Source organism: Panthera onca, chromosome C1, assembly GCF_046562875.1.
Source record: "Panthera onca isolate mPanOnc1 chromosome C1, mPanOnc1 haplotype 2, whole genome shotgun sequence".
NCBI classification, from domain to species: Eukaryota; Metazoa; Chordata; class Mammalia; order Carnivora; family Felidae; genus Panthera; species Panthera onca.
The window spans coordinates 198071628-198348358 of record NC_138346.1 but is presented as its reverse complement, the minus strand read 5'-3'; the positions used below and the strand labels follow the sequence as shown (position 1 = coordinate 198348358).

General features: G+C 48.5%; 2 protein-coding genes, 1 long non-coding RNA gene and 3 other non-coding genes across 24 annotated transcripts; 1 reads left to right on the top strand and 5 right to left on the bottom strand.

The window, feature by feature from the left end:
• Positions 1–72340: 72340 nt before the first annotated feature.
• LOC132673421 (uncharacterized) lies at positions 72341–74190 on the top strand. Its single transcript, XR_009608048.2, has 2 exons — positions 72341–72594; positions 73751–74190. It is a non-coding gene; the product is annotated as an uncharacterized LOC132673421 (long non-coding RNA).
• A 7295-nt stretch (positions 74191–81485) lies between these two features.
• On the bottom strand, positions 81486–116784 carry SDC3 (syndecan 3). The gene is made up of 5 exons (XM_078452139.2): positions 116275–116784; positions 90775–90892; positions 88172–88785; positions 86075–86366; positions 81486–85683 (listed from the first exon to the last, which is right to left on the bottom strand). The coding sequence occupies exons 1-5, from the start codon at positions 116773–116775 to the stop codon at positions 85517–85519; spliced, it is 1692 nt and encodes a 563-aa protein (XP_078308265.2). The 5' UTR covers positions 116776–116784; the 3' UTR covers positions 81486–85516.
• Positions 116785–127161: 10377 nt separating this feature from the next.
• On the bottom strand, positions 127162–260013 carry PUM1 (pumilio RNA binding family member 1). Of its 19 annotated transcripts, none has more exons than XM_060626072.3 (22): positions 259796–260012; positions 254807–255180; positions 219689–219757; positions 201589–201697; positions 200437–200615; positions 190610–190776; positions 188298–188568; positions 177348–177441; positions 175236–175352; positions 170711–170862; positions 165431–165569; positions 163988–164131; positions 162770–162985; positions 161447–161683; positions 148944–149211; positions 147256–147385; positions 145075–145209; positions 141372–141509; positions 139120–139245; positions 137696–137817; positions 132155–132347; positions 127162–129027 (listed from the first exon to the last, which is right to left on the bottom strand). In XM_060626072.3, the coding sequence occupies exons 1-22, from the start codon at positions 259890–259892 to the stop codon at positions 128896–128898; spliced, it is 3609 nt and encodes a 1202-aa protein (XP_060482055.1). In that variant the 5' UTR covers positions 259893–260012; the 3' UTR covers positions 127162–128895. The 19 variants fall into 19 exon arrangements, with proteins under 19 accessions (XP_060482055.1, XP_060482050.1, XP_060482049.1 ...); XM_060626067.3 differs by having other exon boundaries at positions 162770–163066; positions 201589–201694; XM_060626066.3 differs by having other exon boundaries at positions 162770–163066; positions 259796–260011.
• On the bottom strand, positions 131220–131304 carry LOC132674082 (small nucleolar RNA SNORD103/SNORD85). The gene has a single exon (XR_009608393.1). It is a non-coding gene; the product is annotated as a small nucleolar RNA SNORD103/SNORD85 (small nucleolar RNA).
• Positions 144122–144206, bottom strand: LOC132674083 (small nucleolar RNA SNORD103/SNORD85). Its single transcript, XR_009608395.1, has one exon. It is a non-coding gene; the product is annotated as a small nucleolar RNA SNORD103/SNORD85 (small nucleolar RNA).
• Positions 165233–165310, bottom strand: LOC132674084 (small nucleolar RNA SNORD103/SNORD85). The gene has a single exon (XR_009608396.1). It is a non-coding gene; the product is annotated as a small nucleolar RNA SNORD103/SNORD85 (small nucleolar RNA).
• Positions 260014–276731: the final 16718 nt, after the last annotated feature.

The following is a 276731-nucleotide window of genomic DNA, read 5'->3' as shown; positions in this document are numbered from 1 at the left end:
GGGAAAACAGTCGGCGGAGCCTACCAACCCCGTGCTTCCTGTGGCTGCTGCACTTGGCCTTCTCGCAGGGCACACGCCTCCAGTCTGCATAGCCCTCGCCTCGCCCGGCACCTTGCAAGCTGCTCGCGTCGCACGCTCACCTTCGGCACCTGGCCCTTGAACACTTGAGTTTGAGGACCTGAACGAGCAGCGTGGAGACACTGGAGGTCAGTGTGCTGGGAGAGGGGAGCTCTGAGATCGCGGGGAAGGCAGCGGATATCCCGGAGCCCCACCGTGGAGCACGCAGCATGGGGACTAGAACTCGGGATTCCTGACTCCCACTGCAGTGCTCACTGACCTATACCTCCTGTCCCCTCCCCAAAGCCCCGGGGGGAGAAGCCAAAACCCCCAAAGGAAAAGAATGGAGAAATGAGTGTTCTTCTGCTGGCCAGTCCTGCAACTCACGCTGTGACCCAAGGCAAGTCCCTGCCACCTCCAGGCCTCAGCTTCCCCATCCACACAGAAGGAGGTTGGACCAGTGACATCCTGGGCTTCTGGGAGCAACTGGGTCCACCTCTCCTCCTCCCTCCCAGAGACCACAGGGGACAAACGACACGTTCCTTGGGCCCGTTCCGCACGAGCTAATATTGACTCAGGGCTGTTTCCTTTGGCCACACGCAGGGGCTGTGTTTGCTCTGGCGGGACCCCCAGCCTTGCCCGCGCCCCTCTAGGCTCTGGCTGTGCTGGCCGAGGCGGGAGGGGCCGGGTGGAGGACGCGTGCCCCATGGGCCAGGAGGCGAAGCAGAAACCACTGAGAGGCCCAGGGCACGATCCCATGACCCCCACCCACCCAGCTTTGAAAGCTTCTAGTGTGTTTTTCAAAAATAAGGACTGCCCAGATACCGTTATAAAACACCTGGGTTTTTTTGAATGCTGTGTTTCATAAATAAACTCTGAGTGCACACCTAACATGCACACACACGGCACGATAACTGCACGTTCTGCCTCGTTTGGGAATCACATGGGAAAGTTAGGCCCTTCCTTGAAGAAACGGCTGACGCCAGTGTTGGGCCAGAGACAGAACAAGATAAAGAAGGTCATTTGGGGGCGCCTGGGTGGCTCAGTCGGTTGGGCGTCCAACTTCGGCTCAGGTCATAATCTCACGGTCTGTGGGTTCGAGCCCCACGTCAGTCTCTGTGCTGACGGCTCAGAGCCTGGAGCCTGCTTGGGATTCTGTGTCTCCCTCTCTCTCTGCCCCTCCCCCGCTTGCTCGCTCTCTCTCTCTCTCTCTCTCTCTCTCTCAAAAATAAATAAGCATTAAAAAAAAATTTTAAATAAAAGAAAGAAAGAAAGAAAAGAACAGAAGGTCTTTTGGTGCCAGAAAGGTAGGAAGTATTCAAGAAGGATGGGGACACAGGAGGCAGCATGAAAGGCCTCTCCAACCCCTTTGGGGCAAGAAAATAAAAAATAATAGTAATCCACTGTCATCCCCTGAACAAAACAGGTAGCTGTAAGTCGGTACTGATATGAATAAGTGAACAAATGAATTGAAAGTTTGATGAGGGGGGCGCCTGGGTGGCTCAGTCGGTTAAGCATCTGACTTCGGTTCAGGTCATGATCCCACGGTTTGTGGGTTCGAGCCCCACGTCGGACTCTGTGCTGACAGCTCAGGGCCTGGAGCCTGCTTTGGATCCTCTGGATCCCCCTCTCTCTCTGCCCTTCACCCGCTGGTTCTCTCTCTCTGTCTCTCTCTCTCTCTCAAAATAAGTAAATTAATTTAAAAAAAAAAAGTTTGATGAGGAACGGACAATTTACATGGACTCAAAGTCCCTCCCTGCAAAATGCTTTCTCATCATGAAATGGGGGAAGAGTAACATGACAGTGGAGAAGGGCAGGCTGACCCCGGTCAGCATATCCAGGGGATTTTATCAGTGTTGTGTTGGGGGGGGGGGGGGGGGGGAGGGCGGCGAGTCATGAATCTGTTTCAAGCCCAGATACCCAGAAGAGGCCAGGAAGAGAAACAAACTGCCTTGAAAGAGGCCAGGTCCTCCTACCTCCTCCAGCAAATGAGAGATATGGATGTCCAGAGAAGGCACAGCCTTGCCTGAGGCCACACAGCAAGTGGGGCAACCAGGCACCAGCGGCTCCCTTCTTTGTGCGTTTCTCTGTCCCTGCTCAGGCTTTCTGAGGCCTCCCCTGGGATTCTGGGCAGCAACTGGTCCCCTGGGGCCGACGACAGACAGAGACAGGAGCCCTGAGCGCCAGCCCTCACCCGCCTTGACCTGCACACTCTCTTAAGTGAGTCTGTTCCCGTGTCTGGCCCTCCAGCCCCCATCTGGTCCAAGAGACAAGCTCAGTCCCTCCTATGCTCTCGCTAGTGGCTTTCTCTGCAGCTGGGAGGGGACTTGGGCTCGGCCACTCCAGCCTCTGACCCGCTGGACAACCTGGGCCAGGTCACTTAACCTCTCTGTGCTTGTTTTGGTGTCAGCACGTGGCAGGATAACATGTCGAAATGCCCACCAGTGCCTCTCTCCCCAGAACTCCCAGGGTCCCCTCCCCCCATCCCCCCTCCCTTCCTCCCCCCACCCCCCAGTCCCCACGGCTGGGGGCAACCATGCTGCCGAAATAAGGAATATTTCCAGTTCCCTGCCTTCTGAGTTTCCAAAGTCCAGACCCTGCCATAGTGTAGAAAATGTGGGAGCCCACGTGATGAGCCGGAGGCGTCCTCCTGCCCTTGAGGCCAGGTGGATCTCCAAGCTCCAGAGGAAGCACGCAAGGAGCAGTGGACAGAGCTGGGAGGCCGGGGGTCCCCGAGAGCCCTCCTCTGCAGTCTGAGTTGTCCAGATGGCTCTGGACCCAAGACAGAGGGAGGCCCCGGGATGTGGTGAGAGTGGAGGTGCCGCCTGGCACAGGAGCCAAGGTCGTGGCCCTTCCTGGGGGCAGATGCGGCAGCCAGAGCCCCGCCTCTCGGCGGGCGCCCAGAGAGCTCTCCCCTCAGACGGGCAGGTGCTGTGCAATGCCCGTCCCTGTCCCCATGGCCACACATGCCCAGCACCGACGTGGCCCCAGGGAGCCGGTGGCTCTGAAAGGGACTTTGTGATCAGGAATGAGGGAGGATTCAGCAAGACTGGACAAGAACAGGGACAACGCAGGGGAAGCCAGAAGACGACAACGTCGGGGTCTAATGTGTCCCTCCCACCAGTGTCCCCGGCGAACCCCCCGGCCATAAACAAAACCCCGGGACAGGGACAGGGGGCCAAGAATGGCTAGAGGATGACGTTTTCATGACTCGGGGGGTGAAGACCTCAGGAGGTAAAAAGAAAGCTGCTCTCCTCACACATCTGTGTTTGCACATCCCAAGTGCTCCCCAGCACACGTTCGTGAGCAAGCGAGCAGAGCAGCGGCCCGTTGGAGCAGGCCTCCGCCCCCCTGCGGGGCCAGCTGGGCCCGAGCGTTCCCAACGGCCCTCACAGCGACCTGATCTGCCACCCTGGTGGTCACACGGACACCGAGGAAATTGGCAGACACTAGCGGTTAGTGATGCTGTGGCCGCTGGTTTTGTTTTCCAGAAACTCTCTTTCCCAGCACATCCGTGACTAGAACCTCCCCCACAGGGGGTCGTGGGCACAGGAAGATTATGCAGATTGCGTGCCACCAGGCACACACTAGATGTAAAGGGAAATGATGGCTGCTGTCGCTGCAACTGCCCGAACAGAGAGACAAGGAGGTCCGGCCTCACCTCCAAGCCTCGTCCCTTCCCCCTCTCACTGCCGGGGCCGGGCTTGGGGGATCTCTCAGCCCTGCGAATCATCAAAGCTGTCCCGTGTGAGGGACCCCCCCCCCGAGAAAGCCTTTACTTACTACAAGATGTATAAGGACGGAGGCCTGCTGGGGGGAGGCAGGTGGCACCTTCTCAGGCCCGCCCAGGGGAGCTGGGAACACCGGTCTCTGGGCAGGACTCAGAGAGAGCTAGCAGCAGGGTACTGAGCCCCTGACTGGGGGAGCAAAGTGGCAGCAAAGAGGGAGAGGGGCCCCTGGACACCTGGACGCTCAACTTAGCCAACTTCGTTCAGAGCTAACGCACTCCATGGGGCGCCCGTGTGGCTCAGTCGGTTAAGCGACCGACTTCAGCTCAGATCATGATCTCACGGTTCGCGGGTTCAAGGCCAATGTCAGGCTCTGTGCCTACAGCTCAGAGCCTGGAGCCTGCTTCGGATTCGGTGTCTCCCTCTCCCTGCCCCTCCCCCACTCACGCTCCGTCTCTCTGTCTCTCAAAAAGAAATAAACATTAAAAAAAATTCAAAAGAAAAAAGAGCTAAAGCACTCCAGCGGGAAAATTACAGACTCATTTTGCCCCGGCCCACGGGCTGTGTGTGTGTTTGTCATCAGCGGACAGGAAAACGGTTTTCTTCCTGGTCTCAGGCTCAATCGAATGCCCGGTCACGCACCGTGGAGGCCCCACCAACAGGTGACACTGAGTTTGTTTATGTTATTTTATTTTTATGTTTAATTTACTTCGGTTCAGGATGCCCCCGCCTGGTCCCGAGACCACACTGGCACGACCAGATCAGGACACTTCAGGATCCTGAGCCGGCTCCACCCAGCCCGGGTTTAGGGAACCCAGGGCATACGCCGGATTCCGGCCACCGACCAGCCACGGAGCCGAGCGGAGTGGTTCACGAGGGCGGGAGGGGGATTTCCAGACCTCGCTGGTTGGGGCAGTTTATTTGGATGAGGCCCAAGGAGCAGTGGCCAGGTGTCCCAAAATAACTCACGTGGCCAGGGCTGGGAGCCAGTGCCCCCATGGAAAATTTAAATTAATTCTTCTTGGCTGCAAGTCCGGGCCTCCGGAAGGGCCACCCAGAATCACCTGATGGCTGTGGTTCTGATGGTTCCAGAAGCCCGAGGAAGCCAGCCCCCCGGTATCTGGGCTCCCTCACACAGCCAGAGGTCACGATACACCCAGAGATGGTCGACCCAGCCGCCAACTCCACAGACTGTCCAGAGGCCCCACTGCTAGCTTTGTACAGCTGGGGAAACTGAGGCCAGAGTAGGAAAACTAAAACCCTAAGAGCAGAGGTGAGGCTTGTCCAGTGCTTGTGTGGGTCAGGCACTGTGCTGAGTGCAGATGAACACCGAAGACGGCAGCTGGGCGAGTGGGGGGGGGGGGGGGGTGAATGCTGAATAAGTGAGTAGAGGGAGGGGGCCGCAAAAGTTCAAAGAAAGGGAATCCCAGCGTAAGTCGTCAGAGACGGGCCTCGAGGGGGCCACGCAGGTGCAGTTTGAGCCCAGGAAAGAGGGGAGGCTGAGAAAGGTACGGGCACGGCAGGAGCAGGGCAGGCAAAGGCAGAGGTGGAGACAGCTGTCCCCCAGCACCCGCCTGGCAGATAACAGAGCACTCGAGGCACAGGTCGCGTTTCACAGCAAAAGGCCACCCTCGGGTCACACGGTAAGAAAGGGGCAAAGCCAGGGCTTGAGCCTCCCCGAGGGGTGGGCCCTTTCCATGACCTGAGACTGCCCACCCAGGGGCTGCAGAAGCCAAGAGCGGCCCCCAGGGGCCCCGGCACCGCCCTCCAGCACCCTGCACTTGGGCCTCGGAGCGAAAGGGTCTGGCCTTGGGAATCTTCTGAAGAGAGAGCCTGGGGCCTCCGAGTCAGACCGACGGAGCCGCTCCCAGCTCCACTCGAGGTTTGCTGATGGTCATGGCCAATGCCACTGAGCTCCCACCTGCCACGTGCAACATCGCATTCAACCCCCGACACTCAGAAGGGAGCCCTGGTATCATCCCCACTTTACAGATGGGAGGACTGAGGCACAGAAGATTATTAGCGACCGGCTCAAGGTTGCCCAGTATTAAGGGGCCAATCCAGGAGTTCAGCCCCAGGTCACCTGACCCCAAGGTTGTCACCCCTCCCGGCTCCCATCTCCTCACAGCCACAGTGGCCCCTGAGGCATAGTGGGGAGCTGTCAGGGGAGAAGTCAATGAAATAATGAAATACTGCTTCTCAGGGACCTGGCCCTTTCCCAGCCAGATAGCTTACATACCCCCAGGCCCCCATCCCCTTGACCTTCCCCAGGGTCCCTGGCACCAAAGACAAGGTCTGGCCCCTCCAGCCCATCAGGGGTTCAGGGGAACGGGGCTGCTCCAGGGGCCCTGGTGAGGGCAGGGACTGGGCAGCCAGGGGCACACCAGCCTCAGCCTCCTCCTCAGCCTCCTTCCAGCCATCTGGACCCTCCCTGCCCCCCTGGGCCCCCTGGGGACTTGGGGTTTGCATACATCTGATTAGCATAAATTAGCAGCTGCCAGCAGGAGGGAGGAATGTTGTATTGGGGAGGGTAGTGGGAGGGGCGGCAGTCTTGTTTTTGGAAACCTTATGGAGTTCTGCTGAGGGCTCCCCTTGTTCAGAGGCCCCTGGATGGCGGACCCGTGTTTGTGTACCCAGCAGAGGCCCACCCCAGCCCCCGGTGAGCCCACGGCCGGCAGGCTCCAAGGATAACACAGAGGGAAAGAGCGCGATGCCCAGGAGGGGGCACGATGCCCCAAGGAACGTGGGGTCTGCAGACTCCAGACCCTCAGCCGGGGCTCCTAACACACACAGAGAGGCCTCTCTCCAGGGTAGTGGGGTTCTCGGAGGGAGGGACCCAATGGCCTCCTCCAGCTTGCTCCCCGGCCGGGGCAGCATCCACAGAGCCCTTTCGGCTGGGTGCACCAACCCGGTTCCTGGGGGATGAAGCTGATGAGCTCTGACTCTCCCAGGAAAAGAAGGGGGATTTTTCATCCCAAAGAAGCCCCACTGTGTGCCAAGCCCAGCGCTGGGTGCCTTCTGTGTCATCAAGGACCCCGTGGGCGATAGAGGGCATAGATAGCTTTTGTCTGCCAGATGGCCCTTCCCTCTGCCTCTGATCACTCGGCAACCTTTAGAGTCATTCTCTGGGTGATCCAGCAGCACGAGCTCTGGAACCAGACTAGGTTCATATCCCAGCCTCACCGCTCACCAGCTGTGCGCCCCTCTGCCTCCATTCCTTTGCCCGTAAAACGGGGTCGCTGAAGGGAGCATTCAGTGAAGTCCAAGATCAAGGCACCTGCAGATTCAGTGTCTGGTGAGGGCCTGCTTCAGGGTTCATAGGCGGCTGTCTTCCGGAACATCCTCACATGGCAGAGGACAAGGGAGTCCTCAGGGTCCCTTTGACAAGGGCACTAGTCCCATTCCCGAGGGCTCTGCTCTCCTGGCCTAATCATCTCTGGAAGGCCCCACCTCCTAATACCATCAACTTGGGGGTTACGTTTCAGCAGGCGGACTGCAGGGAGGGGGGCAGGGACGAGACCATTTCCTCCAGAGCCTGGAGTGCCCTTGGGGGCAGAGCTGCTAGGTGATGGAACCAAAAGCCATGGCCTAGATCCCAGGGTCCAAGGAGGGAGGGAGGGACGGAGGGGGGCCACTTTCTCTCTTCGTCTCCCCGTCCCTCCTGGGATGCCACGCTGGCCCTCTGTAGGATGGCTGCCGGAAGAAGGGAGAGCCTGGGTTTGAACTCCAGCCCTGCCATTTTCTGAACAACCCACATGTCTTCTCTGAGCCCCGTCTCCTCATCTGTAAACCGGGGAGAACAGTCCTTACTCCACTAGTTGGTGGCAGCATAAAACGGATTGTCACATTGAGGGCGCCCCCCGCCCATTTAGCACCCAGCTTAATGCTCGTTTTTCTCTTCCCCCCAGACAAAGAGCAGATGGCCTCAGCCCTCCAGGAAGCCAGAATGCCTCAGGCGTGAAGGAACTTTCATGGTCTCAATGGATCCTCAGGACGGGGATGGTAATCCCCATTTTAGAGATGGGGAAACTGGGGAGTCAGAATGGTCCAGTAACATACCCAAGGTCACACAGCTTGTTAATGAGATCTCTCAAGCTTTGACCAAGTTGCCCCAAGTACCTGCCCCAGGGTTCTTTACAGTCAGGGCTGAGAGCCCACATCAGAGAGGTGAGGGTCTGGCAGGTGGTATGGGACTCATAGGGGGTGAGCCCTGAGGGCTCTGCCCAGCTTCCAGAGGCTTCCAAGCTCTGCCCTCCCCACTCCTTCCAAGCCTAGACTCTGGGTCCTGGGTCGAGGGCTCCCCATGCTGGCCATGAAAGGAATGTGTCCCAGGCTCCTGGAAATCCCAGGGAAGGCACCTGGTGGGCAGGCTAGGAGCTTGACCTCAGACTCTGCATGACTCCTACAAGGTACCTCTCTGAGCCCTGGTTTCCCATCTGCTAAGTGGGGATGATAACGGTCTGCAAAGGGCCTGGCACCATGCCCAGACCGGGAGTTCTCAAACCTGAGTGTGCATCAGAATTACCCAGAAGGTTGGTTAAAACCCAGATTGCTGGGAGTTTCCCATTCAGTCGATCCTCCCTCGATGGGGACTGAGAATTTGCACTTCTGACAAGTTCTCAGATAATGCTGAAGCTGCTGGTCTGGGGGAAATAGTGTTAATTCAAAAAAGACAAGACTGATAAGCACAGGAAAAGATGCTCAACAACATTAATCATTAGAGAAATGCAAATCCAAACTACAAAGTACCACGTTGTACCTGTTAAGATGGCCTCTAGAAAAAAAGCAAAAAGGAAACCACACAGGTGTCGGTGAGGCTATGAAGGATCCTCGGTGCCTGCTGATGGCGTCAAATGGCGTGACCAACCGTGGAAAGTGGTATGGCGGTGCCTAAAAACCAAAACCAAAAAAATCAAACACAGAATTGCCATATGATCCAGCCAATCTCACTCCGGGGGATCCACCCAGAAGAACCGCGAGCAAGGTCTCAGACAGACAGATATCTGTGCACCTGCATCCAGAACAGCATTATTCACGACAGCCAAAAAGTTAGGAGCCACCCAAGTGTCCGTCCACGGATGAACGGATAAACAACATGTGGGGTACACATGGAATATCGTTCAGCCTTAAAAAGGAAGGGAATTCTTGAGCGCCTGGGTGGCTCAGTCAATTAAGCATCTGACTTAGGCTCAGGTCATGAGCTCACGGTTCGTGGGTTCCAGCCCCGCATTGGGCTCTGTGCTGACAGCTCAGAGCCTGGAGCCTGCTTCGGTTTCTCTGTGTGTGTGTGTGTGTGTGTGTCTGCCCCTCTCCTGCTCACATTCTCTCTCTCTCTCTCTCTCTCTCTCTCAAAAATAAATAAACGTTTAAAAAAAATTTTTTAAGGAAGGAAATTCTGACATACGCCACAACATGGGCAAACCTGGAAGACATCATGCAGAGAAATCAGCCTGTGATTTCTGCTTCTATCAGGCCGCTCGAGTGGGCAAAGTCACAAGGACAGAAAATAGAATGGGGGTGCCAGGGACTGGGGGAGGAGGAAATGGGGAGTTAGCGCGTTATGGGTGCAGAGTTTGAGTGTGGGATGATGAAAAAGTTCCCGCGATGAATGGAGGGGGTGGCCGCACAGTGAGTGTACTTAAGGCCGCCGAAATATACACTTCCAGATGCTTAAAATGGTCGATTGTGTTATGGGTAATTCACCACAAATAATAGCCGATAATAGATAATAACTTGGCGCTTGAGTTGGGACCTGCAGGATGGGCATCCGTGCCTCCAAAGATGGGGAAGAGCATCGCAGCGGTGGGAATGGGAGCCCAGCCTGGGAGGCCAGCGGCAGACTCATCCCTGAGACCCCCGAGTCTCAGTCTCCTCTCCTCAGAGAGCAGGATCCACCCTCCTCACAGAGACAAGGTACCCGGGTGGGGTCCGCAGAATCGAGAGGGGGGAGGGGAGCCAAACCAGGAACTTGGTTTCTCTGAGTGAGTTGGGGAGGTGGCAGGCAGGGTTACATTTGGGGGCCCAAAGCTTCCCAGGAACTATAGCAACCCCACCTCCACTCATCCCCCCAAAAGGAAACAAAGCTGCTTCCCCAGCCTCCCCCCCACTCCCCCGTTCCCCGGTACCCGCCGCCCCCCAGCCCCGCAGAAAACTCTAGGAGACCAGGGCCTCCACGAGCAGTGTTCCGAGAAGCCACCAGGGGGCGCACAGCACCCGCAAACCCGGCTCTCCGGACAGAGACAGGGAGGTTGACTGTCCTGGGGCATCTTCCTGGGCAGGGGCCTCCAAGGTCTGTTGAAAGCTGCCCCTGGGCGGGGGACACCCCGAGTCATGGACTCACAGCGCGGAGTCGCAAGGGGCTTAGAACGGGGACATTTTTACGGAGGGGAGGAACGCAGAGAGCAGAAGACACCCACCCATGGTCACATGGCAGGTCAGGGGCAGAACAGCGCTGGAACCCCTGGAACCTGCCTCCCCCAGTACACTCACGCCAGCTCCTCCCGGGCCCCTGGAGAGCTCAGCCCAGACAGACCAGGGACCAAGGCAAAATGGAATTGGGCAGAGGCGGCTATGGTGCTCCCACCATCCCCAGGATGCTGAGTCATGGGGACACTGAGACACAGAGAGGCAGAGCAGGCCAGCGCCCCAGAGTGGGTCCCAGTGAGCCTCGTCCGCTCCTCCAAGGGGCGTATTCGGGGACAGTGCTGTGGCTGGCCAGGCAGGCCAGGCCACTGTAGTCTCTGGCTCAAAGCCCAGCAGAGAGCTATTTCACGGGAGCTGCGGTGGGAGAGCACTGGGGGTCAGGCCATTACAGGCCCATGGGGGACAGACCATCTGATGGGTCCCTGGGTCCCTCTCCGGAGGTAGCGGGACTCGGAGGGGAGATGTCAAGAGCTCCACCGGCCCCTGCCGGGCCTCCCGGCGCTGGTGGCTCCCGGTCCCACCTCCCTCCTCAAATGTCGACTGAAAACAGCACCTCCTCCCTGTGGAACAAGACCCTCCAAAGGCCCTCACCCTTCTAGTTCATTCTCACTTTCCAGCAGGGGAACCTGATGCCCGCGTGGAGACAGGGAGCTGCTCAGCGGGGCTCCCACACCTCAACCCCCCGCGGCCCAGGCCCCGTTTCACAGATGAGGAAAATGAGGCCCAAAAAACAAACCGTCCTGATATTGAAGCTCTCTGGGCTTCCCGTCGTTGCCCAGACCTTGGACGACAGAAGCACCCATAAAGTCCCTCCATGCCCCATGTCTGCCCCGGGTCAGAAGTGGGACTGGGCGGGGGACACTGAGCAGGTGAAGAGACCTCCACGGAAAGACCACAACTGAAGGCCAAGCAGGAACTGAGGGTGGCCCCCAACGCCTTTCCCAGCCACTCTTTCACTGACATCTGAAACGCTAGAGGCTGGAAGGCTAAAGTCTCATTTTCCCAACTACCTTCCAGCCAAGGGTAGTCGGGGGAATGTTCCGGCCCAGGAGACCTAAGCAGGAGTCTGCTGGAAGGGCTTCACTTTCCAAATAAAAAGACAGAGCTTCCCCAAGTTGGAGACCTCTTGTCCTTCCACTACCTTTCTGCCTGGAATGCAAATGAGAGTGCTGGAGGTATGGCAGCCGCTTTGGAACGATGAGGGCAAAACCCACAAGTTAGGGACATTAGAGGGGAGACAGCCTGTTCTCTGACAATATTGCTAAGCTGCTGTACCAGCCCTATATTTCTAATATGTGAGAATGATAAGCCCCGAGTTCTTTCAACGCTGCTAAGTTTCCTGTTGGTGCAGCCTACCGGGTTTGCACTCCCATCTGATATACAGCAGCACCAAGTAGGGGGTTAAGAGTGTACTCAAAATCTTAGCCTACAGATTAGCAGCCATGTGACCTTGAGTAAGTGGTTTTGTGGTCTCAGAACCTCAATTTCCTCATCTACTAAAGGAGCACATGTGTACCTACTGCAAACTGGGTGCCTCCAGCCCAGGACAGCACACACACATAAAGGTCAGCTCTTACTAGAAAGACAGAAAAGGACATGAGAAGAAACAGAGACTAGATGCCCTCCCCTCAGCAAAGGACGTTTGGAAATGAGGTTTGACGGAGGGAAATTGAACAGCAACCCCTGACAGATCAGGAGCCCCAGGCTATTGACTCCCCTCCCTTTTAATTAAGTGCAAAGCTTAGCAGACTCAGTTTACTGGGCCACCAGGCAAGGGGGCTGTTTTCAGTTCAGGGCGGGCTGAACTGAACACACTGGGGATGTGGGAAGGACCCTCCCACACCCACCCAACTTCAGCCTTCTAAGTCTCTTCTCTACCACCTATCACAGTCAGGCATTCCACTGTTAGAGATTCACTCCTTTGGAAATAACAGCTTGTGGGAGTTGGCTTCCGAATCTCCAAGGTGGGACTCGGGGCATGGGTCTTTGTATAATTTTCTAGGTGATTCGGGCTGGCGCACCCCAATAAAAAAGCTATGGTTGTAGGGGGGCGTCCAGAGGCCACTATTGAGGTAAGTGCCTTGAAACATGTCACCTTCCACGCTGTGGTGAACACGGCACCTGGGAGCAAAGAAGCGGAAGGAGAGGCACTCACACCTCGAAGCCATGTGTTAGAAGAGGTAAGGGGTGTGCCCAAGGTCACACAAGTAGCATCGAGGAGCTGGGATTCACACCCAGGCCTCTGCACTCCACGGCCCAGCCCCACCCCTGACACATGAACTCGGGCCAGTTCCCGAACCCCGCCATGCCTTCAGGTGCCCATCTATAAAGCGGGGGGAAGGAGAGCAGTCGGGCCTTCCTAGGGTCCTTGTGGGAATGAACACAGAACCCACACACGGAAAGCACCTAGAGGGGCCGTATCTGGCACACGGTGAGAGCCACCGCTGCTTTGGCACCCTAGTCACTCCTGTGGGCGGGGAGGCCCCAAACAGGTGCCCCGGAGGGGGGAGGCAGGAAGCAGGCTGGGGGTGGCTGAGGCAGAGCCCCGCAAAGCCAGGGAGGGAAGTTGTCCCCAACAGTAATCACAATATCCGTGACATAACAGTAATCGAGGTCCACCGGGGCCCAGGGCCCTCTGATGGCCCCACAAAAATGGGGGGGGGGGTGGTAATAAACCCCAGCTCCCCACTTCTCGGCCTCTCAAAGAGACCCTCTGTCTGGGGGCATCAGAGGCCGTTTCCGGCCCCACGAGGGCCTGATCGAGCTCCAGAGCTGACCCAAGACAAAGGGCCCTCACACGGCTCTGCCCAGGACACGCCTGCCGTGCCCCAACTTCCGCCGCCCGGGTGGCCGACCAGGGCCCACGCACACACGCACGCAGCCTGGCCAAGATCAGAGGCTGCGGGGCCAGAGGCCGGGACCCACGGGGCAGCGGGCGGGTCAGAGGGCGCTGATGACAGGGGCAGCAGGAAGGGGCCCAGCAGGGTGTGCTCAGAATCAAAGGCTTCTGAAGTTCCCCGTTTGAGAGCCAGACAGCAATTTTAGAAATAAATAAATAAGGTGCTCCAAGTCTTCTAGAAGCTTCCACCATCCTCCCCCAAGCTCTGCCCCTGGTGGCCTGCCTGTAGAACTTTCCTCTCTGACGTCCCATTCCCTGCTCCCCACTTCTACTCAGGCCTTGCTGAAAGACACATCCCCAGACTGCTGCCCTCTGACCCCAGCTCTTCTCGGGCCCTGTTGCCAACCCCTTCCCTCTGGGGCCTCCGCTCCACTGCCCCCACCGCTCTCGTCCAGGTCAACAACCACCTGCCTGGTGCTGAGCCCAGAGGCCAAGCGCCAGCCCTTGGTGCATGGGACCGGCCCCGGCATGGACGCGGGGGACACGGCTTTCTCCTCTTGACTTCCGGGGACAATCTCTCTCCCCTCAGTCTTCCTCCTGCTCGAAAAGTCGGGGCTCTGCTCTGCCCCCTCGCCCCCTCTCCCGGTGCCCATGCAGTCTCGGGTCTAACCCCCTTCTTTCTGCTGAAACTCATGCCTCCAGCTTCGACCTTTCCCCACATCTCCAAATTCCTGTGTCCATCCTGGCCTCCAGCAGGGGTCCACGCGGCTGAGCAAAGCCACCAGGCAGCCCCGCCCTCCCGGCCCACACGCGACGCCGTCCCACGGTCCCCGCTCACCCTGGCCCTTCCAGCAGCTCTGCTCGGCTGACCCCCCTCCGAGCCTTCAGGTGTCTGCGTAAACATCACAGCTTCCGTGGCCACAGACCAGAAACCACCAAGGCACCCGGCTGACTCAGCCATTAGAGCATGCAGCTGTTGATCTCGGGGTCATGTGTTCGAGCCCCACGTTGGGTGTAGAGACTCCTTAAGGAAACTTGAAACACAAAAACATGTCCCCCAGCCACACTCCCTCTCTCTCCCTCTGGGCTGGGTGTTCTCCATAGCATTTGTCACCCACTGAGGTCCTCTGCACCTGCTGCCCTCCCCCGCCCCCAACTCCGCCATTGCTGCCACCACCGGGTACGGGCTCCATGAGAACGGGGACTTCACCGGGTCAATGCCAGCACCTAGAACAGTGCCCACACATGGTAAGAGGGCTCCAGAAATATTTGCTGAATCAGTGAATGAGCTGAGCCAAGGTCTGAGGAAGCGTGTGTTCGCCGGGTGGGTGTTGGGAAGAGAGGCCAGGCAGAGGGAACAGCGTGTACCAGACGGGGGCACAGAAGAACTAAGGTTATGTTCCAGGAGGCAGGGAGGGGAGGTGTGCAGGGCAGAAGGTGGAGCGTCTGAGTTTAGGGCTGGGGCGTTAGGCAAGAACCTGGTCACAAAGGGCATTTGCTCATTCAATTGTTCATTTAATATTTACTAAGCCCTGTGCGGAGCCTGGCCTTCTGCTCAACGAAGGGGGTAGGTAGGAGTTAATCCTGAAGGTACTTGGGAGCCATTGAGAGACACAGAACAGGGGCAGCACCTCTCACTGCTGGTCACGATGTTCCAGGAAACGCCAGGGTGCCCCCGGATCTTCCCCCAGGGGAGGCTACTCTACCACTGCCTTTGCCCCGGGGCAGCCCTTTGGAGGTCTGGGGAGAACGTGCCCGCTGAGGTTGCTCCTGGCGATGTTGCACAGCAATGGAGTCTCCGGACGAGCCAGCCCTTCCACCTGTGACCCTCCCAACCCAGATGGGGAACTTGAACTTCCCAGGCTAGAAGAACCTCAAAGAATCCCAACTCTTTCATTTCCCAGATGGAACAACTGAGACCACCACAGAAAAAAAAGGACTTGCTCAAGGTCACGCTGTGTAGCAGTCTCAGCTCTTTTGTTTACAAGTAACAAGCACCCAATTCAGATGGATTTGGAGGAGGAGGAGGAGGAGGAGGAGGAGGAGGAGGAGGAGTGGAGATTTGGCTCACATAACCAGGATGTTGAGAGTGAGCTTCAGGTACAGTTGGATCCAGCCCTCAGAAAATGGCTGGCTCAGCCTCAGACACACGCTGCCCCTTGATCATTGGGCCGGGGGTCTGTAGAACTCTCAATGGCCAAGCCTGGGTATAATATGCCTACCTCTGAATGGGTGGGGCAGGGGTGGGGGGGGGGGGAAGCAGTGTCAGCCTGCCATGACATCCCAAGACTGAGAAAGGGCAGAGTGGGACCTCAAAGGAAACCCGGAGTGCCGATCCGAGTAAAGGGGGACGCAGAGGTAGATGTGGATCCACCACACCCAGGAACTCAGTGACAGAACACAGACCAGAACCCCGGGCATCTGACTCCAAGCCCCTCACACATCCCACTTTCTCGAACCACGTCAACAAGGTTAACTAGACCTCAGTGTGGGGGAGGGATTGGGCCGGAGGCGGGGGGGGGGGGGGGGGGGGTGGGCTGCGGGAGCTGGAGGCAGGGGGCCAGTCAGGAGGTCGTCTAGACAAGAGGTAATGAGCCCCTTGGCAGAAACGAATCAATCTCCTAACGCCCTAACCCACTCTCCCACTTCAACATTTTGCTGAGGGAAACGCCTGTCACTTCTTCAAGATGGGTGAGACGTCGCCACCATTATTAACGTATTTTTAAGTGGTGTTTAGAAGCCACTTCATTTGAAATCAAAGAAAACGACATAGATCTTCCCTGACTTGTGTGGACCCTAGAGGCACTGGCACCTCATAGCAGCTGCCTAAACAGTGTGATGTGCGGCCACATCCCCCAGCAGGTGCCCAGAGCCGGGCCCACGACAGTCAGTAAGTGCAGGTGCACAAAGCCCCTGGCTTTGTGGGACACCTGATGCTGGGGAGGTGGGGGGAGCGAGATGAAGAATTTCCTCTACTGCTGGCAGGACTCAGTGCCATTTTTCTGGAAGGACATTTAGCAGGATGTTTTTGTTGCTTAAAGGAGGTTCACAACCTTTGGCCCGCTCACCCCCCACTTCTCGAACGCCTCCTGCAGGCATCTTTGGAGATGTGACCCAAGCTTGGGGTGCTGAGGATGTTCGTCACGGCCTTTTTTATGACAGAGAGAAACTGGAAATCACCTCGATGTCCCGCCAGAGGACAGGGGTATCGTAAACGAAGACGGGTCCACTCGGCAGAACGTTTCATGTCTGTTCGAGAACGTTGCCAAGGAAGATTATTGACTTGAGATGATTTGATTGGAAAAGCAGGAACTGAAGGAAGCTCAAATCAAAAGGAAGATTATGTAAGTGCCAGAGGCATTCCCCCACCATCGGGCTGCCGGCAGCACAAAGGAGGGAACACAAAACCCGCCAGGTCCCAGGGCCGCCTGTGTCCCCTGCGCCCCCAGGCCTAAGACAGGGAGGAGACGGCCCAGGCCAAAGCTACATGGTCTTTTCTAACCTAATCTCAGCAGTCCCATATCTTATTGGTCACCAAGCCCAACCCTGGTACAACCCCAGGACCTTGTGGACGGACGGCACCAAGCAAGGGTGTGAACACCGGAGGATAGATTGTGGACCAACTCATTCTGTAACAGTGATTTCCAATGTGTATATGCTGGTGGAGGCAGGGAGGGGAGGGGAGGCGGTGCCTGGGGGGGCTCAGTCGGTTGAGCATCCGACGTCCGCTCAGGTCACGATCTCACGGTTCGTGGGTTTGAGCCCCGCGTCGGGCTCTGTGCTGACAGCTCGGAGCCCGGAGCCTGCCTCGGAGTCTGTGTCTCCCTCTCTCTCTCTGCCCCTCTTCTGCTCTCTCTCTCTCAAAAATAAATAAACATTAAAAAAATCAGTGTATATGCTGGCTCGTTGTCAATATTCAAAATCAACTGAGGGGAAGCGAGTTGAAAAGAAAGCTTTTTTTTTTTTATTTTTTTTTAACGTTTATTTATTTTTGAGACAGAGAGAGACAGAGCATGAACGGGCGAGGGTCAGAGAGAGAGGGAGACACAGAATCTGAAACAGGCTCCAGGCTCCGAGCGGTCAGCACAGAGCCCGACGCGGGGCTCGAACTCACGGACCTCGAGATCATGACCTGAGCCGAATTCGGCCGCTTAACCGACTGAGCCACCCAGGCGCCCCAAGAAAGCTTTTTTAAAACATGACTCGCCTTTGATTACTTCTACTGGGTCATTAGGGGTCCCGACGGAGCCAGGGGCGACCGGACACACCTAGGGGGCAAGGCTGAGCGATGCTCCACATCCAGCCATCCACGTGCAGCCACTAGGTCACAAGATGGCAGCAGGACCAGATTACTTTGGGTTCAGACACACGTGAGGCGTGCCTGGCAGACGAAAGGCAGACACCCAGTGGAAGCCAGGAAGGACCGTCAGGAACCAAGGAGAAACCCTTCCTAAGAGAAAGCACAGAGTCCGGGTGGCAAGCCAGGGGCCTCAGGATGGGGGGCGTCTTGGGTCTGGATCCATCCTGCCGGCTGGTTCCTGGACCTGTTACAACCCAGTCACCAACCTTGGGAGGAGGAGGCTGAGAGCAAGAGAGGGAGCCGTCCTATGAGTGGTCCCAAACAGCCCTGCTGGGGGATCCCACCCTAGAGGAGCACTCTTCCCCTTAGTGACCCGCAAACAGGGAGATCCTGCAGCGATCTAGAAGCAGAGGCAGGCGGGACCTGGCGGGACAGGACCGTCATGGAGAAATTGAAGGGGGCAGTGGAAATGGCGGTTAATGGGGACAGAGGACGACGCAGGTGGCCGTCTCCCCTGATTCGTTAGCACACAGGATTCGCCCACACCCTTGAGAGGGGAGAGGAACTCACGCAGGACGTGGCTTCCCGCGGGGGAAGGTGGGGGTTGGAGCCAGCAAGATGAGGATATTAAGAATAATGCTACCAGTGAGGCTTTCATCATTTAAGATTCTTAGAGCCACAAAGCTGGAGGGAGCTCATTAAAATCTAGTCCAGGGTGCCTGGGTGGCTCAGTCAGTTAAGCATCCGACTCTTGATTTCGGCTCAGGCCATGATCTCATCGTTCGTGGCATTGAGCCCCACATCGGGCCCTGCCCTGCCAGTGTGAAACCTGCTTGGGATTCTCTCTCCCCGCCCCCTCTCTGCCCTTCCCCTGCTCATGCTCTCTCTCTCTTTCTCTCTCTCTTTCTCTCTCTCTCAAAATAAATCAACATGAAAAAAATTGTTTTTAATCTAGTCCAAACCCATCTGGGGTTAGGATCCTTGGTCCACACATCTCACCCAGGCACTCAAAGCCTTGAACACTCCCAGGCATGGTGGGCTCACTACTCCATTAGGAAATTCATTCCCTAATTGGACCACGCCGACACGTAGAACGCTCTTTCCGAACCTTGAGACAAAGTCAGCCTCCCTCTGGGTGACATCCTGTGACCATCATTTCACATCTGCCAGAACGGCTAAAACTGGAAAGCCCGACGAGAGCCAGTGGTGGTGACGATGTGGAAGACTGTTACCCGCAAGGCTGCTGGTGGGGGGGTAAAAAGGTACGACCGCCGTGGGAAGCAGCCCGCACGACCCAGCCTTTCCATCGCTAGGTATTTACCGAGAGAAATGAAAATTTGTGTGCACGCAAAGACTGGTACGTAAATGTCCCTGACGGCTTTATTTGTAACAGCCAAAAACAGGGAGAAAAACCAAATGTCCATCCAAAGGTGCGTGGAAAGACAAACTGTGGAATATCCGTACAACAGGACAGTACTCAGCAGCACAAAAGGATACACGACTGCATGGTACATCTTCAAAAGACTGTGCTAAAGGAAGGAAGCTGGACCCCAAAGCCTTCACATGGTATGATGTCATTTATATCAACTTCTAGAAAAGGCAAATCCATCTACAGTGACGGAAAACAGATCACTGTGTGCCTGAGAACGGGCGGGGACAGCTGGGGAGGGGCAGGTTGTTTTTGTGTTTTGAAGGAGAGAGAGAGAGAGAGAGAGAGAGAGAGAGAGAGAGAGAGAGAATCTTAAGCAAGCTCTACACTCAGCGCAGAGCCCAGCCCAGCATGGGGCTCGATCTCAACAACCATGAGATCACGACCTGAGCCGAAATCAAGAGTCAGACACTTAACTGACTGAGCCACCCAGGCGCCCCCCCGTACGACGTATGTTAAGTCGTTCTTTACAAACGAACATGTGAATTCGTTGATGGAGTGATATAACAAACCGGGGCCAAGCTGAGGGCCTCCCGGGTCTGGTTGGAGGGAACCCCTTGTCATGAGCACATGGAGGGACCTGAACAGTTTCTCCTTAGCAGGTTTAGACCCGTTAAGGTCTGATTCTGGAAACTGCCTTCCAGTACTCAGCAGAGGTCATTCAGCAGAGCCGGGAGTTCAGCCCAGGCCTCCTGATTCTCGGGCTTCTTCCCCACAACGTAAGAAGAAATGGAATCCAAGGCTATGGAGAGCTTCGCTTCGAGGTTCTCCAAGCTGCTTGACATCTGTAATCTCATTTCCTGGATTAATCCCATTTAACACAGTTGAGTGTGTAATAGATCAGACGGGGCCGGGAGAACACATACCGCTGGTTTATTTACGGCAGGCGTCTATTCTGATGGCCTGGGGCCGGGCCAGGCCAATTGTTAAATGTCTTGAATAACCCTCCAGGGTTAAGTATTCAGGGCTTTGGAGTCAGACAGACCTGGGCTGGAATCCAGGCACTACCGCTCACGACTGGGACAAACCATCCAACCCCTCTGAGCCTCAGTTTCCTCCCTTGTAAAAAGGGGATATTAGCAGTAACTGCTGCTTAGTGCTACTAGGAAGATTCAATGGGATTGCAGTTTCCAACACATAGTGAACACTCGAAGTCTAGAAATAATTGCAATCACTAGAAATAATTGCTACCATTGTTTCTAGTAATGCTTACAATACCCTTATGAAGTAGGTCCTATTATTATCCCCATTTTACAGATGAACTGAGGCTCAGAGAGGCAAAGTGATTTGCCCCAGATGACACAGCAAGTCCCCTAAATGGCTCCAAAGCCAACTTTGGCTCCCGTGTACCACACTGCCACCTGCCCAGGTCGCGGCAGGTGCAGCGAGGGCTATAAGATGGGAGGGTATGAGGGGCGCCTGGCCGGCTCCATTGGTGGAGCAGGAGACTCTTGATCTCAGGGTTGTGAGTTCAAGCCCCATGCTGGGTGTAGAGATTACTTACAAATAAAATCTTAAAAAAAAAAAAAAAAAGATGGGAAGTTATGATCAAATTCCCCTCAAAGTTGGCCAGTGCCTATTGTTGCTGAAGGAAGCTGAGGCCCGGCAGACTGGCAGAGCCAAGGTCAGACCGGGAGTCCCCTTCTGGACCCTACAGGCTCTGCCACCAGGACAGCACAGAGAAGAAAGTCCACAAGGAAGGGTAATCTCTCCAACTCGAGCACATCCCTGAGAATGACCGGGCCTGCTCCTTCCAGCAGTGTCCCCAACCCACAAGGTCAAGGTCATCGGAGTCTGCACTCAAAACTGCCACAGGGTCAGCAGGTAACCTTGGGCAAGTCCCCGCCGACTGAGAGCCCTACATCCAGCCATAAGCTAAGGGCACCGGACAAGAAGACCTACAATCACTTGTCCAGCTCAAACCATCTTCGTTTCCAAAGCAACAGTTATGCCTGGGATGCGGGTGATACTTAACTCCAGGTGGAGTGGGGCCTTTGAAAGTAGAAATGGGGGGAGGAGGGGTCCCAGAGTACCCGGGAGCGAGGTCCTGGCCCCAACAGGGGGTCGCTGATCATCCAAACAGGCAGCCTCGGGAAGGAAGAGAACAGCTTTGGAGACAAGAGGCCGGGACCCAAATTCCACTCTGCTATTCACTAGCTCTGTGAGCCTGGGCTTTTCCTTGCCTGCTGAGCCTTAGAGGTCTTTATCCACAAATAGGGACAACCACACCAACTTTATAAGGTCATGTGGCACTTAAATAAAATCATCTATCTTAAAGCACCTGTAAAGAATAAATGGCGGCTGTTTTACCCACTGTTTCCCACCTTCACCATTAGAAGCAATATTCACGCAGCTTCCCCAAGGGTCTGAGTCCCCAGATTTCAAGGAAGTTCACCTGGAAGTTCTTCCAAGTATCAGGCCACGGTCCCTGCTGCTGCTGCTGCTGCTGCTGCTGCTGCTGCTGCTGCTTGAATTCACAGACCCACTAAGCAGCTGGAACAGGATCGAGACCAAAATTTAAAGAGAACTTGAGTCCTGATGCATAGAGGCTAGAAAAATGGTCACCAGGGGATGTATCACCTCGGGAGGGGCACGAGGGAGCCCCTGGACCCAGACGATGGTCCCTCGGTTGGACCTATGTAAAAATCCTACGCTGTACACCTAAGATTTGTGCACCTTCCTGTATGCAAATTACACCTCAATTTGTAAAAAACCCTCGTTTCCCCCAAACGTCCAGGAACAGAGGCGCACGGCTGTGCACTCTCAGGCAGTGCCCACAGATAGGCACCCCCACACCGGACACCCCAGCCCAGCACGCAGACACGTCTCCTTGTGCTCAGACACAGACGCGTGTCCCCTCAGCCCCCACACAGTGACCCACGTGGAGCCACACGGCCACCTGAGCAGGTGCACTTGAGCAGACGTACACACGACCTCTGTGCGCCAGAGGACTTTGAAGCAGAGGCTGCTGGAAAAATGTGGAAAGCCGTCAGCAGCTCCGCCGCCACAGCCAGCTCCCTGCCAGGATTTCCAAAAGGGAGCAAACACTGCCTCACATCTGTGGCTGGGCTGCTGGAGGCGGCCCTGGCCTTGGTGCTGCTTCGGCAGGTGTCGCATCAAATCAGCAGGTCTCTAGCACAGCCTGGAGCACCAGGGGTTCTGCAGAGAGGAGAAGCCAGGTCCCGGGAGGAGGAGAAGCCTCCTCCCTGGCTCACGCTCCTTCCAGGCCAAGGCTGTGCCAGACCAGCCTTGGGGTCAGCCGGTGAGGGCATGAGTCCCCAGGAAGCCAGGATGGGGGGTGTCCTGGTGGGCAGGAGGCTGGACAGAGAGTATGGGGATCACTGTGGCAGGATGATGGAGTGGTCACACAAGAAGTTTTGGAGCAGGCGAGCTCTGCTTTGTCCCCCAGCCCTGCCATTTATTAGCTGTGTGGCCCTGGACAAGTCACTTAACCTCTCTGGACCTCAGTTTGCCCACCTATCAAATGGAGATAATATTACCTAGCGGGGTGGTATTACATGATGGGAACACCAGGGGGGCGGGGGGCAGAGGCAGTCAATTGACCTCACACGTGCCCTTGGACATAGGAAGTACTCAACAGTGCGAGTCACTTTTATCAAGGGTCCAAGGACAGGAAGAGGCCTCCAGAGAGCAAGCATCCCATGGATGGCAAAGTGACAACCCACGAGCCCAAAGGCAGCCCACACATGGAGACTGTTCTCCAAAACCACACAGTGTGTTTCTTTTTTTTTGTTTAAATTGTCATCAACATCTCAAAGTCAAATTTCACATCAACATCCCAATTTTCTGCTTCTCTCGAAGAGTTCAAACATTTGGCAACCTTGGGCCCACACCCCCACCTGGTAACTACCAGCCAGAGCCAGTCCCACCTGCCTGCCCTTGCCCCTGCCCAGCCCTATGGCACTTCCTGGCTTGGGGATCGAGGGGGGACAGGCACCCACCTGGAGCCACGCGGCCAGTCAGTGGCAGAGCTGGAAGCAGAATTCAGGTTGCCAGATTCCTCGTCCTTCCTGAGCACCGATGAGTTGCCCGGGAGAGAAACCGGCTGTGTTCCCAAAGTTCCTGTACGCACGGCCCTTACTAGAGAGACAAGGTCATCACCGGGCAGGTGACTGACTCCTCTGAGCCTCAGTTTCTTCCTCTGTAAAACGGGATAATAATAATAGTCCCTTCCTTGGGATGGTTGTGAGGATGAAGTAAAGTAAAAGAGGGGCAGGGACCACAGAGCAGCTCACAGCACCCGCTCGATCTCATGGCTTCCTCGAAGCGACTGTGACGGTACATTACTTAGCCCCACCTGACAGATGGGCAAACCGAGGCCAGCGGGCTAGGGAGCCAGGCTTTGGAATTGGAACCCAAGTTCAAGCCAGGACTGTCTGGCTCCACACATCAGCTCTCTCCAGGCATCAGAAGCCTCTGCGGACTTCACAGATAATTCCTGAGGGCCTCCTATGCGCTGGGCACTGTGGCAGGCAGAGGGGACACGGCACACAACAGCACGAGGGGCCCAGCCTGAAGGAGCCCAGTCTGAGAGGCAGGGGTGGGGCAACGGTCAATGAACAAATCACCAGGCTCTGGCAGCAAGTGCCAGGCAGAAAAAAATAGGAGAGCGCTATGGAGGGTGGGAGAGGGCACAGCGGGCACCTTAGCTGGACCAGTCGGGCGGGCCCCCACCCCTACCCCCGAGAGGTGACATTAAACAGGAACCTGAAGGTTGGGAAGGAACCGGCCAGGCGACAACTGAGCAGGAGGAAGGATCACTGCAAAGGCTCCCTCCTGGACTAAGGGGGTGATCTCCAGACACGTGAGGAAGGCCAGCGTGGCCGCAGCAGAACAAGGGAGAAAGGCACCGGGGAAGTGAAGTCAGAAAGGCAGGTGGGGGCCTGATTACCAAGCAATGGAGCACCCCATTTTTATTATGTTTATTTATTTTTGAGAGAGAGAGAGAGACAGAGCGTGAGCGGGGCAGGAGCAGAGAGAGAGGGAGACGCAGACACCGAGGCAGGCCCCAGGCTCCCAGCTGTCAGCACAGAGCCCCACGCGGGGCTCGAACTCACGGACCGTGAGATCATGACCTGAGCGGAAGTCAGAAGCTTAACCGACTGAGCCACCCAGGCGCCTCTGTGATGTTAATTTATTTATTTTGAGAGAGACAGAGCGTGAGCAGGGGGAGGGCAGAGAGAGAGAGAGAGAGAGAGAGAGAGAGAGAATCCCAAGCAGGCTCTGCTCAGTCAGCACAGAACCCAGCGTGGGGCTCGGACACACGAACCGTGAGATCATAAAACCAAGAGCCGAAACCAAGAGCCACACGCTTAACGGACTAAGTCACCCAGGCGCCCCAACAGAGCACCCGATTTAAAAATAACAGTGCCCCCCCACTCACCTCGTCCTCTCCAGTCACCCGTGAGCCACAGCTCCCTGATACTGTTTGTCGGGTAAAAACACTGAGATTCCCAGAGAGGCAGAGACTTGCCTGAGGCCACCCTACTGGGGGTGACGGGTGCAGGCCTGGAACTCCCATCTGAACCCTAAACCAGACTAGGCCAGGCTGTCACCATGCACCCTCTATCAGGGGACAAACCAGGGCCCCCCAGTCTCTGTGTGACTGGAACAGGAAAGGGAGCGAAGGGTCATTGCCCAGCCCAGGCAACCTCTTCCTGGGGCAGTAAGGCTCTAGAGGCCCCCATCCCTAGTGACACCAGGCTTCCAGCCCACGAGGACGCACGTGCGCAGCACAGACACACATCAGACGCCCACGCACACGTGCACGTGTGCACGTACATGCATGCGCAGCTGCCCAGCCCGGAAGAAGGGCTAGGGAGCGTGCAAGGGACAGTCAGGAGGACACAGTGCTCTCCATATGCAATGAGCTTCCAGGACCCAGGTGGCTGTGCGCAGGTCCCCCCAAGCTGCTCATCTCATTTGGAGGTGCAACCCATCACCCCGGCCAGAAGCCGGGGCAGCACCCTCACCTCTCGTCTCCCCGACGCTCCCCGCCTCCGACCTGCTACAAACCACCCCCCCTCGCTCTGACATCCATCCCTATCAGCGACCCTGGCTCTAAAGGCAAGAATCTTTCCAGTGTTCGTGTCCCCTCCCCAGCCACCACCTTATGCTGGAGAACCAGGGGCAAGATGGTAATGGCAGATCTTGGGGACTTGGGGGTGGGCTAACCGGTTTAAAAGACCGGAGGGGCTCCTGGGTGGCTCAGTGGGTTAAACGTCCGACTTCGGCTCAGGTCATGATCTCACGGTTCGTGGGTTCGAGCCCCGCATCGCGCTCGGTGCTGACAGCTCGGAGCCTGGAGCCTGCTTCGGATTCTGTGTCTCCCTCTCTTTCTGCCCCTTACCCCACCCATGGTCTCTCTCTCCCTCTCTCTCTAAAAAATAAACATTAAAGTTTAAAAAAAAAAAAAGAAGAAGAAGACCATAGTTTTAGTACAGTGATGTCACTAGCCCAGGACACCTGCTGATAGACACCAACGTCACCCCTTGAGACACACACACACACACACACACACACACACGCCCTTGAGTTCCTATTTCATAGCTATCAGGTTGCATTGACTCTGCTGCTCTAAAACAAAACAAGAAATCCAGCGGCTGGGTCGGCCAGATGGGGCGAGGGGCTGAGAACATGAAACCGCTCCGCTCCCCGCCAGTGATCACCCCGCATTCCCCACCCACAGCCAGAGCTCAACTCCAAGGACCCTCCCAGGGGAGGAGCTCACCTCCCGGGCCCAGGCATTGGCAGAGCCCCCTCTTGGATTCAGGGCCCGAATTCCTGCTCTGTGCGAGCTCCCTGCCCCACACAGGGCCTCCTGTCTCCATCGGTAAGGCGTGGGTGGACGATCCCTGAGAGTCCTCCCAGTTTGGATACTCCACCTTTTATGGACATTTTGGTTCCCAGCCTGTGGCCGGCCGGCTCCAAAGCCGAAGGTGCAGTTCACAGGAAGGCCAGCTGGGGGCGCGCAAGCCTCGTTGACAGGAGGACCGCTCCTTCAGAGGGAGGAGGTGGGGCTTAGAAGGACACTGGAAACTGAGTGTTGACTAAGACCCCTCCCCGCTCTAGTCTTCCTAGAAGTCCGCATGGTTGCGCGACTGTCCCCACTCCTCTGGGCAGCCGCCTCTCCCAGCGGCTGCAATGGATCCACGGTGCGGGTTGCAGCTCTAGCCATGAGCTGGGAACAACACGTTGGTAGATGGATGGAAGGGAGTGGCTACAAGCAGCCACACTGCTCTCCAAAAGCAGTTAACACGGCGAGGAAAACCTCTGGGAAGGAAATCATTTCATTTTTTAAATTTTTTTAATGTTTACTTATTTTTGAAAGCGAGAGAGACAGAGTGCAAGCAGGGGAGGAACAGCGAGAGAGGGAGACACAGAATCCGAAGCAGGCTCCAGGCTCCGAGCTGTCAGCATGGAGCCCGATGCGGGGCTCGAACTCACGCACTGCGAGATCATGACCTGAGCCGAAGTCAGATGCCCAACTGACTGAGCCACCCAGGCGCCCCGGGAAGGAAATCATTTTTAAAAATAAAGCATTTTTTGACACCTGGGGAGACACCTGTACCCGGTATAATGATCTTATTAAACCGACCAAACTCCTTTGGAGGAGGTAATAATACCTCCATTTTACAGAGGGGGAAACAGGTTCAAAGAGAGCAAGAACACTGACCAAGTTACTCCACCAGTAAGTGGGAGACGCAGGATTTGAACCCACATCTGTTCACTCCTCATTCTGCTGTTAGACGCAAACGTCAACTCTGAGCTCAGGTCCCCGCCCCCGACCACCCAGCGGAGTCCTCTGTAGAAGCAAGCACATGCAGACAGCCCCCACCCCACCCCGAGCTGACCGGCAGCCCTGGGCCCAGTTTTTCACGAAGTTCTCCCCTGACCCTCAACATGGCCCCAATTCTGGAGAACCTAATTCTGACCTCGCTAATAACATCGAGAACCTAATTCTGACCTGGTTAATAACAGCGAGAACCTAATTCTGACCTGGTTAATAACAGGAGAACCTAATTCTGACCTGGTTAATAACAGCCAGAACCTAATTCTGACCTTGTTAATAACAGCTAACATTTACAAAGTGCTTACCTTGTGCCAAGCACTGGGGATACAAGATTTGTGACCCTGACCAGAACCCAACATGAAGCATATCAATCCCCATGCTATACACGAGGAGAGAGATTCAGGAAGGTTACAGGCTGGGCCAAGGACACATGACCCACAGAAGAGGTGGGATTCCAGCCCCGGGCTGTCCTCGGTTTCCACACCCAAGCTCTTAACTGTCACTTACACGCACTTCCTTCCATTCTCCAAACAGCCTCTCCGGCCAAGCCTCAGCTGCTCTCTCATCCTGAAGATGTGATGACCCTTTGCATGGCCCCTGACAACCAGAGTCAAGGCCACGGCCCCAAGCCCTGGCTTCAGTTTGATTTTCTGGGATTCTCCTCTGCTTTGAGGAAAGTGAAAGGAGCCTCTATCCCCTCTCCAGAAGCACTGGGGTCCCCAGATCCTTGGGCTAAACATGCCCTGAATCACCTCAATCCTGGCTCTGCCACCACCCCCTTGGGGCTTGGGAGGGCCCCTGAAGCGCTCTAAGCCTCAGTCTTTTCATCTGTAAAATGAGCTAACAGTATCAGCATCCCAGGGCGACCAGGGGCATTCCTGGCACACTCGGGGGGGCTCCTCCACGCTAGTTCCCTTCCCTTGAACCTCCTAAGGCTGATCCAGAGACCTACCCTTGGGAAGACTCCCATTCATTCACCCAGCAAACCTCTGCGCACAGCTGACTTACGCTGGGCTCTGCGCTGGGAAGAAGGAGGCAGAGAGAGGGCTGGTTCTGCAGAGAGACTGGCTGTGCCACGTCAGTGCATATGACCTTGGGCAAGTCACTTCGCCGGTCCGTGTTTCATTTATCATCTCTAAAATGGGGATGAATGTGGCACCTACCTCCGGGACGGTCGGGGGACCCGGACATCACACAGGTAAAGCCTTAGCACGGTGGTGGCAGCTATCTGGATATTATTGAAGTGTTTTAAAAGTCTGGTCAGAGAGGGGACCGCTCATCAAATCATTGCCGTACAATGGGATCCCTGCTACTACCAGACCAAACAAGGCAGTGGGGGCACATGGGGAAAGGAGCAGCTCGTCCTGCCGGGGAAGTCAGGGAGGGCTGCCCAGAGGAGGTGCCATTTGAAGGATAAGTAAGATTTCCCCATGAGGATGAAGGAGGAAGGGCATTCCTGGCAGGGAGAACAGCAGCAACAGAGGCCCAGAGGCTCTTGGAAGCACAAGGAGGGGCTCACCGAAGGGGTGCTTGTGTCTGGGGATGTCTGGGGACACGGAACTGGAGAGGGGATGGGAGGTGACGCTGCACAGCCTTGTTGGCCTGCCGGGGGAATTGGGACCCTCTCCCGGGGCAACAGCGGGCAGGAGAGAAACCAGATCCAATTGGTCTTTGAGAAGAATGATCCAAGTGGCAGCAGGGTGTGGGAGGAGGGCACAGAGACAGGACAGGAGGCAAAGTCTGGGGAGGCTGCACCTGACCTGGGACGAAGGAACCTCTGCAGAGGAGGGGGGAGGCACGAGGGGACAGAGGAACAGTGTTCAGACTCTACAGCCCAGAGACACTTTTCAGGAAGAAAGGGCTGAGGCAGGGCGAGGGGGTGGGGTGACCATGACCCCTGTCAGCCAGGACCAGAGTTGAGGCTGGGGGTTGGGAGGGGGCTGCCAGCACACTGAGTCACTCACTGGCTTATTGGATTTCTGAGAAATTGCTCTCCTCCCCCACAGCCCGGCATCCAAGGCCCCTCCATTAAAGCTGTGCTGTCCTTCAGCCGAGGAGGAAAAGCCCGGGTCGTGAGCAGGGATGGGCCGGCACAGAGGGGAGAGATACGGGACCCCAGGAATTGTCAGAATCGGCCCTGGAAGGGCTGATGCTCGGAGCTGATCCCACGGGGAGGCAGGAAGGGGAGGGGAGGTGGTGAAGGGCTTGGACGGCCAGCCTGCTTCTAATCCTAGTTTGGCCTTTAATGGCTCTGTGACCTGAGGCCACTTCCTTAGCCTCTCGGTGCCTCAAATGGGGATCATCAGAGGGCCCCCCTGGGGCAGAGAGTTGGTCTGAGGGTTCCTAAATAAAACCTGTCAGGTGCTGGGCACGAAGTCTTGGCGGGGGCGGGGCCGTACTCTCTGCGCCCTTAGTGCCACCACCCGTCTCAACCCTCAGCTCTGAAAGGCTCGCCGAGACAAAGTCCATGCTCGGCATCGACGCCGTTCACCGCGTGCCCTGTTCCCCTCCCCAGCCTGCCCCTGAGCCTACCATCGTCAACCTCCTAACGACGCTTCCTACAAGTTATGACGGTTCACACTCCCACGCCTTTGCCCAGGCTGGTCCCTCTGCCGGGACACCCGCACCCCGTCCCCTCGTAAACTCTCTGCTGTTTCCATGGCGGGCCTCAGCTAAGAAACCCTGCCCTCTGATTTGGGGTGTCCTTCCTGCCCCTCCATCCCGGACCATCAGCAGTGGCTCCCTCCTCTAACCTCCCTCTCGCAGTGCAGTTTGCAGTTCGGGGCTAACGCTTGCCAATTACGGTCTACACTTGTGATCAAGATCGACGACCCCCGAGGGTGGGGATTGTGTGCAAATTCCTGGTCGAGGCACATCTGTGGGCATCAGCTAACAGTGGGCAAATAGAAGAACGCGCGAGCACTACCCAGCCCTGACAGGAGCCTCTGGTTGGTGAGTAAGCACCTCGATCGTCACAACAGCCCCCTGGAGCAGGGAGTGGTACAATGCCCACTTTACAGATGAGCAAGTCGAGGCTCCACGCCAAGTGACCGTCCAAGGCCACCCAGGCAAGAAGGGGCAGAGCATGGATGAGAATTCGGGTCTGACCGGCCCTCTGCCCAGGTCATAACCCCCCCCCCTCCCCACCCTGCCCTGCTACAGAGGTGACCTCAGATTCTCCTACACACCCCCCAAAACCCTGCTGCCCAGGTCCGACCTGATGTTTCCAACGGTAATCTGCACAATCATCTGCCATGGACACCCCCCCCCCTTACAGATGGGGAAACTGAGGCTCCAAAACCTGAAATGCCTTGCTTCAACGTAACAGCAAAAGTTACTGTTTTCAGCACCAAACCAGTACCTTCCCCAAGATCATTCCCCAAAGAGTTGTTACCCTTAAGGTAAATGCATCAAGGTACCACCCTGCTTACCCTAAATGCATCAAGGGACCACAGCCAACACTTATTGAGTACTCACTGTGTGCGTGTTCTGAGCTTTACTGGGACTGACTCGTTTATTTTCACGCCAACCCTAACGTGGGTGCGATGATTACCCCCAGCGGGAAACTGAGGCGCGGGTAGTTTAGGCGCCCTCCCCAAGGTCGCACTGCTATTAAGGGGCTGGGCCAGGATCAGAACGCGGGCGGGCTGACCCCAGACACAGCGCAGGTGGGGAGTGAGGTCGGGCCCCCTAATCCAACCCGGTTGTGGAGCGCGGAGACCTGGAACCCGAGCCTGGGCGCCTCCCCCGCCCCCCTCCCGCCGTTCCCCTCCCCCGCCCCCAGGCCGGCCCGGTAGATCCGGGGACTCGGCGGTGGGCGGGACAGGAGGACGCCCCTCCCACTGCGCTCCCGCCCCGGGGGGGGGGCCCCTTGGCCGCTGGCGCGCGGGGTGGGGACCCGGAGCCCTGGCCTCGCCGGAGGCTTCCTCGGGCCGTCCAGGCTCCTGCCGCTCAGATATCACGTCCCCTGGGACGCGTCCTTAGCGCTCCTCCGGCGCGCCGCGAGCGGCGCGCAGCGGGCTGGGCTCCAGGCCACCCTCGATCCGTGCACTGACAATGACCACGGCGCCGAGGACGCCCTTCGGTAATGAGATTAATGAAGATAATAGCTCACGTTTGTGCCACGCTTACCCCAGTCGCCGCGAGCATGCTTTGCACACATCAACTCGCGCAGTCCTCCACACGTCTCCAGAGGACTACCAGCTACTGTCAGCTTCACTTGACAGGCCAGGAAACTGAGGCCCAAGGTCATGCACAGCAAATGGGGGGCAGCCATTTTCTGGACATTTCCACCCCGCTGAAGGAGGAGAGCAGTTGTCATTTTAAACCTCACCACCCTTACCGAGCATCAGAGAAAGTTAATGAGCTTTTCTAGGTTTTGCCTATTAAATTGGGGAGGGAGAGACTCTCCGAATATTGCCACCTGATCTCCTGCGGGGGTGGGGGGAGTCGAGGGGGGCTTCGAACCTGGAGCTAAACTTGATACCCAAATCTCATTCTTGCCACTTGTGCAGAGGCCTTTGCAGGAAAGTGTCATGGATGGGAGCTTCCAGGCATGGGAGCACAAGCAGAGAGATACCAGGAGGGGCTCCCTAGACTAAGTGGTATCTGGACTGGGTCTTGAAGGATGCATAGGAGTTCACAAGAGGGAAGGGAGAGAAGCAACAGCCTGTGCAAAGGTCAGAATCCCCGGGGACCAATCCTGATTATCCCTCTTAGTTGCTGGGTGATTTTGTCAGTCTGTTCACCGCTCTCAGCCTCAGTTTCTTCGTCTGTGCAATGGGAATGATAGTCCCGAAGGTGGCAGGATGCAGTGAGATTCTGGAAGTGTAAGTGCTTGATCACCTGTCACCAGGGGAGGGGGAAGGTACTCCGCATGGCTGAACACCTGCTGACTCAGTACAGGCTGCACAGGAGGGTTTATCAGCTCCTCCTGGAAACGATGCTTCTCCACTCGTGGAAAAAAAAAAAAAAGATAAATGATATTCCTATTCTATCAATGAGGAAACTGAGGCCCAGTGAGGTTAAAGAGCAGACCCAGGGTCTGCAACTGGCAGCGTCAGGATTTGAACCAAGAGTCACCTGACTACAAAGCCCATCACTCCCGCTGTCACAGCTCCGATGGCTGCCCCACATCCTATGGGCTGACTGTCACCATAACCTCTCTGGTCACTGCACACTGAAGCAGTTTTCAGTTTTACATTCTTTTTTTTTTTTTTTTTTGCTTTTAATTTTTTTAATGTTTATTTTTGAGAGAGAGACAGAGCACAAGCAGGGGAGGGGCAGAGAGAGAGGGAGACACAGAATCCGAAGCAGGCTCCAGGCTCTGAGCTGTCAGCACAGAGCCAGACGCGGGGCTCGAACCCACGGACCGCGAGATCATGACCTGAGCCGAAGTCGGACGCTTAACCGACTGAGCCACCCAGGTGCCCTCAGTTTTCGACTCTTGTAAATAACGATCGCCTGAACGTCTTTGTGCACAAACCTTTGCCATACTTTATGTTACTTCCCAAGACTGAGCCTCAAAGATTGTTCGTTCTAGAGGTACGAACGTGGTTATGGCTTTTGAAAATTTTTTGCAAATTTCTTTCAAAAGGGTTGCCTCTTGATATCCCACTTGCCACCTATAAGACATGTTTTCAGTGGATTCTCACCAGTTTTCTTATGTTTATTTATTCTGAGAGAGAGAGAGAGAGAGAGAGAGAGAGAGGAAGAGGCAAAAAGAGACCTGAGCTGAAATCAAGAGTCAGGCACTTAACCAACTGAGCCCCCCAGACGCCCCTCACCAATTTTTTTTTTTAACGTCCCGAACGTCCAAGATGAAAAATGGTATCACCTAGTTGTGTTGGCATTGGCAGTAGCAGCATTACCAATGAAGTTTTTAAGGGCTGGAAATGTGACCGGATATGTATCAGAAGTCACAGACCCTTGGGAGGCCCTAGAGTCAGGTGGGTAGGCACCCAGAGCAGAGAGTGTTCATTCCTGGTTAAATGCTTGAGAAAAGAATGCACAGTCAGGGCGGGAAGGGGTTTCTGGAGCCTGGGGACAGGCTTTGGCTTTTGCTCTTTCTTCGTTCTAGAACATTCTTTCCGGGCTCCTCAGCAGCTGACTGCGAGAGGTCCTGCCTGCTGCCCACCATTATAGACGCCACCCTCCCAGTGCCTCTGATTTATTTTCTTCACGGCCCTCAGCATACCTGAAGTGCTTATTCATTTATTTCCGGGACTCTTCTCCGCCTCTGCTTCTAGAATGTGAGCCCCTTGGGAACAGGACGCAGGCTTCTTCATCTGGTGCGTGCAGCCCGTGCCTGGAACAATGCTTTTAATGGATTACTTTGCTGCCACGTGTGGGTCATCTTGCCGTCCAATGGGGCTGTTCCTGGTGGCAGCACCACGCAAGCTGTCCCCTTTTCTTGCACCCCCCCCCCATGCCCGCGACACCACTGACACACGACACTGTGTGCCTGCAGACTTTCCTAAAGTCTCTGCATACCATGTCGCTCAGCAGATCTCCCGCAGAGGCTCTGCTCCCCAAGTGACAGGGCTCCCCCTTCCTTAGGACTCAGCACCTCAGACTTCCATCCCCCCCCCCCTCCCATTATGTGACAGCAAGTTCACTCTCCTCTCTGCCCTGCCTCTGGAGACCGTCTAGCATCCCCGCTCCCAGAAGGGCTGTCCACTCCAGGTTTCCTGCGCGGAACAGGACAGGGAAACTGGCAGGGGCATCCCAACGTCCCCTGGCCCCTTCTCCTTCTCCCACTAGGCTCTGTGCGGCGAAGGGAGCGGTCTAGAATTTTATCTCCCCATGATACGGCTGTGCCACCACAATCCCGTGCCCTTCCTTAGAAGCAGAGTGGGGAGTGGTTCAGACTGTTTTGAGTTTTAATTTTTTTTTTCTCTCTGTTCTCAAACTATATCTGTCTGCAATCACCACCGCATAATGGGATTTCTCCCCTGGAGCCTCCCCGAGGCCTCGTGTGTGGACAGGAGCCGTCGCTCTAATTTTAAATGGCAGGGGCCATCTTCCTTCTTGCCAGTTTCCCTGGAACTCCAGAAGCCACGGTGGGGGCTCTGCTGCTCACTCCACCGAAATCACCAGCCTGTACTTCTGCGCTCTGCCCATGTGAGGACGACAGCCTCAGAGGCCCCAGGGAGAGGGCTTCTGGTGGCTTCAGATGCGTTTCCATGTTCAGAGGGAGACAAGACAGTTGGTTCCCTTTGAGAAACAGATTGACCTCAATGAGTGGCTAAAACTGCAAGGCAGAGCAAAGAAGTCATTTCGTTGCTAATGAGTATTGATTACAGAGAGGAAACAGGTTAATTGAGTGAGTGGGTAAGTTGGTTGCTAAGGTAACATCTCACTTGGAATAAAATCATCACCACGGAGAGTCCAAACTGTGTCTGGATAAGGACCAGAGGTGCCACAGAATGTTTTCTGTTTGGGGACCGAAAATAGGAAACATTAAAACGTTGGAAAGTACTGGAGAACGGGAGTTTAACGTCTTCCCTTTAACCGAAGCTAATTCCTTCCTACCAAGAAGATAGTTGCACCCAAGGCTGAGAACAGAAGCCTCTGTCCTCACTGGATCTCGTTCACAAGGTGCAGGCGGGAAACGTGGGGGCATCTCTCTCTGGTGAGTGGGCATGTCGTCAACTTTCCACTGGAAGTAGGGGGAGGGGGAAGAAGGCGCTATTTTCCTGAGATTTAAAAGAAGAGTCAACGTAGGGGCGCCTGGGTGGCTCCGTCGGTTAAATGTCTGACTTCAGTTCAGGTCATGATCTCACCGTTCATGAGTTCAAGCCCCGCGTCGGGCTCTATGCAGACAGCCTGGAGCCTGCTGTGAATTCTGTCTCTCTCTCTCTCTCTCTCTGCCCCTCCCTGCTTGAACTCTGTGTGTCTCTCTCTGTCAAAAATAAAGAAACATTTAAAAAAAATTTTTTTAATAAAGAAAAGTCAATGTTTATTTACAGAGAAATTGGCAACACTTGAGCTTAGGAGAGAGGTAAGGTATACGCCTCAAGTTTATATTTCTTTACTTTTTGCTCGATATTGGATCATGTTAAATGCTAAAAATAAGCCCCTGGCCAGATCAGGGCAAAACTGACATCCCAGGCTGGCAAATAGTCAATACCTTGAGGCATGTGTTTTATTTACCGACTTCCTTTTTTTTTTTTTTGGTCTTATTTTCATATCCTTAGCTTCTCTTCACCTTGATCTCCTCAACTGTTTATCCTATTAAACTCAGATACAATATAATTTGGCAAGCCACCTCAAATCCTTTTTGGAATGAGAGGAGTATAAATAAATAAAATCTGTGATTTCGTTAGGCCTTTGTAAGGATACCACGTACATTTTTCATGGAAAAACCAAAGAGGCTGAATCAAGGTTGAGAGCCCATCTCGCAGTGCTCCCCGCCTGGAGAAGGCCTTCCTGATACCCCTCAGATCATGTTTACCTGGTTACAATGAACAGAACCCTAAGAGTTCATATCTGAAAAGATATAATACACCTCTATTTGTGAGGATCAAGGGAATAAAACTGTCACAGCCTGTAGAAATACGAGAAAAAAAATGTTTTTGAAAGGGTGACTGCAAAAAGTCTGGCTGCAGACTCTGTGGGAAGGTTAACAAAAGAAAAAGATAGGATAAATCTGTGAATTGACCTGGGTGAGGTGTGGTTTAACCAGAATCGTGCTGGATTATCACTCGATAGACCGTGCGCAGCTGGGCACAGAGCAAAAGACAGCCAAAGACGGGAGGGTAGCTTCCTATGGGTAAGAGTTCTCGAAGCGTAGATGAGATTTTTAAACAGCCTTAACTGGTTTTATTGCTGAATACCACAGTTATCACCTCGGTGTTTTAAAAGTTCCAGGTATTTCGGTATGCACACACACATTGTTTTCTAACAAAATTGAGTTATATTATACCTTTTTGACCCTTGCTTTTTATTTACATAATAATATCTCATGAATATCCATACCAACGAGTTCCCGTCTATAGCATCATTTTAAAGGCTGCACAGAAATCCATTTTATGAGTGGAACATCTCTTATTTATTTATTTGCCTATTTTCGCACCTTTACGGGTGAGGATTTTTTTGTTCTTTTTTGGGTTTTGTTTTAGCGCGGAATCCGGGGCGGCGGGGGGGGGGGCTTGGGTTTTTTGTGTTTTGTGGGGTTTTTTGCTATTGTGAACAATACTTGGAAATCATCTTTGCAATTAACTCACTGGCACATCCTTGATTATTTCCTTTGAATAAATTGTAAGAAGTAACATTTCTGGGTCAATTTGTATGCAAGTTGTAAAGCTTTTCATAGGTATTTCCAAATTGTGGGACGTTTTTAAGGTCCAGCTTACATCTGGAAATCACGTCTGTAAAAAGATAACTGTTTACGTATATAGAGAGAAAAATCAGAAAATAACATGAGCAGAAGTATGAATGTCAAAATCACGCATGGTCTTACCACCCAGACGTAGCCTCTGTTACTGTTTCGGGACCTACCACCTCTCTGTCTCTCTCCCTCTGTCTTGCTCTCAGTCTCTGTCTCTCTCTCTGCCTCTCTGCCTCTGTCTCAGTCTCTCCTAGGTCTCTGTCAAGCCCTCTGTCCCTCCCTCTTTCCTCCCAAATCTCTCCCTCCCTCTCTCTCTTTCTCTACCCCTTCCTCCCCCCCTTTCTTTCTTTCTTTCTCTCTCTCTCTCTCCCTCCCTCTCCTCTCCCTTTCTTGCCCTCTGTCTCTCTCTGTCTCCTGGGTCTCTCTCCTCTCTCTGTTCTGTGTCTCTCTGTCTCTGTCTCTCTCTTTTTCTCTCTCTCAACGGACCTGGGAGTGTGCCTCACACGGTCTTGTAGCCTGGGAGGCTCTATTAATTCCTCGAGCTGGCGAAGCATTTTCACATGCTATTATCACCCTCTTCCAGGTGAGACCCGGAGGCTCAGAGCGCCCGTCTTCCTTGCCCAAGACCCGGGCTCTGGAGTGTCTGTGCGGCAGGCCTTCGAGGCTCTCTGCTGTCCCTGTGACTGTGCGGGACCACACATGTGCCACCAACACGCACGCACCTGCCTGTGCTGTCCCCCTTGGTGATGTCTGGCCACAGGGTCACGCAGCTACACTAACATGGCGGGGGGGGGGGGGGGCGCTGGGCTGTGGCCAGGAGGTGCAGGGCCCCCCCCCCCCCCGGGAAGAAGCTAGAAACCACACGGTCGCTCCTCCCCTCCACCTGCAGGCCAGTCTGCCTCTTCCATCACCCTGCAGTCAGGCCCCCTCCCCTGTACACCTCCCCCCCCCACCCCGCCATCCTTCTCCCCTGCTCTCCTCCCTTCCCCTCTTCCCTTCTCCCCTCCCTTTCCCCCTCCCCTCCCTTTTCCTCCTCTCCCTACTTCTCTTTTCCTCCCTCCCCCTTCCCTCCTCCCACATCCCTCCAGCTTCTCCCCTCCTGCCTCTCCTCTCCTCTCCCCCTGCCCATCTCTGTCTACCCCTTCTCCTTCTTTGGTCTCACGAGCCCCAAGGCTGTATACATCCCGTCTACCCTCTCAGCTCCCACGCTTATGTCTGCATCCCAGACCCCTCCCCAGAACTCCACACCTCAGTATCTCACGCATAACACACCCCATCGCGAGATGTGGGCTTTCTCCCCCAAAAGCCAGCCGTTCGGCATGGCACCCCTCCCCCAGTCTCGCCCTGGGGTGCCACCTCTCAGGGAGCGACGTCATCGTCGTCCACGCGGTCACTGTGGGCAGGAATTAAGAGGCACCCTTCGTTCCTTCCTGTTCTCATTCCCTACCTATTTCCATCAACCCCTTCTGTCCATTTCCGTCCAAACTCTGTCAAACTCAGCAGCCCCTCCCTGTCGGCGGCCAGCACCGCAGCCCAGGTGCCACCGTCTCTAACCTGGACACCTGCGCCGGCCTCCTGGCCTCCTTTCTTGCCCCTCTCCTACCCACTCGCCACACAGCAGCCACCAGGAGCGGCATGGCCTCGGTCAGGGTCCTGCACCTCCTTTACCTCAGTGTTTTAATTGGGAATAAGAATCCGGAGTTGTGAGGAGTAGATGAGATCGTGCAACTGCACTTCTCGGCACAACAAATGCATTAAAACACAGTAGATAAATAAGTGCTTGATAGATGCAGGGGTTTTTACCACATGTTTTGGGTGAATAAGCCGCCTATTTAAGGATGTATTCAGGGGCACCTGGGTGGCTCAGTCGGTTAAACGCCCGACTTTGGCTCTGGGCAGGATCTCATGGTTCGTGAGTTCGAGCTCCGAGTTGGGCTCAGCACTGTCAGAACAGAGCCTGCTTCGGATTCTCTCTCTCTCTCTCTCTCTCTGTCCCTCTGCCACTCTCCCCACCCCACCCCTGACTCTCTTTCTCTCTCAAAATAAATAAGCTTAAAAAATTAAATAAAGCGTGTATTCAGAGACGTCGAATCCAAGACTCAGAGAGGGAGTGACTTCTTCAAGGTCACATGGCTAATAGGTGTGGAGTTTAGGGTGCCCTAACAGGTCTAGCCAAGCAAATGCATCAATAGTGTGTTGATTTTCCAAAACGGGGTACGTGGGGCGTGGTGGACAGACGGTAGGTTAAATAGACCAGAACTCAGAGACCAGCAGGGCCAGGAGAGAAACATAACGAAGAGAGCCCAACCCTGGGAGTGAGACAGACCAGGATGCAGGGACAGAACGGGCAGGACACCAAGCAGTGGCCACATAAAGACTGGCCCCTAGTTTGTCTAAATATACAAATTATTTGGGAATAATTGCCCAGGGAATTTGGGTCTCCGTGCCCTGAGTTTAATGTGGGATCCTGGAGCCACCCGAAAGACCCTGCATGCTGGAATTACCACCTCTCTGACCTTGGGGACTCTCCCGCCTCTGCCAAGGTGGAAGGGGCAGCAGAGAGGCACCGTGACCCCCCTGGACATCTCCTCGGGATGCTGAGGCCGTGCATCAGCAGGTGGGCTGGGGTCCAGGTCCATCTTGGGCTGTGAGTTTCCATGGAGCCCGTCGCCATGGTGACCAAACCTCAGCGGCAGGACTCCAGCAGCGCGGGGAAAGACAAGCTCCTTTCTTGTCCATATCCCAGGAGCCTAACAGGAGGGGGTGAAGGGAAGTGGGGACAATCAGGCTTTCTGAGCCAGGATGGGGGTGGGGGCAGGGAGAAGTGGAGGTTGTCTTCCTGCTCGGTGGGCCAGCCACAAACTACCAAAACGTGGCACCGTATTTCACGCCTCCATGCCTTTGCTGACACTCTTCCCTCCTGTGGAATGCCCCCGCCCCCACCCCTTCTCCCTGGAGTGCTCCCAAATGACATCTGTGCCTCGCTTTCTACTTGCTGACCCTTCCCGGCTGGCTCAGCCCCTCCCTCCCCTGGCCACCCAAATTCCTCCTCTCTCACGTATCCCCAGGATGTCTGGCTTACTCAAGAGCTTGGGAAGGGTAGTGGTGGTTGAGAGCACGGCCTCTGAAATCAGGGCGACCCCAGTTCAAATTGTCGCCCTGCCATTAACGTGTCGGGTGACCCACAGCAGCCAGGCATCCTCTCTGAGCCTCAGCCTCCTCATCTGTCATCTTCTTGCTGTGTGATCCTGCATGCGTGTGCGGGCCTGTTGGGGGGGAGGGGGGAGGGGGAGGGGGAGGGAGGGGGAGAGTGGCTGGCAGCAAATGTTTGAACACACACACCCTCACAAATTCTTTCGCGCACACACACCCACCACACAAACCTGATGGCGGAAGGTGCAAGGACATCCCTGGTCACTCTGGTCAGTGTCCCAGAGAGCCCCTCCCCCCATGACCCTATTTCTCCCCAGACTGCTCCCTGTGGAGTCCAAGCCCAGGCTCTCCGCAGTTGAGAAGTGAAGCTGGGACCCTTCCTGGGCTCATCTACCGGTGACTCAGTCTGCGGAAGTCAAAAGGCCAGGTGACCAGCCACTGTCTACCCGAACGCAGGTCCCTCTAACTTTAGAAACACCTGCCACCGGGGCTGGTGCAGCAGCAGCGGCCCTGCTGAAGTGGGCACAGCTGGGGACTATCTCCACTGCCCACCTTCTTGTGGCCACTGCCCTGAGTGCCCTGGCCAAGCCTTGGGTCTCCACCCACAGCCCCTCTGTCCCGTCCTGGACATCGGAGTTCACAAGACAAGGCCATATCCCCCGTCTCCCTGATGTCCTTCCATAACCATCCTGAGAAGCGGGCAGGGCGCACGGTCACCTCCCCGAGCCACAAAGCTGACAAATGTCAGCTAACGCTGATGGAGCACTTATTTTCCACCAGGCACCTTACTCAGCACTTCACCTGTATAACCCCTTGATTATCGCAATATCCCTATAAGGGAGGCAATCGTATAATCCCCACTTTATAGATGGGGAGACTGAGGCGCAGATAGGTTAAGAAACACAGCTAAGAGGGGCGCCCGGGTGGCTCAGTAGGCTGAGCATCCAACTCTTGATTTCGGCTCAGGTCATGATCTCACGGTTCGTGGGTTCAAGCCCCACATCGGGCTCTGTGCTGACAGATCAGAGCCTGGAACCTGCTTCAGATTTTGGGTCTCCCTCTCTCTCTGCCCCTCCTCCGCTCATGTTCTGTCTATCTCTCCCTCTCAAAAATAAATAAAACATCAATCTTCAAAAAATAAAAAATAAATTTAAAAAAAACCAAGAGGGTGATACTTGAGTTAAGACCTGAAGAGAGTAAGTAAGGCCATGTGCTCATGGGGAAAAAACATTTCAGGTTGAGAGAACAGCATGTGCAAAGGCCTCTGGCAGGAGTGTGGCTGGGCAGTCTGGAATCAGCATGATCAGTGTAATCAGAGCGAAGTGACAGGAAGGAAAAAAGTTGGACAAGGCCACTGATAGATGGATAAAGAGGCACACAATGGAATACTACTCAGCCATAAAAAAGAATGAGATCTTGCCATTTGCCACATGAATGGGCCCAGAGGGCGTTACACTAAGTGAAATAAATCAGACAAAGACAAATACCCTATGATTTCATTCATATGTTGAATCTAAAACACAAAACAGGGGGGCCTGGGTGGCTCAGTCAGTTAATTGTCCTACTCTTGATTTCAGCTCAGGTCATGATCTCACGGTTTGTGAGATCGAGCCCCGCTGTCAGCACAGAGCCTGCTTAGGATTCCCTCTCTCTCTCTGCCCCTCCTCCACTCATGTGTGTGTGCACTCTCTCTCTCTCCTGTCTCTCAAAAATAAAGAAAGATGAAAAAAAATTTTAATAAACAAAAAATAAAACACAAAACAAGCAAACAAACAAAACAGAAACAGACTCATACATCCGAGAACAAACTGGTCATTGCCCGGGGAGGGGGAGGTGGGAATGGGAAAAATATGTGAAGGGGATTAAGAGGTATGAACTTCCAGTTATAAAATAAATAAGTCACACAGATGAAAAGTACGGCACAGGGAATATAGTCAATAATATTGTGATAACGTTGCACAGTAACAGGAATACGCTTACCTTTGAATAGTTGCATAATGTATAGAATTGTTGAATCACTATGTTAAACACCTGAAACACACTTCAATTAAAAAAAAAAGTTGTTTTTTAAATGTTTATTTATTTTTGAGAGACAGAGCGCGAGCAGGGGAGGGGCAGAGAGAGAGGGAGACGCAGAATTCAAAGCAGGCTCCGGGCTCTGAGCTGTCAGCACAGAGCCCGACGTGGGGCTCGAACTCACGAACCGTGAGATCATGACCTGAGCCAAAGTCGGACGCTTAACTGACCGAGCCACACAGGTGCCACACAGGAACTTTGGGTGTGTCGTGTGTCCTGCCCGGGCAGGGCTTGCCCCGCCCTGGGTCCCAGCGCACAGGTCAGTGGCAGCCCAGAGGAGGTACTTGGCCATTCACTGAAGGCAAGCATGTGCCAGGCCCGTGCCAAGTGCTCTATAGGCAATATCTCCCTCACATTCCAGCCTTTGAACCGGCAACTCTCAAGATATTTCTGGGGATCATCTGAGGACCAATGATCTCACAACTCCTGGACGACAGAGGAACAGTTGGGCCCTCGGCTGATAAGAGCCAAGGCTCAAGGTCTTGAACGGAGCCTCAAACCCTTCTCACACAAGGCCAAAGCTCGGAGGGGCCTGGCCCTAGGTGTCCTTGGGCAGCCCCTTAACTAACTGTGAGGCTCTGGGTCAGGTCACAGGAAGGAGTCCCTGGAGCCTCAAGTTCCTCGTCTGGAAAACGGAGGTGAGGTTATGGGTAGCAGGTGCTCTGAGGTCTAAATACGAGAACCCGCAGGAAACAGCTGATATGGTGTCCATGGCAAACGGTATGGTGCTTCTTAGTGGGTGGGGATCGGTCCCTATTCCAGCCCAACTGGGAACAGGATGCTGCGTCCTGCAGTGGCTTTCAAAAACAATTGCTTGCACTTTTTCAGCCTCTAGATCAGTGGTTCTCAACCTTGAACTGCCCCCAAATCTCCAGGAGGGCTTGTGAAAATACAGCCTGCCCTGGGCCACCCCTAGAGGTTCTCGTTCCTCGGGAGAGCTGGGGTGGGGGCTGAGAATCTGCATTCTAACAAGTTCCCAGGGACCAGGTGATGCTGACGTTGCTGATCCAGGGTCCAGGCCTTGAGGACCACCCCGGCTGCACATCAGCAATGATCTGAGAAGGCACCGGGGCCTGGGTGACACCCCCAGACATCCCCATGTAATTGCTCGAAGGCATAGCCCGGCACTGGGAGGTTTAAAGCACCCCCCCCCCCCCCGCCAAGGTGATTCTTTTTTTTTTTAGTTTTTTAATATTTATTTATTACTGAGAGACAGAGAGAGACAGAGCATGAGCAGGGGAGGGGCAGAGAGAGAGGGAGACACAGAATCCAAAGCAGGCTCCAGGCTCCGAGCTCTCAGCACAGAGCCTGATGCGGGGCTCGAACTCACAAACCGCGAGATCATGACCTGAGCCAAAGTCGGACGATTAACCGACTGAGCCACCCAGGCACCCCAATCCTCGCCCCCCTCCCCAGGTGATTCTAAAGTGGAAACCAAAATTGAGAACCACTGCCCAAGAGCACAGGGAGGAGCCCTAAACACCTGCACCCACCCCAACTGCTAAGAGAGGTCAGGTCAGCTGTGGGGGTGGGGGGTGGGGGGTGGTCAAGAGCTCTATCTTTGCTAACAATGACAGCTAATGTTCCTGCGCAGGCGTGCACACACACACACACACACACACACACACACGCCAGGCACTGTCCTAAACAGTGTACATCTAGTGAGTCATTAAATCCTCATAACAACCCCATGAGGTGGGTAATTACGTTCAGTTTACGCTGGAGTCTGATCCACAAAGCCACTCCTTGAGAGTCAAACAGAAAATGGAGCCGGATTTGAACCAGGTTGCCCACCTCAACGTTCCTGCTCTTTGCCACTGGGCCAAGCAGAATACATTCACGATTAATTCTTGTGAAACAAAGACTTTTCAGGATGCGGGGGAAGGAATCCCATTTTTATGTCTACTTATTTTTTTTTTTTTTTTTTTTTTTGCTCCGGATGCCTTTCTGGGGCGTGGGGCCAAAGGCGATATGATGCAGACTTGTAAATATTTGCTGATGTACCTTTTCCAAAGCACATTTGCAGGCATTGTCTTCTTTTGAAGGCCCCAGTGGCAGGCGCCCTCCCTATCACCCTTCCCCCAAGCCACGCTCCAGCCAAATGAACTACTTTGCAATTTAATTCAATTAAGCCAACATTTATTAAATGCATACCTTGGGCCAGTCGCCAGGCTACAGCCTGAGGACATTAGAGATGCTGAGACTCTGAGGTCTCAGAAAGGAGGCAACCTGCCCAAGGGCAAGTTAAAGGCAAAGCCAAGGCCCAACTCTGTCTAAGATGGGCAGGAGAACAGGTGGTAAGGCTGGAGCGGCCACTGCCACGGTGGAAACCCGCAGGCCAGGGACCCGCACGGACACTAAGCAGGAACTGGGGAGTGGCATGAATGCCCAGGCTTGGGGCAAGTAGGGGTTCAGACTAGGCCTTGGCTCAGCCCCTCCCCATCCCCAACCGGGCACCTAAAAGGGGCAATTACGCCAGGCCACCGGCAAGGCCATAAGTCCCTCCCAACACCACTCTGATCTGGGCTTTTATATCCAAATGAGATCAGACACGCGCTCCCTGTATCTTTGTTCATAACGTTCATTTGTAAATGTGAGCCAAGTAAACAGCCACCATGTTTGCTATCCTGGTTTTGGCACATCTTAATTTTTGTCTTTAACCATACCCAGAAGACTTAAAATATAGATATAAAATAAAATTTAAAAAAGAGGCCCAAGCCTCTCTGCACCGCTAAGAGGCTCTGGTGACAGATCAGAGGACAGCAGCCCGGAGAGGGAGAGTGACTTACTTGCTCAAGGCCACACAGCAAGCCAGTGTCAGAGTCCAGATCACAACCCAGGACCCCTGACCCCTAACCAGGTCCCAGTCCTTAAGTGGCCTCAGTAGCCACCTTTATGCTGGTCACCCCAGCCCAGACCTTCCCCCAGACCGCCCCACCTGGACACCCCACAAGCATCTGAGGCTCTGCAGGTCTGACTCTAAATGAGTCACCTTTCCCCTGAAATCTGCTCCCATCCGTGTTCCCTCTCCCCCTTCCCCTGTCCCATGCTCAGCTGCTCAAGCCAAAAACACGGCGTTCCCCAGGGCACCTCCCTCTCCCTCACCCCACACGGATGCCAGCCACACCATGTCGCCGCTCAATCTCTCAGACAACCTCTCCCCCCAGGGTCACGCTTGCCTTCAATGAATGCCCAAGTACCTCCTCTGGGCTGCCACTGACCCGTGCGCTGGGACCCAGGGCCGGGCAAGACACGCGAGCCCCGCTGCCAGTGAGACTGCACGAAACCCCCATCTGACCATGTGCTTCCCCACTTCAGATCTCTCCCGCGGCTCCCCATCACCCTGGCATCGAGGGCAGACCCTCCATCCAGGGATTCACATTCCTGGATCCTCTACCTACCCCCCTCCCCCCCACCATGCATCCCTCCAGACTGCCCTAACGTTCGGCCCCACCTAGGCTGAGCCAGACAAGCTATTGGCCTTCTCCCAAGCAAGGTCACCGCCTCCACGAAGCTGCCCTGGGAGCTGTTTTTCCCTCTCCCGGAATCCCAACCAAACCCAGGATCTGTGCGTCTGCCTCCCCGACTGGGCTGCGGCTCCTAGAGCCCAAGGGACGCAGAGCCTGGCCCTCAGAGGAACCGATACGCTGCCCTGATGATGGACCAAGAGACAGGAGGGTAAGGCAGAAATTCACGCACTCACTCCAATGGTGCCTACGCACTGGTCGTTTTCTGGAAGCTCCTCCAGTTGCCTAACCTAACCCCCTCTGCTGTAATTACTGAAGTTTACGCCTGTCCTCAACGCCCCTCCTTGCCCCAAAGCACAGACCGGCCGGCCTTGCCCTTAACTGGGTGACAAGTCAACGAAAACGAATGTCTGGTGAGACACGTCAGATAAAGGCCCAGCCGGCCTCACCAAGGCCTCCAGACCTGGGCCCGGGGTGCCAGAGGTTTCCGACAAGCTCGGGAAGAAGAAGGGCCTCGGAGCCTGGCGAGGCAGAGCTTGCGGTTTGCAACAGTGGAGTCACCTTCTGGCTGCCAGTCAAGGAGCCCTCCCTGCGCCCTTGTTTGGAGAAGCGCCGGCCAGCGAGGCTGGAGCGAGAGATGGACGGGCAGCAGAGATGCAAAGAGACAGGGAGACGCACGCGGAGACACAGAGACACCCCCCACCCCCGCCCCGGGGCGGAGACACAGGGTCGAGAAGGAGGAGTCACCAAGCCCCCAAGGGGGACAGACGCAGACAGAAGGACCGAGGCAGACGGAGACAGGACGGACGCGCAAAGAAAGAGAGACGAGCAGGGGAGACGGCGCGCACAGGGAGAGCGAGCGAGGGCGGGCCGCGGCGCACGGCAGCGGGGAGCTCGGCGCACCCACCCCGCCGCCCGGGCCCCCGCGCCGCCTCTCCCACCCGCGGCCCGGCCGGCCAATGAGCTGCGAGACCTGGGCATTACCTCACCACGTCCGGCTGCCATTGGCTGGCCCAGCCGCCTGGGCGGGCTGTTGCTATGGCAGCGCAGGCCGGCTCCGGGCAGGAAGGAGAAGAGGAGGCTCTGGAGGGGAGAGCCATGTCGCACCTCCTTCCAGCCTGTAGCGGGGCCCGGGGACCCCCGCTCAGCCCCACGCACCCCACCTGCTCTAAAGGCTCCCATTCACCCCTCCCGCCGCAGCCCGGCCCCGCCCCGCCCCCCAGCCCCAGAACGAACACCCATCCATCCCCTCCTCCTGCAAACAGCGAGCAGTGAGCGCCATCCACAAGACAGGGAGCTGAGAACACCTCCATCCCTCCCTCAAGGAGCGGCTAGTCTGAGCAGCACGCAGTCCCTCGGAAAATCACACGGCAGAGTGTTAAGGACTGAAAGACAGGCAGGCACAGGGCCTGTGGAAACACAGAGGAGGGGTCCCCAAAAGCTTCCAGGAGAAAGAGATGCCCAGCGGGGACCTGAAGGAGTTAGCAGATGAGGAAGGGTGGGGAAGGGAATTCGCGGCAGAGGGAACAGCCTTCGCAGAGAGAGGAGGCAAGAGAAAGCAAGGTGCACTTGCAGGCTTGGAGGGCTCTGGCAGGAAATTAGATGGGGGGAGGGGGTTGACAAGGAGAAGGAGCTCAGGGGAAAGCTGAAAAGGGAAGCGGGAATAAGATTCCACAGGGCTCGAAAGTCATGCCAAGGGATCTTGGACCATAGTCCAGGCAAGTGGAGGGATTTCAGGGGAGGGGCTAGGGTTAGGTTTGCATTTCTGGAAGGTCTTCACTCTTGCTGCTGCGTGGAGGATGGGCTGGAGCGGGGCTGGGAGACCAATGATGGCAGGGACTGCTGACAGGTGGGGGGAAGCAACTAAGGCCCCTAGAGTGGAGATGGGGAGAGCCGAAGTCAGGAGGGGGTATAAACATGCTGGAGGAGATGTCACCACCTCACCCGGGACGCTGTGAGGGCCTTCGTGGCCTCCAGATAGGATCATTGCTCCCCCATCTACACAACATCCACATCTTGTGTAGGCAACTTCTGTGTTCAGAGGCATGCTGCACTGAGAAGATGTCTGTTTCCACATCTGTACACACACACACACACACACACACACACACACACACAGTTCATCTCTATTCCCAGCACAGGGCACAGCGCCTCTCCCAAGGACAGGGATGAACCCCCATTATCTCCCACCCCATGACCAGCCCCTGGCTCCCGCCCACATCCATCCTTCCCCTCCCTGAGCCCCTCTCCCCTCTCAGAGAGTCACCCTGTAGCCACCACCCAGAAGGTGGGGCTGGCCCCTGCCCCCATCAAGCCCCTTCCTCCTCTCACCCCCAGGCAGAGAGGGAAACTTGCCTATCTGCTGGGTCAGATGTCAGAAGACTCCATGGGGCCCGTTTTCCGGTTAGCAGAGCCATTATAATATACTCATAGAGTTGTTACTGAGAATTAAAGTTTGTGGCCTGGCACACAGTAACTATCCAATCAGTCAGCTCTAGTGGTGACATTACTCTTACGGAGTGTTAGAGGGGGAGGCAAGGCTGGCCAGGCCGCTAACATGACAGCTCTGCGCCGAGATATGGGCCGTTCACTTAGCTGTCACAGAGTGGTGTTTTGACTTGTCATTCGTCACACGTGCTTATCACACATTCCCTGGGGGGGAAACAAAAGACGAAATATGATGGCAAGACAAGACTTGTAGATTTTGGTCATAATGCCATAGTAACACCATCAAACCCTCACCTAGATGGGGGCGCCCGGGTGGCTCAGTCGGTTGAGCGGCTGACTTCAGCTCAGGTCATGATCTCGCGGTTTGTGAGTTCGAGCCCCGCATCAGGCTCTGTGCTGAGAGTTCGGAGCCTGGAGCCTGCTTCAGATTCTGTGTCTCCCTCTCTCTCTGCCCCTCCCCTGCTCATGCTCTGTCTCTCTCTGCCTCTCAGGAATAAATAAATGTTAAAAAAAAATTTTTTTTTTAAAAACCCTCACCTAGATCCCTGATACAATGCTTACAGATGTCCGCTCTCAAGGAACACGGGTGAAACACCCTGGCAGCTTCTTAAATGTCAAGAGAATCAATCCAGATGTTATAATGAAGGGATCTTCAGGAATTGGGAGTTGAATCCTTTCATTCAACCACTAGAATCCTTAGAATCCTTTTATTCAACCATTGGTTTCACAGGTGAGGAAACTAAGGGCCAGAGAAGGGAAATGATGTGCCAAGTCCCCCAGTTAGTTGCGTGGCAGAACCAGGAGATTTTATAGGTGCTCCCACCTCCAAATCCACTGCAATTTTCCAACTCCGGTCTGCCTTGCAATTGAACAGCGGCCGAGAACTCCTTCAGCCCAGGGCATACTTCTTCACACACGTGACAGCCCTGCAAGGTAGGCATCATTATTCCCAGTTGAAAGGCCCAGAGAGATCAAGTGACTCACCTAAGACTGCACAGCCTTCCTCAATCGAACACAGGTCTGTCAGCTTCCAAAACCCACGTCCTTGGCTTGACAGCCAGTTGACCCTAGGACCACTCAGTGTGGTTTGTTTGGGGGCTTGGGGGCTTCAGGGAGAGTTGCCAATGTAATCACTGAAGGAAGAGAGGTGGCCAAAGACAAAAGGGGCCCTAGAATCTCTTGCACGTTTGTGTTTCACATGCCTACCCTGTTCTGAAAACACTCCTCCAAATAACATGACTTGAAGAGTTACGGTCCAGCCTGAGGGTCTATTAGGGGACCACCCGGGAGGTTGATTCTGAGACTTGGGCACATTTTCAGAGTGAGATGCCACCCCCTACACTCTCTGAGTAGAGGGCCCACAGAACAACACACAAGAGAGTTAACTTTTAAGGAGACCTTGGCATGAGTTTGTGGGTCTTGAAGTGATCATGCGTCCAGGGGATCCTGGGGGAAGGGCCAGGATGGCGTCTACGAGACAGTCCCAGGGACAAATGTGACTCTGTTAACTTCGTGTCTTTGGAGGCTCCCACGACACAGTAGCCCACAGCCTCTTCCGTGCCGGCCGTGCCCCTCAGTCCACAAGGGATGTCATTCTTGACTCGCAGGAAATAGAAGGTTCTCTGTCTTCAAGAGGTTCTATCTCTAGCTCTAGAAAACACCTTGACTGTGGATCAGGAAAAAGAAATGCTGTGTCTGGCTCTGGAAATAATCTCTGTGCCTCTGGAAAATATTCATGGGCTATTTATAGCACCACAACATTGTTGACTGTAGGAAAAACCCCATGGCTCCAGAAGATTTTCAGCTCCTGGTTCTGGAATTCTCCAGCCTGTCTCTGGTGGACCCTTCCTCCTTGATTTTGCCCTGCACCGCCTTCCTGGCTCCATCAGATTATCCAATCCCAGCTCTGGAAAAGGGTCCAACTGTGCAGCCAAAGGACTCTTCATCCCCGGCTTTAGAGGGCTGACCCTCCACGGATCTGGAGGCCACCACGACTGGCCTGGAACACTGTCCCTACTCTTCGTCTAGGATCTGGACTCAGCCCCCCTGGCTCAATGGGGTTGGCCGTCCAGGAACGTGGAGGGTCCAGCAATGCTAAATCTGAGTCTGTGCCCCTGGACTTGAGACACTTCTTCATTTCTCGCCTCTGGAATAGGAGGAGGGGTGTTGGATGGGTCAGGGGGGTGGGAAGACAGGAAAAATGGAGAGGTTGCTGTGGTCTCTGCTCAGCAACCTGGCCTAGGTTTGAGCTCCCGTGGTCAAAGTGTAGAGGCCCAGAGTTGTTCAGATTTCATTTACATGGGCAGCATTATGGGGTCTGAGTATGACAAGCAGAACTACTTTGGGAGCCTGCAATGCGTGTGGCCCGGAGACAGGGAGGAAGCTGTTCTCGCCGTGGCTTGTGACCCCAGCAGAGCCCAGGGAATCTGAAGGTGAGGTACGTAGGAACATCCACAAACGGCAGCTACGGGGAACACACGAGAGTTTCCAAGATCGGCAGAAGTAGCGATGGGCCCTGGCCAAGCCTCCCCGTGGACAGCAGGCCCAGATAAGTGGAACAGGGCAGAAAAGGAAGGACGTACCGGAAGTCCCGTGGAGTTTGCATTTGGCCATTCGAAGGTCTTTCTCACCGTGCCTCACAGCCCTGACCCTCTCCTGCCTTCTGTATTCTTCCTGCAATACCCAGGGCCAGAAGTTTCCAGCTTACATTTCCCAGACAGCCTCAGAGCTGGGTTCCCGTTGGGTTCTGACACTGGGGGGGGGGGGGGGGGGGGGGGGGGGGTATCCGGGTGAGATTAGGTGACAGGAAGGAGATTAGGCTTCTGGAAGAAGCATCAGTGGGAGTGCAAAAGCTCCTATCTCCTGAGTGACGGCAGTGACAACAGTCCGGCTACATCGGCGGTGACTGTACCCCCTGTTTCCTCCACTGACCCTTCTGACGTATTTGCAACCGATTCCCGAATTAAACCGCTGAATTGAACAGCGGTACCCACAGTGCTTTCTGTTTTCTTGACTGCAGCCTGAGGGATACACTCACCAAGGACCGATGAGGGCCTACTATGTGCCAGGTGTCGTTCTGAGAACTAGGAATGCGACAGTGAGCGAGACCAGCATATTTCAGAGCAGGGGACACGATGACAGACACATCCATGCGTAGGACTATTTCAGGAACATGCGCATGCTTTGAAAATAAATGAGTACCGTGATGCGGCAGAGAGTGAGTAAATAGGGATCTTCAGTGCGGTGGAAGGTGTAGGATCAGGGGTCACAGCCTGCGCGAGGAAGGTCAGGGAGGCCCCCGCGGAGGACGCCGGATGTGGGACCTGAATAAGAAGGAAGGAGTCGTGTGAAGGTCTGGAGAGAGTATTCCAAATCCCTCTGTATATATAAAGACTCTAGGGGCACTTGGGTGGCTCGTCAGTTAAGCGTCTGACTTCGGCTCAGGCCATAATCTCACAGTTCGTAGGTTCGAGCCCCGCGTCAAGCTCTGCGTTGACAGCTCAGAGCCTGGAGCCTGCTTCGGCTGCTTTGTCTCCCTCTCTCTCTGCCCCTCCCCTGCTCATGCTCTGTCTCTCAAAAATAAATACATGTTAAAAAGAAATTTAAATATAAAGGCTCTAAGGCAGGAGAGAGTGCACCCCATCAAGGAAGAGGGGGAGGCCAGTGTGGCCAAAGCACAATGCACAGGAAAGGGTGGAGGGGTCGCAGAGGTGGGCGTGGCCAAAGCCACACAGGGCGCGTGAAGCCATAGGAAAGAGTTTGGGTTGCAGTCTGATTTCAGTGCCAAGAGCATCATATGCAGGGGAAGGGAGGGATGGGATTTGTGGCTTGGAAAGATCGTCCTCACAGCTGGACTCTGGCGGGCCCAAAGAGGGACAGGGAGAGGGTTGGGCTATTTGAGAGACTCAGGCTACAGACCACGGAGACTTAAAGTGAGCAAGGGGGCGGAGTAATTTCAACATTTGCTAGATCGTGATGATGGCAAGACACTGCATAATGACGCCCGGATAGGGGAGAGGCAGGACTGTCATTAGGCACAGCTCTGAAGGAGAAAAGGCTGCTACTCAGGGCCACACGGGGACGGGGGTAGGCACCGGGCAAAGGTAGCAGCAAGCCGGAAGTAGCAGCGTGGGGTTAGAAGGTTTCGCCTCCTGTGGCTGGAGTATTATGAATGAGTCCAAGGGCCCAAGGAAGAAAGGGTGATCCCTAGATGTTTGGCTTCAGGGCGTTGCCACCCAGGGGAGTCAGAGTCAGATGAAGGGAAGAGGTTGGGATGTAGTTTTAGCAAAATGCCCGTAGAGAGGAATTACACATGTTCAGCCAGGCTCCCCAAACTGGGTCAAGACAGCACTCAAGAAATGTCATATTAGGGGCGCCTGGGTGGCTCAGTCAGTTAAGTGTCTGACTCTTGATTTCGGCTCAGGTCATGATCTGACGGTTGGAGGGTTCGAGCCCCACGTTGGCTGCGGGTTCTGCACTGAGAGTGCAGTTTGTTTGGGATTCTCTCTCTCCCTCTCTCTCCGCCCCTCCCTGGCTCACCCGCATGCTCTCTCTCTCTCTCTCTCTCTCTGTCTCAAATAAATAAACTTAAAAAAAAAAGAAATATCATATCAGAGGTTGACATCCAGGGGTTGGGGTCCATTTTGGAAGCATAGCTGAGGGGCGTATGAATGGACGCACTTGAGGGAGAAGAAACTTGAATGACCATGGACTTCCAGAAACCCATGCCTTGGTTTTCAAGACCAGCCGTCCCCTTAGAAACAAACAAAGACGCTAGATAAAATTTTAAAAGCTGCTTCTTCAGAACAACAAAGAGCTGACGGGATCCTAAGACATGACCAGGGCAGGCTGGGAGGAAATATAAGAACCCAAAGAGGAAAGTGATCACGGAAACCACTTTTGTCCTGAGGACGTGGAGAAAAATACAGCGCAGGCACAAACAAACAATGTCAAAAATAAAAGGAAGGAGGGGTGTCACTGAAGATGCTACAGACATCAAGAAGAAGAAAACACGGCGAAAATTCCATGCCCAATAAATTTGGAAGTTTAGGCGAAGTGGACAAATCCCTAGAAAAATATGGCTTACCAAAACTGACTCGAGAAAAAAAAAAAAATGTTACAACCACTTTGGAAAAAGAGCTTGGCTTTTTCTGGGAAAGTTGAAAATAGATATACCCTGTGACCAGCAATTACAGTTCTAGGAATACACTTTAAACAAATTCATGCATTTGTGTATCATAAGAATGCACAAGAATATTTTTAGAAGCATTGTTCACACCAGCTAAAAATTGGAAACAATGCAGATATCCATCAAGGGTAGACTATGGCTTGTACCTTATAGCGTATACATTATAGCAGAATAATAAACAACGATGAAAATGCACAGCTACAGGTACAGGCAACAATAGTGTGAGTGTTACAGACACAATGTTACAAACACAAAGACATCAAAAGATGCATTTAGTGTGACTCCATTAATATAAAGTCCAAACATAGGCAAAACTAAAAAATATATACTCTAATAAATAGATATTTAGATATAAATTACACTATATATTATAATATATAGTTTACTATAAATCTTATAGTATATATTATAATATGTATTTTTTAGAGATTTATAAGAAACTTTCGAACATTGGCAGTGTTATTTACTTCTTGGCTTGTAGGGTAGTTACACGGATGTTTGCTTTATTTGTTAAATATGCATTGAGTTTTTATGTACTTTCTGTATGTAATTTTTCTCTCACAATATAAAAAGGAGTTCAAAAGAATGGGGCCAGGCAACTGGATGAATAATGGTGCCAACTTCTGATTTGGAGAGGAGGTGAGAAGAGAGAAGATAGAGTCCAGAAATAAGAGATCCATTTTTGCCATATAAAGTTTGACACATCCATTGGACACTCAAGAGATCTTGAGTACGCAATCAAGTACCAAGAGACCCAGACTCTTGATCTCAGCTTAGCGGAAGAAGATATTTACAGCAGACACATCTGGTAAAGAACTCACATCCGGCATATCTAAAGGACTCTTACAAATGAATAAGAAAAAGAACCTTGTAGAACAAATGGGCCAGAGACTTGAGCATGCTAGGTTTTCATGTAGGCAATTACACAACTGGGTCAACTAAGGGGAATGAAGAAGAATCCAATGGCATGGATTCCCCTCATTGATTTAAGAGACTGGTTGTTTCCAGGAAAAACCTAAGAGGCCAAAAATTGAAACATATACTCTACTGGTTAAGTTCTAGCCAAAGGACAAGAGTTTAGAAAGTGCTGATGACATGGCCAACAGAACCCTACCTCAAGAGGGAGGCCAACCCATCAGATGTCTGGAAAGTCCACTCATGATTGGGCTTCGGGTGGTCTGGAGCATCTTTGGTGTCTGATGGCCTTGTCCAGGGTTCAGCCAAAGCCTCTCCTCCAATGTCATGGACCTGAGCCTTCTCCCAAGTAACCTAGGTGGTTTTTGTTTATTTATTTTGAGAGAGACAGAGAGAGAGGGCATGAGCAGGGGAGGAGTAGAGAGAGAGAGGGAGAGAGAGAATCCCAAGCAGGCTTCGCACCTTCAGCACAGAGCCCGACCTGGGGCTCGATCCCACGAACCGTAAGATCATGACCTGAGCCAAAATCAAGAGTCAGGCAGCCCCCAAGTAACCCAATTTTTAATGCAAGACAGAAATGTAGTTCACCTTGATGACGGTGAAAAATGTATAGGTTGACTCACACATATTTCTTTTAACATGAAAAGACAATAAAGAAATAAATCATAATACTGAACATTTTATATAAATTGTGTTTACATTTGTAGTAAGAAATTTTATAATCATTGTTTTGTTTTATGCATGTTCTCCTTGTTGTTTATGTTTGACACAAAATCTGAGCAACTAATTTTATGATTTACAAAAGTTATTTAAGTGCTTGGGAATAATTTGTTCATCAGATTTGTAAATCTCCCTTGTCAGGTGTTTGAAGGGTTTAAATCAGATAAATTGAATGTGTAATTGTAGTTTGAGATATCTAAAGGAATTTGCTTAATTCAACGTGTAAACGGTGTTAAAAGTTTGTGGGAATTTAATCTTTCAAATGTATGAGTTAATTGAATCTGGATCAATAAACAAGTAAATGTGATCTTACTTTTTACATGAAAATTACTAAGTTCATAAATAAAATATCAAGATCCATAAGCTGGAAGCAACAGCGAAAGTTAGCTTCTAAAATCTGTAGTTTAATAAATTAAATATTGACTGAAATTAAGCAATTGTAACTTTATCCCTTACTAGCTGAATTCTCACATCTGAATGGCTTACTAAAAAAAGAAAAGAAAAGAAAAATTGAGGTCCCGAGCACAGGAAACAAAGATGTGCGGTAATTAACACGTGCGGGATCGTCACTGCCGGAAGCACTCACGCTGCACGCAGGCACATGTGGCAGAAGGTAGTACGTGCAGCAGGTGATTCTCGGCGGTTCTCCCACAGGGATCCGGGGGTTTGGCTTGATTATTTTCCCTACGTTTTCCTTGCTTCTGCCAGACACCTGAGGGCACTCCCAGCCCGGGTCCAGAGCAGCCGGCTCTAGCGTCTTTCACCCGCCCATCTACTGGTTATTTACAATACAGCACGTGCCCATTGTGATGCAAAAAGAACACCCCGTTCACACCCTCCCCTCTATGTACCCCGGTACACCAACCTGCCCACGGCTCATCCATACAGGGCTAAAGAATCGGGTGATTTTAAAATCAGAATAATAATTTAAAAAAACAATAGTTTTTTTTTTTTATTGATTTCAATTTAAAAGGCTTTATTTGGGGCAGACCTCCTTGAAACGTTGTCGTATTCGTGTCCAACAGGGTTTCTGAGACATTTGTGCTCACTGGCTGGGAGTGTGATGGGCCAGGAAGGCCGTATGGTCTCCAAAGTCTCGCTTTGCAATACATCTTCAGGAACAGATTCGGCTCACATGATGAGAAATGCTCTCCTTCCCTTCTGGGCAGGGAGCCCTTCTTGGGGACAGAAGGCAGATTTCCCTTCGCTCTTGGCACGGGAATGCTTTGGTTTCCCATTTGCTGTTCATCTTTGCACGTATAGGTGGCCAAGAAGTCTTGAGAAGGAGGACTGATTAGCCACAAGGGGACCTCCACTCCTGGGTCCTTGGCCGAGTCACCGCATTTGCACCATCGGGACCTCACCCAACCCTCCAACAGGATGCTGACGGATGTCATTGCATACACTGAGACATGACTCCGCTCTCCCTGCTCAAAGGACAGACTTTGGGGCAGCTTCTGAAGGCCAGGGTTCAGGTCCTAGAGTGCTAGTGCACGTCGGAGCTGGTGTGGATATTAGCTGGCGTCATCTCTTTCCATCCTTGATTTTGTGGTGTGGAAACGAGGGTCAGAAGAGGAAGGAGGTCTGCCAGGACACCCCATTAAGGACCGTCGGCCCCCCCGACAGGCCAGTATACGTTTCTCCTCACTGCCTATATTGTATCTAGGCATCTATATTTACTAGATCTATATTTAGTAGAATATCTATATTTACTAGAAGGCTGTATCTATATTTACTAGAAGGCTGCTGCCTCCGAGATACCACGCAGGGGGCCTCACACCCAGGACAGGCTCTGAGGTCCTTTACATCAGCAGGGTTAACCCAGAGAACTTGCTTTTCGATTTCTCAAGAAAACTCTCAATCCCCAGCTCTGGAAAATTCCGTACTTAGGAGTGGGAAAACTTCCGTCCACGGCTCTGGGAAAAACTCCATCCCTGGATCTGGAAAACACTCCTTGAGCACAGGGGAACACCTCACTGCACACCCTGGGAAACATTTGTTCTGCCCGTAGCGATCACTCTATGTTGTTAGCTCTGGAAAACACTCCATCCTAAGCTCCAGGAAATACCCCACTTCGTGACTATGATCTGTACTGCGCGGGGCTCCAGAAAATACAATATCCAAAAATCTAGAAAATAGTTTCATCACAAGATCCAGAAAGTCCGCCCCTAAACCTGGAGGACTTTCTGCTCTCAGTCTGGAGGTCTCTGAGTGGGGTGCTGGTGAATTTTAACAACAGGCCCTCAATGGGGGAGGGGCGCCGCTGACGGGTAGTGTTTGCCGATTTCCATGGTGGTTGGAACACCCCCACCGTGGCTGAGTTCAAGTTATCAACGTGACGTCACTGAAAGCAGATCTGGGAGGAGATGTGTTGAGTCACCTCATACAATCGCCACTACGAGCTGGCTCCATCACCCTGCCATTTAAGCCCCCAAGAATGGAGACCTAATACCTTCGAAGGTCGTGGGCTCTGAGCCTCTGAGTGGGGAAGACTCTGGATCTGACGTAATCATAGCTCCAGCGTCTGAAGGGCCCCTGGTCTCTGGGCATGGGGGATTCTAAGCCACACATGTCGCTAACCCCTGTCCCCACTCTCAACCAAGAGTGGACACGGTTGAGAGGACACAGAAGGCAAGAATGTTCTGAAAAACGGACATTCCTCATGTCCTCATGTGTCCTGCCATCATCCTAATGACCTTAAGAATACATACATAATTCAAGGTATTTCTTCTCATCTGGAAGGCCTAGAATTTGATCACCTGGGAGGCGAGGCCCATTTTCTAGCTGACACATGAGTGGAAGTAATTGTTCTTACAGCGACACTGCCCTGCATCCCTGGGTCTGAGTAGAGAGGGACCCAGGAGGTAGAACGTGGGATGATGAGGGTCGGTGGGATATCAGGTAGATATGGAGATCCTGAGATGTTGCACAGACCGGTTATAGGCTCTGAGTGTCCTGGGAGGTGAAGGGTGAGGAGGCAAGTGGGCCTGACCAAAACGGAGGCATTCGTGTCAAAGGCCAAGTTACATTTACCAACCCCACCGCCCCTAGAGGGCTGGGGGACACTGCCTGGCTTCTCAGAGGGAAGATCTGCACCTCCCCTTGGGGCTAGGAGAGATGCCCACTTTGTACTGGAAAGTACGATTCCATCATACCTGGCCCAGAAGACACCCTGGGACAGGGTGACACCCAGAAGACATAACCTGTGGACGCAGAAACCCCACCCTAGCCCTGAACAACGCTGACTTCCAGCCCTAAAAAATGCTGTCTGTTTAGTTCTAGAAAGGCCCTGACCTGTCTCTGGAAAACACTTTCTCCCTCACCCCAGGGGAAGCCCACCCCGTCAACAACCCTGACCCCAGGAGACTCCCCGCCCTTGGCTCTGAAGAAGGCCTGAGGGACGCTTCATTCCTGCCTCCAAAATACATTTGGTCTCTGACTTTGGAGCGCTCTCCCTGACAAATGCAGGAAAAAGCACTTTGTAAAACTAAAAAGCTGTGCCTGGCTGTGGCAGATGCTTAATAAACGTGTGTGGAATGAAGGAGTGGTCCTGGGAGGTCTTCGCAAACTGCAATGCACAGCACGATCTCCAGATATGATTCTTACTGGGACTTAAATAAAGCAGTTATCAGAGGTGTGATGGGAAACTCCATATTTCTCCCTAACGAGATCTTTTTCTTGTGAGTTCCCACCAGATGAGGAGCAGAGGGCCTGGCTCTCAGTGGGCATCAATAAACGTTTGATAGATGAATGGACGCATGGATGGATAAATGGGGGATATATGGATGAATCGCTGTGCAGATGATGAGCGAATGGGAAGATGGATGGAGTGGCTGACACATTTGCCTACTCATCAGCTACCTCCCTCTTCCCCTTCCTTCCTCCTTGCTAAATGAATCCCAATTCCCCTAGAGTCTCTGGCAGCCTATACAAGGAGATCTGAGCCCCTCCCCGCCCGCCAGTGACATATCTTGTTTAGTTTACGGCCATCGTGGGGATACCTTTCACCTTGCCAGAGAGCTGTTTTGGAAGAGCCATGTGATGCAATTCTGACCCAGGAGACATGAGAGGAAGCCTCCCGGGGATCCCTCAGGAAAGTTTTCCTCATTAAAGAAACACAGAGAGGGGATGTTCTCTCTTCTGGCTTCTGAACACTGATGTGTGAGGAGAGACGCTCAGAGATCCTGCGGCCATGAGGAGCAAAGATGGGGACAAAAGCCTGATGTTCTGAGGACCACAGAGCAAAAATATAGAAAGACCCTGGGTTCTCACAGTTCCTCATTAAAACACTAAATTAACCAATGTGTGTGTAGTAGGGGGTGGGGGGGGGGGTGGAAGGATGCATGGATGGATGGATGAGTAGATGTATCGGTGGGTGGATGGAAGGGACAATGGGTAGATGGATGGATGAATGGCTGGATGGATGGGGGAATGGGTAGATGAATGGATGGGTAGATGGATGGATGGGTGTATGTATGTATGGGTGGATAGGTGGATGGGAGAATGGGTAGATGGATGGATGGATGGATTGATGGATGGATGCATGCATGGATGGGTGAGTAGATGGATTGATGGGAGGATGGATGGATAAATGGCTGGATGGATGGGAGAATGGGTGGATGGATGGATGGATGGGTGGATGGATGGTTGGGAGAATGGGTAGATGGATGGATGGATGGGTGGATGGATGGATGGGAGGATGGATGGATGTATGGATGGATGAATGGATGGATGGATGGATGGATGGATGGAAGAATGGGTAGATGGATGAATGGATGAGTAGATGGATGGGTGGATGGATGGATGGATGAGTGGATGGATGGATGGATGGATGGATGGATAGGTGGATGGATAGGTGGATGGATGGATGAGTGGATGGATGGATGGATGGATGATGGATGGATGAATGGATGGATGGATGGATGGGAGAATGGGTAGATGGATGGATGGATGGATGGCTGAATAGATGGATGGATGGGTGATTGGATGGATGGGAGGATGGATGGATAAATGGTTGGATGGATGGGAGAATGGCTGGATGGATAGATGGGTGGATGGATGGATGAGTAGATGGATGGATGGGTGGATGATGAATGGATGGATGGATGAATGGCTGGATGGCTGGATGGGAGAATGGGTGGATGGATGGATGGATGAATGGGTGGATGGATGGATGGATGAGTAGATGGATGGATGGATGGATGGATGGATCAATGAATGGATAGATGGATGGATGGGAGAATGGGTGGATGAATAGATAGATGGATGAGTAGATGGATGGATGGATGGATGGATGGATGGATGGATGGATGGGAGGATGGGTGGATGGATGCATGGACATGGATATGGAGAGTTGGATGAGTGCATGTATGGATATACCGTATATTAAAATATAAAGGACCATCAGCAGTGTTATTGTCTTCCTATGAAGGGCCACTCAAGGCACTCAAAGTCAGAATTAGCTGAGGAGAACTGAACTTTTCCAGCACTTTCCCCCAGGCCCTCATGCCCACTCCCTATTTCACACACCCTGGACCTACCGGTAGGACCAACATTTGCCTTTAGTTGCTTGGCTGGTCCTGACACAGTGGACCAAGACAATCTTGGTCTAAATGTTGGCCCCGCTTCCTAACCCCCCTGAGCATTTGCCTTCTCATCTACAAAATGGGGATAACAGCGCCACCTCTAGGCTGCAATGAGGAGTCGGTGAGAAGACCATGTGTGAAAGCCCCCAGGACTGTGTGTAGCTCCTAGTCCGTCCTCTACAAATGCCAGCCCTCCTTGGTTCTTGCCTGCTCGGCCACAGCTGGGCATGCACGGGCTGTGGCCAGGCAGCAGCCAACACACGGATACAAAAGGAGCCCCAGGTCGGAAAAGCCCGTCTGTGGCCCGCCATCCATCCTGCTGTGGAAAGCTATCTTGAGCCATTGCTCCTTGGAGCCAGCACAGGGATTACGGAAGGACCACAGGAAACTGAGCAAACTAAGATTGCTTCCTCCTCCTCTCTCGTGCCACGGGAGCTGGCAGGGTGTGGCAGCGGCCAGGGGCCTCCGGAGTCTGCAAGTTCAGAGTGGATGGCTGGCCCAGCAGGCAGGGCCGGGGCCAGCCCAGGGTCACCACTTCCCATCCCACAGCTTCCGGTGCCCACCTGCACACAGACAGGTCAGCCCGGCAGGGTCAACCTTTTCACCCCCAGGGCCTTTGCACAGGCTTTTCTCCTTGGCTTATCTATCCCATCCCTCCCTCATCCTTTGAGACTGCTCCCAAATGTCAAGCACTCCAGGAAATTCTTCCTGGCCCCCACCCTGGTCCAACCACCTGCGGGACCGGGACATTCTGCATTTACCGCACATGTCACACTGCCTTGCCAGCTCTGTCTCCCCACTAGACTGTTTCTTGAAATTAGAGATGGTGTTTCACAGATACCCGCAGCACTGGTGCATAAAACAGCGCCTGGCATATAATCAGTTCGTTCATTCTTTTCTTTCTGAACGTTTATTCTGATGCATCCAAGTGGTCCTCGGTCTATTGTGGGTGTGTGACCGTGCAATGATAAACCAACGTCTTCGGCTTATCCTTGGTCCTGTGTTTCAAAGCACTTGAACTCCACTCGGTCAAACACACTGATTTGTGGCTCTGAGAATTATTGACTGTGTGTCCTCGGGTAAATTACTGAACCCTCATGAGCCTAAGTCGCCTTACCTGTCACCCACAGATTCAACAAACGTTTATGGAAAATCTGCTGGAGGTCTGTCCCAGATGCTGGGGGAAGGGACAAAGTCCCCTGCAATCCGGTGGCACAGCGGGAGCCAGAACTCACCTTGCTCATCTACCTGGCTTCCTCCATAGGGAGGCCGTCCGCAGGTGCTGCCGTGGCTGTCCTTCCTCCCCCGCAGCGGCTGGGACGCCAGGCAGGGCCTGGACCATCCCCAACTCTGCACTCTTCTCCTGAGACACTTCATAATCACACTTCATTCTGAGTTTGATAAATAAAGGTAATTGTGGGACAATTAGACTCTCTTCTCTTCCAACATCTTAATTGGAGCAAGACGCATGAGTCTTTCTTGTACATCGTTTTGCCAGGCGCATCTGGGCCTCCTCATCCACCGTAGGAAGAGTGATGGCTCAGAACCCACTGCCGTGACACGCCTGGGAGCCAGCAAGCAGCTCCTGTGAGGCCCCCGACTAATCGCTGTGGATGTCTCCTGTCACATGCCGGGAGGGTCCCCCAAGTAGATCAGGGCCTTGTAATCACCGTCATCAATCACGTGGCAGTGGTGATCTCCACAGCACCTGTGCGAGTGAGAAGCACGTGACTTCAGGAATCTGAAGATCCAAGTTCAAATCCCAGCTCCGTTGCCAATTTGCTTTGTGACCCCGGACAAACTGCTTAACCTCTCTGAGCTTCAGTTGCCCCAGAGAGGGACGATCATCCTTAAGACTATCAAGTAAGGCAACACGTGTGGCAACGATTCCTAAAAGACGGGGCAGGTAGCACCTGTGTAGCCATCTACCCACCCCCACCCCCACCCCCACCCCTTCCCCTCCCCGCCAGCCTCCATCTGCAAAAACTGGCCAAGGAAAACCTGACCAAAGAGAGGGAAGGACAAACATGAGGCCTTTCCCTCGGGATCGGCAGCTCAAAACCACACGCTATTGTTCAGATGCACAAAGGAAAAGTAAATATAGCTTCCTTCTAGCTCTCACAAATGATCTCATCTCACGCTCACCTACTCATCCCACTGATGGTAGAGGCGGGGTGGAGGGCTCTTAATTGGCAAATTCATTACCAGTGAGATCCGAGTCTGTCCCTCTTCAGTTGAACATGGTCTCTTTGGGGTTAACTCTGTTGCCTTGGGGTGAACGCTCAATGTTTCAAGGTTTCCCCCCTTCCCACTTCTCCTTCCAAATAAGGCGACAGGGGCTAGAGGTAGGTGGGTGGGGAGAATCCGACCGAGCTTCCTGGAAGCAGTGGGGTGAGGTCTCCCGTGTATGCGTGGCCCGCCCAGTCCACACACGGGCAATCCCTTCAAAGCACCTCGTCCTACAAGAGAGCGTCCTACACTCTTTTGATCCTCAGGGGGCAGGCTGGAATTCTAGACCTCCTGGTGACGCAGGCAGGTGGTGGGCCTCAGCAAGGTCAGACACCCCTCCTGCCAGCGTCCTGCTCCCACGCCCACATCCTACCTCCTTCCCCACGTTGCATAAGTGGCAGAGTTGGACCATCGGTACTGATGCCCTAGGACCCCGTGTAGGGTTTGGGGGATCTGTGGTCTCATCCCCACCAGAAGCTGATGCCCAGGAGGGCGGGCCCCTGGGTGTCTCCTTGGGCCCCAGGCCATGTCCTCCTCCTGGTCCCTGCTGGCCAGAATCCCTGCTTTGCCCCCCCCCCTCCCCCAGGTGGCTGAGCCTCCCCGTCCTCTGCCTGTCTGGCCAGCATTTCCCTCTTCCTCTCCTTCCATCTCCCTGCGCTCCTCCTGTGATCTCCCAGACAGCCAGGCTGGGCTCTTGATATGCAAAGAGGACTTTAGGGACTTACAAAGCCTTCCCCTCTCTCAACAAAGCCCGGCTTTCAAGACCATTATCTGGCTGAAGACTGCAGGATCCTATTCAGTCAAAAGCCGAACATCAATTCTCCTCTTTTGTGCTCGCGATCCTCAATCCCATTCCTAAAACCCTGGACGCCTCTGGCTGAAAAGGAAGAAAGTCACATGAAAGCAGTTAAGAAACACACCGGTACATTCAAAACCGGTATCATTCCTGTTACACCAGATTTCCCGGGTGTCAGAGCGAAAAGAGCCCTGGGGAGAGCTTCCCCCACCCACAGAGAGACCCAGAGAGGGGCCAAGGCTTGCCTCAGGCCGCACAGCAGGGCCCCAGCAGGGCCCCAGCAGGGCAAAGGCACTTCCCACCACCGGCTCCGTTAGGCAAAGGGTGCTGGGACTTTCCTCTCTTGGGCACCCTATGCCTCAGCCCTTTTCAGCCTGCCCCGCTCACCAAGACACCCCCACCCCCGGCCCAGGGTTCAGACGCACCGGCTGGGACCTGTCCTCCCACATCACACTGGAACCACCCTGGGTCACAGCGATGCTCGGCCTTCTGACCCTGTCCAGTCCCCGTGCGTCCCCCTACCTGGGCCCGGCTCCCCCTGCCCGCACCTGCGCTCTGGGCTGCTTGCTACCCGTGGCGGAGTCCCTCTCTGGCTGCCGGCCTCCTCCTCCTCCGCGCAAGGCACTGTGGGGCCTCTTTATCCTCAAGGTGAAGCCACCACCTTGTCGCTGAGCCTCAGTTTCCCCACCTTTACATAGAATGTGATGAAACGGTGGCTTTTACACCATTTTAGCAATGGAAAAACAGCTGTTCTCTTTTAAGCAGGGAGAGGGGGTCCTCCTCCCACAGGGCCTGGAAATTTGAGGGTTATGTATGTATAAATATACATAAATACACACACACACACACACACACACACACTCAATTGATGCTAGCAGGCCCAGTCCAGAGACCCGGAGTGGGTCCCACAGGACCAGCCAAGAGGGCCGTCGGCTTCGCACAGGATGGACATCAAATGTGAGCCAGCAGGAGGCGAAAGCAGAGTTTCCTGGAGAGAGAGAGAGAGAGAGAGAGAGAGAGAGAGAGAAAGAGAGAGTAGATACAGATGGACTGAGTGTCCAGGAGACTCAGAAAGGAGAGAAGAGAGCTTCGTCTTTGCTTGGCGTCTGGGGTTTTTATTGACGATTGTGGTCTGGTGCACGTGACCTGTGGGGCATCCAGAAAGTGGGCCGATCAAGGGCCGGGGTCCGAGTGTCCTTCACTGATGCCCTGAAGCCCAGGGTCTTGGCGTCAGGGTGTCTGGAGTCAGCGGTCTTGGAGAATGTTTAGGACGACCCTGCCCGGTCACCCCTTAGATTATCTGTGGTGCTGGAAGTCTCCAAAGGAATCATTAACTCCTTGACCTTTACAAGGAGGACAGGCATTAAGGTGTGTGTAAGGCAGGCGTGCAGGTCCCAGCAAGAACGGAAGTGGGAAAAAAAGCAAAGGCAAAAAACAAAACAAAACCACAGCTTTTCTCCACAGGGTCCCTCCAGTTTTCCTGCCTCCCACTGGTTTTGCAGGTGTCCCGGAGCCTAGATGCAACACAAAACTTGAACATCACTGAACTGGATGTTTCTTCAGCGTCCTTTTACCTCTAGACACAAGTCAGGACTACGCTGAGCTGCGAGGAACAGGATCAAAAAGCAAAACAAAACAAAACACTGGGCTGGGGCTTCAATCACAGAGGGATTGTCCTCCTCCCCTACCAAGAAGACCGGACCCTCATGATCACAAAATGGCTGCTTCCACTCCGGCATCCTGTCTGTGCTCTGAGCAGGAAGAGAGGGACTGGCAAAGAGCTAGAAGCCCATACCAGTTGGGTGACCTCCCTTTAAAGACTCTGCTGGAAGCCTCACCCCGTGAATCTGCTTATATTTCATGGGCCAGAATGGGTCACGCAGCATCCCAACACACCAGGGAGAATGGGAAAAATGGTTTTGGTTTTTTTTAATCTGGGCCCGTCGCCACCATGAAGAAAGCCTGGGTCCCATGAGTGAAGATGCTGAAGAGGGTGGTGGGCAACTATAAAGGTGTCAGCCAGTCCCAGCCTGCCATTAACATGCGTGCTTTGGGACACACTCCCTCTCTGCCCCAGGCCTCAGTGTCCCCGCTTCAAAACTGGGAGAATTGGGCCCAGATGCTATCGGGCCGTCTCCAGCTCTGATTGCTTGGGTGTAAATCCTGCCTCCACTACCTCCTGGCTGTGTGACCTGGGGCAGGATATGTGACAGCTCTGCTTCTCGGGTGCGCTATAAAATACGAATCGTGGCATCTAGTTCATAGGGTTGTGAGGACCGAACGAGTTCTGTGTAGGTGGTGATCCGACAGGAAGCCAGAGAAAACACTCATTATGTAACGCTGACGCGGCTGCTGCTGAACTCCCAGGAGTTCTGCCCCTGCTTAGCCCTGGGTGCTGTGTGACCTAGAGCAGGCCCCTTTCCCTCTCTGAGCCTCAGCCACTCATCTCATGAAATGAGAGGCCAGATGCTGTTTGGGGCCCTAGCGGCTCTGAGAGTTGCTCTCAGAAGCCGGGCCGGGCTGTTGACAGGACCACAGCTCTCTTCCTGGGCCTGAGGGCAGGCGAGGTGGGGGGCAGGGGTGTTGGAGAGGAAGGGGTCAGCTGGTTTCCTGTGGCCGGGGCGGTGACCTGGGCAGCATGGACTTCCTGTTTCCCAGGGGGAATCCGGGACTGCTGTAGTCCAAAACCGTCGCTGGGGCAACCTTCCCTGCGTCATCTCCCCGGTCAGCGTGTGCTTGAGGGAGGCGCTCGCAACAATGGCCCTTTGTGTCCACAGCTCTGCTGGCCCCGGCCCGAGGAGTCTCGTGCCCGCCCATTTTCCAGATAAGAAAGCTGTGGCATAGGTAGGTAAAGTCACTTGCCCACAGTCACAAGGCTGGTGAGAATTAAGGCAGGAATTGGGACCTGAGTCTTCTGGAAACATCCACGGCCCTTAGCACCAGACTGTCCTTTGGGGCCCCCCGGACCCCGAAAGAGCCTAGAGCTTGACCCTCCAGTGGCCCGAGGACCTAGGATGTGACCCTCAAGAGGAGGGGGTAGGGGCGCCTGGGTGGCTCAGTCGGTTGAGCGTCTGACTTCAGCTCAGGTCGCGATCTTGCAGCGCATGAGTTCGAGCCCCGCATCGGGTTCGCTGCTGTCAGCCCGCTTTGGATCCTCTGTCCCCCTCTCTCTGCCCCTCCCCTGCTTGCGCTCTCCCCAAAATAAATAAATATTACCAAAAAAAAAAAAAAAGAGAGAGAGAGAGAGAGGAGGGGATAGGCATGGAAGTGACCCAAGACAAAGCTGTAAGACAAGGGAGTCCTGCCCCCACCCCTGGCCTGAACCAAGCTTCCAGAACAGGGCAGGTAATAGCAATGGATAAAAGCACACCTACTGAGCAGTTCCAATGCGCCAGGTGCTGTTTTAAGCCTTCAGTGTGGATTAATCTGTCTGCTCTGACAAACAACCCGAAGAGGCGAGTATGGTTATTATCCCCATTTCATAGATCAGAAAACTGAGGTTGCTGAGACTTACCTGCCAAGTGCGGGAGCTGGGCTGGGAACACACACCTAGGTCCAGAACAATCCCCGTGCACCCGGGAGGGGCCAAGGGAGCCCCAGCGCTGGACAGCTCGGGATCTGTGACATCCGAGGGCTGACCTCGAAGGCCACTCAGGCAGGAGGGCATCTCAACGGAGCCAGTGTGGGGTAGCCACAGCCCAGAGGGCAGGCTCTCAGCCCCAGTTCCTGGCACCAGGCCTGCCCTTTCTCCCCAACCTGGACACATTCCCAGTTAGGAGGTCCCCAAATGACTGAGGTTCCTGTCCTGCTACCCTCAGTAGAAAGAAGTCAGTGACAAAAAAGAAAGTTACACTTCTTATAAACTAGCTTTGTGACTTCATACCTGATACTCTCTCATCAAACCCATTACACAGATGCGCAAACTGAGACTTTAGATAAGTAATAAAGATGTGCATTCCAGCCAATGAGCTCACAGGCTCCCTGGGTCAGTTTGAGCAGACCTGGAGGGACAGTGGGACAAGCTGGGGCTGGAGACTCTGACAGTTCCTAGGTTCAAATCCTATCTCTGCCACATGGTTGCTGTGCGACCTTAAGCAAACGGCCTCTCTGACATCAGTTTAATAATAGCCTCCTTCATTAATTTGTGCCACATACACTTATTGAGTACCTACTATGTGCCAGCCGCTGTGCTAAGAACCAGGGATTCAGAGCGAATGCACCTTTTAGGGGACATCAGGATCCACCTGACAAATGATGGACCGGTCCCCTTTCCTTCCCCACCCCTGAGTGTACCCCACAGCACCTGACTCAGGGCCCTGCCTCTGCATGTACAATGACATAAATAGCTCTCACGGTGGTTCACAGATGCTCTAACTGGAGTCTGAGGTGGGTGGTGACCGAGACAGCTGGGCGGGAGTCCCTCTTCCGAGGCCCCATTACCTTTGTGTTTTCCAGAACTATTGACTTTGCACGGCCACCTGCTGTCCTGCCGGCAGAGGTGTGGCCACATGGCTGGGAATGGAAGTCGCTGGGTGGGGCTGGCTCTCAGCCACTGCTTGGGCAGAAGAAAACACTCCCATCTGGGGAGGGGAAGCCCCTGGAATCCATTCCAGCCAGCCTGCCCCCGGGGCCATGGGCTCCCAGCCTTCCTTCCGGAGGGTAGCCCCATGCAGAGCCAGCCCTGGGCGGCAGGGTCACGGGAGGGCTCCAGATAGGTGTGTGTGTGTGTGTGTGTGTGTGTGTGTGTGTGTGTATGTGTGTGTAACTGCATGTCTATGTCTGTATGTATCTGAACCTCTGTGTGGGTCTGTGTGCATGTGTCTGTGTGTGTATATCTCAAGGTTACCAAGCCCCAGAGGGGAGTAGTGCCCCGAGACCATCCCAAATGCACTGAGGCAGACACACAAAACCTCTACACAGACCCACTACACGCCCACAGTCTTATACACACATAAATGTACGTATACGCATGGGCACACACCCATAACCACAGACACACACAAACAAACATTTCTTCACCCAGGGACAAATACAAAGTCACATTCGGACACCCAAGGGCTGGCCGGACCAAAGCCTAGGGGAGAGTGCTAACGCAGAGAGGACAGAGACGGGCCTTAAAAAGGCTCACGGCTAAGGGGACCCTGTGGGTCCCTCCCCGAAGCACAGGGTAAGCCGGGCGGGGAGAGCACGGGGCCCAGAGGAGAGAAGGCCCAGCTCTGTAGACTGGGGTGCAGTCAAGGAGAGCTTCTCGGAGGAAGTGACAGAGCGCGCTTTGGAAAGAGTAGCCTGGCATCCCTCAGTCCATCCATTCTCAGAGGAATCGGTGTGGTGTGCTCTTTCCTAACAATTAAATAAGACACCGGGAGTCCAGAAGCTGGAAAGGGGGCTTGGCGGTGCATTTGGGGTGTACTTATTGCTGGGTGAGAGGCGCAGGAAGATCTTACTTCAAACATCCATCAGCCTCTCCTCCGGCTAGGCCTCCCCCGTCCCCTGGCACCAGTCATTGTCCTACCTCCTCCCAGAGGTCTCCTTCCCCGCCCCCCCGACCCCCCATGTCTGGGGCTATCACTGTCCACCCACAGATCGTGTCCCTGGCCTCCAGGTAACAGAAAAACGCTTTCCTCCTTAGGGGAGTTTCCTCTTCTTTACTCCATGTGGGGGGCACAATCCCAAGGACCCAGCCCCTTGGCTCCAGGCTACATGAAAGACCCAGACCTGGCCGTTAAGCACCACATCTCCTGGCCAGTGATTGGCCATAGATGGTCAGGTGACCCTGGCCCAGCCAATCAGTCTCCTTCCCTGGGATTTTTGTGTGACCGCTGGAAAGGAGATGCTCTCAGTCTCCTTCCTGCCTCACAGCCTAAAAGGCTGTGACTCCCAGCTACCTGTGGCCGTGTCTACCTGCTGCTCCCTGTGAGGAGGAAGGCTATCTGGAATGGAAAAGAATGAGCCCAGCAGGGCCAGGCAGAGTGGAGAGAAGGACAGCCCCCACCAGTTTGTCAGAGTCTGATCCAAGAGCGTCCTGCTCAGCGATGACAGCCAACAAAGCCCCTTATTCTGGGTTCTGACTGGGTGTCTGCTCCCTGCAGGGAGAGGAGCCCAAATAGCCCAGCTGCCCTTCTCTTCCTTTCTGTCATCTGTCCTCACCCCCTGTTGCCATCTCCCACCCAGGCCCCTCCACCGTAGACATGGCCCCACCCACCTCCCCCTCCTCCCCAAATCCATCATCCCAAGCCCCCTGCCTCCCACCCTCAGCCTTGCATTGCTGACCCTCCCCAGAGGGGGCTGCCCTGGGGCTCCCACGGCCAGATCTTGCAGGACTGACGTTCCAGGCCCCGGGTGAGCAACCCGGCCCTCCCTGTTAGCAGGGCCCATAGAGCAGACCTGCCCCTGGTCAGGCCTGGGTATCTCTATCCTCTTCTAAGGCATCAACACCCTCTCTGGTCTTCAGGCCTCCCGTCTCTCTCTCTCCCCTCCAACCCACCATGCACTCTGCAGCCAGATCTCCCCAAAATGCAAATCTGACAATGTCACTCCCCATCCGACAGAACTCTGGCCACTGTCTGTGCCCTCAGGGGTGACAGCCGTTAGCCTGCCTATCAGCTAGGTTACGGGTTTAGCCTCTGGGACACCGAAGAACACTAAACAAGAGAGAAGTTTATCTGACCCTCATAGAAGAATTCACACATAAAAGCATCCAGGGGCTGGCGCCTCTCGGCATCAGGCGCACACATTCCTTCTGTCTTGTTCCATCATTCCTGGGCTGTTTTCCATGATCGCCTTCCGGCCAATGGAATAGGGGAGCAGGTAGAGGAGAGGGCACACCACCGCCCTTTACAGGAACCTCCCTGAACCCGCTATACTTTTGCTCGCACCCTATTGGCCACATTAGTCACATGACCCCCAGACAGAAGGGAGGCTGGGAAATGTAGTCTGTATTCCAAGCCGCCGTGTGGTTACTGTGGGAGGGAGAGTGGATATCGGGGGTCGGCCACGCTCTCCGCCACAGCCTGGCATTCAGGGCCCTTCTCGGCCAGCCTCGTCCTGGGGATGCGCACTTTTGCGCATGCTCTGCCTTCGCCCGCCTCCCCTTTTCTGCCTCCAGCTCCGAGAAGCCTTCCCGGACCAGCGCCGCTCCGGCCCCAGATGAAGCGTCTCCGTGCCCACTGTTGACACGGTGCTGTTTGGGGGCGTCCGTCTCCCGCCCCAGGCCGGGAGCAAGTCCAGGGTGGGGACCACAACTGACTCCATTCTGTGTCCCCACACCAAACCTGCAACCGGCTGGGCAGCAGGGAGCACGGAGTGAGGGCCCGATTGAGCAAGGGAACTGTCGAAATCGGAAATTCTCAGCTGGGGCATGACCATTGACTGAACGACGGCGGGCCCTGAATGTGACTGAGCTGATCAGGCAGACGAGACATCTCTGGGGACCCCGCCTCTGTCGGTGCCGTTCCCCGCCCCCCCCCCCAGTAGCTGGCCAGTGCCATCAGATGCGTAAACCTGAACCCCAGGGACTGTGTCTAAAGGCGCTGACGTTTTGGTCCCAAGGAGGGTGGGGACAATGTTGGTGCATTGGGGGGGGGGAGGGGGGGGTCGCGGCCTCCGCTCTGTATGGCATGTGGCATGAAGAGCCTGTGCCCAGGGGTAAGCCTGACCGAGGGGCCTGTGGCGATGAGGGGCCTGGAGAAAACTACCCACAAGCCCCCACTCACAGAGCCCTCGGCCGGGTGGGCTACAGAAAGAACAACAAAAGGTTTGGGAACCACACCTTCATCCTGACCCCTGGGACGAGAGGGGCCCACTGGAGGCAGAAGACATTGTGACATGGACGGCACGTTACTTCAAGTGCTCTGTGCCTCAGTTTCCCCCCTGCAGACGGGATAACAGCAGTGCCTTCCTTATGGGGTCATAGTGAAGATTAAGGGGTTAATCCGCGCACGCCGCCACCCCAGGGCTCGTCCGTTCTAAGTGCCCACAGAGAGCGCAGAGGGGAGATGAAAATACACCGGCTCTGGGCTCAGACCGGCCTGAGAGGGCGTCCCAGTTCCCCTCGCTGAGCCTCAGTTTTCTCGTCTGTGAAGTGGGGGTGCCAACACCGCCGGACCTCGGGGGGCCCGGAGAGCTTCACTGAGACAAGGGTGTGGCGGGCTTGGTACCGGGGAACCCTCTCTTCATCCCCCAAGACAGGGGCGGGAGGGACGGGGCAGAGATGCCTCCCAGCTCCCCCTGCTGTAGACACAGCCTGGGGAGGGGGAGGCCGCCTGGCGAATAATCTTGTTAATGGTAATCATCACCCTGATGCTCGTTAATATGATAACACTGGGCTCCCAGCCGCTGCCTGGCTCAGTGCTGCTCCGCGCCTCTCCTCTCCGCCTGGCAGGGGCTCCGTAAACACTCATTACGCTCCGTCCCCGGGGAGGCCGCCAGGAGAAGCCGCTATTCTGGGCACACAGACCAACTCCGGGCCGCCGGCTCTGCTGGTAACCGGCATCCCTACACTCGCTCCCGCACGTGCGCGTGCGCACACCCTCGCAGTCACGGACACACTCATCCACCCCGTCACGCACACCGAGGGCACGCGCTCACACACTCAGACATGCACGCGCATGGGGGCCGCACGCGTAGGTGCACACACACACCGGGGACATACACATTCACACGCACGCAGGCGCGCGCACACTCACGCACTGGGGACACACACACACACACACACACGCAGTCACACACAGCTGTGCAGCACTTTCCAGTCTCCTCGCTGACCACGGCTAATTGCTCACGATGATGGAGGCTTACTGTCCTGCCCATCTTGCAGCTGAGGAAACGGAGGCACCCCCGGGGTTATAGTCACCAGCCCATCAAGCGGGGACCGCTGGGTCCTGAGTGCAGGGAAGCCTGCATGTGACGCCCGCCTCAGAGGATATCAGCTCATTCAGTCCCCATGGCAGTTCTGGGTCCTATTGTCCCCATCGCACTCATGAGGAAATGGGCTCAGAGAAGTGATGTCACCTGCCTAGGAACACACAGCCAGGATCCATGCGCTACCTGACTTCGGAGCCTTCCCCCTCCCCTTAAAGGGGAAGAAACTGGGGCCCCGGGAGATTAAATCACCCCAGGGATTGACACTGAGAGCCAGGGCCAGCACAAAGGCCTGCAGTCCTGGGCACCCGCCTCCCGCCCTCCCCCCAACAATGACCCTCTTACTCAGAGACCTTCTTTCGGAGCCAGAACCAGCCGGCTGGGCCGCAGGGGGATTCAGCATCACCGTGTTTCAGCCTCCCCCTCCAGCCCCCGGGTTCCTCCGGGCCGCTGCAATTCTGTGTTGCCAGCCCTGGCTGCTTGTCCCTGGGCCAGTCGCATCCCATCACCTCTCTGGGCCTGAGCTTCCTCAAGACAAAGACCACAGCTGACACTCGGGGACATTCATGACATCCCAGGATTGTTCTATGAGCTTCCATGTAAGGGTTCACTTTACCCTCATCTCAGCCCTGAAAGGAAGGTAGGAAAAGAGTCTATGGCTTTTAAGATTCTGATATTCTACGGGATTCTATGATTCCCACGGGGTCTGTTGTGAAAGATCCTAAAAAGACTCCATTATTCTGGGAGACTCAGGTGCTGGAAGGTTTCATCCACTGGCCTGCGGATCACAGAGTTAAAGGATGCCATGAATTGGTGATTCGCGGAGCCCCACGAGCCTCAAGGGCAAGAGGCAATTTGTTAGCCCTCAGCCGGCCTCGAAGGCCACCGTGTGTCCACCCCCTTACCCCGCCCCCTCCCTCAGCTATGACATCGGAGCCACAGCCAAGGCAGAACAGCCTGTCTCTATGACATGGCTCTGAGGCCAGGGCCAGCGAGGACTGTGGGGGCCGCCGGAGTGCTGGGCGGATCACTTGCACACAAAGGGCTCCATGGACCCGCCTCCGCTGCCCTGGCCGAGCCTCACACACAATGGAAGGACCTTTCGAGGCCGCACCGAGCCTGCCCCCTCTCTCAGCCAGAGACACCCAGAAATGCCGCTGAGTTCAGTCCCAGAGCAGGCCGCCTCCCTGCTCAGAAGGGCCCCTGCCAGGAGGCGGGGAGGCCAGAGAAGAGAAAAGCAGGTGCCTCTTCCCTCTTCTTAGCCGTTCTGACCTCTCTACCTGTGCTCCTACAGTTCCCCTGCCTGGCACACCCCTCTCCCCTCCCGCTCTCTCTGTGAATCCTTCCAGGCCCAGCTCAGGTCCCACCTCCTCCAGGAAAGCCTGCCTGGTTACTCTAACCCTCACTGATTTCCTCCCTCACCTAAGTCGTGTGTGTTGCATGATGTTGAGTGCTAACATGTGGCCCAAAGATTCCAGAGTTACCCTCCTTGCTATCACCAGAGCAGTTTTTCTGGACCACAAAGGTGACCTTTTCACTCTCTTTCTGCGGATCTTGACTCTCCAGCGTGGTATTCAAACCCATTCCCAACTCTAAACCCATCCTTTTTATCTGTCTTTATTTCCTGCCTTGGATCCATGCACTAAGCCTTGGCCAGATGAAGTAAGGATCCACCTCCCAGACTACGCAGACACAGGGGAAGCCTTTCTAAGGCTGGGTCAGCTGGGACCCTGCCTTGATGCCAAGAAACAGATGTTGAGGGTCCCCTCCCCTACCTCATCCTACACATACACATACGCACGCGCACACACACACACACACACACGCATGCATTCACGCACGCACGGACACATGCACACACCAAGCTGCCCCCAGGAAGCCCCCTGGGATTTGCAGCCTTAGAGTGCGTGTTAGTACCACGGACAGCACCGGAAAGGGGTTCGGGGGGACCGGCACTGGGTGCTACTAAAATCCACCCATATACACACATCCTGGGACGTTCATGGATTTCACACAGCAGGCATTTGTTGAACACCACCCTCGTGCCCCACCCCTGCGAGGTGTTATGGAAAATACCAGAAGGAAAGACATTGACTGTCACTGTCCCCAAGGGACTTACAGTCTGGTTGGGGAATTGATTGTCTTGCCAGCAATTTCCCACCCACCTGCCCCTAAGCTACCAGAGCCACATTTACAAAACTGTAAATCTGACCATATATCGCTCCCTAAAAAGTTGCACAGCAACCCCCCACATTGCTTATACGAGAAACCCTCACCACCCCCCATGAACCCAACACTCCAGACCCACTTGATTTCCACCAGTCCCCAAATAACCTGGGGTGCCTTTTGCACCCTTTTCTCCTCGTTTAAGAATTGTTTCCCCTCTTCTTTTCACAGGGAACTCCTACACAGCCTTCAAAACTCAAATATTTTCTCCTGGAAGCCCCAAAGTTAATTGTCCCCTCCTCGGTACTCCCAGAGGCTTGGTGCATATCCATATCAGCAGGCGTCATTGAACTCTGACTTGGCGTGTGCCCGTCTCACACAGAAGCTAGCTACCTTTGTCTGGGCCGGTGAGAACAGGCACGGCGATTGCCAGAAGGGCGGGGGCTTTCTAAGAACCTCAGTTGATCAACCACGGCTCCAGCAGTGCTCATATTTGACAACTTCAGATTTACTGGGAAGCCTAAAAATAATGCCAAAGCTGTGCTTTTTATATCCCTCTTTCACTGAAGAAACCTGCCTGCCTTGTCTTTGGGAAGAGGGAGCCTTAATTATTATACAGACCATATGCCCAATAACTGATAGAATATGGTTAAATAAAACATAGCCTCTAACGGATCGAATGCAGACGTGAGGCTCAGCCCCGTCCCTCCCACATCGTGGGGATTCTCAGGCATCTGATTCCAGGTCTGGCTTCTCTACCTCAGCCTGTGAGTCTCCCAAGGGCCAGGACTGTGGGTCTTTTGATTCCATATCCCTGGTATCCAGCACAGTGGCTGGGACACAGTAGGCATCTCCCAATATTGGGTGAATGACTAACAGACTGGAACAAGTCACGTGGGCTCCAGGTCAGATGTCCCAGGTTCAAATCTTCATTTCACCATGTATTAGCTGTGTAATTTCAGACACATTTTTTCAAAAAAAAAAAATTTTTTTATGTTTTTATTTATTTTTGAGACAGAGAGAGACAGAGCATGAGCAGGGGAGGGGCAGAGAGAGGGGGAGACACAGAATCTGAGGCAGGCTTCAGGCTCTGAGCTGTCAGCACAGAGCCTGATGCAGGGCTCGAACTCACGGACCGCGAGATCATGACCTGAGCTGAAGTCAGACGCTTAACTGACTGAGCCACCCAGGTGCCCCACAGACACATTTTTTTTTAAGTTTATTTATTTTGAGAAGAGAGGGTGGAGGGAGAGAGAGAGAGAGAGAGAGAGAGAATCCCAAGCAGGCTCTGCACTGTTAGCATGGAGCCCGACGCAGAACTCGATCTCACAAACCATGAGATCATGACCTGAGCTGAGATCAAGAGTCAGAAGCTCAACCACCTGAACCACCCAGGAGCCCCTGAGACACATGTTAAAGGGGTCTCGGTGTTCTCATCTGTAAAATGGGCATATTAACCGTATATACCTCATGGGGTTACTTCTGACGTGTAAATGAAACACTATAGAAAGAAACAGGCATAGAGTCTGGCTAATTGTAAGTGTGCAATAAAGGGTCATTGTTTTTATCACTACCGTTGCGTTAAATTGGGTGGTTTCTACATAAGCCCATTGGAATTCCAAGAAAAGAGAGAGCACCGTGCCGTGGAGTAATTCAAGATGACTACTGGCTAATATCCATGAAGCATTCTCTACGTACCATGCATCGACTTAACGAAACCTCAGGACCCTTCTATGAAGTGGGTACTGTGATTATCCCTATTTTATCCCCATAAGGAAACTGAGGCACAAGAGATTAAATAACTTGCCTGAGATTACTTAGCCAATAAGTTGAGGAGGCAGGACTCAAACCAGGGCAGTGAGGCCCCAGTCTGTTAACCTCAAGAAAGCTGGAGGCTGGGCTGGGCCTTGAAGGTCAAGCCGCGAGGCAGAGCCACCTATGGTGGGAAGAAGGACCGAGAACTTTTCTGTTCACACCCTTGCCAACAGCCAACCCACAGGCTCTCTCTCGAGCCTGGGTCCTTCCCCCTCGTTCACCCGACGGCCTCCCTCAGGCCTTCCCTGCTCTCCATCCTCTTCTCTTCCAGGCCTAAGTATTTCCTCCTGGCCTCCTGCCCTTCTGTTCTTACCAGTCCCAATGACTAATGCTGCCTGGGGGTTCCTGGGAAGGCCTCGTGGAGCAGGGCTTTGAAGGACCCATAGGAGTTTGCCAGGAGAGGGGAGAGCGGGGGAGTCAAGGTCGCCTGTACAGTTTCATTACCTACGCCCTCAGTCTTCTCGGAGTCTATAGGCCTCAGTTTCCCCATCTGTAAGTATGAAAGTAATGAGTACCTACCACGTCTCATGAGTTTTGTAAAGATTAAATATATCACTCCGCTGAGGCTGCCATAATGAGATCCGACAGACTGGGTTTACTGTCTTAGACAAGGGACGTTTGTTCCCTCAGAGTCCGGGGGGCTGGCAGTCTGAGAGGAGGGTGGCCACACGGCCGGCTTCTACTGAGAGCCCTCTTCCTGCCTTGCCGTGTCCTCACATGGCCTTCCTCTGTGCTCACACAGAGAGAGTGCTCAAACTCTCTCGTGTCTCTTACAAGGTAAAGACACTAATCCGATTGGGTTAGTGTCCCAGGGCCCCAGTCTTATGACCTCACTTAACCTTTATTACTTCCTTAGAAGCCCTGTCTCTAAATACAGTCACGTCGGGGGTTAAGGCTTCAAAATATGGATTGTGGAGGAGACGATTCAGTCCATAGCATAAAATGGGCTCATATGTCAAAAACGATGCTATTTTAAATAAACACCTATATAGTACTGACCATGTGCCGGGCCCTGTTCTAAATGCACGCGTATTAAAAAGCACTTAGGGGGCGCCTGGGTGGCTCAGTCGGCTGTCTGGCTCTTGATTTCAACTCAGGTCATGATCTCAGGGTCGTGGGATCGAGCCCCGCGTCAGGCTCTGCACAGATCATGGAACCTGCCTAAGATTCTCTCTCTCTCTTCCTCTGTCCTTCTCCCCCACTCACACTCTCTCTAAAAATAAAAAAAAAAAAAAATTTTTTTTTAATTTTAAAGTGCTTAGGATGTTGTGAGTGCGGTCCATGCAGTCCGTGGTGAGTGCTGTTCCTGGGAAGACCACCCCCGTTGCTGTTGTGCACCTGCTGTGTGCTGGGCATCGTGCTGGGCACATGGCTCTGCGTGCCCTCCGGATCCCCCCAAACCCCTTTAGTGGTTCCCACTGTGCCCATTATACAGAGGAGGAAGCCAAAGTCAGGGGGCAAAGTGGTTTGCCCCAGGACAGCCCGGGAAGAACTGGCCGAGGCCGGGGGATGACCCCCAGCCATTCATGCCAAAGCCTGTGCCTTGACCTTGCAGCCTACTCAGAGCCTACTTCAGTATTCCCAGCAAGACGTGACAAAGGTCTAGACTTGGCCAGAGCCTTGTAGATGGAGAGAAATGACGCAACCCAATGTCCTTCAAAGTGGGAGGAGTAACCCCCAGCCAGCCCACCTCACGGGACTGGCGTGAACAGCGAACCAGGCCAAAGATCCCCCGGAAAGCCGTGACCCGCCGCCCGCGTGGGAAGGGCGGTGTCTGTTCCTCCTTCTGGCAAGAGGCTGACACCTCTAGAGGAGGGTAGGCCACCGCCACGTCCGTCGTCACTATTCCATGGGGGTTCTTCCATCAGAGCCGTTCGCGGGAGTCAGCGTCCGTGGCAGGGGAGGGGACGAGGCCGGTGAAGGTGCTGGCCCCCTGGAAGTGGACCACACAAAGCAGGGGAGATGTGACATTGCAGAAGCCCCCGGTCGGGGCGGGGGACGCGGAGGGGGTGTAGGGCAGGCAGGGGCCCGGGGCTCGGAGTCAGAAGACCTAGCTTTGCCTTTGCTGGCGTGAGACCCTGGCAAGACCTCATGCCCCCGGCGATCAATTTCTTTTTCTTTTTCTTTTTTTTTTTTTAACATCTTTGAATGAAGAATTCAAAATTTAAACTTCAAGTCGATAGAATAATATAATGAACCCCCATGTGCCCATCCTTCAGCTTCTCCAATTACCAGCCTAAATCTCACGTCGCCCCCTCTGCTTGCCCACCCGCGCCCTCCTCCCTGCGCTTGCCCTGAGCCCGTCACAAGCATCCTATCGTTTCATCTGCAAATATTCCAGTCTACATAAGGATAAGGATGCTTTAAAGAAAAAACACACATAATTATAGTACCACTGTCACATCTAGGAACACGGACAATGATCCTTTTACAACAACTATTTATTCATAGTTCAGATTTCCACCTGCCTCATAATTAGCTTGGAGTTTTGTTTTTGTTTGTTTGTTTTTTGTTTTTTGTTTTTTTAGAATCTGTTTGAATCGGGATCTGAATCAAGTTCCCACGTTGATTAGCTAACAAGCCTTTTAAGCTTACCTGTAAATTACCTCTTCATCTTGCAAGAATGTGTAAGAACTTAATTGAAGAAACTGGGTCATCTGTCCTTTAGAAGTGCCCCCGCAGTGTGGGGCTTTGCTCACAGGCTCGCTGTCTCTATCTGTGAGGGGTGGGGGGCAATCGCTGTCTCCCAGGATGAAAGCAGGGAGCGTCTGTGAATGGGCACTGACCACGAGAAAGCGCCCAGCAAATATGTCCTGCGCTAACATATCTTTTGAGTCTGTCCGTACGCCGTTGCCTCTGTTTCTCTGACGGCCTCTCTGAGGTTCAGAGAAGCTTAGGAACCTGTCCGTGCTCGCACAGCAGCTATCGGTAGAGGAAGGAAATGAAAGGGTAACACTGAAAGAATTTTGACATCAGGAGGAGACCCAGGGTTGACTCCCACTCCACTCTTTCATAGCTCTCTGGCCTCAGGTTTCTCGAACTCTCTGAGCCTCAATTTCCACCGGCCAGGAGGCCAGACCTACCCGGGGCTGTAATGAGGTGATGGGAGAAGTGCCCACCGCCCTCCCCCCATCAGGGCACCCCGCACGGTGTCTCACCCCAGCGCTTTGGCAATCTGCTCCCTGGCCCTAATCCCCTCCCCCGCTCCCACGCCAGGTCCAGCCTCTGTCCTTCCCAAGTGCAGAGAAGGCTAGAAGGCTCGAAGCTCTGGGGGCCGTAAGCCTGGCCCCTCCGTCTGTCCCCCTGAGGGTCGGTGGAGACAGGGTGGGCGGCCTGGAAGCCGAGCTTCCTCCTCCTTCCCCCTCTGCCTGTCGCCCATCCCTGAGCCAAGGGGCCCGGAGAGAAACGCGACACCTCCCAGCAGCTCCTGTGTGCCCAAGCGCCCATCTGCGAGGCCCCTGTGTATGACCCCCAGGCGCCGACCCTGGGCGTCGCCGGCCCCAGCCCAAGCCATTGTTCACACCAGCGCTGACGCTGACGTTTGGATTTCTACCCAGGTTCTGGGTCATTTCCTCATTCAGTAGGCAGCATGCTGGGCCCTGCAAATCATAACAACGATAATATGACAGCAACAGGGTGAGAAAACAGCCCCCAGCTGTAGAGCCCCTGCCCTAAGCCAGGCACGGTTCAAAGCACCAGACGCATAGGGCAGGTACTACTATGGTCCCCATTTTACAGGCGAGGAAACTGAGCCCTGGGTTTGAATAAGCCGCCCGAGGTCGCACAGCTAGTCAGCGAGCAGAGCTGGGATTGGCATAAAGGTTTGCCTGTAAAAGACCGAAGCCACAGGGGCGTCTGGGTGACTCAGTTGTTTGAGCCTCTGACCCTTGATTTTGGCTCAGATCATGGTGTCACCCTTTGTGAGATCAAGCCCCGTGTCGGGCTCCATGGATTCTCTCTCTTCCTCTCCCTCTGCCCCTCCCCTGCTTGTACTCTCTGTCTCTGTCTCTCTCTCTCAGAATAAAAATAAGTAAACATTTAAAGAAAGTGAAAGACCAAAGCCACAGAAGGGCTGGAACTCAGCTGTCATGCTAATTGTTTTCTTTTTTTAATTTTTTAAATGTTTCTATTTATTTTTGAGAGAGACAGAGCATGGGTGGGGGAGAGGGAGAGAAAGAGAGAGAGAGAGAGAGAGAGAGAGAGAGAGAGAGAGAGAGAATCCCAAGCAGGCTCCAGGCTCTGAGCTGTCAGCACAGAACCCGACACGGGGCTCGAACTCACAGACCGTGAGATCATGCCCTCAGCCGAAATCACTTAATCGACCGAGTCATCCAGGCGTCACACATTGTTTTCTATATATTACCTCAGTTAATCTCCACCATAGTCTCCAAATACCCGCCTTATCGCCCACACTTGCATGTGAATAAACAGGCTCTGAGAGGGAGAACATTGTGCCCAAGTGCGCAGCTGGGTCCACTTGACCCCAGAAGCATGTGGTCCCCACGCCTCCAGCGGAGGGTACCAGAGAAGGTGGTACCAGAGGGTACCAGAAGGTACCAGAAGGTACCAGAGGGTATCAGAGAAGGTGAAGGGGGCCCTGCAGGTGGGGAGACAGCTCTAGGCTGTAGGAATTCAGAAACAGGATGCAAAGACCTCCCAGAAGCTTCCTGGAGGAGAGGCCGTGTCAAGAGCTGGGCCTTGAGTGGTGGCAGGCCAACCCCTTACGTCACAGCAGGCTCTGAACTGGGGTCCGGTTCTGTCATAAACCTCGACGTAGCGCCGGACTGGTCCCTTCTCCCCTTTTATAGCTGTGTGGTCCAGGGCTGTCAGGGGACCAGTGGCCTGAGGTCCCACAGCGAGGACCCAGGCCCGGGGGCTCCGTCCCAGAACTGTCTGGCAGTGAGGTGGATGGGGGTGGAGGGGGTGGCTGAGGAGAAAAGACGCCCCCACCCCCAGGCTGGAGTCATTACAAGGTCACGGGCCTCTGGTTATGGCCTGTCTCCCCAGGAGACCGTACGCGCCCTGTGGGGCAGGGGCTGGGTCTGTGCTGGTGACACCTCGTCCCCCAGTTTCAGAGCAGGCACTTAAGAAACTTCAGTGAAGACAGGGAGGAAGCAACGGATCCGCAGGCCTTGGACGGCAACCCACTCGGAAACGCGGAGACCCGGTGTGAGTATCACGTCTTAAGAGAAATAAATTTCTGCAGGAAATGCTTGCCGGACACGTGGAGAGGCTTCCCTTGGAGGAGGGAAGTTCACGACCGTGACACTCACGCCTAGGGGCCATCCCAGGGCAAGAGGGCAGAGCCTGGTGTGCCCGCAGAGAAGAGAAACACTGGAGAGGCCGATTTTGGCTAAAAATGAAAGGATTTCTCAACAGGTACAGTGACCTACTGGTCCCCAGGATACACCAAAGCCCTGTCACAAGAGGTACAACGGCAGGGGTAGGCACAAGGACTTCTGCACCAAAGGGCCCAGGGCTGGGGGCTGGCCCGAGGCCCTCCCAGCTCTATGACCCTGTGACCCTAGGGCTCAGTCTGTGGTGCCAGGTCAGGGAAAACCGCTTCTCCTGAGGTTCTGCTCTGTTCTAGTACAGAGCACTATTCTTCCTCGTGGAATCCTTACCATGTTCCATTTAGCGGGCGGTCACTGTCATCCCGTTTCGCAGGTGAGAAAATCGAGGCTCCGCGAGCTCAGAAGTGGCCTCTCCAGACTCACAGCTGGGAAATGTCACCTGGGCTTGAAATCAGGCCTCCCGACCCCAAAGCCATCCGGCCTTAGTCAGTCTGATTCTGATATCCTGTGGTCCCAACATTCTCCCTTTGTGGCCTGAAACCAGTTCTTTCCCCCTGGGCGGGAGGGGGGGGGGACCACAGGGCCCCCAACGCCACCACAGACTGGCCCCAGCCCAACCGCAGCCCCCAGGCGGCCTTACCACAGTCAGCTTCGTGGTTTCCTGAACACTCTCAACCAACGGTCGCTTTTACCATAATGGTTCCCACGAGAGGCTGCCGGTCAATTTTCCTTGCTTGGTTCTCAATTTCTTCTGAAGGGTAAAGTGGCTGACGGGGGGGGGGGGGGGGGGGGGGGGAACCACGAGCCGCCCCTCCCCCAAAGCCTCCTTGTTTATCTCACACTCAGGCCACACTGTATCATTTCAGCTTAATTTTATTTCCTCTTATAAATGGGCACAGCACGGGAAGTGTTAAAAAAAAAAAAAAAAAAAGAACAACCAAACAGAAAACAAAAACAAAACAACCAAACAGCTCCTTCACAAGGCTGGGACAGGTGAGTACCCCCGGTGGCGGGGGGGGGGGGGGGGGGGCAGGCACCTGGGTCTCTTTTTCCAGTCTTTTCCCTCCGCTTTTCCTTACTTAGAGATTTGGCCGTGAACTCAGGACAGGTATGGTTAATAAACAGGTTATGGGGGTGGGGGGGGGGGGAGAGAAAGGGCAGGGAAGGCTTGGGGGAGGGAAGGACAAACTCCCACCCACCCCAGGCCGGGTACGCGAAGAGTTCTGTACAGGAGAAAGGACGCACGGGAGGGATACTGTCTTCAGGGGGCTCTCTGGAGCCACACTGCCTACGAAAAGTATTTACACGTATTTGCCACGCTGTGCACTAAGCTGCCGGGTGGGCACCGGGGGGGTGGGGGGGGATGCTGGACCCATCAGCCCTTAGATGGCAACTCCAGGACCCAGTCTTGGCATCTCCGTAAATCTGTACAGTTCGTGGGCTTCTATTTACAGGCAGGAGGCCTGAGGAAGCAAGTCCAGGGTGGTGGCTGTCAGGAGAAATCCGGGAGAGCCCAGGAGGTGGTGGCCACTCCCGCCCCACCGGAGAGGCCAAGATAGGTTTGCTTCCTGTGCCCGGGGCCCCAGCCTGGAGGCCTGGACAGATGGCTTTGCCAGCCCCGGCGGGGATCTGGCCTGAGCACCCCAAGCCACGGACCGCAGACCTGCCTCACCCAGCCCTGGTTGCCACCCAGCCACCTCCAGGGCTGAAGGGGACGCACCTTTCAGGAGAGGTACGCCCCTGTGGCCCCTTAGGGAGACAGAACCTGGGTTCTAAAAGTCACAGCTGGAGCGAGGGCCCGAACCCCACCTCCCGAGGCCCCAGCCACCCTCCCTGGCAGCTGAGGCCCCAGGGAGGTTCTCCGGCCACACAAGCCCCCTCCCCTTTGGAATCTGCCCGGCTTCTAGGAAATGCCAGGGCCTTGCGGGACACCCTCCCTAAGCACACTGGTGTGTCTGGGGATCCATCTGCCCAGGCCCTGCTTGCATCACACCTCGTGCCCAGGCAGAGTGAGAGCCCCGCACCCACACTGCACCGAGGAGCCCCAGCTCATCCTTTTAACCGACCTCTCTCCTGGACTGCCCTGCCCCAGCCGGGCTGGCCGGAATGAACTTGGGCCAGTCAGACTGTGTTGTTCCACGAGGATAAAGCCTGGGCCTTGGGCTCAGGTCCAGGGCTCCATGAACGAGGCCCTTGGCCCCTTCTCTCAAACGCTAAGGACAGAGAGAAGAGGCCCGTGTGCCAGGAGGCAAAGCCCCAAGTCCCAAGTTAGAAGCCAGCCCTACGTGGGGAGTCAGGCCTGCTGGGACCAGACTGGACCCCTGCGGGGGGGCCACTCCAAGCCCACTCCAGCCAGACCAAGCCCAGCTCCTCCGTCCTTGCCAGGCCCCGCCCCACCATGGGCTACATGTGGCCCATGCAGGGGTCTCCTACCCCAGGCCCACCATCCCTGGGCTCACGTCCCCTCTCCTCCATGCTCCCTGGCTTCTCAGCCTTGGCCTGCCCAGGCCTGGTCACCAGAGCTGCTGGCCCCCCACAGCAGCCCACCAGGGAGCTGCTGGGACATCAGTCCCTCCTCCCCTCGCCCTTCCACACTCCAGGGATGACTGAGGCCAGGTCGCCTCACCTTCAACAAATCATGGGCCCAGGGTGCCTCCCCTCACTCCCGCCCGTCGCAAAGTTTGGGACTGGCTGGGCTCCTCACGGGCCTCCAGGCCCTGCCCGGGGGGACACTGAGTCCGAAAGACAAAGCCCCAGCCCAGAAGCAGGATGGTGGAAAAGACAGGGTGTGGGAGTTCCCTGGACCCTTGCTCTCAATGCCTCGGGCACCCCCCACCCCCTTCACCCTGCAGAAATCTGCTGCCAGGGAGTCTAGAAAAGGGAACAAAAATAAAAGCTGGGTTCCTGACTTTAATCTGGGCTGAAGGTGGTGGGGGGGGTGAGCACCAGCCAACCCCAACTCAGACCACAACCTGTGTCCTCAGGAGCCCCCACCAAGCACACCCTCCTCCCCCAAGGAGATTTGTGACCCCACATTTAAAATATCTACAGAAGCGGCCCCCTCGCAAGGGTAACACAGAAGGGGGAGGTGGGCCGGGGCCTGGGACACCCCCCCCCCCCCCAGCCCCACCTGCTCTCAGCTCCCGGCCTGGGGCAGTGTGTCTGGCTGGGCTGCTTCAAGAACCATCAGCTTGTCTGGCCAGCGAGCGGGCAGGTGTCCACGGGGAGGGCCCCAGGGCGGGACCGAGGTGGGCCTGGTGAGGCCGCGGGGAGGGTGCAGGAGGCCCAGGCGACAGGGCCCACCCTCGCAGGCACTTTGGAGACTTGTGTCCTGGGAGGCAGAGTCAGCCCCTAGCTCAGAGCAGGAGAGGGTACAGGGAGACCGGGAGCCAGGCCGCACACCCCTCCCCGGCCAGGCCTTGTGGTCCTGGGTGACCCAAACCCCCTCCACATTTCCAGGAACCAGCCTGCCTTCCTCAGCAAGGCTCCTAGCTAGCGGGGGACTGGCCCCGAACTCACCCCTCGGCGAGCTACAGAGGGGAGGGGAGGGGAGCAGGCCCCACCGATGTGCAATGCCCTGGGGGGGGGGGGTTGTGGCAGCATCCCCCCCCACTTTATTTCAGGAGAGGCAAGCAAGGCCCGCCAGTTCCCCTGCAGCACAAGCGCGGGGCTGTGCAGGGGGGAGACTGTACCTCCACGTGGGATCGTATCTGACATGCTGGGGTCAGCGGCCGCGTGGTTGGTGCTGGCGTCGTGGTGAGGGGCTGAGTGTGGCAGGGCAACTCTGGGGACCCAATATGGGCTGACTGTTCCAGCCTGACTCCACCCTCTCCGGTGAGCCCGGGAGCTGGGGACAGCCTGCCTGGTGCCACAGTGTGCATGGGGGGAGGGGGACAGAGGAAGGGGCAGGCCACACTGTCACCACCATCAGGGGACGACGACTAGTGCCTTGCATTGTTGTGAGCATTGGGGGGCGGGGGGGGGGGGGGCGTGGGGTGAGAAACACGCGAGAATAAGCATCTTTGGAAGCATGTGTGTCTGTGACAGGTCTGCACCGGCTGGGTGAGCGGGACCGCGCAAGGTTTTGTCATTGCGCGTCGTCGCCTTCGTGTGTGATGTCATGCGTGACCGTGTGGGAGATGGTGTCTGTGCAGAGTCCGCCTGCAAGAGGGAGGGAGGCCCAGGCGGCCCAGCCCCTCCTCACCAGTGGCTGCCAGAGCACTCTTAGCAAGTCGATTCCTTAGGGGCACGCTGGGATGAGGTGAGGCCTGTGGTAGGTGGGCACTGGGCAGGGGCCAGGGGAGAATGGCCCCACCGCCCCAGAGAGGCCAGGGCAAAACAGGCTGGTGACGAGAGGTACCGTCTCTCCCGGGCAGAGAGGGGCCCCGGGGACGGTAGTGAGAGGCCACAGTGTCTCGATGATGTCGAGGGCTGAGCTGGCCAAACGCTCGTCCTGGAAACCAGCCTGCGTGCCTCTCCGCCTCCGAAACGAGACTTCAGCTGGCCCTGGTGGGGGGGCCAGGTTGGGGCCTGGAGCCCATCTCAAGCCCCACCCTTTCTTCTCCCAGCCAATCTGGAGCTTCCTTCCTCCTGTCCGGCCGACACGAGGTCCTGAAGCCCCAGGCTGATTGTGGGGAGGGCGGGGGGGGACAAGAGATGAGCTGGTAAGGGCACAGTCTAGGGCAGATGGCAGTGCCCCCTGTCCCTCAGGTAAGATCTGCGTGAGGCTGGCTGTCTGGGCAGACCCTGGGAGGGCGGGCAGAGATGAACCGGGGCCAGACTCCCTCCCAGGCCCAGTCCCAGGCCAGGGCTGGTGGGGCCGGGCCGGGGGCTAGGCGGAGGGGTGACGCTGAGGCTACGGGAGGCACTGTGGCTCCACTAGGCTCCGCTAGGCGTAGAATTCCTCCTGCTTGTCAGGCTTCTGGTACGTGACACTGGCCTGCTTGGGCTCCTCCAGTGTGTAGCTGCCCTCATCCTTCTTCTTCATGCGGTAGATGAGCAGCGTGACCAGGAAGGCCGCGAACAGGGCGCCCACCACCCCGCCTACAATCACAGCTGCGGAGGAAGAAGGCAGAGGTCAAGGGCTAAAGACAAGCTGGGGACAAGCTCAGAACCTGGGGAGAGGGCAGAGGGCCCCGGGCGGGGAGGGGGCTCAGAGCCTTGAATCTGAGGTGCGGGGTGGCCAATTCTCACACGGGCAGCACTGGCTGGCATTCACAGACCTCGCCGGAAGGAGGATATGGAGGCAGGGTCAGACCCTGGGACAGGGGAAGGTCAGAGGAGGAAACAAAAGGAGGGTCTGGGGGTTGAGTCCCCTGCTTTCCCTTCCTAGGAGACTAGGCTCCTAGAAACCCCATGCCCTGACCTCTTCTCAGGTCCCTAGACATCCAAACTGAGGCCCGACCAGCTGCCTCGCTCGGGGCTCCTCCCAGGCCCCAAGCCTCACCTACGAGCACCTCCTTCCGCTCTAGGATGCTCTTCTGAGGCAGCTGAGCAGCTGAGCTGCCTGGGTCGATGGCATTGTCCAGGAGGCTGGGGCCTGGGCCAGCACCCTTGGGCAGCGTCCCAGGTGGAGGTGACGGCTTGGCTGCAGCCCCGCCCACAGCCACCACCTCATTGGCTGTGTCTGGCTGCGTGGTCTCTTCCTCCGGCAGCTCAAAGTCCCCGCTGGGCCCCCCGCTCACGGGCACCTCTGGCTCATCCCGGATCGTGGTCAGGACGGACTCCGGAGTTGGGGTCTGGAGGGAGGGAGGCATGAGCCTAGGAGCCAGGCCTCAGCCCCTCCTGCCATGGGGCATCCCCCCCCCCCACCTCTGCCCAAACCACCCCGCATTCCCAGTGGGTCTGACACTTACTTAACTAAGCACTCGCTATGTGCCAGGCACTGTGCTAAACACGTCATGGGCGTTTTGCCCTCACAACACCCCCGTGAAGGAGGTACTGTTACCCCTGATTTATAGGGCTGGAAATAGGTTCAGAGAAGTGACGTGACTTGCCAAGGACGTACAGCTAGTAAAGCAGTAGAAACAGAACTAAAATCCAGATCCACCCAATTCCAACGTCTCGTGTTTGTAACCACCCCACACCGCCTCCGTTCTCACCTGGCCACATCCTATCCCCACCCCATCTGTCACCTCCCCCTCTAGCCGCCTCTTGGTAATAGCCTCTTGGTAATAACGATCGTTGGGAGATCGCTGTCGAATTGCTGTTTGGGGACTGCTAGATGCTGCCTGGTCCCCAGGCCACGTACCTGGGGCAGGGGTGAGGCCCTCAGCCCGGGGGTCAGTTCAAGTGTACAAATGCAGAGTGTGATGCCCCTTGGAGGCAAGCGCCCAGGAAACCAGCCCGGCGGCTCCCACCAGGGGGAAGCAGGACCAGGGCTGGGTTTGGGGCAAGGATGTAGGTGCCTCGGGGGTGAGCAGGGCGAGGTGGGCCTGGTGCCCCGCCCTCCATCCCCTGTCACTGTTTCTCCTTCCTGCTTGGCCAGCGTCTGCGAAGTACCAGGCTGCCCGAGCTGCTCAGAGGAGCTGAAGGCGGGGTCTGCATCTGGCCGGGGCTGGGGAGTCAGAGGGGCTGAGGGGGACCTGAAGGCACCTCTCCCACCTGAGGGCCCTCCTCCCTCCGTGAGGCCGGCTGCAAAGGGCTTTTGAACCCCAATCAGTGCGACCTCCTCCCCTCTTAGCCCAGCCCACCCAGCAGGGACCAGGCTACTGCTCCCATTTCCTTGATCCCATGCACCCCCACAGTCCTGACGTCCGCATCCTCCCCCCTTCAACCCTCCACCCCTCACCCCTAACACCCCCCCCACACACACACATGCCCTGGCCTCTCTCTAGAGCCAACTGCGGGGCTCAGATGCTGACTCTGCCATTGCGGGTGAGGCCTGATCTGCAACCAGGCACAGTGCCGCCCACAGCGTGGATGCCAGGGTGAGGGCGGGCACGGGGACGCTCAGCTCTGAGCCGGCCACCCAGGCAGCACGCCGCACACGTGAGCTGAGGGCTCTCCTCTCCCTCGGCCTCCCCCCCCCCCCCAGTCACCCTCAGACTAACAACGACGGCGATGACGGTGACCGTGACGATACCGAAGCTTCTGGCTGGTTTACCATTGCCAGGCCCCGTTTTAGGCGCTTTGGATGATTCCCGCAACACTAGGGTCGGCGTCCTATTATTTCCTCCTTCTCACAGGTGAGGAAATGGGACGTACAGAAAGAATCGGTGACTTCCTGAGCTCACTCCAGGATGCCTGCCCCCTGGCCCTGCACAGGCCCCTTGCCCCGCCCCCCACCAACCACGCTCTACCCGATTCTTTCCCCATCCCTATCTTGTCCCAACATCCTAGGCCCCAGGGCCAGTCTCCCTTCCATCCCCATCCACCTCAACCTCTGTCCCCATCCTGTGTTTCACGCCCCCAGCCTTGGCCCTCTGGCCTCAGCCTCTCTAGCCATGTCTGGCCCATCTCCAGACCCTCCTGGTCCCCGCCCTGCCCAGGCCCGACCCACCCGCCTCTGCTCTCACTCCCTGTTCTCCCCCAAACTGCTCACCTGAGCCACTTCCGTGGGTCCAGGGGCCGTGGTCCCCAGGGGCAGGGTGCTCTTCTCAGGGCTGTCAGACTCCTGGGTGGTAGCTGGCCTGGGAAGGGCCCTTGGCCTGGAGGTAGCTGTGCTGACCAACCTGGGTGTCGGGGCCTCTGTGTCCAAGACGGCCACCGTGGTGGGAGGCGAGGGCACCGCTGGGGTGGTGGCCCGGGCCGTGGCCGCCGTGGTCAGCGGAAGAGGCAGAAGCCTCTGTGCACCGGTGGTCCTTATGACAGAGGTGATGGCCGTGGAAGGGGGTGCCGCGGGGATGCTGGGGGCGGCGGTGGCCACCGTGGCGGGCACCGTGGCCACGGTCAGGGCCCCCGCGGTCGTGGCAGCAGTGGTAGCCGTGGGCATGGAGACGGTGGTGGCTCTCTGGTTGGGCTCTTCCGGGACCTCTGTCACCACCGGGGGGCTGGTGGCTGGCTCCGGGGTGGGGTGCTCGGAGGGGAGCTCTTCAAACGGGGTGCCCACGGGCTGGATGTCCATGGTGGGTGGCACCGCGGGTGTGGTGGACACTGCCGTGGCCACATCTGGGCTGAACCGCATGGCCGTCTCAATGCCCGACTCCTGCTCGAAGTCTGAGGGGGTGGGGAAGAGGAGAGAGCTAGGGAGCTGGCTGATCGTGAGGGCAGGAGGGTCCCAGGTAAGCAATGGCCACCAAGATGGGGCGGATCCCAGCCCTCACTCCATGCAATTTCCCCGGGACAAGATGAGGGAAAGACGTAAGGCACAGCCTGCCCACAGGTCAACAGCTGGCTGGTGGCTGGTGCATGTTCCCTAAGCCTTCCCTGCCTAGCCAAAAAGTCCTCGGGTGGAGGGGGCACCTCTTCCAGGAAGTCTTCTCTGATTTTTCCAGACCCCCCAGCCTGGACCTAGTGGCAGCCTAAATCCAGGCAGAGGCAACAAAAGCCCTACGGGCTGCAGATCTTGCTAAAAGCTGGGCGGGGGAAGCAGGGGAGTGGCATTCTGGGAAAAGCCAGGCCTAGATAAACCCCCGCCACGAGCATGAGGCGCTTAAGGGCTTCTCCGGAGGCACAGGCCACAGGAAGACAGCAAGGAGGAGAAGGAGCCCTTCCTACAGGGAAATGCTTGAGCAATCTGGCGGACTCTGAGCCAGGACAAGTGAAGGGGCCCGGGAGGAAATAGGGGACAGAGAGAGAGAGAGGGTGCAGCCCACTCCCTGGGCCCCTGATCAGCCAGAGGAGGGGTGGAGAGCAGCCAGAGAGGTTCAGGAGTAGAGACATGACCCAGCAGAGATGGATTTTACAAAGATTAACTTGCAAGGGGCTTCCATGGAGTAGGGCTAAAGCGGGGAGACTAGAGGTAGAGGACTGTGGGTGGCCAGGCCCAGAGCACAGAGACCTCGTACCATCCCGCCAGACCGCCTTGCCCTCTCACAGGGCCCAATCTCAGCACATACCCCTTTTGAACAAAAAAGAAAAGTCATCTTGGGGCGCCCGGGTGGCTCCGTCGGTTAAATGTCCGACTTCGGCTCAGGTCATGATCTCGAAGTTCGTGAGTTCGAGCCCCGCCAGCGGGCTCTGCGCTGACAGCGTGGAGCCTGCCGGGGATTTTCTCTCACTCGCTCTCTCTCTGCCCCTACCCCCCTTGCGCTCTCTCGCTCTCTCAAAATAAATAAATGAATTAAAAAAAAAAAAAAGTAATCTCAACACCCAAAGCGGGGCTCCGACTCAAGACCCCGAGATCAAGAGTCACAGCTCTTCTGACTGAGCCAGCCGGGTGCCCCAAACACACACCCCTTTTTTCTACCATTTTTAGAACTCCTCCCCTGTTCCAGACCCTGACACCTTACGCTGAAGCCTTCCAGAGGCTCTGAGAAGAAGGCATAGCTCTTCTATCATTCCCAGGTGAGAACACAGGGACTCAGAGGGGGAGAGTGGCTGAAGGTAGCACAGGTTTTAAGCGCCGAAGCTGGGATTCAAACCAGGGGTGCGGGGGCAACCTCCCTCACCTCACACTGCTCTCCTGGCCTTTCCCAGGCCACAGAACCGGGCTGTCCCAGGCACTGGTGGAGGCGTCTGCCCCTTTCCACCGCTCCCTGAACTCTACCCTGGGCCACAGCTGACTGGACAGGAAGGGGGCCACCTGACCCAAGCGGAGTCAGTCAAATGGTTTCTGCTGAGGACGCGCCCCTGCAGATCCGAGAAGTGACTACACTAAGTTCCTCCAAGAGGTCAGGGCAGTACTGAAAACTGGGTTACTGAGGGGCGTCCGTGCTCCCCAGCAGAGGCGGGAGGTCTTCAGGGAGACGCAAACAGTGCAGAGAGAACCGCAGGGAGCAGCGAGTCCTGAGCTCTGAGGTCTCAAAGCCCTGGCGACAGTCCCGGGAGAACGGGCTGCCCTTCCCCGTGCTTGCGGCCCAGAAGCTTCCCTTGCCTGACCACCCCACCCCCCACCCCGGCCCCTCACCCCCACCATGGAAACCAGCCTGCATGGGCCCCTGTTCCCAGTGATCCCAGAGCCTTGGCTGGGGCACTGGAGGCAGACAGCACTGCCCAGGCACAGGGCAAGGGCGGGGGGGGGGGGGGGGGAAGGTGGGTACTTACAGCCCGAGCCGGACCCCGAGTAGAGGTCGTCCAGCTCGTCATCGGGGAAGGAGTCGTCATCCCCAGAGCCCTCTAGGTCCACGGGCCTCTCGAAGTTCTCACTGCGCCAGCGCTGAGCCTGAGGAAGGCAGAGGCGGGCACAGAGCTCAGCACCTGCGGCCCGGACGTGCCCAGAGGGACAGCAGACACATCCGTGGGCCAAGCGACTGAGGAACAGCGTCAGGCGTGGCCACCACACGGGCCAACAGGGCCAGGGTGGGCCTGAATACCACCTCCTGCCCCCCCAGAGGCTAGGACAGCAGCCCCACCTTCCTGCCCCCACCGGGGACCCGGACCACTCCCCGACGCCCTGAGCAGAACTGCTGGGCGGCAGACCGGGGGTCTAGAGCCAGAACGCTGGATGAGTCCCGCCTTCATCACTTACTAAACGTGTGACCGCTCTGTACTCATTACCCACAGTGCCTGCCTCACTGGTGCCGCGAGCACACGGCGTGCGGATGTGTGTGTGGTGCCCGGGAAGCCTGGCGGGACTCTTGGCGTGGCCACGGTCATCAGCCCCGTTCTGCAGAGGAGGCAGCTGAGGCCCACCCAGCTGCCCTAGGTCACCAGAGAGCACGTGACACGACGAGATTCAGACTCTGCTGGGGACCCAATCGAAGTCTCAAAGGCAATGCGATTAGTCGGACACGGGGTTTAGGGAGACGAGGGGCTTTGGGAGGGGGGTACTTTGGGTAAGAGTGGAGAGGGGGAGGGAGAGAAGGGAGTGTAGACTCCAGCCCTGGCCCTGGGTCCTCCCCAAACCAGGATGGTGGCCTACCTCCCCACCCCCAGAGGATCTCGATGCCCGAGTCAGCTGAGGGCCCAAAAGCCAATTCCACCTCAGGAGGGGTGCGAGGGGCTCCTTGCAGGTTCCCCAGACTCCTCCCAGTGTCAGAAGCTGGGGAGGCCCGGAGCTGGGGCCGTCCCTCCCCACTGCAACCCTGGAGGACGGCCAGCACAAGGGGCAAGCAAGGCAGGAGTCCCTCCCCCTCCAAGGGGGCAGCCGGGGCCCCATCCCCTGCTACACTTCTGACCCTGGCTCCAAGCCAAGTCAAGCCACAGTCCCTGCCCCTGAGGGCTTTCCCCAGGAAAGTGAGACGGATCTGGAGGGATTAGCGCTTGGGGCTGAAACAACGGAACAAGAGAGAAAGGCATCTCCAGCAGAGGGAAGAGAAAGAAATACGCCAAGTCTCCGAGGTGGGGAAGTGCAGCCCGTGTTCCCCAGGCTGGCCATGCCCGCCCTCCAGCCTCATCTGGGGTCCCTCTGCATCCCTCCAATTGCTGGATTCCAGCCACGCTGGCAGCTCTCTATTCCCGGAATGTGCCTGGTCTCTCCTGTCCACTCATGCTGTTCCCTCTGCCCAGAACACTCTTCCTTCCCATCCCCTCATTGTCCAGTGTTTGGCCAGCGAACCTCCACTCTACTTCCTTCGAGAAGCCCCACCCTATTCTGATCTTTCCGAGGATCCTATGGTTCTGAATTCACGCCTATCACCATTGTGAGCTGGGTCTGCTTGGGTGACAGCCTGCCCTACAGAACTACATCTCGATGGATGGAGGCGGGACCTTGCTCGGCACATAGTAGGTATTCAGGAAATGCCTGTTAAGAAACAGGGTTGAGCTGGGAGATGGGACTAGTGCCCGGGGCAGGGGCGGGCTGGAGCTGCAGCTGGGGAAGCCCCATCACAGGGGGCTTTCAGCGACCAACTGACAACTCCATCCTGGAAACCGGTTCCTTTCCATCCTGACCGCACGTCAGAATATCGTGAACACTGAACTCGGTGGTTCAGCAGATCTGAGGGACAGTCTGAGCATTCGCACTGTCTGACCGACATGGGAACCACGAAAGGAGTGTGGAGCAGGAAGGGGACCGGGCCAGCGCCGCGAGCCGGTCCTCAGCCCCCTGATGGGCCCCCTTCTGGGGTTTGCACACAGCTAGAGAGAGGACCCCAACCCTGGCTTCCTGCCCCAGCCTCGACCACCTGCTCTGCAGCCCTCCCCAGGCCAGCCGGGGCAAGAGGCCAGGGCAGCAAGCCAAGAGATGCCCTCCACCCCACCCCTGTTACCACACACACACACACACACACACACACACACACACACACACACACGCAAAGTAATGAATTAATCAGTATTTACTTGCTACCAATGAGTCATGGAGTGGAACAATTAGTGTAATTGCTCCCGTGACTAATTGCTGGGTCTTTCTCGCTTTCAGACATTCCAGGAGCTCAGAGCAGCTATCATCCGACTTGCCCCAGCTCCCATCTCTGCCCCCGCTGCCCAAAAGAACGAACCCCTAGGACCCCCGGTGAGGGAAACAGAAGGCTCCCTGTACCACCAGCCTCTTCAAGCTGGGCCAGCCAAGCTGGAGTCCCTTGGAGACGTTCTAATTCTTAGGCAAGCAGCCAGGAGCCAGAGATGTGCAATTCCTGTTCAGGGCCCACACAGCAGGACAGCGCGCTTGTGAGTGGAGCTGTCTTCACTGTCTTTCCATCCTTCCAGGAAAGGCCAGGGAGCAGCCGGGAGGAGGGGTTCTAAGAAGTCTGAGGTCCCCGGGGGGGTGGCCAAACCGGAGTCAACATGGGAGCCAAAATAGGGAGTCCTCATGATTCTTGGGTGACCAATGCCATGCAATAGCCCCTAACAATCTGCTCCCGGAAGGGCCTGCCCAAATCCAAAGACTCGCCCCAAAGCCACACAGACTCTTGAAATGATACTCCCAGAGACAGAGAGAGAACATATACAGACACACCCTGATGCACACACCCTTAGGCAGCCTCAGAGAGGCACCTTGCATTGGCACGCCTTTGGGTACAAAGAGGGCCACGCATCGGGGGCAGGCACTGGGCGGGGGGGGGGGGGGCACACGGTGCAGCTCTGAGGCCCCGAGACAAGCATGGAGCCTCTTGTGAACCCATCAGCCTCCACTCAGGTAGCTCTCACCTAGATACTATTCATCCCTAGCTCAGTAGCCATCGACATGACAACCGTTACCATGGCGACCATCTCCTCCATGCTAAGGACCAGGAGCTCCAGCTTCCCACAGAGATGGAGGGGGGCAGGAGAGGGAAAGATAGTGGAAGAATAGAGAGGATGACAGGGAGGGGGGAGGGGGGAGGCGCAGGGCAGAGGGAAGCCAGGGGTCAGAGGGGCACAGGGGGGAAGCGGAGGGGGCAGTGCAGGGAGGACGCGGTGAGCGGGCGAGTGAGAGAGAAAGCAGGAAGGCGAGAGTGGCAGGCGCGGGGAGCGAATTCTCTCACATCTTAATTTAGCCTCGCGCGCAATCAGACAGAGCTGGGGAAGGGGCCACTTCAGTGATTTTCCAAACCCGCATCCAAGGGAACATCCTTTCTGCATAGTAAGTGGCCCCCAGACGAGGTGGAAGGAGGGGTGGCCAACAGCCCAGTCACCCCTGAATTCGTCCTGGGAAGCTTAATGCGAGGGACACCTGTGGGGGTGGGGGTGGGGGTGGGGGTATGCAGGATGCCATCTTGCCCAGCCCCCTCCCCCCCCAGCCAGCTGAATGCCAGCCTGACCCCTCCCTGGGCCAGCTGGAGGGGCCGGAACTCAGTGGGTGCCCCCCAGAAACACTGCAGGGGTGCTGGTGGCTGCAGCTCCCAGGGGACCAGGAGAGGAGGGAGGAAAGAGATGGGGGCCGGGAGCTGAGCCGGGGAGGCAGCAGGGAAAGACTCCGAAGTCACAAAGTGCCAGGGGAGAATGGTGACAACAGCCTTCGACCCCCAAACGACCTCTCCATTTGCATAATTCCATGCATAATTAGCATACTTATCCATGCCATCCCCTGAAAGGAGAACTGAATCCAAAGGCCCTAGGACCCTGTGGCCTGCCCCTGCCCCCCACTGCGCCCCACCTCTGGGTAAACCCCCCCTCATGCTTGATAAACGCATCCACGCGCCTAACACACCCACACACTGCAGACAGCAGGCAATCCCGCACCCTCATGCACATGCGCACACGCGCACACACACACACACACACACACACACACACACACACACACACCATGCAGGCTTCCTTTCTGGGTACAAACAAGCATACACAACGCTGGGGTGAGCCCTTCCCAAGGGGCTGCCACCTGGGGGAAGGGGGGGACGGACCCGAATCAGGTGGACCTCAGGTATGTCTCCTCCCCTCTGAGTGCAGGGGTGCATTCAGGGAGAAAGCCAGGGAGCCTCCCTCTGCCCCCAGCCTCCTTCCCAGACTCGAAGTCTGGGGTCCCCCAGGCCCAGCCCCTATCACCTGCCCTCCCTCATCAAGAGCATTCCCTGAGAAACAGGAAAGCACAGAGGTGAAGCCGGAATGGATCGGCCGCTCCCCCCGCTACCCGTGGGACATCAGGCAAGCCTCTGAGTCTCTCAGCACCTCAGCCTTCTCATCTGTAAAATGGGGATGCCGCTAATAGTGTGTTGCTCCTCTAGCTGCTCTGGGAATCAAATACTATCACGCAGGTAACGGGTTGAGCACAGGACCCAACATCCAGAGTTGGATAAGTGGACATAGTTGCAGCTAGTGTCCCTTATGCGCTCGGCGTTCCGTGATCCTTTCCGAAGATTTTACTTCATTCAAGCCTCGCCATCCTCGTGGTGGGAAATAGAATCAGGACGGTCACACCCAGGCTGCGGATGCCCAGAGAGGTCAAGAGGCCCTGCCAAGGCCACACAGCAGGGGAGGGTGCAGAGAGAAGAAAAAGAGAGGCTGGATGAGCGGGGAGAAAGGCTAAGGTACAGAAACAGACGCAGACACACAAATTAGGTCAGCTGGCAGGGGGCCAGGAGCCCAGCACCCCTGAGCACTGCTAATCGTGCCGCAAAAGCCAAGAATAAAATCAAGTATAATTAATTCTGCCCAAGCTTCCTGCCCTGCATGAGCCAGACTCAGGCGCCCCGCTCTCGGTGACTAGAGGCGTGTGAGCAGGAGTTGGGAGCCCAGCTCTAGATTCAGACAGCCCTGGGTTCAAGTCCAGCTCGGCTTACTTGCTGGCTGACTCTGGGCAAGTTACTTAACCTCTCTGAGCCTCTCTTCGGTCACACGGGGACACTGGTAACACAGGTGGCACAGAATAATTGGTGGTCAGCCTTACCACGGCACGTTTCCCACCTCGGTCCTCACCTCAAGGCCAAACTAGGCCTCGGTGATCACGGGGTTCTACCCTTTCTTCTTACCGATGTGAACACTGAGGCTCAGAGAGGCGAAGGGCTTGCATCACCCCAGTCCCTGCTAAGAGGGGTGGGGGTGGGGACCGAGCCTGCCAAGCGGCACTCAGGAAAGTCAAGGGATCCGTCCAGGGACACGCAGTGACGTAACCACTAGCTGGTGGGAGCAGGGTGGTCTCGGCAGAGCCCCCTGGATCCCCACAGGCTCTGTCCCCACCAGTCCCTGTCCCCAGAAGGCCCTCCGTCCTGTGAGAACTCAGTGCCCCTCACGCTCACCAGCTCCAACCCGGAGACCCAGAGCGTCACGGCAGGAATGTGGGCCGGGGCCAGGCTCTGGGCAGCAGGACAGCTGAGGGGGGCTCACAATGGAGAGCCGGGACCAGGAAGGGGGACGCCTCGGTCCCCACCCCCTTGCCAGTCCACAGCTGCCCTGGCTGGGAACCCAGCACCCGCCACATTCGCTTGCTGCTGGAGGGGTGAGGGGCATGAAGGTGGCACCTGCTGGGGAAGGGGCCACAGAGCCCCAGGGCCAGAGAGAAGGGCGTGGGGGAGGGGCAGGGGGGGAGGGGCAGAGAAGGCCCAGGCTAAACTTGACAGACACCCCCCACCCCCACCCCGACACACACACACACACACACACACCCCAAACAGTCAGCAAAGCACAGAGGCGTACCCTGTCCCACCACCCTTATTCCAGAAGCCTACTTCCAATCTCCCACCTGGGCAGCTCAGGGAGCGGAAAAACACCCCTGTGCCCCCCCCCCCCACCTCCCCGGAATCCCCCTTCCTCTGGGCAGGACTACCCCTGCCCACACCCCCCCAGGGCGCCCCGGAGAGCAAGCAACTCCCAGCGCAGGAGGCAACAGCCTCTGAGCCCCAGACCAGCCCCCTTCTACGTACTTCCCGATGCCTCACTCGCTCGGTGCTCTAAGGGCCTTTCTGACTCTGACACTCTGGGCAGTCGGGAACCCAGTCCTCCAGTTCAAGAGACCCGGGGAAATGTTACCGATGACAAGTGGAAACAACCGACCTTCCCAACAGAGGACTAGTTAAATAAATGAAGGCATAACCATAACATGGAATATTATGTAGCTATCAATAATTGAGTTTTCATAAGCCTGCGCTGTCTTTTCTCAGGCCATTAAAAAGGCATGAATGGGGAACAGAAGGTTTTTGTTTTTTACTTGCTTCAAAGAATATTTAAGGACAGGGGAAAATGCACGCGTTGGTTGTCAGGAGGCAATGCGGCTCGGCTATTGATGGGATCGTACAGATGGTTCTGTCTCTCAATACCTGGGTGACCTTGGGCAGGTATTTAACTCTCTCGACCCGGTTTTCCTGGTAAACAAAGATAATAACCCAGTCCGGGTGCACAGGAGACTCTGACACATTAACGAATTGCTCAGTGAACGCTGGCTATGAATACTATTATCATGGTTGAGTTTAGGAAACAAGTTAGAAAAAACTAGACAACACGATCCTGCTTTAAAGAACGCCCCACCAAAGTGGATTTCTAAACACCGAATCCTACTAAGGCTTTCCAGAGACTCTCTGGGTGCTGGGATGACAGGCAGTGTTTCATTTTTTCCCCTCAGGACCTGTCTGTATTTTCCAAATGTTCTATGATAAACTCAGAGTCCTTTGATTATTAGAAACAGCACGTTCTTGGGGCGCCTGGGCGGCTCAGTCGGTTTAAGCATCTGACTCTTGATTTCGACCCAGGCCAAGATCTCACGGTCTGTGGGATTGAGCCCCGCATCGGGCTCTGTGCTGACAGCATGGGGCCTGCTTGGGATTCTCTCTCTCCCTCTCGTCTCTCTCTGCCCCTCCCCTGCTTACACGTGTGTGTGCTCTCCCTCTCTCTCCAAACAAATAAATAAAGAGCACATTCTTTCTGTGTCCCCATCCCTGCCACTCTCCAGTCTGGAAATTCCTGGGCCCCTTCATCCTGCAGAGACCCCACCAGTAAGCTCGTCCCAGAGGACGCTCGCGGGCAGACGGAAGGGCACGTGGGACAGAAGGGAAGGACACAAAAGCCTGGTGGAGCCGGCACAGCCTGGGCAGCACGTCTCAGCAGCGACGGGATGGCTTGGCGGGGCCCGCTCCCTCCCCAGGCCTGGAAACGTCTGGGGGCAGGCTGGCCCGGACACCCACTCACCCTCCATCTCCTGCGAGCCCAGCTCCTGGCCCTGTCATCCCCGTCGGTCGCGGCTGGGGGTGCAGGCTGGCCACCGTTCAGCTGCCCACCATGCAGCCTCCGTCCAGACCCTGGGCAAAGCAGCCCCCCCTCCCCAACCCCGGGCTGGGACGCCCCGTCATCGCTCCGCCAGCCCCAGCCACCTGCCTTGTCCAGTGCCACCCTCTTGGCCATCCTGACTCACACTGCTCATTTGTTCCTGTCCCCAAGCCGGTGCCTGAAAGCAGGGCCACCCACTGAGGCCTCCTCCCCCGGCTGCCTACCCCTCTTGTTCCCCCCACCTAAACCCTTCAAGGTGCCGGGGATGGCGGGACACTCTCACGCCAGCAGGGGCACAGCAGGACTTGAACCCCAGCCTCACTGACACCAGATCCTGGGCTCAGGGAATTCCTGACCCCCGGAGCAGGCGCGCAGATTATCCCAGTTTGTCACGTGATACTCATTTCCCTGGGCACTTTTCCAGATGAGGCCTGGGCCCTTCCGTTCCCTTACCATGGACAAGAGTTGGCGGCCACGGAGGGAGCGCTCGGTACGTGCCAGACTCTCTCTATGCACCTCACCTCGGTTCTCTTCCCAGACAGCTTCCCGGCGAAGGGTTATTATCCCCAGTTCACAGGTGCGCATCCCAAAGTTCAGAGAGGTAAAGCAACTGACTTGAGGTCACACGGCAGCGGCGGGGGCCAGATTTGAACCCAGGATTAGCCGAACCGCGAAGACCACATTCTTTGTACTACAGCATACACCTACTCCCTGCCCCACCAGGAAGTTCCTCAGGGGTGGGACCACACCACCACCAGTCCCCCCACCTCCGCACAGCACCCTGTACAGGCACCGACAGACAGACAGACTGGACGTCTGGGAATGAACAGACATGAAGGGTAAGTCCTCCCCGGACAGACGGCGTGGCTCAGGTGAGCAGCCCCACCCATCACCCCATGACTCACCAGTAGTTACCTCTGGGACGGAGTCCCCAGCCTCTGCAAAAATCCCCGCCAATGATCAAGGGGACCGGGCCTGCCTGCCCACTCCTGAGGCCCATACGCCTCCAAGGAACAAGCCAGCATGGGGGTCAGATGTTCCAGTCCGGGCTCCCAGAGAGCCCCGGTCAAGCGCTCTCACCTCACTAGGCCTCAGTTTGCCCTTGACCAGGTCTGGCAAGGCCACTCCTGTGTTCCCAGGGCCCGGGGTATTTCTGGAACACAGCCAGCTTCCATCAATACTTGTTCGATGGATCCCGTAAACGGGATCACCCTCAACAGACGCACGCCACCCACGTCCCACCCCCAATCACTATGTGATCCTGCGTGGGGCCCTGTCCTCTGGCCTCAGTCTCCCCACACCTAAAACCAGGGGGCGGGACAAAGGTTCTCCCTGGTTCCTGCAAAAGCCAACCGGGAGGACTCCAACTGAGCTGGGAGGAGGGACGAGAAACAGACTCATCCCAGCATTTTTTTTTTTTTTCATAAAATCACTATGCAAATTATATGCAAAACCCTGCAGATTAGCAGGCTCCCAGTGGAACCTGTGATTTCAGCCGCTTTACAACCGGGCCCCGGGCTGGGGGGGGGAAGCAGCATTTACTGAGCATCTGCTAAATGCCAGGCTCCTTACACGGGAGTCAGGCGCAAAGGTCCTCCTTACTCCCTAGACAGGTCAGACGACTTGCCGGAGGTCACAGAGAACTCAGGCGATGTGTCAGAATGGTGGTTGGGGGGGGGGGGGGGCAGCCAAGGCAGGTGGAAGTGAGGCCTGGGGGTGGGGAAGGCGCTGGGCGAGCACATAGAGGTCCCAGGGCCACCTGTCTGGTTCGCATGCCCACAGAACCTGAAAGAAGTCCAGCCCAACGGGCAGGATCCTCAGCCCGATCTTGGGGGCCACCTGAAGGCAGGTGACCCCCAGCCCTCCCCCGAGAAACTGAACAGACCCTGGAGGCAGCCCAAGGCAGGCCCAGCCCTTCCAGCTGTCCTGGGAAACCTCATAGCTCTGCCATCCTCCCTGGAACCTCTCAGGCACGTGCCAGCATGCACCCTGAGGCCACACGGTGCACACACACACACGCAAAGTGTCCCCATCTGCGTGTGTCCAAGCCCAGCCTCCTCGCGGACCCGGGCTGTGGACCCCCTCACCATCCCATCTGCTGTGTTATTTATAACTCACACATGGTGGAGACGCCACGCCCCCCGCCCCCCAGCCCTGAGCTGTCCCACTGGCTTCTGAGCTGCTCCGCTCCAAGGGATGGAATGAGCCAGACTCAGGTAGTGAGCCATGCGGGTCCACCACGGCCACTGCCCAGATGGGAGAGTGGGGTGCAAAGAATCAACACCAAAAGACCGGGGCGGGCGGGGGGCGGGGGGGCATGGCAGAGCCCCAGCCCGAGATGACCCTCTGTGCGGCACTGTGGGTTTGACCGGGAAAGGGGAGGAGCAGACAGGTGCCCAGGCTCTCCCCTGCCATCTCCTGAGCCCCAGGACACCAGGCAGGGCCTTGCAATGAGCAGGAGTCCTGAAGCTAGATTGCTCGGATCCAAATCCCAGCACCGGCCCCCAGGGAGCTGTGTGATCCTGCGCAAATAAGCCCACCTCTCTGAGCCCCGTTGCTTCTCCTACTAAATGGGCATAAGAATAGAACCAACCTCAAAGCATTGGGAGGATTAAGTGAGATTATCCAAACAGGTTCTTGGCCCAAAGCCTGGCTACTTCTCAGCTCGGTGACCTTGGGGCAAGCTGCCTGGCCCTGAAGCTCAGTTTTCCCGTCTGCAAATGAGACCATACAGCCCAGAGGGTCGTGAGGACTGAAGCAATGGCAGTGACACACGGGAGGTCATCAGCACACACAGATTCGCTTTTCCTCTGCTCTCAGGGGCCCCCGTGATTCCTGACCACCCCCAGGTTCCACCCCGGATCGTCTTTATCGCCCGCCCCTAGGCGCACAGAGGTTTTTGGAGATACTGTGCCACTGAATCCAAACAGCTCCTCAAGGGGCAAGTCCTCCCCCTAACTCTGCAGCGAGCACCCCGCCTCGTCAAATAGAGATGCTCCATAAATACCCGAGGGACGGACGGATGCGAGAGTGAAGGTGACCAGAAAGCTGGGAAATAACAAGGGCTGGCGAGGCGACTGGAGCCTCACGCACCGGCGGGGATCAACACCAGGGTGGCCGCTTTGCAAAAATGGTCTGGCAGCTTCTCAAAACGTGAAATGGAGAGTTACAGATGAGCCAGTAATTCGACGCCTGGGGTGTGTATCCAAGGGAAGCGAAAGCATACGTTTATATATATATATATATATATATGGGGCGTCTGGGTGGCTCAGTTGGTTGGGCGTCTGACTATGGCTCGGGTCATGATCTCGCGGTCTGTGAGTTCGAGCCCCGCGTCGGGCTCTGTGCCGGCAGCTGGGAGCCTGGCGCCTGCTTCGGATTCTGTGTCTCCCTCTCTCTCTGCCCCTCTCCCGCTCGTGCTCTGTGTCTCTTTCTCTCTCGATGATAAATAAACATTAAAAAAAAAAATAGCAGCATTATTCATAATAGGCAGACAGCGGCCAAACCCAGGTGCCCATTAACTGATAGATAAATAAAAGATGGCAAGTCCACACGGCGGGACGTTGCTCCACAGAGAAGGGAGTGAGGTTCTGGTGCACGCTCCCACGCGGGCGAACCTGAACTACGTGACGACAAGTCAAGGAAGCCAGTCACAAAAGACCACATGTTGTGTGATTGCACTCGTACGAAACGTCCAAGGAAGGCAAATCCGTAGAAAAGCAGAAGTGACTGCTTAGGGCCGGTGGACTGGGGACAAATGGGGAGTGACTGCTAAACGGTACAGGGCTTCTTTGGGGGCTGCTAAAAATATATAAAATCGGTGACGGCTGTGTAACCCTGAACTCAAAACCACTGAACGGGATGCTTTGGATGGGTGAGTTGTATGGTATGGGAGTTCAATCTCAATAAAGCTGTCGTTTGTCGGGGGTGGGGGGAGGAGAGAATGAATGGGAGATTGAGGCTCAGGGAGGGTAAGAAACTTGCCCAGGATCACACAGCAGAGCCTAAACTGAAATACTCAGATGGGAAAGGAGGTGAGCAGGGGCAAAGCTCACCTCCTCTGCCATCTGAGTATCCCCCAACGAAGCCCCGGGTGAAGCCTCCCGAGCCCTCACCCCCAGGAGGGCACACACTGACTCTGCCAACCGCAGTGGGACAGGCCCAGCGTGGCAGCTACCTCCTCTGCTCTTGTCAAAGGCCGCTTTGCAGGTGGGACCACAGGAAGGGGGCAGGCCTGGCCCAGAGTGACCCAGGAGAAGGGAGGCAGCTCCAAAGTCAGGCTGGCTGCCCCCCTCCCCCCCCTCAGACCCCAGTGCCCCACCTCCAGCCCTCCGCGGTTCTGGGGTGCCCTCTGTCCGTGCCCAGACCCCTGGTTGCCCTCAGGGAGGGGCATAAGGATGCAGCCCTGCCAGGAAGGGGGGCAGGGCCCCAGAGGTAAAGCACACCTGAATGTGAAGACGAGCCCATCGGTCCCCGGCCCCCTGTGGCCGTCTAAAGCAATGTTGAGGGCAGACATGTCTCCAGGACCCATCCCTCACCCCGTGTCCCGTTCCACGTGGCTCCCTGGTACCAGTCCCCGCCCATCTCAGCTGGCGGCCACCATCACCCACCCACCCACCCCCCAGGCTGGTGTCCACTCTCCGTTCTCCACACAGCGGCCCATCTGTCCTGAGGGCCAGGCCTGAGTCTGGCAGGTGCCCGGTGAACTCAGACACGATGTTTACACCCGCATAGTCCACTGCTTCCGGTCCACCGCCACACCAAGCTCCCCCGTCCCTGGCTCCAGCCCCCCATCTGGTCCCTAAGAGGGGAAGGGGTGACCTACTTCACAGAGCCTCGTGGAGCAGGGGCCACCAAGGATCCCGAGGAGGGGAAGCCAAAACCTCCGCCAGGACCCCCTGGCCCTCAGTCCCAACCGTGGCGCGGAGGGTGCCAGAGACAACCCCAGGGCCCCATGTGCCCTCCCCTGACATCATCCGCTGGCCTCCCGTGGGTCCGGCACATCCCTGTGTCCAGCCAGCCCGTCTTCAGTCCACCGCCAAAAGGGAGAACCCTCTCCCCCCGAGCTCAGAGGGAGTCCAGATGCCCACTAGGGATTTAGGGACCCTGAGCACCCTGGCCCCCGCATGCCCTGCAGCCCAAGGATGAGACGGGCCCTCCGCTCCTCACGTGTCACTTGAACACGGCTTCCCTGACCAAAAGCGCCTTCGGGTCTCACCTGGCCCATCACCTGACCGCCCCGCAGGCAGGTCAGAGGCTCCAGCCCCAGTCCCACCGGCCTGGCCCCGCTCCCCGCAGGGCGCTCCGCCGGGGCCAGCCCAACCCCAGGCCAGGGCAGCGCCCCTCCAGAAGGCTGGACGAATGCGTCCCAGGGGCCCGGCCCAGGGACTGGAGCGGTCAGCGCCTACAGGAGAAGGGCCCAGACTGGGAAAGCGGAACTCCAAGTTAGATGGCACGCAAGGACGGTTCCTGGGACCCAGTCTTGTTCCCCAAACCCCGGGACAAGGACACGGGTCACGACCGTCACCGCGATGATGACAGAAGCCTCTCATGACCACTGCCCCCCGTATTACCAGTCCCGATCACCAGCTCTGGGCACTGCAACGGACTCAACTCTGGGCTCAGTGCACCCCAGTCCTCACAAACGCCCTGCCGTGTGACACTCACCACCCGGCTGCCAAGCAGAGGTCACAGGCAGAGGGCAAGTGGAGTCAGTGGCCCCACCACCCTCTGCCCCATCTAGCAGAGCCACCTCCATACACATCCATCCAGACACCGGCGGTGGGGGAGGGGCGGAGGGGGACCCAGCCCACACAGTCTCTACTACAGTGCCCTGGGCCATATGGGCTGTCCCCCCCCTCCCCCCCCGGTGTGCCAGGGACAGTGTCACTCGAGCGTGGTCCACACCGACCCCCCACCAGAAGCATCCTCACCACATCTCATGACCTAACGGCATCTCTCAGCAGGAACATTACTGCCACCTGGGCAGGACGGTCCTTTGGACGGGACACTGCCACCACTTAGCAGCCCCGACCACTCCCCTCCCCTCCGGAAATGCCAGCAGCATCCCGTTACTGTGACAACCAAAAGTGTCCCCGTGCACTTCCAAAAGCCCAGGCGCTGGCACCTTCAATGCCCGGCTCGGGCCTCACTTCCTCCTAGAAGCTTCCCTACCCCCATCCCGGCCCAGGGCCCCAAGTTCGGCATCTCGCGGCTGGGCCTCATCTTTGCACTTGGGTCCGGAAATGCTCTGGCCAGAAACAGGGTTCCCAGAGACGCTGAAGATTTTGACTCAGGGTCCACATCGGGTAAGCGGTTAAATGAAGGGACCACCTCGCCTGGCCTCCCTGACCCCAGGTGTCCCTTTCCTCAGGGACACACAGCCACACCCATCTCCCTCCTCCCCAGGATGTCTGTTTCCGGGGCCCCGTAAAGGACATATAACCGAATCTCTGAAGGAACCCGAGTTTTGAGCGTGTGGTGTCCCTGGAGGTCAGGCAGAAGACGGATCTCTGCGTCCCTGTGCACCCTGCCCCCGCCCTTGCCTTAATCACCGCTAAGGAGGCCAGATGACCAGCTGCCCCTCTGGCCTGGGCTCCCTAGACTCTGGGATTAAGAGTTGGGATTAAGGGCGGACACATTCCCCGTAGCACAAGAGCCCCAGCAGCGTGCGTGCGTGCGCGTGTGCACACGCGGGCACGTTCAGGGCTGTTTCCGGGCATGCTGCGGGCACATTTGTGTGTGCACACCTGTGCTGGTCTCAGATGGGCTCAGATGCCACCCCGCGGGTCTGGCTGTGCTCGCGTGAGTGGGACGCGTGCACGGAGGTGGCAGGGAGAGCGTGTGTGTCCCTGTCTGTGTGTGCTTGGGCAGGTTCGGGTCCGCACACTCTATCACATACGCAAATGCGTCCACACGTGTTCATGTTTCTAGGTGTGCATCAACCTTCCCACGCCGGGGAGAGCGTCTCCCAATTCTCCCAGCATTCTCCCGGCAGCTGCTAATATCCACGGCCAGCCAAGGTGTTGGGGGGCAGGCTCCCCACAGCCGAGAGGCAGAGAGACAGCAGTCTGGGTTCTCCCGATTCTCCGGGCCTGGCCACACCTGAGCCGCTGGAACAGGGGCGTGGGCCACAATGTCCTTCCCCGCACGGACGCGAGAGCCCCACGCATCGGCAGAGACACGCGGCGACACGCGCGGACACAAACCCAGCCCCTCGTCCAAACCTGAACTGAACCGTGGTCTCAGCTCCACGGGGGAAAAAGATCACCCCGGGCTCAGCCACCATCTCGCAGACCGTCCCTTGAACACAGAGCCGGAACCCCTTCTTCTGGATCGGAGACCGGCCTCCAGCAAGCCTCACAGCTCCCCGGCCTCACACGAGAACAGGACCCAGCCGAGCCAGGGCTCGGCTCCATAGAGGTCCCCAAGGAGCCACTGCCCTGGGGGAGCTGTCCTAGCTTCACCGGGCCAGGGGTCCTCATGTGAACAGCAAGATGGGAGGCTGATTTCCTGTAGCCCTCTGCCCTTGAAACTACCTTTCTGGAGGGATCAATGGAGATACGGGGGTGGGAGGGTGACATCTGGGTCCAGGAGGGTGAAGAGTAGAGTCTGGCCCTAACCACCCCCTCGGCCCTCAAGACCCCTGTCCCCCAGGGGACTCCTCAAGTCCTAGCCCCACTAAGTGGCAGCCAGGCAGAAGAGAGGTTCCAACCGGCAAGAGAGGGAGTGACGCAGGGGCATCTGCGAGGAGGGTGGGTGGCAGAGAGGAAGGGGGGGAGCAGTGGGCAGAGGAGGAGGAGGAGGTGGGCAGGGGGCTTGCTGGGGGAGGCCGGGGTGGTGGGGAAGATCTCTGGTAACCAAGCCTGAGCCTCTGGAAGCCCACCGTGTGTCCACCTTCCAGAAAGCTGGAGGCCGAAAGGACCCAGTCTGCCCCTCCTCCCCCAGCTGAAGGAGGCAGGAAGGCTACATCGTTCGTACCCGCTGCTCCCTGGGGTCACTTCTCCAATTCTGCGGATCAGAGGAGCAGGGGGCTGGGGAAGACAAGGTGTGACCACTGCGGGGCGGGGGGGGGGGGGGGACTCCAAGTAAAACAGACTGAGGATGTGTAAAGGTGGAAAAGGCAATAGTGTAGCCATGCCAGGACTTGGGGAGATGAAACCCAGTAGCCCATGGGAGGGCCCAACAGGGAGATGATGTAATGACAGAGTTGCTGCGACAACGTATCCAAGTGAGAGCTCCAGGGAGGTAAGGATGCAACCCTGTGGGGAAATCAGAAGCTATGAAAAAACTGTGGGGCCCAGCAAAGAATCCTAACATGTAGAGGAGGGGCACGGTCTAGAAATCTAGAAGAAGAAGGGAGGAAAGAAGGGGCTGAAGAAAGGCGCTCTGTGCTTGAGAGCTGGGAGGAGAGGTCGGTAAAGGATTCCCAGAGGAGGGCACACCTGTGCGGGGTTTTGCAGGATGAGTAGGAGTTCACCGGAGAAGGGGCCAAGTCCACGGAGAGTGCACAGCACGCAGGTAGACGCGAAGGCGAGAGAAATGAGGTTGTACTCTGCGCCCAGGGAACAGAGTGGTAGCAGTGAGGGGTGAACAGGGCCAAGGGATGAAACTGGGGAGAAATACACCGAATGCACTGATAGGAATCAATCTGGCATAGAGTCTTGCGGCTGAGGGCAGCGGGGCTTGGGTTAGGGGTGGCTTCCTGGGGGAGAAGGGTGGGGGGAGCTGGGCTTGCAGTCGTGGCACAACAGAGACAGGTACAGAGGAGAAACGGTACAAGAGACGGTGTCGGGGAGTCAGGAGACCGTCCTTTGTCCCAGCTCAGCGGCCAACGTGCTGTGTTACTTTGGGCCAGCCACTATTCCTCTTTGCGCCTCAGTTTCCCCATATGTAAAATAAGAAGGCTAAACCACCAGACCTCAGAAGATTCTTGCTGTGACTAGAGATCACTCCTTTGGCCTCCGTCCCCCCTTCAGGACAATGAACAAGTTGCACAAGAGTTGCGTCCAAGGGCCCTTCCAGCCGAAAGACTCTCTGGCCCTCTGATCTTCCCCCAGCCTAGGATGGCCTCAGCCCCTGGCCCACCCTAGACAGAAAACAGGCAGCAGAGAAAAGACCAGTGTGGAAGCCAGGAGCCCCCAGGGCCGGGTCGGGGCCTCTCCCCCAGCAGCCACACGGATTCAGGTGCCTTAGCGAGATGTGACTGGCCCCAGACTCATCCTCTCAGGGCATCACACTTTACAGTTTGCAAAGCACGAGGTAGCAGGAGGCAGCACTTGTACACCAGGGAGCATTCTAGATGGCCTGGGTTCAAATCCTAGCAGGCACGCCACTCTGTTGACCTTGGACAAGTTACTTAACCTCTCTGTGCTTCAACTTCCTCTTTTGTGAAAGCAAGATAATAACGGTCCCCCCTTCCCAGGGGTGTTGTAAGGACTCAGCGAGTTTCCGTAGAGAAGACGCTTGGCCGACTGGCTTGCACGGGGCAGGCCCTCAACAGGCAGGATTCAATACGAATAGGTCACATCTGTGGTCTTGTTGGCATCTCATGCCAGCCCCTCAGGGCAGCGTGGCTGCGCCCACCTCAAGACCCACATCCCCCACCTGCAGAATGGAACCCAGATGCCTTGGTTGGGACTCAAAGCCCACCTCGTGAGCCACTGGCTGGCCCGCTCTCCCGCGGCAGAGCCCCGGACGCCCGGCGCGGGCACAACCCAGCGCCCGCCGCCAACACACAGCCCGCCCGAGAGCCCTGCACACCCCCAGCCCCTGGCACAGGGCCCAGCACACGGCAGGTGCTCAACGACGTCTGCGGAACGAGCCAGTCGGTCAAGCAAAAGACGCCCCCGCGCATGCGCACAGCAGCCCACGCGGCCGGCCCCTGGCATCACGGCCTCTCGGAAGCACAGACTCCAGCTGCTCGCGGACCGCCTCACCTTGGGCCTCTGGGTCCCCATCTGCACAGTGGGATAGCAACCCCGGCTCGCAGGGTCATGGTAAGAACGGAGACGAGGCGTGTGAGCACGCACTGGCCTGCTGTCACCGTCCGTGTCCGTCTTCCCAGCAGACGCCCTCATCTTGAGGGCAGGCGCCAGAATTCAGCCGCAGACACCCCCACCCCGGCCCCCAGGGCAGCCTGGCCCTAAGAGGGCGGCAGTCAACAGGCGGCGGGTCAGCGAAGGGCAGACAGGAAACAAGGTCACCCACCCCCCAGCCGGGGGCCCCGCGGAGGATGCCAGTGCATGGGTTGTGCCCGGCATGCCGACAAGACCCCCCTGCTCCCAGTGTAACAACCCCCAGCTCTCTAGGAACCTTGTCGGCTCAGGCCTCTAAGCCCCCACGCGGCTCCCCCACACCCCAGCCCAAGGAGGGACCCAGGGAGCCGCCCACAGGCCCCTGGTGCCTGCCATGGCATTGGCAATCAGCTTGCTGCAGTTAGATTTCCCAGATCCCACTGCTGACTGTTTCCAAACTACCCTTAGTAAAGTCTGGGCTGGCGAGCAGAGCTGGTGGAGGAGGGGCAGGATGGGGGGTGCCGGCCGGCTGTACAGGGGGCACAGCGAGCTCTAGGAGAGTTTGGGCTGAAGCAAGCCCCCTACCCATTGCGGAAGCAGGATGAAGCATTACCCTCCATCCCATCCTGCCCCGTCTCAGAAAACCCCGGCCCCCTCTGGAGGGGGTGTGATGACAGGTCAGCAAAGGGACAGAGAACTCCAGAGTAGGTGAAAGGGCAACTGGACAGCTGGTTCCACCAGGACCCGGCTGTGTGAGCTTTGGCAAGTGGCTTGACATCTCTGAGCCTTCTAGAGGATGGCAATGCCACCGCCTCTGAGAGTGTGGAAGGCTCAGTGAGCCCAACTCAGGCTGGATACCAAGGCCCAACCCTTGGTCAAGGCCCCGAGCTGCCTCTGGGTCTCCGGACTCCCACTAGGAGACGGCAGACCATGGGGCTGGTCATCTCCTTAGGGCTCTCCCACCTCTGACGCCCTGTACAAACAACGGTCACCCAGTCCGGGCCAGGGGCCACAGCCAAGGTGTCCCTCAGCTGGGGGGAAAGGGGAAAGAACCCAGCATCACCACGTCCTGAGCTAAAGCTGCAAACAGCAAGGTCTCCCGGGAGCTCTAGGACCAGAAGGGCCCGAAGAGCCATTGAGGCCAATCTTCCGCCTCCAGACCGGACTGCAAACTGCCAGTAGCCTCAGAGAACCAAACTGCCCTTGAACTCAGCACCACGAGGCACTGGGAAGTGCCTCTTCTAATCCGGCTCAAGTTCTCCCTTTCAGGGTAGACCGCACCCTTCAGGGTTCTACTTTGGGTCATCCGTGATCATTCAAACCCGGTTCCCGCTCTCCAAGGGAAAGCCTTGTTCCCACCCCCCCCAAACCAACTCCTCAGATGAGGCCAAGAGTGGGACAGGAAAAGAGCAAAGCCAAAGCAGGTAAATGGAAGAAATCAGCATTTATGGGAGACCCGCCCCTTATCGGGCACTTTATTACTTCATGTTGTTCATTCTCCAGCAACTCTGGAGACAGAGGTACTCTGAGCTCAACCGAGACAAGAGAACAAGGCTCAGAGAGGTTAGGCAAACTTGCCAAGCTCACACAGCCAAGAAACTGGCAGAACCAGGATTTCAAGCTGGTTGGCTGGTTCCACTACCTCCAGCTGCACCCCCGGTTTGGAGACCCCAAAACAGACGGCACCAAGGCCCAGGTTGGGGCCCAGGGGTGGAAAGAAGGCAGCAGACCTTGGCCAGCTGGGTCACAGAGGTTGTGGAAACCCTGTCCATCTGGTATAAAAGGCCAGCACAGACATTCCCTGCCCTCCACCCTCAGCAGCCAGGTAGGGAAGAGGCCAGATCATTTGTCAGGGGCCACCCCCACCCCCATCCTGCAGCTGGGCCCTCAGCCACTGCTGCCCAGACTCCCCCCTGTAATCACGGCTTCCTGTTTGGCGTGGAGACTAGGCCTGGTCAGTGGGGGGAGGGGAGCAGCCACCCCTCTGGCCGGGGCCTACTCTGAAGGGAGGGGGGCCGGAAGTAAAGGCTACCCAGCCTCCTGGAATCTTGGAAGGCTGGGAGCCAAAGCAGGGGGGCGGCCCCCAAGGAGGCCAGTCAACAAATATTTACCCAGTCCTGGCCTGATGTTCCCAGGATGTGGCGGACCGTTAGTGGGGACAGCAAGACGAGCCAGGTGGTCTGAGACCAGCCCAGACCCCACCCCCTGCTGGGATGGGGACTGGTGGGGGGGGGGGGGCAGGAGCAAGGGGCTGGGCCCTAGGACGGCTCCTGGCACCCTGCCCCCCTGCCCCAGACACCAAATCACAGGCTTCCGAGCAGCTGAGCTGGAGCCCAGAGCCACAGTGCCCCTGTCCCACCCAGATGCGGTGGCCGCACCCTGGCACTCAGACCTCAGGCCCGCTCCATGCGGCCCCCGGGCACCTCCTAGCCCACGGGCACACGCTTGGGCCCAGCAGAATTCCGCCAGTCTCGCTGTCCCTCACTGTCCCCTCAACCCACCTCCGAAGGAGAGAACACAAAGCCCCCCCTCCTGGGCTCCAAAGCTCAGAGTCCTGGTTTCCTTCCTTCCTTCCTTCACTCATTCCCTCATTCAGACCGTTCAATTCTGAGCCAGGAGCAAAGCTGGCCTTGGGGTACCGCAGGGATGCAGACTTGGGCTCCACACGTGACAGCTTTCTGAGGGGCAGAAGGGATTCCACGCAGGCCTCATCACCGATGCAGCGTGAGCCCCAACACTGAGGGCAACCAGCGTGAGCCAGGGGGCATGGGGCTGGGTGGGGGGGGCAGGTTAGACCCCTCACGTCCTGAAGTTCTAAGTATTTCCCCTCTCCTGGGCCCTGACCAGAGACGAGCCCCACCCCTCATCCTGCACAGTTGACAAAGCTCTCCGTCAATCCAAACCCATGACCCTCAAAGAAGCCCATTTTACAGATGACAAAGCCTTGTGAGGTGGCCGAGGAGCAAGGGCTCCAGGCTCAAGCATTGGGTAAGCGCCACCCCTCCCCCCTCCGCCACCCGAAACACGTATTTAGTGCCACCCACCTCCAAGGCCAGGGGAAGCATTAGATGAAAAGAGATGGGGGACGTGCCTGGCCCAGAGCCTGGCAGAGAGCAAGCCCTTAGGGGACAGCAGGTAATGTGGGATTCATCTGGGGGGGTGGTAAGGAGGCCCCAGGGAGAAGTAGCTTGCCCAAGATCACAGAGCAAGAGGGGGTAAAATTCGGACCGCGGCCCAGTCCTCTTGGCCTGCCAGGCCCTGGCTCCATCCGGCTCTGCTACTTTCCAGCTGTGGGACCCTGGGCAAGTCATTTAACCTCCCGGTGCCTCCGTAAAATGGAGGTTCTAACAGTTCCCACCTCCAAAGACGATCAAGTGCCTGGTGGGCGGGGCTCCAGTGAGCTTAGTTTGCTGTTTCTGTCATTAAGCCCCGGGGGTGTGCGCCCCGCCTCCCAGATCCTGCCCAGTCCCCGTGGGGGGGGGGGGGGGGAGGGATGACAAAGACAGATGGAGACTTGACCACCTCCCATCCCCATCCCCACCCCCAGCTGCCTCAGTCTGCTCCAGCCCTCCGCAATCCTACTGCAGCCCCTTCTAGAATGACCCATCCCTCTCCTCCAAGCAGCCAGGCTCGGGGAGGTGGGGGGATCCCAGCTCCAATGGGAGTGTCTGGAGGGAGGCCTGGCTTCTCGGGGAAGGGGGGGACTCTGTCTCCACCTCTTTCTTCCCTTCAGGAGGACCCCTCTCACCCACCCCACTGATGCCCCAGCACTTTCCAGAGCCCAAGCCCAGAACTGCCCTGCCCCAGTGCTGCCCCGGGGCCCCCCCAGAGACCCCTTGTCCCGTTCCATGAGGTGGGAGGCGTCATCCGTCTTCAAAAGGCCAAAGGGCTTTTTTTCTACAGTAGAACCCCCAACACGAGGGAACAAGTAACACACTGAACTGGCAGCTGGAAGCACTGGGTTGCTCCCTAGGGTGTAGAAGGCGCCAGGTCCCCATCCCAACTCTGCCACGAGGATGTTGCAACCCCCAGAAGCAGTCCTAGAAGTCAAGTATTTGTCTCCAGTCGACAAGTAAGAAAGCCTGGGGTTATGGCAGGCTACAGCTTGCTCCATGCCACGTGGTGACCGCTTTTATTGCAGAACTCAAAACCTCCTCCTCCAGGAAGCCCTCCCTGACCTCTCCGGGCTCCCTCCTGCAAAGACCCTCTCTGCTGAGAGCTCACGACGTGGCAGGCTGTGCTCAGTCTACCCCAGGGGTTCATTTTCTCATCGCCACATCCCTGGGAGGTTGGCATGGTTATAGTCCCCATTTTACAGATGAGAAAGTTGAAACAGAGAAATCCCTCACTCAAGGTCACTACAGCAGGTGTCTGTCTTTGGAGCCCCTGCCACCTTGGGAGCTAACAGAGAGCAGACCCCTGTGGTGTCCCTGGGTCGGGGCCTGACCTCCAACAGCCCCAGGGTCCCCAACTTTTAATTTTTATAGTGAGGACAATCTAGCTCTGACAACTCATCATTCAGTCACAGGGTGGCTGGAGGAGTACAGAGCTCCAGGACTGGAAATGGGGGGTGGGGGTGGGGGGTGGGAGGGGGCAGGAAACACCAGGCCTGGGGGTGGGGCTTCAAAAGAATTCCTTGTGACTCGATTGGTTAAGCTTCTGACTTCAGCTCAGGTCATGATCTTACGGTTCATGAGTTTGAGCCCCCGCCAGTCGGGTTCTGTGCTGACAGCTCAGAGCCCGGAGCTTGCTTCAGATTCTGTGTCTCCCTCTGTCTCTCTGCCCCTCCCCCATTCGTGCTCTGTCTCTCTCTCTCTCTCTCTCAAAAATAAGTAAATGTTTCAAAACAAAAACCAAAAACAAAACAGAATTCCTTGATTGATTTCACCTCCCAGTGGTCCCCAGCCACAGAATAACAACCTTACAAAAGAACACGAAATCAACATTTGTTGGGTGTTTACTATGTGCCAGGCACTGTACTAGAAGCTTTCCACGGTAACCTCTTTGGTTTTTGTTATTCTACCAGTTTTACAGAGGTGGAAACGAGGCACAGAGAGGTTAACTAACTTTCACAAGGTCACACAGCCACAAAGGAGTGACCTCCCATCACGGGGAATATTCCAACACGACGAGGTGACACCCCAAATCCCTTCCAGCCCTGAGCTTCTAAGAAAACATGTTTCGAAGCTAAAACTTCCAGAAGCTCCACACTCCGAGCTTTTCTGGGTAGGGACTGAGGTGGCCCTGAAGGCAGCTGTCCTTCAGAATCCCAGACACCTGGTCTCTCAGGACAGAGGACTCCCCAAAGCAGATGCCCGAAGACACACACCCACCCACCCACGCACCGTCTGCATGACTGGGACCTGCTATCCCCACAGGCCACCCTGGAAGCCCCACCCCCCACCCCGACCACACACACTCCCTTTCAAGCTGGTGGGCAAACCCAGGGGTCATCTTGTCCCTCCCCTGCCCTAAGCCAGCCACTGCCCATCCGAGCGATGTCCTCAGAGGACCCCGCCACGGAGGCCACTCCTGAAGCCAACCTGGGTGGGGCTCTTCTGGTCCAACCTCGGTCCCTCCTGCCACAGGCATCACCCTCTCCCTCTGTTAGGGCACCTGGGCAGCCGGGCACCATTCATTTACCCTTCGCCTCCGGGGCCAGATGAGACGATGCTCCTCCTGGACAGCCTCCCACCCTGGGAAGATGTGAGGCGTGGAGAGGGGCTCCCCCTCTCCCCTCACCATCTGGAGCCCCTCCCAGTCAAGCCCACCATCTTGCCTTTATCTGCCACTCAGCTTTGGGTCTGAACCACACCCAATCTACCTCACCCTCAGGTTCAGGGAGACCCTACTCACCTCGGGCGCTCACTTCCTTCCCTCCACCCCCTTTCACTTCCTTCCCTCCACCCCCTTATGGGGCATGAATTAGATTAGCCTTGTTCTGATCTTGAGGAACAGTGGTTCAGCAGAGGATGGGACTTGCCCAGGGGCATACAGCTCATTCCTGCCCCTTCCCCTCTGGGCTTCCAAATGTAAAGCATTCTGTCCCACGTCCCTTTTCATTCATCTGTACATCACACATTTACTCCGGGCTAGGACTACAGATACCATCTCATTCCTGAGAAAGGTGGTACGCCAGCCCCATTTCACAGAGGGGGAAACAGAGGCTCAGGGAGTGGAGCCGGCATGCCCAAGGTCATACCACGAGTCAGTGGGGATCGAAGGAGTTGAGCCCAAGGCTGTGTTATTTCCACGCCTTTGATTTCAAAATTGGTCTTCCGGAAACGGAGCTGAGAAAGTGACCCAGGTGCTAGGATGGGCTGGGTCCCAGTCCCTCCCAGGGACTTCTGCTCACCCCTCCTGGGGGTGGGGGTGGGGGGCACATAGGGAGGAGGCATCCAGCCTACCAGACACTATACTCGCCTTGGCATTCAACACTCTCTCTCCCCTCAGTTCAGCCCCCAGATGGGGAAAGCTGATGAGTAGCCTGTCTGTCCAAGAAGCAACCTCTGAGCCTGTCCTTCTCCCCCTTTTACAGACTGGCCAACTAAGGCCCAAAAAGACACACAGGGGCAGAGTCGGCACCTGGCGGTTGCCTGAGAGACCTGGGGAATGAGGGCCAGGCATAGCTCCTAGAGCCAACCAAGGAAACGGGGTCTAGAACCCCCCAGCTCATCCCCAGACCAGGCTCCAGACACGTGCCCATGGGGGAACTCACTTGGGACCCGGGTCCCTCAAAGCGGGGAGGAGTCGCCCTTCTTCCCTATACCTCCTCCTGCTCCCCCTAATGGAGCTGGGACGGAGCTCAACCCCACAGCTGTGTGGTCACTCAAACGGACACTCAAGGGGTCACTGCCTGCATATATACTCGCCTCAACCTGCACCCACTCTGCCCCCCCTCAAGGGTACATGCCCCCCTGCACAGGGTCATCCACGCCGCCCGGAGCACACACATGCACACACACATTGGGTGTGGGGCCAAGCACACACCCACCGCACACGTCCCTCCCAGACACACACTCACCCCCCCAGGCACACACAGCCACGGCCAACAGTTGCCCAGCCCCGTCCCTGGTACACACGGCCAGCACAATAGGTCACCCCCACAGGATCACCGCACGTTCAGGTAAGGCACGGTGGCACCCCGCCATGTGGCGGACTGCTTCTCATCCTTCACCCGCACACAGCCCACGGGTCCCAACAGCCTTCACAGAGGTGGTCATACACACAGGGTCACCCTCACTCAGCCCCTCAGGTCACCTTCACACAAGTCACCCTCCTCCCCCTCTCCGCCCCCCCCCCCCCCCGCCCTCCCCACAGCGACCCTCGGAGGAACCAAACGCACCCCCCCACCCCCGTGCCCCAGGGGGAATCGACCCAATTCCCTAAAAGTGGCCGCGGTCTGGGCACACCCACGAAGCAAAAGCCACGTTCGCTCAAGACCGGCGACACACCCAGCCCGGGCCCCGCGCCCGGCGACCCCTCGCCCGCAGTCGGGCCCGCCCCGCGCCTCTCCACCGGGGCAGGGGACCCCGCTCCGCCCGCGGGGCCACTGGGGAGGGGCGCGGGGTCCACGACCCGCGCTCCGGTTCCCGCAGGGCCGCCTGCCGGGGAGGGGTCCCGAGAGCAAGGAGGAGCGAGCCCCCAAAGGCGGGCGGCGGCGGGGACGGCCCCCCCCCCCTCCAGGCCAGCCTGGAGCTGGGGGGCGGGGGTCGCCCGGGGAAAAGGGGGGTTGGGGGCATGCGGAGGTCTGAGGGGTGCGGGGGCGGGGTGCCGAGTGCAGGGTGGGGGGAACCCGGGACCGGGGGGCGCGAGGTGCCGAGTGCGGGGACCGGGGGCGCGGAGACAGGGGCGCGCGGGGGCTCGGGGGCTCGGGGACCGGGGAGCGCGGGGACCGGGGCGCGCGGGGGATCGGAGACCGGGGAGCGCGGGGGGACCGGGGGACACGGGGGCCGGGGGCGCGGGGACAGGGGCGCGCGGGACATCGGGGACCGGGGACCCGGCAGCGCGGGGCCCGGCGCGCGTCACTCACCCCCGCGGCGCGCCCGGCCAGCAGCAGCAGCAGCAGCGGCGGCAGGAGCAGCCCGCGGGCCCCGGGCCCTGCCGCGGCCCCGCTCCCGGCGCCTGCCCCGTGGGCGGCCCCGGCGCGGTGCGGCGGCCCCGGCTTCATGGCGGCGGCGGCGGCGGCGGGCGCCTTTGTTCCCGAGGCGCGGCGCGCGGGGCGGCTGCTCGGCGGCGGCGCGGCCCGCAGGCTGGACCGACGCGCTCCCGGCTCGCGGCTCCCGGCTCGGCGGCCCGGCTCCGCCTCGCAGCTCCGCGCCCACAGCAGCCGCGCCCGCAGGAAGCGTGCGCCGCCGCCGCCGCCGCCGCCGCTGCCGCCGCCGCCGCCGCCGCCGGGCCGCCCCCAGCGCGGGCGGAGCGGGAGGAGGGGCGGGGGGCGGGGCGGGCCGGAGCGCGCCCCCACCTCCCCCCCACCCCGGACCCCCGCCGCCCTTGCCCCGGACCCCGGCACTCCGTCGGCCCCCGCCACCATCACCCCGCCCCGCCGGCCCCTGCCCGGGCCCTGCGCCCCCCCTGCCCGTCCCTTCCCCTTCCCCCCCGCCCGCGCCCCGGCCTTCGCCAGCCCCGCCGCTGTGGCTGCTGCGCGACCTGGGACTAGTGGGCCGCCTCGCCGAGCCGCGGTCGGGAGGAGCACGGGGATCCCGCAGAACGCGCCTCCGAGGGCGGTGGTGAGCGCCGGAAGGAAAGGATCCGCGTGGGAATGCAGGAGGACGGGCCTGGCTCGTTTGAGGGTCTGAGTAGATGGGTGGCATTTGTGTGCTCATTAGCGGCTTCCCCCTAAGGGGGCCGTTCACGTGGCTCTTCCAGGACCCATCACCACCACCGGCCCCAAGCCGGTGGACACAGAGGGCCAGAGGTCACCCAAGTCCAGGGGCTTTGATATCCTCAGGACACCTGCTACCAGGCCTGGACCTCTCTGGGCCTCAGTGCCCCCTCTGCACCCACGAGAGTTGTGGACTTCCGCCCCTGTCACTGGATCCGCCTAGGAAAAGCGGGACAGGCCTGCGGCGGCGCTGCTCCCCCCGCAGCTGTGAGGCCCCGGCTCTCTGACACTCATTTATTTCATGCCTGAGAACCGAGGACCCCCTCCTCCAGTGCGGGTGGTGTAGACGTATGTCCCTGAGTGACAGTGCCTTGCCTGGCCTGTCTCTACTGCCCTCACCCCCCTCGGGCGTTCTATGCACTTTACTTCTTCTTCAAGTCCCCACCACCCAGCACATGAGCTCCAGGAGGGTGGGGTCTGGGTCATCCAGTTCACTGCTGTGTCCCCAGCACTAGCCCAGGACCTGGCACATAGTGGGAGCTCAGTGCAAATGTGTTGATTCAATGAATGTGTTTCCCATTCACCTGAGCTCATCCGGCCCCAGGTGTTGGGGGGGGAGGCACATATTTGTTAAGCCCTGGTCACATGCCAGCATGGCCCCAAGTATTGTACATGGTTGTCTCGTTTCACCCTCTCTCAGCAGCCCCATAAAGCAGGTGTTGTCTGTATCTCCAGTACCTCGATGGGAAACTGAGGCCCAAAGAGGTGAGGTTATTTGCTAACGATGGCAATCTGCCCCTGTGTCCGGTACCCTGTCCAGGGCGCCTGCTATCAGGATACGGGAACCAAACTGAGCTGAAACTGGGACAGTTCCCCCAAGAAAAAAGGAACTAAAACCAGGACAAATGGAGCCAGTAGGGGAGAGGATGGGGGGTTGAGCCCAGAGGAAAAGAGTCTGGGGTGCCGGCCATAATCTGGGGTGTCGCGGGGGGATGGGACTTGTCCTTCAGGGCCCTGGGGAGCAGGTCCAGAGGACAAACATCGGCTCGGCGTTAGGTTGAGCTGAATTAGAAGTGTGCCCTCAGAGGGAGAGGGAGCCCAGTCCCCAAGGGGTATGTAAGGCCAGGCTAGCTGCCCTTTGGCAGAGATCCTGGACAGGAAGGGAGGGAAGCTTTCCAACTCGGAGATGTGAACATCCCTAGGAATTCTCGAGTCCCAGCCTCTGGAAATCATATCCCCAATTCTGACCCATGGGCACCTTGGGGAGGTGGGCAGAGAGGGGCCGGCGGGGCCCGGGAGGGCAAGAGGGGGTTCCGGTTGAGACGGCACAGCTCGGATTTGAAGACCACTGGCTCTTGGGCGGATCCCAGTCCTGCCGGTTACAAGAAGTGTGACCCTGGAGGAGTAGCTTTACCTTTCTGAGCGTTAGCTTCCCAACTATAATATGGAAATAATGACCAGACAGCGTTCGTTCATTCATTCGTTCGTTCGTTCGTTCTCCAAATATAAATCGAGTGCCCTCGCGTGTCAGGCTCAGGGGCAGGTGTCAGTTCGTGATTACACGTGCTCGGGGTCCGGTAGAGGTGGCCAAGTTGTCAGGGACCTGGTTCGCGGGCTAGTCACCTCCCAGAAGGGCTGCAGACCAGGCCAGTGAACAGACTGGCTCTGAGGAGCTTCCAAAGGGGCAGAGCCAGCAAGGCTGGGGGTGGGGGGGGGGGGTGGGGAGGACAGTATGAGAAGCCACTCGTCAGGTCAGCTCAGTGTGAGGTGGGACGTGTGAAAATTGCAGCCGGCCACAGATGGCTACTCTTGAGAGGTAGTGAACGCTCTGTCTTGGGAGGTATGCAAGGCTCCGAAAACTAGCTATCGGGGAGGCCATTAGGACAATCTTCCTGCACAGGGTGGGCAGTGGGCATGGCTCATCTTCAGAGGTTCCTGCCGGTTCTGAGACTTCTGGAAGCAGCAGCCCCTTGCCCGTGACTTCCCTAGGAGGTGGGGAGAGGGAGGATCTGGGGGCTGGGCAGGCTAGGAGCGCCACCTGCTGCTGCCAGAGATATGGGTCGCGGGTCGCGGCCAGAAGGGAGCGGGTCTGGGCCCCTGAGGGGCTCACCCTGCTCCTGCTCCCCCCAGGGCTCCCAGATGCTCCCATCCGTCCGCCCTTGGGCACACAGGCCACCCTGCAACCACCTGCCCCACGCCCACCTGTGCCTTCGAGCTGTGTCCCAGAACCTCGGGGTTGCCCTTCACCCACCACCGTCACGATCCATACAGGCAGCCGGCCCACTTGGGCCCCCTGGGCGGCCTCGCTGACCCCCCCGGGGCGGGGCTGGGCAAGCCCCATCTTTGCGCTCCCCACCTTGCTTCGCTGTCTTCCCCCGGAAGCGGGAGCACCCCGGAACCCCCGTGGACGATAGTCACAGAGCTCTGACAGAGCTGACGACATGCCCGGCGCCGCTCTGAGAAGGGCACCCTGACGACATCCCCACAGAGGGGGCAGGACACCTGCCCGAGGTCACACAATTGGGGAATCCTGACCCAGGCTCTGAACAGCCACACAGTAGTGCCGAGTTCGGAAGTATGTCAGGAAGCTTATGGGGAGTGACGGAGTCACTGAGGGGATTCATACTGTCACATGGACGGACATGACCAAGTTGTAGACGTACGCAGATGAGCCTGGAGCCCCAGGGCCCTGACAGGCATGCCTAACAGCCATGCGTCACCGCCCCGTCCACTCAGACCTTTCTCTGCTCTTGGCCTTGACTCTGGGCTCCCAACGGGACAGCCGAGACAGCTGAGGGGATGTGGCAGGCCTCAGCGACGTCCGTGACCTCGGCACCTGAGCCACCTCGTTGACAGCCGCGTCCCCGAGCCCTGGCATACGGTTAGGTGCTCGGTCACAGCTGCCTGACTCTACCGGCCACCCCCCCCCCCCAAGGTCTGGTGACACAGACTGGCTCCTTGTCACCCAACCTCGCTGTGGAGCTGTGATCCACTGAGGACTCACTGCTCGCCAGGCACTGTTCTGAGCCCTTGCCGGCAAAGCTCTCATTGACTTGTCCCCACAGCCCCTGTGACTTGGGGACAACAAACACACTTGCCTCCCAGGGCGCTCACCACGAGGACAGGAGGAGCTAACATTTGGGAGCCCCTTCCATCAACGCCTGCCCCCCCCCCCCCCACAGTGAGCGAGCACGACCGATGCATTGGCTGTTCACATTGTCCCCCTTTGACAGTTGGGGAAACGCGGGGGACAGTTGAGAAGCGGGGCACAGTTGAAAAGCGGGGGACAGGCCCCACAGGACAGAAGAGGGCACGCCGTGCCATCCCCTGTGGGCACAGGGCATCTCGTGATGGCTGTCCACTCCAAGCAGTCCTAGGCCCTGGGGGAGACGTCCCTGTGTCCCCTGGGCCGCCCCTCCTCCCCTGCTGCCTCCCCACCCGCCTTCCTCGCCACCACGTCCAGTCTTGGCGGGATTCAAGATGGAGGCAGGGGCCCAGGCTGGCTTCTGAGAAAGTCCAAGTGGCGGCAGTGGTAAAGTGAGTGGCCCCCAAATCAGGAACTGAAACAGGAATCTGGCACAGAGAGAGCTTGGGAGGCTCACAGTCGGCTGTGTCAGCAAGTGAGAGGCCCATGGGGTGAGCCTCAGCTTCTGGGGGAGTCCTCGGGGCCTGTGGAGGGGCCAGAGCAAGCAGGCAGAGAGGACTGTGTCCGTGAGGGCCTTCATCTGGGGGGGGAGCCCCTGCCCCTCCGAGGGCCCTGGCTGTGTGAGGGACGGGCCCGTGCCGTGAGCTTGCCCTGAGTCCTGTGTGTGCTAGGCAAGTCCTTTCAAGATGAGGGGTGGGCGATGCCCCCTGGGCACACAGCTGCCCAGAAGGGGGCAGGATTTGAACTCAGGCCTCTTCTACATCTGTGAGCCGGGAGTTCACAAACTGTGGAGTCCAGAAGGCTCCCCGGAGGCCCGTCAGGGCAGGTGTGGGGGTAAGGGGAGGACTGAGGCAGACGTTGTTTGAGCGGGGCTGACCTTGAAGGTGGGGTGAGTAAAGGCTCAGAGACCCTGAGCAGAAACCCTTGTCTGTCCAGGCCTGACCCAGGTGGCAGGGGTCGGGGGGGGGGGTTGGGGGGGGTGCTACTTGAGGGAAGAGAAGGGTTCTGGGGCCTCGAGCTGAGTAGGGAGAAAAATACAGGGTGAGTCCCATCTCTGTGGGCCTGAAGCCTACACAGTGTGAGGGGATCACAAATACAAAATTCGGAACAAGACTTTGGAGGGGGATATGCAGGCCGGGGCCCTGATGCTTAAGCTTCATTAAGTTTACAACAAATTTGCCTCTAAATTTGCATGAGCGAGCGGGACCCTGGTCAGGGAGGGGTTAACACCACGCTGAGGGTTTAGATGTCATGGAGGGAATCTGGGAAGGCTTCATAGTGGTGGTGATGGCAGCAGAGGCTGAGCCCTGCCCAAGAGAATGGCCTCTGAGGGCTTGAGCTCCAGCTCCAGGTGTGCATGGATGAGGAAGAGCATTCTAGAAGCTTGTTCACTGTAACCCAGAAAGAACCGAGCATGCGGGGCCTTGTGTTGTTCTTCCCTACTGCACCTCCCTTCACCTGCCTCTTGTATAAGTGAGAAAACTGAGGCCCAAAGAGGAAGTGACTGGCCCAGGGTCACAGGTTCAGTCTGTGGCAGAACCCCAGGCTGCTTCATTCCCTGCCCTGGGGACTTTCTCTCCCCTACTCCATTGCCCTTGACCAGATGCCCTATTTGCAAAACCTCCCAGCGTGAGACCTATCACCCCACAACCAAGGCCCTCATTCAAGCCCTTCCTTCCATGGGGTGGTCCAGTCCTGCGAGGTCAAGGTCACAGGACTAGGAAATGGCTGGGGATGGCGGGGAGGGGGCTGGCCCAGGGGTGGGTGTTCACACACCTGCCGTCTTCCCAGGGAGGGGAGGGAGAAGACAGGACTGCAGGGATGTGGAGAAAGAGGAGAGAGCAGGAGGGTGGGGGCAGGGAGGAGGGCACTGCCTTTCCAGAAGCCATCCCACGAACACACCCCCGTTCCTGGGAATAAATTGCACATTTGGAGTCATTTTCCTGGAAGAAGAAGAAGGAAAAAAAAAAAAAAAAAAAAAAGCCTCTCTAAAAATATTTTTTCTTTCTCACCTCCTCCTGGGGCTACAGCAGCCGGGCTGGGTGACAGCCAAAGACTGGGGTGCAGGAAACCAACCCGGAGCAGGGCCTCGGGAAGACCTGAAGGGGGGCCAGGAGGCCCCCCTCCCCCTGAGGCCGTGGAATCTGAGCGAGCATGACTGTCACTGAGATATTTGATGTGTCTTGTGTTTCTTGGAGTTTTCGAGGCTCACAGAGACTAGGACCCACACCTCAGCCTCCAGTTCTGGAGTCCCAGCTCCCGGCCAGGCAGGCTCGGACTGGGAGCTGAAGTTGCCGCCATCCCAGGGCCCGCATTAAGTGTGACACGGGTCCCTGCTCTGTCCTCACCGTCTGTGTGGCCCTGAGCAGGTCACTTCCGGTCCCCCCCTCCCTGTCCTGGGCCCCAGTCTCCTCCCGCATAGATGGAGCAGGTCTGGGAGGCCAACCTTCATTCCCAGCACCCTGCGGGTGGCCCTGGGGGTGGCCCTGGGGGTGGCCCTGGGATGGGGCCTGGCAGAGGGCAGGTGTGGGGAGGGGCCGAGCACCACCGGCCCGGAGGGGAGGCCTGGGGACTTTGGGGTCAGATCCTGGGTCTGCCACTCCCTGGCCGGTGACCTGGGGCCTCTCTCCTGCCCTGGAAGGTACAGTGAGTGACTGTCCCTCTCCAGGGTTTGGGGGAGGTGAACAGGGCAGTGCAAGGCAGCACCCGGCTCAGGGCCACACCCACAGCCCCAGCTCAACTGGCCACCGTTTTCCAGTCCTTCCCCACATGGGGCACGCGTGAGGTCAGCGGGCCAGGGGGACCCTCCGCTGGGACTGAGAGACAGAGGCTGAGCCACCCCAGGAACAGGATAGCGGTGGCCTCCCGAGAATCTGTGGTCCCGCCCCCTCCAGAGACACGCGTCTCCAGCCTGGGTTCCGAGGAGCCCCGAGGAGTTTCCTGGAGTCCTGGGGAGGGTGGTTCTGTTTCGGGGTCTCTCTCTGCGGTCTTGGAAGTCTCAATGGGGGCTGGGGGCGCTGCTCACAAGGCCGCGAGCGACGGCTAACAGCAGGAGACGCCGGTCCCTCCACCACGGAGACCTCGGCCGTAGAGTGACTTACGCAGCATGCAATCCTCGAGAGAGAGCCAGCTGGGGCTGCAAGTGTCCCTGGTGGCCTGGCCTGGAAGTCACCCCCCCCCCCAACCCTTCCACGGTTTCCTCTCGCGTCCATGCAGCCCTGTCCCACCAGGCAGAGAAGGCGGGAGGGTGAGAACACCAGGAGGCGGGGCCACCTTGCACGCTAACTACCGAGCGCATCTGCCTTCGCGCTTGAAAGCATCTCAGTTTGGAGGCTAAATAGCCGCCCTCGTGAAAACCGGAGGCAATAAGAATAATTAATAACAACTCTTATTTATGGCTTACTCTGAGCCCAGCCCTGTACTGCCAACGTAGCCTGTGAAGTAGGGCTACTATCATCCCCATTTTCCAGATGAGAAAAGGGAGGGAGAAGATTCGCAGAGGTCGCACGGGGCCAGAGGAGCTGGGGTTCGAAGCAGCGATAGGTCGTGAAAAGTCTTGAGGGGTTTCAGTTGTCTGAAGGCCTGGTGCATAAGCCAGGGATGTGGTCCCACAGGGAGGCACCAGGGCCTTGGGTCACCTTAACAGAGGCATGGGCTGCCCTCCTCAGGCCCAGCCATCTGACCGCATACCATCCCCGTGAGGGTGGCAGGGCTGGGTTGCCACTCCCGTGACAGTTGGCTCAGAGAAAGTCAGGGACTTGGCAGACATAACCCAGTGAGTCGGAGGCAGAGCTGGGGCCTGTGAGCCAGATTCGCCTGACCATCCCCTGCCATCCCAAGCCAGAGTGAGGGACTAGCTCAAAGCCAGGAGGAGCTGCGGATGGAGGGAAGAAGAGGGGATGCCAGGCCTCTGGTCCCTGGGAGATACTCCACTCCTGAGGCCCTCAAGCCGGGGGAAACCCATCCCAGCCCTGACCTTGGAGCCTGGAGCCCTTTGGCCTCTCTACTGCTTTCTTTGGGCAGCAGCGCCCTCGTGTGGCTGCAGCTTGTAACTACACGAAGTTCCAGGTTTCCTCACCCACAATGCTTCCCTCTCCAGGGCCTCACCTTTCTGCAACCCACCCCCTCGACAGAAGACAGCTATTCCTGGGGCTAACCGAAGGTGGTGTGAACAAGAAGCCATGGATAGAACCCTGGGCTTGAGGTCAGGAAGCTTCAGATAAAATCCTTATTTGGTTATTGACCGATTCGTCGTACGGCTGGCGTCTCAAACTCCTCATCCGTATAATGGGCTGATAATGTCTCCCCAAACTTACCCTCCAAGGCTTTCATGAGGATTGAGGAATCACAAATCTGAGTAGACTCTGTGAACCGTAAACCGCTGCGACCAGGTGAAAAGATCACTATGTACACTGTGTTGGGAGAGACCAAGGTCGCTGATGGCTGGCTGGTGGCAGCCCAGGGACGTCACATCCTTGCGCAGAAATTGGGAGGCGGCCAAGTAAGGGGGTGAATGTTGAGCCCAGGATTGAAACTCGGGCCTGCAGAGGAAGGGGTCTGCCCCGGGCCCACCCCCCCTCACGACGCACCAAAGGAAGTACCCTCGGGCCCTGCATCAGATCCCAGACCTGTCCAAACCCATTCCTTGCAGGACCCGTGTGAGGAACGTAAGAACCATCTCTGGTGCAGACAGAGCTGGTTCGCAGCCAATGACTTTATCATGTAAACTTCTTCACAGGGCAGACAAGGGTGGTTGGCGTCACCCAAACCTGTGCACAGACGCCGGATGAGTGGGGTCAAAGGTAAAAAGATGACAGATACGGTTCGTTCATTACACCAACGTGCTGGGCACGATGCCAAACGACATCATTTCACTCCGTCCTCCCAATCAACCTTTGACGTCGCTTCTGCTCGTTCCCTCCTTTCGCGCGGAAGGACCCGGGGCCTCAAGAGAGGACACCGGGGACCAAAACCCAGTTGGGATGAAACCCCCGTGTTTGTCTTTCTGGAAAGCCCCCCCTCCCCCCCCCCCCCCCAGGCCTCAGAGACACAGGCTTGGACAAGAGGTGCTGGGGAGGAGAGCCAGTCATGCTTCCGAGTCCTTGGCTTTGCCACCACGAAGAAACACCGAGGCAAGACGTCTCGCTAAATGCTAAGAGGAAAAGGGGGAGGAAAAACCTGGCCAAGTACAAAGGATACACAATCTAGGTGGAAAGAACGACAACCAGCATTAGGCGAGCGAATGCCTAGACGTGCCAGGCACCAGACGCAGGGTCATCGGCATTTCCAGTTTACACATCTCCGGGTGTTCCTCCAATCTGTTTTTTATAGTAAGAGCTTTTTTACTAATTTTTAATTTTTTCAAGTTATTTGAGAGAGCGACAAAGAGAAAGAGAGAGAGAGAGAGAGCACGCACAAACGGGGGAGGGGCAGAAAAAAGAGAGAGAGGATCCCAAGCAGCCTCGGCACCATCAGCAGAGCCCGGTGCCGGGCTCAAACTCACCTGAGAGGAGATAAGAGTAGGACATTCAACAGACTGAGCCACCCAGGTGCCCCTCCTCCCATCTTCTAGAAGAGGAAACGGGGCCGGGGCACAGACAGATGTTGTTACTCGCCTCAGGTCACAAAGATGGCGGCCAAATGGGAGAAATGCACACCTCCCACCTGGCCAGCTTTGCACACTGCCTCCGCGAGGGTCCAGTAAAACCCGAACCACTGAACAGCCCTGACTTTCCAAGCCGTGAAGGGAGAACCACAAATACTTCTCACCACCTTCGATGGCCAGGGAGGAATTCGGTGAGAAGCGAAGGGACACCCACAGGCACAGCGGAGGGGACTCAGACTGGAGCCTGGTCTGTCCGACTCCAGAACCAGGACATTCAGAGTCACACACGCAGTGACAGCTGGCAATGCCTCTAGAGCGTGGTCTCTGGTGGGCCACTGAGGACCATCAGTGGGAGAAGCCCCGGGAAGGACCCGATTTCAGCCGCTGATACACCACCAGGTCCTGGACTAAACAGCTTCCTTTCCCTCCCTTTATTCCCAGGACCGCAGAGCCTGCTAGTGACAGTCCCTTCCTTACCTTTGGGAAGGGATCGTGCAGTTTCTTCTGCAACCAGCCTGGGGCTCCGCTTGCAGACATGAGGTAGAACAGGCTCCCACCTGGCCCCTGGCTGAGCTACCCTGTAGTTGCCAGCACTGGCCAGTCTAAGTGGCAGCAAAGGTTGGTGAGAGGAGGGGCATCCTCAGACACAGGTGGCAGGCACCTCTGTGAGCTACAGCCTCCTGTACTGAAAGCTGGGAGGCGTCCCCGATCTGAGGGGGGACAAGCAAGATGAGCAAGCTAGGCCCCTGGGCCAGCCTGGGCTGGCCTCCGCGTGTGAACACAGGCGGGCGGGATGTGGGCAGGAGCCACCCAGAGAAAAGGGAAGGGGACCTCGGGAGGGGAGGCCAGACTGGACATCGGTCTGAGATGCCTTAGCTGCCGCCCACGTCACAGGATTCGATGCCCCGATACGTACCGTAGCTGGGAGACCTTTGTGATGGACTGGATTCAAATCTAGACTCTAGGTGCACACTGCTGCAAAGGCCAGAGAGAGCAAACGAAGAACACAGTAACTGGGTCAAACCGCAGGGCACAGGCTTCTTGAGGATGTTCCCTGTGCCCAACGGCAGACCCCGGGCCCAGGAAACCAGGCACCTGATTTTTCAAGAGAAGCTGTGAATCCCGACTAATGTGTAATGTCTTAATTTTGAAAGCACTAGGCAGGCTAAACCCAGCATCTTTGGGTCTAGATGGGCTCAAGGGCTATCGGCCCTATCCCAACGCAAAGCCCACCCTCCGACAAACAGAAACAGAACAAGCAGAACAAAGGACACAAAGAAGGAAAGGGCTGTCCTGGGGCACTAATACTAAGGGGGGAGGGGAGGGGTAAAACAGAAACACAGACTCAGATTCCAAAGTTCTGTATTTTTCAAAATAAAGATCACACATTGTTTAGAGACAATCTACACAAGAGTTACAAAAAATAGTTGCCCAGGCATAAGCATACACAGGTTTGTTAATTATACACATATGGTTACAAGTGTGCTTGCAAAAAAGTTCATTGGAAATATACACAAGGCTCTGGAAATGTACACCGTGTAGTGTTACAATTCTATATTCAAACAAGGAAAATTGACAGTATGTTACATTCACTTACAAGTAGACAAAATGCAAAATACAGTTCATCTTCTGTACAAAAAGGAAGGGCAATTCACACTTTACAAGGTGAGAGGGGCTCTGATTGTAAGGAAAGCTAGGGCAGGGCTGAACTTTGCACGTCCTTATGACTGTCACAAAATAAGCAAAACATTACTTTTTTAGGATTAAAAAAAAACACTAGTGTGAACTGAATCATCTTGAATAACATTTAGAAAGGATCTTGCTACTGTGGGACTAGGTGACAAATAAAACCAAGCTATTTTTTTCCTTTTTAAACATTTAACTAGGCTGTATAAAGAACATTTATTCCTTCAAAAGAAAAAAAATTTACTTCTGGTTGAAATTACAATTTACAATATACAACACTATATGCTACGACCATAAAAGGTGTGAATATACACTGAATGCACAGGGCTGGCTAATTCTCTTTTCTTCCCAAAAAACGTGTTTATGTTGATTCAAACTTCTCCACATTTACATTACAGGTATACAAATGTACAATTGTACAATCAAAAGTATGTTCGACTACTAGGGTACATTATAGATACAGATTAGACATCAAAACAAGAAAATACTACAAATTTGTATATATGCAAAGTCTACACCAAGTATACACTATATATTTATAGAAGCAAGACCAAAAGCAGAGTTGGATTTTTTTTTTTTTTTCTCATGCTAAATAATCAGATTTTGCCTTTCAATGTTAACAGAAAAAAAAAATCCAGTAGGCAGTAAACAAGTTACACCCGCCCGGCCTTGAAAGACATCCTAGGAGCTCACATCTCCTCCTCACAAAACACACTACACATCTTCTTCAGCATAATAGTCTCCAAAAAAGGCAATTTTTTGAAGTTTCATAAACTTAATGTCATTAACTGAAGCTTTAGCAACTCTAAAACAATTTTCATTATATATATATATGTATATATATATATATGTTTTATAAACAGTGTTAAATGCCAGTTTGGGGTCATTTAACAAAATTCAAATTTCTCAGGTTTTTTTGTTTGTTTTTGTTTTTTACTAAAATGAGGAGGTGGGGAAGAGCTATTTGCAAAACTTGCCAGCAAGGCAAAATGGATTAAAAACATTTTTTTCTTTTTTTTTTTTAACTTTTTTTTTGTTAAACCAACCACCCTGAAAGTTTCCACACGTGTAATATAGATACAACATTGAACAAAATATGTGGCCTCCCATGTACATTGGTTACCTATGTACAAGTATCCTATACACCAGTAAAACAACAGGGCAATTAGTCAATTAAAAAAAATAATTAGTACATGTTATGCGTAATAAAATTAAACAAATTTACAAAGGCTTTTCCACTTGTGGATTTGATTCCTTTTTTTTTGGAGGAGCGGGTAATCCTGGAGCAACCATTTACCCATGTCGGTTTCCGTACTAGAACATTTCCGGTTGCTGGCTGGATTCGCCTGTGGGCCAGTGAGGTCAGTGAACGAGGGGACAGGGTGACACTGCCTCAGATGATCCCATTCGGGGGGCCACAGATGGGCCCTAAGTCAACGCCATTCTTCATGTAGTACTTCTCCAGCTTGGCCAAGATGTGCTTGCCGTAGGTGTACTTGCGGAGAGTGGCGATGTGGGGCCGGATCTGGGGAGGAAGCACAGGCTGTGTTACTCTGGCCTGCACACGGACCTGGGCGGGCTCCCGCTGTGCTCCCAGGGGGCCCCCGCTGCGCTCCGGGCACCCAAGTGCTCACGAGAGCCCACGAGGCAACACCTTCCCCTGGTTCAGTCAAAGCGCCGTGATTCTAGAGCTATGGTGGGTGACCCATCCGAGCAGGTGACAGGAGGAGCCCCTATCCTGAGCACTGGCATAGGACACGAGGGTTCTGGGGGCGGCTGGTCGCGGACCACTTCCGGGTCAGTGCACGGAACACGTGCATCCTGACCAACAGCCACAGTGCCGCTGCACAGCACCTCCCGAGGCTGCGTTCAGCCTCTGCCCCCACTCAAGGCGCCTCGGCTCCCCTCAGCTGTGAGTTTCTTTCTGGGCACCACGAACCCTGAGCTGAGCTCATCACCTGATCCCGCCTCTAGTTCACAGAGGATCACAGAAAACTTCTAACGACAACAATAAAAATGACTAGTGTTGGCCGGGCATTGTTCATTTCCACCTCACGAGGCAGCTGTGCTTATCCCCGTTCACGGTGCTGGAGTCACACATCCAAGGTCAAATGGTTCCCAAGGCACAGGTGTTTGGTCTCACAGCAGTGGGAGGGGGACGGGGTCCCTCCCGGCTCTGCACTCACAGCACCACCCACCGCGCCGGGCTCTTGCAGCACCCAGGTTCGGCGCATTCTCCTCTGTTCTCCATCCCAGACACAAGAGGTGCTCCCTTGCCGGGAGCTCCTGGAGCTTTCTACACGGCCTGGCTACGGCACGGAGCACACTGCCTCCACAATTGCCGGTTTAGCCACTGCTGGTGCCACAGGGACAGTGAATGACCGCGTTTACCGGGCTGCTTCCCCATCCTGAGGCGCACCTGCACACTCACACTGGACGCCCACACCAGGGTGGATGGACACGCTCTACTTCGAGAGCTCCACGGAGGCCACGTGGCGACTCCGTCTGCTCAGCCATGTCCTGGAGTGTCGAGGACACCGGACACCGCTTCTGCACCACAGGATGCGGACCCAGCAGCCACGACACCCTCATCTACAAGCCCGCGTGGGGAACCATGAATAGCCCCGGGCCCAATCCTGAGCTGTGTGACCCACACCATTCGCCTCCACTCCTCTGGAGAGAGGACGTGAGACAATGCTACACTTGCACTTGGGATGTAGCGAGGCCCCAGACACGTCTTGGTCATCAGAACGTGAGGTTCAAGACCCTTTTGCTTTTTGGCGGCTCTCCTTTCAGAAACATCAATGACATTCAATTCTTTCACCCGCCCTGTCCCTAGGACCGGCGACTGAGCAGTCCAGCCACTGGCGAACCTTTACCCTTCGCCCTTTCCATCGTGCACAGGCACGTACGCCGTTGTCGAGCTCCGCTGTTCACCTGATCCGGGGGGAGGTGGGAAGTAATGAGCTGCTCTACCGTCTCCTGTTGCTCAAGAGGACTCTGTCTCGGAGAAGGCTGCAGAGCTCTTCGTGCTGGGATTCGTGGGACTCTTCTTCATCTTTCGGCTCCCTCAATCAGCCAACTGCCACACCCCATCTGTCCCCCGTCTTCAATCCCAAAGCCACCACCGTCTCTTGGCTCTACGGTCTCCATCCCGCCTCCTCACTGCCCCTTCTCCTACCGCCTCCCCACGTCTAAGTCACTCGTCAGCTGGGACAATCACGTGAAACGTAAACGTGACCCGGCAACCACGGGCCTGCCCTCCCAAACTCGCTTTACTTCTTCATATACCCAGTCTGTCCCCTGCTCTTCCAGGAGAGAGGTTCAGGGCTTTGTCAAATGTCACTCTCTCGGGGAGCATTCTCTGTACCTCCACATTAGAACAGACCCTGCCACATTCTCGCACAGCCCTCCCAACACTTCCCAGGCACCACCGCGGCTGTCTGTGCACAGCACCGCTGTATTCAGATCCAGAAGCCCCGCCGAAAGGGGGGCTTGCCCTAAGTACGCACACAAGTATTCGTCACGGACGTGCTTCTAACTCCCGTGTGTCCCCAACATCCCCTCTGCCCTCACCAGCGTCTCAACACACCTCTCCCTGAGCCTCCCAACTTGAAGGACTCCGGACGCCCCCAGCCTTCGACTGCCATCGCCAACACCACCGCGATGCCCCGTCGTGTTGCGTCGTGTTGCGAACTGGAGGCGGCGGGCGCCTCGCCTGGCTCAGAACTTGAGTCCTTAACAAAGATTCTCATTACCGAACTTTGTTCTCAGCGAGGGCAAGTGGCTCATCACTGCCAGACCGAGGCCAACACCTTCCCCTCAGATGGGGCAGAGGGAGTTCAGAGCCCAAAGGCTGAGGGTTCGCATCAGACGCACCCCGGGGCTCGCGGCACCGCCCAGCACAAACACAGCTGCGGCTCACCTGCTGGCTGGGCCCGCCCTGCGACTGTTCCTCCAGCCACGCACGGGCTGCTTCTGGGGCTTTCGGCGTCGCTCCCCCACACACAGCACCTTAACATTTCAGATTTCCGTCCCTTTTCTCCTCGCTCCTCCTTAGCCTGGACTTGCCCTCCCGCCAAGCCTCGGGCACGTGCTCTCGCATGCCCCCCCCCCCACCCCCCCGCCCAGCTTTCCACGGCTCTTCCCCACGCTGCGCTCTGTGGGCAGGGACCAGTCTTCGTCCTCCCCGCGCTGGCGCCTGGCACAGAGCGGGCACCAGGTCAGTGTGCCAGGCCAGGCACTCGCTCAGTAAGAGGTGGTGGGATGAACAAAAGGGAAGAAGAAGAAAAGGCAGTAAGACAATCAGGTTGATCTGTGGGACTGAGAAGCTTGGGGGTGGGGGGGTGGGGGGGTGGGGGGGGTGGGGGGGGGGCGGTGGGAACAGAGGACTAGACACACGGCCTGAGGATCAGGGAGGGAAAACCCTCTCACAAAGATGGAGTTTAAGACTCTTTCACACCAGTGAACTATGAACCACGGAGACAATGGCCACTCTAGATAAAAGGAAAACAGAAACATATTGAGACACGGCCCAGTGACAAACTGCACAAAAAGAAGCAAGATGCCCACCTTCATCCGCATTTCAGAAACGTGAAGAAGCGCGGGCCTTGCACGCTTTCTCTGAGTGTGACCTGTCCAGCCTGGCCTACCTTATGCATGACGATCTTCCGCTGTGCTGGCTCTGCCACATCGATCATCTTCTGGACCACGTAGTTGGCATACTGGTCCTTCATCATGGTGTATAAGGCACTGTGGGGACCGTCATTCATGGTGCATACCTCATCGATAAGCACAGCACGCTCCGTACGGGACGCATGAGTGACGCACTTCTCCACGACATTGCTATAATAAGACAAATCCAGGGACAACCCTTAGAACAAACCTTGTTAGGCTGTGCTTGTCCGGCCTCTGCCCTGACCTCACCGTCAGCAGCAGAAGAGAGCCTGACATTTTTGGAAGATGAATTCATCAACTGCCTGACTCTATGAGCCTCCACCTTGGAGTCATCTGTGGCTTCCAATGTGACCCATGGCTGGGACCAGGTGTCGGGCGAATACGAGCCCTAACCCGCTAACAGGGTGAGGGTAATGAGCCCAGGTGAGTGAGGGGACTTACATAAAGGCTCACATGACTGGCTAAAAGCTGAACTTGTTAATGATTACAATTTCAACACATAACCAAAATCAATGAATTCTCTCCTCTTCTGAGTGTACTAAGGTCAGGAACAAGGCTTACTTACTGCCTGTATTTCTAGTGCCTACCACAGAGCATGGCACTTGAGACAGAGGCCTTGCAGGCTTGAGTCAGGAGTGTACGAGGAGGAACCACAGCACTCACTCAATGACCTCAGGCTGCCTCCTAAGAGTCCAGGGACAAGAACCACCTTACAGGTCTGTCGGCATTTCTAAACACTTCAGAAATACATCATCTTGGGAAAGGAAAACAGGAATGTGGCTACACTAAATCCAGAGGGGCCAGAGAGGGTGATTAAATTACATACAGCTGTGCCAATGGGTATTTCTCATCAAGGAGGGACTGATTCACTCATTAATGTCTGTTTCTAAAAATCAACACTACTCTGCATCTTGTGGGTCTGTGGGTATGAGGAAGTTGGGTGATGTCAAAGAATACACACCATCTGAAGGTGGATTACTGGAGCCAATACCTGGCAAAGAGGACGTCTGGTGGGCCGGTGGGCAGTTGAAGGCTTTGTAAAGGGTCCGTGACTGGGGGAAGGGCTGCTCTGGGTCACAGAACACTCAGAGAGAGTAGGAACTTAAATGACCAGACCTAGCTAATGTAGAAAGCCCCTGGGCACCTTGGTGGCTCAGCTGTTAAGCATCTGACTTCAGCTCAGATCACTATCTCATGGTTCGCGAGTTTAAAGCCCCACTTTGGGTGAACATGAGCCTTGCTCTAGGTGAGCCCCGCTTCTCTCTCTTTCTGTGCCTCTCTCTGCCCCTCGCTCACTTGTGCCCCCCCCTCAAAAAATACATACATACACACAAAGTACATTTAAAAAAAATAAAGAAAGCTCTTCTGTGACAATCCTGAAAGATGGCCATTTAGCCTCTGCTTGGGAATTTCTAATAATTTGGAAGCATTACTTTCTAGGGCAACCTACCATATGGGTGAATGGCTCTGTTAAACATTCTTCATTTGTCTTACTTTTGCCTTCAGGGACTGAAAAAGGACATATATACCGACTTCACGAGGCACCTTAGAGCAGGTACTCTGTGTCTTACTCCTTCCAGAGGCCAGACCTGTGGATATCTCAGTAGTTAAGTAACTATCACCAGAATAATCCCCTACTCCACAAGTTTTTACACCATAAGAGGGTGCTGCTCCAAGGAGCTCCCAGTGTTCTATCATTTTGAACACAGAGCTTATATATATGCTTTTATTTAGAAAAGCAAATTCTCAAGCTAAACTGTCAAGAACTACAAACCCACTGGACATTTCTTAAGATATGCAGTGTAGATCAAGTCTGGTGAGCTAATCGATCAAGTCTAATTAAGACAAGAGCCTCTCCTTCTGACACCACACCATAGAAAACCTTCTCTTCCCACCTTCCTCCCGTAGCACTAAACATACAACTAACATACAGTTCTATTCTAGTGTGAGCTTAAGGTGTGGCACCGTGGAAGTGAATCTCCTAATGACCACTGGCTTCTCCTCAGCAGAAAAGGGAGTTAAGATATTACTGAACTGGTTCAGAGAGCACAAAGCCAGTCATGATCTCCAAATGTTCAGGCAAAGAATTCATCACCTGTCAGGACCGCTCGGCTAGACTGTATGTACCTTTGTCCACTCCAGGCCTCGTTCCATAACAAATCAGTCCGCGTCAGAACAGAACTTCCTAACTGGATTGGGGACAGGACACTCACTCATCTGGATACAGGACTCAAGCCTCAACAGTGACCTGTCTTCCAAGGAAGCAAGCAGGTCAATCAGCTACCACCATGGGATCCCACTTGGCCAAAGGCTTCTACCCTCATGCATGACCCATGGTCCTGCAGTCTTTTAAGCTTATTCTAGTGTTTCTAAAACTGGAGCTCCCAGCCCATTTGTGGGCAGGGAGATCAACTTAGTGATTTGGGACCAGCTGCTGCTGCTTTTTAATGAAACAGAATTAATCACGGACAACACAGTTGTTCAGTTACACGTGCATGCATGTGCCTGTGCATGCAAAGTCAATGAAAATGTTACTTTTTATTCTGGGTCACTGCCAAAAACGTCAGAAAGTCACTCATCTATTTTATTGTTTTGTTTCTATTGATCTATTTCCAAGTATATCAGCTCTTTCTTCTGTTCTCTCTAATCTGCTGATACTAAAGCCACACAGTGAATTCTATTTCAGATGATTTATTTTCCTATTCTAGAATTTCCATTTTGTTCTTTTCATAATAAAGCTTCTAATTCTCTACTAGCATATCTTTTCATTCATTACAACCATATCTTCCTTTACATCTTTGACCATAACTGAAATAGCTGCTTTATAATCATTCTCTGCTAACTCTAATGTCAGGGTGGTGTGGAACTAGCTGCAGTTTTTCACTCTCCTATTTTTTCTTTTTTCTTGATTATGGCCAACGGCACATTTTCCTCTTTTCTAGACATAATGAATGATACACCGTAGAAACAGTTCTGTTATGTTCTTCCAAGAAGGTGACTTCTGTTCCTTTTTTCAGTGTAGTTAACGTGGCTGAGCTCAAACTGCAAGCTTGTCCCAGGCCACAGGGATCCCAGTGCAGCACTTCCATCCTTAGCTAGGCTGCCTCAGGTTCAGCCCATGCAAACCAATGTGATTCAGGAGTCAACCAGGTATTTGGGAAGGTTAAATGCGAGCCTCCCCGTCCCTGGTTCTCTTCCTTTCCAGGATTTCTCCCCTGTCACTTTGTCACTCTCATTGCCACGGCTGTCCCAAACTCTGCCTTATGGGAACACTGGAGATTTCTGATGCCAACTTTAGAAGCCCAGCATGGAGCAGAATGAGAAGCACCTATAGGCTAAAAGCCATTAAAACTGGGAAATTCCCTTGGGGTGCCTGGGTGGCTCAGTAGGTTAGGCGTCAGACTTCGGCTCAGGTCATGATCTCAAGGTCTGTGAGTTCCAGCCCCGCGTCAGGCTCTGTGCTGACAGCTCAGAGCCTGAAGCCTGCTTCGGACTCTGTGTCTCCTTCTCTCTCTCTGCCCCTCCCCCACGTGTGCTCTGTCTCTCAAAAATAAATGTAAAAAAATTTTTTTTAAAAACTGGGAAATTTCCTGATTATAGTCAACAACACTGCACTATAAAAATGCTAAGTTGCTGAGAGACTAGATCTGAATGGCATTCTTAACACAAAAAAAGAAATGGTAATTGGGGCACCTGGGTGGCTCAGTTAAGCGTCTGAATTTGGGCTCACGTTATGATCTCACAGTTTGGGAGTATGAGCCCTAAGCTGGGTTCTGTGCTACACAGAACCTACTTGGGATTCTCTCTCTGTCCCTCCCCAGGGCCTGTGTGTACACGCATCTGCTCTCTGTCAAATAAACTTTTAAAAAATTGAAAGGAAGGAAGGAAGGAAGGAAGGAAGGAAGGAAGGAAGGAAGGAAAGAAAGAAAGAAAGAAAGAAAGAAAGAAAGAAAGAAAGAAAGAAGAAAATTGTATGTATGACATGATAAAGGTGTTAGCTGATGCTGCTGTGGTAATCATACTGTAATACAGAAATACATCAAACCGACATGCTGCATACCTCAAACTTACACAGTGCTGTCAATTATATCTCGATACAACTCGATACAAAAAGAAAACTCTGGAGTGCCTGGGTGGTTCCCTTGGTTAAGCATCCGACTCTTGATTTTAGCTGGGGCTCTTGATTTTAGCTCGGGCTACGATCTCATGGTCCGATCTCATGATTCATGGGTTTTCCCCCCACATCTGGCTCCACACTGACAGTGTGGAGCCTGCTTGGAATTCTCTCTCTCTTGCACATGCTCTCTCTCTCTCCCCCTCCCTCCCTCAAAAGAAAAAAAGAAAAAAAGAAAAATCTAAAGGGGCTGGTGGGAATTTCCCCAGTGCAATTACCTCCTTCCCAGTATCAATAAGCCTCCCCTTCCCCAACCCCTTCTGGTAACCACCTGCTCTTGGCCACACTGTAACGCCTAATGCCTTCAGCAAAATTTTTGGCATTTTGTCCACAATTTACAGTTGTCTGTTATCCGTGGAAGGATTGGGCCCAAAGTAGCTTTTCAGTCATTACCAGACCACAAGTCTATTGTAGCATTAATATTTATACTTAAGAGTGAGATATTAAATGCACTGAAAAACAAGAGGAGACAGTGACCCAAGGAAGCGTTCTAAGAGATTCTGCCCCTGCTTCCCTGGTCCTGGCAAATGTCCAAAAAATAAAAAATAAAATAAAATAAATAAATAAATAAATAAATAAAAAGGCAATACAAGGTCTGAGAGACCCTGATATGGTTAGGCTGCTAAGACACTGGACCTAGGAGCGCGTTTATTCCTTTTCTCTATTTTCCATGCTGCCATCTCATAAAATTTAAAAACTTAGAGATGAACAATTTAAAAACAAGGTTGTAGAATCACAACTGCTTTGGAATTTATCCTAAGAGAGAAAAATATTCCCAAACTACAAATGACTATATTTATACACCCATTCCACTCAGAAGACCACACCACTAATCCCTTGGAAGGGCCATCAATTTCTTCTCCAACCACTGCTGATTATAAGTCACCTAAAACATCTTTCACAACCTGGGAATAACTAGTGCGTTTTATTCTTGATCTGCCACAACATGAAGACTGGAAAAGAGACTCTAAGAGTACTAATGCCTATATGTCAACATGACACACTACGTCTGAATTCTGGCACCAGAGAGGAAACTGAGTGAAGAACAAGAACAAGTAAGCTAACAAAATGCCCAGTTCACCAAAGTACAAGATTTAAGCTCTTCAGAAACACAATCCCCATATTTCAAAGTGGGTGACTGGGGGCGGGAAGAGCCACTAAGGGACCTGCTTTGTTTTATACTCTATGATAGTAGAACCATTTGACGTTTTAAGCTGTATATACCTTGAGAAAAACATTTTTGAAAGAAGAGAATGAAAATTCATTCTTTCTCCCTCGACTTGAAATACAATGTAATAATTCCTTCTGGAAAACAGAGTCTGTATGAATTCAAAGCTCGTACCTTGCGAATTTGTGCTGACTCAATACAAGCACGTTGCCTCGGATTTCTGCTACAATTTTACTTTTATCCTCAGGACGACCGTGCTCCAATACATGCTGGATTACATAGTTTCCATACTGATCCTGTTTGAGAAACAACAGAAATAAAATTGATGTAAAAATTAGTTCTGTGGGTTACCTAAATCCTTACATCTAATCAACACCTAACCTACCTTCCTGTAGCACCGTGACGGCTGCCTGAATACCAACGAACACTGAAGAATTTTTAAAATGGATAGGGAGTGACAATTTTTCTCTATCATTACAAAACAGGAACGTATTACCAGACAATGGAATAGTCCTCTATATTTATGCCCAAGGATCCTAGTTTGGTTCTTCAAAAGTACTAGACGCCAAAAAGTAGGCCTCTTCTTGTTTAAAAAAGGAAGGGGGGGGGGGAGAGGGAGGGAGGCTGTGTAGGTAGGAATAAAGAGCTATTTTTCTCTCAAACAGAAATTTATCTCATAAGAAAAATGGGAAACAATGCTTATGTCCAACAAAACAGACAATACCTAATTAAACAACATCACAAGCATACAATGGATGTACTCACTCATCTACAGGTAAAGATACTTTTAAGAGAATAAATGTGTGTAAGTAAGGAATTTCAGTGGCAAAAAGATTTGCGAGATGCAAAAATTTAAGTGTACAAATAATACTTCGAAAGAAAAGTGCCCAGACCAAATGTGTTTGCTTCTGTGTGGCAGGATTACGGATGCTTTCTTCAGTTTTACTGCTACTTCCTGCACTTCCAATTTTTCCTCTTTTCGTTTTTTAAGTGGGCTTCGCGCCCAGCATGGAGCCCAATGCAGGGCTTGAACTCTCAACCTTCAGATCAAGAACTGAGCTAAGATCAAGAGATGCTTAACCACAGGCGCCCCTACCATTTTTTTCTACAGTGAGTATTTAATACCTCACACCAAAACAAGCCACAAACACCAACAAAAATGCTGCTTCAGCACAATAATCCGACTTGTAGAAAGTGTTCTACTGGTTACTGCGATGTGGGAGAAATGTTTAGTGGCAGAAGCAAAAGAAAGTATCAAAGCAAAAAAGAAGTCCCCTAATCCACTCAGTTCATTTGAAATGATGAGGTTCAGACCCACAGAGATTAAACGACCTAAGGTGGCACCGCGAGCCGGTCCACGACAGGCGGCCGGCAGGCAGCGCCCTTCGCTCCGAGGCCGGGCTCTCTTCATCACCCATAGTCACAAAACACAAACCAGGATGGCATACATGAAAACCTGCCCCAAAGCTTCAATGGGCATTTTGAACACGTGAACGCGAACTCTTCCGGAACGGATACCTGTGCTGAGAAAACGCACGGGCTGTGGGCCTGCACGAGCCCACAGGTGTTTGCAGTTACTCTACCGGCAACTCCACTACCTGTACAAGCTGCTCCGTGTGCTGGTGAAGCTCCTCTAAAATGGGGAGAGTCTGGTCAGGGAGACAGTGCTCCAGGATCCTCTGAATCACTCGGCAGCCGTAAGGATGCGTGGACAAAGCAAATACCTAGGGCAGACGAGCAAAGAAAGCCAAAAAAGACAGTTGCCACTTTCAACGCTTCAGTGTTGTTCACATACACATTATTCTGTTAATCTTTGCAAAGACTCTGACAGAGAGTGAGAATTATTCTTACCTTACAAATGAGATAACTGAAGCTTCTAGAAGTTTACATAATGTGCTTGCAGCCATACAGATAGTAACTGACAGAGCCAGGGTACTACGTCCTAGTCTTGACTCAAAAGCCCCAATTATACATAGGACACATTTGAGTTCTCTCTACAAATAGTAGGGTGTATGTGTGTGCGTGTGTGTGTGTGCGCGTGTGCGTGTATGTAAACCCATTTACCTATTCTAGGGATTCACAAATGTACATAAATTCTGAGCTGAAAAGGACTTCTCTAAGAAGCCTAGAAAGGAACAGAGAATTAGTCGAGGTCATAAAAAACAATTAAGAGTCCATAGTGTCAAAAGACAGGGTTAAAAACAGAAAAAGAAAGGGCTAGGATCATAAATGCTTTCATCTAACCAACGCTGCAATCTTCTACATTTAATTAGGGTGTTTTTCCAGCAATGAGCAAGAAAAGCTTCCTCTTTTGTTGCGTCTGGAAGAAGACAGGCACCTGGGCTTCGGCTCCAGATCACTCAGTCTCGATTCTGTCCTTCCTAGTGTGAATAGTGTGAATGACCTGGAGAAACCCGCACCCCCTCTCTGCCCCCTGCTCTGTTACCAGGAATAATCACAGGAATAATAAGCACAGAAACAACAGCTCACACTTCCTAGATGTTGACCAAGTGTCAATGCACTAAGGGCTTTTTATGTGGGTTTTTTAGACGTAGCTGTATATGCACAACTGTGTACCTCAACAGTATAAAGCACAGTTCTGCTTGATTCTATAAAAAAGGTTAAAAACTCACAGTCTGTAACAAATGAACTTATTTCACTCAACATTATGTTTCAGGTATTTACTTATTATACTGTGAAACTTCTGCTGGGCAAGTATTTGAGTTTGTTATTTTAATTTCTGTCCAACCCTCTGCTGATTGATAGACATCTAGATTCTTTAGTCTTTTCTAGGAGAATAATGCTGCTTTCAACATGTCTAAATATGTCTCGTAGTATCCACATGTAGACATTCCCCCAGCTACACACCTAGCCTAGGAATGCCAGCATAGGAAATACAAATGTTGAACCTTGAAGGTGATACAAAAGTATTTTCCTAATGGCTGTGCTAATATCTATTCCCACCACCGGTGATCAGATCCCACATTCCTGCCAGGACACCGCGACTGATGGGCAAACAATGCCTATCCTCTGTGTCCTTATTTTGCATTTTCCTGACTAACAGAATTATGTTTTCATAGATGGACTGGCAATTTGTGTTTCTTTTGTCTGTTAATGCCTTTGGCCCGTTTTCACACTAATTTGTACTGTACTCTTTTGATTACAGGAGTTCTTTATATATTCCGGTTATTAATTCTTTGACAGTTTCATCTTGAAAATATTCTCTCCCATTTGGTAGCTTAATCTACTTTTACTTTCTTTGCTGTCAATTTCAATAAATGTAAAATGTTAAACAGATCTTTTTTCATTAACTCAGAAAATCCAAACAACCCCCCCTGAGTTAAAGCCTGCAATCTCCTTACCGCTGCTATAATTGAGCAAACCGCAAAACCTAACAACTCTAAAATCCCACTTCAATCTAGGCTCAGCAGTACCCATGACTGCACCTGAAAATCTACTTGGTATTTACCATCTTTTTCCCTTTAAAGACAAAAACAAAAAACCAATTTCACAGACCCAAGAAGGAGATGCGTTTTGCTCTCTTTGTTCCGCGTAGCTTAGGAGAGTGTGAGGATGATGCTTCAGGAAAAAGAAATGAATGGCAACAGCCAATCAAGGGGCAATTCTGGAAAAATCACAGTATAAAAAAAGGAAAACAAAAAACCATCTGCCTGGAAGCTGGTGCTAAGATCACAGGGGCTCTTACGACACACAGGTAAATAGGAGAAACTAGAAGCTATCTCTGGTGGGGCGGCCACTTAGGGACACCCCACAAATGCTACCCTGTTCTCTGCTCACAATGCAAACACCCATCAATTTGGTTCCTTTGTTTCTTTCGTAAGTCACTTACCTGCCCCTTAAACGCATCGATGATGAACTGCAAAGACTGGGGCTGCACGCATTCAATGCATTTCTGAACCACGTGATTACCATTCTGGTCTTTCACACACTTCAGGACGTGGCCGTCTAGCTCCCGAACCATCTCGTTCTATTAGAGGAGACAAGGAAAGAAAGCACCACCAGAATCACAGCAAGCAAACTCCTGGACAATCGACAGTCTCCCTGCGAAACACAAAGCACCAGGCAGAGAGTCTGTGACGAAGCAGCGGGACAGCACAGCTGTGGCACTGTGACAGCACACCGGCACCAAGTGAAGGACGCAGTTTTTGCATGTTAGCAAACTTCCTGTAATAGGAGCCTGTCTTCAAAAAAGTTCTCTAACTCGCAAAAGGCCTCAGAGACTTTATAAAAACGTAGACATCTCTAGAAAAGAACGTGTACAAACTACACTGTCGTCGAGAACTTCACATATAATTTATCACATTCTTAACATGACAACCCTGTAAGGTACATATTATTAATAATGAGAAGAGCAGGGGCCCTGGGTGGCTCGGTCCGTTAAGCGTAGGACTTCAGCTCAGGTCATGACCTCGTGGTTCCTGGGTTCAAATCCTGCGTCAGGCTCTGTGCTGACAGCTCAGAGCCTAGAGCCTGCTTTGGATTCTGTGTCTCCCTCGCTCTCTGTCCCTTTCCCCGCTCTCCCTCAAAAACAAATAAACATTAAAAAAATTAAGAAGAAGAATCAATCTACAGCTTACAGTATGCTAGACATATCTCTTAAGTGCTTAACACTCTTTGACCCAGTGAATCCTCCTAATAATCCTGTGTACTGGACACCATTACAGATGAGGAAACCAGAGCACAAATGATTTGACTTGTTAAAATCACAGACCTACACTGCCAAGATTCAAACCCAAGCAATCTGGCGCCTGTGTGGTAAAACAACGTGGGTCAGTAATTACCTGTGTCAATTACATATGATACTGCCCACACCTAAGAAGGAGGGGCCTCTGAGAGGGATTAAGCACCAGAATTCTGGTTACAGGTCTGTCACTCCCAACATGATCTTTCCACAGGGCCAAGGACTGAAGGACAGCAGGGAGAGCACTCTCAGAGAATACAGAAGACCAGACATTGAGTTACGTGAGTGCGTGACGTGTGTGTGTGTGTGTGTGTGTGTATGAGAAACTCCGGAAGTACAGGAGAAGACCAGACACCGGAGTTGTAAGCGTGGGAGTTGCAAGCATGCGTGCACATGTGTAGGGAATGAGTGGAAGCGACAAGAAAAAGGTGTTGAGATTTTCACTGGATCCCTTTCTTGATGCTGAGTACCTGCACCATGGCTGGGCCCTAGTATGTGCTGCCCAATCTCCTTGCTCGATCCAATCTCTGTCTACTCGCTCCCCTGTGCTGAACATGTATTTATAGTGGGAACTACGAACCAGTCAAAACGGTGATGTTTGTGAACACGAGGTCTCAAATCTCTGAGTTGCTCAATATGTCAAAACAGCTAAGAGTTATCCCATTTATACGGGGGTGGGGGGAGAATCCAAGATTACAATGCCAGGGACCAAACCAGCCAAAGGCAATAGACTGAGGAAAGTTTCCTAAAGCAATTAATCAAATGTCAGGAAAAACAAATTTATTCTGGAAATATAATTATGGGAATGGCAAATGGAGAATGATAGCTATATACAAAGACAAGGAACACTTTTAATCAAAATAAAGGGGAGATGGCTTCCTTGTATATTTTCTGGAGCCCATAAAAACTCCACTGGAGAGGAGTTAATTTCATGTAAAATAATAAACTTGCATCCAAATAACAGTAAACTATCCACACCAGGAAGAGTCCTACCAGGTCCACAACAAGGTACACAAAGAAACCAGACCAGAAAAAAAAAAAAACAACAAACACAGAAATATAGAGTAGAAAGAACAACTCAAGGGGAGAGTGAAAAGCAACTACAGTGTAGCCATCCAATCAGAAAAAAAAACAAACAGTAAACTCTGAAAAGATGGAGACAGAATCAACAATTTAGGGGCACTTGGGTGGCTCAGTTGGTTGAGCATCCGACTCTTGATTTCCGCTCTCATGATCTTATGGTCGTGAGATGGAGCCCCATGTTGGGGCTCTGTGCTGAGCGTGAAATCTGCTTAAGAGTCTTTTTCTCTCTCCCTGTCCCTCTCCCCAACCCACTCATGCTCTCTCTCAAAAAATTAAATAAATAAATAAATAAATAAATAGATAAATAAATAAATATCAACAGTTTATCACAATCCTGAGAGAGGGCAAAGATGGGGGACATTCCTGGGAAACTATAATACTCCTCCTTTCTCTGAGCTAGTGAGAATCATAGTCAAAGAGTAAGAAACTTCCATGTTCCAAAGAAACGAGAAAATTTAAGAAGAAAGATTCACTCATGAAGTTTTCATCCATGAAAATCCCAGGGAAAACTAAAACTGATAATGATTCTGATCATTAGAAGAAAAAAAGAGTAGCTGAGTCTCTGCTTCTAATTCCCGACATGCACACCACTTTACCACTGCCACGTCTCCGGACAGAGCGCGGAGCGAACCCCAACCCTGCCCATGTGTCCCCAACATCCCCTCTGCCTTCACCAGCGTCTCAACACACCTCTCCCTGAGCCTCCCAACTTGAAGGACTCCGGACGCCCCCAGCCTTCGACTGCCATCGCCAACACCACCGCGATGCCCCGTCGTGTTGCGTCGTGTTGCGAACTGGAGGCGGCGGGCGCCTCGCCTGGCTCAGAACTTGAGTCCTTAACAAAGATTCTCATTACCGAACTTTGTTCTCAGCGAGGGCAAGTGGCTCATCACTGCCAGACCGAGGCCAACACCTTCCCCTCAGATGGGGCAGAGGGAGTTCAGAGCCCAAAGGCTGAGGGTTCGCATCAGACGCACCCCGGGGCTCGCGGCACCGCCCAGCACAAACACAGCTGCGGCTCACCTGCTGGCTGGGCCCGCCCTGCGACTGTTCCTCCAGCCACGCACGGGCTGCTTCTGGGGCTTTCGGCGTCGCTTCCCCACACACAGCACCTTAACATTTCAGATTTCCGTCCCTTTTCTCCTCGCTCCTCCTTAGCCTGGACTTGCCCTCCCGCCAAGCCTGGGGCACGTGCTCTCGCATGCCCCCCCCGCCGCCCCCCCGCCCAGCTTTCCACGGCTCTTCCCCACGCTGCGCTCTGTGGGCAGGGACCAGTCTTCGTCCTCCCCGCGCTGGCGCCTGGCACAGAGCGGGCACCAGGTCAGTGTGCCAGGCCAGGCACTCGCTCAGTAAGAGGTGGTGGGATGAATGAATAAGAAGTGAAGGAAAATGGAAGGTGGGCTGGATAATCCAAGTTTGATTGGCCGGAGTGGTTAGTTCAAGTTGAACACAACAACAACTCACTAGTATTTTACTGGCTTTAATTCTTATCAAACAAAAGTGTCTCTTGTAAAATTACACCTACTGAAGCCTGGTTGATGAAAAGAGTGTTTGAAACCAACAGCATTATTAACAAAACACACTTGATCTACTGTAAATTTACAAAATTAATCACACAGCTCATGCTTGCCATGCACAGAAAGGCAGCCACAAGCACCAAAGGAAACCGTAAAAGAAAACTAAAGACTGACAAATGTACAGGATTCACTACTACACGTGCCACGGAGAAACATCGAACACCAAGAGAAAAGTTAAAGGGGAAACTTACAATTACCTGCTGGTCTGAGGGAATAAATTCAAGAGCTTTCTGGATAACACGGCAGCCATACATCTGCAGTGCCAATGACAGGACGTGGCCTCGAATGCGTTCTGCCAACGCCAGCTTCTGTTCAAGGCTGCCAAACTAGACATAATGTGTGGGTGAACACCATTACTTAGGTAGAAGGAAAGAAACCAGAGAAGGCAAAGCATCTATTATTCTGTATCAACCACTGGCATAACCTCTTTTAGCTCTGTCACTAGGATTAATGAACTAAACCTTTTTGTTCAAAAAAAAATCTTTGTTTCTTCAAGGCAAGAGTTCTCAGCCTCTGACTGCAAGGAACCCTCTTTAATGTTGAAAAGCTTCTCACATACCCAACAACAGCAGTTTCACTACTAATACCCGCGAAACAAATATGGAATTCCTCAAAGCTGCCATTAATCCACTATTAAGTGAATTTATACTCCTATTAATTATAAGAGCATTTATACATATTTACTCTAAAAATAGTAATACACGTGGGAAACATTGTTTATTGGAACTTTCGACAGTGTATGGGAAAGACTCAAGCACTTCTTGGAGCAAAGCTATGGCACTCAGGTGTCCAAGGCCCGTGGATTAGAAAGTTCCTCTTTCATCTACTGGAAACTTAACATAGGGGCATCCTGTTTTGAAGTAGGGTTCTACATCACTCTAAGAATTGAAATGTTCTATTTACACAAGGCAACGGAGTCTGGGGGCACATTAGTTGAAGCAAGAGGTCAGGCTGCACAAGTGCCAAAACTCTTCCTAGAATGATCTCCCATTGCTGGCCTTTTATTTTCATCTGAACGGCATAATCATGCGAGTGAAGGAGACTTTATATATAATCAGCTTCCCAAACCCACTCATTCCCCACACAAGGGAACTACGGACCAGGGGCGTTGTCTGAGCCAGGACGTTCTCTGGCTCGTCCCAAGTCATACAGCTATAATCCACTGTTCATTCGGCCACCTCTACCTGCATATTAACCTCTAGAGGTGGAGAGCTCTACATTTTTAGATCTGTGACAAAAGGGTCACAGAGTGAAAGCTATTCTAAAATCAATAACGTAAGTCATTTTAAGTTGATTCCTTAGTGTATCACTAACGAATCACTAACAAAAAAACTTAAGTCTTTATGAGAAAAGTTGGGAAGACAAAGGCTATGAGCCATTTTTTTTTTTTAATCTTCATACAAACTGCATAAAACAAGATGCATAAAATTTACAAATTTCTTTTGATTGGGGAAGGTAATGTCCACTTCCGGCATTTTTCTCTGTACCAGACTCTTCTCAATGTTTCATTCCCTTCTGGATTTAGGACTTGGAATTGTTGATATCAGTCTACCTGCCTTTCTGACACCAGTTTAGTGGTGGAAACAGACTTTAATCCAACTCTATTAATCCTTTCCAAAAACAACGGTAACAAGAGTGGATGTTATTCACAACAATAGAAGTAAATAAGAAACCAAAGCTGAAGGATCAGCTAAAAAGAAGCGTTTAATAATCTTCAGAACTATAGTTTAAAATAAAAAAACACTACAGTCGACATTCAAAGATAACTCTCTAGGAATTCTAAAAACAAAAATTCATTTTTGGAGCACGTGAATGGCTCAGTCAGTTTAAGTGTCCAACTCCTGATTTCGGCTCAGGTCATGGATCTCACAATTTGTGGGTTTGAGCCCCACATCGGGTTCCGTGCCAACAACGTGGAGCCTGCTTGGGATTCTCTCTCTCCCTCTCTCTCTGCCCCTCCCCTGCTCATGTTCTTGTTCTCTGTCTTTCAAAATTAAATAAACTAATTTTTTTCATCTTTTAGAACACTTTATCGTGATCCTACTAAAATATCTTACAAAGATTATTTCCTCTAAAAATGACACGTTTGGCGAAATGATTATAACAATCAGAAGTAACGTGCTAGTTTCTAAATGGGGACAGCAGTTCTCCAAACACATTTTTAAAACAGACTGGCACATCCGTTTGGGTATTTAAATGATATACTGCTGCCGTATCATTTAAATGGAGAAACATTTAAAAGCTCTTCAAAAAGACCACACACGCTTCATTTTGAGGACTGGAATGGGATTGCCATTCTAAAAACAGCTAATGAAAATCAAAATGCTCTGGAGATTCTCTAACGTCAAAGGATAGAAAGAACAAAGGCTTACTTCAAAGAACTTCTGAATGACGTAATTTCCGAACACATCCACCATTAGCTGGTAAGCGGCCTGGAGGATTTCATTGAAGACAAGCTGGCGTTCAGCTGGTGTGGCTCGCTCTAGTTTTAGCTGAATGAATCTGAAGTACAAAAGAAATGGCAATCCTAGCATCTCAGGAAGACTTGGGGAAATAAGGATTGCTCAATTTATATAATGTATCGGTTCTGAAACTGTGTGTGTGTGCATACATGGGCACACACACACAAGTGTTATTTAAATGAATGAGTTGAAGGGCGCCTGGGTGGCTCAGTTGGTTAAGTGTCCGACTCTTGATTTCGGCTCAGGTCATGATCTCACGGTTCTTGGGTTCGAGGCCCAACATCGTGCTCCTTGCTGACAGTGGGGGGAGCCTGCTTGGGATTCTCTCTCTCCCCCCTCCCCTTCCTCTGCCCCTTGCTCTCTCCCTCTCAAAATAAACTGAAACAAGGAGGGGGTCAGGAAAAGAGGGGGGGTTGAAGGTGGACAGAACACAGGGAGAACCCTACCTGACTTTTTCCTTTAGAAACGAGTCCCACATCAATAAACTGAGAGCTTACAGCCCTTACTGTCTTCTTTAAACTCATGCTAATACAAAGCAGTAGTCAGTCATGACGCGGAAGAGTTGTTATTTATGCCTGCAAATGTCTTCTGAAGTAGTAACTACTCAGTTTTCATTTTTCAGGTTCAGGTGACTATGTAAGAAAAACCGTGTTGTCTCTCAACCTGGTCTATAGGATCCAAATACAAGAAATCGCCCAGTCGCGAGATGGCAGAACTCAAAGAGGAGGTGGATTCTTTAGAAGCTGTTTCAGTGGGCACAGAGAGCAAGAAAGAGACATGGAGACAAATGGGAAGGAAGGACGGATGATGTCACCATAATTAGGCTTTTTCCCCAGGACCAGGGTGGTCCCTTTCTGTGAAGCCCACTGGAACAGCCAAACAGGGAGAAGTAAACTCTGTTTTATATGGCAGCTTCCTTCTTCCCTCTCACCTCTATGCAGACTCTCTCACGTCTACAGAGCGGAACAACAAAGAAAAATGGTGGAGCTACCTTACTCCTGAGCAGGAGAAATCCAAACTTATATGTGAATAATGTCTCTTTAAGAACTAGACTCTTAATAGTGATTAAAATAGCAAAAGTGTGGGGACGCCAAGTGTCCAGCTCTTGATTTCAATTCAGGTCACGATCTCATGGTTCATGAGTTCAAGCCCTGCATCGGGCTCCACCCTCACAGCTCAGAGCCTGCTTAGGATTCTTTCTCTCCCTCTCGCTCTGCCCCTCCCCCATGCACTTCCTCTCAAAATATATAAACTTAAAAAAACATACAGTAGCAAAAGCATGCATATATCTTTGTGTTAGTGTTTCTGTTCCTTAAATTACAGATAATCTGTGAGGTTCCCATGAATTCGGAACACCACAATAAGGTAAAAAGGTTTGTTTTCAGCATGTGATCCAGATTACTAAACGGCTCTTTTCAATCACCCGGATATCTAGTGATTCTCACACCTACATCCCTCTGAAATACATAATGGGAAGCACACAAAAAGGCAAACTTTCGATTGCTTTATGGCAATTTACTAGTGTCTACCTTCTCTGAGGCACGGAATTTAAGGCATTAAGATTTCAGTTACCTTAAGTGCCAAAGCCAAGTCCTCACCTGGACCCATGCTGGTCTTGGGAAAACTCCATTATATGCCCAGCAATCTCCCGCAGTTGTAAATTGGGGTACCGGTTATTTCGAAAATCTTCCAGAAGCCTGCTCCTGCCAGAGGGCATGACATCAGACATTCCATATCGCAACCGGGAGGAAGAAAACAGGGTGCTGCTGGGGCTGAAGAGACTGGAGGCACTGCTCGCGCTGCGGTACTTGGCTTCAGCGCCTGGAGCAGCAGAGATGTATCTTCCACTGCCATTTGTGAGTCCTCCTGTTGGTTACAGAACAGGAGAACTCAAGACTCGCTCTTAAGGAATTTTGTTTACGAGAGGAAAAAGCATCCCACACATGAAAGCCTGCATCATTTCTGATTTTGCTTCAATTCTGCTGCTTTCATGTTAAGATTCAATTCCATTCATGCCACAGTTTTTATAAGGCCAACTCACCAAAGTAGAAAGAAATTTCTACTCAGTACAAAGACTGAGAGGGGGACGCTTTTGTCCACCGACAGGGCACTGCTAACGATAGACAGTGCAGCCCCTCGTAAGTAAAACGACCGGGGAAGTGCCTGCCCTGTGAACCAGCACCTGAGCACCAGAAATCCGAAAACACAACGCACAGAGACCTCAGTGGTTTTCTGCTCTGAGCTCTGGGGAGACTCCTGCCATCAGTGGAATGATCCCACTCCCACCGGAAACCCTTCCTCTAAAAAGGAAAAGGAAAAAAGAAAACAAACCAGAGTACCCAGACTGGTCTGTTTTATATAAAGAGCCTCCCAAAAAGCTTTCAAAGAATGGTTTTGCCACTAAACAGAAATCTGAAAATCACTAAGGCACCCCAGGCCGAGGAGGAGACACAAGGAGTCGAAAAAAAGCACATATGCTTCGCAATGGAAGGTTTTCAAGTTCTGCGTCCGGAACGGGCAGCTCTTAGCACCTTCTAGTGGGGCACAGGCTGAAATGACTGCGACAGCGACAACTCTCCTGCCGCTGATACTGTGGTTTGAACTGGCAACACGGGAATAATAACTGTGAAGCCCTAGAGATAAAATAAAGACCAAAGGCTTATCGAAATGTAAAGCAGACTAATAAATTATTATGAGTAAAATAATAGAAAATAAATAAATAAATAAATAAATAAATAAATAAATACATAAATAAATAAATTGTTATGAGTATATATTTTTCAATATTCTTACTGGCTGTTTCTTAACTTTAGACTACACTATAAAAAAAGATGGGTAAAAAAAAAAGTCCTTTTTGTGTGTCATTTTACCTCACTCCTTTTAAACCAAAAGGCAAAGTAGGTAAGAAACACCACAAAAGTCACGAAGAACACAGAGGAAAAACAACTCAGGATCCGTGAGAAAAGTCACGCAGTGTGAACTGTCCATTAACATCTTCACGAGATGTTAACGAATGTCTGCTCTGGAGTTTAATGGCAGCTACAAAAAGATAACGAGCTTGGATTTCCCCACAGTATTCCAGGGCTCGGCTTCAAAGGCCTGGATCCCACAGAAAGTAACAGGACCAAAAGGAAAAGGCTTGATGTTACAATCTGTGAAACATTTACTGAGCATCTGTCCGATGCTAGGCACTACGCTAGAAGTGTTTCATACACACTTTCCACTGAATTCTCACTGTTATTTTCGACAAGGAGTTTTAAACTACCATGTATGTACCAGATGACTAAGGTGAAATGCTCACCCAAAGATACAAAACCCAAGATGATCATGGCTAGGATGTTACAGAACTCGACTCTAGAATAAGTGCCCTTGCAGCCATGTGAGACTCATTTTCAGACTCAGTTATATCAAGTTTTCTTGTTCTAAAGGACTCTTTAAGGAAAGAAAAGAGAGAAGGTTTATAAGAATAGAGAAGGGTAAGGAGCCACACATGGCTGTTCTTTATTCCATTTCAGAAACAATTCTTTCTTCCCTGTCCTGAGACTGGGGAGAAATGGGCAAAGAGGTGAAAATCAAGTTAAGTCAGTGGCAGTCCTACAGAGGGTGGGAACAGCAAGGAACATGCTTCAGAAGAAAGAACGGCATACACAGAATTCTGAAAATAATTTAAAGATATTTTAGGAACCTGGTCACTAACAAAGGTACTTAGGGGAAAATAGTAAGTCAACAGAGAAACAGAACCAATCTCCTGAAAAAGCCATCCAGATATGGATGACAAGTATAAGGAAACCTGAACGGTAACTGGCAAATTGAAATTAACGCAGAGTGGATAGCCTCCAGAGTTAAAACTGGAAGAGGACCCAGTCAGAGGGGAACCCCCAGAAATCTTCGATCTCTGAGAGGCCAACCAGGTTCCACAATAAATATGAGAGAAAAATGTTCTCAGGCTTAATTAAGTAAAGGGAAAAGAAACAATTTTGAAATAGGCCAGAGCACCCTGTTCTTAAGCAGGCCTGACCTCTGGGGAAACTGGTTAACCAGAGCATAATATGCTGGGTTATCAGAGACCGACTGACCTAGGAAAGAGAAATACACAACTCCAGCTTATTCAAACCATCCTGTCCCACCAAAAAGGGGAGAAAAAAACTGAGAAGCCCTTGTGAAGTTGGAGATCACTAAAAGAGCCCCAACCACAGGACTGCAGAACACTCCCCTCCCCCAACAGCTCACAACATTACCAAAAGCCTATTTATAGCAGTCCTGTTTACCTAGCACATCATACCCAGCTCTCAAGAAAAAATTACAAGACATACAAAAAGTCAAACAACACAATGTAAAGAGAAAGAGTAGGCATCAGAGACATACAAAGCAGGGATACTAAAGTTACCAGACTGGGAATTTTTTTTTTTTTCCCCAGAATGGGAATTTAAAACAACTACAATGAATCTGCCATGGGCTCTAACAGATAAAGTAGGCAGCATCCACGAACAGATGGGCAACGCAAGCAGAGATGGAAATCCTAAGAACCAAAAAGAGATGTTAGCAATAAAAAACGCTGTGACCAAAATGAAGAATTCTTTGATGGGCTTGTTAGTAGACGAGGCACAGATGAGGGAAGAATCTCTGGGCTAGAGGAAGTATCAACAGAATCCCCAAAAACCTAAAAGTAAAGAGAATAAAGACTCAGAAAACCAGAATCAAATTATCTGAGGACAATTACAAAAGGTGTAACATACACATACTGGGAAGATCAGAAGGAGAAGAAAAAGAAACAGAAAAAATATCAGGAACAACAACAACCAAGAATTTCTCCAAATTAACGTCAGACACCAAGCCATGGATCCAGGAACTTGGCAAACACTAAACAGGATAAATGCCCCCAAAACTACACCTCCACACATCATCTTCAAGTTATAGAAAATCAAAGATAAAGGGGGGGAAACACTGAAAGAAGCCAGAGTGGGGGGAAACACCTTACCTAAAAAGGAACAGAGATAATTACATCTCACTCTGCCTCAAAAAGCACACAGGCAAGAACAGAGTGGAGTAAAATATTTAAAGTTCTGAGAGAAGAAAACCCACAAATCTAGAACTCCATATCCTGCAAAATTGCGCTTCACAAGAGCAAAGGAGAAACAGACTTTCTCGGGCAAACAAACACTGAGGGAATTGGCTGCCAGTAGATCTACCTTGCAAGAAATCTTTAAAAAAAAAAAAAAAAAAAAAAAGTTCTTTGGAGAAGAGTAAAAATAAGTTCTTTGGAGAGAAGTAAAAAATAATACAGGTCAGAAACTGATCTATATAAAGAAAGGAAGAGCATCAAAAAAGGAATAGGTGAAGGTAACAAAAACTTTCATTTCTATTCTTAGTTGATAACAGTCTGTTCAAAATAATAATGGCGACAATGCATTCAGTGAACGCTTATGCTTAGATATGTGAAATGCTGGGTATGCTCATATGTAAGTGAAATGAGTAACAGCACTGAAACAAGGGACAGAAGAAAGGAACTGGGAGTTTATTATTGTAAGGTACTCACAGTACATGTCAAGTGGTATAACCTTATTTGAAAGTGAGCCTGCATCAGTTATAAATGACAGAAAAAGAGTGGAAGACAACACAGGAACAAAGAACAAAGGCAACAAAGAGAAAACAGAAACAAATATCGGAGATATTGATCCAACTGTATCAATAATCCCTTTGAATGTCAAAGGTCTAATTGCAGCAATTAAGATTGTCCGAGTAGGTCAAAAAAGCATGACCCAACTAGATGTCGTCTACAAGAAATCGACTTTAAAAATGAAGACGCATACAGATAAAAAGTAAATGGATGGAAAAACTAGACTGCGCTAAACTAAATTAGTACGTACTTCAGTTGTTTTCTACAAGTATATGAAAAGGTTTTCTGCCAGCAGCCATCTAGTTTTCCACCCTCTTGCTATCTGGAATGTTCTCTTTCATTTGCTTTTTGTACTCACACATCTAATACTGTGATCTAATCTACTGTGATCTAATTCTACTGGGTAAAACCCCGCCTTCTTCACCTTTAAAGAAAAATTCCCAAGGCCCCCAACATCTAGCTCTGGGTTTAATACAGGCAAGGCAACACCACTCACCAAAATGTTTATAAGTTCTCCCCAACCAAACCACTCCCTAATACTAATACCACAGCCAGCTAGCCCTAAATTAAAATAAGCCTAAAATGAACTATCTTCAGTGCATATGACTCAGTCCAAAATAAGTTAATTTTCACATGGTTAATTTTACAGAAGACAAGTCACTTTCAAAGAACTAAGTGAGCAATCACAAAACACTCCATTACCTTTTAGAATGGAGAAGCATGAAAAGGCACACCCGTGACTAGTAAACAATCTGAAATTAGTACGAGTTACTGAACAATAAATTAGAAACATCTCTTGCAGTTCAGGCAGGGACAGAGAAAACCATCTTGTGTTTGAACTTTGCTTTTCTTAAAGGACTAAGTACCTACAACCCTGAATTTAAAGAATAGCAAGAATTCATTTTAAGAAGATAGGAATTCTATCATGACATAATACTAAACGCTTGTATTTTTTTGCCCCGGACAGATAGATCATGAACTTTTGAGCTCACTTTTGCTGCATCTCAACACTGTGGGAATCAACAAGCATAGTACTCCTCTTCCAGGGCACGTGAAAAGGCTGGGAGTTGTCAACCGTGTACATTATAATAAATTACATCTGCTACTTCTCGATGCCTAGAGTTTAAAAGTGGCACAATGTGGGGATTATGGAGAAAGCCGTAAGCATGAAGCAGCAGCTTAGGAAACGCAGAGACGGTGTAGAATGGAGAGGTCTACGGGTAGGCAGGACATGAAACTAGTTAGGTAAGAATCAGACCTTTGGGGCACCCATCTCCACATGCCTTACTTTTTCTCGCTGAGGTAGAGATGAAATTTGTTAGAGATGAATGCTTTAGGTACCAGCGAGAGCCCAAAGGCTTCATCTTACCCACACGGAAGCCACAAATGAGGATTGTAAGTCTAACTGTTAATAATAATATTATCAAAAGCAATATTAATAATTACAAAAGCAGTATTTTAAAATTGAGAAATATAACACATGCTAAGACAAACTAAATATTTTCAACATCTGACTTGCTTGGGGTCATAAAAAACTTATTTGCATTACTAAACACGCATATACACCTATGCACATTTATGGATGGGAGAGATGGGAGGGAGGGACAGAGAGAAACGGGTGGGAGATTTTACTTAAGACATTTCCACCCTATGCCAACAAATCTGACAACTTAGATGGAACAAATTCCTAGAAAGTCACAAATTACCAAAACTGACTCAAGAAGAAATGGAAAATCTGACCCTGTAAGACCTAAATAGAAACTGAGCTAGTAAGCTAGTAATAGAGCTCCTTCCCACAAGTACAAGTAAACACCCAGGCCAGGATGGTTTCAGTGTTGACTTTTATCAAAAGTTTAAAGAAATAAATATCAGTACTCCACAAATTCTTCCAGAAAACAGAGGGGGGTGGTACATTTCCTAACCTATGTTATAAGGTCACTATCACCATGATAACAAGTCAAACAAAGAAAGGAAAATGACAGATATCCTTCATGAATATAGATGCAAAACTCCTCAACAAAAATATTAACCAACTCCAACATGACCAAGTGGAGTTTATCCCTGCAATGCCAGCGTGGATTAACATCCAAAAATTATTAATGTGACATACAGTATTCACAGAATAAAAGATAAAAACCACATAATCATCAATAAACATAGAAAAAGCATTTAACAAAACCCAAACCCATTCATAGCAGAACTCTTAAACTCAGAACAGAAGTTAACCTGATAAGGGGCATCTATGAAAAACATACAATGATCATACTTAAGAGGAAAAGAGTAACACTTTATCCTCACGATCAGGAGCAAGGCAAGGATGTGTGCTCTCGTCTACTGTATTTAACACAGTGCTGGAGGTTCTAGACGATCACACAAGAAAAGGAAATAAAAGGCATCCAGACTGGAAAACTCTTGTCTGTTTGTCTGTTTATTGGGAAACTCTTTATTCACAAGTGGCATGACCCTATATATAGAGTATTGTAAGGAATCCATCCAAATCTATTACGGCTAATTAATAAATATGGCAAGTGCGCAGAATACAAGATCAATATACAAAAATCAACTGCATTTCTATAAACCAGTGGCAAACAATCCAAAACCAAACCTAGAATCCAATTCCATTCACAATACCGTAAGAAAAATAGAATCTGCAGAAACAAATTTAACAAAAGACACGTAAGACCTGTTCACTGAAAACTTCAAAACTTTACTGGGGAAACTGGTGCACGCAAAAAGATGAACTTCCACCTCGGGCAATATCACAAAATTAACTCAAAATGGATGACAGACTTAACTGTAAGAGCTAAAACAATAACATTTTTAGAACAAAAAAGGAGAAAATCTTTAAGACCCTGAGTTGGGCAAAGACTTCTTCTGAACCAGAAAGCATGAAAAACTGGACCTCATCGAAATTAAATACTGCACTTCAAAAGAGACTATTTAAAAAATGAAAGGACAAAGGGACCTGACTGGCTCAGTCATTTAAGCCCCCAACTTCGGCTCAGGTCATGATCTCACGGTTCCTGAGTTCGAGCCCTGCATCGGGCTCTGTGCTGACAGCTAGGAGCCTGAGGCCTGCTTCGGATTCTGTGTCTCCCTTTCTCTATTCCCCTCCCCTGCTCGCACCCTATCTCTCTCTTCTCTCTCAAAAATAAATAAACATTAAAGAAAAAAAATTTTTTAAATGAAAAGACAAGCAAAAAACCAGAGGAAACTACATGCAAGGCAGGTATCTAATGAAGGACTTCTATCCAGGAATATAAAAAGGAATTTCCACAGGAATTCCAGGAATTCCTACAACTCAATAAGAAAACAAACAATCCAACTTTTTAAAAATAGGAGCAGACATTACACCAAAGATATACGCATAGTTAATAAACACATGAAATGACGCTCAACATGACTGGTCTTAAGGGAAACGGAAATTAAAACCACAATGGCAAACCGTTTCAAGTCCACTAGAAGAGCTTTTTAAATAAGAAAAGCACAACACTGGTGAGGATATAGAGAAACTGGAGCCCTCATACACTGCTGATGGGAATGTAAAATGTGTACCAACTTGGAAAACAATCTGGCACTTTCTCAAAAGGTTTAACATAAAACTAAAACACAATTCAGCAATTCTACTAGAAGAGAAATAAAAACATGTGACCAAAGAAAGACCTGCATGCAAACATTCACAGCAGAATAATCTCCAGGAGCCAAAACCTGTAATCAACAAAATCCTTCAACTGTGAATGGTTAGACAAAATGTGGCATATCCATAAAAAAGAAGACAATTTGGCAGTAAAATGAAACAAACGACTGACACACACAAGATCATGGATTAAATCTCAAAAACATGAGAAGGAGTAGGAGGACGACCCACCATGAGAAGGGAAGAAGCCAAACAAAAGAGATCACATACTGTACAGTTCCATTTATACGAAATGTTCAGAAAAGGCAAATTGAAAAACAGAAAGTAGACCAGTGGTTGACAGGGGCTAAGGGTGTGAATGCTAACAGATTAACTGTAATTGGTCTTGAGAAATCTTACCGAGGGGATGACAATGTTCTAAAATCGATTTATGGTGATGGTTGCACAATTCAGAAAGTTACTAAAAATCAATGAATTATACACCTGAAATGGGTGAGTTTTATGATATGTAAAATATAACTCAATAAAGTTGTGTCCTTAAGAATATTGGTCTTTAAACAATGGGTAATGGAAAAAAGCATTTAAGAGTCTCATGTAGGGGAACCTGGGTGGCTCAATAGGTTGAGCGTCCAACTTCAGCTCCGGTCATGATCTCATGGTGCTTGAGTTCGAGCCCCACGTTGGGCTATGCTGCTGTCAGGTGGGAGCCTGCCTTGGTTCCTCTGTCCCTGTCTTCTCTCTGCCCCTCCCCCACTCATGCTCTCAGGCATGCGTGTGCTCTCTCAAAAATAAACATTAGAAAAAAAAAAGAGTCTTGGGGGTGCCTGGGTGGCTCAGTTGGTTAAGCAGCTGACTTCAGCTCAGGTCATGATCTCACAGCTTGTGAGTTTGAGCCTCGCATCACGGCTCTGAGCTGTCACCACAGAGCCTGAAGCCTCCTTTGGATCCTGTGTCTCCCCCTCTCTCTTCCCCTCCTCCACTTGCTCTCTCTCTCTCAAAAATAAATAAACATTAAAAAAAAATTTTTAGGAGTCTTACATTAGTCTTACTAACAAATGATTATTGAATAAATAATGAGGAAAAAAAACCTAAGTAAACTAAGCAGGTCATTGATCATTTTGATAGTATCCTAACACACGTGGCTTCGGGGAAGAAGTATGAAAATATCATGGAGAAAAGACCCACACTGGGAAAACGAGAGATATACAGGCTGGCATGCACATTCAAACACTTGCTAGTTGTGTGTTCTTATGAAAGTCACCAGACCGTGCTGAGTTTAATATTCCCTGTGTGTAACAGAGTTACGTGAGCATTTAACACAATGGATGCAAATGCACAGCATGGCGGTTAGTGACCCAAGAACTAATGGCCGGTGTCAGCAGGGCAGCGGTGTCAGTAGAAACTCTACTAGGTGTGGCCCAACATGTATTTGGTAAAGAAATGTCAAGTTTCCGGCACCAAAATGTCTTTAAGGACCTCTGTATGGACACTGTTAGAAACCAATTCCCAGGGCACCTGGGTGGCTCAGTCAGTTAAGTGAGCGTCTGACTTCGGCTCAGGTCAGGATCTCGCAGTTCTGGAGTTGGATCCCCACATTAGGCTCTGCACTGACCATGCAGAGCCTGCTTGGGATATATTCTCTCTCTCTTTCTCTCTCTCTCTGCCCTTCCCCCACTTGGGCACTCTTTCTCTCTCAAAATGAACAAATAAACTTAAGAAAAGGGAAGGAAAGGAAAGGAAAGGAAAGGAAAGGAAAGGAAAGGAAAGGAAAGGAAAGGAAAAAAGAAAAGAAAATTAAGAAAAGAAAAGAGAAAAGAGAAAAGAAAAGAAAAGAAAAGAAAAGAGAAAAAAGAAAAGAGAAAAAAGAAAAAAGAAAAAAGAAAAAAGAAAAAAGAAAAGAAAAGAAAAGAAAAGAAAAGAAAAGAAAAGAAAAGAAAAGAAAAGCAATTCCCACACCTCTGTTTTGTCTAGGTTAGGACTAAAGCATAGGACAACCCTTCTGTCAAGCAAACAGACCGAGCAGAGGCAAAGCTCTACCAATCAAGACACAAAGTTCCTCAGGAATGACACGTATGGTTTACACAGTACGCGTAGCAATGGAAGTCCAATGCGAACACATACAACTAAGTTGCTTAAATGAGGTAAACTGTTTCGAAAGGGAAGATACGTTTAAAAATAAAGCCAGGTGGGCAGCAGGAGTCCTTAAAATGAGAAATGACTCACGCCAACAGTTATTGCCTACCTCACAGGGGAAACATAATTAAGAAGGATTTAATTGCAGATATACTGGAAAGAGGAAAGGCACCATGCACCCAAGTATTGTTTCCAGCCCCATTTTCAAACACCAAGAACCACAGCACCTAGTTCAGAGGCTGACAGAGCCAACCTGTAGCTAAAGCCCACAGGACAAATCTGGCCTGCCACCTATTTTTATAAATAAAGTTTGACTGCATGAGAGCTACACATTCATTCTCATTTTGTTTGTGGCCAATTTTGTACCTCACAACAGAGTTGAATACTTACTACAGAGGCCACCTGACCTGCAAGCCTAAAATATTTACCATCTGTCTCTTAACCAAAAAAACTGTTAAATTAAAAAAAAAAAAAAATTGGGGCACCTGGGTGGCTCCATCGGTTAAGCGTCCAACTTCGACTCGGGGTCATGATCTCACAGTTCATGGGTTCGAGCTCCACATCAGGCTCTCTACCGTCAGCCCGGAGCCTGCTGTGGATCCTCTGTCTCCCTCTCTCCCTGCCCCTCCCCCACTCCCTCACACTCTCTCTCAAAAATAAACAAACATTGAAAACAATTTTTTTTAGTAAAGTAAAAATGTTTGTAGATTTAGTTTCTTTACTACAAATGTCAGATTATTAGCTGACACGGTTCAAATGTTTAACTCGAGGAATTAAAAAGAGAGACTTTCTGGACGTGATGAAAACACTGGTTTAAAAGATACCCTGGGTATGTCACGGGCCAGGACATGCACACTGACAGTGCAGGCTTCGGGGCCGAAGAGGTTTGACACTAAATCTCTTCAGAGAATGCGAAGACCTAGGCAAGATACTTAAGGCAGTTTCCTCACTTTGTATCATGGGCAAAATACCTAATCCCTGCCTGAGTCATATGTACAGCACCCAAAACCATTAATAGCAGCCAATAATAACCACTAAGCGTTAGCTCCATCTATATACTAAACGGGGACTTTCATTTACCCCTAATGGTCTGCATTAACCCTCAGTCTTTAAAGGGAAGCATTCTGTCACTAGGAAACCCTGTCGTGCGACGGACCCCACTGCCTTCTCTGTCCAACACGTATTTACCCATCTGGAACGTCCCCACAACTTTTCTAAAGTAACGTCCATATGGAACCTGAGCCCATGAGTTCTACAAGAACAGCTCTGACCTCGGAGATTGCAGGACACAAACACTCACACAAATGCATATGTGCGTACACAGCTTTGCCTGAAAACCCACCACTCCAACCCAGCGACCGCACTTTCCAGTCCCAGAATAAGAACTCTATTATCCTATCCCCTTCAAGACTTTTTTGGTTTTTATAGATCACTTTGCGGTCTTTGTCCTTCCAAATGAAAGCATACTATTTGTTTTTAGTCAGTTCTCATTTCAGAGCCCGTAAAGCCACTTCTAACCTTGCTGGTTAAAACAGTCCACGTAAACTACAAACTCTGGATGATAACGATGTTAATGAGGTCACTGTTGCAAAGGTCCCAGTCTGCCGGGGGACACTGATAATGGAGGAGCGTGCACGAGCACAAGGCAGAGGGTGTGGGGGTAATCCCTGTACTTTCCCCTCAATCTTGCTATGGATCTAAAACTGCTCTTAAAAAAATGTCTTTTTTTAAAAAATAATAATAATAATAAATAGAGGATTAAAAAACAAAAAAAACAAAAACCAGAATCTTCTGGGGGAAGTACCCAAACACGATGATTTTTCCCAGGACACTGCCAGTTTAGGTCTACCATCAGAGTAATTATTAACAGCACTCCCATCCACTCTCAAACATGCCCTGGGCTGCACGATAAATTATATGGTCACTCTACTCCAAAGCCTCAACTTCCCCCACCTAAAGAATAAATCAGTGCTTCAGAATCCACACCCAATAAATAACCAAGGGAAGGAAGTATGCACCGTCTTCCACCTCTTCCAACATTTAGGAATTTGCCACCCAAAGTGTTAATATAAAGTTTCTTTTCATTCTTACAGTCTGCTGTTTACAATCCTCTCTTCTTTCCTCATTTTAGGATCTAGATGGTAACATTTTTTAAATCCCCATACACAATAACAACCTAAACATATAGTTGAGAAATACACTTCTATACTCATTAGCATACTAGGTAGTTTATATAAAAAAATTGTAAGAATCTGGCAAATTTTTTACATAGAGTGTTTTCTGTGGAAAAGATATTAAGCGTAAACATGGGGGGGAGGGAGTCTGAAAAATAAGGCAAAATATTAATTGTGATATTTCAGTGGTGACACTAGGTGAACACATTCTTTGTCTGTGTCTCTGTGTTTTCCAGCTTTACTGAAAATGAATCTGTACTGGGTTTCTCATGAAAGACTCCCACGTGTAGACCAAGAACAAGATGTTCAGACGGAAGCTGAAGTGAATATACAGGGGACGCGCCCAAACCTGAATAAACCCGTAACTGCTATGCTATCTAGGTACAGCCTATATAACATGAGGCACTTAAGGAAGGCACAGAACACCCAGGGCGCTCCTGGGATAAAGGGACTGTCCTTTGCGTACGCAAAGTACTTGTAATGTCATCAGTGGCAAGAGGTTTCTAGAGTTCAAGGTGGTGTTAGAGTAATGGTTCTTACCCAGGTTTAAGCTTGAAGAGGATCCATGTGAAGAGAGGGAAGGAGGTGGTGTCTGTGAATGTCCTGGTCCCTGACTAGGGAGAGGCATGCCCACGGGTCCAGGAGAGGAGGAAAAGCTAAGGCCGTTATAAAAACTGTGTCCAATGGGGGTCAAGCTGCTCGATGTCCTCTTATAAAGGTCACTGCTGCCAGTCAGGGAGTCACGGCGGGAGCCACTGCCAGTGTTGGAGTTTGCAACTAAAATGGAATTAAAACAATGCAGATAAGAAAAGGCCTGTTCTTTGAAGAACAAGCCCAGTGACCTGTTCCTAACACTTTGATCCAGACTCCTTACCACCGCAAATCTGTCAGCAGAGACAGCCTAACTGTTCATGTGGCAGTTCTAGGGGCAGGTAAAGTAATAAAGAGGACATGGCTCGGTTTAACATGAAACTTTTGTTCAAACCATCACACGAATGCTAAATTTACCTTCCTTTGGTGTCACATATTATGGGGTGGGGATGGGTTAAAAAGCTCTGACGGCCACATAAGCTATGGAAAAGGTGAGAGAAAATGGGCTAGAAAGAATGCCTTTCATCAACCCAAAGGTTCTAGTAGAAAAATGGAGTACAGAAAAAAAAAGATTTGTAAATGGGGTATCGTCCCCCTACACAAGACTTACATATGAAAGCCTGTTTTCTCAATGGGTTCGATCAAGAGTTACTGCTAGCCCCCAATTCCAATTGAAGATTCTCGCTCTCAAACATGCCCTGCTGTTCGGAGATCACATGGTTTTACAAACACTGCAATTATCCCCCTGTTTCCCTTACTTCTTCCCTGCTTTTCTCTCCCATCAAAACATTAAAAATATCTTGGTCTAATTTCCGCCTTCCCACTTTGCCATAATATCCACCTTAATTCTTCTCAGAAGACTGGAGAAAATTCCTGACTCTTCAAGGCCTGCAGACTGTGGGGTACGCTACCCTGTGGTCTTTGGTAAGTCCTCCTCCCTCAGTTTTTAGTGTCCACATTTCTACGCTTCCCTCCACGTTCTTCCCAATGCCTGAAAAAAATCTCCCCTGGTTTTCCGATCCCTGAAACAAATTGACTCTGAGAGTATAAATAAGTAGCAACATAAGCATAAAACTGAAATCGGCCCCAACCCTAAAAACTTGATTTTAACAGTCCATCATCTCAGATATGTGGGACGGCCGGCTTCCCACGGGGGTCGGTCCAGATCTGCCTGGGGCATCTGTCCAGGATTCCATGCACTGTCAGTGTTCCATAAAGATTGTAAAAATAATTACAATTCAGTTTTAACAGCACATAAAGTCTGATTTCTACCTGCGGTTCCAAACCCTCCAAGGGCTGATCCCAGGGTGGCGCCGAGAGAACTGCTACTTCCAAATCCCAAGGACGTGTTGGCAGGCTGGGCTGAGCCCTGGGAGAAGAGGGAGCTGCTCTGTGAGTTGCTGCTCAGAGAGTTGTTGCCATAGAAAGAGCTGGATGCCAGGCTGTTACTGGGCTGCTGCTGGGGCTGGGGCTGGGGCTGCTGGGTCCCTAAAGGGCGAAACGGTCCATTTGTTGTTCCAGCAAGACCACCGGCTGCTCCATTTGCTGAAGCTGCGGCCGCTGCAACAGCTACGAAGAAGAAAGCAAACCATTGGGCTGTGAAAGGGACTGGCCGCATTCCCCAGCCACGGTGTCATCCCTCCGAAAACCCCGTAACGCCGTCCTATCTCTTCGAAGCGGACGTGAGCCTCGTACACAACTAGGCAAATCTGCCTTCGATCCCTTCATCTGAAGCTTCTATTTTCTATTTCTGCTTCCAATGTGAAGTCAAAATACCACCGAAGCCAAATTCACTATGGTGGCGGCTTTAAGGAGTCTGCAGTTTAAAACAGGTACAGATGTCAAACGTAGCTGTTTTAACTACAACTACTTCCTCAAATCTCAAGTTCCACAAATATCATTGTTGAGGACTTTTCCAGAACCACTGTCATCAATATACTCAAGTCCCTCGAATTCCTGAACATGTTGCTCTCTTCTAGATGTTTCCGCCGTCGTTCCTAATTTACATTTCTAATATATATATATACACACACACAAAGCCTACAACAAAAACCTATGTATCGTTTATCCCCCATCAAAATGTATTGCTCTGCCACTTCTCACTACTCCCTCTGTCCCGCCTCCACCCCGAAAAACAAAAACAACATATTTAAAAAAAAAAAAAAAAAAAACATTATCTGAAAACAATGAAAATAAGGACATGGATTTCTGTGAAATCAGCCTTGGACTGCTGCCAACAGTGCCGTTGTGCGTGAGTAATCCAACTTCCTATGTTCACGGTGGAGCAGGTCCTTGCTGCTAACCAGCTGGCACATGGCTGTCAACAGAATCTATCGAGGTCACTTGCTGCTTCTGCTTTTCTCTTTGAAATATTACAGGACAGAATTGCTATATCGAGAACTGTCAAATGAAGTACATTTCAACAGACTGTAAGAACATCGTCTGTCGCCCATTTTGGATCTCTGACAGTTCACGGAGCGGGAAGCTCACCTGCTTGAGCGGCTGAGGAACTGATGATGACTGGGGCGGGAGCGACCAGCCGCACAGGAGCCCCGAGACCGTTTCTCGCCCCTGCGTTCACCACGAGGGCACCGGTTTGGTCATAGTAAGCAGCAGGAGCCAAGACCGGATAACCTGGGAATGTCAAGCCACATGTGAGTAGACAGGAAGCTACCAGGGCCTCCTGGGTGCTAGCAGACTGTAAACAGTCACAGATTTGACCGTGGGGACCGACAGACGCAGATTTCTATCCTGGCTTCACTACCTGGACAGCGGTATGACCCTGAATCTCTGCGCATCCCATTTCCCCAGTGACGATGATAAGAATACCTGCCTCATAATAAAAGTCTTGAGACGATCAGAGGAGGAATGCGAAAGATCTCGCATGGTGTCTGGCACAGTATGGTACAGTACTATTCACCATCCGCTAAGTGTCAGCAAGGGAATTCGGCGGGCCAGGGACACCTGCGCTCTTCCAAGTGCTAACCAAGGTTACCACCAGAAATCCTACCCTGACAATTTTTTTTACAGTTTCCTCGACTACAAAAATAACAGAGAGTATCAATGATTACAACGCAGTACTTCCGTACCTCGTAACAGTCTGAGCACAAATACCCTGCAAGTTACCAGGTAAAACCTAGACACACTTCAAATAATAGGAGCTTTCGGCACCTCATGGAATCTCCAAATCCTATTGAGCCACAGGAGACATTACAGGTGACTTCCCAATAAAAGCTGAATGCTTAGTAACTCGTACAACAAATGATGCAGGTCAAAGTTACTCGGTGAATTCCTAAGTAGATCAGTTAATGTGGCTATGCTCCATGATCAGTAAGAATCCATAAATTTATGCTGAGGTCTCACAAGGACCTGTTTCAAAGGAAGAAGCACAAATTACTTCCAACCTGTGCAAAGAACAGGACCAGGTGACAGTGAGCCAAGAATAACATCTGCTCGAGGTGAAGATCAACCACAGGTAGGGAACCACAAAGCACCTCTGCTGTCGGCTCAGGAGAAATCCCAGAAACGTAAGGGATGGCCCCATCAAGGAACACTAGGAACTTCTTCCGTAATACTGTTCAAAGACATCAGCATAAAGACTAAAATCTGGGAGTGACGCCAAAGCAGCCTGCCCACTCCTTCCATCATCCCCAATCCCAAGGGACAAAACAGATCACCACCAAAGGACAACGGCATACTCCAAGCAGTGTGTGGAGAGACACGTGTAAGATTAAGACTGGCTCAGAACAATCAGGTGCTCTCATCAACGAACGATGGTCTAAGTGAGGGCAAGCGTATGTCATCCCTGCCAGTCCCCAAATCGTGACAAGTCTACTACGCAAGCCGAAAGTACCGCCTGTTTTCCTCTCAGTCTCCCCCAACAAGCAGACTGTTTTTTCCCTCAAAGCATGAGGAACAACAATGCAGCCTCACCTGGCATGCCTGCAGCCAGTCCTTGTCCAAAAGCAAGGGCAGAATTCACTGCTGCAGCTGCCACTAGTGGATCTGTTTGCTGTCCCTGCTGGTTCTGATTTGGGGTCAAAGGACGCTGGCTGGCTCCTCCACGGAGAACCTGGGAGACAGAAATAAATCAACTACTTTCTTCTCATTGGAAATACCTAAGACCCACCGTGTGCTTAAGTTGGGTCAACTTTTTTAAATTGGTAGTTGTAAACCATTTCTCCTATAATGTTTTATATGGCATGGCTGTTAGGATAAAAGTTCAATTAACAGCATTTCATTGAATGAAATCTCATTCTACCACTCTTAAACATTATTACCTTTACAAGCAGCCAAAAGCCTATAAAAGTGAGGATTCATTAATCAAATACTTAATGCCTTCCATCTGGCAGGTACTAGAGACAAGGCAACAAACAAGACAAACAAAGCCCCTGCCCTCTTAAAGCTTTCATTCCAGTGAACGAAGACAGATAACTAAGTCTAAACACAGTGTCAGTGCTCTGACAAAAAGTGCATCGAGGAGGAGGAGGAGGAGGAGGAGGAGGAGGAGGAGGAGGAGGAGGAGGAGGAGGGGGAGGAGGGGGATGGAGTGGGAAGGGGAGTTTAGATAGGTAAACAGAGGTAATTTACCCACATAATTAGACTAAAATAGCTGTGTCTAAAGGGGAACACACACACACACACACACACACACACCCACCCCAAAAAGTCTGTATTTCCTTTATAGAATATAAGAACATCTTCTCTACCCTATAACACTATTGGTATTCAACAAGGCCCAAATGGTCCCAAATGAGCTCACCAGGACTGGATTTAGGAGGCCTCTGAGCTGTTTCTATTTCTCCTCTCATAAATTTCACAACAGACAGCAATCTAAATGGAGACGTGTCAAGAACACTGCCATTTCAGTACAGAACACCAGTTCTGCCACTGTGATGAAGGATCTACTTTTTATTAATGAAACATGGGCACCAAAATGCTGGTAATCATTCTTTTTCTGAATGCCCTGAAGAATCTACTCCACGTGATCTATATGCTCCAGTAAGTAAAAATGCAAAACCCACAGACCGAGGCTAAAATTATAAAATGCGTTTTGCAATGTTTTCCAAAGGCAAAGTTCTTCTCGGATCACTTTCACTATCACTTTGCTATTTATAAAAGTTAGACATATGGTCAGGAACCTGGGTACAGATTATTCTTGGTACCACTGGGTAAACAATATAAAAGAGAAACACCACTAGCTATTTATTAAATGAGCATAAGAGAAACAACACCATCCACACTGGCAAGAAGAGATGTGTAGACAATTTACTCCCAGTCTCTTATTTCCTTCTCTGTAAAATTAGTTAAGGGTAACAGCTGATCCTGCAAATATGTTGGGAGCATTCGAATTAATTTCTGCAAGGCACAATACCTGGTACCCAGGAGATAATCAATAACCAATAGCTAATTACTATCGAAATATTTATTTGTGACCTAAGGAATCTAACAGACTTTCCAAGAGAAAGAGTGCTTTAATCCACACAGAAGAGTCAAAGGAGGTTGCCCAGGGGAGTGTTTGCACCAAGATCCAGAAGAGCTGTCACTCTAGGAAAAGTAAACAGCATGTACACATATATGGCAAATACTAATAGTTCAAGAACTAATACAACATCAACGAAACCATCATTATCATTGGGCATTATGAACTAGGCTTATGTTTGGTTAGGAGTTGTAGGAAAGGTCAGGGGACAGGGGAATGGACAATGTGCCTGAAAAAAGAGGTAGTCCAGACTATTGAGCCCCGTTTTAATGAGAGAAATGTTGTTTCCTTTATGTCCAGTCTCTAGAAAACTGTGTGGGGCCCTGATGACTAATCAAAGTTCTTAGGTCCACTGCCAATATGTATATATTTTAATTTCATCAGTAGCTATCAAGTCTGGATTTTATGGAAACACATGTATAAAATTTATAAGTAACATTTTAACATCTAACAAAATCACAAAAATTACTTTGTAAAACACTATCCTTGGAGTTAGCTTACTATCTCTCTTTATGATGTAAAAGCTGTTAAATTCAAATTTCTTTTAAAAGGTACCAATTTAAATACAGCATTTGAGATCTACCAATACCTAATACTCAAGGAGATGCTCAATGGGGATATCTTTATTAATAATCATTCATCCTTCTATAGTTCACCATGCTCGGTAAAATTATCATCTACAGAGTCTCCTCCATTCTAGAAAGTTCAGAAGCCATTCTAAATGCTTCTCTCTAGTGGCGCCTGGGTGGCTCAGTTGGTTAAGCATCTGACTTCGGCTCAGGTCATGATCTCACGGTCCGTGAGTTCAAGCCCTGCGTCGCCCTCTGTGCTGACAGCTCAGAGCCTGGAGCCTGCTTCGGATTCTGAGTCTCCCTCTCTCTCTGCCCCTCCCCTACTCACACTCTGTCTCTCTCTCCCTCAAAATAAATAAACATTAATTTTTTTTTTTTTTTTTTAATCTCAACGCTTCTCTCTCAAAATGCAGTATCTAACACCAAATCACTGCCAGGTTTGCCAACACGTCCTTGGCTTCAACCCAACACACAAGGAGTTTTTCTTTAGCAAACGCTTAAAATAGAAAAGAACAAAAATTTTATCAGGTGTCAAAGGAACCTTCAAAAAGGATGAAAAAGGAATCAGAAGTATGATGGAGTAGCTGGAATGTCACTGCCTGTGCAGAAAGTTCCAGCAATTAGGTGTGGAACAGTTACCATGCCTAGAACACAACAAATGCTTTCTGATTAAAACATAAAGGCCAAAAAGGTCAAAAGCAAAGTTTAAAAAGGGCCTCTCGTTTCAAGGACTATGACAAAGGACTTCACCAACAAAACTGTTTTTTCCTAAAATGACTGAAACAGAAACTGACAAAATAACTTTGGAACTGAACTATGGCTGCTCATTAAAAAGTAAAAAGCAGGGGCGCCTGGGTGGCGCAGTCGGTTAAGCGTCCGACTTCAGCCAGGTCACGATCTCACGGTCCGTGAGTTCGAGCCCCGCGTCGGGCTCTGGGCTGATGGCTCAGAGCCTGGAGCCTGTTTCCGATTCTGTGTCTCCCTCTCTCTCTGTCCCTCCCCCGTTCATGCTCTGTCTCTCTCTGTCCCACAAATAAATAAAAAAAAAAAAAAAAAAAAAAAAGTTGGAAAAAAAAAAAAAAAAGTAAAAAGCAGTGTGAATAATCTTTCCTCGGTAGGGTCTGCAACTGTGGGTGACAGAAATCCCTGAAATGCAAATGACTGCCATGCCCATTTGACAGCTCAGGAGACAGACTCTCTGAATACAGAACAGCTGTGCTCCTTGACCTCTAGGTGCAACCAGGCCACAGGAAAACAAAGGCCAGGCCTCAGGTTTTCCGGAACTCTGAACGTCACAACACGGTCAGAAAATAACACAAGTTGTGAATTACAGATTTGTGTTCAAATCTCAACAATATATGTGTGACCCTGGCCACACAAATTCCATTTCCTCAATCTTATGTAGGGAAATCATATAATCTATCAGAATTAGAATAAGCAAAAGAAATCCTATGTGGAACACTCAGCTTTATTTTTTTAAGCACTTAATTTTAAGCAAAAAGCTTTCAACAAGTAGTTCCTACTATTTTTCTTGCGCACTCTGCTAGAACTACTTTGAAAACGTAGCAATTACTTCTGTCTTCCAAATCCACGATTATTTGGCAGCCATTTAAACATAAAGATCATCATACAAATAAGTACTGACTATCCACAAAGAGTAAGCTATGAGGCTTATTAATAGGGATCACCCATTATGTCAACAAATTATCTGTTAAATTCCCTTACATATCCTGGTGCAAGAATTGTACCCTTGCAAAGAAAATCATGCATCAGCTTCCAAAAATTTATCTTACGGTAAAATGACTGATCTTACTGGAAAATGATGAATTGGCTAGAATTTTAAGATCTGAGTTTTTCTATAACTTTACGGGATCTAAAATATTAAATACATACTCTCTTAGTGAGACTAGTAAAAACCATTCTTGTTTGCATCGTATCACATATGGTGTTTTGCCTCAAAAGACGGCTTTGACAATGTGTATCAAAGCCTAACTGTTCATTTTATTTGCACAGAAAAAAAAAAAAAAAACTCCATTTCTAGGCATTTACTCCATGGAAATAATCAGACACTTATACAAAGGATATCAGTCCATCTTTTTTATAACATCAAAATACTGCTAAGCTAAATATCAAATAATAGTAATAAACTGGTGAAAACATGGGACGCCTGGGTGGCTCAGTCAGTTAAGCGTCCAACTTTGGCTCAGGTCATGATCTCGTGGTCCGTGAGTTCGCGCCCTGTGTTGGGCTCTGTGCTGATGGCTCAGAGCCTGGAGCCTGTTTCAGATTCTGTGTCTCCCTCTCTCTCTGGCCCTCCCCTGTTCATGCTCTGTGTCCCTCTGTCTCAAAAATAAATAAAAACGTTAAACTAGTGAGAACAAAAGACTGGAATACTCTGATACATTTAAATATAGCTAGCAAATACTTCTAAAAAGCATTAAATAATATGGAAAAGTGTAAAAACTCAAAACCGTGTGGAGAGCATAACCCTGACTTTATCAGAAGTTAAATAATAAAGCTAGAATGACAATACCAAACATTAATATTGTTTTTTTCCTCACAAGAGGCATTTTTTTCTTCGAGTTTTCTAATTTACCACAATTTTCAGCAATAAACAGGTGTTTCTCTAGTAAGCAGGAGAAAATGGCCTATTCAAAACGAAAGGGCATACTCAGTTTCTTTCCCAACTCATTAAAAAGTTCTTCTTACTCTGAGTTAAAAGGTACAATAGGGTCACAGATTTCTATCCAATTCAGCTGGTGTTCTCAACAGGCAGTCCGGAGAACGAGTACGTCCCCTTTGGTGGCAAGCTGCCCTCGGGCAGGCAGAAGAACTCTTGAGAACGGCGTCTAGAAGCAGACTCCGTGTGGCGGAAAGCAGTACTCGCTTTGCCACTTGCTAAGCGCGGACCCTCAACCACACGATTCTCTACAGTCTTCTCGTGCCCAATCTCATGACCTTACCTAGTCACACAGGCCAAGAACCTGCGAATACAAGGCATTCGGTGAGCCCTGCTGAGTCTGAGCCTGAACCCAGGTAACATGCGCAGGAGGGCACTCACCCATTCACAGCATTTCTCTAGCAGGAGTATCATTACATGTTAATGATAGCCAAGGACTCAAATGCACACTTAGATGGGTAAATTCTCTTTACGCTTACCTGCTGCTGCCCTTGCTGAGCCTGTGGGGTAGTCTGCTGATTTGCAGAATTAGTCGCTGCCGCGGCGGCAGCCGCTTGCTGCTGGAAAAGACTGGCAGGGTAGACTCCCCAGGGAGTGACTCCATAATACTGGTGAGGGACCACAGCCGGGCCTAAAGATATCAAGAGAAAGGTAAGGAAGTTCAGACCAGTCAGAATCCACTCAGAGTTTCCAAAGGCTAAGTCAGACTCAACAGATCCTACCGTGAAATATTAAGAATATATGGATTCAGGGGCACCTGGGTGGCTCAGCCGGTTAAGCATCCAACTTCGGCTCAGGTCATGATCTCACGGTTCATGAGTTCGAGCCCCACAATGGGTTCTGTGCTCAGAGCCTGAAGCCTGCTTCGGATTCCATCTCTCTCTCTCTCTCTCTCTCTCTGCCCCTCCCCCACTCACGCTCTGTCTCCCTCTCTCAAAAAATAAACGTTAAAAAAAAATTAAAAGAAAAAAAACATACAGATTCATTCTAGCTGATCGTGGATTGTTTTTTAAAAAACAGAAAATGTTTTTATATTTTTATAAAAGTCTTCTAAAGCCTGTAATATACTCCAGGCCAAGAGGAAGAAGCTAATGAAGGACAAAACAATTTAAAAAGGGAGAATAACTGATCAAAGTCAGAAAGGTTGGGTTTAAGAACAGAGGAACGGGTGCTGGGTCAGGAAGAAGACAAAAAGGCCTATGCTTCCCTGAGAAAGAAAGGACACGGGATAGACAGAGACCAAGTTTGTTATTTGAAGGGAAATAAATGGAGAGTCTGTGTGCATCAAGTGAAGGAAGACAACAAAAAATTAAGGGTACCCTGCTCTCAATGGTTAAGGATGGCACCCAAGGTGACTGTCAGGGACAGGGGCCATGCTGCTCCATTAACTCCCGAAGCAGGAAAATCCACCAGTCTCTCACAACGTGACCCAGACACGCCACTGAACCTCCACCGCTCAATTTCTAAGAGGCTTGGTTCTCCCATTCCTGTTTTGGAAGTCAGTCAACACAACTACATTCAGACACTGATACATGAAATTTTGAACCTAAGTCACCGCTGAAAAGAAACAGGAACAAAACCTTGAGTTCTTACAGACCTGCTGAGTATCCTAAACAAAACTAAGCATTCTGCTTCAATCTAAATGATCTGTTCACCTTCTTTGGGGGAGGCAACACAGAGGTAACAGAGCTAGCAGACAGCAGCCTGGGTGGGGCAGGTGTCTAAACCACAGATTCCCCGAAGATGGCAGCAAGAAACACCAAAGCTGCACTGTGCCAACAAGACCAGGGCTCGGAGCCAGCTTCTCACATCTGCTGAAACACATCCCCAGTGAGAAGTTTCTTAAAGCACAGAACTTAAAATATTTGCAACCTGACTGAATAACAACAGTGCCTTTAGACAGAGTTCCAAAGAGCTATTTCAAATGTATCTATTCTGACACAGTAGCTAATCCTGTAGAAACATATATTTCATTAAATCAAAATAAACTGGAACGTGTGTTTTGTTTCCCAGTTTTAAGCTTCTAAAATACAAATGAGTCAAATTACATCCCTGCCCAACATTGCTCTGACATTTCTAATTTGGTATTTTCTGTACCTGTGGGCTTAGCCAAAAAGCAGCTCTGTTTATAAGGCTGCCCACTGTGAAATATGACATCTGGGTGCAAAATAAAGATGCTGCTGCTTAGAAAAGCTAGGTTACAGTATGAGCAACTTTTTTATAATAAGCAAAAGGGTAATGAAAACCTTTTAACGCCTCAGAACCTGCATAGTCTAAGACACCATACCCAAACTCATCTGACTAGCGTTTACAAAATGGGGTGGTCTTGGACATTTACCGAAAAGAACGAAAGAGGAAACAACAGTGAGACCTTACCTATGCCTTAGTTTCCTCACCTACGAATGGCTATCATAAGGGTGAGGGTGTTGCCACATCCAGGGCGAAAGGTTGGACTGCAACCTGCGATGACAGTCTCCACCAAAAGTCAACAAAACCACCTTCAGCTGTGCGCAGACTGCTGCTACCATCAACTTTTATACGACCCTCTAAGTTCTCTCAACTAGCATTTCTACTGCTGTCCCTGGTCACATGGCCTCTGACTGCATTTAGGAAAATACCCCCAGGGTGCATCATCAATTGAGCTGGGCTCATCAGGATGCCTGTTCCAATTCCTGTGTGACGAACACCCCACACGCGTATGCGGTTTCGTAGTTGAGGTGGTTAACATTTCTGGTTCTGTGTGAAAGAGCTCAAGTCTTTTTCAGTCTGGCTTAGGGATGAATACAACGATCAAGACCCTCATCACAAAACTATGATCTCAAGGAGGACAAGTGTGTCTTCCCTAAAACTAGTTCTTTGTTTCAAATAACATACAGTAAGTTAGCAAAGGAAAGAAAGTACAGAGAAGGCAATTCAAGATAGCACGGGCACTGGACACGACAGTAAAGTGCATGCATGGACTCTGAGTTAGACCTGGTTCAAACCCCAACTGTGTGATATTTAAATAGTGTGACCTTTGAAAAAAGGAGCTCTCTGAGCCCCAAATTCCTAATCTGTAAAATCATCCTCCAACAACTCGTATGAAACAAAAGCACTCGGCATAATGTCTGGCGAATGGTTAATAAGGGCTGAATAAAAATGAATGGTGGTTACGTAGATCGTTCTGCTAGAAAGAGACCTGTACTACCCCAAAGGTGAGGGGGACAGAGGAACTATACTACATACATATCCATCAAAACACATGCTATTTGCAACAACATGGATGGCACTGGAGGGTATTACGCTAAGTGAAATAAGTTGGTCAGAGAAAGACAGATATCACACGTTTTCACTCATGTGTGGAATTTGAGAAACTTAACAGAAGACCATAGGGGAAGGGAAGGAAAAGTAAGTTACACACAGAGAGGGAGGCAAACCATGAGAGACTCCTAAGTACAGAGAACAAACTGAGGGGTGATGGTGGTGGGAGCTTGGGGGGGTGAGGAAAACGGGCGATGGCATCGCAGAGGGCACTTGTTGAGATGAGCAGTGGGTGTTGTGTGGAAATGATGCATCACGGGACTCTACTCCCGAAGCCAAGACTACACTGTATGTTAGCTAACTTGACAATAAATGATAAAAATAAAAAATAAAATAAAATCAAGATTTGCTCCTGTCTTTCAAACACAACAAAACCGCGCTAAAATGTGAATACTAAAAAAAATAAATAAATTCTATACTGTACATTTGAGTTCATAATGGCAAACTGCATGCTAGATAAAAAGTAGACTCTTACAATAATATTTAGTCACAATTAACATGACTTGGAGGGATTTGGAAGACATTTACTTCGTCCTAACACTGAATCCAATCTACCATACACGTGTGACCCCATTATGGTGCCAGCAACTGTGCTACAGAGATAAGTAACAGAAAGGCCTGCTTTTGAAAGAGTTCAATCTTAAGGGGGTTTTAAAACCACTCGCTCAAACATCCACCAGCAATGAACACAAAGTAATAAGAAGTAACAGAGAGAAAAATGGGGGAGGGGGTGGTAGCCAAGGAAGGCTTTCTAAGGGGTAACACTGCCAGCCAATGAGATTCCCAAAGAATGGGAGGAGTTTACTATAGAGGACTAAGGAAACCACAGTAGGCAAAGACACAGAGACCTAAACCAGCGTGGTGTCTGCAGCAAGCTAAAATTCATTTAGTGCAGCAAGAATGTGTGGTATGAGCCAGTAATAGCTGATCGGAGAGGCGAAGAAAGTGGTATGCGTGGAGAGATATCTACATACAAGTCATGGCGAGAGAGATCAGATCCCTATACACAGTGGGCTCCAGTCTTCACTAATCCTCAGAATGCCGTGGCAGCTCCTTAAAAATGGTGATTCCAAGGAATAGCACACCACCACCACCACCACCACCACCACCACCACCACCCAGTTAGGCTGGAATAATCAGCCATGTTCAACAGCTGAGGTGTGCTGTTAGGCTGGATAAGACGGAAATCGGTGACGGGTTGCTTAATTAAAGATAATACAGCACGAGAAAAAGAAAAATCAAATCAGTGATGGGTTAAAACTGAAAGGTGAGAAGTTAAAATCGATGTTTAAGATAGTTTTCTAGAACAATCAGGGGGGTGGGGGTGGGAGAGGACATTAGCAATATGTAAGAACAGCTGCTAAAGTCTAGATAAAGAGTATGAGGACCTGGACTATGGCAGACTACAGGCAGTAGGAAGACCTAGGAAAGGGGAGAAATTCCCCAAATACCTACAAGCAAGTGGTGTCTCCATGGATCACAAATGCCTACATAGGAGGCAGCTCATTAACTTGCCTTTGGATTATGCTCGAGTCTGAGGTTACAGCTAAGGAGAGCTATCCAGCTGGCAGGGAAAGAACACCGGAAACCAGGAGAGAAATCTCCACCGGAGACTTGGATTTGGGACCCAGTACAAAGAATGCATGCGGGCCAACACGACTTTTCAGCAGGGGATAAAATCCCACATGCAGCAGAACACCTCACCTAGTGTCGCCGCTGCAGCCAGTCCAGCCGTGTAGGGGTCCGTCCCCGGGGGAGCAGCGCTGATGATGTAGGGATTGGGGACAAACGCAGCGGGCGCTAAACCTGCTGAAAACACACCTGTCAGTAAAAACAAACCCGACTAAAACCGCAACCCTAGCAAATACCCACACAGTTTGGCTACTCAACTCCAGGCTGCAGGTGAGAAAAAGAAAAAAGGACAGATTGAAAGGAAAGAGGGCTCTGAAAAGATGAAATAATCCCTACACTAAAGATTAGGGTGATGTTTATCTCCCGTCTTTTTTTATTTTTATTTTTTACTTTTGCTAACAATTTAAACTGTTACGCAGTTGTAAATTCAGCACAATTTCTCAGACTATTAAAATTATAACAGGCTAAAATAAAGCAATTTAAAAGACTTTGTCATGAGATAGAAAGAATCATTTATTTCCATTTAAAACAATTTTCCAGGGGCCCCTGGGTGGCTCAGTTGGTTGAGTGTCTGACTTCAGCTCAGGTCATGATCTTGCAGTCGGGCTCACTGCTGTCGGCATAGAGCCCGCCCCTCCCCCACTCACGCTCTCGCTTGCTTGCTCTCTCTCAAAAATAAAGAAACGCTTATAAATAAATAGATAGATATATAGATAGATAGAGGCATCTGGGTGGCTCAGTCAGTTAAGCGTCTGACTCTTGGATTTTGGTTCTGGTCATGATCTCAAGGTTTGTGACTTTGAGACCCACATCAGGCTCTGTGCTAATAGTATGGAGCCTGCTTGGGGAACCTCTCTCCTTCTTTCTCTGCCCTTCCCCTGCTTGTGAGCTCTCTCTCTCTCTCTCTCTCTAGCAAAATAAATAAACAAATTTATTTATTTATTTTAAATATTTTTATTTATTTTTGAGACAGAGCATGAGCAGGGGGAGGGGCAGAGAGAGAGGGAGACACAGAATCTGAAGCAGGCTCCAGGCTCTGAGCTGTCAGCACAGAGCCCGATGCGGGGCTTGAACTCACAGACTGTGAGATCATGACCTGAGCCGAAGTCAGATGCTCAACCGACTGAGCCACCCAGGCGCCCCATAAATTTTTTTTTAAAAGTATTTACAAAAAGAAATAAACAAAAATAAAACAATTTCCCAGGGATGCCTAGAGCATTCCACTCTTGATTTTGGCTCAGGTCATGACCCCGGGGTCGTGGGATCGAGCCCCACATCGGGCTCCACACTGAGTATGGAGCGTGCTTAAGCTAAGACTGTATCTTTCCCTCTGCCCCTCTCCCCTACTCTCTCTCTAAATTAAAAAAAAAAAAAAAAAAAATTCTGGACAGCTTTTCTCAAAGAAAAATGTATGGGTATTTATTAAGACTAGCATCTACAACTGTAAGTTAAACCAGACCCAGGCAAAGGCCGTTACGCCTTAAGACATTTAGGCTGGAAGCAAGTCTCTCCTTCCACAGCACACCTCAACCCATGATTTCCTTCTATTCTACCATGTCCTTTTGACGCATTAAAAAAAAAAATTGTACATGTACTTGTTTACACATATAGCACTTTGTTTCAAAGAGACCTTAAGAAGGTCTGGGTGAGGGGGAGTCTAGGCAATAAAAATATGTACGTCAGAACATTAACCAATGTTACTGGAAAAGGGAAAACCTACTTTAAAAACCAGTCATTAAATGAAAATACTTTTCACGACCATCAATACACGCTGCTTGGAAAATGGACGTATGGGTACTCCCTGCTACTTAAGAAGATGAAAAGTTGATATTTTCACAGTCTAGACGACCCTAACAAGAACAGAACTGTTGTTACGTCATGGATTTCATCCAGTCTTAACCAACAGAGTCCATGCTGGTCACAACTGTCGTTTAGGACTGACTCTGAGTCCTCCGACAGCACAGCGGAGGCAGACCACTCCCCGGACACTAGGCAAGCTTACAAGCCGAAGTCTAGAAGGCTGCCAAAAATCAAGCAGGTGGCTAAAAGACAGGCGGATAAGAGGACGAACGAGGCCATCTACTCCGAGAGCCCTGTCTGCGCTTTGTCCCACCCGGCCTGCGCCGCCGGGGCTCCTGGAGCGGGGGCCACACGTAGGCACGGGAGCCGCGCCCAGGGACCTACCGATGTGAGGCTGGTGAGCCGCCGCCAGTGCGTACTGCTGCTGCTGCGCGGCCGTCAACTGCTGGACGGCGAGCGCGTTAGGTCTTTGGAACAGCTGAAGAAAGAAAAGGATGCGGTGAGGTTAGAGAAACGGTCTCGTGAGACAACTTTAAACCTTCTCTGAATAAAAACTTCGACAAGCCCTTGTTCAGGAATGGCATTTGAAACAAAAGCATTCTTGTGTTCGATTCCATTCCCACTCCGATGGTATCGTGACGCTTCAGAGTTCTGCTTCCCGGGTCTTTCTTTACCTCCATTCGGTGCACCCAGTTCCCACTCTCCGGGCGAGGTGTCCCCAGAGCACAAACATACATACAAACGACCTAATGGCTGCCAACAGGCCAAGGGTCCTGCCTGATCCCAGGCACACTCACACATTAAAGCTACCACAAAACGACCCACCACATTGCCCCTCGTGCTGTTACCTCTCCTCAGTTCTTCTGAGAACCCCACAGACACTTTGAATTACTCCTCACCTACTCACATTTTGGAAAGGAAAATGAGAAGTGTTCATTTCATCCTTGGCTGCCTCTTCCCGGGGAAATGATATTTACTGGATACCTTTCTCGACTAGTGGCTTATCATAATGATGAAATCGGACAGCTGCCAACTTCTGGGAGCCCTCCAGTTTCCTATTCTTTATGTGTAGGAAATCAAACAACAGAAATATAGCTGCTACTAACAAAGCTTGGATTATGAGCTCAGACCTAGCACACTTCTTAAATTTTTTTTTTTTTTCAACGTTTTTTATTTATTTTTGCGACAGAGAGAGACAGAGCATGAACGGGGGAGGGGCAGAGAGAGAGGGAGACACAGAATCTGAAACAGGCTCCAGGCTCCGAGCCATCAGCCCAGAGCCCGACGCGGGGCTCGAACTCACGGACCGCGAGATCGTGACCTGGCTGAAGTCTGACGCTCAACCGACTGCGCCACCCAGGCGCCCCTTAAATTTTTTTTTTATGTTTGTTTATTTTTGAGAGAGAGAGAGAGAAAGAGAGCGTGTGTGCGTGCATGAACAGGGGAGGGACACAGAGACAGGTAGACACAGAATCCGAAGCAGGCCCCAAGCTCCAAGCTGTCAGCACAGAGCCCGGCGCGGGGCTCGAACTCACAAACTGCGAGATCATGACCTGAGCCGAAGTCAGACACTTAACCGACCGAGCCACCCAGGCATCCCAGACCTAGCACACTTCTTCATTCCCAAGAAAAGGAAAGGAGTACAAAGACCCTGACACCAAGAATATCCCAAAATTCTACCTTAATACAAAGCCAATCATTCACTCATTCGTTCCACAAACATCAGGAGACAAATAATACCTGCTAGGCACTGTGCGAGGAACTAAGGATACAACACTGACTAAAATGGTCATACATTTCAGTACGAATAGCACTGGTACAAAGAAAGAATTCTGGATTGCCTCGATGTGCCTCCTTCCAAGGAGTCACACTGAAAAGCTTTATTCACTGAAATCAGAGTGCTTATTGAAAGTACCTCCCTACAAAGGAACTTCCCCCTAACTACCTGTTCTTTCTATAGGAGTTTTCAACAACTCAGGTGATATCACTGGATGATATGTAACTGACACCATGGATCTTGAATAACAGATTTCCTCATAAAGAGACCTGTTTCAGACATTAAAAGATAATGTCATCCCACCAACTCAGCTTAATTATCGTCAGAATTGGACTTGTAATGTTATCTTAGGTGGTGAAGAGACTTCTATGAGTAGACAATTTTAAATAAAAAGAAAACAAAAGGGGTCCTCTGGGTGGCTCAGTTGGTTAAAGGTCTGACTTCGGCTGGTGCTCTCTCTCTCTCAAAATAAATAAACTTAAAAAAAAAAGGGGGGGGGGTGAATATTTTGAACATACTGACCAACTTCACCTGTTACCTCTCTTTGTAAAATATTCATCTTTCTAAAGACCAGAGTAAAATTAGCCTTTGTCTTTATAGTATGAAAGTAAATCAAAAGTAACTATGTACAGATTTCAAAAGTAATTGTTTTATTTTCAAAAGTTAAAGAAAAAAGAAATTTCATTATGATGCTGGTAAAAAGACAAGCACGACTTTAACAGGCACTGATTAAATATCAAGTCTTCAAAAGAAATACTGGAATTTATAGACCAACCTATCAAAAGACCTGATCCCTCCAGGAAGGCAGCCAATCAGTACTATCTGGTAACTGGGATCTTGTGATTTTTGCCAGGTTGTTTTTCACATGACTGTCTACCTAAGGATAGTGCCCCAGAGTATTCCTACCAACAGGAGGCAGTTCACCTCAGAGGGGAAGCCAGGAGGGAGAAAACATAATAGCAAAATAGTGCAAAGTTGTTTTTAAATTTTTTACAAGGCTGTAAAAATACCTTATAGCTTCACTTAAATATCTGTGTCTTCAGTGGGTCTCTGGAATCTTCCTACCCTCAAACCTTTTGAAATATTTGACATCTCAGGCACTGTTCATGCTAGTCTCTTCTGTCTACACTTCTCTGCCCTGCTGTAAACAAAATCATTCATTCAAGAAACATTTTTTGAGCACCCGTTATTAGCAAGGCACCGTAACATGGGGAGCTAGGGAGATAAAGACAGTGTGCTCAGAACAGAACTCTTGAAGTTCTCTTATTAACCAAAAACAGTACTCACTGACATTCCATCTGACTTCTCCTCGCTTCATGTTTTTAACATGACATGTAACTCATTCAATGCTCACGTACCGTATCCATAAATATCCAGCATGTGTAAATACCAACCATTCCGCATGACATTAGTTTGTGATTCTCACCACCATGCAGCCATACTTTGAGGAGGAGAAACTGCCACTTGTAACTAAAAACATCCAGACCCTACAAGAGCTCCCACATACCCTGTGTTTGAGAGTTGATTGATATCTCAGTGATTACGGTGAATAGAGAAGGAATTGTTTTCTTGAGTGCATTTTGCAGTAAACAATTAACAGAAACTATCATCTACAGCAAGCAGATTTTATTATAGCATAGATTACAGCAATTCTGGCACATTCTCTTTATGTAAATGCCCCAATATTAACTGGAAATACAGGGTATTCAAAACAAAATTGGGTAATTGGCAAGTAATGGATTCCAAAGGATCCTGAAAAACTCATACAAATGCCATCTGCTGGGCAAACCACTGAGCTCTGTTAACATTTTCATCATTTTCAGAAAGGAAGCCAATGAATGGTAACTGAGAAACACAATACTGTGAGATTTGGAGAGAATGCTTGTTTTAAGGTTGGTATAATGATAAATGTGCCACTACCGATTACAATTTACTTGGGTAGAATTCTTAAGTTGTTCAAGAGACTAAATGCAAGGGAAAATACATCAAGTATTTCAAGCTCATCAAGGTTCCTAGTAAGAAATATTGAAGGCATAATTTGGGAACCACACGAGCAAGCTGATTTGACTCCCGTCTCTGTCACTACATGACCTTACAAAAGATACCCTGCAAAGTTTTTATTCCAGAAAGGGGCAGTCAGAAACACCCAGCATAGTGTTAAGTGATCAAAGATAGCTATTACTGTCATTATGTTGTTATCAATAACACTTGTTGGCATGAAAACACTGTTACTAGGTTTTCAGAATGCGGAGGAGTAATACCTCAATATCGAGTTGGTGTCTGCAAGATTATCCCTCTGCCCCTCGCAACTAAAAAGCCCTGGCTTTTGGCCAGTTTAAGGCCAAAGCCACAGTGGACAGGGGATAAGAGCGGAGACTCTGGGGCCAGAAAGCCTGGATTTATAGCTCGGCGTCAACACAGACTACGCGACACAGGGCAAGAGAACCTCTCTCTGACTCACTCTCCTCTCGAACAGGGACAACGAAGACAGATCTAAATCATAAGGTTGCCGCAAGTATTAAAATTAACACGTGTAACACACTTGGAACAGTCCTTGATGTATGTTCTCCCTGACGAATGGCAAGAGCACCCCCATACAGACACCCCTTCTGTGAGGCACCTCGAACAGCTCCTCCTCCCGACAAGGCAGCCCAGGACGAGGAAAGCAGAGGTCAAGACTCTTCAGAGTGAATGCGAGAGTCAAAATCTGAGCTCATGAGCACCAAATGCTGTCAACAGCTCACAAAGGTGACGGGAGGGAAGAAAAACCTTTTTTGCCTTGTTGTCGAAGAATGCGTTAGCATAGACTCCATGCAGAGAAAACCACGAATGCACAGAATGGGAAGGTGAGGCAAGCCCACGGGTCAAAAGGCTTTGTGTTTCCAGTACTGGATCCAGGAACGACACAGCCCAGAGCTACACACCAGGGCAGAGATGTTCGCATAACTTGTGGTCTCATGACCTGCAGCAACTCAGCCTCTTGAGGTCTTAATTTTCTTCCCTGTAAAAACCTAATGCTTGCTCTGCCCCATGGGGCTGTTGTAAGCGTTCACAGAGAAAGGAGATTCCAAACACTGAAGGTGTTACATCAACGGTGGGACTATTTCTTTTTTAAGAAAAGAGGTTTATCACGGGAGCCAGGCTGTAGTACATAAAATATGTGAAAGTCTGCTACCGTCCGAAGCTTGCAGATCAGAGCCCATTTTCAACCAGGTTATCTGAACAACAATGATGATCGACAATGACTTCTGGTTAAACAACTACATATGCTGCTGAATTTTTTAAGAAAACCTTCTTCACATTTCCTTAGCAGATGAAAAATCAGAGCCCAAAATAATCTCTAAACAAGGTGGAAAAAACAAAACGTCCTTCCACCAAGTCAGTAAGTATCTTTCAAGAAAACTCATATAAAATTTCAGCAAAGAATAAAGGCAAGCTTCAACTGGTCAGCCTGCCAGCGAAAGGCAGTGTTTACCAGGGACTACACACAACAATGAAAAATAGTCTTCCTCACTTGTGAACTGAAAGGAAAGCTGAGAATATTAAAGACCTGTATGAAAACTATGCACAAACTTGGCTTCAGAAGATGACATCTAATCAGTATGGCACTTTTAAAAGCAATGCGTGCCAGCTTCCTCCCCCTTGCGCCTAGGGCTGTGAAGGAACAAATCTGTACTTCAATTATGATTTTCAGAGTATGGTTTCTTTGCTGAAATTCATGCTTACCAGGAAGCAAACCACAAGAGACTCTTCATGATAGAAAACAAACTGGAGGTTGCTGGAGGGAAGGGGGTGGGAGGTGGGCTAAATGGGTGATGAGTATTAAGGAGGGCGACGTATGGAGCGCTGGGTGTTCTAAGGAAGTGATGACTCACTAAATTTTACTCCTGAACCCAATATTGCACTGTATGTCAACTCACTAGAAATTTAAATACACATTTGGACAGAAATTAAACACTTTTAAAGTAAAATTCATGCTTAACAAGTTAAGGGTTTTAGCACATCAGTATACAATTTTGTAAAACATACTGCATTAGGCTATTTTTAGATTAACTGAATTCTAAATAAAGAACATCAGCAATTAATCTGGTTGATCTATAATGATGTGATCCTGGCTTTGGTTTCTGCTACACAGCATTAAAAGATAATGTAACCTAGCAGTAAGTTTCTAAAATATACTTAGGGAAATATAAATACTTGTATGGCTCTTCATTAAAATAAACAAGTTCGCTCAAGTATCATAACACAAAATGGTACAAACACATTATAATTAACTGGTCACTGGTTATAATGTTGATTGTTCACATACAATTAAAGAGAAGACAATGAGGGAAAAGTGAGGGGAAAAAGGGAGAATATTCCAGAGATATCAATGAACATTTCAAACCACCCTACATTAGGGGTACTTAAATCCCAGATCTCTGTACTTGGCATAGGTAAAATTATCCTCATGTTCATGAAATTTACCATGTCCTTCAATTATAACCACAGGCAACAAACCATATTAACATGAGCAATACACTTGTGTGACTTCATCATCAACAGAAGTCAAATACCTTTCATGCTCCTTTACGACCACTAGATATCTCACAGCGGCGTTCATGCTCATCATGAAAACTAGTACATATTTCTGCTGCATGCATCGTATGATAAAGCAGATACATCTTGAATTTGTTAAGTATTTCTGTAACTATTTCTGTATCACTGGTTCCTTTGTAAACCTATCTATACTACATATCACTCACACAATTCAGCCCACAGATCTCATCTAACTGCTACGGGGTTCATGGCACAAAAAAAGGAATACTTGCTCTGAATAAACCTTAGGTTAAGTTTATGATTTACAATGACTAGACAAGTAACTTAACTATCCAAAACCCAAAGTACCCCTAAGTACCATTAAGTGTGTAATGAACTGAACAAAAATTACCTTTCCTATATCTTCAGGCTGTTCTCTACTATGTATCTCCATAGAAGCTGATACGAACAGTTTTATGAAACCAATTTACACACCAAATTCAAGTCGGGAATAAAAGAAAATAGGACACAAGAAGGAATTGTTTATTTTGTCAATTTCCAAGCCAGATCCCATCACAAAATCACAAATAAAGGAACTCAAAACTAAAGACAGCCTCTGATCCCCATTTAAGAAAGCCAACATAAAAGAGCAGAATGTGTGGAAAAACATGTATTACAGCAGATCTCTGGTTCAAACCTCACAATCATCAATACTGTCTGGGACTCAGGCCTGGTTCTCAAGGCCTCTGAGACCTGGACTCGCCAAATGAACCACCCATCTGCTGTTCCCCGTAAGTATACCTTCTCCTGTTGGCAGCCTATGACCACACCACACCCATCTCGTCTCCATACCTCTGCTCTTTTAATTATGGCAATACACACCGCACCTTTCAAGTTAGGGGTACACAACCTTGATCTCCATGGAGCCCTCCCCTGGTCTGACAGCATTCCTGACCAACCAATTTAGCATGTACAGTTCCTCAACTGCCCCACATGGTTCCACGTATCATGGTCTTACTATGAGCACCAGCTCTGTTCACTACAAGCAGAACCCAGCTTCCCAGAAGGACACGATCGTCAATAATTAAGATTAATACGGGTAAAAGAAGGTCTAAAACTGCTACTGAACCAACACTCAACACAAAAAACTAAACCGTGATAATTAAGTCATTCCTTCTTAGAAATGTCTTGTCGTTGTCAATAAGGCAGCACAGCAAAGCAGGTAAGAGAACACAACACTATGCAATCTCACAAGTCACTTTTTTTCAACTTCACCCACCTCCTTGGATGACTACATTATCTACTAAACATGTACCTGTTAATTTCTAGTATTAAGCCTTTATGTTTTACTATTTCCTCCCATGGACTTTTCATTCTTTTCCTGATATAAACAAGTCTTGCAAGGTACAGCTCAAGATCTACCTCTTCCATAAGTCCTTCCTTCCCCAGAATAGAGTATGCTCTCCCTTGTCTAAGCTTCTAGGACATTGGCATGACCTAGACTTGTCATCGAGTACTTCCCTGCACTATTTAAATGACCAAATGAGTCACAACAACTAAATGGAGAGCTGTGGGTGGGGGGAGCCCATCTCATTCATGAAAGATACGCTCCACTACAAGCGAGAACAAAAAAACGAGAAAAGAAAGTCATAATCCACAATCCACAAATCTGCGATCTCCCTGAAGTTATCCACAAAACTAGACTGCAGAAGAATTACGTACGTTTTCTGATCAGATGGCAACAGAGGGCTGTGACCCTAAAAAGGAGGTAATTTCCTAGGTATGATAAAGGTCTAGTTACGTACATGAGGCACAAGCTTAATGGGCTAGATCTAAAGGACTCGCTTATTAGAATACAAGCAGGGCCTCAAAGAGGGGCCTCCAGATCTCTGAGAAGGCTAGTTCCAGATTTTAGTTTGGGGAAGTATATTTAATATGGGGGATATTCTGAGACACTATAATAGGGATATGAGACAAGTTTCCTGAAAACCTGGTCTGCTAAAGCCAATCAGAAGACACAGAAGAACAAGACCCAGGGCTTATCTTCAAGGAGTTTACAACCTAGCAAGGACCATGAAACAAGAAATCATAACACAAGGCAGAACATCATGATTCTTTTTCTTCAGGGAAGCACAGAGCACCACCGAGTTCAAAGGAGACAGATAATACAACTTACTGATCTGGAAACCAAGAAAGTTAGCAGCACTGGACCTTCAAGAATGACAACAATTTAAATTAGTGGAGGGGTGCCTGGGAGGCTCAGTCAGTTGAGCCTCCAACTTTGGTTCAGGTCATGATCTTACAGTTTGTGGGTTCAAGCCCCACAGTGGGCTTTGCACTCACAGCTCAGAGCCACCTTCAGATTCTGTGTCTCCCTCTCTCTCTCTCTCTCTCTGCCCCTCCTCTGCTTGTTCTCTAACAAAAATAAATAAACATTAACAATTTTTAAGAATAAATAAAAATAAATTAGCAGAAAGGGAAACAGGAATGAAATGTAATGGAAAGTAAGAGTAAGAAATATTCGGGGCGCCTGGGTGGCTCAGTCGGTTAAGCATCTGACTTCAGCTCAGGTCATGATCTCACGGTTCGTGGGTTCGAGCCCCGCGTTGGGCTCTGGGCTGACAGCTCGGAGCCTGGAGCCTGCTTCAGATTCAGTGTCTCTCTCTCTGTCTCTCTCTCTCTGCACCTCCCCTGCTCACTCTGTCTCTCAAAAATAAATAAATGTTAAAAAATTTTAAAAAATAACAATAAATATTGGAGGGATAAAACAGAAGATCAAACACCAATTTCCAGCAGAAAAGAGATCCTATCTTAACAGCTCGTCCTGCCTCTATGCAGGAGACATTTGGAGGAGGGTAAGGGTCTTGAAAATAGTTAGAGGAGTCCTGGCCCAACAGTTCCAGGGCATGCTATTAGGGCGCCCGCTACAAGACTGTGTAAAAGAATCTATGCAGAAAAGTAGGGACTGTGGGCCCGTGGGATAAAACAACCATGACCACATCACATGATGGTGGTTCACCTATGGAACAATATGCCTCTATGTTGCCTCAACCAAGACGTGCACGGGAAGCCAAAAGCCAACAACAGTTTCATTTTCAAAACAGTAACGTTCACTTTCAAAATTACTGAAATGGGAAGTGTAAAAGCATCCCAGGTTTCATAAATCTGAGTGGGTGCTATCTTTAATGGAATCATGTTAACTGCTTAGAAGTTTGCAAACGGACATCATCTATTCAAGTTCTAATAATTATCCAGCCTCTTAAAACGTCGGTCAAATTAGTTCGAAACCAGAGATCAATACATCGAAAGAGAATCCCAACTCTGATTATGAAGCAAAAAACAATTAAATCAAAGAGCATCAGATTTTCCTTCACAAGCAGAGGGTCAGACTGAATTAGATGGGGAATGGGGAGCTAAGCACCAAAACTGGCCAGAGTTGTAACGGTTGCTGGGGAAGTTCAGACCAAAGAAGACAAGAGTAAAAGGAAGATTCAGATAAAACTTCTTGACATAACAAGTTAAAGAACTCTGATTAGAAGTAGCTTACACTCACAAACCTCAATTTAGACACGGAACTACCACACTCCTCTCCTAAGCTGAGCCAGCTGAGGTCTATGTGGTAGCAGTGTCCCCCTACATTTGCTGATGTGGCACAGATTTTAAGTCTAATCTACCTTCAGCACCTGAATTCAGCAATTTCTGGCTTCACTCAAAACAGCTGTTTTGAGGAGCCACTGTGAAAGGGTCAAAGAGTGAAAGAAGAGAAAAAGCACAAAGAGTCATTCTTACGAAGAGGTGGCGTATTTATTGGGAACCACAGGGAGAGTGGTGGACACTTAACAGCTCACTCTCTCCGGAAAAAAGAGTGTGTTAATTAAACCCAATAGTTCCATCTGATACGAGCAGAGTACATGTATCACATCATCCCTTAAAGGGATTTCCTTTTGTAAACTTCATATGATTAACTTTATTATCCAGTTGTCTATCAATCAGAATTCATTTAAAATCAACTATTTGTGACAATAACAAAGGGACAGTATGATACACTGATCTCCAAAGACCACATGCATAAGCCAATTTCCCCTACAGATGTAGAATTTCTAAACTTCGAAATGAAAATTTAACCTTTCAAGCCTAGAGGTTTGTATTTATGCTCCAGTCCAAAACTAATGAATATCAGAAATTCGCGGCCCGTCAAAGTGCTTCCAGCCACAAGAGAGAACTTGTGGTACCTGACAAGATGGGGAAGCCACCTACCCCCTTTTATAATTTAGACAGTTAGTGGCTTTTTGTTTTTTAATTGAACAGAAGGATCAGTAAACCCCAGAGTTAGTCACACCGTGTGTTCAAACCCAGAAGGCACACATACAGTATTTTCTAAGGAATTATGAAGAAAAGAAAGAGCCAAGTCATTTCACTGTAGATTTTACACTGAGTGATTTGTGTTTTCCCCCAATTCTATTTTAAACTCTGGTGAATTTCACTGTAGATTTTACACAGAGTGATTTGTGTTTTCCCCCAATCCTATTTTAAACTCTGGTGAACGGCAGCAGGTATGTCTGTCATCTATAGTTGCTCACTTAATTAAAAGACATGACTAATACAATGACCTGGCACTGGACTCCTGCCAGCAGCAGGTAACAGAGTTTACTATTTTAAAAACAAAACAAACCAACGGCATCACAGTTACATTAATCTTCAGAGAGACTAGTTTCAGCATCCGAGAGGGTTGTGTCACGAGAGGCGCCACTACCTCACCCACTCGCCGGGCCTTGGTGGGACAGAGGAGCCAAAGGAAGGACATGTGGAGCAGAGTGATCTCTTGCCAATAATCTCAGCATGGGAATCGGCTTCTTGCGGGGAAGATACAGAGGCTTTTGTGGGCCCACGTCACCGTCGGGGTAAGGAGGGCTGCCTATCGGTAGCCTGAAATAATGCCACCCTCCTCCCACCCCCCACCCCCCGCCCCATTCTTAAGTCACGTGAATCACGCGTTGGCTGGAGGGGAGTAGAGAGAGTGACAGAGACACACACAGTACCTGTTGTTGAGAATTGTAGTCAAAAAGTCCCACAGTTGCTGCTGCTGAGTCCACAGGTACCTGCGTGCCTGAATAATCAAACTGCAGAGGCTCCATGCCCACATGTTCCATGGGGTCCAAAGGGACACTCTGGGACTCCATGTTGGAGAAATCCTCCACAGGCTTGGCACCATTGGTGCTGGTCAGCTGGGCTAAGCCCTCAGAACCATTCTGGTTTGGACCCAGAAGATCCACTTCATTAGCAGAGTTCTGGCAATTACCAGGGGTACGGCTAAACAGAGAAAGTAAAGGGCATTAAACCTTATTTTGAGCGGGGGAGGGACACTACAGCAACCCAAGTTTAAGGACAAGGTCCTTGAGCAGTTTACTGTCAATAGCACTTAACACTATTTCTACAAAACAACCAGAGACACTTTACGGTATTTACGTGTCATACCCCATAAAACGACCCTTCTATTCCTTGTCTTCCCACCACAACCCACCCCGTAAATCCACATTAACCACTAAGAATTTAAAATCCCTTTAACCAAAGGGCCCAGATTTGAGGAATAATGAATGAACTGGAAAAAAACGCTACCTGTGGCATCCATGAAAACAAGATCCAAAATGTGGTAGTAAACCATGCCCCCCCCCCAAAACAACACCTACTCTTTAAACAGAGACCCAACGGAAAAAGTAGCTTCTAGGGGGAAATTCCATAAATGAGAACGATTCTATTAAAAAAAACTTTTTTATAGGTGAAAAAAAATTTTAAGCATTATCTGGGTACTACTCATCAGTGCTAAGACTGTCTCCCATTTTCCCCTTCTAAGCAACCAGAAGAAGCAAACCATTACAAAACAGTACACGATAAATTCATTATCTAGGATATGCCCCTGCTGAGGAGACAATTCTAAGAATTGTAAGTAATACGAGGGTATAATTTATCATCCAAACCAGGATACTCCTAAGAGCAAGAAAAGGGCACTATTAATAAATATTCCAGACATGGTATAAACGGGTAGTGTCTTGGGTGGCCCAGGATACATGGTCTCCCTATATAAAAGGATTGAGGACCGTGTTATTCTGAATCAGACTAATATAAAACAACGTTACATTCTAGTAAGGGGAGCATAGCCAGTGAGTACATTCTGTGCCCTTCATCCCTAAAAGAAACCTTATAGCTGGTACGAATTAAAGCTACTGTGTGTTCCCTCTCACGTACATGCCCTACCACCACCCGGCCAGAAGTCAACTATACCAAACCTTGCTACAGGCTGCCTGAGAATCAGGAGAGAAAGGCTATCCACTTCACCCGAAAGACCTTAGGTAAGTGGTTATTACTCTGTGCCTCAAACTTCCTCCAAAGACTATAATTCTTTACACTCACAAGATTAAAAAATTAGATTAGGAATACTAAACAACTGAATCGTGTTCTACAAACGGTGGTCCAAAATGAATTTTAATTCTGGCTGTGGTAGAAATTAGGATCAGAGATAGATGTGTGTGTATTTAGACACACATACATTAGCTTTAGACTAACATTAAAATTATTCAAAATTAAATTCTCTACCTGTACATCAACCACTAAGGATTTTGAAAAGGATGCACCACCACTAAAGGTTACCTATGTAAGTGAAGAATACTGCCAAATGTACAAGACAGATACACAATATTATCTGAATAGCGTGTACATTAAATTACAGGGTAAAACCTACAAATCAATCATGACCAGAGATGGAATGAGAGGCATCCATGGAAGGGATACAATTAAGAACAAGTCACATAAGCTACATCTCTGGGTGTTCAAAATGAGGGAGATGACACTGACCCACCTACCTCAAAGGGAGCTTATGAGTCTCAAATGATCTAATGCGTAAGTTCTCAACCGCTTCCCTCCACACTAACAAGCCAGAGAGCTAGGACACACTTCCATTAGTGACCACAGTTACTCCCAAGATAGTGATTTGGGAGAAACTTGGGGAAAGTCCCAAGGAACCCACCACTCCCCCCCCCCCCCCCCCCCCCGCCCCCCACCCAGGTGATTTTGTTATTTGTGAATCACTGCAATGATAAGGATAGAATCCTTCTGCAAATAATAGAGTCCTATGCGAATGCAAAAAACCTGTTCTGGCAAAGCACCAGGCATTGACAGCTCTTAAAAGTTCCACTTTACCAGTAAATTTAGAATCTTTGTGGTATGGCCTACACTAGACCCAATTCTCAAAAAGGACAGTTAAGGAAGGAAAAAGAAAACTAAAATCAAAATAAAGCTAATCAAAACAAAAGCCCACAGCCCCCATTCAAAAATCAGAAGTGTAAAACATACAAACCTAAAATCTTTGACGTCTGCGTCAATCCCATTCTGCACTGGTAAACCATTGGTCTTGTCCATCACATCACCCTCCTCCTTCAAATCTCCTAGCTTATCTCCATCAAAGGTACCCTTGTTCTTCTTTTCACCTTTGTCGTTTTCATCACTGTCTGCATCCCTTGGGCCCTGTTTAAAAAATAGCTTCAGCTTCACTAATCATCATCAACTAATAATAGCGGGCAACCACTGTGGACACCAGACTACACTAGATGCTAATTACAACAGGATAGTGTCCGGGCCCTTTCAAGACAGTACAATCTAATTAACAGACAACATAGAGGCAGGAACACTGCAGAAAGTCTTGCCAAATGGGGGAGACAGACATACAATTATGTTACAGAGTTTAGAACGGTCTTACCATGCCCAGTGCCCCACCATCCCGTTTTCTCTTTTCTACCCAAAGCCCAGCCACAATTTTACATCTCTTGGTCCCACTTCTCGACTTCCAATTCTAATTCCATATAACAGGATGACTCCTAATAAGCCCCAGGTGTGGCAGCTCACAGTCTAGTTAGAAGGTGTTGCGCCTACGAAAAGAATTTCCTGCTATGCCACTGCCTGTGTAAACTCCCTCGCTTCTGAATACTGTGCTAAGTGTGGTCTGACATCAGTCCAATTCAATCACCTTACCCTTTAACTCGAGACATGTGCCCTGCCAATCAATGTGCACCACTACCCCCTCCGCTCCACAATAGTTCTCAGGGCTGACTGCATCGATAATTCACCAATCATCCTTCACTTCATTTTTTTGTTTTAATCCTTCAAAACATGTTCAATCTAAGTGTGAAAGTCTTTCACCAAAAGAAAGTACTCTGAGAAGTGCTCATCTGTTGTCTCACCCTCTGCCTGTCCCACAGCAGATTATGAGACTATGAGGGAGCACCTACAGCTGGATCGCTGGTGCAGCACACTTGACCTCTGAAGTGTTTCAAGCTACAAAGACTGGAAGACTGAACCTAAAAGAACTGTCTTGGTGCCACGCACACCGATGCCTTATCTTCTAAGGGAATTAAGTCTGTCTCCTCTTATCAACAATCCTAAATTAAGACCAGGACATAGAAAGCAAATGTGCCTTGATTTCCAAAAGGAAATGAAGATTTGGTAGAGTGACTTGACATGGTTCACAGAGCTTTGCAGAATCTTACCGAACGGTAAGTAACCTTTCCTTTTATAAAACTGGAGAGGCAACCTTGCTTGTTGTCCTCACCACCGACTTCTAGTCAAAGGAAGAAACAAATACACCTGGCCCAAATTAAAGCTCCTGGCAAAAGGCAAGAGCCAATGAGAAAAAGAGGAGCTGCTTTACAGCATTTCCAGTCATCACAACCACATTTTGGGGGTGGGGGTGTGTCAATAATGGAGGCCGGAGCAGCAGACGCTCCGTTGTGAACAGGCAAGACCCACGAATGCAAAATACACACACGCTCTCAGGCGAGTTCCTGGAGAACTCTGGCCCAGAGAGGATAACTCACGAATCCCGACATTCTTAGAGCTTTCTTTCACCTGCCAGTCACAGCCCATTTGACTTTCAAATTCATTCTCGGTTCAAGACACAGAAAAACATTTCACGGCTAATATGAACCAAGGAACACAAGAAGGAACATAGAAAGGATATACAACTTCATACTCATGTGGCATCAAGACGGTAAACTACCGTTTTGGCAGCCACCGAGATGGGACTTTCACAGGAGAATCTTCGAAGTGTAAGACTGTTACAGGTTCAAAAGGAGCGAACGAACAACAGCCAATTCAGTGCCACAGGGAGATCCCAGAGCAGGGATGGGAATACGATAGGATTCTAAAGACACATCTTCCAAAATGTCCAGAAACAATACTTCCCTCCTACTGCAAAGGTCAAACTGACAGAAACCGTGTATTCATTTTCCTATCCCCAGTACTGAATGCAGTGCCTGGCAGAAGTTAAAAAAAGTATGACGAAGGAAACTGAAATGACCAAAAAGTCCTGCAAAACTGAACTACTACTACCGTAAGAAGGACCTTCCCACTGTCTTTATCGTAAGAGTCCAGGAGATAGTGACACGGTCTGGATAACAAACTCTACCTGTATGTGACACCATTAATGTCCAATAACAAGAGTATTAGAAGGATGATCCCACTGACACAACTAAGTAATCTTCCAGAAATCTACAAATCAAGTTCCTGGCTCAGAAGGAACAGTTTGGCTCCAATGTCTCACATGCAGCTCAAAGGTCTGGTGGCCAAATAGGGAGAAAATGGGATAAAGAAGTAGTGGCAAGTTTCACCAACAAGCAAGAAACCTGGTGACGAGAGATTCGCTCTCACCAAATCAACTCTGCATTTTCTTTCCTCGGTGACACTTTAGAAGGGCTTGCTGAGAAGCTGTTGGGCCTATCTCTAAGCCAACTGCCAGGGCCTGAAAACAGTCACTGATACTTAACTTACTCGATTATATTGCCAAGGGCTAGATTTTCAAAGGAATCCCTAGAATGGGCCATTTCTCAACAATATTGTACAGTCTATTCATATAAATTATAGATACCTGGTTTTCTGCTCTGATTAGGCTATTAATTCCTCAGAATAGTAGGTTCCTTCGATTTGAAGGTGGGGGACCCAAGAGAGGCTTCTATTCCTTGATCTGGATGGTCACTGGGTGTATTCGTTTTATAGAAACACATAAAGATGAACATATATGACTTATATGCTTTTTAGCACTTGGGTCACATTTCAGTAAAAAGTTTACTCAAGGAACACCTGGGTGGCTCAGTCAGTTAAGTGTCCAACTCTTGGTTTCGGCTCAGGTCATGATCTTGGGTTCAAGCCCCACATCAGGCTCCACATTGACAGCGAGGGGGCTGCTTGGGATTCTTTCTCTCTCCCTCTCCCTCTGCCCCTCCCCTGCTCGTGTTCTCTCTCAAAACATATAAGTGAACTTAAAAAAAAAAAAAGTTTACTCAAGAGAAAAAGTTCAGTACACCAACGATAGCCCTAAATAAAAATGGCTCACAAGTCTGATTTCTGAATGATACCAAGAGCACAAGTGGGAAGACTTTTTGTCAAAAGTCTGCTATTAAAAGAGAATACAGGGTTCAGGATCATAAAAATGTTCTCTTAGGAATATAAACACTCTAGAGAGAGTAAAACAGGGGTAGAAATGGGATGGTACATTTTATGAGATTTTTAATTAATATTTAAGATAAGGGTATATTCATAGCTATATGGTCTTTAAGAAAGACCTAATCCAGGAGCACCTGGATGGCTCAGTAGGTCGAATGTCCTCAGTAGGTTGATTTCAGCTCAGGTCATGGTCCAGGGTCGTGGGATCAAGCCCCACAGTGGGCTCTGTGCTGAGCGTGGAGCCTACTTAAGATTCTTTCTCTCTCTGCCCCTCTCCTCAGCTCGCAAGGCCCTCTCTCAGGAAAGGAAGGGGAAGGGGATGGGGAAGGGGAAGAGAAGGAAGAAGTAATGCAGAGGAAGGAAGGAAGGAAGGAAGGAAGGAAGGAAGGAAGGAAGGAAGGAAGGAAGGAAGGACGGACTAATCCAGATTGCACAAAACCTACATTCTATCTCGACTGCTAACACTTAACTGGTCACAGGACTTTGGACAGGTCATGAAAACCGAGTCTTCATTTTCTCATCTACAGAACAGGGATAATTTTATTATAACAGAACAGTTATAAAATGATGCATATGCAAAAGGTCTGTGAAGTATAAATCATTTTACACTACAGTACTATGATAATTAGTAAAAGCTATTCACTGGGATGGTATTTCTTAAGTAACATTATTCATGATATCAAGATTAAAACTCTTAAATGCCCCAATTAAGCGGTTTAACTCTAATATAAGTATATAGCCAATCTAGCCCTCCCAGGGACACTCATTTTCACAGTGCAGTGGCTGTATGGCTAACGTTGAACATCACAATCTTTTTAAAATTTACAAGTGTCTGGGCTCTCACCCAGAGATTCTGATTTAATTGGTCTGCAGAAGCTCCCACAAGTATTATAAAAAGCTTCTCCTCCAGCAACTCTAATAAGCACTCACAAATGAGAACCACTGTAATTAAGTCCAACATAAGCATCATAAAGGCAGGGTTTTTGTTTGGCTGTTTTGGTCACATAATAGTACCGAAAAAGTCTATTATCTAAATAAACGAAAAAACAAAGAAGGATTAATAGCATCCTTTTATTGTGGGCTTCCTTTGAATGAATGTTAACTTAAACCTGTAGTATTCAAATATAGGATTCAATGAGTGCTCAAAATGCACGTAGCCAAGCCCAATCGAAATCTCAAGAGTGCGGCCAAGAAGGGTTCTGAGAGATCCCCCGCCCACACAGAGGCGGAAGACTGTGTTCCACTAGTAGATAAAGAACTGACAGAAGAGCAGGCAGAGAGAAGAACTTTATGTCGTGCAGATCAGAATCCATCCATTTATGGCTCAGCTTTGTCAAAAGCCTCACATAACAGGAGGAATATTTCAGGAGAATACCTATTAATTCTGAATGAGTCAGAGAAATGAGAATTTAATTTCTTCTCTTACTGCAGTGATCGTTCCACAACGCTCCATGGGGCAAGTCACATTCAATGAGATTAGTAATGTTCCGCCCTTCTTTCCAAAAAAGAGCATTCTGCATAACCGAAATTAGAACAAAGTTTGAATCCAGGCCCTACCACTTTCCTTCTAAGCCTCATTTTTTGCATCTATAAACTCACAGGGACAACAGTATCTACCTCAAATGGTTGTTCCAATGCTTAAATAAGGCAATACATAAAAGTGCGACTCTTTCAAAAAAAAATTCTTCAAAGTACTTTATTCCATTTTCACATCTTTTCCCCAATGCCTTTTTCAGACACATCCACCCCCACCTCCCAAAGCTTCAAAAGTCCTAGACATCTTATGTTTCCCCATCCCCTGGGAAAAAACTTATAGCTCTAATCGTTAGACCCTTTGTACCACGGATTTTCTTGAGATATGTATGCAGAATCGAGCCACCACCAACTACTACGTTTCATCAAATCGATTTATAAAACATACCATCATTTTATGTGCTAACAAGGAAATACTGGCAATTAAACTGTGATACACTATCATTTTCAAGTTGCATTCCAATTTCAAAATGAATAAGGTGGGGAGGTGTACACTTTAGAAACAGTGGAACACAGAATATACACTGCGCATGTGATCACCTAATTCCTGGTGTGCAAAAAGGTAAGAAGAGTATTCTCTGCGTAGGAGCCACCAGATCCAGGAGGGGGGAAAAAACATATTATCTTGACCATGCAGAATGGTATTTGTTGTTATTACAGAGATGAAAACACAACAAAACCATTTTCTAAAAGGTGGCTGTTGGTTTTTTAACTTTTTATCTAGTCCGTATTTAAAAGCTTGACATTGATAGTAGAGCATGCAGATTTCCTGTTCAAGAGAAGTTCAAATCTAAAGGGGCTCCACCAGGGGCGCCTGGGTGGCTCAGTCGGTTAAGCATCCGACTTCGGCTCAGGTCATGATCTCGCTGTTCATGGGTTTGAGCCCCGCGTCGGGCTCTGTGCTGACAGCTTAGAGCCCAGAGCCTGCTTCAGATTCTGTGTCTGCCTTTCTGGATTTGATCCATGGCCTCCTGGTAATTTAATCCTCCAAGAAAATTACGCATTTGTCAAACTTTAGTGTGCATGCAAATCACCTGAGGATCCTGTCAATTAATAAGCAGGTTTTGATTCCATAGGTCTGGGGTAGGTCTGGGGTAAGTTCCCAGGTCATGAGAATGCTACTGGCCCGTGGACTTGGTGGAGCAAGATTCTGTAAGGTTTACAAAGCATCTTCATATAGATTACACATCCATACAAATGAGACTTTGTGGGTTTTTAATTACTCCATTTTGCAGATGAGAAAATTAAGGTTCAGTTGAAATTCAAACCCCTGACTTCTAACTGCATTACACTACACATAATTTTTAAACAAAATCAATTAAGTAGCACTGGTTACCTAAAACAAATGCAGCGAACACTAGAAAAGCCAGTTATAAGTTTTGTGACCCAAAGGAACTGCCATGAGCGTGCACACGTCCTCCAGGTCAGAAAGCCGCCAGTCTCTACACACAAGTAGAAAGGCCGGCCCAAGGTATTTTTTCCTAAAGATCTTTCTTCTGCAAGGTTGAGGTGGTCTTCACCTCAGCTGAAGTTTAAGTAGTCTTCTCATTTCCCTAGGCACCATAAACCAGAAATGTAGAAATTATAACCCACTCTGCTGACTAGCTAGGCTTCAATCTATTTGAAGATCAGCTGGTATTTCAAAGGCCAACAGTGAGGTCCTTCGATGGGATATTTCACACAGTAGCCTCACAATACGGTAGTCACGTATGATTTTGTAACCACTCTGAACCATGCTCTTGGGGGGACGCAGGGGAGGAAGGCCGTCTTATTCCAGGGGTAAATAAAATAAAGGATACGAAAAGACTCATCTCTGACTTAACTGGTATTCTGAGCTTCCCTATTATCCTGAAACCTGCTACCCTGGTTTTTGATTCATACGTGGAATACTACCAAAATTTTACAGTGGGTGCTAAGAATAAAATACTGCTGTGGGATTCTTACCGTCAGCCTGAAAGTACAGAAGCCAAAACTACTCAACTGAGTCCATCTGTACAATCAAGATGAACTTCAGAAAGCTCAGGCAAGTTAGACAAAGAGTTAAATACCTTCATTCAAGCTGTAACCAAGAAACAAACTTAGTGAAAATGGAAAACCACTGTAGAATGAGTAGATTACTTTAGTTCTAAACTACCCTTAGCAAAAAGTTAGTCAGAGTCTGGGTTATCTGTTGTCAGTATCCAGAAATAGCCCCTTGGTACCTGCTTTGAGGTCTACATTTATTATGCCATCAAAGATGAGGTTTTCAGCTCTTAGAATTAAAATGGAGTCTCCCCACGGCCTACTGGAGGTCCAGTCACCCAAAAAGTAAAAATATCTGAGCGCTCTGACCCATAAGCCACCAACTACCACTCAGAATAATTGTCTACAAAGCAGCTCTTCTCTGAACTCAACACTTTCAATGACAGACGAAATTAAAAGAAGAAGAAGAAGAAGAAGAAGAAGAAGAAGAAGAAGAAGAAGAAGAAGAAGAAAGAAAAAAGGAAAAAGGAAAAAGGAAAAAGAAAAAAGAAAAAAGAAAAAAGGTTCACCTTTTTGCATGCATTCTATGACAACCAAAAAGTGACTCAGGTTTCCATTACCAGAGCTTTGGTCGAATGTCGTCTAACAAACAGGCAGAGCAAAGCCAGGTCATGAAGCTGATAAAAGTAGTTCACTGCTTCTCGGGCCTCCATTCACCAAGAGACTGGATATACAATGTGGTAGCCTGATGTCACTGATCAGTCCTCTGTATCACCCTTGACTCAAGTCAAATACGGGATAGTATTTCATTACCCACAATCAGTTTTTTCTGAGAAGAAGTTGAAACACATCTGGAGAAGTTTTATTTATCTTTATGCAAATCTCAGAGGCTCAGTAAATTATCTGACAGTTCAATTTTCTGACCTCTATATCCTGAGGTCTTAAACTCCTCTGGTGACAATACTGTACAATGGCTGAAAATTACCAATCTCTCAAGACAAATCAGGACGGAAGCCACCTTCACAAAATCCAACACAAGACAATGATGCAGAAGATACTGCTTTGTCATAAGATTAACGGAGGGAATAAATGCTTAAAAGAGAGAAGCAGGCAAAAATCGCAGTAATTCAGTCCCAGTGTTTTATCTGTCTCCTGATTCCAATTATTTTTCTACCTGCTTCCAAACTTTACAGTAACCCAGGCATGTGCCTCCTGGCTAATACCCAAGAATTAGAAACTGGGCACACACATGATAGAGAATTTATGGCAGGAGGCATACAGGATCCAGTTCACCACACTAACAACTTATCTATGCGCAATACCAACCTTTCTCCTACGATAAATAACTAAATAAAAGTTATACACAGAAATTAGCAGGCAACGCTTCCTGGGAAATCTGTGCTCGTGAGACAGGGAAAGTGTGAGGGCAGAAGAAGAGGTGAACCGGGGATAGGTGAACGAAGAGAAGAAGTAACACCATCCTTCCCACGGGACAAGAAGGAAACGATCATTTTGCCCAAACCCATTCCTCACATCCAAGGGTAGATCTTATTTTTCCCAAGTAGTCTCTTGGGAAGGTTCAAATAAAGAAGGCGCTTCCTACCTGATCCACAAGCCACTAAACCTGACCTATGTCTTTGCAAGGTCAAAAGACCCAGAAGCGATCGGGTCAGCTTTGGAATGACCAGGACTCAAGACTCAAGACAAAAGCCGCAGTTTAGTCCCTTCCTCACCCTAAGGGTTTTTATAAAAATAAAAGATCCTCTTCTGGCTAAATTCCTCACATCAAATTTCTAGGTGTGAAGCTGGGAGAAATCCAGAACATCCTCTTACAGGAGTTCATTTTTTCTGGCTTTTCTGTAGAATTAAGAGCTCCAGCCACATGGCAAGTGTCAATGTTAGCTGAAGCATCGTCTTTGACATGCCTAGAATAAAGCTAACTCCACGTGGATTCTGGGTACTTTAAATGTCACCTGTTCTCTTCACACCAACCACGTCAACAATCATTCATTTCATGTCCACTAACATACTGAAGAATTGTACTTGACACATAAGGAAGCTTCACCAAAAATGATACTCTACTACTCTAAAGAAGTTTCAAGTGGAATGAGGAAAAGAGGACCAAGCCTCTGATACCCAGCAACAGATACATGGCAATAAAAATACTGATCATAAATGCTGTAAGGTAAAGTGAGATCGTTATGGAGGCAAAATTATTAACAGGATTTGGGGAAAAGACGGTCTTTTATAAGACTGCCAAAAACAGTATTAGCCAAAAAAGACTTCACAGAGAAAGGATTCTGAAAACATACAAAGCAAGTCGAGTCAGAAGGAAAGGAGGGAAAACAGATTCAGGCTGCCTTTCATGACCTTCCTGGCTGTGACACGGAATATAAAACCAGTCACAGAACACATTTGAGGAAGACTCAAATGGAAATTCAAGGTAAGACTTCTAGATCTAGAAAGTTGATGACAAGAAAGAACCAGTTTTGAGAAAGAAAGGCTACCAAAGATGCTTGAGAAAGACTGCGTAAGACGTAAAGGGGAAGAGGCTATAGACAGAGGAACTGCTTTGGCAACAACTGAGCATCACAGAGGTCAAACGATGATCAGTCCCCTCCCCCCACCCCTGCCCCCACAAAAGTGTGCAGATCTGGAACTAACAGACATGCTAATGTCCTGACAGGCAAGGTACAAGAGGCAAAGCTGTTCAAAGAGGGCCAAAGACCATACCATAATTAAAGCCTAGCTAGCAAAATAAGAATGGTCCTACATATCTGGTTCACTTTAAAGATTTCTGGGTTTTGGCAAATCGCTGCTCTCGGATCTATTCCCAGCTTCAGCTTTCTTATTTTAATTCCTTCTGTTTTTACTTTGTTTGTTTGTTTGTCTGTCTGTCTGTCTGTTTGTTTTAAACCAAAAATGTCTTCTGATAGACCAAGGAACTGAGAACTAGATTTCGGTTCTACCTCACATCATTATCAATGTATCCCCCAAAAAAAACATCATGTCTCTGTTTTTAAAAAGTTCAGTGTACATCTCCTACTGTGTTTGCAGACATCGAATTGCAATAAAAGTGTTTTAAAATACACTGTAATTAGTGCTGTGAATATCTAAGGAAACTAAACAGGCATGTTTTGCTTTAGGGGGGGGAAAAAAGAGAGATATAGGAACAAGTTCCTCAAGCCAACTTACAAATCCTCCTTTTCTTAGACAGGAATCGCCCGGGGATGAGCTCAACACATACTCCACCATGCTAACGCCTAGTCCCCCACTCTCCGACCGTGGGGACAGTACAGAATTGACCTCACTGTTCACATGGAAACTCTGACCAGGTCTTCTCTGCACCATGATTGGCTGGGAAACTGAATGATCTACAAAAAAGATACACAAGCATGATACAGTGCAGCCAGAGGCTCAAACAAATTATGAGTGATGTCTCATGGATAAACCAATGACTGGGAATCAGGAAGCCTGCCATGGTCAGGTGAGCCAAAACCTCCTATTGTGTTTTTCCCTAAGTATAAATTCTACATAAACTAAGGAAAACGGAACACACTCCTCATATATCCAGGACAGCAGAACAATACAGCAGTTCACATAACTGGTTTACCTAGGTATAGTGGATAAATTGTTTACCCCTTTCAAGTAGCAGAATTTCTTTTTAATATATTTTATTAGTAATATTGCTGAAACAAAATGTGATTTTACTGCCCTTTTTAAAACCAACAACATAATTTGATATTTTCTGATGACTCACTGTCATCCGAGGTTCCATTTTTACATTGCGCTGTAACACAGCACGTTGGCTTTTTGGGATTTCCGTCTCCTTCCTCCCTATCCTCTGTTATTTCTTTCTGCTGTCAGTGTGTGCCTCTACAGGTCCTCCCCATCCCTCTTCAGGGGTAGTCTGTCAGAAGAGCATCCGTGCCCAGTAACTTGATTTGGCCCCAACCACATTTACAAATAGATCATCCCATACACAGTACACAGGGGGGCAAGGGGAGGAAAAAGAAACATGAACTTCAAATGGCAGGCATGGATTTTCTAATTCCGAGTATGTTGACAGCAGTACAGAACAAGAAGTTATAGCTGAAATTACGGTCATTTCAAACAGACCACTCCCCTGTGGCTAGCACTTCAATAAAATATTGAAGATTTGATTTTGTGTTAATTATGTTTTAATAAATTACATCATATAAGCTCCTTCATGGCAATTATACTAAAGGACAGGACATTGCTTGACATGCTTATGTCACTGATGTGAAATTCATGACTTGCCAATTGCTGAGGAAAGGAGCTCTAAGACAGGCATAAATCACAGTACAGATGCTAGATCTAGATTACCTGATGTTCCCCAGGCACTGTCTCGCCATTGATCACCCAGGAATATTCCTTTTGGTCCATCTTTGCTGGATTCATCTGTTTCCCAAAACTTTTTACCTGGCAAGAGCTGCTGCAAATTAAAAATAATAGATGCTTTTAAAGAATTCATAAAGGATGAAAGTACAGCAGTCAACACTTTCTTTCAGACAAGGTACTGCAGATGCTCATGTGCTCTGGAGGGCTTTACTCGCAGTGTTCTGACTACACAGACTGTGGTCAGAGCACTACTGTATATTCGGTAAAAGTCACAGAGAGGCCTAAGGCCAGGAGGGGCCACAGATCAACCCACCACAATAGAGGCTCAGCTTAAATATCTAGAATTATCCATTTAACCTATGCCAAGATTTTATGGGGGGCAGGGGAAAGGGGAGTAATATTAGACCTATTAGTTAAATACTTGCTAAGAAGACTCCTTTTTAAAAAGAATGTACCTACAACTACTAACACACTCCTTTGCCTACATGTGTACTAACTGGCCGTACAAAGTTACTCAAGCTGGGGCATGAACTCAGACCCCAGCCATGGAATGCTAGAGGCAAAACTCACCTCCTTCGTACAGAAGACCGTGTTAACCAAAACATTTTCATCACCAGAAAGAAAAAACAAGCAAAATCTTCCCAACCACAACATTAACCTATTCCAAGATCTTGGGAAGACAGAACAGCCAATTTCCCCATTACTGGAAGGGAAATAAAACCTCCTATCCTCAGTTAATTTTAACAAAACTTAATAATACCATTAAAGTGACTTCACAAAACACTCCATGCTTCACAGAAATGTATACATCACTGGCCCTAAACCAATATGAAAACTTTAAACCAGCTGTGACCAAAGAAATGCAAAGTACCATTTAAGCAAAACCAGTACAGTTTTGCCCAACAGCAAAGCATTAGCGACCAGGGTCAGTTACAAAGTGAAATTCCACTGGAATTCCATCATTCTTCATTTTGGTCATCAGCTTTACTCACTAAAATGTTCCCCTTATTTCCTCTAAGTATGTTTTCACTTCAGCTACTACTAGTCAGACAAGAAAGACAGAAGTTTGAGACAGTAATCGCTGCTTTTGAGCATAAAAGAAGCACCTGGAGAGTTGAAGTTCTCAGAGGAACAGAATCAAAAATCAGAAAGCAAAATATTTGCTCTCCTCCTTGATAATAAAGGTTTGCCTTTCCAATTTATAACCCATACCGCAGCAATAATGGGGGAATAACTCAACTTTGTCGTCACTGAAATCAATCTCGGATTTCCAAATCTGGATTCTGGGTTTCTCAGCGTAATTTCAATTCTGTCTCTATACATCTGCCTGGCAGACCTGGGTTACAACCTGGTCAAAGTCGTTTCCCACACACTTTTCTCTTCAGGGCCTAATCTGTTATTTTCTAATCTAGCAAGATCGTGTCAAAAGACACATCTTGGTCTGGCATTCAGTAAGCTTACGTTTACTTGAAGATGAACAGTTATAAGCAGTCGGTGCCTAGAATGCCTCGTGGGTTCATTCTCTGAGGGAAACAAGGACAGACAGAGCTGGTCTGTTAATCTGAGATGGGGGCAGGGGTGGGGGGAACGGCGGGTGGGCAGAAGGGAGAGCTAAGCAGTGGGGTCAGAAGCAGTGGCGTCAGGAAGTCCTGGACTAGACGACTTCGATGTGTCCTGGGACAAACTGAACTGCCCTAGGCCTCATTCTTTCTGTACTGATGATGGAAATAATTTTCAGGTTGTGATGATTAAAGATGTTGTTGAGGAGTGCCTAGCACAATGCCCACCACACAGCAGGTTTTCAATAAATGTATTCAGTGTTATCACGCCAGGGCAAAATAGCTGTAAATCACAGAAAGGACACTGAAAATTAACGTGAACTACTCAAGCACAATTCAAGAATTCTTGTTTTTAAACTTATTTTTCTTCTTTTAGTCTCAAAAATGGCCTCTCACAAGATTACAAGTATTTCCCTATTGGTTGTATCTTTTCCAACTAAAATTGTGATTTTTCTCCTGCATTTTGTAGGTGGTGTGAACACACAGGAGTCTATGTCAACTTCTCTTTTGCGTACAAGAAAGAATGAAAGCAGAAGGGACACCTCACTTACTGGTTAATTTCCATATAATAGTGGATGTTTTCCACATAATGATGGAAAGAGAGCAAAGGTCATCAAAAAAAAAAAAAAAAAAAAAGGCCAAGGGGCACCTGAGTGGCTCAGTTGGTTAAGCGACTGACTTCTGCTCATGTCACGATCTTGTGGTTCATGAGTTCAAGCCCCACATCTGGCTCTGTGCTGACAGCTCAGAGCCTGGAGCCTGTTTTGGATTCTGTGTCTCCCTCGCTCTCTGCCCCTCCCCCCTCGTGCGCACGCGCGCGCGCTCTCTCTCTCTCTCTCTCCCTCTCTCAAAAAGAAACATAATTTGTCTTTTAAAGAGTCAAAATGGCGCTCATCACTCTCCACACAAATATGGAAATCTTTACTGAGAACTCAAGGAAAAGCTTCTTTGAATATCAGCCTCCGTATGCAAATACAGTCCGTTGGTAATTCGTCAAACTGCCGACAAAGCAGCAGCCCTTGAACTCAAGGCTTCAAAAATGACTTCTGGAATCCTGTCTCCTTTCACTATAGCTTGCCAGGCTGTCATAACATAACATACAAAGCCAGCAAAAGCAGGTGAACATGTAAGCAAGGCTGGTTCCAGGCCAAATTCTCTCAAAAGGAAACAACACAACAGACATGTAGAAAGGTGCTAGAAAGTGGAGCTTTTACTTCGAAGTAGTAACAGATGCAACAAGTCTCAAAGGAACGAATACACACCCAAAACCCCAAGACCCTTGTCAGGTACCGAGAGGCAACCATGTCTCCATTAGCAATCGGGTAAATGCAAACCCTCCACAGAGACTAGAAACAGCGCGAGAAGTCCTAGAAGTCCACGTGCTCTGGCAAAGTAGTAGCGAGGAGGTCGATGACCCATTATCAATGCAAACAGCTTGGCCTGAAAGGGCAAGTGTGTAAGAGATCATGAAAAAAGGGGTGGGAGAAGGAGGCGCTAACACACCGATTCTGGGAGGGAAAGAGACGGAACCAAGTTGCAAGAGTGCTCTCCAAATGGGAAGAAAGTTAAAATTCCACACCAAGCAACGTGGGCGAAGAGGGAAGCAAACTCAGCAAAGCTCTTCAGTCTCGGGTCTGACACAGAACCCAGCCTTTCTCACTTTCCTCCACAACATACCCATCCCCACCCCTCCCTTGGGTGCTCATCAGCCTCAGACTGGGACCTCTGCCTGCCGGTACTCATGCCCCTGTGTGATCCCCTCCCCTTGACCGTGGGCCGGACCTAGTGACTTGCTCCTGAGGAACAACACATGGTAAGAGGAATGGCGTGTCGGCCTCAAAATTACCTTGCAAGCACTGATGACCCCTCCTGCTTGCTCTCCTGCTTGCTCACTTTGAGGAAGCTAGCTGCTACGCCGCGACCTGCCCTGCGGAGAGGCCCCACGTGGCAAAACCCAAGAGAGGCCAGGGGCCATCCATCCATTAGGAACTCGGGCCCTCCGAACAACAGCCTGTTAGGAACTTAATCCCGACATCAATCTCGCGAGTGAGCTTAAAAGCAGACCGGTCCCCCGTTGAACTCGGAGACGGCCGCAGCCCCCGCTGCAATCCTGAGTGCAGCTTGGGAGGGGCCCCGAAAGAGAGGTCTTCCAAAGCCATGAGTGGGTTCCCAGCTCACAGAAACTGTGAGGTGTAAACAACTCTGTTGTTTTAGGCCTTGAGATTTTGAGGTAACGTGTCAGGTGGCAACAGGAACTCATACAGTTGTGAATGTATTTGAATACAGCTGTTCTGATATTCAACACGTTTCTTAAGTCTGATTTCAATAGGGGCGCCCGCCTGCGTGGCTCAGTCGGTTGAGCCGACTCTCGATTTGGGCTCAGGTCACGATGCCAGGGTCGTGGGATGGAGCCCCAGACGGGGCTCGGCGCTGAGTGGGGAGCCTGCTTAACATACTCTCTCGCTTGCTCGCTTGCTCTCTCTCTCTCTCTCTGCCCTCCCCCACTTGCGCTTTCTAAATAAAGTAAGTAAGTAAGGCGCCTGGGTGGCTTGGTCAGCTAAGTGTCCGACTCTTAATTTTGGCTCCGTTCATGATCTCACGGTTCATGGGTTAGAGCCCACGCTGCATCAGGCTCTGTACTGACAGTGCGGAGCCTACTTGGGATTCTCTCTCTCCCTCCCTCTCTCTCTCTCTCAAAAATAAATAAATTTTAAAAATAAATAAATAATACAAAATCTCTTTAAAAATAAATAAAAGTTTGTTTTCAAGAAGCACTTCTCATTCCTTTTCTAGTATCTACAGTCCAAGGACTTTTGACTTTGGAAAAAATAACATGCTTTTCATTTCCCATTTTCCCCTACTTTGTCTCATAGCCCTTCTGCATTAAAAAAAAAAAAAGTACTAACTTCTGCAAAATTAGATGGGCTTAGATATATTAAGCTTACCGAAAACTAGTAGCAGTCAGATATTCGAGTCAACTAAAATAACGACATTCACCATTCAAATCTGATCAGAGTTAAAGAAGCTATAATCTACTGAATTATAAAATAAAACAAAGTGACGATGAGTATCTGTTATTTCAAATGCAACAGCAACCCCTCTGGAGGTATCATCTACAGTATTGGCTAAAACAGACTGACTGGCTCACCAACCCACTGGCATAAACACCAGGAGTTGCCAAACCTTCATTTAAGCCACACCTAAATCCAACACCAAAAATTTAAAACCAACCATTGTATGAAAAGTGAATTACTGCTTACCCCATCAAAAACTTGGAAATAAAATTGTTCTTTGACAGGAAAAAAAAAAAAAAAAAGGAACGGATCACAGCAGAGGTTTACAAAATTTACTTTAAAGAAAGATTAGGCAATAAGAGGATTAAAAGATTTGACAATTCTAAAGGAAGATAACTGGAATTAGGAATTGGTCCAACAAAAGCAAAAGAGACCCAGGGAGTCAGATGTAGGCAGTATTACCCAGGTGGCAAATTTAGGGAGAGGGCATATGATGCACAGTCTATCCTCATAAAAGCAATGAATGCATCAAGCTAGATAGCAGCCTGATTACAGTAGCCACTAAAAACATCTAAGTAACTTCCCTGGCTCAGACTCTTGCTGAGCAAGCAAACTTCATACGAGAACTTGGCTCCCTCCTGTAGCCAGGCATGCTGATCACTGAACACAATTATCCTGCCCACTTGAGAGTTATTATTTCTCCTTATAAATTAGTAAACTGTATTTTGGTTTTCATATAGAAGTCTCTTGTGGTTCTGGTTAGTATAGGTCAATCCCATAATCCAATCACCTCTGAATTAGTGATCAAGATCCCTTTCAAGATCTACTAACTGAGAACCAGGACTTGGGAGGTCCCAGCATCCTCCCCAGCCAACAACAGACTCTGTACTCTTCCCTGTATCGTCCCATTAAATGGGATTCCTAGTTGCCCCAAACCCCCCAATATGTGAGTTCTCAAATCTTTGAGGGGGAAAAAAAAAAAACACTGTTTATCCCAGTTTGAACCACAGGTTTATAAAAGAAAAGACACAGAAAGTAAAGAAATCAGTAAGCATACTCATGAGGCTTCTGGAGAACAAAAGAGAAACCAAGCACTGGTTTACAAGCAATGTTAGCCATTCGGAAAATCTCTGAATTTTGTTTGGAAACACCTTTTTTCTTTTACCATCTAACAAAAGAGACCATACACAAAGCCACACTTGCACAATCAATCACAACATTAGCCCCCACTAAGAGCCCTGTAACAGAGGTGGAGACAATAAAGTGCTGATAATATCAAGCACCTGCAGCCTTCTTATTTTAAGCAATAGTACAGTAGTGAAGCCTGCAAGGGTGCTCTGAAGTCATTTTTAAAAACCGACCTGCTTCTGAATCCCAACTCTGTGAAGTTAGCCCCTCTCAGCCTCAGGTTTCTCACCTATAAAATGAACTATCACGAACATTAAATGAGATCTGTGCAAAAAAGTAGTACAAGGCTGAACTCTGAGCAAGCACTCAAAAAATCGGCTGCCACTGTGACTGAAGAACAAAGTGGTAACCAACAGACCTCACACTACGAATGGCTAGCCAAACGACATGCTCCTGGGGTACTCAACTAGCAGGTGTGAGCCCAGCATCACCCAGCCCATGTGTGTGTAAATTCCATAAAATCAAGAGCCCTAACAAACCACCACAAGAAGAGCCATCATTACATCTTTGCAGAAACTAAGAGGCATGATCATTATTAAGGACTGGGTATGTCTGACCACACCACCACGAACATTTGCACAGGGAAGTATCGGTGAGGTTTTCTGATGGTCTCGGTACTCAGTGCACACTCCGACAGGTACTCTGTTCTCAAAAGGAATAAAATTATCAGGTAACTGCTTACAGGACTCAACACTGTCTGCCTCTCAGAGCAGAAATGAGGCTTCTTAAGGAGGAGCATTCACAGGGCGCACGCTACAGCCCTACAGGCATGCTCAGGTTTGATCATGTTATCTGGCAACGCAAACTTCCAACATAAGCTGAGTTTCCTCACTGGAATGTAACCAGTGCAGGAGTCAAATACCTGATGTTTTAAACAGGTGGTGAGGTACAGGACGCTGCCCCCAATTTTTTAATCTCTTAGTACATATTCCCATTACATTCTCATGGTGTTAAAAGAATTCGACATCAACTCAGAGAAAGGACCGCTCAGAACTGACTAAAATAAAGAAGTATAATTTGTAACCACTGACAGTCACAGGTTCTAGGCAGAGTTCTGATGTGTGAACATCATGTAATTTTCAGAAAGCCCTTCTCAAAATCTTAATGCCCTACCTTACCCATGCCCTTCAGACCATACAGGGTTGCAGCCATATCAAGGAAGACAGTACATCAAGTAGTGCTTTCATAATAAATACTATGAACTACACTCAGAAAAAGCTTTAACAAGAAACAGTTTAAATACAAAATTACATGTCAATATACTTTACAAGACTTTTTTTTTTTTTTTTTTTTTTTTAAGGGTATATCCATTCATTCACTGTTAGGATAATTCTTTTGGAAAGGGTAAAGAAAATATATATACATCAAGAGTCATGTTCATTCCTGAGAATATATCTCAACAACAACAAAAGACTGGAATTCAAAAGAAAAGGAAAAAAAACAAAAAAAAAAAACACCTCTACATTCAAAGTACAAGACCAAAACAATCAGGAGCAAGGTAGCTGTGCTACCACAATGGAAGCTCACCCAAAACAGCCATAAAGACTCTAGGTAATGTTTACAGAATTAAAAGTAAAAGACAAAACTGCACAGGTAAAGACCCCTTCTCCTGGTGCACCCTTCCCTTCTGGATCAAGACTGGAAAGAAAAATAAAACCTGAAATCGGTGCTTGCTGGGGTGGTGACATTATGAATGACTTACTACAAAATCAACGTTTATGATGATTTAGAACTGATTTTCTAACAAATAAAAATTGAGATTACAGGGGTATGGAATTCACTACAAACAAGGCATTTTCTTTTAAGCATACACACTTCACTGCAACATAATCTCACAGTAACAAAAGTTAGTGGCAACTTTACGGAGGGCCCACACTGTATGTCTCAAGTATTTTTAAGCAAGCACATAACATCTAATCCACTTTGAAACCTGTACCCTAAATAAGGAATGTCGAACGAGTTCAATGGTGTTATCACAGCCAGTTACTCTTTTCAATAGACAATAAGTATAACGAAGGTGGTGTTTTCCTCTTCATTTTCCCTTCCAGTTTAAGGAGTAGGACCTTCTCAATTCACGCCTCCTGTTGATCTAGCTACTAATTAAGGAAGTGTCCTCCATTCTCTTTAAACTGTTGTTCAATACTTACACGTAAAGATCACTTTTCAAAAAGTGCTGAAACGTTTCTGACTGCTTCATTTCATTCAGATCACAAAAAAACTAAGCATCAACATCTGCTATAATTTTTTCACATCTCTCTACCAGGCAGATTCAAAACCTGGCACCTAGTAATTACTGCCTAAAACTGTCCATCTATGCATCGAGATGCTTACCACTGAAAACTGATTTCCACATGAACGGTCTCTTAAGTAAGTGTCTCTTTTGGTTGAAATCTAATGTACTCCTTTTAAAAAAAGAGGAATTTTTTGCATGATTATAATCATGCAGTATATAAAATTAACAGGTTTTTTGAAAAATATTTTCCAGCTATTAAGCACTTTTCATAAGTAATGTCAATAGTTACACTGAATGTCCTTTAGAAACTCTTCTGCCCCTAAAGAAATGACACAAGCCACTGAGACCTGGCCAATGAGAGAAAATTTGCTCTCTCCCACATCTGGAAAACCACTACTGCTCTTCTGGCTACTGAAAAATTTCAAAGCTTTCAGCATCTGAAGTACTGATGTCAAAAAGTAAAGTATTACTTGACTAGGCCCTGAAATGCACAGCCTGTAGAAGCCACTACTGGAAACAGAAGTAGTGAAAGACACTCTTCACCCTAAAAAGAAAAACCTATCAGGAATCAAAGTGACACAGCTACCAGGCCTTCATTTTAAGATAAGCACACTTACGGTGTGCTTCAGACTGTTGAACTTCACAACCTCCTACAGATGAAGAAAGGAGCACTAACCTGTGACAGGACTGGTCAGGACTCCCGTACGGAGTCCGTACAGAGCGAGAAGACAGTGGGAAGGACTCTCGAACAAGAGCAAAGACAGAAAGGAAAGCACACGGGCAGGTGCCCACCAAGAAGAAAGGCATCTGGCCAGCGACAGAGGGAAGCAGTAAGGACTAGCCCAACTAGCCCAACTAGTCCAGCGACCGGCGACACTCTAAGTCAACAAGCAGTAACAGGAAGGAACGTCATAAAAATTAAGTTCAGAAAATTAATCTGACATTCCTCCATAAAATGGGGGAAGGGGAAGGGGAAGTTAAATGGATGTCAGGAGGCAATAATTAGGCACGAAAGGGTAAGAGAGGGGACCTGTGGAAATCGGGCAAGGAAGATACAAACTGCCACGCAGATGCTTCTCTCGGCTTTCAAAGCATTAAAAAAATAATAATAATAACAACAACCAACAAACAAAAAAACCTATGTAATTTCAAAAGTGAGGATTCATAGCCCATTATGACAAGCAAGAATGAAGTCACTAAGTATACATAAGCCAGTCTATCACTGAAATTCTTTTAAGGAGAAGTCTATTCTGTAGAGTCGTGCAACAGAACCCAAGTATGTACGAATACGGCGTTCCAAATTTAAGTTCACAAGTCCAATGGGTAAAGTTTTCAGGTTGTCCTGAAGATCCATGGTTGGTTGCTTCCTAGGGAACAGTACGAACAAAAAGACGAATCAAGCAGACAGAAGAATTTGGTAGCTCTTAAATTTTAGGACAACCACGAGTTAGTCAGAAGTGCATTCAGTTCTAGGGGCGCCTGGGTGGCTCAGTCGGTTAAGTGTCCAACTTCGGCTCAGGTCACAATCTCACGTTCCATGAGTTCGAGCCCCGCGTCGGGCTCTGGGCTGATGGCTCAGATCCTGGAGCCTGCTTCCGGTTCTGTGTCTCCCTCTCTCTCTGCCCCTCCCCCGTTCATGCTCTGTCTCTCTCTGTCTCAAAATAAATAAATGTTAAAAAAAAATTAAAAAAAAAAAAAGAAGTCCATTCAGTTCTTCAGCTGATGGCTGCCAAACTCCACAGTGAGAACTCTTCAAAGGAGCACAGCGGTTCCTTACCACACAAAGAGCACAATCACTGTTAACTTCATTCGTGAAATGAAAGAATACTTTCATAAAAAAATTCAGAGATACTGTTAGCACATCAATCTCCATGTTCTTTTGTGATAAATTACCCTGGGGCAAACTCCACACTAATCCTTTCTCCACTGCACCCTCCCCACCTCCCAAATCCATTGAAAGTAAAATTCTTTACACCTTCCCCCTTCAAATTATTGGAACAGAACCAAACAAAACTTCTTTTCCCTGCTATCTTCATAAAACTTGACAGACTGACAGTAAACTGTGTTCAGAAAATGAAGAAATGTCCAAGGTGAACTAGGCTTTTCTGCAGGATAAAGGAACGGCATGTAAGGAAACAGGATTATATTATCTAGGTCAAACAAGGTCATTTGTTTTTGCACATGTATAAGCTACATGGTTTGTCCTATAACATAATCATATACATGTTACACTAGGTCTAGACTTAATGATTATCTAGGTGATTTCCTGCAGTAATACCCAAGAGCCCAATGTGCAAAAGATAAGCCTCCAGATCACATAGGAAACCTGTTAAGTTCATGAATAAAACCATGAAAACATCTAGTTTGCTTCATGACCTACCCACCTCATATCCCCAAAGCAGGAAACAGCTCAACTAAGAAGAGAAAGAGTCCTTTGCCTCAAGATGGGAGCAAATACTTAAACCCACCCACATGCCCAGTCAGCCTCAGGGCATTTTTAATTATTAAATTGACAAGACAAAGATCTCAGTGTGCCAGATATGGACAAGTTCCCTTTTTCATGCACTCCAGGAGATGAAAATTTCATAGATATGGCTATTATGTATACCAGGAAGACCAATACGGAAAATAAATTCTTTCCTCTACATGCTTTGCTATAATGAGAATCACAGAATGCATTAATTAATCAAGAAACAATGGATTAACTCTGGTTAATTCTGGTTCCTCATCAGTAAAGTAATAGTAAAGAAGAGAGAATTACACACAATATTGTTTAATACACACTCGAACAAGAAATATAACAAAAGTAATTCCTGTTTTCTAAATACAATTATGTCTGGTTGTGTATATGTAATGAGGGTATTTCCACGCCCCCGCAGATCACCCAGAGAAAGTGTCCCATTGATCGAGTTACAACTATATTAAACAAAAGACCCTTTATAATAAACCCCTTATATCGGATTCAACTTGGCTGATAACAGCATTGCTGATTTACTCTTCATCTTATGTACTACTCTTTGCAAAATAATCAAATAGTTTGAAAATGTAAAAATATGCAGAGAAGGATGAATGAATAGAGGCTTTTTTAGTTCTGGCAGTTCCTCATCCTCCCCCCTTCACAACCCCACATCCCTTAGGATAGAAAAGTAATCTGAATAAAGAATACAGGCAATAAATATTTACGGAATTGAACTAAGGTCCCGTGCGGGGAGGACAGTATCAACTTCTGGATAAAAGAGAAAATAAAGAGGAAGCCATGCTTAGGAAAAAAATATTTATTTTGTAAGATTCATTCAACACAGTATATGGGCAGATGCTATTTACAAAGTATGTTATTAAGCTGAAGCCCCTGCCCTGAACAAACTTATGTGCGGGGAAACAGAAAACATTTACACAAATCACTACATATGAAATAAATCAGAGCCATAAGAATGACACAAATAACTTGCTACTTGAATTCCTCTCCATAGATTCTGGTTGGTAAGAGCAAGAAAAGTTTTATAAAGAGGAGCTGATAAGTGAAGTTAAATAACAGACTCTGGACATGAAGAAACGAACAGCAGAAAAACCCAGTAAGATCTGGATTCACAGAGATGTGAATTCAAACAGCTGGTTCATGATCATGTTAACCTCTCAAATCCCTTTTTGCCCGGTCTATAAAAGGGCATCACAATATTGTAGGATCGCTGTGAAGACTGTAACGTATACAAAGTAGTTGGCATAGTACCTGGAAAATTATATACGGTAATGTGCTGCAGCTATTATTATTATTCCTGAGCCTACTGAAATAGAACTTATTTGGCATTCAAATCCACATCTTAATACTCATCACCTTAGCTGGAATCACTTGGCCTTAGGACTCATTTTCCTCATGTAAAAAAAAAAAAAAAATGGTATTAATATCTCCCAAAAATCTATTCAGAGATTCACATAAGCAATGAAATCAATGCCAAAGTATCTTGAAAAGTGTTAATGCATTACTGTAGCGATTTAGTTGGCCTGCCCTCAAATAAAGCACAGTGATGTGGATGAAAAGAATGAAAACATTTCAACCAATGGAGGATAAAGGGGGAGAAATTTAACAAACACAGACTAAGCAGTATGTGGATAAGCTACATCCTGCTGCAAAGGATATACAGTGGTAGGTCTATCTATTCTTCCCAACACAGGAGAGAAGGCAGATATTGGAACGAGTGAGGTTCCCAACAGGTCTCAAAGTGGTGGGACAGAATTGAGAACCAGGTTCCAAATGTCAGATGCACCCACATTCTCAAGGTTAGAAGACCCCTTTTTCTTTTTCTTTTTCTTTTTTTTAATATAAAATGTATTGTCAAATTGGTTTCCATACAACACCCAGTGCTCATCCCAACAGGTGCCCTCCTCAATACAGAAGACCCCTTTTTCTATCTTGTTCTTCAAAACGCCCAGTCCCAAAACTATTACAAGATCTCAGGAACTTCCCCAAACAATACCTTAAAGAGGTCGCTTACTTCATCTCTAATCCATAGTCACTAACCTAAAACAGGAAAGCCATGAACTAAGATCTCATACCTCCAGGTCACTTGGTCTGGCTAACTATGTATGTTATCTCTTAAGGAAACATTCTAATAGCAAGATGCCAAAAATGCCCAACAACCAAATGGTATTAAGACAAGGCTAAAGGAACTAGGCAGTTTTACCATTCCTGTCTGTACTCAAAAGCTATATTTTGGGGGAAAAGGGATTCACTGAATTATTTGGTCAGATGTTTTTATATTAATACACCAAAGACTTTATTAATTCGTCTTCCTTCTGCAAGAAAGGGTGCATGATTTTGCTGGCACACAATATATCTCCTTTCTAAATTCTGTCAATTTTGGAGTCAATCGAGTTATTCTTATGGGACTCGAATTGCAAGAAACTGCCAGTGTAAGGTAGCCGTTCTTGGGCTGTGAATCCTAAAAGTACTTTTAGCTACTCAAAAAAAAGCCTCCAGTTCTATGAGCCATTCTGTTTGCCATGATGGAAAGATGTAGAAAAGAATTTAACAGACTTGGTATCCACATTAGGCTTCCACTTGCCTTGATTTCAGAATTGCCATTCATGAGCCCTTAGGAACAGATACGTCAACGCCTTAGACAACTGCAGACTGGTGAATGAGTCACTTAGAAAACCCAATGAAAAGTTACAGAACCTCTACATCACAAGGGGGAAGTCACTCTAAAAAGACATCTTTTAGATGCTCTCTGGCATATCCTAGAAAAAGGAGAACTATTCCTCTTTTCTATCTTTTTAAAGATATAGAAATAAGGGCAAACTCCAAAATCTTAGACTTGAAAGGGTCCTGGGAAACCAGTCAACATCTTTGTCTTACAGATGAAAAAAAGCCCAAGTCCAAAGAAGATGAACGTCTGAACCAAGGCTGGACTGTGGCTTCAGGGTTCTGGTCTAGAGCGTGCTCTATCCCACCAAGTTATACCTTTCTTTGGGTGAACCGTTCTTTAGCTCTCCAAATCACTACCAAATTCCTTCCTTTACTAGCCATTTTGCTAATTTTACACTTACAGATAGAATTCCTATATAATGTCCAATAAGAATCTGCAGCTATATTTTAGGGGTGCCTGGGTGGCTCAGTCACTTAAGCGACTTCGGATCAGGTCATGATCTCACGGCTCATGAGTTCAAGTCCCATATCGGGCTCTGTGCTAACAGTGCAGACCTGCTTTGGATCCTGTCTCCCTCTCTCTCTGCCCCTTCACAGCTTGTGTGCTCGCTTGCTCTCTCTCTCTCTCTCTCTCGCTCTCCTTCAAAAATAAACATTTAAAAACATTTTTAAGAAAAAAAAAAAGATTGGGGCGCCCGGGTGGCTCAGTCGGTTGGGCGTCCGACTTCGGCCCAGGTCATGATCTCACGGTTCATGGGTTCGAGGCCCGCGTCAGGCTCTGTGCTGACAGCTCAGAGCCTGGAGCCTGCTTTGAATTCTGTGTCTCCCTCTCGCTCTGCCCCTTCCCTACTCACACTCTGTCACTCTCTGTCTCTCAAAAATAAACATTGGAAAAAAAAAAAAAAAAGAATCTACAGCTGTATTTTAACCCTATCTCACCTTATTCTACTTCCAAGGAACATGACAGGATTCTCATTAGGACTCCACACACACAAGCACCTCCCAGATCTGCTTCCTCAGGTTTACAAACTTGTCTATGCTTCAGCTTTCTAAAACAAAGATGAAGGGCCACGTATCTAAATACATCCCATTTATTCCAGAAATAATCACTACTATCTCAACGTCCCTGAAAATGATCAAGTTTTCTGCACATAAAACAGTAAGGAATCTTAAACAGAAAAAAAGTCCTCAGTTTTTAGAAAATCAATTATGCAAAAAAAAACAAGGTGCCTTTTCTATCAACAGCTCTCCCCTTGGCAAATCCATCCTTTTTTAAGACACAAAAAGTAGGAACACTGCTGTCCTCTTACAGGTGAAGCAAGTAAATTATACAAAATCAGAAACCAAACCAATGTAGAAACCAAGCCCAGTTACCCAAGGTTAGTGAGCCTTTCCTCAGTACTGCAAAGATCTACTCCTGAATACTCAACTAACAGCCTAAGCTTCTCATGTGTAAATTTAAGAAGCTGCTCCAATATGTGCCTTTCAGCTTTTCAGGACTATACCTTTAAGTTGAATGGAAATGACCGGCAAGGAGAGTAGATGACATATTTGAAAATAATTTGTGGCCTAACCCTAAGGCATTTATTTTACTATCGTCCTTTTTATGTTGATTTTCTAGAATAAGAGGTAGGTAAAGCACTTGTATTGTGATCCTTCAGCTAAGGACAACTGTACCTCGGACAGCCAACAAGGTCTGAGGTGATGGTTCAAGCAGCCACTTCTTAGCAAGAGTTCTAAGAAATGCTCTACATTTTGCAGAGCCTAGTGTTGGCTTTGACGGAAAAAATGTTAACAAGAGCCAAGAAGCATTAACTTTACTAGAGCTCAATTACTCTTGATGGAACCAATTCTCTCTCAATTCTAACGATTCATAACGTTCTTAACAGAAGGAACTAGGACTCCTTTTCGTTTACCAAAACGAGGTATCTATCGTTTACTGTAATGAGGACTCACACAAGTGCAAGCGCGTGCACACACACACACACACACACACAAATACACACAAAATAAGTGAAACAAAAATACACTGTGCCTGGCTGAAAAATCAAAGCAATTTACTTGAAATTTTAGCGTATATAGGGGTAAAGACTACATTTATACACAGCCCCTCTCTTTCATTGCTTAAAGGGAAGGAAATTTAATGAGGTTAAACTAATTAGAAGCTGTAGCTTTATTTTATAATAAAAGCTTATTAATTCTTCGTTTCTCTTTTGCCAACTTCCCTTGTAACACTGCAGAAAACATTCTCCCACCTTGCACCTATCCAGACCCTAACTAAATAAACCAGAAAACAATTCCCAAGTCTTACACTCTTCCATTACAGTAATCACAAACTCTCCAAGCGATACTGACCACTCCCTTCTCTCTAAACCCGAAACATATATAGGCAACACTGGGCCTTCTTTCTGTTGTCAAGTGTACTCTCTGCTTCCTCAAGTAGCTAAAGAGCTCCTTGAGTACAGAAACCTCATTCTCTATACTTAGTCCGTCCACACCGTGCCTAGCCAGTGGGTTATGCTTTCAAAAACCAGGGGCACCTGGCTGGTAGAGCTTGCAACTCTTGATCTTGGGGTCATGAGTTTGAGCTCCACATTGAGGGCAGAGTCTACTTTTAAAAAACTACCTCAGTATCTGTATTTTGGGAGGAACATATGTTAAGCATTTTTTTTAATCCTCCCCCAAAATATCAATTTTTATACAGCTTACTAAAATGAGATTTTCATTTACTCTAAGGGAACATGCTTTGAAGAGGAAGCCAGGTCAGAATCCCAGTTTCATCACTTACTAGATATGTGGCCCTGGGCAAATTAATTCATCTCTCTCAGCCTCTTTCTTTATCTGGATAAGAGATCCGTCCTGATAGAGTTACTGGTGAGACAAACTCCTTAGCACCTGTGTAATACATTGCCAGCAAACGGTAGTTATTATTACTCTCTGAATACGTAATGAGGAAAGAAGAAGAGTGACACCCCATAACTGCTGGAGTACATTTTGGTTATCTACATATGCCCACAACCAGGTGCGAGTATACAGATACCAAAAAACTACTATTTCCTAACACAAATAAGAAAGGTGAGGTTTGGAAGCCTTGGGTAGGGGGAAAGGTATTTTTGGAAGGAAAAAACTATTCAAAAAATATTTTTGTCAGGGTGTCTGGGTGGCTGCCGGGTGAGCATCTGACTCTTGATTGTGGCTCAGGTCATGAACTCATGGGGTTCATGAGTACAAGCCCCACATCAGGTTCTGCACTGACAGTGTAGAGCCTGCTTGAAATTCTTTCTCTCTCTCCTCTCTCTCTCTCTCAAAATAAAAAAGTGTGTGCATTTGTGTGTGTGTCTGTGTGTGTGTGTAGTTTTGTCATTATTTAAATAAAATTCACTTTCTATTCGATTCTGTTCACTATTTCTTCAATTAAACAGACTTTAAGCCTTTAGAGATTATATAGTGTACACAACAGCAAAAGGCATTATTTTATTTTGTATAACTAATTTTAAAAACTGGCACTGATTTCTGGTGGAGTGGACCAGGCTAAAATCACAGGAGTGGGGAACAAGAGAAACACGGTTTTCCCATCTATACTTAATATCTGATTCATCTGTTTAACTTTCTGTTCAAATTTTGCTCCAAAAGCTGAGAAAAATCTCTTCCCCATTAACCACAGAGGATTTATTAATGTGCACTGTTTTAATATTAGGCAGGCACGGGAGACATAATGCCACCTATCTAACTTCTCTTAAAGCTCTAGGAGAAAAACCCATGAACAGGCCCAAAACCCATGAACCCAAGATGATAGGACACTGGAACTCTGATCACAGGATGACAAGGAAAAGTTGGAAACAAAATCTCAAAACACAGGAAGCAAGACCCTCAGAACCAAAACACCAGAAGAGTTTAACTAATGCCTAACCACAACGGCAGTCAATGAATGTTTGCTATACATCAGGAGAAGAATTACCTTAATCCTGAACCCTCAGAACCCAGCATAGTGCCTGGATCAAAGGATATTTGCTAAATCAAAGAACAAGTGTGTTTAATGAATGATATAAAAGAGAATCCAGAATACAGCTATTTTCCCTCCTTTAAAACATTAAAACAGATGTGGGAGCTTTTAAATATTAGATATGCAAAAAATAAAACAGAAGGAAAAAACCTAAGGTTAAGCTCCAGAACAAGAGAACCACAAGCAAATGCCCCCAGCTTGAGAACCTGTTACACCTTTGGTTCTTAATCCAAACTATATGTTCTACCTTATCACCAATACATTCTAATTGTCAACCACAAGAATGGCCAGAAGTCAGCTGTGCTTTATACTCCCATTTCTTCTAGAATTACGGCAACCTTCCCTATCGATGTGCAGATGACAGGAATTTGTTTTTGCAAATTTTAAACATTATGAACAAACCAAACTTCTTGTTCCTGAATTCTATATATTCTGACTGACACCTCTACCCTCTGGAATCATTTCACCAGAAATCTAACAACTTCCTCTCCACAATGGAGCTCCAAACAACCTCCTCAACCTACTCTAAAAACAGGTTAGCAACATGTTCTGATCAGCAGCCAATCTAAGACCCCCTTCCGCTGCAAAAAGAACCTAGTGAGTGGAAAATGAGGCAAAAGTAAGGATATGTGATGCATATAAAATTATCTTGTGAAACTTTAAAGCCTCGACTTACAGCTGACTGGCTAATAGAACCATCAATAATTTGTGCTCATGTTTTGGTTGCTTTGTTTTATTTTTAAGACATTAGGCTAAGGTTAACGTTCTTCTTATAATGAAATCATTTTGGCAAAATTCTGCAATATCCCATTCCTATCATGAGGATGGCAACAAGGAAAAGCAAGCACATACTTCTGGAGACTAGATTCGGACACATTTGATGAAAGACAGCTCCAAACTTCCCTTAAAAACAGGCCCACTTTTCTGACACACCAGTTCACTTACCTCTCCCATCGCTCTTCCCTCCAGAGCAAGTGCTTGAAAATCATGATTCAGTTCATCCATAGAACGCACCTATCGTTCAAAATAGAGAAGGAAAAAGTTTCGAGTTAGCATCTTGAATTGTACGCTCACATTAAACACAACGGTTTACCTTCAGATACTGACAGAGACATAACAATAAGCAAGTGACTGAAATTAAACATTCACTTACCTTCAATCAGCAGGGTTCAGAGCCAATGACCCCTGTTTTCTCCCCTCCCATTCCTTTTTTTTCCACAACATGAAAAATACATAATCCAGAAAAAGCATATTCCATCAAATGAGCATTATGTTAGCTATTTTTCATACATTTTAAATGTATAAGACCAACATGCTGAAGGGCAATGACCTACGATTATGTGACCTGAACATGGCTCTGGACTCAAAAGCCACAGTGCTTGCCCCCAACTGTGACAAGCAAGTAGAAACAAGGGGACTCATTTGACCCAACCCAGTTATTTCTTGGATAAACCTCAGGGAAAGGCACTGCAAACTGTATAGTGGGGTGTCCGAACATTTCTCCATGTTGGAAGATCTCCGCAGAGGGGCTCTTGGGATCTCAACTCCAGGAGGAAAAAACAGCACTCATCACAAGAATCCCTTCAAACCTCACCTATCATTAAACTACTGCCCACATCGGAACAATCTTTTCAGGCTTCAATGAACTCCTATCTAAGGTCATTTCTACAAGATAAGGTTAAGATCAAGGAAGAAGTGTGCGATCGTTTACTCGAAACAGTAACCCAAAAAACCTTGTGTTGTCTAATATCCTGTAGGTCCTCTCAGTTATGAGCAGCAAGCCATCTCTGCTGCCTGAGGCCAGAGGACCGTCCCTTGTTTATTCACAAGGAAGGCTCTTCGACTGCTGGAGAAAGACAGCAGAGGGCCTGAAGCAGGACTCTCACAAACCCCTCATCTGACCATCACTACCTCCCAATGTCGGTGTACAATCGCCAGCAGTGGGTACACACAAAGGTCAGGCTGAGGTCAGGCAGGCAGAGGGAAGAGTATGGAGAACACGGGCCAGAATACAGCTAGGAGAACCAACTCAAGGATTTTATTAACAGGGCTGCCTGTTTATCACCCAACAATCTTAACTTGACTGAACTGACACCACATAAAAATATAGTTACACCGCTGTTCTGAGTCACATATCTTCAAAACCCAGAGTTGATATACGCTACAAAATGACAATGTGTCACTAAGACAAAGCAGCTTTGGGATGCCTGCTAAAAATGGAAATTTATAAAATTCAAAATGAAGCTAAAATTCAGCCCAATGAGAACAAAGAGACATAGATAGAGACCAAGCTTTTTACTGTGGTTAAAATAGTTTCAAAGGGCCTGGAAACAAGCTGTGACCACATTACAAAGTGTTTCCATTATTTAGGTAAACACACTGAGTAAGCTTCTAAGCTATAGGTAGTAAAGATAAAGGCGGGGCCGTGGGGGGGAGGAGAGAATGAGGACAAGATGCTAACTGGAAAACTACAAATGTCAGATGAAATCATTTTGAACCTTCAGGCCAGAGTGAACATTTACGAAGCATGTAAATCAAATGCATAAAGCTCTGTATCTAGCTCTTTCTGTGGAATCCAATCATACATTTAACTAGAGCTAGGCATTTCTTGAAAATCCAATCTACAAATAGTTTTAACCAAGAATGTTGGAAATCCTATTTATATTTCCCAAGGAGGGAAATATAAAGAGAGTAGTAAGGCAAGGTACAGAACATGCAGTACACATATTTATGTCATCGTCACAACAACGTCACAGCGATTATTTCCATTTAAAAGATGAGAACACCGAACCTCTGAGAAATGCCCTTCCCAACTGTTGTTAAGAGGGCAGAGCCCTTAAATGGCACTGCCAGGATTCAAATCCGGGGCTTCCAACTCAAAATGCAACGTCCTTCCTAGGTGACCACGCTGCCTCCAAGGCAACCACAGGAAGTTTCGCCCCCTCAGATAACAGTGCCTTCTGTTTCTGCCTGGGCTTTGAGGAGTGTGCTTTCTTGGAGTGTTTGCCTTTGCTTTCCACTGTCTCCTCCCCCACACCTTCAAAGCCAGCCCACCCTGCCCTTGGAGCCATTTCCATTCCCTTCTATATGATCTATCTTCCCATCCATCACTCACTCACTCACTCATTCACTCTCTCTCCCTCCCCCCTCCCCCCTCCCCCTCCCCCCCTTTCCCTCTTTCCCTCTCTCTCTGTTCTTATTTGCTAGCTCTCTCAGCTCTTCTCTCTCCCTCTCTTCAGTTCCCTCTTCACCTCCTCCAGCCCTCCCTCTTTCCGGGTGTCTCCCTCTGTCCCCCGCCTCCCACCCAGAGGATGAACCACTCTTCCTCCTACCTCTGCGCACTACCCTCCTAATTCCTGTGGGTCGTTCTCCTCACACAGGTGAGAAGGAGCCTCAGTTTCCAAAGTTTGCCACGCTAGTCCAGAAACTCCATTATAAACCATTTGCCCACAGGTGACTAGACCAGACAAATCAAATCATTCTCACAAAAAAACGTTTTAACTAGTCAGGAACATACTGTTTATAGTAGAAGCTATACCTGGTATGGTCATCGACACCAGGCAGACTCTCCACACAAATTCTTCCTAGGAAACAAAACTAATGATCAGAAGAAGATGCTCGGGAATCAAGAGAAATCAAAGAATGAAGAAATATTTTAGGCAGGTAACAAAGAAGCTCCTTCTGTCATAAAAGAGAAGAGCTGGCTGCAAATTATAATCGGAGTAAATTCTCCCATCAGGACAGAACAGTCTTTTCCAGTTCTGGTGCTCTACTTCTCCCTTCTCTAGATTTGAGTGCCGCATTAGTGTTAATTTCTAGCACGACTTACTAATTTCTTCTCCATTTTTGCTAAATGTCTAGAAGACGTCCTTCCTCTCACTAACTGCTCTTACCTATCTCCTTTGGTTTCACAAACCTATTTCCTGTTTTCCGTCTTTGGGCTACTTGCCAGTAACATGTAACTTTCTCATAACCATCCAGTACTTGCTCCACCACTGCCCCTCCCCATGAAGGCATCTGCCCGTCCCTTTACTGAAGACGCAAGCAAGAGAAGCACTTTAGTGCCTGACCCACGTCCATGTTCCTCTCTTCATCCCACCACAAATACCATCCATACACAGGTCCTATGCTTCTGAGTTTCCCTTCCATTTCCCAGTTCCCAGAACTTTCTTCCGTAAACTCAACACCTATCTCTCCTTCTAGCAGGGATCCTGTCCTAACTAGATCCTGTTGCCTAATTTGGCAAACTAAGTTGCATGTTTTACCACACAGAAGTTATAAAATAAAAACAAATAGACCCAGGATTACAGATCACACTTGGAAAATTAAAAATTAAGCGGAAGTATCACTTTACAAATCTCTTATCAAATTCTCTTTAAGATAATCACATGGAAAGGGTGCCTGCCCTTTCCATCACCCCTTGAGAAACCCTACTTACCATACCCAACGGTCCACACACTTATCAGAATCATCAATGAATGATATACATGTCACTACTGCCTCATCTGTAAAACTGAGATAACACCAACTCTTTTACAAGTTTGTTGTAATAGTTAAATGAGACAAAATGCCCAATACTTAGGAGGCACTTATTCAACTGTACCCACCTCACAGGTTATTCTGTTTTAAGTAACTGAAATGTCTCCTTCACCCATTCATCCCTTCTTTCCCCACCCACCCCCCACACCCCCAGGGTTAAGGTTTTGGCCATGCCTTGTTGGGAGGGTGGGGTGGGTATCTCTCCAGTTCAGCATTTCCATAATCAACGTATTAAAAGTACCTAGATCATGCAAACATCTAAATTACTTTCTAAAACTTAGCATCTCAAAGTACATCCATCTCTCTGTCTCAATTCCCAGCTAAATCATCAATTCAAAGAAACTTCAACACTCACTCTCCATCCTCATCCATTCAGAAACTTCCAAAAGGGAAAAAAAAAAAAAAAAAAAAAAAAAAACCACCATCGCTGGCTCAACCTCACGTTCTTTCAGTTCTCATTTTTTAAAACACTCAGTAAAACCACTTTATAAAATTCCTCCATTCCTGAACTTCCCATGCCACTATGGTCTCCTGATTCTCCTCCTACCTCACTATTCACATGTTTGACTCTTTTTGCCAACCAACATTGTAGTCAAAGGGGGTAAAAAAAGAACAAACTCAGGCACAAAGACATCCAGATGTAAACAGTTCGTGATCCAAATATTTAATCAATTACAATTAATCCATTTTTCAAGCAGGTGTTGTTGAACATTATACCTCAAAGAATGGAATGAAGCAAATAATCATGGGAGACCACACAGTCCGGAACAAAAGCCCTAAGAAAGAAACAAGTTTTGACAGCGCTGTGGTCAGGTTCTTGGCCCTACTCTGCCAGCATTCCTCTTAACTGCCCAGTGTGTCTTTACAAAGAATGTCCCTCTACTTGGGCCAGCTTGACCAGTTCTCCGTTGCTTGTACAGAAGAACCAAACTCGGACACAAAGATATCACTGACTTGGTATTTATTAAATCACACTGGAAATCTTTATTTTTTTTTTAACGTTTATTTGAGAGAGAGAGACACAGCACAAGCGGGGGGGGGGGGCGAGGGATGGGGGGCAGAGGGAGAGAGGGAGAGAGAGAATCCCAAGCAGGCTCCGCACTGTCAACACAGAGCCCAATGGGGGGCTCAGTCTCTTGGACCGTAAGATCATGACTTCAGCCAAAATCAAGAGTCGGATGCTTAACCAACTGAGCCACCCAGGCACCCTAATATAGTATTTTAAAAAAGAGTAACTCAGAGCTATATGGTGCACTTAAAAAAATAAAATTCAACAAATCAATACTTTCTGAATATTCTCTGTAATGGACATGTTTCAAGACACCTGCTTAGAAAGGACAAGTTCATGATTCCTATCATCTCTGGCCTACTGCAGAGATGCCTTTTGCAGCACCTACTGCACAAGTATTCCCCTAAATGGCCAAATCCCTGGTACCTGGTAAGAAATGATAAACTGACCTAATCAGGTTCTTCTCTTACCATGTGAGCCTGACGGGTATGGAGAGATAAAATGAAGGTTCCTAAAGATCTGGCAGTTGGGGCTATCATTTCTGATTCAAGTATCAGCTGGTGAATAAGCAGAAGACAAGCAACGTAGAGAAAGAATGTGCTGGAAACAGAAAGCCACCTAGTGCCAAGGGGGCCCACGTTTACATTTCTACTCAGGGGTGGTCAGAGAGAATCCCTGGCATTCTTTCACTAAAGCCCTGAATTTTTGCTAGTTAAAACATATTTCTACACCTTGAGACTAAAATTGCCTTTACTAGAATATGTGCTTCCTCAACCACTGAATCTAAGTTGTCAGAGGAGCTTTTCTCCTCCACAACTACCTTTGTTCTCCTGGAGGATTTTCTGCACAGGCAAGCCTAGATCACGTTAGCTCTGTTTCACTAGCACAGATCCAGAACAATATAAGCAGGGGAGCTGGTGCCAAGAACCATTACAGGAAGGAGACACCAGTGAGAAAAAGCCAAGCAAAAGCAAGAGAAACTTGAGCAGTGCCTGGCTGGCTCAGATGGCAGAGCATGAGACTCCAGATCTCGGGGCTGGTCTGTTTGAGCCCCATGTTGGGCGTAGAGATTACTTAAAAAACTAAAACCCCCAAAAAAAAAGCAGGAGAAACTTGAGCGATAAAATATGGAAAGGGAACATGAGAATTAACTACTAAGTCTGTTCTACAGCAGCTCTTGTACCACTACGTATCAGTATCATAAACAATAACTGATACTTACTAAGCCTTACTTTGTGCCAGACCCTGTCCTATAAATACTTTGTATGTTTTAACAATCATAATTTGAAAATGCAGGTACTCTTACAAAAGCACCCACTTTGTAAGAAAAGCAAAAACTGATTACGGTCCTCAAATAAAATGTAAATAAATCAGCATCCTTCTTGGCGGGGTGGGGATGGGTGGCATTGACAAAAAAACCCACTCTTTCAGCCTAAGTGGCTGCAAACCCTACTACGTGATCTTACTCATGAAGGTTTCCATTCTTTTTCACTGTCAGTAACAACACTAAACACCAGCATTTGCTGAGTTTCAAGACACTGTACTACAAAAATAGATATTATTCCACTTTATACACAAGGAAACCAAGGTTTAGTGAAGTAATTTGTGCAAAGTCATATAGCAGATAGAGTGGAATTCAAATTTAAGTCTCTACCCTTTACTCCCTTCTCTGTTCTCGTCAAAGTCACACAAAAGCACACCTGGGTTCAACAGTTGTTCCAGCAACTAATTACTACGTTATTTTGATACTGTCTTCTATGATACACAATGAGGAAAATGAAGTCACCACAGCCAGGATTAGACTGAACGTCCACTTCTTGTTTTTTAATTTTTTTAATGTTTATTTATTTTTGAGAGAGAGAGAGAGCGCGCGCGCATGAGTGGGGAAGGGGGCAGAAAGAGAGGGAGACACAGAATCCGAAGCAGGCTCCAGGCTCTGAGCTGTCAGCACAGAGCCTGACGTGGGGCTCAAATTCACAGAACCTGAGCTGAAGTCAGATGCTTAACCGACTGAGCCACCCAGGCACCCCCATCCACTTCTTTATTATCTATCATTAAACACTGCTACTACTTTTACTAATTAAGGTAAATATATTAGAATTACAGATTTCCTAATATGCTGGTGGCATTCTGCTAGGATGATTAACAGACCCACATAATAAACTACTATAACTAAGTTACCAAAACTGTTTTGCTACCAGACTACCAGAATATATACATCTCATGTAAATGTCAGCACTTCCTAAACATAAAAGAAAACAATTTTGAAAGTAAAAGGAATTAATACACATTTTCAAAATCTTTAATGATACTAGTGACCTTTAAACACAGAAAAACCTCACAGCTGCTGGTTCTGCCAGTCTTTTTCTTAATTTCACCGATCATGTTCAAGCTGAAATCAATAATGAAGGCAAGGCCATTTTAACTGCAAAAAGAAACGGTTTAATTATTATGGAAGAACCTAATAAAAAGTGTAAAGCTTAAGACAATGATCGGGGCGCCTGGGTGACTCAGTTAGTAGAGCAGTAACTCTTGATCTGAGTTCAAGCCCCTCAATGGATGCAGAGGTTACTTAAAAATAAAACACCTTAAAAACTTAAGATAATGATCAATCGTCTCTCTTCTTGTCTGGAAACTACTATCTGTAGCCAGAGAGCGAACTGGCATATTGCTAACCACCAAAAAAACCCAAAATTCAGAAACATAAAAGAGACTCCTATACCACTATAGAGATTAATTTACATAAAAAAAAAATGTTTATTTACAAATGGGGAACACACCAGAAAGTGTTCATTAGCAGTAAAAAAACTTCATTCTGAAATACCAATCTCGAGAGAGAACATATGGAAAAAATAAAAAAAGATAAATGAGGAATACTCATCCAAAAGTTCCTAAATCAGGTTGTGGCAAATCTGTATCAAGCTCTTTTCAAAAAATGAAACAAAATTCAAAGGCACCATTGACCTCACTGGAATCAGGAACAATCTTACTGGCAGAGTATTAGAGTCTATGTGAAAGTAGCAAATATTTACCCCCCAAAAAGGTACAGAAGTGGATTTTCCAAAGTCTTGCTAACATCAAATTTTCTGAGATTCACTTTGTCATCCCTGGTGCTCACTAACAGACATGTAAGAATTCCTACCGTAAGAAGGGTTTGTCAGAGGAAACAAATGAAGGGCCTACACAGTCACTGATAAGAATTTTCTACAAATTACAAGACAGTGACTATTTGTAACAAATGTACAATTAAGGCCACCAGTGGAAACTACGAATTTTGGAAAATAAGCTAGGAGGAGAAACTATCAGCCGCAAGGTTCGCCTACAGTGTCAGCCTCCAGGTGGGAGAGGTCCTTACGCAAAGACTACTTCTCTAGTTATTTGCTCTCCCTTGTTGGCAAACCAGAAGTTGGATGCAAACAAAAGTTCAAAGACCATGGCGCACAGGTCCTACTGCTCTCTTAACTGCTGTCATAACCACTAAGTAGCAAAACTGGCAGTTCGTCTTCTCTCTCTAAAAGTCACCCCCACAGTATTAAACACATGACGGGCAGTACACACGAATACCTGTAATGTGAGAAATTACCCTTGGTCTCAGGAGTGATCAAAATAGCAGAAATAGGACTTCCAGTGCCAGCTTCTTTAAAATGGTTCTTATCCTGCTGAAAAGAATACTTTGTCATGTTTTTCTACAGCTTTTCAAGAAAGAAATCTGATGGGGCACCTGTGTGGCTCAGTTGGTTAAGCATCCGATTTGGGCTCAGGTTATGATCTCAGGTCATGAGTTTGAGCCCCGCATTGGGCTGTCTGCTCTCAGCACAGAGCCTGCTTTGGACCCTCTGTCGTCCTCTCTCTCTGCCCCTCCCTTTCGCCTTCTCTCTCTCTCTCCCTCTCTCTCTAAACTAAATAAACAATTAAAAAAAAATTTTTTTAAGAAATTTGACAATATGCATCAAGTTTTATAAATGTTCACTGCCTCTGTTCTAGTAACTCCACTTCTAGGATTTTAGCCAAAGCAAATCATCAGAAATACGATCAAAGAGTGTTAACAAAGATCTTCAACCAGGCAATGGGATGGCAAAAGTGGTAAAAAGTTAAACTATAGTAGGAATCGTTAAGTGTAGTATATATTCACTTACAAAATTTTATGCAGCTATTTAAAACATCTTTAAAATTGTTCGAGAAAAATGTGTATGTGTAGGGATTCTAAAGACAACAAATCTGCATATATAAAAAGATACAAACACATTTCCATACAGAGACATAAACAAAGACTAGAAGGTTAAAAAAAAGACTAAGGTAATATACTCAAATGTTAAAATTTCTTCAGTAGTTTCTATATTTTGTGTAAATGCCTATGAAAAAAATCAGAATCTTCTAAAAACAAATTTGACAATATTTATGTCTTTAAAATATTAGTAACTTTCAAACCAATAATCCTCTTTCTAAAAACATCTTAAATAACCACAATGAGGAATAAGTTCTATAAGCCAAGGTGCTCACTGTGTAGTTACTTTTAACAATAAGAAAAAACCAGTTAAGAAATACTTTCAACAGGGGCACCTGCGTGGCTCAGTCGATTAAGCGTTCAACTGCTGATTTCAGCTCAGGTCATGATCTCACAGTTTGAGAGTTCGAGCCCCCATCGGGCTCCGAGCTGGCAGGGCAGAGCCTATTTGAGATTCTCTCTCCCTCTCTCTCTGCCCCTCCCTGCTTGCTCGCGCTCTCCCTCTCTCAAAATAAACAAACAAGCTTCAAAAATGTAAAGAAAGAAAGAAAAAAATTTTCAACAAAAAGTTAGGGGTAGGATAGCCAACAGTAAATAAAAATTAGGTTAGTTATGGTACATTCAGAAGCAGTTTCTACAGGGAAACACTGTGAAACAGAACAGAAATAGGATGGGCCTTTTATGACTGTCAGAATAGTTCGTACTTACTGCCTATGTTCTAGGTAGCAGTATGTATTATTTAATTCTCAAATTATAAAATAATTCCTAATTATCCTCCATTTCCCATTTTTTTAATGGAGGAGGAAACTGAGGTAGAGAAAGGTTAAAAACTCGCCCAAAGTGACCCAGGCAGGCTGACTCCCGTGTCTCTTTCCGGTGTCCTATATCGGGGGATCAAAATGTGTCTGGGGTACTCCAACTGTTTAAATGGGCAATAAAGACAAAAGGGCCCATCCAGATCCAACAAAGCTGCACCAGACAAAAGCCTGCTAGAAACTCAAAAGTGGAGAAGGAGCTGTGCACACTACTCTGCCGCCCAACTGTGTATCTGAAGATGTAACAGCCACCCACACAGCCCATCTGTGGCCAGAACTCTCTCCGTTAATTCAAGGATGATCAAAAGGAAGTAAGTCATCATGAGACCACAGGGAGTAAACTACTTAATGAGGAAAAAGAAATCACATCCTGAAGATATAAAAGAGAAGATTTCTGAAAATGATTTACCTATTGGAAGAAAGAATATAGATCTACAGACAAAAATTCATAGCAAAATTCAAATCCACAAGGCAGTAAGTCAACTGCTGAATGTGTAAAATTTATATAGTACATCATACAAAGGAGCATTATTTGGCCACAAAAAGGAATGAAGCACTGATACATAAACATGCATGAACCCTAAAAACATTAGGTAAGTGAAGAAGCCAGACACAAAAAGCCATATATTTATATGATCCCATTTATATAATATATCCACAATAAACAAATCTACAGAAACAAGAATAGATTTGGGTTTGCCAGGGACTTGGGAAAGGAGAAAATAGGCAATGACTACTAATGAGTACAAAGTTTCTTCTGGAAGTGCTAAAAATGTCTACAGTTACATAGCTGATAAGTTGCATAATACTGTGGATGTACTAAAAACCACTGAATTACAAATTTAAGGACAAATTTTAAGGTATGTGAAAAATAGCTCAATAAAGCTGTTATTTAAAAAACAGAAGTCGGCACACTTTTTCTGTAACAGGCCAGAGAATACAGGCTTTGTGGGCTACACAGGGTCTTTATCATATCTTTCTTTGGGTTGGTTTGTTTTGATTTGGTTCAACTATTTAAAAAGGTAAAAAACCATTCTTAGCTCAAGGGCCATACATAAACAGGCAGCAAGCCAGATTTGGCACAGAGGCCAGTTTGCCAAATCTAGTTTAAAAATAAATCATTCTTAAATTTTTCCAAGTGAATACATGCTAAGTTAATGCTGATCTATAAATTAAGTAAAGATCTTTTATCAAACTTATAAATAGAGTTCCACAAATGTTATTGGATAAAGGGACCAGGGAAAATGTATCAAACAGAATTTAACATTTTTATCAATAATTAAGATCATATAAATAATAAGAATAAAACCCACATTAAAAAATAAAGATAACTGCTCACATGAAAAGATGCTGAACATCATTAGCCATCACGGAAATATAGATTCAAACCACAATGAGATACCATCACGTGCCTACCAGAATGGCCAAGATAAAAAAACGTAACACCACCACATGCTGGTAAGGGTTCAGAAAAATTAGACCAAACATGGCTGGTAAGAATGCAAAATGGCACAGCCAACTCTGGAAAATGATTTGGCAGTTTCTTCAAAACCTGAACATGCAACTATCCTATGATCGACCCAGCACCTGCACTCCTAAAGCAGTTATCCCAGAGAAATGACAACTTATGGTCACAGAAACACCTGAATACGAATGCTCACGGCAGCTTTATTTCCAGCAACTAAAAACCAGAATCTGCCCAGATGCCCTTCCACAGGTGAAACAAACTGTGGTACATCTACAAAATAGCACAGTGTGCAGCTACAAGAAGGAATGAACTACTATATGCAACAACTTGCTAAGTCTCCAGGACCTTGTGCAGAGCAAGAAAAGGCCAATCCCCAAAGGTAATACGATGATTCCATTCAGAATAGTTTGGAAAAGACAAAATTGCAAAACTGGAGAATAAGAAATTAGAGTTCGGGGGGAGCTCCCCTATCCCCTACCCCTCAAGGGGAAGGTGGATGTGGTTATAAAAAGAGCTACTCAGAGACACTTGGGTGGCTCAGTCGGTTAAGCATCCGACTTCAGCTCAGGTCATGATCCCACAGTTCGTGGGTTCAAGCCCTGCATCGGGCTCCACACTGAGCATGGAGCCTGCTTAAGATTTTCTTTTTTTCTCTGCCCCCCACTCCACCCCGCCCCTCTGCCCCCTCCCCCATTCGCTCTCTCTAAAATAACAAAGAAAGAAAGAAAGAAAGAGAAGAGGCCCTTTATCTTAAAACTCCCATACCACATTTAAAATACACACACACACACACACACACACACACACACACACACACACACAAATGAGATCAAAACCGGAAAAATCAGAGGTGCCTGGGTGGCTCAGTCAGTTAAGCATCTGACTTCGGCTCGGGTCATGATCTCACCATTCGTGGGTTCGAGCCCCCATAGGGCTCTGTGCTGACAGCTCTGAGCCTGGAGCCTGCTTTGGATTCTGTGTCTCCCTCTCTCTGCTCCTCCCCTGCTTACACTCTCTCTCTCTGTCTCTCAAAAATAAATAAATAAATGTTAAAAAAAAATTTAATTAAAAACAAAACTGGAAAAACTCAGTAAGATTGGATGGAATTTTATCAATGTCAGCATCTCAGTTGTAATGTCATATTACACAACATTACCTACAAAATGTTATCTACAAATGTTATACTGTAAAATGTTACCCCTGGGGAGAAATTTGGCAAAGTGTATAAAGGATTATACACTGTATTATTATACTCTGTATTATTTCTTACAATAGTATGTGAGTTGACAATAACTAAATCAAAATTTTAAATTAAAAAAAGACAGGTGTGGGGTGCTTGTGGCTCAATTGGTTAAGTGTCCAACTTCGGCTCAGACCCTGATCTCACAGTTGTTAAGTTCGAACCCCACATTGGGCTCTCCACTGTCACCATGGAGCCTGCTTAGGATTCTCTGTCCCCCTCTCTCTTTGCCCCTCCCCCACTCGCTCACTCTCTTTAAAAAATAAAATAGGAAAGAAGGAAGCAAGGAAGGAAGGAAGGGAGGGAGGGGGACAGGCAGATGGGCGGCTGAGTCGGATAAATGTCTGACTCTTGCTTTTGGCTCAGGTCATGATCCCAGGGTTATGGACTTGAACCGTGCACATCAGGCTCCATGTGTGGAACCTGCCGGGATTCTCTTTTTCTCCCAATCTCTCTGTCCCTTACCTGCTTATTCTCTCTCTCTCTCTCTCTCAAAATAAATAAACATTAAAAAAAGGCCACTATAAAGAAATAATGAAGATATGGCTTAAAAATATGGAGAATAAACAGAGGGTTGCTGGAGAGGTTGGGGGGGGGGATGAGCTAAATGGGTAAGGGGCATTAAGGAATCTACTCCAAAAATCATTGTTTCACTATATGCTAACTTGAATGTAAATTAAAAAAATAAAGAAAAAAAATAAATTTCTTTAAAAATGATAGTTCCATAAAAAAGATAGTCCTGAGCAAAAAAAAAAAAAAAAAAACCCTAAAATAAGCAAATATATACCCAAAAGAACCTTTTTCTCAAGCTACAAAAAAAAAACCAATGCACATCAAAAGGTCTCACTCAAATAGCACATAAAAATCACATCCTGAACAAACTATCCTAAAGTTGTAGTATTCCTTAAGTATTCCAGCGGGGGGGGGGGGGGGGGGGGGGGAGTTACTCTTGGTTCTCTAAAATACTACATGCCAGGGCGCCTGGGTGGCTCAGTCAGTTAAGCGGCCGACTTCAGCTCAGGTCATGATCTCACGGTCCGTGAGTTTGAGCCCCGTGTCAGGCTCTGTGCTGACAGCTCAGAGCCTGGAGCCTGTTTCAGATTCTGTGTCTCCCTCTCTCTGACCCTCCCCTGTTCATGCTCTGTCTCTCCCTGTCTCAAAAATAAATAAAACATTAAAAAAAATTTTTTTAAATAAAGAAAGAAAATAAAATACTACATGCCAAAGACAATAAAACATACAAACTATGGCCAAAGATTTGGTCTTGATACAACTGTCTTTCACATATAAAGGCTACAGAAACACAATATAGAAAAGTAACAAAAATATGCCACCCACATTCCACCTTTCAAGTAATGAGTGTACCAAGCATTCCAGCTGAGAGAATTAAAATTAAGCACACAAAATGGATAACAGTCACAAAACCATTTAATGGAACACTACTGAGCAATAAAAAGGACCAATGTATTATTATAAACAACAACATAGATTCTCAAATGCATTATGCTAAGTGAAAAAAAAAACAGATTCAAAACTACATACATTTACAGTATATGACATTTTGGAAAAGGCAAAACTAAAGGGGCAAAGAACAGATTCATGGTTACCAGCGGCTGGGAACAGAGTTAAGAAGTGACTATGAAGGGGCTCCACGGAATGTGGGGATGGGTCAAACTGATCTTGATCACGGTAGTTACAAGAATATCTGCATTTGTCAAAACCTATAAAAGTGCATACTAAAATAACATATTTTACTATACACAAATTGTATCTTAAAAAGGGAGAAAAATAATTACACAAGAGGTAGAATAGCTTTATGAATATCTAGCAGTATTTTTCCCATTCTAAGACTTAAGAAAATAATTCAAACTGCAAATATTGATGAACAAAATATTCATTACAGAACCACCTACAATGGTAAAAATTTAGAAGCCTAAATGACCAATATCAGGAAATAATACAGAAAAGAATGAGACCATTAAATATAATGGAATATTATAAAAGCTTAAAATTATCTACGGAAATATTCTGTCATAGGATATTTTGATATGTTAGACCAAAAAAAAAAAAAAAAAGACAGAAAACTATAATCACAGAAATGTTTTTATTTTACCTGAACTTGTTCCAAAAAGGATTCAGAGTGACTTACAAAATCGAGTAAATTCAACTAATGAGAAAATTAAGGCAAAGGGAAAATGAGAAGAGCCTTGTTTATAAAATGTATGTAATTGGGTCCAATATACTTGCTAGAAATGAACCATAAATTTATCTCTAACTTCTCCAGTGGTTAACCAAAACAGAAAAATAATTAGTAAAAATTCATACTGCCCATAAGATTAAAAAAAAAAAAAGGCAAAACTCAAGAAGCAATCGTTCTTGTTATTAGCACCAAAGAGATTTTCCTATCCATAAATATATAATTATTTACATTTTTAAAATTTTTTAATAAAAAACCAGACAGACCTATCATAAAAGGTTATAGAAGACCGAATTACAGTTGGTTGGTTTCCTGCATGTTTTTATAATTTTGTAATTGGATGTACTTTCCAAAATATTTACAATGAGCATTTACTGATTTTAGAAATCAAAAGTACCTACAAGTTATTTTTAATGGGAGGGAAAAACATTTTATTTGATTTTTAAATCCCTGTTTATGAGGGTACACAGAATGGCATTGAACCATGGAAAGAATCCTTAGTTGGCCCATAATGAAAACAAAATTACATTCACTGTCAATAAAAATGACCCTTGTTTTAACATATCTGCATATATACGTATTTTTTTTAAGTAATCTCTACACCCAATGTGGGGCTCAAATTCACATCCCCAATATCAAGAGTTGCACGTTCAACCGACCGACTGAGCCATCCAGGCCAGGCGGCATAAAGGGAATAAACACTGGTGAGATAACAAAGTTACTTGAGTTAAACACTTCATTATTATTGTTACAGTTACAAACAACTGGCACAAGAAACAGATTATCTATCAAGTCTTCAACCAGGAGGCCTACAAAATGTCTTCCTCCATTTAGTGGCCTTGTCACAAACCCTTACTACTCCCTTGTTTCAGCATTCTATTGTAGTATGTAAGGGAATAAGGAATTCTCACCGAGTAAATCTATCCAGATAAATCACAGCAACATAATTAAGAAGGCAGCTACCAAGCACATCAAATAGCTCATTCTGGACTTTATGATCCTAAAAGAGTACATAATACATAAATCCAAAACTGTATCTGTAGGAGAATATATTTCAGAGTTTTATCTCCTCTGAATTAAAAAAAGTGGTGGTGGGGGGTGCACCTGGGTGGCTCAGTCAATTAGGTGCTCAGACTCTCGGTCATGATCTCACAGTTTGTGGGTTCAAACCCTGCATCAGACTCAGTGCTGGCAGCGCGGGGCCTGGTTAGGATTCTCTCTCTCTGCCCCTCCCCTGCTTGTGCTCTCTCTCTCATAATAAATAAACTTTAAAAAAAAAAAAAAAAAAGGTAAGAAGTCCTAATCAAAATAATCTCTTAAGCACTGGCAGGTATTAATTTATGTGGCTTAATTCTTTATAGAATTCCACCTGATGTTATGCAAACAAGTAAACCTTCATTTGCTCCTTTTTTGAGCACAGTTACTACCTTTAGTTCCTTACCCTTAATACAGTTTGTATTACTGTGAGGTCATGAAGCATGCAAGTTTCCCTCTTGTGGTTGAGAAGAACTTCAGCTATAGCAAATCTATCAGGTTTTAAACTTGTTTATTTATGGGTGTCGTGAGTGCCATGGAATAATGTTTGAAACTGGATTTAAAAACCAAAACACATAGGAGTTTTTTCCTCCCATTAAAAATAATGTTTAAGGTAATTTTGAATTCTAAAAACAATAAACCCTCACTGCAAACATTTTGGAAAGTACAGAAAACTACAAAATGGTATAAAGACCACTGAGAAAAAGTAGGGAAGGGGGACAGAACTATAATTTAAATAGTATTCATGGAAGGCCTCAATGAAAAAGTAACATTTAAGCAAAGGACTTGGAAGGAGGTGAGGGAGCAACTTTTACAGCCATCTATGGAGGAGCATTCATCCCTTAGGGCATGGGGTATACCTGTGATTCTAGAAATAACAAGAGTTGTTTTAATGTCATTCCAAATGCCATTAAAATACAGTAATTAAAGTCTAGGCCTAGGCAGAAAGCAAATCAGCAGTTGCTGCTGGGGAATTAAAAGTGGCCCATGAAACTTTTGGAGAGATGGGAACTGTCATTATGATTAGAGTGATCCTGTCATGGGTGAATACTCTGTGTCAAAACTATCATATTATACATCTAAAATGTGTGCATTTTATTATGTACTTATACTTCAATAAAGGTAATTTAAAAAAGAAAAATTCTAGCCTTAGAGCCCTAGCCCTCACGGTTGGTGAGTTCGAGACCCACATTGGGTAAGCACCAGCCCCACTTCAGGTGAGCCCTGCTTCTCTCTGTCTCTCTGTCTCTCCTGGGATTTTCTTTCTCTGCCTGTCACTCACTTGTGCCCTCTTCTTCTCTCAAAAAAAAAAAAAAAAAAAAAAAAAAAATCTATGAAAATAATATATATACCAACAGAGAAAATAAATACTCATATAATGTTGGTAAAACTTTAAATTCGTAGAACAACGTGGAAATCTGGAGAAAAATGTGGAAATATGTACCAAAATCTTAAATACATTCTTTTCCTTGATCGGTCAATTTCACCTCTGTAAATACAGTCTAAAGAAATGATAGCAGAGCGGTGTCTGGGTGGCTCAGCTGGTTAAGTGCCCAACTTTGGCTCAGGTCATGATCGCTCAGTTCGTGAGTTGGAGCTCTGCACCAGGCTCACAGAGCCCACTTCAGATCTTCTACCCTCCTCTCTCTGCCCCTCTCCCACTCATTCATTTTTCTCCCTCTCTCTCTCTCTCTCTCTCTCTCTCTCTCTCTCCCCCTCTCAAAATAAATATATAAAAACTTAAAAAAAAAAAAAAGAAAGAAATGACCGCAGAATACAAAAATAAAACTACCTATTGTTACTACAGCATTGTTTAGAAGGTCAAAAGCTGAAAATACTCTAAAAGTTCACTAATGTGAGATAAGTCAGTCAAAATAAATCACTGTAGCTCCATGCACTAAGGCCCTTAAAGAAGAATCAAACGTTATTGACCTGCAAGGATAGCCACAATGTATTAAGGGCAAAAAGGCACATGTGTACATGTGTAATATACTTAGAATGTTCCCACTTGGCTTAAAACTGAAACACATGAATCTGTGTTTATATATATACACACAGAAAACATCTAGAGAGAAAATGACCTGTGCTGTTAGAAGTATTTTACTTTGAAAAAGTTAATGAAAATCTTTAGATCATAAAAAAATTCCATTTTAGACAGAAAGTAGATTAGTGGTTGCTAAAGGAATGAGGGAAGTGGACAGTGACTGGTAATGGGTACACGGTTTCTTTTGGGCATAATAAAAATGTTCTAAAATTTTATTGTAGTGATGGTTGCACAACTCTGTGAATACTAACAACCACTGAACAGTGCATTTTATTTTTTGAGAGAGAGAAAGAAAAAGCGAGCAAGAGCAGGGTAGAGGGGCAGAAGGAAAAAAAGAGAAAGAATCTTAAGTAGGCTCCTCACTCAGTGTGAGCCCAACGTAGGGCTCAATCCCACCACCCTGGGATCATGACCTGAGCTAAAATTAAAAATCAGACACTCAGCTGACTGAACCACCCAGGCACCCCTGAATAGTACATTTTAAATGGGTGAATTGTGGGGTGCCTGAGTGGCTCAATTGGTTAAGCATCTGACTTCAGCTCAGGTCATGATATTGCAATTCTTGAGTTTGAGCCCCACACTGGGCTCTATGCTGACAGCTCAGAGGCTTGAACCTGTTTCAGATTCTGTGTCTCCCTCTCTCTCTGCCCCTCCTCCACTCATGCTCTGTGTTTCTCTCTCAAAAATAAATAAACATTAAAAAAAAATTTTAAATAAACAAATGGGTGAATTGTATGGTATGTGAACTACATCACAAAACCTTTTAAAAATCACAGTTTGGGGCCACCTGGCTGGCTCAGTCAACAGAGCATACAACTCTTGATCTGGGGGTCATGAGTTCAAGCCCCATGGTAGGTGTAGAGATCTTAACAAATAAATAAATAAATAAATAAATAAATAAATAATTTAAATAATAAACACATAAAATAAAAAATAAAATTCACAGTTTGTACCTTATACTATACCCCAGTAAAAAGCTTGAACCCAAAGAGTACCTCTTAAAAAGCTTCAAATAGGAAAAATGAGTCACTAATCTTAAAAGCAATTAACCACTGACAATACAGGGTTAAACTACAACTTTGATCCTATGTTCATAAGTATGTGATCTTCAACTATGCTAGTACAGAGTATTCACTTCAGAGAACAGGAATGAACCTTGTAAATGTATTAGGTTGAAAAAGTACAGCACTGTTTTCCAGTAAGCGATGTAACTGTGAACAAAGTTTTAATGTTTTACAAATTAAAGAAAGTAAACCTTGCTCCTCCAGCCCCTTCTGTTTGCCTATCTTTTAGGGTTTCAAGAAATGTCAAATAGGGGCGGGGGGTGGGGGGGGAGGAGGAGCAAAACAAAAAGAAAAAGCATAAAACCAGAGCTGATAATAATTTAAAAGTTCTTTAACACAACCTTTCAAGAAATGCTAACTGGCTCCTTATCTTCAAGCCCAAAAGCCTCTCAGTATTCCAAGACCATACATTCTGTTACACCTTAGACCTTATCAATTCAAAATAACATCTTAATACCCTTGAAAATAAAACACTCCACTCAATGAGTCTCTTCAATATGCTCTGAAAACATATTGTATTCACTCATCATTTATGAGGTAAACACTACTTGCCAGGTGCTGGAGATACAAGGCTAAAAGATTCTTCAAGAGGAACCATCACAGTAGTTCTTTAACCAAAGGGCACATGAGGATCACCAGGGAGTGCTTTTTAAAAAAAACACATGGACTGTGTCTCATCACTGGAGATTTGGATTCAGTAGGTCTGGACTTAAGCCCAAGAATGTGTTTACTGAACCAGCTTCCTAGCACCCAATGGTGACAGAAAAAGTAAATATTTAACTCTAATACAGGGAGCTGAATGTTTCAATGAGTATGAAGTATGACAGCAACACCAACAAGACACCCAACCTTCCATAAAAGAGTGGAATAATGAGGAGAGTTTACCAGAGATGAAGATACTTCAGTTGGAACTTGAAAGATGAGAAAGTGGCTAAGTGGATGAAAACAGAAAAGAGTTCCAAAGAGAGAAAACTGCATAAATAAAATAGCACAACTATGCTGAGGAATCACACACACTATAAAATTAGCATGTATGTTCAGAAAATTACAAATACTTCAATATAGCTGAACTAGGGTAACAGTAAAGACTGGTAAACTGGCTCAAAACATGAAGGACCTAAATTATGCTATGCTGAAGAGTTTGAAAGTTATTCTAAAAGCAACTGAAAAACAAAATACCAAAATTTAGGCAAGGTAGAGACAAGAGATTTGCGTCTTCAGAAATATCAATTCGGCAGCAACACAGAAAATGGGGGAGGGAGGGAGGGGCTGGGGGAGCACAGAAACCCAACCAGAAGACTACTGTAAATGTCCTGGCAAGAAATATGAGCCTATCAAATAAGGCAGTATAAATATAACCTTGGAATTGTTGGGAGGCTGGAGGGAGGAGTCTAAGATTCTTAAGTTGCCCGTAATGGGGATGGCACCACAGAAACAGGCTGTAGGTTATGACAGACACTAAACAAGTTCAGTTTTGAACAGCATCCTATCACTCACTGAAGACCTATTATGCATCCAGGACACACATATAATTAGACATACAAACTAAACTCTTACTGGTGTCCCTAAACTTTAATATATGCACAGCAGATAGGGCTTAAAATGTGTGATGTGTAAAAAGAGGACCGTGTGTGCGTTTTAGGGAGAAGTTGAATACGCCATGAAGAAGAAAGGTAGGTCTCCAAACAGACTGGTCTGGTAGAAAGAGCACACGGTAATCACCTTCAACATATATCATCTGAGACCATAAAGCACGATAGCTCGTTTTTCTGACCCTGCATCTCCTCATTCATAAAATGGAAACGATGAAAACCAAAAGAGTTACTGGAGATTCAAATCATACGTAAAAAAGACTAAAACAGTTCCAGCCACAGCTTATGAATTACATGTCATTATTACTTCTAGATACAGAAAGGCAGTACTCAATACTAAAATTGCTTCTAGATCTCACTGGATACACTCAACCTATCCTGGCAACATCTGCTCAAAACACTAACTTTTTTTTATTAAAACAGAGATAATTAACGTAAAGGAGATCACTGCATCAGAAAAAAAGTCAAATGATTTCCAAGATCTTTTTCAATACCAAAATTCCACTGCAAATGTATTGGCCAATTCACTTTCCCTTAATTCAGTACAATAAATTAAGCTCTTTTTTTACATATGTATTTTTCTTTGAATTTTTTTTAACAATTTTATTTATTTATTTGTAAGTAAGTAAGCTCTACGTTCAATGTGGGGCTTGAACCCATGACCCCAAGATCAAGAGTCACATGCTCCATAGACTAAGCCAGCCAGGTGGTTTAAACCTATAAAAATTTCAGGGTTTGAAATTTGGAAACTACAAAACACAAGATGAAATCGAATCACCCATAATCTCCCCACCCATCCAAATAAAAGTAATAATTTGCTGTATTTCCTCCCAGTCCTTTTCCATGTGCACCACTCTTCAGGGATACAAAGAGCTTAAAGTCCATTTTCTGGATAATAAATTAACAACTGAAGGAACTGTATTCAATATAAAATTAGTCTGGGGTGCCTGGCTGGCTCCATCAGTAGAACATGCAACTCTTGATCTTGGGGTCGTGAGTTCAAGTTGCATTTAGAGATTACTCAAAAAAATAAAATGGGGCGCCTCGGTGGCTCAGTTGGTTGACCGTCCAACTTCGGCTCAGATCATGATATCACAGTTTGTGCGTCAGGCTCTGTGCTGACAGATGGGAGCCTAGAGCCTGCTTCAGATTCTGTGTCTCCCTCTCTCTCTGCCCTTCCCTGCTTGAGCTCTCTCTCTCTGTGTCTCTCAAAAACAAACTTTTTTTTTTTAAATTTTTTTAATAAAATGAAATACACACACACACACACACACACACACACACACACACACACACACAATTAGTCTCATCTGATTTGTGTTACCCAAACACGCCACAGCCCCATCTTTAGCACTCATTTCAGTAGACACTCACTGAAATTCTCATCTGGAAAAAAATCTGTTTATAATTTCTTCCTCAGTTCATGAAACTAAGTTTCTTCATAGAAAGAACAATGTATTAATTTCATTGGTTTGCATTTTACTGGGCTTCTGACACATACAAGTAGGATCTCCTTAATTTGGCCAACTGGGGAAAAAAGAACAATTTGAATCAATAAATTCTTAGCAAATTAAAGAACATTTTTTAATTAACAGCAGATATGGTGCTTTTAAATACATACAATACCTAGAATTAGGTTAATGAACTGTTCCCTTGTTAAAGTCCTTAGGGAACTTCCTTTAACAGAGAAAAATGATATTTCATTAGTGGATCAACTGATTGTATATTCGTGACATCTAAATAATACAGTTACCTGAAAACACCTGTTCTCTATAATTTAAGTATACCTCTTCCCAGAGTTGTAAACAAATTTATTTATGCTGTTAACCTGAAAACAGTTCATAGAGAAGAAAGGTACTATCAGTTTCAGTAAAACTTACTGCTTAGAAAAATTCCAAATCTAGCTAAGCGAAATTAGTCAGAGAAAGACAAAATATCATATGACTTCACTCATATGAGGACTTTAAGAGACAAAACAGATGAACATACGGGAAGGGAAACAAAAATAATATAAAAACAGGAAGGGGGACAAAACATAAGAGACTCTTAAATATGGAGAACAAACAGAGGGTTCCTGGAGGAGGGTGTGGGAGGGGGGATGGGCTAAACGGGGAAGGGGCATTAAGGAATCTACTCCTGAAATCATTGTTGCACTATATGCTAACTAATTTGGATGTAAGTTTAAAAAAATAAAATTAAAAAAAAAAAGAAAAATTCCAAATCCATGGTGTAAGTTGTAAATAAACTAACCCTCCCAAGCTTATTTCTAAAAAGCACTGGCACACGTATGACAAAAAGTCTCAACAAAACGGGTATAGAGGAAACATACTTCAATATGATAAAGGTCATTTATGACAAACCCACAGCTAACATCATATCATACTTGAGGGTGAAAAGCTGAAAGCTTTTCCGCTGTGATCAGAACAAGACAAAGATACCCATTCTCTCCACTTTTATTCAACACAGAACTGGAAGCCCTAGCCACAGGAGGTAAGAAAAAGAAATAAAAGACATCCAAATTGCTAAGAAAGAAATAAACTGTCACTACTTGCAGATGACATGATACTATTACAGAAAAGACCCTAAAGACTCCACCAAAAAACTATTAAAATAAATGAATTCAGTAAAGTTGCAGGATACAAAATCAGCATACAGAAATCTGTTGCATTTCTATTCACTAACAAGGAACTATGACAAAGAGAAATTAAGAAAACAAGCTCAGGAAGCCTGGGCGGCTCAGTCAGGCATCTGACTCTTGATTTTGGCTCAGTTCATGATCTGAGCCTGCTTGGCATTCTCTCTCTCCCTTTCTCTCTGCCCCTTTCCCACTCATGCTCACACTCTCTAATATTTTTTTTTTTAATTTCATTTACTATTGCATCAAAACTCATAAAACACCTAGAAATAAACTTAACCAAGGAGGTAAAAGAGCTGTATTCTGAACACTGTAAGACCTGATAAAAGAAATTGAAGATGACACAAATAAATAGAAAAGTATACCATGCTCACAGAATGGAAGAATATTGTTTAAAATGTCTACATACCCAAAGCAAGCTACAGATTCAATGCAATCCCTATCAAAATATCAAGAACATTTTTCACAAAACTAAATTAATCCTAAAATGTGTACAGAACCAAAAAACAAACAAACAAACAAAAAAACCACCATCACCAAATAGCCAAAGCAATCTTGAGAAAGCACAAAGCAGCTGGAGGTATGCTCCCAGATTTCAAACTATACTGCAAAGCTATAGCAATCAAAACAGTATGACACTGGTACAAAAAGACACAGATCAATGGAGACTAGAGAGCCCAGAAATGAATCCACACATACATGGTCGATTACTCTATAACAAAGGAAGCAAGAATATACAATGGGGAAAAGATAGTCTCTTTGATAAATCATGTTGAAAAAACTGGACAACTATAGGCGAAAATATGAAACTGGACCACTTTCTTATACCATACAGAACAAAAAACTCAAATGGATTAAAGACCTAAATGTAAAAGCTGAAACCATAAAACTCCTAAAAGAAAACAAAGGCACAGTAAACTCTCAGACATGAGTCTCAGCATGTATTTTTGGATCTATCTCCTCAGGCAAAGGCAAAAAGAAAAAAAAAAAAAAAAAAACACAAAAATAAACAATCAGGACTACATTCAACTAAAACAACGTTTTCATAGTAAAGGAAACCATCAACAAAATGAAAAGGCAACCTACTGAATGGGAGGTAATATTTGCAAATGATATAACTAATAAGAAGTTAACATCCAAAAATATATGAAGACCTCATAAACTCACCACCAAAAAGACAAATTATCTGATTTAAAAATGCAGAGGACCTGGGGGCGCCTGGGTGGCTCAGTCTGTTAAGCATCCGACTTCGGCTCAGGTCACGATCTCGCGGTCCGCGAGTTCGAGCCCCGCGTCGGGCTCTGGGCTGACTGCTCAGAGCCTGGAGCCTGTTTCAGATTCTGTGTCTCCCTCTCTCTCTGACCCTCCCCCGTTCATGGTCTATCTCTCTCTGTCTCAAAAATAAATAAACGTTAAAAAAAAAAAAATTTAAAAAAAAATGCAGAGGACCTGGATAGACATTTTTCCAAAAGACAAACAGATGGCCAACTAACACATGAAAAGATGCTCAACATTATTAATCATCACAGAAATGTAAATCAAAACCACAGTGAGATACTCCCTCACACCTGTCAGAATGGCCAGTATCAAAAAGACAAGAAGTGGGGTGCATAAGTGGCACAGTCAGTTAAGCATCTGACTCTTGATTTCAGCTCAGGCCATGATCTCACAGTTCATAAAATCGAGCCCCACATCAGGCTCTGCACCAACAGCAGAAGCCTGCTTAGAATTCTCTCTGCCCCTCCCTTCCTCTCCCTCTCTCTCTCTCAAGTGCATCAACTTTAAATAAATAAATACTTTAAAAATTAAAAAAAAAAAAAAAAAAAGACAAGTAACAAGTATTGTTGAGGTTGTGGAGAAGAGGGAATCCTTGTGCATAGTTGGTGGGAATGTAAAGTGGCACAGCCACTATGGAAAACAGTATGGAGGTTCCTCAAAAAAATTAAAACTAGGAATTCCATACAATCCAACAATTCCACTTGTGGGTATCTATCCAAAGAAAATAAAACACTATTTCGAAAAGATATATGCACCCATATGTTCACTACAGCATTATTTACAATAGCCAAGATATGGAAGCAACCTAAGTGTTCACTGATAGATGCAGGTATTAATAAAGATGTTGTGCATATATTTACAATGGAATATTACTTAGCCACAAATGGAAAAGTGAAAACTTTCCATCTGTGACAACATGGGTGGTCCCAGAGAGTATTCTGCTAAATGAAATAAATGGTACAGGAAAAGACAAATACAGTACATTTTCACTTATAAGTGGAACCTAAAGAACAAAACAAGTGAACCAACAAAACAAAGCAGAAACAGACTCATAAATACAGAGAACAAGGTGGTGGGGGGATGGGGTAGAGGATAGGCAAAAAAGTGAAGGGGATTAAGAGGTATAAATTTCCAGTTATGAGACAAGTAAGTCATGGCACAGTAAAGGGTCATATACAGAACAGTCAATAATAGTGTAATAAGTTTGTATGACAAATGGTAACTAGACTTATCGTGGTGATCATTTCATGTTTATGTCAACTCACTATGTTATATACCTGAAACTAATATGTCAACTATACTTCCATAAAAAATTGAAATTTAAAAGTTATAAAAAAAAAAAAAAATACAGGGGTGTCTGGCTGGCTCAATTGGTAAAGCATGCGATTCTTGACTCTTACTGGGCCTAGAGCTTACATTAAAAAAAACAAAAAACAAAAAACAAAAAAACAGGCCTACAGAAAAGTGCCACCAGACATCTGGAATTTGTGATTCAGATCCTGGGTTTGAATCAGTCATTATAAAGGTAAAACCACGGGTGCGCCTGGGTGGCTCAGTTGGTTAAGCATCTGACTTCGGCTCAGGTTGTGGTCTTATGGTTCATGGCTTCAAGCCCCGCATCAGACTATGGCGGTAACAGCACAGAGCCTGCTTGGAATCCTCTGTCTCCCTCTCTCTCTGCCCCTGCCCAGCTGTGCATGCACATGCTCTAAATAAATAATTTTTTTTTTTTTTTTTAAGAGGTAAAACTACCTTGGGGCACCTGGCTGGCTCAGTCAGTTAAACATCCAACTCTTGATTTTAGCTCAGGTCATAATTTCATGGATTGTGGGATTGAGCCTCCCATGGGGCTCTATGCTGACAGCTTGGAGCCTGCTTGGGATTCTCTCTCTCTCTCTCTCTCTCTCTCTCTGCCTCTCCCCTGCACCTACACTCTCTCTCTCACACACACAAAATAAATAAACTTAAAAAAAAATTTTTTTAAAAGGTAAAACCACCTTAAAAATAAATCAATAAATGAAAAATTTTAAATTAAATTAAATAAATAAAAGTACTCGCATCAGTGAAAAAAATTCCCATTATTTCTGTATCTGTACATATGAAACTTATGCCCTTTTAAAAATCTTTAGGTACCCAGTGGCGCCTGGGTGGCTCAGTCGGTTGAGCCTCCAGCTTGGGCTCAAGTCATGATCTCACAGTTTGTGAGTTCGAGCCCCATGTCAGGCTCCATGATGACAGCTCAGACCCTGGAGCCAGCTTCAGATTCTGTGTCTCCCTCTCTCTCTGCCCCTCCCCGGCTCACACGCGTGGGCGCACGCTCTCTCTCTCTCAAAATTAAACATTAAAAGAAATGTTTAATAAATCTTTAGGTACCCAAAAGGAATGAAAGCATACATCCAAACAAAAACTTGTATACAAAAACTTGTCCATCAATCGACAAATGGATAAATAAAATGTGGTGTGTATCCCTATATAATGCATTATTATTAAGCAATAAAAAGAAATGAGGTCCTGATACATGCTAAAACATGGAAGGACCTTTAAAACATGATGCTAGGGGGGCACCTGGGTGACTCAGTCAGTTAAGCGTCCGACTTCAGCTCAGGTCACGATCTCACAGTCCGTGAGTTCGAGCCCCGCATCGGGCCCTGGGCTGATGGCTTGGAACCTGGAGCCTGCTTCCGATTCTGTGTCTCCCTCTCTCTGCCCCTCCCCCGTTCATGCTCTGTCTTTCTCTGTCTCAAAAATAAATAAACGTTAAAAAAAAAAATTTTTTTAAAACATGATGCTAGGGGCACCTGGGTGGCTCAGTTGATTAAGCGGCTGACTTCAGCTCAGGGTACGATGTCACAGTTTGTGAGAGCCCATACTGGGCTCTGTGCCGACACCTCGGAGCAGCATGGAGCCTGCTTTGGATTCTGTGTCTCCCTCTCTCTCTGCCCCTCCCCCGCGTGCACTCTGTCGCTCTCTCTCACTCTCAAAAATAAACATTAGAAAAAAATGTTAATAATAAATAATAAATCAATCATGATGGTAAGTGAAAGAAGCCAGTCACAAAGGACTACACATTGTAGGACTCCATTTATATGAACTGTTCAGAACCAACAAATCCACAGACACAGAAAGTAGACTGGCGGCTGCCAAGGACTGGAAGTGAAAGTTACTGGATATAGTTTTTTGGGGTGCTGAAAATGTTCTAAAACTGTGATAATGGCTGGACAACTCTGTGAATACATTAAAAACCAATGAATTGTGCACTGTAAATGGATGAATTATGTATCAATAAAGCAGTTATAAAAAAAAAATCTTTAGGGCCCTCAATTTCCACAAACCTAAGAATTTTCCTGATGAGATTCATAAAAACACTAAGAAGGGTACTTTAACCATAAAAGAGCACTTACTGAGGGCATTAAATAGACCAAGTCCTCTGAAACCATTACTAAGGCACTCTAAAAGCCACAGTTCTCCAAAAATATGACATGGAAAAAACATGGAAGAGCGCTCCTCTGCAATAGGTCCAGTAACTCTTCAACTGCGGACTTTATCACCAATGCCAGGTACACCCTTCAGGCCCAAGGTCTTTAGTCCAATTTCCAAACAGTAAACTCACCCAACCTAATGCCAATCACTGGCCATCACTTCTCAAAACAGTAACAGGCAGGGCGCAAACTGCCAGAGCAGTCCACTGAGCCAAAGCCACACTCTCACTACGGCTCCTTACCATATTCCAAAGATGAAGAAACTGAATGTAAAAGACAAAGCAAAGAGGGCCAGAAATTCCTCAACCAAAAAACAAAAACGTTACTTACCCTATCCCCAGCACTAACTACGCTCTTGGAAGTGTATTGATTGGCAGGCCTATGTTCCTCTATGAACGTTAAGCCATTCCCTAGAACGGAGAGATTCTAAGCAAGTGCTAGAACTTTTTTTTAAGTATTTTTTCCACAGTACCCAAAAGCATAACTCTGTAATCAGGCTCAGCCTATAGAAAGTATTCAGTAAATGCCGTTGCCTCAGAGAAAATGGACACACACACAAAAGATGTGTCACTCTTGTGCAGCAACAGAAAAATGCACTGAAAACCAGCCATCACCACATTACTTTACAAAACACTTCAAACACATCTGAAACTGAAATCTCTTCCTGAATAACTGCTGTGGTTTTCTCTTACGAAGAGTCTCATAATTTGCCACATTTCCCTCTTTTCTTTGGCCACAAGGACACCCAGAGCAAATTCTGTAACTCACCAGTCTGGCACATATTTAGAAATTCTAAAATTACCCCCTTCATTTTGCTGACATACCCTTAGTTTCCCCACGGTTACATCTCATTACCACCTATCTTATGTATTTTTTTTCCCCTAATTCCACTCCAAACATCTTCCGAAACAAAACAAAGTAAAGATGTGTCACAAACTTCTGCAAGTTGCCATCTAGGGGGCACATACAATCAAGTACCACACACAGAATTAGTAAAGAGCAACTGACTGAATGCTGTTTTGTTTTGTTTTACACTGGAACCCAATTCTTAAAAATGGAAAATAGTTCTAGTCAAAGAAAGGGATCCTTTGACTGAGTACATAACACGTTGAGTCTTTGTGAACTCCAAATATAATGAAAAAGGCTTCAAGATATGAAAGCACAGATTACTCAGCTTTAGGGGATGCCGTTCAATGGCAATGGCCCAAATGCTGAAACATCTAAGCAATCTACCCAAAAAGACAAGAGGCTCATAATCTAGCACAATCATTTGGCAGGGACACTAGAAAAAGATCTCCAGGGAACGAGGAGATTCTCAGTATGAGGAATACTTGACATCCCTCCTAGTTTAACACAATATTGTTAATTACAAATGTAAGGATTAACTAACAGACACTGGAGACTATGGACACACATATCAAGGGTAAGTGTCAAGATACCAATAGAAGATGACAACACCAAGTGAAAGAAAACAGAGATACAGAGTCAAAGAGAAGGCTCACCCATTGAATTCTGCCAGGCTATCTAGAATTATCTCCCACCAACCAACTGTCAATCTATGGTGGATACTGATATATCCTAGTGCCGGGGCGCCTGGGTGGCTCAGTCGGTTGAGCGGCCGACTTCGGCTCAGGTCATGATCTCGCGGTCCGTGAGTTCGAGCCCCGCGTCGGGCTCTGTGCCGACAGCTCGGAGCCTGGAGCCTGTTTCGGATTCTGTGTCTCCCTCTCTCTGACCCTCCCCCGTTCATGCTCTGTCTCCCTCTGTCTCAAAAATAAATAAACATTAAAAAAAAAATTTTTTTTAATATTAAAAAAAAAAAATATCCTAGTGCCAAAAGACTACTAGCAAAACTGAAAAAGATCTGTTGAGTTGTCCTCTAAATTTCTTAAAATCTTTTAAGTTTATTTATTTTTGTGAGAGAGAGAGAGGGGGGGGGGGGGGGAGAATGGACAGGGGAGGGGCACAGAGAGACAGAGACACAGAATCTGAAGCAGGCTCCAGGCTCTGAGCTGTCAGCACAGAGCCCGACACAGGGCTTGAACTCATGAACTATGAGGTCATGACCTGAGCCGAAGTAGGAGGCTTAACTGACTGAGCCACCCAGGTGCCCCATCCTCTCAATTTCTTTTCACCCAAAGTAGAGCTCCCCACCTCTGTTCCTTAAAATCCAGTTCAGAGGCCACACAGTTCAATTGGTCAACCCTAAATTTTTTTTGCTATTTCATCACCCACTTTATCTCACAGCAGTTTACAGAGAAAACAGATTTCACAATAAGAGAATAAAACAATCACAAGTCAAAGACTTGACCTTGGGCTTTACATGATGAAACTTTTAATACTATTCAAAATAAAAGTTCTTCGGTTATAAAAATCACTGTTAAAGAACACAAATTTTTTGTAGGCAACGTTTTTTAAAAATATTATTTACTCACATAGAAAAATGTGCTTTCTAGTATTTTATAATACCTTGATCCACATCCATTGTCTTGCTTGCTGTGGTTAAGTTTAACAGGCCAAAAAACAAAATTCATGAGATTTCTTAACCTCATTCTCCTCCAACGACCTCAATTTGACCCATAAATGGGGGAGAAGGGGGTCTGAAGTTTCTAACTATGCCAAATATAGTAATTTTAATACTTAAAATAAGTGACAATATGTTTGTATTCTTAAGGTAGAAAGAAAGACAAATACAAAAAGACCAACCATAAAGAGTTTGCACACTACAACTTTTTAAAATAAACACACAAATCTGAACACATTCCTCACCTCAAAATTATTTTTATGGTGTCTAAGTTTCACCTAATTTTAAATATTTATTCAAAGATTTAATTTAAACATTTTAATTTTTAAATTTAAATTATTTTATTTTAAGCAAATTTTAAAATATTTAAAATTCAATTACTTTACATTTTAAATAAAGTTTTCAAGATTTTTAAAGTAGTGCATAGGGGCGCCTGGATGGCTCAGTCAGTTAAGCGTCCGACTTCAGCTCAGGTCATGATCTTGCAGTTGGTGAATTCGAGCCCCACATCAGGCTCTGTGCTGACAGCTCAGTGCCTGGAGCCTCTTCACATTCTGTGTCTGTCTGTGTGTGTGTCTCTCTCTCTCTCTCTCTCTGCCTCTCCCCCACTCACACTGTCTCTCTCTCTCAAAAATAAATAAACATTAAAAAAATTTTTTAAGTAGTGCATATTACCTCAACACATGTTCTCAAGCTGTTGTTTAAGCCTTTAAAGAGCCTCATGCTGATTATGTTAAGGTTTATACTTAGAAAATAAAACTTGCATATTAAAAAAAAGGCACATACATATTTAGGCACAGCTTACAGAGCTCATCATTAAAAGAAGGGAAAACTCAGACACTATGAGAATTTCTACATCAGGCAAGAAAATCCTAACTCAAAAGGAAAGAGAAAGGTTTTTTTTAAGTGAAAAAACCTGATTGTTCATAAATGCAAGTAATAATGAGAGAAATGGCCGTAAAGTACCTGGCACAATAAATAGTTTCCTTCCCTCCAACACTATTGACTGGCATCATAGCCTGTGATATTCTTTTACTTCACCAACTCACTTTGATAAAAGCATTCTGCCAATCTGATCTTAAATGTTGTTCCATTTTGCCAAAAGGCCTTTAAAAAAAAAAGGCTAATGAAACAGGCCCACCAAACAGTAATAATAGCCCAGGGTTGTGGCAGAATGTGCTGGCAAGTCATTCTGTCTCAATATAGGTAAGTTTCCCACAATTACTACTTAGAATACACATGTAATAAAAACAAATCTGAAAAAAAAAATAGACTTTAGCATTACCGTTCCTGTGGAAAAAAAGGACTCTTGCAATTCTAGGAGAAATGTCAACATTATTTGTACTCTTCTCCTTATGATCAAGTTTATCATCTCTAAAATTCAAGCAAAATCATGGCTTTTAATTCTCTGACCTCAGAATGTGCTACTTTGTTGCAATCACTTTGTTTGGTTTGGTCTAGTTTTTAAGGCTGGAACTCTTCCCGGGGGGAGAGGCAGAAATATAGACTGAGCATGGGAACTGGAATAACAAAGACCTGATTTCAAAATCGGAGTTTACCTGGTAACTAAGTTTCAGTTTCTCATCTCTCAGAAAGAATACTACCTCCCCCATGGGACTGTCCTGAGGAGTAACTACAGGAAATAATATATGATCCAGGGCCTATAATGTAAATGCTCAGTAAATGTTTCTATCACCATCAGTGGTTCCCACCTGACAGATCAAACACCTTTTTATTTCCTCCAATCAGTAACACTGGCTGATGACGGCAGTGATTCTCCACCTAAAGATAAGCCCCTCCACTCTTCAATTACCCTGCACTCTGCCTCACCTGTTACCCGGTGTTTCCCAGCAGGATAGCTGCACTCTCAGATCTACGGTTTTACCCGAGTACAAATCTGAAGAACTTCTCGTCCTCATAACCATCAACACAAAAATTACAGACACCGCCAGGCAAAGCAGCATGAAAAACACAACAGTCTTTGCCCTGGCATAGTTCAGACCAACAGATGAGATCAACACCAAAACTAGTAAATTACAATACACTATGATGACTGCAGAAGAGGTAATCTGTGTGCGGCCCACAGCCACAACACAGCAACTACCCGGAGTTTCTCCAATGCTGTTCACTCTATCATGCGTCTGGCCCAACAGAATTGTGTTGTGACGAGTGCCAATTCCAAGCTTGTTCACTGGTTTAGGTCCCCAGGGTATGGAACAGGTTTTGCCGTTCAATGTTAACTCTAGTTTGCTAAACGACCTGGATAAAACTGCTCAATCAGATATGATTCCTTATGATAAGGCCTAGCATAAGACACAGCCCAGACTAAGCCTTCAATAAACACTTGCTGACTTGCACAGCACAGCCAGATTTTTAGATCTTAGAGTTTTGCCAAAAACTAACCCAGAGTTTGATTTTCCCAACTACACAAGACAGGCAAGCACCTTGATTCTCCTTTAAGCTTTTACCCAATGGACTATCATTAGGAAAGCCAACATAAGATCTATAATTGAGATTTTTAAAACCAACGTTTATGATTTCTAAACAGTGTTTAGCCAAATAAAGCAAAGATTACAATCCTTTCACTTTTGCCCCCTACACAGATACCATCCAAACCAAACACCCCCTACTTTGGTCTCCCCACATGTACAGCTGCCTACATCTCAAACTCAACAGGTGTATTACCAAATTTAATTATCTTGTCCCCAAACCAGATACTGTCTCTATTCCTTTTCCTCTATTACTTCATTTTCCCACAGACCTAAGATTTCTAATTCAGTCACCAAACTCTGTATTTCTCAGTCTCATACGTTCTTGACCATTGCTCACACCAGGGCTGTGAGAGTAGCTGTCCAATTAGTCTCAACCCTTACCCACTCCCATCTCTCACTGCCAACTCAATCTTCCCAAACACCAATCCATACATACACACTCAAAAACCCTGCAGCCTACCGAACTAAATCTTAGCATTGGCATTCAAAGCCCTTCTCTTTGTGACAATGTCTTTTTTCTCCAATTTTATTTTAAAATTTATTTATTTATTTATTTATTTTGAGAGAAAGAACGAGCAGGGGAGGAGTAGAAAGAGAGGAGGGCAGAGGATCCGAGGCAGGCTCTACGCCGACAGCAGAGAGCCCGATACGGGGCTCGAACCCATGAACCACGAGATCATGACCTGAGCCAAAGACAGACGCTTAACCAACTGAGCCACCCAGGCTCCCCACTCCTATTTTATTTTAAAGCCAAAGAATAAAGGACTCACGCAATCAGTAAATTTCCTCTGAAGCTTTATTATATGCCAAATTCTAGGGAATAGGATAGTGAGATGAGTAAAATCTGATTCCCACCCACAAGACTCCAAACAAATAGCAAATACACTGCCTTAAAGACAAAAAGTGTCCCAAGTGCACAAGAAGCTCCCACGTGTCTGACTTCTTAGTGTCCCTCACTTACACATAGTATGTGCTTTTGAAGCAGCACTGATATATACGACAGTTCCAATAAACCAGAGACGTATCATCAACATGCTCGATAAATCTCGTAAAGAAGATAAACCCCACCTCTTCATTTCTAGTATGGTAAAGAACCATGGCACATGGGCTGCCTTTTTTGAAGGGTCAGGCAAAGCACAATGAGAATTCAGATTTGCAAGTGTGCTTGTGCCTGATTTACTTCTAAGGCAGAACAGAAGCAGCAGGGACCTAGCGAAAGGCTGAAAGTTCCTTCTGCTAGTCAGTACTCAAGACACTGGCAATATAAAACCAAACTCTGCAAATTCAACCTATATCCTATTTCAAAGAATAGCCTGATTAAAACATTCTAAGCCTTTCATCACTATCAGGAAGTTAGGAAACCTAGATCAAACTGAACTCTCTTCTCAGCAAAATAACGCTGTGATTCCAGCTGTGGTTTTGGATTACTAAAAGTAAGCATGTTAAAATTCACCAAATGAAGCCAAGCACTTACAACAAGAGGACAAAGATGGCTGAAACCTAAAAGCCACAACCACTCCTCTGACACAAAACATTAAATATACCAGTTCCATTTCAAATAAATTTCACTTGAGCAGCTAATTTGTTGTCAACTTCCTACTTTCAACTGTAACATCTTAAAAACAAAAGTCACCCACGCCCAACAGAAAAGGCTTTGAAAATATGGACACATCCTTTAACAGGCCAAATACGCCTGGGTCATTCAGTCGGTTAAACGCCTGACTCCTGATTTCTGCTCAGGTCATAATCTCACAGTTCGTGGGTTCGAGACCCAGCGCTGAGCTGACAGTGCGAAGGCTACTTGGGATTCTCTCTCCCCCCTTCTCTCTCTCTCCCTGGCTTGTGCGCTCTCTCTCTCTCTCTCAAAAGAAATAAATGAACTTAAAAAGAAAAAAGAATATATGTCAAAGGAGAAAAAATATTATTTGTTTAAAAAGTGTACCTGAGGGGCACCTAGGTGGCTCAGTCAGTTAAGCGTCTGACTTAGGCTCAGGCTCACGGTCCGTGCGTTCAAGCCCCGTACAAGACTCTGTGCTGCCAGCTCAGAGCCTGGACCCCGCTTCGGATTCTGTGTCTCCCTCTCTCTCTGCCCCTCCCCCACTCGTGCACACGCGCGCGCACTCTCTCTCTCAAAAATAAACATTAAAAAAAGAACTTAAAAAAAAGTGTACTCGAAAATGTAACGTGCACATCAAAACAATCTGAAGTCTTTTCTTAAATGAACTGGTTGTTACCTCTTCAGCACCAGAATGATAAATGATCCAGTGACAACATCACAACATTCATCCCTTAAAACAAGTGACTGTTAAGTTGGGACCAAACGAAATTAGCAGTTAGGCTTTTAAAGACATTCACTGAAAGCAGATATCCTGAGTGGACAGAGATTATAAAAGAGTTTCAAAGCTGAAATAGTGAACTTTTTTTTACCTGATGTTCTGCATGAATGTTATCCCCAGTAGGCCATCGATGTTTGCTATTATTATAGCCGCCTCCACCACTTCCTCCTCCCCCAAGCTGCTCACCATGCTGCCTCTGAAAGAAGTAGTCCACCATAGCGTCGTCTTGGGAACGGCCTGCAACTCCTATGGATCCTGGGACAGGGCTGGAGTGTGTCCCAGCTGCAAGAGCCTGATTTGCAGCTGGTTGTGGCTGCGCCTGCGACCCTGTTCCAGATGTCAAAACAACAGGCATGTTGGGATTAGCTGGTTCTTGAGGGTGATGTTTCAGGTGGGGGCTGAAAGAGTCCTGCCAAAGCACTGCTTTTCTCTTCAAGACACATGCAACGCTCATTCCACCAACACCTAAGGACAAAGAGGTTACAAGCGTTTAAAATTTGCATTTTTTAAAACATAAGTTGATGTACATAATTTAATATATTTGCTTTGATAAAACAAAAATAGGAGCCCCATGTCTTTTGCGATACCACATCCACAACCAATTTCTACCAAGCAACTAAATGTTTTAGAACATATACACACAATTTTGCCAAACTGAAACCTCTGTTTATAAGTTGCTGAATATGTGCACATGTGGAAATAAGTGTAAGTTGGTTGGTGGCAGGCAATCTGACAAGGTATTGAGATCAGAGTTCAATACGGCAACTTCAGGGAAGCCCTACGTTGCTACCAAACATAACAATATAGAATTGGACTCCAATCGATGGCTCCTCTGCCCACCTTCTTTACACCATAAGCCAACTGTGACAGATACTTCTTCAATGAACAAGAGCTCTACAAAATATCATTTTACAAACGGAGCAGACAAAAGCCAATAAACCAAACAAAAATCCAAACCTAGTATATAATTAGCAATGACTCAGACTGCCTAAAATTTGAAAAGACCCTTTAAAATGTTTAATATATTCATAGGATGCTCCTTGAAGAAACAGTAAGAACCCCCTGACCAAGCACAGCAACAGGATGTTCTTAGCCTGAACCATTTTAGCTGCTGTTGAATGGTGCGGGGGGGGGGGGGGGGGGGGGGGGCGGGGATCAAAATTTTTTACCGATAATTTACAGTTGTAGTCACATCATTATTCCCTTAAAAATAGGATGAGACCAAACCAAATTCAAACACTTTACTAGTATAGAACATCTCACTGTAAAAAAACAGATACTTCAATAATAACTGACAAACACAATGCAGAGAGTATCATATCAGCCCTATTTTACAAATGAAAACACTAAGGGACAGAAAAGTTATGGGATGTGCCCAAGGCCACTCAGCTAGTGAGTTGCAGAGGAGGGACTCAAACCTAAATCTGTTTTGGGGGCACCTGGCTGGCTCAGTCTGTGGAGCATGCAACTCTTGATCTCGGGGTTGTGGGTTCGAGCAGTGGATGTGGAAATAATTTAAAAAATAAAATCTATAGGGGCTCCTGGGTGGCTCAGTCGGTTGAGCATCCAACTTCAGCCCAGGTCATGATCTCGCTCTCAGTGGGTTTGAGCCCCACATCCGGCTCTGAGCGGACAGCTTAGGAGCCTGGACCCTGCTTCAGATTCTGTGTGTCCCTCTCTCTCTGCCCTTCCCCCACCCTGTCTCTCTGTCTCCCAAAAATAAACATTAAAAAAAATTTTTTTTAATAAAACAAAATTAAATCTATAAATAAATAAATAATTGTTTTGTGCTCAAGCTTACTTTTGTCAGCCCCTTACAGATACCGTATCTCTCACTTGCAACAACTCCTCCCTGGAAGGAACAAAGAATCTCTGAAATGTTACTATGAAACATTACTATTTAGGTTCTTAAAACCAAAAGCTACATTTGTACACAAGAGAGAACATCTGTCAAACTGTGGGTGCTTAAAAAATTGCCACAAAGTAATCAGTAACCTATTAGACTACCCCTGCCTATAGTCACTGGAGTCTAATTTCAAGACTATCAATTTAATAGTCCCACTGCTGCACATGCCTTCTCTCTACCAAGCTCAACTGTAACGTCTCAAAAACAGGTTTACAAGATTTATGAAAAATCTATTCAGTTATTTCTTTATAGAATTAAACCTCCTGATAAAGCATGTGCTTCTCACAATTCATGTTTTGAAGCCAGAGACAACGGAATTTGTAATTTGTTCAAAGCTTAACTTGGAAATGCCTAGTTTCAGTTAACAATTCTAATCCATCAGAACTTTACCAGGGTAGTGGGGAGTCTAGCTTTCTAGACTACAGTTTGTGCTTTCTTGAATAGAATCGTGTTCATGCTTAAGTACCAAAACCAGAAAATCATAGCTGTGTTTACCATAGGCTATTGCAAAGTGACAACCAGGCTAATAACTCATTTGATTTTCAAATGAATTAACTGCACTTTTTTTATAGACGTATTACTGACACAGAGCACTGTATTAGTTTCCAGGTGTACAACATAATAATTGGATATTTACATATATTTCAAAACGATCACCACAATAGGTCTGGTTACCATTCATCAACCAAGTCACTGCCATGTTAGTTTTCTTCTACAAGGGACTATCAATCTAATAGTCTATTCTAGGGTAAGCCAGGAGTCCCAAAACTCAAGTTTTACCACTAAATTAGCAACCTCTCGGAGCCTGTTTCCTCACCTAGAAATTGGAAGAAATCCTTTCTCTAAGACTCACAAATGTGATTTGTTTGTTTGTTGTTTTTTTAATCAGAATAAAATTATAGAAAAGTTTTTGGTAAATTTAAAGTCACCATGCTGAGACCCCAGGAATTCGTTGCCACCAGTGAAGGCAATGAAGCTCCAGTCTCTAAGAGGATTCCTAAAATAGCAAACGCAATCTTTAACTGAAATAAAAGATTTGCCACAATACATCTCTAACAAGGAATTTCCATATGAAAAAGGGTTACCTCTGAAACACAGCTAAGTTCTAACAAGGGGTTGGGGAGGGGGAGGAGTTCCTCCAAAACAGTTCAAACAAAACAATTGGCTTTTGTAAAGCTATCTGTATGCCCTAAGACTTCCTGCTTTACCTAATGAGGCAAGGCAGTTTCTCAAACAAGAGAAAACCTGGCAGAAGGGACAGTTTGAAAGTGAGCAAATACCTAAGCAATTAACATGTGTCTTGGGCAGTTGTGTAATATCTTGGCAACTACAGCACAAAAATTAAGAAATCAGTCACTTAAATATTATAAAACATTTAAACTGCTGATGCCTTTTAGAGTTATAGCACATTATAAAAATACACAACTAGAAGTGATGATTCTATACTCTTCCAAAGTTTTCAAACTGTTCACACCGAGGTGTCTTTTTTTAATATCCCTAATAGATTTTATTTCAAGCAAAGGAATACACTTTGATCTCTCAAAAGCTCACCTTTTCTTTAAAAAAAAAAAAAAAAAAAAAAAAACTAAAATGCTTAGTAGTATAAAAGGTGGTTTTTGGTGGTTTTTTTTTTTTTTTTTTTTTTTGCCACACTGAAAACAAAAAATTCTGTGATCATAAATTTACTTTAAAGCAGTTCATTTCAAACCCAACTTCAAAAAGATGTGGCCTTGGACAAAATGCATTCAATTGTGGCTAAGGCAAAACACTAATTCAAAGTTCAAAATCCAGTGAGTACTTCCCCAAGGTCCAAATAAACAATCAACAGCCCCAGCGAGTGTTTTATGAAGTTAAAATTAGCAACGAGTCAAAATGTTTATTTTGTTTACTAAAAGTGCACCGGGAGCCACATATCTCGGGAGGAGGCTTGTTGTGGTGGGTTTTTGTGTTTTCATAAAACACACAAAACGCGAAAGCTACATGTCTATTGTTTCAGAAGCGGCTGACTTTAAAACACAACCCCGAAAAACCCTCTCTCCACTCTCATCCTTAATCCCACGAAGAGCAGGAAGTGAACGGACTGGATTATCGACAACTAAAAACAGTGTTCTCTCAATTAGACAATGAATAACAATTCTTCAAGCTATGGGGAGGCTAAAACCTTCCCTAATACCGGGTCTGTGTGTGTGTGTGTGTGTGTGTGTGTGTGTGTGTACGCGCGCGCCGGGGGGGAGGGGGGGATTGGGGGGGGGGGGTGCTACAGTGGGGGGAAAAAGTTCCAGGAGCTTATTCCTCACTTGACGTGGGAGTGGTACGACAAGGGTAACAAACGAGGTCTGTTTACCAAGAACGTTTGTGAGCGCTAAAACTATCTGGTAGTGCGTATCTGTTTTCCTACTACCGAGGGGTGAGCCCCTCTTTGAGTTAAGACAGACACTCACCAACACTGGGAGGCTCAAAGAGGAAGAACCCACCAAAACCCAAGCTCTCACGGAGACAAAAGGCCACAAGCACCCAGGAGACTAAAAAGCGATCTGAAACTTCCTGATCGCCACTTCTCCACATTTAAGGCTCGCAAAGTTCCCCCATGGTGGGTCTCGCCTGTAGACAAGGGGCCAAGGCTGCTTCTAAAGCGATTTATTGTTCCTCCTGCTTCGACGCTGCCACGGAAGCTCAAGAAGTCGAAGAAATCCAGGGTGGCCCAGAATTACACTTCATGGCCACACAGAAGACTCGCGGCTTCGCAAACCCATCAAAAAAAGCAACCCGAATGGCAACATCAATCTTCGGAGGCTCCAACAGGGCCCAGCAGAAAGCTACAGGCATGTCTGTGCCCACGGCCCGGGCCTAAACCCCCGGCATTTTCCTCGCTTCGACCCCGCTCCCCACCCCCTCCCTCCTTTGATAACAATAGGGGCCTTGCTGCTGACTCCAAAACATGTACGAGGAACAGCGAGTGAGAAGCCTCAGCCAGGGCCCCGGGCGGCTTTTCCAAAGCCCTTCTCACCCCTACAGCCGCTCTCAAACACCAATACAAAGAGACAGCCTGCTCGCTGGGGGTCCGGAGCAGCGTTTGGGGCCGGCGGGGTGCGGATACTCACGGGCGGAGCGGTAGGATGAAGATGGATTTCAGCCCCCCGATCTTCTCTCTCCGGCGCTCTCGCTCCCCCTTACCTTTCACTCCGACAACATGGCGGCCCACTGGGGACGGGGCTGGCGCGGTGCATCCTGGGATAGGCTCTGGCCCCGGCTCCGGCGGTGGCAGCGGCATGTGCGGAGAAGGCAGGCGGCTCTGGAACAGGTTGCCCGGTTGCCATGCCAACCCAGGGCCTGTGTGAACTTGGGAAACTCGCAGGCAACACAACCGCTGCGCGCGCGAGTGCCCGCCCGCCAGACGAGCGCGCGCCGGGCACTCGCGCGCGCCGTGGCGGGAAGAAGGCGGGGTCCCGCGCCGGCAGAGGAGCGGCCGCGGTGCTCGCGACGCCCGGCCACGCGCGCTCCCAGCTTCACCGCCAGGTTGCACCGGCCTTCGGGGGTGAAGGGACGCTGACCGGGCTCTGGCTAGACCGGTGCCGGCCTCGAACCCCTTTGCTGTAGCTTCCTGGCTCTGTGGCCTTATTTAATCTTCCTGCCTCCATCGCCCCATTTGGAGAATAGAGAGGAAAACGAGAACAGCTACTCAACAGAATGGCCGTGAAAATTAAGTAAAACGATGTGGCTTATTATTCCTTTTAAAGATAGCCAGTGCTATCTTTAGTACAGGCCCCGGGACTTGTAAACGGGACCCATGCATAGTTTGCGGGGTCCAGGGCAACGTGAACGCGCCGGGCCCCTTGTTCAAAACTGTTAAGGAATTGCAAGACCACGGTAGCAAACAGGAAACCAAAACCGAAGACACAAAGTCAACCCTGTTCGTAAGCACTCATACTATCTTTTGATCAAAGTGACTTTTCCGATCAGTAGCGTTTGGTAAGATACTGTTATTCTATCTCCAACTAAGCCCAAGATAGATTGAAAACGTAGGCAAACCACACGATACTACAAAAGACCAGAAGGGGATACCGGGGAAAGCTTTATAATTGGAGGAGGGAAAACGTTTCTAATGGGTCAAAATCAATAAATTACTTTAAAAAGTGAAAGATATTTAAACATCTGTCAGGAAGGGATGCCACCAACAAAGGAGAACAAGTTGAGAAAATAGCTTTAAAATATTGCAATATGCATGGTAGACAGATGGTTAATCTTCATGATAAATACAGACAGTCTCTAATCAATTAAAAAAAAACCCGTAATCCAAAGTAAACAGACATCAAGTCATTAGTGGCCAATAAACACATAAAGATAACTAACTAGCCTGGGGGCCCTGGGTGGCTCAGTTGGTTAGGCTACTGATCCTTGATCTCAGCTCAGCTGATCCTTGATCTCACAGTTCCTGAGTCCCAGCCGCACAGTGGGCTCTTGCTGATGGCCCCGAGCCTGTCTGGGATTCTCTCTCCTTCTCTCTGCCCCTCACCTGCTTGTGCTCTCTCTTTCTCTCCCTCAAAATAAATAAATAAACTTAAGGGAAGAAAAATACCTAGCCAGGGGCAGAGGGGTAGCGGAGTAGGGGAATGGAGACGCACAGCCAGTGGGTATGGGTTTCTTTCCGGGTGTTGAAAAAGTTTTAGTTAGATTGTAATGATGGCTGCACAACTCTGAAATACTGTGTACCAAAACCCACTGAACTATATACTTTAAATGGGTGAAGTTGATGGTACGTGAAATATATCTCAATACAGCTGTAAACAAAATGGGAAAATTAATAAAAGAAACAACTTCGAAATATAATATTTTCACATATTAAATACACTGGCAAAAAAAAATGATCAGTGATTATAGACACTCTGTTTTGTCGAGTTTTGTGAGAAAATCAGCACTCGTGTTGTTTAACTCGTTTGAGTATAGATTACTTTTACTTCACAGGGGCACCTGGCTGGCTCGGTCTGTGGGGCATGCGGCTCTTGATCTTGGCGTTGTGGGTTCGAGCCCCATGTTGGATGTAGTGATTACTTACAAGATGAAATCTTTACAAAAAGTTATTTTTATTTTAAAAGTAAAAAAGTGACATTTTCATTTCCAAAAAAGAAGACAAACTTGAAAGTTAGAGGTCCTGAGCTCTGCCACTTACTGGCTGTGTGGCCTCGGGCAAGTCCCTGAGTCTCAGCCCCCTCATCTACAAAATAAGGATGTCAATACTCTTCTCACAGGGGGGCTTACAACAGTTTAATGAACTAACATATGCAAAGCGCCAGAGACGGAATTAACAATAAATGTGGCCGTTTCATTGTAGCTGTAGTCTTGTACTCATTTTTGAATCCCCTGTGGTCACTGCTCACTAAATATTTGTTAAATGAATGAATCCAACAGCCATTTGGAGTATCAACTCTCAAATTCAACAACCCTAAAAGTAATATGCTGTGTTCAGAGAGCCAGCTCTTAAGCCAGACAAGAAATTACTTACTTAACCTCTCTGAGCCTCCATTTTCTCCCGTGAAACATGAGGTTAATATAAGAGCACTAAATGAAATAAAGCAGATAAAACATTTAGGCCCATGGGGCGGAGACGCGGAGTGCTGAGGAGCCAATAATTGAAAAGCATGGAAGAGGAGGAAACATAGCAGACATGAGAAAATTACAGTTTCCAGAAACTTATCAGGCTCTGCGTGCCGTGATTTCATCCTAAGACCCACAACTAACTCCTTAGTTTTAAGCTTTAGCTTGTGTTACTCAGTCATAAAGATTCTAATATCAGTATAGGCACGATGTGGAACTATGCCACACCCAGGCCCCTACCCAGTCAAACGCTGCAATCTCAACAGAATACCAGTTACCCATCCCTGGTTTCCCTTCATTGCTCTTAAAGGACCTGCGGCCCCTGTCCAGCCCCAAAACAACCCTGTCAGAGCATCGTCTTCCAAAAAAACTCATGAGACAATGCTTACCTGTGTGCCATGTACTGTGTTAAGACTTTTATATTCACTATTTCATTTCAAACTCCCAAATACCAAAAATAAAAAAAAATTAAAAAAAACCCAAATACCTATGACATGGACAACATAATTATTCCCATTTTAAAAATGAGGAAACTGAGGCTCCGGGTGGTTAAGGAACCAGATTAGCGTTTCTCCAAACGTGTTATTATCTAGGGCTATTTCCTGAGAGTTGTCTGGTCGGCACTGTAACCTAATCAGAGAAAGACAGAGATCTCAAGATAGAAACTTTAGTGAAGGCCATTCAAGTAAGACTTGGTTCAAGAATTTCAATGTTTATTTTTGAGAGAGAGAGAGAGAGAGAAAGTGGAGGAGGGGCGGAGAGAGAGGGAGACATAGAGTCTGAACCAGGCTCCATGCTGTCAGCTCAAGGCCAGACGTGGGGCTCAAGCCCATGAACCCGTGAGACCATGACCTGAACCAAAGATGGACGCTCAACTTTCTGAGCCAGCCAGGCGCCCCCGTTGGTTCAAGGATTTCAAACAGTTGCCTCTTCCTTCGTAAGGTAGTGGTTCTCAAAGTATGGTCTGAGGCTAACTGGTGAGTCAGCCAACCTGGCCGTGCTGACAGCTAACAAATTCCAGAATGGACAAATGCTATTCAATTCTACAGGCCTTTATTCTCACTTACAGCCAACTGCTTTTGGCTAGCAAAGGTTGCTATAATACGGAATTTGCACATTGAATATAAAGTATTCTTGAGCAAAGTTGGAACTCTCCCAATTTTCTGGAAACATAATTTGTCACCAGTGTTGGTTTGAGTTGCTTTTTAAACTGTGTTACACTTGTGTTTTTGTATATTTGTGGAATCTCCCTTCGGAGGCACTTCCCCTCATTGTGTGGGTGCTTGGGTAATCGTTACACTGTTAACATTTCCATTGTCATTTTGTTTCTTAGCAAATCTCTGTTATCGCGGCACTTTTTCCATAAGAAGGTAAGAGGGAGGGTTGGTTTGGGCTTCCAGTATTGGTGACTATGTAATTCTGACCAACTCTGCCACCAAGGAAAACTAGCAAAACTAGAAAAATCTAAAAATCTTTAAATCATTGGAAAGTTAACATTAGTGAAGAACTACTGAGCCGGGATCTGGGAAGAGAGAAATTAAGGAATGTAAGGCCCACATTTAGGACTACTTTTCCAGGTGGGGCACTTCCTGAGAGGCAGCTAAGAGACTGAGTGGTGCTTTTAGCGGCCTTGGGGAGTTAGGGGAGCAGAGACTGGAGCCCAGAAACCCCCCAGAGAGAGAGAGAGAGAACCCAATAAACAACTCTCACTTTGGATTGGGATCCCAAAGGACTCCAATTTAAAAGCAAAAGTGAATAGGGGCGCCTGGGTGGCTCAGTGAGTTGAGTGTCCAACTTCAGCTCAGGTCGTGATCTCACAGTTCATGAGTTTGAGCCCCGCATCAGGCTCTGTGCTGACAGCTCGGAGCCTGGAGCCTGCTTTGGATTCTGTGTCTCCCTCTCTCTCTGCCCCTAACCCACTTGCATTCTGTCTCTGTCTCTCTCAAAAACAAAAATAAGCATTAAAAATTTTTTAAATAAAACATTAAAAAAGTTTTTAATGAAATAAACACTTAAAAATAATAAAATAAAATAAAAGTAAATGTGAATATAATAGACAAGCTCTCACAGAGATCAAAACTCCGTTTCAAACCGTCTCAAATCCTGTAATTATGTTAAGGTGATTCCCAGAGTGCCAAGGCCTCCAGGTATCTAGAAGAAAACGAAGTGAATCGTCTCTGGTTAAGAGAGATCACCACTGGGGCACCTGGGTGGCTCAGTCGGTTGTGTCCGACTTCGGCTCAGGTCGTGATCTTGAGGTTCATGAGTTCGAGTGCTGTGTCAGGCTCTGTGATGACAGCTTGGAGCCTGGAGCCTGCCTCGGATTCTGTCTCCCTCTCTCTCTGCCCTTCTATAGAGAGCTTATGCTCTGTCTCTGTCTCTCTCTCCAATATAAATGAACATTAAAACATTTTTTAAAAATTAAAAAAAGAGATCACCATCCTAGGCCTCAGATGTCAGATGGTTTCTATGAACAATTATATATGTATATATATGTATTATATATGTGATACAAAAATAATCACACATACTGGAAGACAATATAGCATGAACAAAAACCAGCAGCAACAAAGGACAATCGAGAAGGACCCAAAAGAACCCCAGATATTGTAGCCAGCTCATCAAATTATGTAATATGTTCAAGAAGATAAATAAATTGATCACCTTAGTAGAAAAGTAGGAAATATACAAACATCCAAGTGGAAATTCTGTAACTAAAAAATATAATATAGAATTTAATAACCCACTGAACTGGATTCAACAGCAATTTACACACTGCTGAAAAGAATTAGCAAATTTAGAGGTCTCAGAAGCAAATATCCAGAATGAAACATAAAGGGGTAAAAGGATAGAAAAGAGAGAAAGGATAAAAGTCACAGAGGCAAGAATAAGACACTTTCATGTACAAGTAATTGGAAAAGCAGGACGAGAAGCGAAGAGTAGGGAAAAGAAATATCTGACATGAAAAGATTAATTTACCAAAACTTATGAAAAAATAAAGGCATAGATTCAAGAAACATTATGAATTGCAAACAAGAAACCTCAGGAAAATCAAGGCTGGTGTGGAGGTGAGAGTTGAAGGTTGGTGACTGTCCTTTCACCCATCTTTTAAGAGACATGGGGTCAAGGGGTGCCTGGATGGTTCATTCGGTTAAGCGAGGGACTTCGGCACAAGTCTTGATCTCACGTGAGTTTGAGCCCTGCATCAGGCTCCGGGCTATCAGCACAGAGCCCACTTTGGCTCTTCTGTTCCCACCCCCCCCCCCTCCCCAGCTCTCTCTCTTTCTCTCTCTCTCTCAAAATAAGGTAAACTTAAAAAAAGAAAAGTAAAGGGGTGCCTGGGTGGCTCAGTTGGTTAAGCTCAGTTGGCTCAGGTCATGATCTTGGGGTTCATGGGTTTGAGCCCACATTGGGCTCTCTGCTGTCAGCACAGAGGCCACTTCAGATCCTCTGTCCTCCTCTCTCTCTGCCCCTCCCCTGCTTGCATTCTCTCTGTCTCTCTCAAAATAAATAAATAAACTTCAAAAAACAAAAACAAGGGGCGCCTGGGTGGCTCAGGCTCAGGTCATGATCTCGCAATTCATGAGTTCGAGCCCCACGTCAGGCTCTGTGCCAACAGCTCAGAGCCTGGAGCCTGCTTCGGATTCTGTGTCTCCCTCTCTCTGCCCCTTCCCTGCTCATGCTCTGTCTCTCTCTGTCTCTCAAAGATACATAAATGTTTAAAAAAAATTTTTATAAACAAAAACAAAAAGAAAATACATACAGGTCAAGTAAACAAAAAAATAAGTAAAAATATCAAAAATCTGAACACAATAAGCTCAGCCTACTGGTTATATGTAAAATTCTATTCCCAGCCAACAGAAGTCATAGATTTTTAAGCATTTATAGTACATGTTCACAAATAGAATGTGCATAATACTGTAAAGGGAGCCTCAATAAATTCCAAAAAATCAATATCACATAGACCATGTTCTCCAGCTAGAAGATGCAAAACTAAAAACTTTGTTTTTTATTGTTACAAATGACACATCCTGTATACTTGGAAACTAAATTACATTATTAAGCAACAATTGCGCTCCCAATGTGTAAAGGAAATCACTTAGAAATGAATCATAAGAAAAAAAAATGAAATGAATCATAAGAAAAACACTACAGTTCAAAATTTATGGAATAGAGAAAAAAACCCCACAGTATTTGGAGGAAAATATATCATTTTAAATGCTTTATTTATCGTATATTTTTTGGAGATAGAACTGTTCCAAATGAACAGTCCAACCGATCCAATTCTAGAAGTTAGTAAAAGTTACAGGACAAGCCCGAAGGAAAAAGAAAAGAGAACCATGTATGGATCCTATGAGAGAAAGCTGAGGCTATACTAACACAAAAATCAAACTGCAAGAGAAATGTTGGTTTTTACATTCCGTGGAGGTGCCCACGGTCAATTACATGATCTTGCAGGGCTTTTTTAAAAAATGATGGAAAATCACCAGAGAAGACTATCTATTTGTGGGCAAATGTGTAGATAAATATAATTAGTCAATAGACACAAGCAGTGACTATTGTCCAGAATGTATTACAATATTGTGAGGAGATCACGAAACCTGAAAAATTGCCCAGTACTTGACTTCTTAAATGAGTGTAATAACATATGGGAATACCACTGTTTAGAAATGCTTTAAGCATGGGGCCCCTAGCTGGCTGAGTTGGTAGAGCATGTAACTTTTTAATTCGGAGTTGTGAGTTCGAGCCCCACGTTGGGTGTAGAAAGTACTTAAAAAAAAATAATAATAATAATTAAATTGGAGCACCTGGGTGGCTTAGTGGGTCAAGCTTCCGACTTCGACTCCAGTCTTGGTCTCAGAGTTCTGGAGTTCAAGCCCTGCATCGGGCTCTCTGCTGTCAGCACAGACCCCGCTTCAGATCCTCTGTCTCCTTCTCTCTCTGTTCCTTCCCCTGCCACCCCCCTCTCAAAAATAAATAAGCATTTAAAAATAAAATAAGTTAAACTGGGATGCCTGGGTGGCTCAGTCGGTGAAGCATCCGACTTCAGCTCAGGTCATGATCTCATGGTCCGTGAGTTCGAGCCCCGCATCGGGCTCTGTGCTGACAGCTCGGAGCCTGGAGCCTGCCTCCGATTCTGTGTCTCCCCCTCTCTCTGCCCCTCCCTGCTTGTGCTCTGTCTCTCACAAATAAATAAACATTGAAAAAAATTTTTCTTTTTAATCTGAAAATGTGATACTATCTTGTACATTAATCTCCCACTTTTTTTTCCCACATAATATTATATCATTGGAATCTATACAGTTCAAAATATGTAAATCTGGTTTACTCTTTTTAATTTTGGTATAACAGTTTCTAGTAAAGATTATTATAATCAGTCCAACTATTCTCCTATTAATGTTCATTCAAGTTGTTTCCAGCTTGGGTTTTTTTTTTTTTTTTTTTTTTTTTTTTTTTTTTTTTTGCCAGTACAAACAACACTAAATAAATATCCTTATTCATATATCCTTAAAAAAAAATTAAATATAAAAAAAGAAAAAGAAAAAATTAAATTAAATTAAATTAAATTAAATTAAATTAAATTAAAAAAGAAATAGGGGCGCCTGGGTGGTGCAGTCGGTTAAGCGTCCGACTTCAGCCAGGTCACGATCTTGCGGTCCGTGAGTTCGAGCCCCGCATCAGGCTCTGGGCTGATGGCTCGGAGCCTGGAGCCTGTTTCCGATTCTGTGTCTCACTCTCTCTCTGCCCCTCCCCCGTTCATGCTCTGTCTCTCTCTGTCCCAAAAATCAATAAAAAAAGTTGAAAAAAAAATTTAAAAAAATAATAATAAAATAAAATAAATAAAAAAAAAAGAAATAAGTGCTTTGGGAATCTATTTGCTAATGTGTAGGCTTTTGTGTCGGTTCAGATGATAAAAAATAAAGTGGACTATTTCTCCATATGTAATCACACTTTTTTTTTTTTTTTAAGTAATCTCTACACCCAACGTGGGGCTAGAACTCACAGGCCTGAGATCAAGAATTGCATGTTCTACTGACTGAGCCAGCCAGGCACCCTGACCATGCACTTGATGAGATATTTCTGAAACATTCAACCTTGACAACAGTCTCACACTTCTTTCCTGCGGTCATCAATTTGGAAGGATCCAACTGGTGTTCGCCATCAAAATGTGGCTACCATTCTCAGAATATCTGAGTCATGGCAGGAATAAAGTTGCTACCATGAAAGTAAATGAAACTTTCAAATCTTTAATTCGACCCAGCACCCAGCGTCATTTTACCTGGCACATCCCCAACAACTTCCTATGGTAGCTCCTGGGAAAACCTCACTCCGTATAACCAATTATATCCAGACTGTGCATGTACGTGTCACTTTTTATAGGAATAATCATCGACATGTATTGTGACAAGATCGAACATGTCTGGGAGTTAAAATTCATCACGGACCAAAACTTTCCATAATTACGATAAGCGTTTCGCCAAATTTGAGGCCAAAATTCAATATATCATGTCTGAGATAAATCAATTCCACAGCCTGATGTATTTCAGTTAACCCTTTTCTCCTGGACTGTTTGAAAAGAAAGGGTAACTAACTCCACAATTTTTTTTTTTTTTTGCATTTATCTGTAAACTTTAGTTGGCTTGTTAAACTGGCAAGATTAAAGAGAAGTTTGAAAATATATTTAAGTGAAACACAATCGAACTTCCGCTGCTATTTTATTTTGTTGGAATGTCTGAGTAACTTAAGTGGAGAACAAAAATATTCCTCTTGCAGCTATGTTGTCAAAACATTTAAAGAAGAGTTCCCTATTTAGGATGAAATGATGTAATGTCTGGGATCTGATTCAAAATAATCTGGAGTGGGGGAAGTTAGAAGAGAGTATAAATGAAACAAGATAGTACAAGAATCGATCATTGTTGAAATTGAATGACAAGTATATGAGAGCTTTAGTATACTATAGGAAGAATAAAAGACCAAGAACAGACAAGATTCTTTAAAATCGTTATTGTAGAAAATTTTAACATATATAGTAAGTTTAAAAATAAAATTTAGGGGGTACCTGGATGGCTCAATCGTTAAGCATCCTACTCTTGATTTCAGCTCAGGTCATGATCTCATGGTTCATGAATTCGAGCCCCACATCAAGCTCTGTGCTGACAATGTGAAGCCTGCTTGGGACTCTCTCTCTCTTCCACTCCCAAGTGCTCTCTCTCTCTCAAAATAAATAAATAAACTCTAACCCCCCCCAAAAAAAAAAATAATAACAGATAAAATTTAGAAGGCACCTGGGTGGCTCAGCCAGTACAGCGTGCAACTCTTGATCTCAGGGTTGTGAGCCCCACATTGGGTATAGAGATTACTTAAAAACAAAATCTTTTAAAAAATTAAAATTAAAATTGAAAAATAAAATTTAGTCTTCACCATTCTTGGTCTATTCTTACATATACATTTCAGAATTAGCTTGTCAATCCAATACTGGTTTTGAAAAAACAAAAAACAAAAAACGGTTGAATCTGTAGATCAACCTGTAGAAAATTGTCTTTTTCTGAATTCAAGTCTTCCTACTGTTAATATGGCATAGCTCTTACTTCTTTAGGTTTTCATTAATGTCTTTTAGTACAGTTTTATAATTTTCTGTGTGCAGATCTTACACCTCCTTTGTTAGGTTTATTTCTGAGCATGTCATAGTTTTGTGCTACTTGAATGGTTTCTTTGTATAATTACATGATAAGATTGTGTAGAATTGCAATTGACTTTTGTACTTGGACCTTATAATCAGCCTCCTTACTATAGACTCTTAATACTTTAATAACTTGTCTATAGATTATTTTGTGTTTTTTAATGAAAATAGTATCCTCTGAGTGTAATGATCATTTCGTTTCTTACTTTTCCATAGTTGTGCCATGAGTTTCTTCTTATTGTTTTATTGTCCTGGCTAGGACCTCCCTCATATTATTGAATAGAAATAATGAGAGTTGGCATGCATATCAGATTTATGATTTCAAAAGGAATGCTTTTAAAGTTTCCACAGTTATGTTACCATTTGTTGTAAGTTTTTCATAGATCTCTCTTCGGGTCACCATTTTATTTTTAAGTTATGTTGAATTGTGCCAAATAACTTTCTTGTATTTATTAAAATGTTTATATTGCTTTTTTCTCCTTAATCTCTTATAATCTCTTAAGTGACATCTAGAGATATTCCAACTTGGAGATATATTATTCCTGGGACAAGCCCAAGCTGGTCATAGCATACTGTTTCTTTTATTCATAATTGACTATTATTCACTAATGTTTTGTTTAGGATCTTTGCACCTATATTCACAGGTGAAATGAGTCTATAATATCATTTTCCTGTTCTTCCTTTAGTTGGAGCTGGCATTGAAGTTGTATGGGCCTCATAGAATTGGCAGGAGGGGAGTATTCCCTCTTTCTCCACACTCTGGAAGAGTTTGTATAAAATTAGAATGAGCTCTGGGGCACTGGGATGTCTCAGTCAGTCAAGCATCTGACTCTTGATTTTGGCTGGGCTCAGGTCATGATCCCACGATTCGTGAAATCGAGCCCTGGGTCTGGCATTGGGCTCTGCACTGACAGCATGAAACCTACTTGGGATTCTCTTTCTCTCCTTCTCTCTCTGCCCCTCCCCCTGCTCGTGGGAGCTCCCCCTCTCTCTAAGTAAATAAATAAATAAACTTAAAAAAAAGAATGTTATATAAATGGAATCATATAGGATGTAACCTTTCAAGATTGGCTTTTTTCACTCAGCATCCCTTAAGTCTTATTCAAGTTGCTGCCTGTAACAATAGTTTGTTCCTTTTTGCTCTGAGTAAGTAATATTCAGGGCTAGGGATGTAGGGATGAACCACAGATGTAAGCATTGTAGGACACTTGGTTCTTTCCAGTTTTAGGTTATTACAAGTAAAGCTGAGGGGCACCTGGGTGGCTCAGTCATTTAAGCCTCAAATTCTTGATTTCAGCTCAGGCATTGATTTCAGGGTTTGTGAGTTTAAGCTCCAGGAGCCTGCTTGGGATTCTCTCTCTCCCTCACTCTGCCCTCTCCCCCACCACACACACACACACACACACACACACACACACACCCTCTCTCTCTCAAAATAAATAAATAAAACTTAAAAAAAAAAGTGTAATGCACAAGCTACCAAACAAACAAAACAAAACAAAAAAACAAACAAAAAAACAAGCTGCTATGACCAACTGTGTACAGGTGTTTTGTTTTGTGAACATTATTTTCATTTCTCTATGATAAATGCTAAGACTACAATTTTAATAATTATAAGATTACTTGCCTTTTTGTTTTTCTCTTGAGTCAATCTTAGTTGTTATATTTTCTAGGAAGTTGTCCATTTCATACAAATTTGGAAAATTATTGGCATAAAAATTATGAGAGCTTTCTCTTACTATCTTCTTCTTCTTCTTCTTCTTCTTCTTCTTCTTCTTCTTCTTCTTCTTTTTTTTTTTTAAGTAAGCTCTACACCCAACATTGGGCTTGAATTCACAACTCTGAGATCAGGAGTCACTTACTCTACAGACTGAGCCAGCCAGGTGGCCTTCTCTTATTATCTTGTATTACTTTTTGAGAGAGAGAAAGTAAGTGGGGGAGGGGCAGAGAGAGAGGGAGACACAGAAACTTTCTTCCTCTTTTCTAGCTGGAACCATGGAGGGTACAGCAGAGAAGAAAAAGAAGGTTCTTACTGTGCCAGAATCTCTTAAGAAAGAGGGAAGGGATTTCATCAACCTGAAAATCAAGCATCTGGGAAAGAAGTTTACCCAAAAGATGCTTTAAAAGACAAGGAGGAAGTTTGTATCTCTCTACCTGCTACAACCTACTGGAAAATATAATTTAAAAAATTAAGAAACATGTCACCACATGTACTTAGTTTAAGAACTAAGGGGCACTTGGATGCTTCAGTCAGTTAAGCATCCAACTCTTGCTTTCAGCTCAGGTCATGATCCTGTGGTGTGAGAGATCAAGCCCCTCATCGGGCTCCACTCTGATTGTGCAGAGCCTGCTTGGGATGTTCTCTCTCTCCCTCTCTCTCTGCCTTTCCCCTGCTTGCCCTCTCCCTCTCAAAATAAATAAATAAACTTAAAAAAAAAAAGAAGAACTAAGCAAAAATATGGAGATATCTATAGAGAGAATTGAAGACCATAGTAATGAATATAGATGGGTATAGATGACAACCCAAATAAATGAAGAGACATGTCATAGGAGAAATAACTCAGAATTAGAGTAGATGTCAATCTCCCCAACATTCTAACTCCAGACTTGAGTAAAGTGCTGAGTAAAGAAGGGAGACCGATTGTGCTGATAGTAAGACGTTACCAACCTGTCAGGCTACACGATATATTGTAGCATTGTTCAAGAACAAATAGACAAATGAAATAAAATAGGAAGCTTGGAGACAAACCCAGGCAGAAATGAGAACTTAACATACAAGAAAGGTTGCACTACAGCCAATGCGGAAGGACTCGTTGATTTAGTAGGTACATTTGGGAAAAATCGACGCATAATAAAAATGATGACTGCTTACCACTGTATACAAAGATAGACTCCAAATGAAATAGAGACCTAACCATGAAAAAAAAAAAAAAAAGCAAAAGTCTTGAGTTAATAAGAGAGCACATTTGTGACCTAGAAGCAGGTGAGTATTCTTTCAATAAAACTTCAATCTGGGGCCTCTGGCTGCCTCAGTTGGTGGAGCATGTGAGCATGAGACTCTTGATTTTGGGGGTTTGAGTTCAAGTCCCACATTTGGTGTAGATCTTACTTTAAAATAAAAACTAAGGGGAAAAACCATTTAAATCTGAAGCACAAACCATTTTGACAATATTAACATTAAGAATTTTTTTTAATGTTTATTTATTTTTTGAAAGAGAGTGCAAGCGGGGGGGGGGGGCGGGGTGGGTAGTGGCAGAGACAGGGGAGGACAGAGGATCTGAAGTGGGTTCTGAGCTGACAGCAGAAAGCCGGATGTGGGGCTCAAACTCACAAGCCACGAGAGCATGACCTGAGCCAAAATCAAGAGTTGGATGCTCAACCGACTGAGCTACCCTGGTGCCCCCAAAATTAAGTATGTCTTTTTTTTTTAATTTTTTTTAATGTTTATTTATTTTTGAGAGAGAGAGACAGAGACAGAGCACAAGTAGGGAAGGAGCAGAGAGAGAGGGATGCGCAGAATCCAAAGCAGGCTCCAGGCTCCGAGCTGTCCTCACAGAGCCCAACACAGGGCTCGAACCGTGAGCTCAGGACCTGAATTGAAGTCAGATGCTCAACCAACTGAGTCCCCCGGGAGCCCCAATATTAAGTATTTCTATTCAAAGCATGATACAATGGGCAAAGTTACAAGACACAAGACAGAGTGGAAGAAGATATTTGCAACGATTAAACCCCACAATGACTAAAAACCAAGGAACTCTTGCAAATCAATACTGGCAAAGGGTATATGAGCAGATAACTTGCAGAAAAGGAAAAGCGAAAGACTAAGGATCTTATGAAGAGATGCTCAGACTTATTAGTCATCAGAAAAATGCAAATTAAACCATGGTGAGATATCACTTTACACTATTAGAGTAGCAAAAAGTAAAAAGCCAGATAATCTGAATGTTGTCAAGGAGAGAGAAGTGTAAATTCCCTCAGGCCCTGCAGCCATTTATGGATCAATAGATCTGAACTTAATCAGATTAAGGATGAACACCTCCCAGGACCCAATCATCCGTCTCCTCATTTCCATTCCAAAGAAATGTTTGCAAGCGTCCTAACAACAGCTTATGCAAGGATATCTATCAAGGTCTTGTTTGTGGCAACAGAGACCAGGAGGCACCTGCCGTTCGTCATCCAGGCCTGGGAAGAAGGAAATGGGGTGGATACGCTCAATGAAGTGTCATGCTTCCATCCACGTAACACCATGAATAGCTCTCTCAAACATATTGTTACAGGGGCACCTGGCTGGCTCAGTCGGTAGAGCATGCAACTCCTGACCCTTGACCTTGTGGTCACGAGTGGGAGCTCCACGTTGGGGGTACAGTTTGTAGACCCTCTGAGCAGTTGGGGTACAGTTGTAGACCCTCTGAGCTGACCCTCTGAGGCCAACAGCCTTGAGCAGTGGAAGGAAGAAGGGCCCACAGTGACCCCCAACTCCTTGGCTGAATATAGACTGGCCTATCAGGCAACAGGCCCTAACTGACCAATGAACTACTCACAACGAGGCACAGTTACCAAAAAAGGGAAAATTCCATATGTCCCCATACCTCCTCCCTTTTCCACTTTAAATATGGCCCCCCGCCCAATGCCTTGTTGTCGACAGCCTCTCCTCCGCTGTTCTGCCCACCACTCCCCTGTCTCGTATTCAATAAACTTCTACCTCCTTTGCTCTGCTTCAGGTGAATTCTTGTCACTGCCTGCACCACCAGTTTCTACCTGATTAGTTGCCCCACCTTTGGGGGCACCCCCATAGGATCCAGAGAAGCACCACACAGTTTACTTAAAAAGGAAACAAACAGGGGCGCCTGGGTGGCTTGGTCGGTTACGCGTCCGACTTCGGCTCGGGTCATGATCTCACGGTCCATGAGTTTGAGCCCCTCGTCGGGCTCTGTGCTGACTGCTCAGAGCCTGGAGCCTGTTTCGGATTCTGTGTCTCCCTCTCTCTCTGCCCCTCCCCTATTCATGCTCTGTCTCTCTGTCTCAAAAAAAAAAAAAAAAAAAAAAAAAAGTTAAAAAAATTAAAAAAAAAAAGGAAACAAACAAACATACTATTACAGGAAAGAAAAAAATTTTAAGGAAGAAACACAGTCCCATTCTCATAAATTAAACTCAAACCCACACAAATACTAGTACTAAAATGTAATTTACAATTTTACCTAATTATAATTCTAAGGATATACATTAAATGATTGTCTTTAAGGGGAGAGGAGGGCTGGGGAGGATGGAAATGGGGAAGGAGATGTCTTCTGGCAGCAGTAGGGAGACTGTATCATAAAGGGTTCAGAATGAAAACAAAGAGGTAAGAAGTATGATGGAAAATTCTGGATGGGGACAGCTGTGCTGTCAACTATATATTTGGATCCCTTTGATGCAGAGAAGCTGAAGGGACTCCATTATATACATTTAAAAATTTTTTTTAATTTTTTTTAAATTTATTTTTGAAGCAGAGAGAGAGACAGAGCATGAGCAGGGGAGGAGCAGAGAGAGAGGGAGATACAGAATTCGAAGCAGGCTCCAGGCTCCATGCTGTCGGCACAGAGCCCGACGCGGAGCTCGAACTCACGAACCATGATGTGAGATCATGACCGGAGTCAAAGCTGGATGCTTAACAGACTGAGCCACCCAGGCGCCCCTTTATTTTTTTATCTATTTATTTATTTTTAAGTAACCTCTACACCCAGCATGGGACTGGAACTCACAACCTGAGACCAAGAGTCACCCGCTCCACTGGCCGAGCCACCCAGGAGCCCTGGGACTCCATTTTAGAAAGACTCCATCTGCGAGGCCCCCCCTTACTCATGTTCCATAATTTGCCTCTGAATAAGCCAAAGAAACTATGTCCCCACTCCAAGCAGGAGACAAGAAAGTTAATCATTCTCTGAGTTTTGTCCTGGGCTCCAAACACCTGATAACATCTAAGAAGAGTTGGAACCAAACAGGTTCCAAGACATTAGCTTCAAACAAACCTCAGCCAATGCTGGCATCCATATCCGCCACCTTCGGTGATTTATAAAATAACACCCATTATGCACCTGGCACCCCCCCGCCCTTTGATTGGATCCCGCCCTGGATTCCTCAAGGAACACGTATCCTCGACCCCTTTCCAGTATAAACCCCTAACCCAAAGCGACAAGGACACTCATTCTTCTTTCTTTTGAGTCTCCCAGACACTCTGCCATTCTCTTACTGTCACTTACCCTATCCACCACACCCTGCCTTCACTTTCTCCTGCTCCCATTTGATTTCTATCCTGCAGGGAGGCCAGGACCCTCTGAGCTGGTCCTACAGGACCCTCCTCTGGGTCCCTGGACCCAGCCTGCTTGCACCAACTTCAAAGTTTTCCATATGACCAAGTGAAGACATTGGACCCTGTCTGCATTTGTTAGCTGGGGAAGAGTTGTGAGGGACACCCAAGAAGCCACAGAAAACAGCACCTTCTTTCACCACTGGCTGGGATGATAGGTGTCATTTTCACCAAAGCTTTGGGATCCATCAGTAAATAAATAAACAAAGAGCTTCCGCCCTCAGGGAGCTGACGGTCCAGTCCCGGAGAGAAAGATAAGAAGCAATACACATCATGAGTAGATTAGGTAATACCTTGGGGAGGGAAAGTGCTAAGAAAAAGGAAAAACAAATCAGAGATTAAGGCAAGAGGACTCACACAGCCCCTCTCCCCTCCAGAAAGGTAGTCTCAACCAGTCAGCCAGGATTTTTCCACTGAGCGCCAGTCAGTCTGTCACGCAGCCCTCTCCATTCCCCAAAGGAAGAGGTAATCTGCACGATAAGGCCCCTCCC

Bases quoted from the DNA above. Each gene is read 5' to 3' on its own strand.
- SDC3 (XM_078452139.2), bottom strand. From the start codon at position 116,775: ATGGTGGCGGGGGCCGACGGAGTGCCGGGGTCCGGGGCAAGGGCGGCG. The intron at 86,367-88,171 runs GTGAGCAGTTTG...CCCTCCCTCCAG, and splicing joins GACCCACGGAAGTGGCTCAG to ACCCCAACTCCGGAGTCCGT. The intron at 85,684-86,074 runs GTGAGGCTTGGG...CTTCCTCCGCAG, and splicing joins GCGGAAGGAGGTGCTCGTAG to CTGTGATTGTAGGCGGGGTG.
- PUM1 (XM_060626066.3), bottom strand. From the start codon at position 259,892: ATGCCGCTGCCACCGCCGGAGCCGGGGCCAGAGCCTATCCCAGGATGC. The intron at 170,863-175,235 runs GTGAGGTGTTCT...TGATATCTTTAG, and splicing joins GGCTGCAGCGGCGACACTAG to GCCCGGCTGTGGTCCCTCAC. The intron at 163,067-163,987 runs GTGAGCTTCCCG...TCTTCTTCGTAG, and splicing joins TTCCTCAGCCGCTCAAGCAG to CTGTTGCAGCGGCCGCAGCT.